This window comes from Rhinolophus sinicus, chromosome 1 (assembly GCF_057876585.1).
Source record: "Rhinolophus sinicus isolate RSI-liver-muscle chromosome 1, RSI-T2T, whole genome shotgun sequence".
Lineage (NCBI taxonomy): Eukaryota > Metazoa > Chordata > Mammalia > Chiroptera > Rhinolophidae > Rhinolophus > Rhinolophus sinicus.
The window spans coordinates 186,321,752-186,564,244 of NC_142501.1; the positions used below are offsets into that span (position 1 = coordinate 186,321,752).

Here is a 242,493-nt window from a genome sequence, read left to right on the forward strand (position 1 = left end):
AGTTTGGTGTTTGTGTTTGTTACAAGCTTCATGAGTTTATAATAAATGTGCAGTGCAGAGTTCTTGAGAATTATATACCTCTTAAGAATTATATCTCAATTATATTGAGAGCTTACTCTGTGCCATGCACTTCACATTCACGATCTCTTACGTACAGAATGCAGCCTACAGGGATGCAGCCTTTGGGCCAGTTAGAAAAAGGCACCCCTCCCAGCAGATGGATATAACTTAACTCGGGGCCCCAGCTGTAGTCCCTACTCAGACCTTCCGTTGGGTGCCTTTGGACTGTGATCAACTGGCACCATAGTGGAGGAAGAGGAAAAATGTGCCCTGGCGGTACTATCCTCTTTTTTCCGTGGAGTGGAGGTGCAGAGAAGTCACATGACAGTATCGAGTGAAACCAAGACCTCTCTCTGCCTTCACAAGATGCCAAGGATTTTCTTCTTAATTTTGGACAGCACCTTTCAACACATTCGGAAAAGGGAACATAGAATTCTCCTTTTTAGCTTTCTGGAGCATTGGTTTTTCTTGTCTCTGACAATGTGGATTTTGGAGATTACTTCTGAGGTCCTACCTAGCTGCACTACCTGAACCCATGAACCAGACTTGGTTCTTTCCAGTCCTCAGAGAAACTGTCTGATAGGGAATGAGAGACAGAATGTAGTAAGGTTACCTGGTTCCAGCCTTCAGTTACAAAAGGCCTCTCCTTTTTTTTTCTCTCTATACATTTGCTCCTTGGTGATCTCATCTAATTTCTTATACCTTAATGACAGCCTCTGCTCTGAGCACTCAGACTTAGTCTTCTCTGTTTCATCTCTGCTTAGGGATTAAATTCTCAAACTCCAGTTCCTCGGGTTGATAGACCTGTTCTCTTTTTCTCTCAAGCAAATCTTTTTATCCACTGTGTTCCCCAGGGGAAACCATCATCTCTCTAGAAAACAAGATTCAAAGTTTTATTTTCACATTTTCTTCATGTTCAACCATTGGATATTTGTTGTTCTGCTGCAGAAATCCCAAGATTTGCTTTTTGCTCTTAATTCCTGCTGTCAGATACCAGAGTTTGGCATTGACCACAGAACCAGCTACATGATTTTCAGGGCTCAGTACAAAATAAAAATGCAGGGCCCTTTGTTCAAAAACTATGAAGAATGTCACGATGATGACAGAAGATCAAGTGTGGAAGCTTTCTGGGTTCAGTTAGGGAGCAATGGAAGTGTGAAAAGTGATCACATCCTAAATATAACTTAACAGTAGAGCCAACAGGATTTACTGATGGACTAAATATGGCGTGGGAGGGAAAGAGAGGAATTAAAGACGACAATTGAGTTTTTGGCTGAAGCAATGAGAAGGATAGAGAATTCTCAGTAACTAAAATGAGGATTCCAGAAGGATCAGATTACAAGGAAAATTTAGGAAATTAATTTCAGACATGTTTGAGAAGATTATTCCGAATTTTTAGTTCAGAGGTGGGATAAGGGCTAGAAATAAATTTGGAAGTTGTCAGCATAGAAATGGCTTTTAAACACACAGGCCTAGATGCTGTCCCTAAAAAGAGTATAAAGAGATCTAAATCATAGGAGGCGGGGGGACAAAGAATCGGTCCCCCCGAAGGAGACTAAGAAGGAGCAGCCAGAACAGCAGGAGAGTGTATGGAAGACAGACAGAGCTATCTGTTCGGCTCACGTGGAGGACTGGCTATTGATCACTGGATTTAGTAACGTGGAGGTTATTGGTGAACTTCACAAGGAAAGTTTCAGTGGCGTACTGGGGACAAAACACAGTTGTAGTCAAAGGAAGAAACAAAGGAAGAGGAATTGGGAAAAGCAATTACAGTCAATATTATCAAAACGAAATTACAAAGATCTAAAATAGCCTGTATTTGTGCTGATTTTTGTCTGAATGATAAGAGTGACTTAGAATGGGATCTTCTGGGTGGCTGAAAGTAGGCTCTGTTTTCTTTATAGCGCTTCCCAGTACAACTGTAAGCACAATCAGTCAAATATTCCTTCTAGAAACCCCTAATGATCACTGTATGTGGACATCGTGGAACATGATTGTATGAATGAGGTAAGAATGCAAATTTTATTGGCTTTAATGTAACATATTAATTCAGAATGCTTGGAAGCTAGAATATTATGCAATCCTTTGTGTTATTTGAAATGACACAAAATCAACAAAATACAAATTATCAAGGGCAGTTTCTATGTTTTAGTCTTTTCCAACATCTCATTAAATGGTCTCAGCAGTGTTATTGTGATGAAAATAAATGCCATGTGCTGAAGCAGTTCCAACCATAACAATCCATCTTTGGCCGGTGCTAAGGCTGGAAGGTTAGTTTCTAAAAGGGGCTCAAATTAAGGGGATATAAGTGCTAAGTTCCAGCTGTCAGTAGCGTGAATAGCTTTCAAGCTGAGGTTGAAGTGAAGAACAAGAGATGGCTGCACTAGGTCCCTGAACACAGTGTGTTTTCATGATATGTTGAAGGTAATGGCTCCCGGCTTGGGGAGGTTGGTACCATCAGGCACATTTGATCAGCGTCTCAGTCCCTTTGCTCTTCTATAATAAAATGCCATAGACCGGGTGGCTTATAAACAACAGAAGTTTATTTCTCACAGTTCTGGAGGCTGGAAGTTCAAGGTCAGAGTGCCAGCATGGTTGGCTTCTGGGGAGGGCCCTCTTCCAGGTTGCAGACTACTAACTTCTTGCTTTGTCCTCACATGGTGTAAAAGGTGTGGGAGCTCTGGGATCTCTTTTATAAAGACACTAATCACGTTCATGAGGGATTCACCCTCATGACCTAACCACTTTCCAGAGACCCCACTTCTAATACCATCACATCGGGCATTAGGATTTCAACACGAGTTTGGGAGCGACACATTCAGACCATAGCAATCGGAGAGAGATTTTCAGGTGATCTTTGTGGGTAGAATGTAAGATTACTTCTCACATAGAGAGGAAGCACTAGAGAACATGGAAGGAACCACTTAGATGAGATTGCAGGGTTTTAGACCATCAGGATAAATTCAGCTGTGTGTTTTTCCTAGATAGGGTTTCTGACTACCAAACCGCTGGTTGATTTTCAGCTTCATATTTCCTACTTCATTCTTCATCTTCCCTGGGTTCCCATAGAGAGCACAGCTTCAAAATACCCCTGACTAAATGTACTTCTATTCCTCAATTCCCTTTATTTCTGCAGTGGCAACACCAATCACATCATTATCCAAGAGAAAAGCTGGGAATTATCCTAGACTCATCTCTCTCCCTAGTGCCCTGTCATCTCTTCTGTCCCCAGTGCCATCTATTTCCCTCCTTAGTATATCTAGAATCAATGCCATCCTCTTTAAAAAGTACCCTGCTTTAGTTTCTACCTTTATCATTTTTCATTTGGATTTCTCCAATAGTCTCTTGACTGTCTTCCCTACCTCATCTTACCCTCCTCCCATCCATCTTCCTCAATGCCTCCAGCATGAACTTTCCAGAGTCCTTCAGTGGTGCCAACTCTTTGGCATGCAGCCTTCCCTGACCTGGGTTTTCTCCCTGTCCAGCTACACCCTGAGCTCCAGTCTCCTTGAGCTGCTCTCGGTCCCCTTGTGTGGTTGGCTCCTCAAGTCACAGGGCCTTTGCATTGGCATCTGCCGAGGAAGTTCTTCCATAATTCAGATTAAGCTCACCTGAAGTTCTTTAACACTCCAGGCTGATTTATGAGTCTCCTGTGAGTTCTCCTCACCATAGTACCTGGCAAAACGCAGCTGTGTAATTTCTTTTCCTGTCTCCCTCATAAGATGGTGAGCTCTGAGGCCAGGGTTAAGTAAGACATAGCAGAGTGCCACATCTAGTGAGCTCTGTTCGTTGACCACGTTCAGGGAAGACCGTGCTAACTCACAGAAGCAGCAATGGTAGAGGGCCAAGCAGTAGTGTCCAGTGTCCGGCCTCTGCAGCACAAGCTGAACATGACGCCTGAGACAAGAGCTAGTGGCAGTGAGAGTCACTGCGGTCTTATTCCCACATGCATAGCCTCCAACTCTCTGGCTTTCCTGGAGATACTGTGAACTGCATAATATCTTTGCATAAATCTACTTTTTAAAAAGTTAAACCAATGAGATTGGCTTCTGTTGTCTGCAACTAGGAGCCCTCACAGAGCCCTCTAAACTGGAAGAGCCCTGGAGCCAGGCCATCCCACTCCTGCTGTTCCCACACTCTGCCACGCAGAATCACGACGGAGCAGCTGGCTCTTCACCTCAGGTCTTCATCCTGGTCCACTCTGCGGCCACGCCTCCAGTCCCAGGCCACTGTGCAGACTGGCTTTGTCCTTTGAGAGACCACGATACCACTCCTTTCTAGATCAGCCAAGGAAGGGTACCCCATATGCTGGGTTTCCCAGCTTGTACCCCTTAGTACTTTTCTCTTTTTGTCTCATGCACAGATATCTTCTAAAGTGCCACATGCTCCAGGTTTGCTGGGTCAGGACAAGGTTTGAAAACATGCCACAGATTCTTTGATACCCCTCCCATCAAGAGATGAATTACATTTCCTCCCCTTGAACCTGGTCAGGTCTTTGTCACGGAGGGCTAAGTGACTTTCCAGGCTAGGTTTAGAAAGGCTGTGCAGGTTCTGCACCTTCTTCGGGGACATTTGTCAGGTACTATGTAAGAAGTCTCGCAACTCCAGTCAGCATGTGGAGAGCCCGTGTGGAGAGACCACGTGGGGAGAGATGTGTGAGAAGCCCCAGCTCCCAGCCCAGGCAGCAGACACGTGGGTGGAGAAGCCTTTACCATGACTCTTGCTTCAGCCCTGACTGACAGCAAGTGCGTGAGGAGAGGAAAGAACTGCCCAGCTGAGTCCAGTCAGTCCCCAGATGCATGAGCAAAATCCTAAACCATTGTTATTTAAATGGCCATTTTAGGGCTCTTATACAGCCGTAGATAACTGAACTCTCTCCTGTATTTGATGACAAAAGGAATTAAACATCTGGGTAGCCTGGGAGGCGAGGAGGAGTTAATGTTTAATGCGCACAGAGTTTCATTTTGGGAAGATGAAAAATTTCTGGAGATGGAGAAGGTTGCACAACACTGTGAATGTACTTAACGTCACTGAACTGTATGTGTCAAAATGGTTAAAATGGTAAAATTTTTATGTATATTTTATCAAAAATTTTAAGAAGAAAAATATTGGGTCAGTAACTGATTTTGGAATATATGTAGAAATAGGCATTTCTATTATCAAAATAATTGTGCTCAAAAAAAATAATAATAATTGTGCTCTATTCAGGGCTGAACCCCAGGAACTGAAGGTTGTGTTTATGTGAAAAGCATACCTCTGCCTTCAGGATGATAGCTGTGCTGTAGAAAATAATAATAAAAGCAGCTAATGTTGATTCACTGAGCATCTTTTGTGAACCAAGTGCTAGGGATGCAGACAGAAGGAACACAGTCTCTCTTCTCACGTGTCTTACAGTATAGTGGGAAGAGGCAGACAAACTGATAAAAACGGAGTATCTTGGGTAACAACAGTGCTATGCTGAGATTAAAGCAGGGTCACGTGATGGAGGCTGGATGCCTGCTGTACACTGAGTTCACAGGGGAGCCCTGAGTGAGTGTTGGTGCCATTTACTGAGGAGGGAGGAACAGATCGAAGGAGCAAAGTTTTGGTGTGGCTGTGTTTCTTTTGAAATGCTATGAGATATCCAAGTGGAGATGTTAAGTGCTCGATGAGATGTATAACTCGGGAGTTCTAGGAAAGGTTATGGCTGGAGATACGGATTTGTGAGTCATTGGACTGTGAGTGGGATTTGAAGAGGAAATCACCAGGGAAGTGCAAAGTAAAAGTGACTGGAAGAAAGAGGCTGGGAGGGAGGCAGCAGGCCAGGAGGAAGAGTGGGATGCCCTGAGGGGTTGGCTGTGTCTGCTACCCTGGGGGCAAGGAAGGTGAGAATGGTTAGGTGACTGTGAGCTTGGATACCTAGAAGTCAATGGTTGTGGTGAAGTGTTTGTGGAGAGATCTAAAGAAAGCGTCAAGGAGAACTTGTGAAACGAGGAGCTAAAGACAAGTTTTTCGAGAACTTTTAATTCTTAAGGAAGCAGAGAAATGGGGCAAGAGCTGTGAGGTCAGTTATTTTCCTATGACAGGTACTATGCCAAATATTTCATTTCAGTATGTAGTTTCATTTTCTCAAAATTCCCAGTTTCCATTTTAAAGGTTGAAAATGAGACCAAAGGAGATAATAAATTGCCCAGGGTCAAGCAATTAGTAAGGTGGTAGATCTGGGGTTTGAATGTAGGCATATGTGACTCCAGTGTCACTCAACGAGACAAGCCTTTAGTGTAGTCAATATATCACTCCTGTATGAAGGAGATAATTCCATCACATTTCTAATAAATAAAATATGTATACTTGACTAAAATATTTGAGAATTATACAGCAAAATTCCAATATGGCATAAACTTTGTAGAGACCTTTAAAAATATCCAATAAAATTTGCTTTATTTTTTTCCTAGAGCAGTGCTAATTATGCAGTATCATTTCAAATAAAATGGAACTCTTGAGAGAAAAAGAGTAGTAAGAAGAGAGAGATCACAATTTTATACATTGTACTGAGAAATAAGAGACCTTCCCACATGATGGCTAATCCAGTCAAAATAATTGGCCACTTTGGCGTAAACGCCTGGGAACTCTGCTTGTCCACAGTTTTCACCCCAACTTACTACACCCCAAACATAAGTCACATTGTTACCATCCTTGCAGACTAAGGGGCCTCCAGAGTCCCCTTTACAGGCATCGATGGAACCGTCATCTGTACCTGAGAAACACACAGTAAAAAGAAAATCACCCATTTACTTACATTTGTCAAGGCCACCCTGCCGCCTTCCTGCCTCTTCCACTAATACGGTGAAGGACTTCCGCTCTGTAACAGGAAATAACACCTGCTCTCCCTTGCAGGCCTCTGCTGGACCCGCAGAGTTATAGCGATGCAGGTTGGGAAATATTTTGTCTTCTAATCATTCTCCAAATTTAGTAAGTGCTCTCCCTGCTTTCTCTACTTTATGCAAGTATGTATATACCATGATGCGATTACATTCTGAAAGTAGCATCAAATGCTGAGTGGGAAAATATGAATACCCAGTCCTTACTGAGCACGTAATATGTATTGGTCACTCATTGCTTTAATCCTCACCACAACACTATCGGGTAAGTATCATCATTATCCCTATTTTAAAGTGAGACAAATAAGCACAGAGAGAGAGGTTATAAGTATTAACCTCTCGTCCAAGGCCATACAGCTCATAAGTGGCCGAGCCTGGATTTCGGCAACCACACCTCAGAGCTTGTCCTGTTAACTGGGATATTGTCTCCTGGTAGATTTTGTGCTGTTCTCCTTTTTTGTCCTCTATTATCCTGAACTCCATTTTAAGTGGGGAGGACACAGGAAATGGTCTATTTACGTTCATCTCACTCTTATGACTTTCCAAGATTTTTAAGTCACTGTATCCAACAAGTTATAGGATGTCAGTAACTCTGCCTTTTTCTGTAATACGCTACTTAGAAGTGGTTTAAATAAAGCATCCTAAATGTACTGCCCTGGCTGGTCACCCGCCTTTGGGCCCCCACCAGAAGTAGGAACTGCTGTCGTTGTATTAGTAGGGGCACTGGCATCGGTGGTATTAAAGCAGACAGACAGGTATCATAAGAAGTTCAATGGGATTTCCGGGGAAGGAGAATTGAATTACAACTGGATGTATTTGAAATGAGATCATTTGGATTTTTATTTATAAGAACTTTGGGTTTTGATCCTGGGTATACCACTTCTTGTCTGTTAAGACTTTGGGCAAATTATATAACTGCTCTGCGGTGCCCTTCTTTATTAAGATCCCCAGTTTTGCAGGTAAGGAAACTTGCTCACGCTCACATGAGTAGTAATTGGATTAAAACGGGAATATAAACCCAGGCGGTCTGGTTCCAGAGTCTGTGCTTTTAGTCACCTGGGTATACTGCGATATATACCACTATACTGCTTAGTATTTTCCCCCTTAGTATTAGAATGAGGGAACTTGATCTAAGGGGAAGGGACTGAAAGAGTTTGATAATGTAGTAGCCAGGAGGCCAAATGAAAAGGTTCAGGGCCCAGAGCTGATTTGGGCCCTATTTGGTGGGGAGGAGGAAACATGTTTGTTAGGGATAGTGCGCGTGTGTGTGTGTGTGTGTGTGTGTGATAGAAATCAGTGCTTACCTGCACATTCCATTTCTTTTTCAAAGTAACGACCTGGGTAAAACCTGGAGCAGTTGCTTCTCAGTTGAACTTCACCCCACCGAAGTGAATAGACTTTTTGGTTATCTAAACAAAGTGAGAAAATAAATAGATATTTAGAAGTCACAAATGAGAAATCTAAATAAATACTTAGTGTCATAGTTTAGTAAAACATTCGGAATACGTAAGAATATATATATTCGTTAATACATGTATAAACTTTTGAGGACAATTCATTAGCATATTTAATCATACATTGCTCATATCCCCAGTTTCTATATTTGTCTTTCTAAAAATACGCAAGGGTCATTCTGAAGTCCTACTTGTTTAACAAAGAACTGGTTACTCTGAGATGAATGAGATAAACTCCTTCCCTTCTCATTGCTGAGTCCAGTGGAGAAGTTGGCTAGGAATCACAGATCAAGATCTTCTTACATAAATAGCTCCTATTTTCTTACAGTCCCTTATTTCCTTGAAAGTGCTTGTTAGAGTGAAAACAACTTTTTAATGCAAGAAGTTAAAATGAAGAAAGAAACAGACAAAGTTATAAGTATGTATCTGTTTTTGTGTGTCTGTGAGGAACTCTCTCCTAAGTGATTTGAAAGTGACTGAAAGAATTTAGGATCTCCTTTCCATTTAAGTCAGACATTTGGGACTTGAACATTTTGGTCCAAGGAAAGAGAAGGGCCAGGTACTGTTACTGATTGACAGTCCAGGGAAGATGAGAAAAACCTAAGAATACAGGTTGAGATGTCTCAGGTATAAGGAGTAAATCTTTGCCCCAGCACCCAGCCTTCTTTTTCCTAGTTTGCAGCAATGTTTATGCTCTAGGGGCCAGGCCTGATTCATTCACTGCTGCACCAGCACCCAGCCTCATGCGAGCACACAGTAGTTGCTTAATAAATATTTATGTAATGAATTAGTCCATGAACCCAGTAATTCAATTATAAATACCTTAGGCCAAATGATTTACCTCCTCAATTAACTTAAAAACTACCCGGGGACAGAGATCTCTGGCTTATCCTGAGAGGGCAGCCCCACAGACCCTAGCACTGCAGTGAGCATAGTATTAAACTGTAGAACCAGTATTCCTCTCTTCAGGGAAGCAGAGGGAGATAAAGATCCACCAAGGTATATGGCAAATCTGGAAAGAGTTTCTTTTTCTCTCCTTCAAGTCCTACTTCAAGTTTGTCTCAAGATGGCTACCCTCCTCAGAATAAGAGCTTTTTTGAAAAAAATTAGTGATTTATTGTTTCCTCAAACTCAGGACAAGCCTATAGACACTGGGAGCTCCTGTATTGTGTGAGAAGTTTTTAATGACTCCTGAGATTGCTCCCTTCCCTGAACTCTTGTTTTACATACTTCTTGAGGCACTTGTCACATTCTGCTGTCTGGTGGTGGCATTCATGACTGATGGCTCCTACAGAAGAGAGGAGTCCCTTGGGAGCTATAAGTCCCTTGAGAGCTGGTTTTTGTCTTTCAACCCGTAGCCTCTGCAGCCCCTGTTTTTTTACTGGGTCCATATTTTGCATCAGTGAAATCCTAGCACTTTAGCATTACTCTCTTATACTCATAATAAATGCATTAAACCATTTTTGATTAGTCAATAAACCAATGGATAAGAACATATCTACCATTTATAGAAAATACATGGAATAGAGAACATGTTAAATTCCACATCAAGGATACAATCAGCCAAATTTAAGGTGTAGAAGTTCTAAAATAAGAATGACCCAGTTTATTTAATAAATACATTTGAATGAAAGGAAGGGGTAACTGTTCTAGATTAAAAGAGATTTAAGGAAAATAACTCCCAAGTGCAATATGTGGACTTTGTTTGGATCCCAATGGAAATAATCTGATTGTAAAATGTTTCGTAAATAATTAAGGAATATTAAACACAGGCTGGATATTAGATGGTATTACCAAATCACTTTCTTTTTGTTGAGTATGAAAGGTGGTGTGTTTTGCTTTGTTATTTTTAAGTCCTTACTGGGAAAGATATTTACTGGACTATTCACGGGTGAAATTACAGGATATCTGCTATTTGATTTAATATATTCCAGGAGAAAAAACCAAGTGTGTGTGGGGAATATGTTGAATAGCTCCTGATTGTCCTTCAAGGCCATTCTCCACCCCTCAGTGCCCCGCTCCCTGCCCTAAGAGCCTGCCCTGGAGGGATTGCCTCAGTAGGAATCCCTTAGCCTTTGGTTTCCAGCTGGTTTCCAACAGGAGACCCCAGCAGAAGGGAGGGAAGGAAGGAGAAAGGATAGCAAAATTGGGCTCAAGGTCATTGCTTCTCTCAAGGCAGCCTGCACTACCTAAGGCTCTTTCTCCTTCTGGTAATTTCTCCTTCCCTTTATACCTTTAGCTCTAGGAGAGATCTCAGTGCTGTTCGTCCTGGGTTTCTGCATGGCTCTTGTGGCCCCCCAAACCCTTACCTACACCTTTGTAATTAACCCCTTTATAAATAAACCTTCCTAATTATGCTATTGAGATAGTGATTGATTCAGGGAGATAAAACAAAAGTGGTAGAATGTTGATAGCAGTGGAAACTGGTTAGTGAATAAGTAGGTTTATTATACTTTATCTCTACTTTTGTGTATACTTGCAAATGTACATAAAAAGGTTTTTTGGGGTTTTTTGAGAAAACACAAATATAAGGACATAATGCCTTCTGGATGAATTAATTACTAGTAAAATTTAGTATTTTGTAAGTCTTGGGTATTCCAACATACCATAAATTCAGGTTAACTTATACATATATTTTATATTTTTCAATATGGCAATTATAAAGAATGTGTTGGAATATGACTCTATAAGACCAATGCAATGAAGTTATTTACAAAGAGAGCTTAAGAGGTCAAAAGGAAGCTAAATTTTAAGGCTAACTCTTTAAGACAAGGAAAAGCATTGGCTAATTTAATTCTAATCCAGCTTCTAATTTAGCAGGTATTTCTAATAATTTGTTCCTAAGTGTTCTACATCTCTTATTCATATGAATGTGCACCTCAAATCTTCTTAGAAGCTCAAAGAACAAATTCTTTATGTTATCTTTGCCTTTATGGGATGTGGGGGTTTGGGGCATGGAGAATGGGGGAGGGGAGAAGAGAGAGCAGAAGGGTTGTGGGATCACCGACTCAGCATATACTGTGACTATCCCTTCGAAAACCTGTTTATCTTCCACCCATATCTCTTCAACAAATTCCCCAATCCCATGCTATATGTCCCCCTGTCACTCTGTTTTTTTCTTGGTAAATGGTTACTGCTCAATGGATGCTTCAGAATTACAGAGTGTAGGTATCTTTTGAAACTCTGGATCATGATCAGCTATATAATTTGCAAAACTCAGTGAAAAATGAAAATGTCAGGTGGGTCCCCTGCAAAAATTATTAAGAATTTCATAGTAGTGACAGTAGAGCAATTAACCAAGCATGGGCCCCTCGGGTGCTAGGCAGCTGCACAGGTCCCACACTCGGAAGCCAGGCTCGCTGATGTTCACGTTCCTGGATCGAATGCTGTGTTCTCTCTGAGCATTAGATTAGCTTCTATGCATCCCTAGTCCCATTCATTTTCAACTCTTGGATTCTGATAAACAAAGTGTAGAACATGTACCTTTTTCTCGACCCCAGCCAGAAATGATGCATTTATCATTAGGTTGGAATAAATGTGGAGACCAGGGGACACAGGCAGGGACGGATTTAGGCAGCACACATTCTTTGAGGTTTGGGCGCTTTTTCATTTCAATCAAAGCTATGTCATTTTGGTAGGTGGCTCCATTGTAGTTTTCGTGGATAATAATTCTATTGACCCTCTGAACTTCTATTTCAGAGTTAAGTTTTACCCAGTCTAGTAATGATGTCCATATTTGGTAACGGTGAACTTTACTGACTCTATAAGAGAAAAAGGAAAAGGGAAATATGTTGAGGAAAAAAACAACTATAAACATGGATTTCTGACACTTCATCTTTAAATTCTTCCTTCTAAAGGACATTTTTCATTTTCCCAGATTTTTTTTTTAACCCTTGCTGTCACGAAGCAGTGCAATTAAGTTTAATTAGGGCAGAGTTAAAGTCAATGGGTAGGACGTCATCAAAATGGCGGCGTGAGGTAAGCCTCTGTAAAGCTCCCCTGGAATTTACAACTAATCGAACAACAATAACTCCACAAAGGACTCCCTGCACAGCAGACAGGCAAGAGGAAGAGGCCCACTACTGAATTCACCTAAAGGTGGGCGAATCGCGCGAGCCGGGGAGGAGGGAAGGGAGAGGTGCGAAGACGGAGCCTCGGGCGCAGGACGACGCAGACCTAGCTCAGTGCTCCGAGCTCGCTGCTTCCTGGAACCACCGCAGCTGCAGGAGAGGGAAGAACTCGGACTGCTAGGGCTCCGCTTATGGCCCACAGGGCTGAGGGGGCAGCATATAACACGGCTGAACCCAACGCTCATGGCAGAGACCTCGGAGAAAAGACTGAGGGAAAAAGGCTGAAAACGGTGGTTTAAGCCCGCACTGCCGAGCAGAGAACGGAGCCTTAGGCACTGAGACTAGCCGCCCCCTCCCTCCCCTCCTAGAGCTCACCCCGCCCCCACCTGCCCGGTGCTAGAAGCGAAACAGTAGCAGTGTCAGATCAAAACAACAGAATATTTGCTGTTCTGAGAACTGTGGACCGCAGACACAGATTCGCAGCCCAATTAATTCCGGCAAAGGGGAGGGAGCTGTGGAAGCAGGACCGGCTGTGGTGGTGGTCGCAGACATTGCTCTGGGCCACCTCTCACAACTCACCCCACCCCTGACCCCACCTATCTGGGCGAATCCCTGCAGGAGTAAACAGAACTGCTGAAACATATGGACTCTGAATCTGGTGCAGGAAGAGCTTTGGAACTTCAAAAGCTCTCCGCATACCCACCGGGACACTGCGCCCTATGACCCAGGCGAACTATTAACAGAGAAGAAGCCCGTCTCCCAGGGAATCCCCCCACTATGTGAGAAGCTGGAATAGTGCAGAGAAAACATAGCACTACCGTGTGAGAGACGAAAAAAAAGGCTGCAGTCGGAGAGAAAATAAAACATTCTACCAACAAATACTGGAAAACAAAAGAAAGACCTCTTCCTATCAACCTGTTGCAGAAGCCACTCCTGTAGATGTCTAGGAAGAGAAATAATAAATCAGTAATTGCCATGAATAACCAAGGCAACAAGACAGCTCAGAAAGAAAGTGAAAAGTCTCCAGAAAAGGAACTTAAAGATGTGGAAATATGTGACTTAAAGTCAATGGGTAAATGAAGAGAGGACTAGGCCATCTATATGCACCATAGCAGGGACATAAAGAATTCGCTACCAACTAGAAATGCCTAGAAGTGGAATGAGTTGGCTGCCTCTGGAGTGAGAGCATGACCATGGAAAGTGCTTAAACAGAGACCAGATGGTATCCAGCCAGCAATAAGGTTGAGGAAATGGGGAGTCACAGCACACGCTCTCATTACTCTGCTGACCCCAGAGGTTCTCAGAGCCAAGACCACAGCAGTCATCCTGACATTTAACACCGACTTCATCCTAACGTCGCACTGTATTTATTTGCTCACAAGCCTTTCTTCCTGTTAGCCGGTGCTGCTTGAAGTCAAAGATGGGGTCTTATTAATCTATGGATAGATGCCTGTGCCTAGGGTTGTACCTGGAACATACTAGCTTTTTAAAATCTGGTTGAAATTGTGAATGAGCTAAATAGTGCCGGTTCTTATGCCTCACTCCATTTCATACCAATTTTCACCTCATGGTTTCCAGCAAGTTGGGCATCTACCATCATTTTCTCAGGTCATCACCTAACAGTTAAACAGTGATGTCCTAGGAGATAATGAGGTATTCAGAATACTTTTATTTAATGCTTAGCGTTCCAAGAATGCTGTGTTTCATATTAATTTTGGTTATTTTTCAGGATCAGAGATCCTGGATATTGTTTAAAGTCAATGCTGTTTATGCATTCAATTTACTAAACAAATACTTAGTGTGCACCTACTATATACCAGGTACTGTGGTAGCCATTGGGATACAGAAATGAACAAAAAAAATCAGAAATAGTTCCTGCCTTTATGGATCGTGGGGTCTAGGGAAAGATGTAGCATTAAATAGATAATCACACTAATGAAGAAATGTATTCTACTGTGATAAGTGAGAGGAATGAATAGCACATGGGCTTTGTCTTAAGGGAGTCAGGGAGATTTCTCTGAGGAACGGAAGACTGAGCTGAGATACGAATAGCGAGTAACATTAACTAGGAAAACGGAGTATGAAGAATCATTTCAAGCAAACAATATATGAAGGTCTGTGCGGCAGGGAGAGAGGTGCACGTGAGTAGGTGGGAGAAGTCCAGAGTGGGTGGAGCAGAGAGCAGAAGGTGAAGCTTCGGGGCAAGATGAGATGGACCAATGTAAGTAGGGCTCAGGTCATATGGGGCCTAATGGGCCATATTATATTTTTGTTTAGTTTTTTATCCAAAGAGGAATACACAGCCATTGAATGTTATGTAATAAGTGACCAAAACCAAGTATGGAAATATTACTCTTGCTGCACAGTAGAGAATGGATAGATGGGGGTGGAGGTGGGCAGAGTAAATGTGGGTAAGGCAATTAGGAGGCAGTTGGTATAATCCAGATAAAAGGCAAAAAAGGGTAACTGTGGAGATGGAAAGTTTGAGAATTAAATAATTAGACATTAAAAATGCCACTAGAGTTGGTGCTATATTGCCTGGACTATGGTAGGGCTGAGGGAGTGAAATGTGATGATGCTTAGATTTCTGCTTTGTGTAACTAGATGAATGGTGTTGTCATTTGCTGAGACAGGAAACCCTGGGACAGGACCATATCTGGGGCAATGGGCATACAATGAGCTCAGTCTTCGAGGTTTTGAATTTGTGACCCAAGATGCCAGGCAGTTGACTGTAGGGCCACTGGCTGGAGGTATCATTGACTGTGTCAACACATAGCATTTTAAAGCACAGATAACTTTAAGAAGAAGGAGGAAGAAGAAAAGGGGAAACCAGGCTAAATCCTGAGGAATATCAGTATTTCGCTTGAACGATAATGCTCAGTCACAAGAGGGTGAAACTTCAAAGAAGGCAGAGAAGGTGTGGCCACAGGACAGTAAAAAACCAGAGAGTGTGTATCACAGAAACCACGAGAAAAGGGTCATTCAGGAGAAAAAAAATAATTTTGGCTCATTGCTCTAGCCTATGAGGGTTTTTATGGGTGTCATCCAACATACTTAATCATTCAACATGTTTCCCTCCCCTCTCTACTTGGGGTCTCCTGCAGATTTCTTAAGTAGGCCTTCTTCTAAGTTACTGTCAGATATGTTGAACTTGATTTTATCCTGGCTCTGCTAGCAACTAGTAGTGCAGCTTTAGCCAAGTCATATAACTTCTCAGTTTCAGTCTGCTTATCTAAATAATGGGAAGAGTAACATTTACCTCTTAGAACTATTGAGAATATTAAAACAAAATAACGTGTGAAAGTGCTGAGCACACTATTTTGTGTGTAAGAGGTGCTCGATAAATGACATTTCATTCATTCTAATGATCAGAACTGAGGCCAGAATTCTGAACTCCGTCCTCCACCAAGCTGACCTTTATTCCTTATGAATACCTTTTAGGCATTGCCCTGCAGCCACTTTTATGGACTGGATGGTGTCCCCCTGGAGTTCACATGTTGAAGCCCTAAACCACAGTGTGACTGGGTGTATTTGGAGATAGGGCCATTAAAGAGGCCTAACTAAGGTTAAACGAGGTCATAGAAGTGAAGCCCTAATCCGATATGACTGGTCTCCTCATAAGAAGAGAAAAAGACATCAGGGATGCAGGCATGCTGAGTAAAGGCCATGTGAGAACGCAGCAAGAAGGCAGCTGTCTACAAACCAAGGAGAAACTAGCCCTACTGATATCTGGATCTTGAACTTCCAGCGTCCAGACTGTGAGAAAATAAAGCCCCCCACTCTGTGGTATTTAGTCATGGCAGACCTTGCAAACCAATACAGACACTTACAACTTGCCTTACTGGCACTGCATCAAATTTGTATTTCCCATCTGCAGGTAATTATGAGACATCGTATCAAATGCTAATGTGAATCCAGACACACTCTGCCTACCCCAGTTCTCTGACTTGAGCATCTCAACCCTTTCAAAGGGGAAGATAAATGTAGATAATACCTATTTTTTCCCACCCTGTAAACAAATGAGCCACATCCAGTAAGTTAGTACCGATGGGTTTGATCTGGTCTTGCCAGCTGGGACCAACAATTTGGCCTATGGGGAACACATTAGGTTCTGGGGATTGGCCTCTGGAGTCCCCATCGTGAATATCAGAGGGAATTTAACAGTTAATAGAGTGGAACTTGTCAATGACTTTTTCTCAGATATGGTTTTATTATCTGCCACAATCTCTATTACCCACTTTCATTGTTTCAGGAAATCCAAAATCTATTGGAGACATTTTTTACCTGACACAATGTGCAGCAGTCAGGATCCAACAGCCACCAATATAAATTCCTCCACAGGTAATTTTCCCGTCCTCCCTAAGTGCCACTTGCCATGGGAAGTCTCCCTGTAAAGACATTTGTATGGTCACTGCCATTCTACAAACAGGTGGCTCTAAGATATTCCCATCGCAAGACTCCTAGTCTCTTACAATCACATATCCCACCCCCTTTTTTCCTCAAACTCAGGCTGTTCCTGGGAAGTAACAGTAGGACTTTTGTGCAGGTTTACCACTTCTGCCGGCCTTCCTCCTACGACTCGTTTCCTTCTAACGGAAGCACTGTTTTTGACTCCACAGGACAGTGTAGGGAAAAATGACTTTATCCGTTTTCTTTCTTCAAGAAAAGAAGAGATTGTATCATCATTTTGAACTATTACCTTTAAGGCAAACACTTCTTGATCATCTCAGCAGAGGCACAGCGAGTATGAAAGAGGCCACATTCATTAGCAAATTATTTTGGATACTAAACTGTACTATTCACCTTGTTTAAAAATTCTGGCTTAATATTAAAGTTGACCTGATTCTCTCAAAACTTTTCTAAAGGTGGACTAGTGACAGAAAGAGGCTGGCTGAGGGATTAAACATTTACCATCCTCCGGCTGATAAATGATGCCACATGCCCAGGCATTACCACTGGGACAGCTCGGGGGGTGGGGGGGTTCTCATGGAGAACTCTGGTCTTCTCACTTTCATAGGTTTTAATTTTTAGAGGCTGTTTGTACGGAAATCTTTTCAATAATATTAATATTAACATTAATGATGTTAATATTAAGTACTTTCTATGTGTAAGACCCCATGCTGAATACTTTGTCTGTAGTTATTTCATTAAATCATCATATTAACCCAGAGACATAATGTGCTGGGAACCCCTGGACAATCCATGGTCAGTTGGCCAGGGGAGGGGCTGTGTTTTTAACCACTTGATATGTGATGACGTTTCCTTCCTCTGTGAGCATTCAGATATGGCACATTTGTTACTAGGAAAAAAACATGGCAGAGTTAGGCTTAAGACGTGAGTTTGCAAGAGAATGCCTGACAAAGGATGACAGTGAAATGTGTCAGATGCTCCCCTTATTCTCTCTCTATATTTTACCAGGTCATGAACCTTTTTTGCAGGCTTTCTTCTTTGCCCCAAATGGAAAGGAAAATTAATATCACTGTCAGTTACTTTGAGCATATTAGAAGGAGGTAGGTCCTCAAGGGAGAGAAGTTGTGAACAAATGTGGACAGATTGTTTGGAGGGTTCCCACCCCTCCTAAGGTTGGGGGAAAAGTGTGATGCTAAGCTTTAAATTTCTGCATGGACCTTTGAAAGAAGAGAGACTTCATTTATGGACAGCTGTGAAACCGGGTTGGGTAATATCTGAAAATTATTGTTGTCTTGAGTAAAGAATAAAGGACCTTTGTTGAAAATCCCTTCTGAGTAGCTATAGCTTTGACATCAAAATCTTTCACTCATTGCCTGATTTTTAAAAAATGTTAATTAACTTTGGGGTCTGGCAATTAAAAGGGAGTCTTACATGAACTTTAAAATGCCCCTCAAATAGGGAGTTATTTTATTCCCCATTTGTATTTGAGGTTAAGTTACTCAGCTAAGATAAGTAACAGTCAGGATTTAACACAATTCAGTCTGACCTGAAAGCTCTTATCAATTACTATCTTCCCAGGAATTTAATACTTTAATTTAATTTGGCTTTTAATACATAACTGGCCAGGGTACAGATCTTCACAAACCTTCTGTCATCATGGTTAAAACATTGCAAAAACACCAGGTTAATTCAATCAAAATCTATTTTTTTTCTATTTCAATGTATGTCGTGAGTCATGATTGATATCTGGTTGTTTTCGGCAAAACTTACCTGACAAAACTTATAACAAATAGAAAATCTTTGTGTAGGACTAGAGTATTGTTTTCACTTCAAAATTAGTCATATGCATTAATCCATTTTTAAAGCAGGGCTTAAGAAGCACTTATGCTTGTTTTTCTTAAAAGTGATAAGGAAAGGAAAAAAGTACGTAATGTTATTTTTTTCTATTTAAATTGATAGTAAAGGTCATTATTACTCAAATTAATTACGTATATATTACATACACACATACATACACGCACAACATTGAAATGCAAATTTAAACCAGTGAACCATTAGTAAAAAAGAATAATGTTAACTTACCTGCATCCATATTAGCAGTCAAAATTTCTGTTTCTTCTATAATAAAACAAAAGTTCCAATGTTTAAAGTTGTGTTTATAGTAAAAATTAAATCATTAAAATAATTTAACCATTGATAATTTTCTATTTAAAACTTGTCCTCCCTTTAAAAAGGACAACACAAAATCCCCAAAGCACATCATCTGATTTCTTTTTTTTTTGGCTAGGTAATTGTGAAGGCTCAAGATGAATTATGTAGAAATTTTGCAGGCACAAACTAGAAGTGTCTGTTGGTACAAGTGAATGGTGGGGCTCATGGTGTTGCTGTTTGCTGCATTTAGATCAGTCAACATGCCCAGATCAGAGAACAAGCTTCTCTTTCTACTCTACATTCACAAGGTCCTTACAGAAGGGAGGGACTAGTCACCGACACTGACCAAAAGAGTCCTGAGCTGATATTAAAAAGGCTCTTCTCCTTCTGTATGCAATAAGGCACTTCTTTCAAGGGTCATGCAAATAAAGACATTTCATGGTTTCAGTATCAGGGGTGGTTAGTATTAGACATCTGGGATGCAGAAGTCAAAAGCAAAAAAGAAAAAAGATTCTCTCTTCTCCTTTTTCCCTTTGATTTTGCTTGAAGTGATCAGGGATGATTCCACCGTCACGCTACTGTCCTACAGCAGTTCAGTCCTGCACAGGATACTGATTTCTTTGACCAGAGTTCCCAAGGTGGGTTTCCACCAACATGTGGCTCTGTCTTGGATGAGATTGCTGCCCAGAGGGCAGTGTTACTTTGCCACAGTGATCCTGTGTCTTAGCCCTGGATTTCCTGAGTTCTTTTTGGAGACACACACATGTATCTGTCATGCTACACGTGTAGGTTATTTTCTGAGGCAGAGAGAGGCTCTGCTCAGAGCTTTCACAAAAGCACCTTCATGAATCAAAGAGAAGACTCAGACATTCATACTGAATGCTCAAAAAAGGAAGATGGGGGAAAGCCCAGTGTAGCTGAGGTATACTAGATATTAGAAGAGCAGCACAAAGCTCTGAAAGCAAAACCCATCAGAAAAACAATCAACGACTTTGATTATATAAAAACTAAAGATTTATATTCAACCCACTATGGATAAAGGTAATAGATGGGTGACAGAATGGAAGAAGATATATTCAATGTCTAAAACGGAAAATGGATTACTATTTAGAATGCAAACCAATAAAAAAGAAGACTGCAATCCCAACGTGAAATGTGGACAAAGATGTGAACTGGTGAAAGCAAAGAGGAAAGAAAAGGAAAAGGCAACTCAGAAGCTTAGTATGCGTAAAAGAGAGACTCAAAATGATTGGTTATTATAAAAATTCAAATTAATAAATGATACCATAGCCCTTGACAGTATGAGGCAAGCGAAATTAGGAAGCGGGGTAATACTAAATGCTGGTGCGGTTGAGGAGAACCCTCAGGTGTGTTTGGTGGAGGTGAGGACAGTACCGCTCTGCCAAAGAACACACAGGCACTAGTTAGTTGAAGTAAGTAGATGTGCACCCTGAGACCCAACAATTCCTTGCCCGGCCGGATGTCTCAAGGAAATCCTGCCACACATCCCTAAGGAGAGGACATTCATCACATGTGATTATCAGCTGAGAGTCCATTATTGAGAAAGCAGACAGTATATTGTGAAAGAGGAACACCACAGAGTATTTTATGCAGCAGTTGAAAACAACAGATTCAATGGGCACATAGCAACATGGACAGATCTTTAAAATGTAATGCTTTGTGAAAAGAAAAAAAAGGGAAATATGAGTGCTACAACAAACTATGATGTGCATCAAAAAGGTATGCTCACAAGATGGCAATACACACTGGATAAGAATGCATACAAACAAAAAGACATATATGTTAAATCACATTCAAATGGTTGCTATGGGGAATGGGAGTAAGGTATAGGGAGGAAAGAGAATCAGTAAAACAAGAGTGGGCCTTGCCTGGACCAGTGATGATCGTGTGCAATGCGCTGAGGAGTATCACAAACTCATCTCTTTGACCCTGAGGTTCAAAACTAGGAAGGAAGGGAAAGAAGGAGGGAAGGTGCAAAGGAATAATGAGGGATGGTGGTGGTGAGAACAACAGCAGCCTTGGAGGACAAGATGACAGGAGAGGGGCACACAGAGAAACAGTCGAGATGAGGCACTTAGACAGGGTGACCTTGAACCTCTAAAAGTCCCCCAGGAATCCTAAGAAATCTTGAGGGGATCCTGAACTTCTGGTAGTCATTTTTTTTTTTTTTTTTTAAAGAAGATTTTTTATTGGGGAAGAGGAACAGGACTTCATTGGGGAACAGTGTGTACTTCCAGGACTTTTTTCCAAGTCAAGTTGTTGTCCTTTCAGTCTTAGTTGTGGAGGGCACAGCTCAGCTCCACGTCCAGTTGCCGTTGCTAGTTGCAGGGGGCACAGCCCACCAGTTCTTGCGGGAGTCGAACTGGCAACCTTGTGGTTGAGAGCCCACTGGCCCATGTGGGAATCGAACCGGCAGCCTTCAGAGTTAGGAGCACGGAGCTCCAACCGCCTGAGCCACCGGTTCGGCCCCTTCTGGTAGTCATTTTATATGAATAATAAAAGAGTGATCCTAAAAAGCCAGATTTGGAAACATCTGGCTTACAAAAGTAAATGAGTAAATACCTATCATGCAAAGAGGTGTCTTTCCTCTGGCAGCAGTTTGGTCAGGAGCTGCCTCGATTTTGAGGGAAAAGTGAAGGAAGAGAAGAAGTGTATTTGGCAAAGGTGGAATGAGTAGGGGTGCTCCACGTTGTGTAGTTTTGGTTAGCAGACTGTGTGGGAGGGTGAGAATGAGAATCAAAGTTTATCACAATGGAAAAAGGCCTCTGTGCCTAAACTAACGGTAAAGCTGGGTTATTGGGAACACGTGGTCATATGCTCCTCAGTAAATAGTTACATTAAAATATAAGAAGACAGCAGTACCTTTGTTTTGTTTCAAGTCTGTAATATCCCAAGAATTTAATAAAATTTTTACCTTGAGCCGTACGTAAAAGGCCTGAAAAAATAGAAAACAAAAATTTACCACAGCAAAGGATAATTTTTATTTGAGAAAAATGCACGCTATATCAATATACTGTACATATATCATAAAAGTTATAATACCTTATTATTGTTTTCAATTCTGCAATATAAATTTTCTATTATAGAAATACACTTACCTTTAATTTTATGTTGTCCAGCTCCTAAAAACAAAACAAAAACCTCACTGTAGCAGAGATAATTTTCACTTGCATAAAATATACACAAATCATTAATATCACAGACCTAGTATAACAGCTTAAATTAATATTTACAAAAAGATAAAAGGGATCCACACTATGCCATCTTCCTTTGATTTTTAATACTGCATAACAAATGTTTCATCTTTCGTTTGAACACATACCAGTTTCACCACAGCAAAGAAATCATTTTAACTTCTGTTTTAAAAGGAGACTTGTATTTTAGATGTATTTGAACATATGCTCAACAGCGAACTTACTGTACAGTTATACAAAATGTATAACCCTTTAACGTATATTAATAAAAGGTGGGCTTATGAAGGATAAATGACATCAAGATATACTTCAAGCCTCCCTTGGTTTAGTGATTTTGATCTGTCCATGGAAAGGAAAGATCAATGAATATATATACCATGTTTCCCCGAAAATAAGACATAGCTGGACAATCAGCTCTAATGCGTCTTTTGGAGCAAAAATTAATATGAGACCCAGTCTTACTTTACTATAATATATGACCGGGTCTTATATTAATTTTTGCTCCAAAAGACGCATTAGAGCTGATTGTCCAGCTAGGTCTTATTTGGGGGAAACACGGTATATATTTATTTTTACATCTCTGCTCTCACTTGCTCTTTGTTAGAGGGGGAAAATTAGACCCATTACGGAAATAGAACGGTAAAGTAACAAGGACAGTTGGCTAAATGAATTTTTGATAGAGATTCAAAAACTTGATAAGAAAAGTAAGCTTTATGTTGTAGTTACTCCTTTGCAGTAGGATTTTTTTTTAATGAACTAATAAATTGTGTTCTTTGATCTTAGTCTTTAGCATTTTGAATCTGGAGGAGAAGGGGGAGAGGGAGGGAGTAGGGAAGGAAGAGGAAGAGGAGGAGGAGAAGAAACCCAAAATATTATTTTACTGAAGAAGTGAAATCAAACTATAGCGCTTCAGAAAAAAGATGAATACCGTATGATCTCATATGTGGAATCCAAAAAATCCAAACTCATAGACATAGAGATCCAGTTTGTGGTTACCAGAGGCAGGGGATGGGTAGAGAGAATTAGGTGAAGGTGGTCAGAGTGTACAAGATAGTTATGTACTGGGATGCACTGTACGGCATGGTGACTAAAGTTAACACTGCTGTGTAGCATATTTGAAAGTTGCTAAGAGAGGAAATCCTCAAAGTTCTCATCACAAGGAAAAAGAAACTTTTTGTAACTATATGAAGTGATAGATGTTAATTGAACTTCATGTAATCATTTCACAATATATGTGTTAAGTCACTATGCTGTACACCTTAAATTTATACAGTGCCATAGGTCAATTATATCACAGTAAAACTGCAGGGGAGTGCGGGACTATCAAGCTTCACTGGCAAAGCCATGGTTTACTGTCCTCCTCCCTGAAAACTTTTTTGAAATTTCTCCCCTCTCTTTACAAAGGGTTTAACTACATTTAATGAACATAACAGCATTTTGCTCACTTGCTTATATACCCTTCAAAAGAAATGATATGATTTAAAATCCTAAAAAGTGCATTTTTTTAATTTAAGAAGTGATATCAATGGAAAATTAAACAAAATTTAGTGAAGTCAAGTACTTGTCCTACCAAAATAGAATTAATATGAATTCATTTATCCATACGTATCTTCAACATTTATTTTATGCTTATGTGTAAGGTGCTTTGCCTAGGACGTTTGGAATACAAAAATAATGAGATAGATTCTGTTTTCAAGGTGTTTACTGTTGAGAACGGAAGATAAGACAAGTACAAAAAATTACAATAAACAGTTTACAGTAATTCAGTGGTGTCCTGACATGGACTCCAGCACTACAGGAGAGGCTGTTGTGTCCCTTCCCAGCTTGTGTTCTGTGACATCATGTCGATGGTATGAAATCCCCCATGGTGGGAGTATTTACACCGCAGAAATTAGCAAAGGCTGCACATCAGGGCTTCCCTCTCCTCTCAAAGCCAGTTGTTAAACATTTACCAGCACACCGCTGGATAAGTCCTATGCGTGAGGTGGATCTATGCACTCCTCGTGCAGCCTTCCCCATCTTTGTTGAAAGCAGCTCCATCCTTTCAATTCTCAGGCCAACACCCGTGGACTCATCCCTGACTGCGCATTTGTTCTCACACCCCCATACAATCTATCAGCACATCTTTTTGGCTCTAGCTTCAAAATCGACCCAGAATCTCACTGCTTCTCATCTCTTCCATTCCCGCCCACTTTTCCTAGTCACTATTGTCTCTTCCCTGGATTATTGCAGTGGCTTCCTCACCTGTCTCCTTGCATCTCCCTGGACTCTTGTACAGACTCTTTCCCACCCAGCTGCCAGGGTATCTTGATTTAAATGTAAGTCAGATCGTGTCGCTCCTCGAAGTCCCCACTTCACTCACTAACAGGCCTGATCTCCCCCACCCACCCACTCTCTGGCCTCTCCTACTGTTTGTCTAATCTCTCACTGCCACCACCTGCAACATCTGCCACACTAGCCTCCTGACTGCTTGTTCCTTCAACATACTAGAATGTTCCTGTGTTAGGAATATGGCACTGGTTATTGCCTCTGCCCAGAACGCTCTTCACAGATATCTGCACGGCTGGCTCCATCATTTGCTTCAGCTCTTTATCTAAAAGTAACCTCAGTGAGTGAGTCTTCCCAGGCCACCTTATCTAAAATTTTAGAACTCACCCTTGACATTTTAGATCTGTCTTCCTTGCTTTATTTTTCTTCTTCGTGCTTTTTTTTACTAGATATTTTTTTTTACTAGAATGTAAGATCTATGAAGGGACAGGGACTTTTTAAATGTTATTAACTATTGTAACCCCAGAGCCCAGAACAGGGCCTGGCACACATCATTTAGGAAGAACTTAATCAATATTCGTTGAGTAAATGAATGAATATAACAATTTAGAGAATTATTTTTCCTCTAGAAACATCGATGGGAGCACGAAGTCAATTTGTGTGGCACAGAGTAGGTACCTAGTAAATATTTTTCACATTGGAGGTTTTTCAATGAGCACCAGAAAGCAAAGACCATCAACTCATTGCTTTGAAACTAGGTATGTAAATGGAAAGAATTAAACATGATTCTGCCTTTCTGTTATGAACTGTATTTCATGGAAACAAAATAGTTGATGAAGGAAAAACTCTATAAAATTTAATAACTGTAGAAAGAATGTTGAATAGAAATGGCCACTTTATAGTCCCTATTGATAAATTGGATCTAAGCAACACAACCACTAAGTCTGCTAAAAACCATTAAGGTGAAAGGTTGTGGGGTAACTGTTTTAAAGGAATTATCAAGCTGATCTGTGATCCATCTTAGCATCACTAGAAGTGGGATAATCAGACAAGACATTATATGTAATAGGAATTACACAGCACCACCCATCAAGAATTCTTGCCTGAAACATTGAACTTTACACCTAATCCAGAATAAGTAACGTCCTGTAGGCAAATGACCCAGTTTCTCTAGAAAAATCAATGGCATGTAAATAAAATAAAATAAAATAAAAAAATTGGGGGTGAATGGGTAGGTAACTCTTAAAGAATAAAAGACTTCAAAAACTTAATAACCGAACACAATGTTAGATTCTTTTGGATCCTAATTCAGAAACATTAATTCTAAAAAGACATTTTTGAGACCATTGGGAAAATGTGACCATGGGCTGTTATTATGGAATTATTATTTTTAGGTGTACTAATGAGATGATAGTTGTATATATAAAGTGTTATCTTTAGAGATATATATATATAGGTAAAGTTATGTGATATCTGAAATTTGCTTTAAAATACTCAAACAATAAACATGTCGAACAAGACTGGCAAAATATTAATGATTGTTGAAGCTGGGAGATGAGTACATATCTATTTCTGTTATGTGGGAACTTTTCTAATAAAGAGTTCTGAAAAACAAAAGAAATATTTAATAAATAAAGATACAAGAGAAGAACATTTTATAGTTCTTCAAAAGCCCACTCAATAGTACTCTTACTGCTTGACCCTCCTATGGTCACTGACAATCACAATTTGCCTAAACAAAGTTTCAGAGCCCCTGGATCGAATGAGAAAAAGTAATCACAAAATGAAATTACCTTCACAGCCAATTTCGTCGTCTCCTGTAATGCAGTCCACCTCACCATTGCACTTATACTGGTTTGGAATACAAACGCCAGATTTACAAAGGAAACTCTCGGCTTGGCACCCTATGCAAACATAAATAGAAGAGGGTTTTTGTTTTTGTTTCTTTCTTAAAACTGAATGAGATGGAATCTTAAAGTCAATGGTAAAGTTGTTTCCACTGTTATAGTCAGCAAATGCATGGGGATTTCAAGGCTGGGTTTCTGTCTACCTTTACAGCACAGCTCATCACTCTGGTCTCCACAATCATTGACACCATCGCAGGCCCTCCTCTGAGGAATGTATTTTCCATTCACACACTGAAAGGAGTCCTTTGTTGGAGAAACTGTAAAGTAGGAATTATCTTTGTGAAATTTATGGAGTTGTGGGTGACATTTTAATCACATTTTTGGCATAATGGGGACATTAAGATAAAGTCGGGCATAAAATAAAAATGGATAGAAAATGCATGGGTAGCATCAACGTAGTATCTAAGGTTCATAAGGGGAAAAAAATGTCCAAACTGGCTTATGGAGGCCCTTTCTTTATTTCTGAAAATGTATGTATTTGTGGAGGTCTGTACTTGCTGGGATTGGGGGAGGGGGCTCAGGAATCAGGCGCCCCTGCTGACACTGGCAAACACTGTCAGCTCATCCATTCCTCCCCTGCTGACAGGTTAATCCCCACCCCCACACCAAGATTTACTTGGGCAGTGTCGTTTACATTTTGATGGCACATTTGTTAGCACCATAAACGGCTTTGACGTTTAACACCATATATATGGCTAAAATGTTCCAATGGAAACTGAGGCATCCATGTGGTCGCTTAAATATTTTAAAGCAATGTATATATAGGCTGGACGTCTCAAAGGAGATACTGAGGTTTCTTCTGATGTTTGATTGACTTGTGTTTGCCATAGTAACATTAATCCAGATGTTCAAGAAAGCAAAGAGTAGTGAAGCAACTTTGCTTCCCATATAGGAAGCTAGATAGAGTTAATTTTTGAATGGCAAAGAGGTATAATTGGGGAAGAACACTAATTTAGGCTCTAAACCTCAATACATGATTTTGCCTCTGTGACTGGCAAGTGGGTATCCATTATTTGTTTGTTTACTACAGACTTAGTGTGAAGTAAACAAACTTGAAGGAAGGGAAAACATCAGGCAAGTACTCTACAAACCTGCATTCTGTGTGTAACACACTACACTCGCTAAACCCTGGTAATTTTCATTTATTCTCTTAGAAAAAGTACATTCAGCCAAAGTGGTCTCTGAGCCTCGACACTGCACATGCAGACATTCAGTGGTATTTATATGGAAATCAGTAGAATTTGTATGGAAATCTTCAGGTAAATGAAACCTTCCTTGAGTATCTTGAGCACCTCTGCAAACAGAATAAATGAAGCATTAGAGTAGAATAATTAGTACTTTGCATTTGTAACCTCACTGTAGAGGTAAGGGAATAGAGTTAATTTCCTCTTATTAGATAGGGCAAGATGCTTGATTCTCTGAGTCTTAATATCCTTACCTGTAAAAAGGGAATATAACTATCTCACCAAGGTTTGTAAAAATTCACAGTCAATTTAAACTGACTAGCCAAAGTTCTAAACAAGGGAAGCACTTATCAAATATTGGTTTCCTCTCCTCTGTTTCTTGTTAGGGAGGATTGCTTTTTCTTCCTCTCCTGATGTTTCCTTCCAACTTGACATGTGTCATTCTTGGCCTCTCTCCATTTTTTAATTCCTCTTCTTTCCAGGAAAGAGAGTGGATTATTTTTGGAGAGGAGGAGAGGTGTGTGTGTGTATGTGGGGGGGGGGATCTTTCCGCCTGCCCCATGCTGTAAGCCTTACCAGGTTGGCCCCATTGTTGCTTAGGATTTGGGAGATTAAGTTGGTTAAATTCCAGGAGGTCCATTTTGCTTTTACATTTAGCGACATCCCTAATTAATCCTTGACAGTAGTAAGGTGATAATTTGGCATCTGTACACCATTGCTTGGACTTCTTAATTTGTGTGGGCAAGAGGCTACATCAATGACCCAATATCCTAGATGTGATGAGTTACCATGAGCTATTCTGCCAGGACATTTACTTGCTCCCTGCTTCTCTTTAGAACCAAATGAGAAAAGTGGATTAAAAATATAAAGTTGAGCAAAGATATGGGTACATCAGGTAAATGTAAACAAAAATAAAGCAGTAATGGAAATATAAATCTCAGCTAAATTAGGATAAAAGGCAAAAAGAGAACAATTAACGAGAACAAGGAGGGTATTTTTAATTATTTCAGATCCATATTGAGGACATAGTAGTCATGAAACTGTGCCAAACAGCATCAAAATATAAGAACAAATGAGAACCATTTCAGGAAATCTGACAGGTGAATCATCTGAAAAACCTCTCAACCTAAAACTATCCAAAAATATGAGATAAGATATAATAAAAGCCCACAATGAGCTCTTAAGGAGGTAAGGGAAATACCTACTGGCTCAAATCAGAAAAGTCTGTCCATGAGCTTATGCAAAATATGATAAGGGCAAAATACTGAAAGATCAAAGACTGAGAGAGTTTATCATTAGGCTGTACGTCACAAACTATTGAAAATCATAATTACCCTGTAGCTCAATTTAATGATAACAGACTCTCATTAATGAACACTAGCAGATGTGGTTTAGGAAGAAGAAAATTAAATCCAGAATTGTGGAGTGAGATGCAAGAAGTAACAAAACCCATGAAGTTGGTAAACAAGTAAATCTGAGTAAGCATTCACTGAACAACAGTAATCATAATTGCATATTATATGATGATAATAATTAATTTCAAGCATATATTAAAATAAGATGGAACTAAGTACTGGAAACTTGATAGGGTAATGACATTCTTTGTATTATTCTTGCAGAAGGTGAGGACTTGCTAAATCAAGGATTTATGGTATAAATGTAAAGATAGCCACAAAAGGAATAAAAATAGAATGTATAATTTCAAACCACATAGAAGAGGAAAGGAGCAGGGGAGATTAAAAGAACAACAACTTTATTAACCTAATAGAAGTTAGAAAAGGAAGAAACAAGAGCATAGAAAAACCAGGGTATATAATAAGCACAAAGTAAGATAGGAAAAATAAACTCAACAATGTAAATAATCACAGTAGTGTAAATGGACTACACTTTTCAGACAGTGATTGTTATATTGTTTTTTTTTTAAATCTAGATATATGCTGTTTGTAAGGGAACTACTTAAAAAATAAAAACACAGAAAGCTTGCAAGTAAATAAATGGGAAAAGATTTGAACAAGGCAGTTTGCAAGCTTGCTTATTCTAATAAATAACATACCTATTATATAGAACCCTACACATGAAGCATTTAAAATATACGCAGCACAAAGCAAGACTCAACAAATATTTAAACAATTGTCATCATATAGAGACATTCTTCGACTATAATACAATTAAATAGAAAATCAATAACAAAAAATTAACCAAAAGAAAACTAACATATTAATTAAAATAGCAAAAACCAAAACTAACTAACAAAGACAACTTCTAAATTATGTATGGATCAAAGAGGAAATTATATTGAAAATTAGGAAATATTTTGAACGGAACAATAATAAAATATCACTTATGGAGGCTTATGGCATGCAGATGAAGCATTAGCTGGGGGAAATTTGTATCCTAAATGCTTATATTAGAAAAAGAAAGAAAAATTGAAAATTGATGAGTTAAACATTTACCTCAAAGAATTAGAAAAAATACAATAGAGAAAAGAAGGGAGAGAGCCAAAGATAACATCAAAGGTTAATGAAATTGAAAATAAGGAAGCAAGAGATAATTTACAAATATAAAAATCAAAAACACTAATCAAATAGACAAATCTATGCAAAGTTGATCAAGAAAAAATGAAAAGGCATACATAAATAATATTAGTTATGAAAAAGTGGACATAATTATAGATGAATAGAAAGAGACAGTATTTGCAGTTCTAATCAGCAAAGAATTTGTATCCAGGTACTTGAACAAACTTGGCTGCTCTGTGCTCAGCAGTGTTCTAAGCACTAGTCAATGAGTACATTTAATCCTCGTAACAATGCTATGAGGCAGGCAGTTAATATTCTCAGGTTACCTATAAGGAAATGGAGGCACAGAAAGATTAGGTAATCAAAAAACAAATAGTTGACACAATAAATTCAATCCTGGGAAAACCCCCCTACACAGGCACTCACTGTTGAAATCCGAGGTCACGGCAGGCCACATTGGCCTGTGTGATGCTCCAGCTGCTTTTACATATGAACATTTTCTTATCTTGGTCTACAAGTTTTACTTGAACAATTCCCTCTGATTCTCTATTTCCATACTTCAAGGAAACATTAAAATGTCCTAAAATAAAACCAAAAGAATGAGCAATATTTAGGCATTCACTTTCCTTGTCTTGATTAAAAGCCTTTAAAATAATAAAATACATAATTTCAGATTAGCTTGAAACACCATGCAGAGTAACGGTAAGCAATTATTTTGTGAGGGCTTATTATGTGTCAGTGGCTGTGCCACCTAGTTATACAGAATATCATAAAATCTTTGCACCAACCTTATGAAGACGAGGCCGATATTTATCCCCATTTTTACACACATGGAACCTAACTTCCTCCATTTTTATAAAGGAGGTCAAGTTACTCGCTCAAGTGGTGAAGTCGGGAATCGGAGCCTGCTCTATAAATCTCACTCTAAAGCCAAGCCAAACAAATAATGAAAATGTAAGAAGTGTTTGTGTATTATCATATATTAAGGCATTTAAGTTTCAAGAGAACAAAAGTCTGACACTGACAAAAATCATCTTCACTATTGCTTTTCCTCCTCTGCAGCAGGTAATAGAGATGAGCTCAAATAGGGAGCTTTCTTTCTCCTTTTCCACAGTACCTCAGCATCTTAACTCAGCATCACACACATATTCAGGCTACTGTGAGCTGGTGTATATCATGGTGTCTTTAAAAAGAATATTTTAAGCTATCCTCTGTAAATTCATTGAGAGCCTGTGATAATGGATATCGGAAGACAACAAACTGGAGGCTTGCTGTCCTAGCTAAAATTTCACAAGCACAAAACTGTGTGAAGGGCTTTACGTATATCATTTTATTTCATTTCCACAAGAGACTTAATGAGTTAAGAGTTACTGTTACTCATATCTTATAGATGTGGAAACTGGGGCCCAGAGAGGTCCATAACCAAGGTGGTGCTTGGAGGGGCTTGCAACGAAATCTGACTGACAGTGAGAACCACTCTGCTGATCCACATGTTAGCTTCCCAGCCTCCTCACTACATTACGCATATGGATGGAGTGTAGACAAGGTCTCAGATCTGATGTGCCAAGTTTGCTAGGTTGGAGTACGTCCTAGGTCAGCAGTGGCCTGAGCTCCCCTTAGATCAGGGCCAGTGGGGTCGAGGCTAGGGAGAGGGGTCGAGGCTGGTTGCATGAATGCTGGAAGAAATTATTGAGGTTAGAGGTCCAGAGAGAGGCTCCATATCAGTATCAATTTCATGTAAAGACTTTTTCACTGGGTTCTGAACAAACTCAATGACCCTTTAGCTAAATAGAAGTTAGGGTGGGGACAATTTTGAAAAGCTGAGTGACAAAGCATGGCGTGAGCATGGAGGGGAGGACTGGCCTCAGGTCCTTGGGCCCTGGACCCATGGTCTGACTACATTCTGGTGACTCCTGATGTTTTTAGTTATCATCCCAATTACTACTGAGAATCTAGAGAAGGATTTTGAGTTGTCATCATGACATTTTATGGGAAAAGTATTTTCTAATAGGAAGTATGGCAGACAATTTCCTTCTTATGTCATAAACTAGGCTTTTCGTACCTCCAGGTATACATGTTCCATTATGTAAAAACTTTGCCTCTGGACGAAGACATTCTAAACTCTTTTGCTGACAGTAAGTCAAGTAGCTTTTCCCGTTAGTTGAACACACGGCAGTGCCATTCTTTGGGCACTGATAAGGGAGTTTACAAATGCAAGTCCCATCGATGCATTTCTGCCATGGTTGGCAGAAGACCTTATGGCAGGAGAGATGTGTGTATTTTTCAGTTAAGCACTTTTCGTCCACCAGATCCTCGTGAGGCACGTCTGATGACAAAGGGACCTATAAAACACAAAATAAATATTAACTTAGCAAAAAGCTAAGATCTTTTTGAAGATGAATAAGTGATGGAAAGGAACAAGACAGGCTCACCTAGCCCATGGTACAGATGAGCGGGATGTGGTCTGGTTGTTTTTAGAATTGGATTAACCTGGCACCGAGTCTCAGTGTATACACTGACAGTTATATGCGTATGGTCTTGGGCAGGTTACTTATCCTCATGAACATTTGTTTCCGCATTTGTAAAATGGGGATACCATATTCTCTTTTGCAAGGTTATTGCAAAGATGAGTCTTAATATGCTTGGCAGGTACTAGGCATGAAATCAGTGGGAGCTATTATTATTCAAAGCCAGCATAAAATTCTGCCTTTGAAGAAGTCAGTGAGTCTCATGAGTCACGTTGAAGAGTAACAGATTTGGTGCTAAATAGAGTCTCATGGAGTGACTTAATGATTAAAAATGATTAATTCTATGAATAATTGCAAAACTATTTGTTAAAATCCTCCTGTGTGTACAATCCTGCTAAGATGGCCGTGACACGGGCTGTGTTGTCTAAGGGCTTGGTATCTAGGCGATACGATAGAAATGCACACGATAACTGGGGTACAAGGCAGACTGTGGTAAGTGACGTAACAGTAGTACAAATATGACACGGTGCTCTTTGAGGTCCTGAGTGGGAGAGAATAAATCTTTCGAGGGGGATATAAAAAGGCCTCATGGAGGTGGAAGCATCTGAGCAAGGGGAGGCAGGACAGGTGCTAGCACAGGGCTGCTGCTAACAAAATGCAGGAGGGATGGTGCAGATGTGCTTAGGGACTATGAGCCATCCCAACTGATGGGCATGCAGGGGGTATGTGTGCTTCAAATGGGGTAGCCATTGGTCAGGCACCTGGGGAGGAAGAGCGGCAGGGGTGGAGCATGAGAATGGTTTGGAAAGACATTTGAGCAAGTAAAAGCAATAGGATTGGACAATTCATTCCATGTAGGAGTTGAGGGTGGGACCTAGGCTTTGAGGTTGAATGATAGTAAGGATGTATAAAGTATAATGCCATTAATCAAAATAGATACTAAGGTAGAGCAGGGCATTATGAATTTGATTTGGGACCTGCTGAGTCTGAGGTTCCTGAAGGCCGTGCATTTGGAGATGTTATGTGGGAAAGGGAAATGTGAAGCTTGGAAGACAGATCATTAGCTTATTTATCAATTAATTCAATCCATGAGTTGGGAAGCATCACTGTGTGCCAGGCAGTGGCCTTGGCCAGGACCAGAGGAGTCAAAGCCCCAGTCCTGATGCGCACACTGAGCTGAAAGGAGACAGGCAAGCCTGACTGACGCTTCTCTGACACTTAGGGCCAGCGTGCCGGTAGGACAGTGTTCTGGGCCCTCACTGACTAGGACACGTGGGAACATTGCCAGGAACAGCTGATGTCTGGCTGAGTTCTGAGGGCCCTGAGGGTGGTGGGTAGGCACTCCAGACAGGACTGTGGTGAGAAAGAGAACGGCAGGCTTGAGCCTGGAGAATAGAGTGAGACCTGGTGGGGATAAGGGAGCAGGACCAGAGGGAGCCGCTGAGGGACTGTGAGCAGGGAAGCAATTTTGCATTTGAGGAAGATCTTTCTGGAGACTGGATCAGACAGGAAGGAGGCCAAGTAGATCTGTAGGGATCCAGAGAAATACGATGTGGGCTGGGAACAGGCCAATTGGGTCAAAAGTCTGTTGTGGAAAGGCAGCGCTCTCTGTGTATTCTACGGGGTTTCCTCGAAAACAAGACCTAGCCGGACCATCAGCTCTAATGCATCTTTGGAGCAAAAATTAATGTAAGACCTGGTCTTACTATAAGACTGGGCATATAATATAATATAATATAATATAATATAATATAATATAATATAATATAATATAATATAATATAATATAATACTGGGTCTTATATTAATTTTTGCTTCAAAAGATGCATTAGAGCTGATGGTCTGGCTGGGTCTTATTTTCGGGGAAACACAGTAGTGACCCCCTCTGGAGGATAGGCATTCTGTCCTCTAGTCTCCCCAACACCCAGCAATGAGAACCCACCTGTCTTCTTAGTGCCCTCCAGCTGCAGTAACAGCTGGGGCAGAAACAAACTGAACAATCTTTAAGTGCTATTATGAAGACAAATAAAAACCAGTCAGTTAAAGCCATGCAAAAATTTGCAAAAGTGGTGAAAGTCATTCTATCCAATGTACTTTTCAATAAATTTTATTAAATAGGCATAGAAGCAAGAAAATTGGACAAATTGGTCATTCACTACAATGGCTTTTGACACACTGATCTAGAATGAAATCTACCAGTTACATACCTTTCATGGTTTCATGTACCACTTACTAAATTTGAAATTTTGTAATTACTTATCTTCTGTATTTTCTACTGACAAGACTGTAAGTACCCTGACAGCAGAGACTATCACCCTTTTATCTATCACCCTTATATTGAAAGAGCGATATTTCAGTTGGGTGCAAGGATAAAACAACTTGATTCTTCCCTTCCTTTATCCCCTTAAATCCTTTCTGAGATCTCATTTTCCCATGATCTTTGGATAGAAACTTGGGCAAGTGTCATAGCTTTTCAATCCCTCTTAGATTGGGGCAAAAACAAAAAAAAATTAAAGGACTTTTAGTCCCAGAAACAGTCATATAACAATTACAATGTCCTGCCCTGTATAATCATTGAAACTCAAATCTTCATTTTAGTTGAAAGCTTCTCCTTCCCTCCCAGCTCAGACTTGCTTCAGGGACATGGTGGCCCTGGTATTCATGAATGAATGGTGAAAAAAACAAAAAACAAAAAAAACAACAAAAAGAACCCCAGCAAAGACAGAACATGTAGGAAAATTTACATTTAAGGAGCTGAAGATACAGAACAAGCAAAAGAGACTTCGCTTCCCTTGCTTAGTGTGTATTATGCTGCAGAAAGCTTCAGAATATGAAGACTGAAAAAAGGCCACTGAATTTGATGAGCAAAGTTCATCAGGATCCTTTGAAGAAGTAGTTTTAGCTGAGTGTTAGAGGCAGAAAGCAGACATTGGTGAGTTGAGGCCAGAATGGAAGGGAAGAAATGGAAACAGAGTATAGGTTAACCCTTTTCATTGGTCTTGCGCTTAGACATGGAAGACTCAACACAGGCTTGGAGAAAAAAGCAATCTCTGGTTTCGCTGCAAGCACCAATAAAATGAGAGTAAAATAATTTTTTAAAAAAGACATAACCCATGAGGCCAAAGAGAGTGGGGAGAGGACTCGAGACTCCAGATGTTATCAAAATGTTGGAAGCTGGAAAGCAGAATGGCTGGTGGTAGGAATTTATCAGACCAGAAGGAACTGAAACCCAAGCATAATGCGGGAAGGCCATAAGAGTAAGGCAAATTCACCCCACAGAACTCCCAGAAAAGCTTAGGAATTGGGACACCTATCACCTCTGAAGAAGATGGAGTGGCTAAGCAACAAGGGATTGGTTAAAAGAAATGGTTGTATGAACATGTTATTAAGGAATCTGATGTAAATAGTAAAAGAAACAGCAAAGATTTGAAAATGGTTGTCACTGGACAGAGAGAACCAGGGGTGAGGAGGGATGTGATCGGGGTGTTTTATGTTATAAGCAAGGATAATTGGTTGATGATCTTATCTGACTGGTCAGTATTCATGCCCAACCAATTGTTAATCATTTTCAATATCATTATGGTTTTAAGCCTTATGGTATTATTTGCCTTTGTAACCTATATACATGACTTAATTTGATAAAAAAATAATTAAATGAAAAACAATGTTATGTTTTCATTGAGAAAATGAAAGAGAAAGGATTAAGTGTTAGGCTTTGAAGGAGAAAAAAGGGTTGGGATTGTGGCATAAAGGATCACAGAGTAAAGAGAGATTTTTGTTGTTAGGATAGAAGAGATGTCATCATGATTATAGGCAAAAGTCAGGAATCTAGAAGAATGGGAAAGATTGAAACTTTAAGAGACAGGGAGCGAAACTGTTGAAACAAGGTTGAGGAGGTGATAGGAAAAGATGTAATCAAAGCATTGTGGAGAAGATTGCTTTAGAAATTAATCAGTTTCCTATTCCTACAATTTCTTATTGTAAATTGGAATAATTTTATGATAATATTATCATTTTAAACTTCAAGTCGATGGTAATAACTAACACCAACACGGTGGCTGCTGATAATAATCAAAAGAGAGATAGAAATTATTGGGGGACACTTGCTGTGGCCAGTAAAATGAAGGTTTATTTTTACACTGTGTGAAATATGATGACAATAGGCTTTAACGCGAGAGGGACTGGGCACGTCACACGTGTCTATGGGTCCTCAGTGTCTAGATCAGTGAGCTGATGAGCTTTGAGGCTGTTATTAAAAGGGTTTGCAAATGCGTTTGTATACCAGTCTTTGCCTGAAGACAGAAATAAACTATGCTTCATGCACTTATGTACATGCATCTTTCCACTGTATGGAGAAGCTATTAAGATTAATGAGAAGCAAAATTATTTAAGTCGTCACTGATTTAACTTTGTCAATTTCTTCCCTTCCACAATAACATAAACTAAAATAATAACCACTATTATGTGTGTAGTTGATGGTATAAGGTGGGGTGGTAGATCTAAGTATTTTTTAATGCTTATCTTTGCTGTAAATAGGAGTACTATTTATGAAAATCTTATTTTACTCTGCTTCCAGGCAAATGAGAACATTTCCTTCTTGAGGTTGGACATAGTAGTAACTTGCCATGGTGTAGGGTAGATGTTGAGGAAAATTTGCCTTCATTGGTTGATGTGAACTTTTGTCTATTACCTTTTGTCTGTTCCTGTATGTGAGGTAATTTCTGTGCTATGATCAGGGATTGAGTAAATTCCCCCTTTGGTCTCATTCTCCCGAGCAAGGGAGATATGAGATGATGTTTGTTGTCCTGTCTGTGCTGTAAGGTGACGGTGAGCTTAGGGTTAAAGAAATTCTTGATCAGGGGTTGAGAGAATTCCCTCTTTGTTCTGTCTGTTTCACCCACATCAGCAGACGAAGTGAAGAAGTAGCTAAGTTATATCAGGATGATGTGACAGGCACGTTGCCAGGCTTTGGAAGACCTTGGGCTGATGGTCCCAAGCGAGAACAGTAGATGTTGCTTATCTGGATGAATTGGCCCTTCAGCCAGATGGGCAGCATTCATATCAGTAACTGCCGGACCCTCCCCGAACTGGCCATTCCCAGAGGGGGAGGCAGGAATACAAAAACTTGGCTCTGGGGTGCATCTAAAAAGATATATAAAACAGACCTCAGGGGGATTGATTGATTGATTGCTGTATCAGGAGATTGCTATTCAGAAGATTTGCTGTTTCAGGACTGTTTTTCAGGATGGATTGTTTCAGAGTAAGAGATCAGAACTTGCCTCGATGGACAGTAGAGACTTCTTTTGTTGGTGAATTGTCATCATTTTAATATCTTTGGGAACTTGTATGCAGCTTGCAGTTTGCAGTATCAGAAGGCTTCCTAACTTCCAACAACAACAACAACAACAACCACCGCAGCAGCAGTCTTGGGAACTAGCAAACAGTGGTGTGAGAGACACCTGAGTTTCTCTCAGTTACTGACCTGGCAAGGTTTTGATTTATGACTTTTCCAATGCTGTTCCCCACCCTGGTTGGGTGAGCTTCTGGCATCCACTGAAACATATGTTGCAGAGATACCATAGAATCAAAGCAGCCTAGGATGCTGGGCCAACACATGGAGGACAGTTTCCCTCGAGAGTCGCCCAGTCTCATAGTGGACTTTGCATGAGCAAAAATTAACTTTTGTTGTATCTTTGAGAGTTTGGGATTGGTTTTATTGCTGCATCACCTAGCCAATACTGACTGATATAGACTAGATATCTAGATGTAGTTTTCGTAATCCAAAGCCTTGAGAACAACTTGGCTAGGGAGCATGAGACCAAAATCATTCTGTGTGTGAGCTGATTGAGGCATACTATAGACATTTTTTTCCATTTTTCTTGAGCCTGGAATTAGACGCTGAAAAAGGAGACTACCAATACGTGAATCGGATAGTCCCAATTATGGCTCTAGACCATCTGCATCAAAATCACCTGAGGTGCATCATCTTATAAATGCAGATTCTTGGACCCAAATAACAAACCTCTGCATTAGAATCTCTGAGAGAAGAACTTGGATTCTACTTTAAACAAGCTCCGTAAGGATTCTTATTCTCCTCATAGACTAAAAACCATTCTTGTTGGCCAATAATTTTCAAAGTGGGTTACATATACTCTGGGAGTGTAAAGGTAACTCAGTGGGTAAAATAATATAAATTATATTAATTTATATGTTTTATTGAAAATGTAAAAAGAAAGTAATCTTTACTAATATTTAAACATGGGTTGGCACTTGTGCCTGCGCTCACAGCATATTCATTCAATATTTATTGACAGCCTACTATGTGTAAGGCACTGTTCTATCTCCTGGGGATACAACTGTGAATAGCAGAAAGTCATAGAGCTTACATTTCTAATAGGAGAAGATAGAAAAAAATGAATAAAAAAATAAATACATACTATGACATAAGGTGACAAACACTATGCAGGGTGAGAGAGACAGAGATTGTGGAGAGAGGGGGAAGGATTGCTATTTTGTATAGGGCTGTCAGGGAAGAAAGACTTTGGGAAGAAGTTTACTTTGGAGCAGTAACCTGAAGGGGAGTGAGCAGGCCGTGCAGATATCTAGAGGTGAAGTGTCATGGTCAGAGGAAACAGCCCGGGAAAAAGCTGGCTGCAGACGCTTATGTGTGGTAAGCTTTTGGTCTGAGGGACTGGTGTGGCTGGAGGGGAGTGAGTGGCTGGAGGGAATAGGAGATGAGGTTTGAGTATTGGAGGGGCAGGCGATCGATCATGGCGGACTTCTTAGACGATTGTAAAACCTTTGGCTTCTCTGAATGAAATATAAAGCGCTTGGAGGGTGTGAACCCTCCAACATTTAGAATTTGGGCAGATGTTGAAGAATTAGTAAAGCAGATGAGAAGATGTGGCCAGTGAAGTACAAGACAAAAAACCAGAAACAGTGGCATGGGCAAAGAAAAGGAAGGAGCGATCAGCAGCTGTGTCTAATGCTTCTCCAGTAAGATGATGACCTTGACAAATGTAATTTTGGTGGAATGGTGGGAACTCAAGCCTGGCTGGGTTCAAGAGAGAATGGAAAAAGAGAAATTGAGCATAGGAAATTTTTGAGAGTTTAGATGTAAAGGGGCACAGAGAAATGGGGTGATAATTAGAGGGGGTTATGGGGTCAAGAGAGGGTTTTGTTTTAGAATAAAGGATCATATGCATGTGCCTGGTCAAGGAACATTATGGATTATATGATCTAGTTTTAGCTAATGTAACCTTCACAAGTGGACAAGTGGTTTAGGGATTTGTATAGTGAAATTAATGCTGGATGGGAAATAATGCCAAAATGCAATGCCAATGAATAAGAAAATGACAGTCTACACTTCTAACCCCAATAGAAGCTGTTCATCAGCCACATCATGGGCTTAAAAACAATGAAATACTGATCAGATATGAGAGGAAGCCAGCCCTGTGCCCCAATCAGTAGTATTAAAAAGACTATTTGACTATCCATTTTTCCCCCCCTGGTTTAATAAGGACGTGTTTATTTTGAGAAAAAAGGTCCCAAACATCAGGCTGTTCACAAAAGTAACCCACAGTATCAACTTTAGAAAACAAATCTTAAGACTACTACACTAATTATTTTCCTAGAGGATGCATTTGACATGCCAACTCTCCTTCACAAAAATACATTGTTACATTTGTGTTGAACAGCCCCACACAGCACAGCTCATGTGGGGTATAACACACATGCCTCTAACACAAAGCTGCTCTCAGGTGCTACTCAACTAATGAGAATGCCTTTGCAGGTAGGGAAGCAACTAACTACTGAACTCATGTATGAATGGAAAGAACTGTACTCCCTGCGTAGCAACAGATTATTTTGGAGACAGTTGATAAAAACCATACATCCTTTTTATTGTTAAGTCATAAAGAGGTATCAAAATTAAAAGCAAAAATTACACGGTAAGACTTAACATAACTACTGGGAGCGCCAAAGGAAGTGAGAATGGGACTAGGCGCAGGGCAGTATGAATGAATGAACGTGGGAAGGGCAAGGATGGGGTAACAGTGAGCATGTGCTGAAGATACTAGGGGAGAGGATCTGGTGAAAATTTTGATCTTAGACAAGCACCTAGGTAAAGAAATAATGGAACAAGATTTCTAAACCCCACTGTGTGCTTAAGAGTCACCCTCGCCATTGGCACTGTCTGTCATCCTCGCCGTCCTCAGCCTCTTTTTCATCATCCTTGATCAACTCCAGCGGGTCATCCCCCCGATCTTCATTATCATCATCATCCAGTAGGTCCCCCTCCTCAGCAGAGTCACTTGCACCCCCCTCAGACTCCATCTTCACATCAGTCTCATCTTTCTTCAGGGAGCTGCTGCTCTGCTCCTCTTCTGACTTGTCATTCTTCATCTCTACTCCTTGTTTGCTCTGTTCCTTTTCAATTTTTTCCGGGCTTTCCAGTAGAGAATCCACTTTTTGTTTTACGTGGGTCAATTCCTTCTTAATGGTCTGAAGGTCATCTCCTTTCAACTTTCCAGACTTGGAAGAAGATCCTCGCTGTCCACTCTTAGCATTGAAGCCACTTTTGCCCCTCCGTGAGGTGTTTCCTGAGACACGCTGGCGTTTGGGGGGCACTGCAGCCCGAGCAATAGGAGGAGGAGGAGGACACGTGCTGGGTAACTGTACATCCTGTCCTAATAATCCCGTTGAAAGTCAGAGTCCAAGTCAAAAGAGGAGACATATATCTCCGCTGCAGGTCGTTTCACACCTACTTTTCCTCGGTTCACTTTTGGCTCTGCAGCCAGATTAATATCTAAAACCTGACCAGCAATCATTCTGCCATCCTCTCCTGCCACAGCAGCCCGGGCATTTCTCTCATTAACATACTGAACAAAGGCAAAGCCCTTATGAACAGAGCAACCCACCATTTTGCCATATTTTGAGAAGATTGCCTCCACCTCAGGTTTCTTGACCACAAGAGTATTGAGATTTCCAATGACTACATGGGAGTTCATGGAGCGAGGATCTGTCTTGTTGGTAACGTTGCTGGCCATCGTCTTTGATGATAAGGTTCCTCAGAAAGCCAAAAAAATGTAGCTGAAGATCAAAAAACTCTCACTCAACCAAAGTTCCACTAACTTATATATTTCAAGTGATTTGTAACCCGAAGGGGGAAGGGAGAAGAGATTCGATTCTGAATCTTCTACTCCCGGGTTGTACGTGAAGAAGCTGCCTGCTCTGCGAGGTCAGCAACGCGGTCGCAACCACTCAACCTTCGTCTCTTCACAAGAAATCAACTCTCCATTTTTGTTTGCTTGTCTTCTTCCTCTGTTGCTTTCAGTTTTGTATCCCACATATCAGTGAATTCACACGGTTCTCGACTTTTTCTGTCTGACTTATTTCACTTAGCATAATAATCTCAAGATCTATCCATGTTGTCGCAAATGGTACTATTTCATCTTTTCTTATGGCAGAATAGTATTCCATTGTGTGTATATACTACATCTTCTTTATCCATTCATCTATCATAGACAATAGTTTACTGGTTACCAGAGGGTAAGGGGGAGGGGAGAGGTAGATGAGGGTAAAGGGGATCAAATATATGGTGATGGAAGGAGAACCGACTCTGGGTGGTGAACACACAATGTGTATATAAATGATGTATTACAGAACTGAACATTTGAAACCTATGTAACTTTACTAACCATTGTCACCCCAATAAACTTTAATTTGAAAAAAAGACTTTGAAATACAGATTTACGCCTAATATCATTAATGATGAACCTCTCCATATGTGTTTAACTGTGTATGTTGCACTTTGCGAGGTATCTTCTAGCTAATATGCCATTAGAACCAAATGAAAATTTTCAAAAATAATGAAGTGTGTTTAGTGACATTATTCCATTAAAGATTAATGGTGAAAATTATTTAAATATTATTTGTGTTTAAAATTACTTATTTATTTTTAAATGCATATATTCACGTACACTGGGAGTACATGTTCAAAAATTTTTTGTAATTACTACTACGGCCTATTCATCTATAAAACGTGATTTAACTTCTTTAGCTGAGTCTGCTTTTTTGTGTATATGGCGTTTTTTCCTCCCTTCCTCGGTATTTGTAATGATGTAGCAATTATTTTGAGGTGAACTTTATCTTTCTATTCTAGGCAAGACTAGATACCATTTTAGACAGATAGTTGGTCATTAGTAAACAAAAAAGAAACAATCTCCTATTCAACCCAGTATGTTTTACCTCTGGTTTCTTCAACTGCCTGTGTTTTTTTTGTCCTCCACCTTTGTTCACCTGTAAACAAAGAAAAAAGAATGATCAACTATGACCAAAGCTAGGAAAAGTCTACCACTTTCCCCTTCCACTGCTTTTTGTAAAAAGGTAGAAATTCTCCTTATACTGCAAACTAACTGTGTGATCTTAGGTGAGCGACTTTGCCTTTCTGATTCTGTTTCCTCTTCTATAAAATGTGGAAAGCAAAAATAATATCCCCACAGAGCTCTTGTGAGGATCAAATGAAATGAAAAATACACTGGAAACCACAAATAAACATTTAAGATCCTACACAAATATCAATATGATGATGATTGTAGTAGATTGCATATGGCCACAATTCTTCTACCCTCCCTTCATCCCAGTCCTAAACTGTGCCTCAGGGTAGGGTGTATTTTTCTACCTCTAGAGTCTAGGCCTGGCTATGTGACTTACTTTGGTCAATAGGAAGTCAGAAGATGAGACACAAGAGATGCTTGGAAAGTACTTGTGCAACTGGGTGTGTCTTTGTGCCTCTGCCATACCTCTGAGAAGAGCATGGCCTGCCTAGCAAAGAAGAACCATTCCAGCTGAGCCCAGCTTTGATCAGGTGATCCCGAGCTAACCTGAAGACTACTATGGTACTAATTAAGTTCTATGTCACTGAGATTTTTGTGGTGATTATATTATTATAGCATTAACCAACTGGTATAATCATGATTTCCCTGGAAAACTTTGAGAAAAGAAAAAGGAAAAGTTTCAAAAATAATAAACAATATAAAATTCTGTCTTTCTTTCAGAAGTTAATAAAAACTCATATCCTGAAAGTTAACAACCACATGAGAAGCCTTTCCACCGAAAGAGTTTTAGACCCTCTATGTCCTTAGTTCCTTCTCATCATGGTCTTTCCTAGCAATCTTTTTTGGTCCAATTTTCCCCTCTCCTTTGATCTGCCCATCTTGTATCATACCTGCTTCTGATATAAGGCCATGCCCCCAACACTGCGAAAACCAGCTCCTTAACCAGAAGCCATTCTATTCAGATAAAAATAATAGAGAATCTTTCTCTACTAATACCTAGTAATGAATTGTACCAATTCATATAAAAACTGATAAAGCTTAGTGTTATTTTTGTTGTTGTTTATTTTTATTTTAAAAATAAATATCTCATTTTTCCTAGGACCACTGTGTTATTGTTGGAAATGGTGGAGAAATGTTTGTATGGTGTGTGCAGGTAGGATGGGCTCTTGTACCCTTTTTAAAAACTGGAAATATTGTTTTAGGGTCGATTCCATTATTTTTGCCTCAGAGATGAAAAAAAAATCATTGGCCCAGTTTCTTGGTCTTGTTTTTGTTTTAATGAATGTAAGATGGCTGAAATTTTGTTGTTGTTCTCAGTTTTTATTGATTTAAAAAAAATAAAAAACAGAACTGTTATAAACAGGTTCAAAAGGATGCCTGTAAAAATTACATATCCTCATTCCCTTATCCATTCAACCCATCCAGGCTCTACCTCAGAGCCAACTAGTTAATAGTTCTTTGTAAGTCTTTCCATCATTGTATATGTGAACCCTTATTTTACCCTCTGCCCCCCAACACCAGTGCAATTTGCAGCCAGTAGCCCTGTAACTAGCCCCTGTAAGGCCATTTATATTGTTTCCAATGTTTTGTTATTATAAACAGTGTTCAAATTAACCTCTTTATATAACACGAATCATTTCCCACATATGCTAAATATATGTCAGTCCTTACATAGGAGTGAAATTGCTGAATCAAAGGAATGAATAGTTTTAATTTTGAAAGACATTGCCTAATTTCTCTCTATCAAGGTTGTTTTAATTTGCATTCTGATCATCAATGTATGACAGTGCCTGTTTTCCATACTCTTGACCATTGAACATATACCTTATTAAACTTTTTTATCTTTGCAAATTCAATATATAATAGTGTTATCAGAGTATAGTTTTATTTGCATTTTTTTCCCCCAGTGAGTGAGGTTGAACATTTTTCAATATGCTTAAACTTAAGAGAGATTTTTATTTCTTTCTATTCATAGTAACCTTATTTTTTGCTGATGTATACTGGATATATATATATATATATATATATATATATATATATACATATTAGAAACTAAAAAAGCACTTTGCATGGAATATGAGTTGCAAAAATGCTGTCTATTGACTAATGGCAAGCCTACTATATTTGTCACATAGAGCAGATACTTTTTAAACACTCCCTTATACAACAAAATTATTTTCAGTAAAAATCTAGAAAGAAGTGAATAATAAGTTACGCAGAAAAAATGTACACAGTAAACATTTTCTTTTATTGGAACTCCTAAACAGCACTCCCCCCTCATCTACAGTTTCGCCTTCCATGGTTTCAGTTACCCACAGTCAACTGAGGTCCCAAAATATTAAATGGAAAATTCCAGAAATGAACAATTCATAAGTTTTAAATTGCATGCTGTTCTGAGTAGTGCGATAAAATCTTGTGCTGTCCCACTCAGTCTTGCTTAAGATGTGGATCAACCTTTGTCCAGCATATCCACACTGTATATGCTACCTGCCCATTAGTCACTCAACTGTCAATGGTATTGGGCTTCAAGTAATGCTTTTTTACTTAATAATGGGCCAAAGCCATTCACATAATTTTTATTATAGTATAATGTTGTAATTGTTCTATTTTATTATTAGCTATTGTTGGTAATCACTTACTGTGCCTAATTTATAAATTAAACTCTATCATAGGTATGTATGCATAGAAAAAAAAACATAGTATATATAGGGTTCAGTACAATCTGCCATTTCATACATCCACTGGGGTTCTTTTTTTTTTTTTTTTTTTTTAAAGATTTTATTGGGGAAGGAGAACAGGACTTTATTGGGGAACAATGGTCAAATTGTTATCCTTTCAATCTTAGTTGTGGAGGGTTCTGTTCAGCTTCAAGTTGTTGTTCTTTCAGTCTTAGTTGTGGAGGGCGCAGCTCAGCTCCAGGTCCAGTTGCCATTGCTAGTTGCAGGGGGCACAGCCCACCATCCCTTGCGGGAGTCGAACCGGCAACCTTGTGGTTGAGAGGACAGGCTCCAACCAACTGAGCCATCTGGGAGCTCAGCGGCAGCTCAGCTCAAGGTGCCGTGTTCAATTTTAGTTGCAGGGGGCGCTGCCCACCATCCCTGCGGGAGTCGAGGAATTGAACTGGCAACCTTGTGGTTGAGAGCCCGTGCTCCAACCAACAACTGAGCCATCCGGGAGGCAGCTCAGCTCAAGGTGCCGTGTTCAATTTTAGTTGCAGGGGGCAGAGCCCACCATCCCTTGCGGGACTCGAGGAATTGAACTGGCAACCTTGTGGTTGAGAGCCCACTGGCCCATGTGGGAATTGAACCGGCAGCCTTCGGAGTTAGGAGCACGGAGCTCTAATCACCTGAGCCACCGGGCCGACCCCTCCACTGGGGTTCTTGGAGCATGTCTTCCACAGATAAGGGGAGACTACTGTATATATATATATATATATATGTGTATATATATATACACATATATATATATTTATATGTATAAATATATATATATGTATATATATACATACATATATATACATACATATATATACATAAATATATATATGTATATATATATACATATATATATATTTACATACATATATACACATATATATATATATATAATCATGCCTGCTAACAAATAAAACTGTAAAAAGTAAAATACATAGTGCAGTACAAATAAGGATAAAATAAATAAATAAATATTTTTAAATTACATTAATGTACTTAATAAAAAAGGAAAAAATTATACCCATGTGTAGCTCTGTTGCAGTAATGAATAATAATATTACAGTTTAACAACAATCAAATACATTAATAAAAAAGAAACTTCATTTTAAAGATATTATTCAAATTTGGTATAATACTTCCTGTGTGAACTACTGTTTGCATTTAACAAACAAAAATAGTACACCTTTCAGTCTGCCATTTTACTATTTTATATTTTCAAAACAAAAATTCCAAATGACAGAACTGAAAAACTTGATTTTTGTTTTTTCATCCTTACAATTCATTGTGACAACATTGTTTATTTTGAGTCTATTTAAATTCAGGAAAATGTAATAACACAGAGTTTGAAGACAGGAACTACCTGATGTGAGTTTAAATAATTCCAATACATAATGTATATGAGGCTGCCTACATCAGGGCTGACCTGGAAGTTGACTAAATTAACTTATGTTTATGATACAATGTCTGTTAAAGAATACATTTTTAAAAAGTGCCTGTTGCAAGTTTACATTTGTATTTTTAAAAATCAACTACAGCAACCTCAGCAATTGTTAACTGTATATCTCAGGGGATGGCCACTAATCAAATGTGTGTATTTAAATTAAAATCAAATTAAATGGGAATTCCGTTTTCAGTCCAGATAGAGTAAGAGGGTCCAGATTTATCCTTCAGCCTAATGTAATCAAGAATGGGTGAAATATAGAAAAGAATGATTATCAAGACACTGGATGTTAGGCGACAAAGGATAGTGATCCCTGGGAACTGAGAAACAAATGAAGTGAGCCCTACAATTGTTCCATTTGATTGCCTTGGGGGAGTTTCCAAACAAAGAGGGAGAACTTGGCATTCTAGAGTTAAGGAGACAGGACTGAGAGTCTGGGTTGACCAAAGCAACTATAGGTCACAGACTAAAGTACTGGGAAAAAGTGAGTGGCATAGAGAGAGAACTTTAGAGCTCTGTAAAAGATCCCCTTTGAGAATTCAGCTGGGTATTTACCAGCACCTGGGTATGAAGAAACTACCAGGGACTGGGGAAAGAACCACCCAAAAGAATTCTACCAAATAGGGCCCATGCTCAAACAGGGCCATGAATAGTGCTTGTTCTCACCACTCAGACTGGAATTTCATGATTCATGGGGCATAGGCTGGAGTACACAGAAGGATCTTGCCTCAGTAGTGTGGAATAATTAATTAGCCCTAGACTGAGCTCTCTGGTCTTACCTAAGAATACTTAAATGCAAGACCTGAAAGGATCAAACTGTTTTGAAGTAACTTAATTGCATCTCACAATAAAGCTCAAGAATATTTATAGGAATACAAAAATACCCAGCATCTAACAGGTTAAATTCAAAATATCTGTCATCTAATAAAAAGTACTAAGCATGCAAAGGTACAGGAAAATATGACCCATAATGAGAAGAAAAAGCAATTGAAATTTACTGAGAATTCTAATACAGATGTTAGAATTAACAGGCTAGGATATTAAAGTATTTATTATAACTGTATTCCACATATTCAAAAGATTAAGTAGAGAGATATAAAATATATAAGAGCCACTTGAACTTCTAGGGATAAAAATTACAGTATTTGGAAGTAAATAAATAAAAAATATACTGTATGGAGCTAATAGGACAGTGCAGAAGAAAAAATGAGCAAACCTAAAGATTTGTCAATAGAAACTATCCAGAATGAAATATGGAAGTAACAGAATAAAAACAAAACAAAGAGTATGAGTGAACTGTGGGTCAAGTTCAAGTGGCATAGTATGTGTGTAATGAAGTCCCAAAGGAGAGGAGAGTGAGAAGGAAACAAAAATCATATTTGAAGAAATAATGGGTGAAAAATTTCCGAATTTGATGAAAGCTATAAATCCACAGATCCAAGAAAATGAATGAGTCCCAAGCAGAAAAAAACATGAAGGAAATTCCACCAAGGTATGTCATATTCAAATTACTCAAATACCAGTGATAAAGAGAAAATCTTTAAAACAGTCAAAGAAAAAAGACATTACGTGCAAAGGAACAAAGGTAAGGGTGACAGCAGAGGTCTCATCAATAATGCAAGTGAGATGACAGTGGAACAACATTTTAAAAATACTGGCAGTGGGGGATCACTGTCAACCTATAGTTCTATACCCAGAAACATATTCAAAAAAATTGAGGCAAAATAATTTTTTTAGACATACAAAAGCTGAGAGAATTAATTGCGAGCATATTTGCACTAAAATTAATGTTACAAAAAAGTCCTAAAACAAAAGAAAAATTATCCTAGATGGAAATCTGGATGTACACAAAGGAATAAAGAATACTGTAGATCTCTAGGTATTTTTGGTGGGGGTGGGAGGTAGCCCTTATCTCTGCTTTGTACCCTTTCTTGTGGTACCTCTCTCTGACTTTGATACCAGAGTAATATTATTGGCTTCATATAATGAGTTAGGAAGTATTCCTCCCTTTTGTTTTTTGGACGAGTTTGAGAAGGATTGGTGTTAATTCTTTAAATGTTTGGTGGAATTCACCAGTGAAGACATGTGGTTCTGTACATTTCTTTGATGATGTATTTCTTATTACTGATTTAATCTCTTATTAAATATCTGTTTAGGTTTCCTATTTCTTCTTCAGTTAGTTTTGGTAATTTGTATGTTTCTAGGAATTTGTCCATTCATCTAGGTTATGTAATTCGTTGGCATGTAATTGTTCATATTATTCTCTTATCATTCTTTTGATTTCTGTAAGGTCAGTAGTAATGTCTCCACTTTCTGATTTTTATTTATATGCACCTTCTCCTTTTTTGCCTTTGTCTAGTTAAGTTTGCCAGTATTGTTGGTCTTATCAAAGAACCAGTTTTTGGGTTAACTGATTCTATTATCTTGCCATTCTTTATTTTTCCGATTTCCAATCTAATCTTTATTATTTTTTACCTTCTCCTAGCTTTGGATTTAGTTTGATCTTTCTTCTTTTTCTAGTTCTTTGAAGTATAAAGGTAGGTTATTGATTTGAGATCTTTGTTATTTTTTTAATCGTAAGCATGTACTGGATTTATGGATTTCCCTCTGATGACTGATTTTGCCAAATCCCATATGCTTTGGTATGTTGTATTTTTGTTTTCATTCATTTCTAAGTATTTTCTAATTTCCCTTGTGATTTCCATGACTATTGGTTGTTTCAGAGTATGTTGTATAATTTCCACATATTTGTGAACTTTCCAGTTTTCTTTCTGTTACTAATTTCTAGCTTTATTCCATTGTCTTTAGAAAAACTACTTCATATAATTTCAATATTTAAAAAATTTATTGAGACATGTTTTGTGACCTATCTTATGGTATATCCTGGAGAATGTTCCATGTGAACTTGTGAAAAGTATGCATTCTGGTGTTGTTGGGTGGAGTGCTCTGTATATGTCTAGTTGTTAGATCAGGTTGGCTGATAGTGCTGCCACAGTCTTCTATTTTCTTACTGATCTTCTGTCTAGATTTTCTATTATGGAGAGTGGGGGATTAAAGTCTCCAACCATTATTGTAGTTGCTGTCTAAATTCCTGAGTATACACAGGGGCTTTGGAATGCCCCAATTTCTCATAGATACTCTCTCCCTAACTTTTCCTCCTAAACTTTGGCACTCTATTGTGTGCCTCAACTGTAATCTTTTGTCTCAGGGGCTATCGTTTGTTTGTTTGCTTTACAATGCTTTTGAGGAATGCCTGCTGCATTTCCACTCTGACTTTGGTAAAACAAAGACAAAGTCTGCTCTGCCCTCTCTAGAACTAGAGACTAGAATTCCACACTGGGAATACGGACTGCCAGTTTCAAGACTGCCCCTGAGCTGAGGACAAGTAAATATGCCACAAAGATTTCCTACCATTTTAAAGTTGCCTTTTCTTTCATTCAGAGTTCACTCGGGTGCTGTAGGCCTTTGAGTGATAATCGGAGTTCAGACTAAGTTAGTTCTGACAGTTTGCTTGATTTTTCTGTCTCTTTGTGGAGGGACAAATTGTTCGCATTTGCCCTCTGTGCCATTTTTCCTCACCTCACTCTGCATTGCAGGTTGCCTCCTGTACATATTCTCTTCCCAGCATCTTGTCACTCTACTGAAATTCACCCTAGTTCTTTCTCTCCAAAATACTATGCATATAAACCTAAGTTTGTAATAAACTTCAAGGGTAAAATAAAAACTTAACTTTCGGTGAGAGATTATGTCACAGCACCATACCATCACAGTAGACAACTATACTGACTGAAACATTTGGCTTCCCTGTTCTTTAATATCCCTTGGTTATTAATACAGCAGCCACTCCCTCAGTGCTCTGGAGTTTTCTTTCCTGAGTCCCCTTACCTATTTTTCCTGGGCAGGTTCAGTAAAACCAGAATTCTCACTTCATCATCAGAACAACTTAAATCTGTCCCACTGCCAGCCATCCCTGTCATTAACATAATCCATGTCCAAATCAGCACATTAAAATATTTTGATATAAAAAACGAGTGGGGCTGTTTATTCCCTAGAAAGAAATCTGCTCCCAACTTTCAAATTAAAAAAATTTCTCCCAGCTGTATCTATTTTATTTCATTTTGAAAATGTAGATACATTTTAAACTTCTCTGAACACATTTATGTTGTTTCTATGGTAACCTCCATTTAAAAATGGTTATTTCTCAGGTTCCATTTTCTTTTATAAACTAATATTTTAAGAAGTTCTGAAATTTTCACAAATGTGACATTAACTCCTCTCAAAATGCTGTTTGTTAAAGGAATGAAGACAACTTTATTGTTGGATGATTGTTCAGTAAAAGAAAGAGGCTCTTTTTCTTTCCATAAGTGAAAACTACTATTTCCAATTTTGTTTTTTATTCTGTTTTTGTTTCAGCAATTGAAAATGTGGCTGGAATGTCTTTTTTCCCCCAAAAAACAGTTTGTTCTTGTTGTAAAGTAACACACATTTATTTGGTATTTAAAAAAGAAAAATGAAGAATGAATAAAACAATTTCTGAATTCTGAAAATTCATAAATCTATAAAATAGAAAACAGAAATCATCAGTAATCACATCACCTAGAGATACCAACTGTTAACTATTTGATATATACCCTCCAAGAACTTTTACGTTGCCATTTATATAAGCAGTTTTATGTGTGAATTTGTGTGTGTGTGTACATACATACACACAAACACATACATGTGTGTATGTATTTTTTCTTTAGCAAAAATAAGATTTCAGTAAGGTCTTTTTTCACTAACTATAGAATGCATCATTTTAATGGGTGCATGATAGTTCATTTATGGATGCACAATAATTTAATCAATTTCTTATCAATGAGAATTTAGTTTATTTCCATTTGTTCTCTATTATAAACATTGCATATATTTTAGAAGTTACAAGAAACTTAAAGTACATAATTCTGAATTCTTAAGTAGTTTTCTTTAAATATTTGGTTCTACAAACTGGCATTAAGACAAAACAGTGTTTGGAATCCTGTTCGAAAATGCTTTGATCACAAAAGTAGGCAATCATCAACAAATATCTGAAATGTCTTAAACATTTGTAACCTTAATAGATGACATTCCAACCTGGCTACAATCTGTCATTTCAGATTTAACTCCCTGAGTTGCCCACAGGTCTCCATTCTGAGTAAATGGATTTATTCATCTGGAGAAGCCTAACTTGCTATCTTGCTGCCATAGCACTTGCTGCTTCTCCAGGCTGGAAAGGCAGGTCCTCACATCCTCTTTTTCTCCACTGACCAAATCTAATCCAGAATTATGGGTCTAGCTCAAATCCCATTTGGTCTGTAAACTCTACATGACTACCTAGCAGGAAGGGATTTTTTTCCTCTCATTAAAGTCCCGTGGCACATGATATTTGCACCACTTTTTGGCAATTAAGTATCTACTGTCTTCTGTCTTTTAATAGTTCCTTCTCTTGTGTTTTCAACTGTTATTTAAATCTTGCTTATTGTTTCCTCATTGGCATATTTATATCATCTTGCTACAACTGTATGAAAAGCTTACTGAAGGAAGAGATCAGTCTTGCCATTTGCTCAGCACTATACTTTGCACACAGAAGGAGCTTGGTAAATGTTTATTGATTTAATATGATTACTGCAAATTACAGATCTATATTACTGAAATCCTCCTTCAGTTTAATTTCTAGGCATAGACAAGGGCATACGAAAAAGCAATTTCTTAAAGCTCTTTTATCAAGATATTAACAAACACTGTGGTACTGACTGTCTACTGCCACTGTTGGTAACTGAACTATGTAATCTTTAAATCAAAATAGTATCTCAAGATTTAAAATATATTTTTATAATATTTGAAATATTTACTTAAAATAGTTTGCATAAATATTGAATTACTTACCCTGCAAAAACTTAAGTAGAAGCATGAAAGGAGCAGAATAACATGAGCGAGCTTCATGTTGGAGGCACTCAGCATCTGCGTCTCTACTGTGGACACTTCAGCCACGATTTTCTTTTGAAATTTAATGTTTAACCTCTGAAAAAATATTTAAAAAGAGCGAACCTAAGTACAAAAGAGCTTTGTACTTTTGCACTTGTAGAGAATTTGGCTTCAATCCAAAGAGTTTACCGTAACTGAAACCAAAGAAAGCCTTCCCAGTAAATGGCTGAGGGAGGCAACCAATAGGGACCGTGCTTCCCCCAGCGGAAACTGATTTTCCCCACCGTGGTACTGATAATGCCTCCATTCTGTTTTCCAGGGAAGACAGAAACTATACTGGAAGATAATTTTTTATGTTTTTGGTTAAATAAAATGATAACATTTTCCCTTATGGTTGAAGACGAGGCGGTGGCAAGAGGTACATCAGATTGAAGGCTATGCTGAATACATTAACGATCCTCAAGAAAACAGTTCCGTTGCCAAGCATTGGCTGTGCTGGGATCAAATTATATTCTCTGAGTGCAAGGAAACTTCCCAAAATAAATATTCTTGACCTAGCACCAACCATAGTGCAGGATTCATTTTTATTTATAAAATAAATTTGTGACAGCAAAAATGCTGTCACAGTTTGGGTTCTCCTGACGCAGATGTGAGACAGTTTTGGGTGCAAGATACTAATTAGGAGTCAAATCCTGTGAAAGGAAGGGAGAAGTTGGACTGCAGTGCAGTTGGCCAAAGCGCTGGCCAGCTCATGGGCAGCGCTGGAGTGAGTGTGGCCGGTCATAGTACCCCTGGGTCAGGCAGAAATGAGTGGACCACTAAACCCTGCCTTGCTCAGTCACCTGGTGGCGGTTGCCCAGGAATGACACATCCTTCGGTCAGGCAGTTTCCTGTAGCTAAGGCAGACCAGGAAGGAACGGATGATTCCTTTCTGTCAGAAGGAAGTGTCTACTGACCCCACTCTTCACAGCTGGGCAACAAAACCTCCCTTGAAGGGATGAATCTGGGAAATTCACCTCCCTGTTTTCCAGAGCCCACCATCTGCACCTTTTAGATCTACATATGCTGCAAGAGTGGCTAACTCAAAATTGCAGTGGGCCTGTTTTCCAGAGGGAAAATTTAGACGAGGGAGGTGATAGGAAAACTACAGCCCCTGCCCTCATCATCGATCTTGGGGCCGCAGTTGATATTCATCCTCTGCCTTCTTCCTATCCATACTAGATTCCTTTTACCCTGAGCTTCCACGTCTGCTAGCCTCAGGGGCTTGCTTACCTGATAGCATGACCTGTAACCTCTTCCAGGAGTAGTCCGAGCCCCTGGTTACCATTCTTTTCTAGTTGCTGTCACAAGAGGCACCCAACCAGATCATATGGTTCCATACCTAGTGTATGAGAGCAGCCCTGCCTCTTCTGAATGATCAGGGTCAGTTAGCCCTGTCAAGATGGCGACTCCTCATGTTCCCTGCTGGTCTCTAGACACCAGGAGCCCAAGGTGCAATAGGCAGAAGGCTTAGCTTACAATTCAGTGTGAGTCTTGCTGTGCCCCTTGGCAAAAGTATGCTTCCTGTGGGAAATAAGACCTCTGACCCTGCAGAATCCACAGTTGTGGGGACAGAAAGCAAAAAGCCCCCAATTAGTCATTGGGAGTGATGGTAAATGTGGTCATTCCTGATTCTATTCCTTGACTCCCAGACCTGTGTCTCCCCTCTCTTGGGGATACAATGCTACATGAAAGTCTTTGATTTGAGGCATATACTACTTCCTAGAGTGTAACACCCAGTCTTCACAGAGTATTGCCTTTACGTAGCACCTCAGCTCTGCCTGCAATGGGCGCTCCAATGCTCCACAAGGCTGCAGGTTCTGCGTGGTACAGTATGTGATGACCAGTGAATTGCAGGGTCATAGGCACACTCTCACATCTCCTTTGCTGTAAAGTGGCTCCCTTTGTCTGACAGGATGTTATATGGAATCCCTTGTTGGAAGATGAAATACTCTGTGATCCTTTGGAGCATGATCTTAGCTGAGGCCTTGCAGCCAGAAAAGGCACCTCCTAACCTAGGGTATATGTCTATGCCTGTAAGAACATACCACTGTCTCTTTTAAGATTGAAAGGACAGACTGTGTCCATTTATCACCAAATGGCTAGTTGGTATCTTTGGTGAATTATGCCATCTTGGAGCTCTGCACTGGTCTCTGTTGCTGGCAGATTGAACATTTATTGATGATAGTAGCTAAATAAACCTTAGGGGTCCATGCTGTTGGCCTCATGGGTAGCCTCCATCTCTGCTCCCTTGGCCACTTTGTTCTTGTGCCAAGTGGGCTCGCACTGGGGTGGTTGGTGACTGAGACTGGCTGATATCACCTGGCTGAGTCATTTTGTTGGTTATTTAGTGCCTTTTCTTTGGTGGATATTCTCTGGTAGGTGTGAACATGTGAAACAAAGACTTTTACACTTCATTCCCATTCCTATATGTACATCCACATGTTTCTACTCCAGACCTTCTTGATCTTAATCTTTGAATATTTTTCATTCTAGGACAAAAGATGGTCAATCACTATTGTCTGTGATTTCATGTATAGTCTAACGTTGAGCCATTCATTTTTGCACACAGATGGATGGCCAGGTGTACTGCTGAAGCTCTTCCCGTTGGGAGAACGTTCCCTTACCACGTCTTTCAAAACCACTCCTAAGTGTGGTTGTAATGAGCTGCTGTCTGTTTTTAGCTTGCATCAACATACTGAGCCAACCCATCTGTAAACCAAACACAAGCTTTTCTCTCCTCTTTCAGCTGGTCGTACCAGATTCCCCACAGAGCCGTAGGTGTGAGCTGAGAGACGGGCACGGGTGCAGCAGTTTGGATTCAGGGCAAGGAGGGGGAAATCTAGGCTCCCTGCTCATGCACTTTGCTTGTGCCCTTTGGTCCCGTTTGTGTTTGTTTCTGGATATAACACTTCCATCTTACAATACATTTTTACTGGGTGTGCTCAACCTTATGCTTCATGGGTCTGACAGGACCCAGCTTATAATGGGTATTTCTGGCCACCTGGTGACATAATGTCCATGTTCCGTTATTCCACAGTTACCAGGGTCCAGAGGTGAAAAAGTTATTTCTCTGCTGTGGATGGCATGGCCTTGCTCCAGAACCCTAGGGTCTGTACTGTAATTCTCCCATTGGATTTTCCTCAAATATTATGTAATGTTTTTTCCACCACTGACACCTCCAACACCACTAGGTCAACATCCAGCAGATCACTGAAGAACCCTTTCCTGCTCTGGCAGCCAGAGCAGTGTTCCTCTGTGTGAAATATTTCACCCCAAAGCAAATATTCCCCAGAGGAAATATTCTCAAAAAGGCTCACTAGGTTTTGTGCTTCCTTCTTTACGTAAGGAAATGCAAGATGAAATAATTCGTCTTTTACTTTAGAAAGTATGTCCTGTCAGGTTCCTGAGCACTGGTTTCCTAAAAATTTTACCAATGTACCAGGCCTTATCTCCTGCCCTCTGGAGCATATGTGTCTTAAGGCATTCAGGGTACTAGGCATTGGAGAAAGGGCTGGGGCAGCAAATGTATAAGTCAAATAGAGACATCTTGTGTAAGATAGCAAGAAAGCTATCAGAGGCCAGTGAGTGGAACTAAAAGACATAGGACCCAACTTGAAGGTATTCTCACAAACCATAGACGAAACAATTAAGCACTAAAAAGAACAATAAAAATAAAGGATTGAAATAACAATAAATATTTTTTAAATGATGGAAAGCTATTTCAGCTAATAATTGCTGAATAAATTATAAAATTAGCATATCAGCATTTTGTAGCCCCCTGTGAACCAGTGGATCTAAATGATGATCATCGATAGCTGCTAAAACCATCAGGTGAAAAGTTGGCAGGGAGCTTCCTAATAGATGGATCAGGCTGATACACTGATCTCACTGATCAATCTTAAGATCGACAAAAGCGAAACAACCGGACATCATGTGCCTCCTTATGTGATGTTATAGGAAGTATTTTTGCAAAAAAAAACAAAAATTGAACTTGAGCATAATCAGTTATCTAGCTATCACTACCAGTTAGCTACCAGTATACAGGAAATACAGAGGATAGAGAAACATGGTTTATGCCACCAAGAGGCAAGAGGATGGGGAATTCTACAAAAGACTCAGTTTCTTTAAGAAGTAAATGCTATGAAAACACACACACACACACACACACACACACACACACAAATAGGGAAACTGATAAAGAATAAAAGACAGTTAAGAGACATATCAAGCAAATGTAGTACATGGGCATAGTTTGGATCTTCACTTGATAAAACCAATTATTAAGACATTTTGAAATAACTTGGGAAAATTCTACATGGATTGTTATAAGCTCATACTAAGGAATTATTACATTTGTTAGGTGTGATAATGGTATTATGCTTATGTTTAAAAAGTCCTCTGCTGGTATTTATGGATGAAATGCTATCTGGAGCTTACTTCAAAAATACTGTAGCAAAAAATATGTAAAATAATAATAATAATAATAGAATAAATGAGTCAAAAGCTGCGAACAGCTGGTAATTGAAGCTGGATTATATAGAGGTATATAGAGGTTAATTATACTGCTCTCTCAACTTTTGGTTTGAAATTTTAATAAAAAATTTTTAAAAAGAAAGTCATGATTTCATATTACTGTTTCCAATCTAATGGCAACTTGGCTACATGCTTTTAAAATTTTGTTTCAATGTAAAGGCTTTCATCCTTTTCTCGTCATTTACAGTATCTCCTTACCAAGTATTTTAATTAGATTTCCTAGCTTCTCAGTAACGCAATTGGATGTATACTTTCATAGCTCTTGGATCCCCTCATTTGAATCATTTACACCCTTTCTCGGCCCCCGCCCCATCTCTTTTATAATCTCTTCGTTGATTATTTGTTGGCAAGCAAAACCTTAATGGATGGGCAGAAATTCAAAATACAGAGAAGAGTTAAGTGCAATGATTACTTACTGGGAATCAGTTTTGTTTGTGTTTTTACAGGCACTGTGTTAAGTACTCAGGATACCAAAACAAGTTAAGATGTAGTTTCCACTCTGCAGGAGCTTGTAGTGCAGTGCACATTTCTCAGTTGGGGTCTGCAGGTGTCATTAGGGGTTCTGTGAGAGGTTAATAGGGGTTCCAGAAGAGATTGGAAAACAGTTTTTTTGAGTTTCCTTCTCCATGCAATGTCAGTACTTGCAGTGACGAACAGTGACCAAGCAGCCCTGTCAGTTTTGCTAGAGGTCATTCAGCTAGATGCAGTGTTCTTCCACATGAATATGCTTATTGGTTGAGTCTGTTCTCAGTTTTTGATGTGAGACAGGAGAGGCTGTTGATAATCAGTGTGTGCTGAATTGTACCAAGGGACGGAGGATAGGTTGAGGGCATCAGCCTCTCCCCGTTGAACTCTATCTCCTATCTATCCTTCCCAGCCTCCCTCAGCAAACAAGCTTTCCTGATATGATACCAAATCACGGGGTAAATTTTAATCCTAAGGAAAGACTTTGTAAGCACTGTGCTGAGATGCCTCCCTGTTATTTTGTCATGTTGTAAATATTGCAAAACCTGGAACTTGTAGATTAAAAGTGAATTGTATTTTTAAATATTTCATTTTTCTTTTGTGATTTCCTTGTTTAGTTTGCTTGTTTTACTTTTAGCACCTGTTTTACAAACATGACTTATAGTCCAACGTAATTTTCGAAGACGAAGTGGGAAATGGAAGAGAATTCTAGGCCTAAGTAATCCTGATCAAGTTAGTAATGAAGAATCACAACTTAATAGCTCCAGCAAAATTGAAGAAACTTAACTACAAATGAGATTGAAAGAGCACATAATTTTAAATGGCCTTTGAAATCCCAGAATAAAAAAAATTGTTAAAAAAAAGGTCAGTTCTGTAAAAAGTTTCAAAAAGCAAGTTATTAAGTAGCAGAAGTTTTTGACTAAAAAAGTAAAACGCTCTACAGTTGGTAAGACCCTCAATTCTAGTATGTAAATTTATAGAGTAAAATGCTAGCATACTGTATAATGTAAGGAACTAAAAAGGTTTCACTCTCAAAGCTTGATAAATTGATGTAATTGATAACATGTCACATGATGCTGAAGATTTTATATAATAAACCAAAAAACGTTTTATCCACACTAATGGATCAACAGATTTCGATAATAAATGTCATATGGTAGCATTTGTGAGATATGTAAATTCTAATGAAATTCAAGAACATTTTTCTGCGATAATAAAATGCTGCCCCAAAGGCCAAGACACATCTACTGTTGTCTTCATATTGGAAACAAAAAGTATGTCTTGGAGGAAGTGTGTTGGCATCTGCGCTGATGGTACCTCATCCATGATTTGAGCATTGCTCGCTGAAAAGGTTCACTCTCACAAAAAAGAAAATCCTGATGTATTCACAACATACTGCTCTCCTCCCAGAAAAAGTGCTGGCGTCAGAAATTTTTGGAGCTGAAATGAAAAAAATTCTGAATGCTACAAAAATGGCTAAACTTATCAAAGGCCAGTTCACTCAAGAATATTTAAAAAACTATGTGGAAATCTGGACAAAGACCATATAAATGCAGAAAACCTTATGGCTTAGGAGATCATTTGTTCTAAGGCAAGCCAGCTGCCACGTCATGAAAATGCTTAAGCGCTCTGTGAATAGGCCCATTTGGCAAGGAACTGGGTCCTCATAGCAAGAGACAGCATTAGCTTGCGAGGTACATGAGTGAGCCACCTCATCTGCAGTTGGGCATTCAGTTGACTGCAACCACAGGCGACCCTAAATCAGAACCACCAAGATTCTGACCTACAGAGATTATGCAAGATAATGTTTATTGTTTTAAACCACTAAGTGTTGGGGTAATTTGTTACATAGTAAGATAAACTAATACAGATTTTCGTTCTTAACAGGATGTTTGACCTAAAAATTGAACTGTGGGAGTACTTTCAAGAAAATAGTAGGCTACATTTTGCCAAATGCTTTGAAGATCAAGAATGGTTACAGACTTGCCTACTTAGTAGACATTTTTCATCACATGAACTAGTTGAATAAGTATCTTGAAGGGGTTGGGGAAAATATTTTAATTTCAAGTGACAAGATTCTTGGTTTTAAATAGAAAGTGAATCTTTGGAAAAAGCACACGGTAGAAAGAAACCTTGATATATTTCCACTGCTGCTTATATTTCAAAGTGAGGAAGTCTCAAGTGTGAAGTTTAAACCAAACCACCTGGGGAAATTGCAGAACAACAGAGAACAGTATTTTCCCTCTCTTTCAACACAAGTGTATGACTGAACGAGGGCTCCTTTTTCTGAATCTTCTTTTCAGCCTGAGCACCTGACTTTTGAGAGAAGAGGAAGAACTTTGTTAGTTGGTTATAAACATAAGATGAAATTTACCGATCTGCCTTTGTACAAGTTCTGCATTTCTATGAAAGAGCATTCTGCCTCTCATAGGAAATAAACATTTTACTGTACTTTTCAACTTCTTGTGTCAGTAAGCCTTTTCTTGTCTAATGGGCACTAAGAAGAACAAAGAAATCATTGCATTTTGGTTTAAAATGAAATCTGTGTATGCCAATTTCAAGATCAACACAGAATTGAGAATATACACAGCAAAAAATAAGCAAAGATTTCATACTAAATAGGTAAATTTCATTATTTTAATTTCAAAAAATAACACTTTTATTTATATATAGGCCTATAAATAGATTAACACTCACTAAAATCAATTTGTAACCTTTACTAAATTAAAGGAAAAACTGAAGTTTCCTGTCTCAATTTGCATCAGAACTGACATCCTTTGTGAGGAGGAGTAAACTACAGAATTAAGCTAATAAGTTGAACAAAACTAAACATATTCACAGAGAAACATCATTCTCTACTTAAAAGAGCACTGAGATGCACAATAATGTGAACCAATAAACTATACACTTAAAAATGATTAATATGGTGACATTTATGTTACATGTATTTTACCAGTTAAAAGAGAGCACTGACAAGTATTGGGTCATTATGTCTACAACTTGCTGATCGTGTTAACATATATATGTTAATTTATATATATGTTAATATATGTGCGTTATGTATAGTATAACATTTGTATATAAAATGTAATTATATATATGTATGTTTATATATAAATTAGTTTATATATATATAATATATAAATTTTTATGCAGGGGTTTCTGAGACATGAACATTATTTTAAGGGCTCCTCCAGTGTAAAAAGATAGAAAAAGGCTGGTCTAGTTGATGGGAAATGGAGCTTTTCCAAGTAGGAAGTGTTCAGCTACGGAAGAGAAAGAGAAACAAGGCAATGGTGCTGGCCTGATGGGGCAGAGGGAAGGCATACAGCACAGGAAGGAAAGACAATTAATTATATAGAAGGCCCATTCAGTGCAGAGTTTACTTTAGATTTGTTTTTAAAGGAAATGGGGAGTTATTTGGGGTCTTGTGATGGCTATGGTACAAGAAAATGGTTTTAGTAAGGTATATCATCACAGGCAGTACAGATGGAAGAAAAGTTAAGCCTGGAATTATTTATTTTGAGGCAATAAAGATGCTCAGAATGTGAGAAGTTGTAGTTCACTGCTATTATTTCTCTACTTTTAATTCTTGTAGATTATATATTGGGTGACTTAGGGTAGGAATAACAGAAGAAAGTATAGTAGTGACAACAGGAGGCCTCTAATGACAGTAGAAAGCTACCTTAGAAGGAATTAATAGACATTGATAGCGCTGGATAAAAGAGATTGCAAGCAAGGCTGAGGAGGGGATGGCGATAATGGATAGAGGAGAGTGAGCAAAAGTCTGAGTCCAAAGATTCAGAAACCAAAAGTATTATGCTACCATGAGGACAAACAGAACTGGAATGATGAACAATTTGGGAAGAGGGGGGGGGAGCAGAAAAGGACTACAGACTGTGAGAATACGAAGTTCTAGGTTGTCCCTCTGATTAGCTGGGGAAGTTACTTCATTTCTTTGAATGTCAGTTCCTTTCATGTAAAATAAAGGAGCACCAGGTAATCTTGCAAGTCCCATAAAAGTTCAATGGTTTCATCAGTGAGTTGAAGATAACAGTGGAACACTAAATGGAGAAAAACACTGAATGTAAATGTTACTGTTAAATGACACAAGCAAAATAGAGCGGGACAGTTACGAATAATTCTACCTGTACGATGTATGGAATTTAAAGTAAATTGATCAAATCTGAGTGAAAGTACATATATCAAATTCCTTTTAATATGGAGGACTGCTAGGTACTTTCTCAAGCAGCTTATACTTAAGTGTAGAAGGCGTATTGTGATCCCTACCATCCCCATAATTAAATTTGAAAAGTTCTTTCAAGATCAAAATAACCCTCTGAAATACCAACCCTCACACTTTCAGAGGAGGTCGACTGTGTCCGATACAAAGGTAAGGTCTCAGAAAATTCGGGTGTAAAACAGACCAACCAAATTTAATAAATAGGAGGGCATTAACTTTCTTCGGAAGAAGTTTCAGCAGAAGCTGAAGTCAGCTATCAAGGGCTTGAAGCAAGAAGGGGTGAGAGGCTTGTAGTATAGACCGTGTACAGCCCGGCGGTGCGTAAAACCTACTTGACAAATGAATAAACTATCCCGCTACAAAAGATAAAAATACGGTTTGGCTTTCTATCAGATAACACAGTTTCTTTAAAAGTACGCGCGCGCGCACTTATTCCTTCCTTGAACTAGTGAAACCATAGGACGTTCAGCGCATCATCACGCGTAGTTCCAAAAACACGGAAAAAGCGACTCGCAAGAATGCAGACGAGCCCTCCCACTGAGTTTCGCCGCGACCACATCCACCTCTGGCCAGAGCACGGTTCAAAGCTCCTTGGATGTGGGCTGGAGCTGGCAACGAGCTGATGAGCGGGCAGGGTCATCGCGCAGCCTGAAAAGCAAGGATGCAGGCCAGTCGGCGCGCACTAGGCCCCCGCGGGGCCGCCGCCAGAGGGGCCGGGTCTCTCACCCGGGACGTCTCCCAGGGCAACACCGCGGCGGCACTTCCTGCAACACCGTGACGCAACGGACGCCGCAATTATACGTCACTTCCTCGGCTCCTTGGTAAGCAAATCGCCCTAACTGTCATAAGGCAGTGGTTGACGTTAGCTATTATTGCAACTCTTCCAGCGTTGAAGGCTGTTTTGGAAAGGTGACAGGTCGCTGGTTCCGCCGGTAACTGTTTTTGTTTTGTTTTTATAAAAAAGTTATTCGAGTGTTTGGTCTTTCCCCCGCCTCCGCTGTGTGCCGGTACGGTGGCCGAGGAGTGTCGCGTGCGGCGGAAGTACCGGGCGGGTGGGTGTGCGCGCCGGGGCCTGAGGTGCACGTGGCGCCGGTAAGTGGCAGTAAGGAGAATGCGGACCCGGGCATGCGGGACGCGGAACCCAGCTGCGGGAGGGAGAGGAGGGAAGGAAGGGACGGCGCCGTGAAGACCTTGCTGCCTGCTAGGGGACGAGGCTGGTGAGGGGCGCTCAGAGGACTATGGGGCGGGAGGTGACACTCACTCGCCCTTAGGGTTCGTCGCCGGCGGCTTGGCCGCGGGTTAGGTGTCAGGGTTGCTTTTATTATTACTGTTCTTTGTTAGGGTGTTCTGACCGCGGCCCAGAGGGGTTAGGTGATGTACCCAGAGGCTACAGTGACCAAAAGGCACACTCTGTTTTTCTCTCCAGGTAGGAGCGAGCATGTCTTTTCGAGGCGGAGGTCGTGGAGGCTTTCACAGAGGTGGTGGAGGTGGCGGCTTTAATCGCGGCGGCAGCAGCAACAACAATCACTTCCGAGGTGGAGGCGGCGGTAATTTCAGAGGCGGCGGCGGCAATTTCAGAGGCGGCGGCGGCGGCAGAGGAGGATTTGGACGAGGGGGTGGCCGCGGAGGCTTTAACAAAGGCCAAGACCTAGGACCTCCAGAACATGTAGTTTGTATGTCGGCTTCAAAGCTTAGCCTGCTTGGGGTCGGGGAGTAGAATGGGGTAGGGGTGGGGTGCGGAGGTGGTGGGTTTGTGTTACCAGTAAGTTTGACTGGGAGTCAGGTGCTGTAAGATCCAGCAACTCCCATAGGCGGTTGCTGCTTGGTTGGGAGTCAAATCTGTGGAGATGCTGTAAACTGACTTGCAATCCTGCTGTGGCAAGTAAGGGAGAGAATAAGGAAGCTGAAGGACACTGCATCGTCGGGGTGGAACTCGAGTTTGGGCTGAAAGGAAGATATTAAATAGGTAATAATGTATGCTTACCCTTACTGCCCCCATTTTACAGGTAAGAAAACTGATTCAGAGTTAAGTTTCTTTGCTATGGTCATAGTTAGGAATAAGTGTTCAATCAGTGAATGATATATTTGAGATACAAAGCAAGTTTTCTGAGTCCAAAGCCCAGGTTTTCGATTACTAGCAAGTAAGAGAAGTGAGAAAAAATTGCTTAGAAGGGAAACTACAGAGGGGAAGTCAAGAAAAAGACCTAATTTGAGTAGTTTTGGAGTAATTATCAATGAGTGAGATGGAAGCCATGGAAAGTGAGACAGATTTGACAGTAGAAGCCTATATCAAAAGGAGAAAGGATTAACATAGTCAAATAATATGAAGACTAGGTTGGCTCAGTATGCAACAAGGTTTGAGGAGGGTAATGATGACAGTCAAAGGTCCTAACTCCCAAGCCATTGCAACAGTCCATGCATGAGGGAAGCATTGAGAGCATGGTGAAAGTGAGAAGAAAAAGGAAGGGTTAGATGAGAGAGATTTCCGTGGAAACAAACTCAGAAGAATTTGGCTAATAGTTGAAATTATTAAAAGGTTCCAGGTTTTGATCCTGGGTGATAGGGATGGAAAGTGGTTTTGCAGGAATGTGATGAGTATTGTAGTTTGGGGTGAGTGTCAGTCAGAAATAAATGTAGTTATTTTGAGATTCCAGACTTTCCTGAAAAATATTGAAGAGTCATTGGTGAAGAGGTGGTAATGGGAAGGTATAAAAGGGGAGAAAAAAGACAGGAAAACAACAAAGACTCATTTTATAGTTAGGGATTGGGGAGAAGGAGGAATAGAGAGTAAAGTGTAACATAGTGTTTATTCAAATAATGTTGTTACTATAATAAAATAACTTATAGGTTCAGTGGTCTCAATGTGCCAGGCACTTTTCTAAGCACTTGGCATTTATTGCACTTACTCCTCACCGTACTATATAGTAGGTGTTGGAACAGTTATTAGCCCTATGTTAAGGATGAGGACAGTGAAGCAGAGAGAAGGTGAGACCCTTAATCCCAGGTCACGTAGCCAGTATGTTGTGGAGTTGGTGTAGGAACGCAGGAAGGCTTTTCTGTCTCTAAGAACAGAATAGGTGAAATCCCAGGTAACCAAGAAGGAAGCTTCCAGAAGAGGTTGCTCAGTATCATTTGAAATTGTTTTAATTTTGATGTTTTCTTGTCCTATTTCAGTATTAGGAGAGTTCCTGCATCCCTGTGAAGATGACATAGTTTGTAAATGTACCACAGATGAAAATAAGGTGCCTTATTTCAATGCTCCAGTTTATTTAGAAAACAAAGAACAAATTGGAAAAGTGGATGAAATATTTGGACAACTTAGAGATTTTGTATCCTTTATGATTGGAAGGCTTAGTGATCTCATTGAAAAGTTACTATTTGCTTTTTCTGGAGCTAAGTATTGATTAAATTAACTTGTTTCATTAAATTAGACAGAGTATTGCTAAGATTGGACCATAAGGGAGAATCAGGAGAGGAGAATGTATTTCCATATATAATATATTGAAAGGATAGGCCCTTTGGGGAAGGTTTTAGAAATGACTGCCATTTGGATAAATGCTGCAGGATTGAGGTACTTTGCTTTTTGGGTATGGTGGTGCCACTGATGGAATTAGAAGGGTTTTTTTGTTTTTGTTTTTTAAATGGATTTAATTTTTTTTCCCCCCACATTGCTACCTAGACAGCGGCGCACGCCAACTTCTGGCTTTTCACCGCAGTCTAGCTCCAGGGAGAGCTGTTCACAATCTTAGCTGTAGAGGGCACAGCTCACTGGCTCATGTGGGGATCAAACCGGCGACCTCAGCATTAGGGGCACGGCGCTCCAACCACCCGAGGCCCAGGAATTGGAAGTTTTAAAACAATCTTAACTTCCTCTTAGAAACTCATTTCTTACTTTTCCTAAACATTTCCATTTATTCTAACCTTGTTATTTTTAAAATTACACATGAATTCAGAAGGTTACTTTCTTTGATCTTAACTGCTTTTTCCTTAATAAAATGAATAGTATTTTTCAGTTAAATTGTCAGAAAACATGAAGGCATCTTCCTTTAAAAAACTGCAGAAGGTGAGTTAAGCTTATGATAACTAGGATCCTTGGTTTTATAAGTGAACGACCTACCTCAGGGCAGTCCTGGTTGGGGCACTTGAAACTCCCACAGTATATCACCAGGGAACCTCTTAAATTGAGATATTCTATACTTCAACCACTGAACTTGTCTTCTAGAGTATTTATTTAATACAGGCTTTCAGAAAGTATTCTTTGTCATATTAGCAAATTCTGTAACTGCTAGAGTATGTTTTATAGTTTATGTAAAACTCTCATATTGAAAAGCCTTGCATGATCAAACATTCTAAGTAAAACATTAAATTATAGAACTTACATTATTTGGGAGAAGTCAGATATTAAATGATTTCACAAATATTTGAGTAATATAATACATGCTATGGGAGAAATACAGGTTCCTATGGAAATGTTAGTATTGGGACCGAATTTAGTGTATTGGCTTTCTGAGGAAGTGAGCTTGGAGCTCAGACCTGAAAGTTGCCTAGTAGTTATTCCCAAACCTGGCTGCCCATCAGAATTATCTGGAGGAGGTTTTAAGATATATTTCTGGGTCCCACATCTGGAAATTTGACTCACTAGGTCTTAGGTAGGGACCAGGATTCAGTTTTGAAAAGGAAAGCTGGATAACTTTAATACAGTTAGGCTAGCACTTGGGACCCCTGCAATAGTCAGAGAGGAGCAGGAAGGGCATTACAAGTGGAGAAAACTGTGTGCAAGTCTCTGAGACGGTAGCCACTTGAAGGATCTGAAAAAGGTGGAGGTATAGTTTGGACATTGAACATTTCTGAGGAGTGGGAAAGTTGTGAATTAAGACTAGAGAGGCAGGTAGGGGCTAGATTACTTAAGGTCGTGGGAAAGAGTTTAGACTTTAGTTTTAGTTTTGTATTTAAATATTAGAATACATGTGATTAAATTTATACTTAAAAAGATCATTGGAAAAATAAAAGCACCTTGGGAAAGAGTCAATACTGTATGTAAAGGGGCCAGGTTGGAGGCTGCTGCATTAGTCCTGGAAGAGATACTTTGGACTAGGACTGTGACAGTGGAAATGGGTAAAAATGGTTGATTTATGACAGAGAGAGAAAGTAGTATAGGTGTTGGTAATTGATGAGCTGTTGCAGTTGAAGTAATATCACCATCTTTCGGATTGTCTGATTTCAGCATGTTTGTGGATGGCATCACCACCATTCATGGAAATGGGCAACACTGGAGAAGAAGGGAATTGGGGGAAGAGAATGAGTTCAGCTTTGGACATAATGAGTTTGAAGAATTTGTGAGATATTCACGTAGGAGCTCAAAAGAAGAGTGGACTAGAGATAGAATTGGGAAGTTGTCATTGTACAGACAGTATATGATACAGTCTAGGAAGAAAGAATGAGAGGAAAAGAGCTTTGGGGCAACTCCTAAATTTACACATCTGTTAGTGGAGACAGAGAAGTAACTGCCAATAAAGGACAAGGCATCTAGGAGAGTGTCATAAAAATGGTTTTCACAAGTGCTCAACTTTGGCAAAATGCTGTTGCAAGCTGTTTCATTGGATTTAGCAACATGGAGGGCAACAGGTCCTGGAGCCAATGGACTGGTGGGCCCAGAAGCCAGCTGGAATAGGAGATGAGATGGGAACACTGCCTTGTTGCTAGCAGATGGTGCCTGGCTATAAAAACCCTGACAAGTACCCAGTGGGAGCTTGCACTGCTTCTGGTGGGCCGAAGAGCCAGGCTTCTCATTTGGTGACCTGAAAAAAAGAATTTGCCTGTAGTAGCCACTTACATTTGATCTGATGCCTGCCTTTGCTCACAGTATTATTTATTTGAGGATTTATTGTGTGTGTGTGAGTGTGTGTGTGTTTAAATCACAGATGCTAAATTGGTACATTGTACCGCTCCTTGTTTCTATATCCACTGTTCAAATTCTGACCGTCGCTATGCAGATTAGATTATTATAATAGTTTCTAGACCAATGCTGTCCAATCGAATTTTCTTCCTCCCCACCCCCACTCCAGTTCAAGCCGTTGTTTCTCAGTCTAGTTGTGTAGGCCACAGCTCTCTGGCCCATGCTGGTATTATGAGCCTTGTGCTCCTGCCAGCTGAGGCAGTCGGTCACCAGTTGTCGGTCGGGGCTGCTCACAGCAGCTCTCGCCGGCTGCCGGCCACTCACGCTGGCTGCTACCCACTCATGGCAGCACACAGCAGCACACAGCAGCTCACGATGGCTGCTGGCCACACGCTGGCATGTGGTAGCCCACGGCAGCACTCAGCAGCCCACGGCAGCTCACGCTGGCTGCCGGCCACTCATGCTGGCACAAGGTAGCCCATGGCAGCTCACACCAACCTCCGGCTGCTCACAGCAGCCCAGTTCTGGGGAGAGCTGATGTTCACAATCTTAGCTGTAAGGAGTGCAGCTCATTGGCCCATGTGGGATTTAAACCAGCGATCTCGGAGTTAGGAGCACAGATCTCCAATCACCTGAGCCACCGGGCCAGCCCCAATTGAATTTTCTGTGGTGATGGAAATTTCCGCTGAATACAGTAGTCACTAGCCATTTGTAGCTTTTGTGCACCTGAAATGTGGCTTGTGTGACTCAGGAACTGAATTTTTAATTGTTAATTTAAATCTAAATAGCCACATGTGGCTAGTGGTTGCTACATTGGACAGTGCAGAGCTAGTCGATATTTTTGAGAGAATGTGCTCTGAAGGGCACAGGAGTGATAAGGTGATAGCTAAAGAGACAGTCAGACATCTTGTTATAAGTAATACATTATAGGTTTGAAACCCTCGTGTGTTTTGTGTAAAATTATGAAATATACCCCATTATATATCACTATTGTGAAAAATGTCGTCTTTAACCTTAAATATAAAGTGGGTTTAGTTTCTACAAATCCTTCATTACTTTCTATGTTGAGTAAGAAGTTACTGATTTGATTCTTTAGTAAAGTCTTGAAATAGTGAGTCAATGCTTTATTTTGGATTTTAACGCTAAATTTTAATAGTTTCTTTTTTCTTTTGGTAGTTCTGTTGAGTGAAAATGTGGTTAATTTTTGGAAGGCATTATTTATTTCTAAGGAGAAATGAGATTGAATTGGCCTCGGTTTTTATTTATTTGCATATAATGCTTATCTTGTGCCCAAGTTTAAGTGCTTTGTATACATTACTTTTTTGAGCCTCACAAGGACTATGTGAGGTACGTACTTTATAACCTTGATTTTACAGATCAGAAAACTAAGGCATAAAGAAGCTAAGTCCTTGCCCAGGGCTACACAGGAGTATGTCGTAGGGTTGGGATTTGAACCCAGGCAGTTTTGAGTTTAGTGTGTAGGTTCTCATGATTACACTATACTACCCCCCAAGTCATTACACTAATTGTTTCTGTTATACTTCCAGTTCTATATAGACCCATACAAGCTGCTGCCACTGCAGAGGTTTTTACCTCGACCTCCAGGTGAGAAGGGACCTCCAAGAGGCGGTGGCAGGGGCGGTCGAGGAGGAGGCAGAGGAGGAGTTGGCAGAGGTGGTCGAGGCGGTAAGTTACTTGTGGGGAAAATTTTCTAATGAGATTTTAAAGTTGCAGCTCATTCTGTAGTACAATTAAACTGTGTAAAGGCAAACCTCCTTTATGTTTGTTTATTTTGTAAAGCTATTTTCAAATCTTGGCAGATTGCCATAGTAATACTTAGTTTCATAACTTATTTAAAAAGAAAAATCTAATGAAGTATAAAATTGAGGGATTTCATCTCTTTGGGTTATTCATATTTTGTTGGGCATTTTATGAAGTATAAGATTGTAACTGAATTTAGTGTCATTGAGTGTTGATTATGTACTGAGAGCTGGTCGTGTATTCTCTTAATATCCAAGTATTCTCTTAAGAGTCAGCAAAACCTTTCAGGGCAGGTGCTATCCTTATTTTATGGATGAGGAAATGGAGGCTTACAAAAGTTGCCCTAATCAAACAATTGGCAGCCCAGAAATAAAATCTACATCTTCTAATGTCATGTCAAAGACCATTACCAATAAATTATTGCTTTGAGTTCAGTATTTTGACATATTTCCCCAGAGCTTTGGTGCATTCTTCATTGTGGGCAGTAGGTGATGAGCAGGGCTGGGCGTGCTTACATCTGTGAATGGTGTGGTGGGTGGGTGACCAGATGACGGGCAGAGCCAAAGTGTAAGGAAGAGGAGTTGAGAATTGGGATTGGAAAGCTTCTGTTACTGGGTCAGAAAAGAGAGAACTCTGTTTTTACCTTTGCCTCTCTCAATTATCATTTCACTCCACAAATGTACTTTTTTGGGGTCTAGGTACCTAGGAGATACTGTCTTAACAGATCTGAACATATTTCTTTCTTAACTATTTTTGGGAGTACCCCTTTGAGAATTTAATGAAGGGAGAGTCCCCTCTTTCTTATGGTATATTTAGTCTCATACGTAACATTAAAAAATTCGCAGCTCTATTTTTTTTAGACCTTTATATTTTTATACCAGTATTTTGGAAATGTATGTTTGTTTCCTTTTACAATTTCTCCTTTTATAATTCATCTTTCCTTACAAAGTTAGCCCCCAAAATATGTAAAAGTGAAGACTGAAATAGGAAGTCGATATGTGTTGGATAATAGAAAAACACTTTAAAAGTTTAGAATTTCAGGGCTCGTCAATGTGTGTGTCAGTCACGGTCCATATACAGCCCCATTCACCCCGAATGTTGTGTTTATTGTAGCAGTCCCCAAGTGAAACCACCATATCAGCTACCCTTGTTCTTAGCATAAAAGCCTTTGTTCAGTCAAAAGAGAATTGACCATAACCAAAAGCTAAGGCACTCATACATTAACAGTAGGGCTAAATCCAACTTTCAAGTAACATTGGTTACTTTAAAGTAATATAGGGTTTTAGCCTGCTGCTCAACTGGGAAGTTACTACAGTTTCTCCATTTTTATCTTTTAAATAATTCTGTGAGATGAAATAATGTGTGTATTTATTCTTTATAATTGTAAGAATGGTGTTGATATTTGTAGGCTTATCAGAATCTGATAGACTGCTGTTATTTAATCAATGTCTCCTTGATCTTCAGGTGGTTTTAGAGGTGCAAGAGGAGGAGGAGGTAGAGGTGGGGGCTTCAGAGGAGGAAGAGGAGGCGGCGGTGGTTTCAGAGGTGAGTGTGGAAAAGATCTTTAAATACTGAATTTCCAGACCTGGTATTGTCTTATCATTTAAAAGTTTATTTCTATTTGCCTGCAAGTAAGTAGAACACCATGGTGTTGTTTGTTCTAACCTACTGTATAGTTTCGTTTTATGTCACTTTTCCTTGCTTTTCCCTTTGAATTTTTGTCACCTACTTCTAATTTATTTTGCTGTATTTTTAATTTGAAAAATAAAATGTTGTAATATGAATGACAGGTAAATTGGGTAAAGTAGGTTTGCTAAACATTACAAGAACTAGTGCTGATGATAAACTTGAGATTTGGGTGATGGTACTATTTAAGATTCATTTTTCTATACCCTTAATACTTTCATTTTCTCTTAATCAGGGAGAGGACATTAAATGTAACAGTTGACAGAAACTTCTCCAGCTGATATCTGCGTTAACCTGCATGATCTACTTCTGTGGATCAGAAACTTGTTTCTTGAGCAAGTCTTGAAAAACTACGGCAGTGGCACTTACATGTCATCATCATACAGACAGTGCAACTGAATAGGCAGTTTTGCTCTAAAAGTGTATGAACAAGTGTTCTCATGTTTTATATAATTCTTGAAACTGTGATTGCTTAATAAATGGACAGTTTTCATTTGCAGCATATATGAATTTTTAAAATAAAGCGTTTTATTCCTTTAAGTTATTTGGAGCTGTGTTTATTAAACCAGAGCTACCATGTTTCCCCGAAAATAAGACCAAGTCTTATATTAATTTTTGCTCCAAAAGTTGCATTAGGGCTTATGTTCAGGGGATGTCATCCTGAAAAATCATGCCAGGACTTATTTTCCGGTTAGGTCTTATTTTGGGGAAACACGGCATTTTTTAAGTTAAAATGAACAACTAAAGCTTAAACCCAGTGGCTTTCACATGGAAAAAATGATTTGTTTCCATGTATAACTTTAAAAAAATTGGCTAGTGGAGCAGTGTTTTATATTACGTATTTATAAACTAACAGCCCTTTCAAAATGTTTGCCTTTTGTATACAAGAACATCAGCATCCTTTATTGTATTTTCCTTCTGTGTGTTAGCAAAGCAGTTTCTCTAATTGCAATTAATAATTGATTAGAAAACTTCAGTATGATTATGAATCTATTAAAGTTGGGACAGCTGTTCAAAGTGAGAACTGAAGTCAAGAAATTTCTGAAGAAATGTTTAATTTTTCTTATTCAATGTAGATTGAATGTTGAAAGTTTTACTGAATGTTATTTTACTTTTTAAAGGGACTCTAAATGTTTAAGATGTTATTCACTGTAAGTAAATATTTGATTGCCTGCTCGCGTTCAGGTTTCTGGGAAGAGACATCAGAAATGAAATTGGTTTTGGTCTCTATTGCTAGTGTAGTATCAAGAAGTAACCATGATAGCAAGTTAGAATACTATGAAATGAGACCATCCCATGCCATTGGTAAAATGAGACCATTTCCCATGCCATTGAAAAAATCAATTGATTTTTTTCAATGGCATGGGAAATGGTCTCATTTCATAGTATTCTAACTTGCTATCATGATTACTTCTTGATACTACACTAGCAATAGAGACCAAAATGTGTTTTCTCAGAAGGAATGATATTGCCATATTTTTTCCTAAATTTTCTAACCTAATACTTAGTTAACTCTTGAATGCTCATTTGAGTAGCATATAATACTGCCTGTGTCAATATTGCGGTTTTTTGCTACCGTTTTTGATTAACGGAATTGCAGCAGGATTAGGAAATATGTGGGCCGTAAATATATAATGAACAAATATGTTGAAAATTACTGTTTCACAGGAAGAAGGGATTTATTTTACAACATGGGAAAGGAGGCTATTTGATTTAGAATCCTTGCGTTGAAATTTTCAGTGCAAGTTAGGGCCAGGGTTTCTACTCTTGGTTTGTAAAATACATGGCAAGCACTAGAAAAGCCATTGTCCCAAGGACAGATGATAGTGTAACATTCCTATACTTTTTATCATTAACAAAAGTCTAAAATAGCTATGATGGAAATAGTGTATAGGTTGGTAGACAAACCACTTGGATATTTCACCTTTTATTTAGGTATATTTTTTGGTCATTGGCCACCTTTAAACTTTTATTTCCACATCTTATTTTTCCCTTTTCTTCCTATAGTATAATAATTCTTTCTGGGTTTCCTTTGGTATATTCAGTTTTGAATCAAGTTCACATGTTTAGGGAGCCTAATATTAATAAGTTTGGTACTGTGGTATCACTGGGTTCCATTGTAAAAGATATTTGGATGATTATTCACATATTAAATCTTTTGAGTTTTAACTGAATAACATTCTGATTGCATCGTGTTAAAATGCACTTACTGCTATAGCAGTTAAACAGTTTATTGGAATATAAGCAATATTTCCTGGTATTCCTGAAAATTTGGGAAGAGTTATGAAGGGAGGATTGACTTGAGGCAATTGAAGTTTATGAAATTAAAGAACTGTGAGCTGTGTAAACATTTTGATTTGAAAGTTATATTTCTTAGTATTCTAAGCCTCATCCCAATATAGCTCTTCTGTATCATTCATGAAGGAAGCACAAATACGTACTTTGAATGCACCTACCACCCTCATATCTGTAAAATTTATCTACAGCAGATAGTTGGCCATTTTTGGAATTATTCTTCATTTTTTTAATAAATAAAAATATTTATTTCTGGAAAGTTTAAATGAATGCTACAGCTAGGTATAATTCATTATAGAAGCAGAAGAGACTTATGATCCAAAGCATAGTCAAAAATTTTTTGTTTTATTCTGAATACTGAATGCAAAAAAAAAAAAAGATTTAAAAACCAACAACCCACAGATTTTTAAAAGGGAGAGTTCAACTTAGGTTTTATGTTCATTGCTTTGGGGTTATTTGAAAATATTTTGGTATTGGAATACTGATGAGATTCACTTTACTAGTATAGCTACTCTGTGGTATTAAAAATTTGAACTCTGGTAGCTGTAAGATCTGGGACAGGGCAACCAACTTGGTTCAACTTTGTCAGTTTATATAATAGCAGAGAATTGAGGCAAAAGGATTCTCTTGAGTCCCTTCCTGCTATGCCATTCTAAGATTTGTAAAATTAGTTGGGCAAATATAGCCCTCTAGTGGTTCTGTTATATGCTTACACTGTTAACTTTGGTGCATCTAGCATTTCTCTAACGTTACTGATTTTAAGAAATTCACTATTGAGAAGAACCTAATATTACTTGGCATTAAAAATTTGGGTAAAAAAAGGTGCTGGGGGTATCTTATTCTAACAATAAATGTTCATGTTAGATTGCAACTCACTTATGTAACCCATTTTTTGTTATAACTAGGTAGTCCAGAGTATTAGAATTGCCCTGTACTTTACAAATGAATGATTGAATCCAGGTACTTGACTGATACATGCTATGATTATTATCAGATAATTACTTGCGCATATCAGTGTAGGGTAAATTAACTGAGGTGGATTGTGAAGTAGATCATGTTATATCCATGCTATGAAATGTATAGCTATTGATAAATTAGACTTAATGTTTATAGACCTGGAATTTATGGTAAGGCTTTAGGGGAAAACAAGTTACAGAATGATTTTATATATGCATATCTCCTTACTTTTATTTAAAGTGAGAGAAATCTCGAACCCATATGAATATATATGTTTGTATAAGCAAAGAAAAACAGAAAGGATGTGTACCAAACAATATTATTACCTTTAGGGGTGTGAGATTTGGAAGGATGGGGGAAGATTACTTCTGTATTATCAATAGATATATTGTTATGGAAAAAAACAGAAGGAACCAAAATGGAAAAACTTGAAAGGGTCAACTGAAAACGGACTCTAATCTGAATAGTTTTAGAGAACCAAGTCTGGTTCTTAATTTCAGAACTGATTTCTAGCAGAGAACAGTTAACTCAGCTCCTGCACTTGATTTTCTGAGTTGGTTTATTGTTTAAATGGAATGTTTGCAATTGATAATCTCCTTAGATATAAGGCTGATGCCCAAATTGGTTAAAATGTGTGGCTTGGTATTTATTTTGCTAATAAGCTTTCCCCTTGTTTTGGGAATTAAAATCCTTTCCTCTTTTGCCCAGTCACAATCGTTATAGAAGGGCCTCTATGAAAAGGCCATTCTTTGAGGTCTCTAAGTGGAAATGATTGGTTCTGAAAATTCTTCCCTCAGTGGCCCTTATAACATTTCATAATTATTGAAGGCTTTTATAATGAAGGCTGTCTCAATATCTTCCCTCCAAAATGCTAAGGAATAATTTAGGCAACAGTTCAGACTTTAAAAGTGAAGGTGTCTCCGTCTTGTCACAGACTGAACACAATATTGTTGCAGCTTACTTAATTATGGCAGGTATGTACAATTATTTTTACTCCATTAAACAGTAATTTTGCTTTCGAATGGGTGAAGAAAAACAGGTTTTCAGCATGAGGTAGTAGGGAGAGCATGGGCTTAGAGATAGTGCTTCAAGTTCCATATTGTTGGCCAGCCTCAAGAAGTCCCTTATCCTTTTTGAGTGGGAGTGCTCCTGTAAATAAGGGTGATGATACTAGCTCTATTTCCTGGCTGTAAAGATCAGGTAAGAGAAGGTAGGTGAGAGGATAAATGAAAGTATTGGTACTGGTGGTTAATGTCACAAATTACTTTGAATGTGAGAGCAATTAAGTGGGGCTGAGAAAAGTTTTCTATAAAATGAGTAATTCTTTTATGATCATATATTTGGTTATTACATAGTTAAGTTTTAACGGGAAGACTGCACCATGGCAAAAGTGTAATTTTATGTCATTTACTATTCTCATAGATCTTTTTTGTAGTTTTGTCCTTGGTGGTGGAATCAAGTTAAGATTGAAATGTCCTGGAAAGAAAAAGTCATAAAAAGAGAGCAGAGCGTATTGTCATTGAGGACAGAGGGTGAAAATTCAGCTGTTCCAGAATGCTGTATTGAAAAACCTTTGAGCTTCGGATTTCATCATTTAGTATTTTTGCAACTGAACAAGTTCCTTTATCTTTTTGTTCTTCTGTTATCTGTAAAACAGGGATAAGAATAAGCTGCTTGTCACAATTGTGAAGAGTAAAAATAAATGACACATAAATGCATCTAAATAACACAGTAGGTGTTGGACTAATATTTGTATCTTCCTCCCCACATATACACACTCATTGATGCATATATTGGATTAAGGTAAAAACTTGTTCGCTGAGAAAAAAAAGGGGAAAAAGACAATAGAAGTTCTCTGATTATCTTCTTTATGTATAGGGTTTTTGTATAAATTTTATACTGAGCAGTCACTTCCTTTTCAACTATGTTCAAAAATGCATTTTATTAGGTTGGTGCAAAAGTAATTGCAGTTTCTGCAATTTTTAATCTTTTAAACTGATTACTTTTGCACCAACTTAATAGGAAAGCTGTTATATTGAGTTATTTTATTTTTTTGATGTAGGAAAATTTTCAAATATATTCACAAGCAGAGTGAAAAGCATTACAGATTTTACTGTACCCAGTTTATTTATAATTTATTAGTTTCCCCGTAATTCACAATTAAGAGTATTCCTTGTGTGCCAGAACCTGGTTCCTCAGTTAATTTGTAAATTTTAGTGATATGCTAACTCGTTCATTTGACTACCTCTGTGATAAGTATTTGACAAGTTCTATTTTTAACTTTTTGTTGTTGTTGCAACTCTATGTTACTTAAAGAGAAAATCTCCTTACTACAATTACATAGAAATATTTTGTATACAAATTTTTTATTTAGGTTTTTTGTAGATGACCAAGAAAAGCTATCGTTTTTTATCTGGTTATAAAAATAGCCTACGAAGAAAATTTTCTGTTAGGAAAAGGTTCTCTCTGGTTCTTACCTTTGTAGCATTAATAATGATGATCTTATTACTATTACTCAGATGACTGCTACCACCACCCCCACACACTGCTACTGCTGTGACTACTAATGTCATTTGAATAGTTGGTATATACCAACCATTGTTCTAAGTACACACATGTACAGAATAGTTCTTATACTAATTCAGTTAGCAAATTCACGTTATTTTCCCCAATTATACAGATGAAGAGTTTAGGTAACTTGCCCAATACACATATCTACTAAGTATTTATACCAGGATTTGAACTTGGGCATTTTGGTTCTAGAGCCCTCACATTATAACCACAAGGGTCTGTTTTATCAAGGAATACTGTGAGTATGTGTTTGTGTTTTTGGTAGTTGAACTGAAGGGAGCATATCTAACCTCTTTATGCTTTTGTTCAAACATTTATTCTTTAGTTCCCGTAATTTTTTCCCTTTGATAAAACCCACTTAAACTTCCAAATCAAACCCAAAGCTATGAGGAAAAGAATTCAGTCAAAGCATTTATTTGTAACTTTTACCAAAAGCCTAGAGTTTTCATTTTTAATTTCATTTCTAATTTACTGTTTCTCTTAGATTTTAGCTCTTATGAACTTTTACCAACTTGAGCAGCCTCCTTTTCTATAATTAAAGCTGTGAGGCAAGAGGGCATAGTGGATTAAGGACCTGAAATAAACTCATGAATTAATTGTAAAACGAAGGGTGAGAGCTATTAGGCTGGAGAAAATGGCTGTGTACCGTGTAATGAAGAACCACCTAAGTAGTAAACACAGTAGGAGTCACTGAATGACATGATACGTTTTGCACTCAAGCAATGTGCTGCGTACAGTGGTAGCTAAGGGACCATGCGGGAGTCCCTGTGATGAAGATTAGGAAAGCCTGAGGAGGGAGTAGCAGCAGTGGGGACAGGAAGTAGTAGACACATTCAAGAGCTAGAAGTTCGACTCATCGGTTGGATGTGGAGATTGGGGGAGGAGAGGGAGCATCAAAGATGACAACTAGGTTTCCTTTTTGGGGTACGGGATAGATGACAAAGCTCTTCTCCAAGATAGGAGCATACCTGGGCAAGAGCAGTTTGGAAGCAGGAGAATTTTCTGGGTTCAGTTTGAGCGATGCCCAGTAAAAAGCTGGGCACGTGGGTTTGAGTTTTGTGAGGTCGACCTGCAAAGTATCAGCATAAAGCCTTGGATAAGTAGGAAAGCACTCAGAGTATGTGTTGAATATGAAAAGAAAGGGGGTGTAGGACAGAAACTTGGACAATGCACATATTTAACGAGGTAGGGATGAGAGAAAGGCCAGGAAGAAGGATCTGCCAAAGATTGGAGAAAAGCCACAGAAGCCAAGGGGAAATTAACTTAGACCTAACTATTAAATGATCATTGTCTATTTGTTAGAAAACATCTACAGTAAGGGGAATGAAGCTGTGTGTTTGAGACAGCAGCAGAGAAAACAGAAAAGGGCTACATTTTTTACCTCATAGCCAGTATACGGTTACTTTGTTCTGGTTGCACACTTGGTAGGCAGCAACTTACTGCACTGTGTTTTATCTGATTTTTTTAAATCATCAAGTTTGTAGCTAGCCCAAAACATTCTTCATTACGCTTTTTAGAATATGTGCTGTATACATGCTACAATACTAGATGCTAAAAATAGAGCCAAAGAATCATCAAATTTGTTGTCATTGTGCCTTAATTATGCTTTGCAGGAATAATAGAAATTAAGCAATATGAGTTTTAGTTTAGGTCTGTTTATTAAATAAATCTATATGTCACATAGAACACAGAAATCATTAGGCGTCTGAAATCCTGGGGGTGCCAAAAAATGTATACACATGATTTGTATTCATCTTTTGTTATTGGTGTTAAAATGTGTATACATTTTTTTGGCACCATCTGTATACACTGAAACTAGAAATACATAAAAGTTAAATAATATATCATCACGTAAGATTAAGTATAATATAAACAAATTCTTTGGGAATTTAGAGAGAGTATTCTGTGGGTAAGAGAAGGCTTTGGGGCAGAACTGGGCTTGGCCAGAATTTTGAAGGATGGGTAGCATTTGGATAGATAGAGGAAAGAAGTAGGATGTTTCAAGTGGGAGAAATATGAGTCAAAATTTACAACAAGCCTGGTGTATTTGATTACTAGAATGGAGGGCTTATTTGACAAGTGTGGAAATTTGCTCGGAAAGGGTGAAAACAGATTGAGGCAAAGAGCCTGGAATATCAGGCTGGGACACGTGGACTTTTAGCTCACAGAGTGGAGAGTACTGAAGTTTGGGGAAGAGAAGAACTGTGGTTAATTCTATGTTGTAGCAAGTTCATTCTGCCAGCATCTTGGAGGGGGAAAGAACAGGAATCTGGAAGATTAGGGTAACAGGAAAATAAATGGAAGTTTTAACTGAGGTGCCAATCTCAGAAGTTTTTCCTTAGCTGATAACTTTTGTGTGCTGGTGCTTGGAAACCTTCCCTCTCTCAGACAATAGCTGGGGTGGTGGGGCGGTGGTGGATGCTCACTAATTTCTCTTCACCATGGTGAACACAACTCTATTTCTTTTGTTGTTCACAGTCCTTTAGCCTCTAGGGGGTGATGGCTCTAGCATTTGTCAATTCATCCACCTCCCCTATTGTTAGGACCTAGTATGGCTCACATGAGGATTATGGGAAATTTACGCATACTTTACAGCATGTAGGGGGTGTTAAGTAACATGCACATCTGGTCCACTCAACAATATTTCTCATTGTAAATTAATACATTGGCATTCTGATTAAGAAGTTTAGTCATCTGTCTACCCGAGTTCAGCCAATTCTCGGACACCAACATCGAGTTTCTGCACACACAAGGGTAAGAGTCAGATCCCAGATTAGGAATTTGAGGGTGATCACCTGTGAGGCATCTCAATGTACCTGAAAGCCAGCCTGACTTCCTCTCTGGATAGCCAAACCTTGCAGCGTGTGTGTGTGTGTGTGTGTGTGTGTGTGTGTGTATGTGTTGGATGAAGAACTCAGATTTGGGCATGTTAAGCTTCAAGTAATATTGGAACAGGCATTTGATCTTATACACATAGATGCTTAAATGTTTAATGGCAATTAGTTGAATGAAAAGGGATATGGAACTGGAGCATGGGTCAGGGCTGGAAAGTGATAGAAGAGCTTGTAGGATAGTATGATAGTTGAGGCTCCAGAAAGGAAACTTATAGAGAAAGAAGAGTCTCGGGTTTCAGGAAGGAGGAGGAGGAAGTTCAACTGCCAAAACAGATGGTAGGGTCCTCCATAGATCCCCCAAATAAGCAGGACTGGTGTCATGAAAGGCAAGGGAGGAAGTTCAAAGACAAGGTAATTAATAGTCATGACATTAGATCCAGCCTTCAGTGCTGGTTTATGCAATTGGCAGATTGTTTTAATTTTCTTATTTCTATTTCACAGGAGGGCTGTAAAGATATTAAACTAGTTTTAAGAATAACTGGAACTCTTCAAATGAACTGAAATAGATGGGCTACGTTTTTGAAGGGGCTTAACTATTTAAATTTGATACTGCTTTTAAATATTTAAATTAAAAGTGTATGATGTTTTGTGTATGTTCTCAGGGGTGATAAGTATTCTCAGCAACGTAACAGTTCTGGGCATCTTCATTAAGTACAAGGAACTTCGGACACCCACAAATGCAATTTTCATTAACCTGGCTGTTACTGACATCGGGGTCAGTAGTATCGGCTATCCCATGTCTGCTGCCTCAGATCTGTATGGAAGTTGGAAATTTGGATATGCAGGATGTCAGGTATTGGAGATCTTTGCAATGAAAGCTAAATAAAGTAGATTAAAGAGATGTAAATTTAAATGTCTAAAAAAATCCCAAGGGTTTCAATCAAATAAGATCATGTAAGGTGATAGATATGGTGCTCTTACTGAAAGCAGCTTCAGGAGTGATTGGGAAATGTATTCTTTAATAAGAGAAATGAAATTGCTAGCCATTATTAAGTTTTCAAAATTTCCCCAACCCAAAGAAAAAAAACAAATTAGCATTCGAGAAGAAAAGTGAAAACGTGCACATTCAAATAAAAACTTGCATATTCACATGAAAACTTGCATATTGCAAATTCAAAGAGAAATACCCTGCTTTCATTTGAAACAATGAATAATGACATATCATAATATCTGCTATTATTTTTACTGACAAGGAAATAGATTAATTTGCATTAGGTAGTAGAGAAGTAAGATTTTTTGGCTTTATTTTTTAAATAGTTTATTTTAAACTATATAGACAGTAAAATGAGAGTACGTAACAGAAAATAATGAATACCCACGTATTCATCAACCAATTTTGTCAAATCTTAATGTTTTTCAATGTGTGCTTCAGGTTGTATTTCTTTTTAAAAATAGAAAACTTGGCAGATACTGTTGAAGTTCATTGCATACCATCCCCAATTTTATTCCCTTATTTCCCATTAATGTTTTTCTATCTTACTACATATTATTGTATGAGTATACATAAACTAGATACTGTCTGCATGTTTTAAATTTTGTATAAATAATATATTGTTTGCATCATGCAATTTCCTTTCATTATTCGATATTATGATGTTATATTTTTGAGGTTTCACCATATTGATGGATGTAGCTGTAAGTCACTCATTTTATGAACATATCTCAACATACTTATTCATTTTTTGGTATGGAGCATTTGTTCCCAATAGTTTTCTAAAGAAGGCTTCAATGAATGTTCTTATACCTGTCTCCCACAATATGTGAGAGTTTCTTTAGACACATTGTTTAGGAGAGGGTAGCTGGATTGTAGAAAATGTTCATCTTCAACTTTATCAGATGTGGCCAAATTGCTCTCCAAAACAGTTATGCCACTTCCTCCACATTCTCCCGAATGCTTGGGACTGTCAGACTTTTACATTTTTATCATTTTGATGGGTGTAAAATGGTGTCTTATAATTTACATTTCTTTGAATACATAATATGTTTACATCTTTTCTTATTTTTTCTGTTTGTCTTTTCCTCTTATTGAATTTTCTACCTTCTGAATACATGTTTTTAATTCTTTTTTTTTTTAACTTTTATTTATTCCAGTGTGTTTTCCCAGGACCCATCAGCTCCAAGTCAAGTGGTTGTTTCAATCTAGTTGTGGAGGGCGCAGCTCACAGTGGCCCATGTGGGGATTGAACCAGCCAACTTGTTGTTAAGAGCACTGTGCTCTAACTAATTGAGCTAACCGGCCGCCCTACCTTCTGAATATTACTGTTTTGTTGGTTATATGCGTTATACCTAACATGGTCTGTTTTTGCACTCTGTTTATAGAGTATGTTGTGTAGAAGTTTTACTTTATGTCTTCAATTTTTAAAAAACTTTATTTTACTTAATGAAGTCCCAAAACACTTTCTATAAATGCCTTTATTAAACTCATTACAATTTGACATTGGAAGATGTATTTTTAAATCAGTAAAACAAACAAAAAAAACATTTAATGTATTTAAAATATATTCTAGCAATGGGATAAAAATGTAAATGTCAGGCCGGCCCAGTTGCTCAGGTGGTTGGAGCGCTGTGCTCCTAACGTCGAGGTTGTGGTTTCGATTCCCACATGGGCCATTAAGCTGTACCCTCTACAGCTAAGATTGTGAACAACAGCTCTCCCTGGAGCTGGGCTGTGAACAGCTGGAGGTTGGTGTTGGCTGCTGTGGGGAGGTTGGTGTGGGCTGCCATGAATAGCCGGCAGCCAGCATGAGTGGCCAGCAGCCAGAGAGAGCTGCTCTGCGCTTCTGTGAGCGGCCAATACCAGCATGGGCCAGGGAACTGTGTCCTACACAACTAGACTGAGACACAATGGCTTGAACCGGAGTGGTGGGGGGCGACGGAAGAAGGGAAAATAAATGTAAATGTCTCTTGGAGAGTGGGTAGAATGGTGGATTCTTTCCAATTTTGATTTTTAGATTTATGCGGGATTGAATATCTTTTTTGGAATGGCAAGTATCGGATTACTCACAGTCGTGGCCTTGGATCGATACCTGACCCTCTGCCGTCCTCATGCAGGTACAGCACTTTTTTCTGCTTTCTCAATGAATCCATTTCTTGTAAGTATCACTTGACACACATTCACTTTAAAATATAACTGTAATGGATTACAATCATGGTCAGCCTTATTTCTCTGGCAATCCTTGCTCAAAACTTTCAATGATTTCCTATTATACTTAGAATAAAACCCAAATTTCGTAACAGCCTCCAAAGCCCTGATACCTTTCTAGCCTTGGCTAGGGCCCTCTCACTTTGGTGTCCTGGCCACGCCCTTTCCCACTTTGGGGTCTTTGTAGATGCTTCTTCCTTAGATCTGGAAAGTGCTTTTCTCTGCTTACCCTGTGGCTGAGCCTTTGTATCATTTAGGTTTCAGGTTAAATGTCTTTTTTTTTTCAGAATGTGAATCCATGTAGATAGGCTTTGAATGAGCTAAAGTGCTCTGTAAACAATCTACTTGATAACAACTTTGAATCATCAGTGAAAACAAAGTAAAGATGTGAATTCCATTATTGGCAAATGATGCTCATACTTCATATGTCTGTTCACAGGAAGAAGCGTGACGACCAGCACTTACGTCAGCATGGTTGCGGGGGCCTGGGTCAATGGCCTCTTTTGGGCTGCGATGCCTATCATAGGGTGGGCTAGTTATGCCCCAGATCCTACTGGGGCCACCTGTACCATAAACTGGCGGAAAAATGATGCGTAAGAGACACTGTTACACTTTATAATCAAATACTTCTAATGTAGACATCTGACCATTTCAAATTTAAACTCAGATCAAATGTTTTCCATACATTGTGTGGCAAAGGGCTTCCTTGGTGGTGATAATGTGACTCCAGCATTGAATTACGCTTGTTTGCAAGTAAAGGCCATCCAGCTTCCTTGCCCCACTTACCCTGTTGCTTCTTCTCTCTCCTCTGGCAGCAATGGGGGTACAGAGTACCCTTCTGATATTTGCACCTCAGAGGGAGAATGTGAGAGGGAGAAGGGAGTGTTAGTATTGTTAGACAGTGTGCAGCTTCTGCGAAAGCCCAGGCAGACTCCTTTTTCTAACTTTTCAAGACGATCTGGTGATAAAACATCTTCTGAGAATTACGTAGCAAAAGCACCATCACTGCAAAGATTTGCTTGCTGATTAGTAATGCTCCTCTATATTTACTAGGGGAAAGAGGATAATTTAGTTTGTTAAAGAAAATGAAAGATTACTCAGAAAAACAAATAGAAAATTTCTAACTCTCACACTAAATCTAAATCTAAAACATTTTCTGTAAAGGGCTGACAAGTAAATATTTTAAGGCGTTACTGGTAAGACTGTCTGCTGCAACTATTCAATTCTGCCTGTGAAAGCAGCCATAGACAGTATGTAAGTGAATGTGGTTCCAATAAAACTTTATTTACACAAATAGATGACAGGCTAGATTTGGCCCATTGGCCATAGTTTGCCAACCCCTAGTCTAAATATCAAATATACTTCCTAAGCTATTTAATAATGTAATGACTGCTGGATAGTGCCAGTATTATTTCTAATAATTATTCTGTTTGCCTTCCCTTTTTAATACATTAAACAAGTAGTAATTTAATGATTCCATTTTCTTATTTTCAGATCTTTTGTTTCTTTCACGATGACAGCTGTTGCGATAAATTTTATTGTGCCCTTGACAGTGATGTTTTACTGCTATTACCATGTCGCTCGATCCATTAAATTTCATACTACTAGTAACTGCACTGAGTATCTCAACAGAGATTGGTCAGATCAGGTAGATGTAACAAAGGTAAGCCATTAAAATCCTTAAAATATTTTTGTAATCAAACTCTTATGCATACATCGTCCCCTGGCCTCAGCAATCATCTCCCTCCGCCCCCCCCCACCCACACACACACACTTCTTACTCTGGCTGTTTTTTCTGGTGTTTGTTTCTAAATGATGTGCTTATCTGCTGTTTTGGATATTTTTGTTTGCTATTACTTCTTGATTTCCTACTATGGACAATGAGAATTTATTTCTCTTATACCACTAACCTTTCCCATTTCTCCCCCATCAACATTTCTCTCTCCTCATCTTGTCAGTATAATGTTACTATTTGGTTTGTTGGAGTCGATTTTACATTATTGTGATTATCTAAATACTGTTTATTCCAGATCTCTGTAGGGGTCTGTAATTTGTTATTGATTTTTTTTTTTTATAAAACTTCCCCCCCCATGGAGTTAATAATTTTTTTTCTTTCTTCCTATTCCTCCTTTCTTCTCTCCCCCACCTCTTCTTCCCTTCCCCTTTGTAGTTTTGTTTGCTTACTACTGTTCTGTGTACCTGTCACTAATTTCATCTCTAATCTCTCCACCAGCAGCGTCAATTTTCTCTCAGTATTTTCAAATGCATCAGAGACTGGATCGACTTTCTCCTTTTCTTGGAACTTTTCTTCCTTGCATTCCCTGGCTCCTTGCTCTGCTCTACACTGGCCATTCTCTAAAATCACTGCCCGGAAGGCTGGCATCCTTGGATCGCCTTCGTCACGATCTGGGAGTGCCTTTGGCCTGTCCTGGGCCGGATCGCCTTTTTTCTGGGTTGCATGTCTTCCTTTTTCTTGGTTACTCCCTCTCCATGTGGTGGAGTACTTTCTCAAGAAGATTCCTGAGAAGGTTACAGGGAGGTAAATGTTTAAAGATTTTTCCATGCCTGAAAATGTCTTAAAATTCTACTATCATATTTGATTGATTGTTTGTCTGGTATAGAATTCTAAGTAGAAAAATGATTTTCAGAGAATTTTGAAGATGTGCTCTATCGTCTCCTGGCTTCTGGTGTTGCGAGTGAGAAGGCTGACTGCATTCTGGTGACTGACCCTTTGTAGCAATCTGTGTGTTCTCTCTGCAAGATGTAGGATCATCTCTGTGTCTCCAGTTTTCTGGAATTTTACAGTGATGTGCCTTGATGTGGCTTTTTTTTCACCCATGTGCTGGTACTTGGAAAGTACTTGCAGTGCAAAGACCCAGGTCTCCCCTTTGCAAGAGTTCTGGTTATTTTCTCTGATGATCCCCCTCTCTGTTTTGTTGTCTCTGTTCTCTTTTCCTGGAAATCCTTTTATTTTATTTCATTTCCTGGATTTATCTTCTAATTGAAAAAAAAAGAATCTTTCCTATGTTGCTCCTGTTTGGGTTGTTTGTGTTTGTTTGTTTGTCTTTGTTTCTACTTTCTGAGAGATTTTCACAACCTTGTCCAGGTCTTGGATTGGCTGAGGAGAGTGAGACTCAAACCTTGGGTGCAAAATTTAAGCAGGCACCAAAACACTCAGTAAAAAAAAAAAAAAGTAGTAGTTAATGAAGTATTTTAGAAAATCCAAATTAATGCCAAAACCCATACTGAACACAATATAAAATTTTAAATAAAGATAGGGTCTGACCCTGCAGCTGCACAACTCATCCCTGTCATTTACCTTACTAGTCATGGTCCAGCTAATCATCTCGTTCAGCCTTTCTATTGCATTTTTAAAATTCTGCTCTCTTTTTTATATATAGGATAAAAATAATTATTATAGATGAAAGAATCATATTATATTATATACTACTTTTTAATAGCCTTCTCTTCTTGTTTTATATCTTCTCTCAGTTCTGTGATGTTATTATGTATATATTTACATTTTCTTTCTGTTCGTCATGTATTTTTTGTTTCCCCTGAGTTTCTGCACCATTTTGGCCTCTGCCTGTCAGTTTGCGTGTTTCCTCGATGTCTGGTGGTCAGTGACTGTGCCTATATACTGAAGAGTGATGCACTAAAAAACTGATTGTAAGCTCCTGATGGGCTCTTTTGCTGGGATGTTTCTTTGGTGGGGTTTCTGACAATCTGTATCTCTAGGTATTATCTGCTGGGCTGGTCAGTTTCCAAAAAGATTTCTTTCATGTTCCTGGGTAGGAGGTATAAGTCTGTCTACCTGTATGTTTAGGGCTCGGCGTGGGTGGTTGGGGACAGCATGCAACACCCCTCTTCAGTGCAGCACTCTAGCTCTCAGCTGAGCCCAGTGTCCCCATTTTGAGTTTTCCTGCTTTCCTTTCTCTTACACTGACCTTCTGGGATGCTTCTGGGAGAGGAAGGGGCCGTTGCCTGACAGAGTACAGATGGGATTCAGAAGTCTGCTCCTTTTTGCAGATTTCAATGAGTTCTCCTGTTTTAAGTTCCACGGGCAGCCCCACATTCAGAGCTAGCTGTCACCTTGAATTCTTGAAACTTTCTGTAGTTCTGTGCAATGATTAGTCTGTATTTGGTTTTCTCTCACTGCTAGCTCTTTAAATTTTTTAAAATTTCCTTTTTAATCATTCTTGTGTCTGATAAGTAATTTGCTACTTGTCCAAGAGTTATTTATTCATTTTTAATTTTTACAGAGTTATTGTCTATCTGCGATTCTTAGTTCTTAGTCCTTATGGTTTGATATATTTTTAAACCTCTTTTCCATCATTTTAGTGGACAATCAGGAGGGAACAATGTAAAATTATAAATTTTCATTTAAATGAGATGCCAGGGGAGCTCCTTTACAAAACTGTCTGCGCTGGACATATTATATGTTGAGCTCAAATTATCTGTATTTGAATTCAGGGAGTTCAGTATAGGACTTTTGTTTTCAGATTGAGTTTAATAAGTTAAAAGTTATTTTTAGATTACAAGATAATGACAGTGAAGAAAAAAAGCACAATGCCTGCAGTCCATAGCACAATTACTAGAAATGGGTTAGGAATGGGTTTATATGTCCCTTTCATCAGCTTTCGTGTTCTTCACCAGCACACCAAAGGAAAGCAGGGATTGTCTACATATGTGTCACATTCTATCCATTTCACAAGCTCTTGCTATTATAGATAACTTCTGTTTTTGCACATGAGCAAAGTACAACGAGGGTGAAAGATCAATTTTTCCTTTACGTCATAACCAACATAGAGTTATTCAAATTACAGTCTGGATAATTTTTCATGCTATTTTAGATATATTAGCTATTCAGGTATTTTAGATTTGGGGTTTGGCAAGTAATGATTTCTTTTACAGATGTCTGTGATAATGATACTCATGTTTCTGGTGGCGTGGTCTCCTTATTCCATCGTGTGCTTGTGGGCTTCTTTTGGCGACCCAAAGATGGTTCCTCCCTCAATGGCCATCATCGCTCCACTGTTTGCCAAATCTTCTACCTTCTACAATCCCTGTATTTTTGTGATTGCTAATAAAAAGTAAGTAATGTCTAAAATGCTTCTGAATAAAACAACAGATACAGAAAGAATGTTAAAAAGGCAACAGATAATGTTCTAAGACATTTGGGGAGGTAAGTGACAGAAACTCACTTTGAACTCATATAAAAGTTATTTGACTCATGCCATTGGAGAACCTTAAATGCCTAGAGCTCCAGTTCTGTGCCAGGTTCTTCTCACATGGAGGCAAGATGATCACAGGCAACCCAAGAGCCAAGCCCTACCATCTAAGCATCCCTGCTTTTGAATGTCATCTCAGTTGGCTCTTTGGCAGAAAAGCTGCTGGAAGGTCATCAGTATTCCAAAGAAAAGAGTGGTTCTATTACCGTAAAATGGACAAGGCAAGGCAATGTGGGGTTCCCTAAGTGGGTAGCATAGTTGTATATTTACTAGAAAGAAGACATGTCATTCAAATGCAAGAGAAAAATCCAGTGCTAGCATGGAGGGCTTCAGGAGTGGGTAGTTGTTCAGGATAATAAAGAGCCCCTTCCCCCCTTTATTGGGACTCTCGGTAAGGATTTCTCTCTTGCCTCCTCAGTGGAGCTTAGATTATTTCCTGTTGTGTCTGAAAGATGTAATGAACCAATCTACTGTGCTTAAATATTTGCCAAATATATCTCAGTAGAGGGCAAGTCATTGGATCCTTGAATGCTAATGATGCCTCCATTAAACTTATGTATTTATGTGCACATTTGGGAGAGCAGCTTTAGTTACAGGTATGTGAAGTTTGAGACAGAAGAAAGACCAAACAGACCACATAAGAAGAACAAAGAACAGATTTCAAATTCAGAACTTATTGGCTGTTCTTTTGGAAAGGTCAGTCATTCTCAGACTCGCCTTAATTTCAACTGGCCTTTGCTCCGAAGAACAGATGCATGAAATACACATCCTTAGTTCAAATAAATAAATCTTTGCAATTGACATAAGACGTGTCATTTTAAACACATATGATTATTGATTTTTATTAAATGTCTTCAATGTTTATAATCAATGGCATAAAATTGGTCTTTATCCTATGTACATTTGTAAAGATTCTCAATAGGAGATGTTAAAGTCGGAGGAAAGGATTTATCTAAAGATGTCAATTAGCAGCAGTGGCATCTTAGCCATATTTGAAAGTGCTTTAAAGTTCCAGGTCATTATAGGATAATGCCAGATTTTCCCGTTTTCATTGTAGGTTTCGAAAGGCGATGTTTGCCATGTTCAAATGTCAGACTCACCAAGCAATACCTGTGATGAGTAGTTTACCAATGGATGTACCTCAAAACCCATTGACTTCTGGGACAATCTGAAATAAGAGGAAAGCAGAAGTTATCAAAACATTTCACTTACTTGTTTTTTTTTTTGCAATGTTTTAATTTTATTTAAAATATGAGCCCATTTAGATCAAATGTAGACATAGATTATTGTCCTATTAGTCTTAATTCCTCAAGTGTAGTTTATATTAGGATGGTGCAAAAGTAATTACAGTTTAAAAGGTTAAAAATAATTGCAAAAACCGCAATTACTTTTGCACCAACCTAATAGTTCTTCTGTTTCTGCGTTGGTTACTGTAGGGAACATTTCTTTATTTCATTATGTGTAAACTTATTGCTCGTGTCCTTTGATGAATCCAGGCACCTGAGATTAAGGCCTCTTCTCTTTCTCCCTATCATGGCAGGCATTACACTGGGTCAATGACCTGGAATCTTGCCTGGGTCCTCCGTTAGACCAGAAGTAGCTGCTATGTTAATGTTAGAATAAATCTATAATAACAGTTAATAGTCTTTAATAAATAATTATATTATTAAAATTTCATTTTTAATTACCATTGTTCCATATATGTGTTTCCATTATTTGCCACTAGAATTAAGTTTAATCAGAGTGCGGGGTTTTGTACGTTTGTTCTTTTTTTCCTATCTTTTTTGTTTGTTTGAAATTTATTTTATTGTGATAAGACATAAGATCCCCCTTAAGAAATTTTTAAGTGTACAATACAGTATTGGTAACTATAAGTACAATATTGTAGAGCAGATATCTAGAACTTATTCATTTTGCTTAACTGAAACTTTATGCCCATTGATTAGCAGTATATTTGTTCTTTGATGTATCCTTAGCACATAAACCCATTTTGCTTGGCATATAGTAGGGATGCAATAAATATTTGTTGAATGTTGAATAAATTTGTAAACTCATATATTTGTCATTTTAAATAACCATTAAGCATAGCATGACAATACACTGTTGTTTAAATAGTGGACATTTAAAATCTAGTATTTTATTTTAATTAAGCCAATTCTTCTGATTCTATTGTTTCCATATGCATCCTATTAGTTTTAAATAGTGTCCATAATAGTCTTATTTTTATAAAATTGATTCTTTTAAGAAAGTTTTTGGTTTAAAGATGATGGTAGAAGCACCCAATAAGAAGACTAAATGTCATATATATACATATATATATATATATATTACCTAAACCCTTGATTGTACCTATGGATTCTCCATTTTATATTTGTGGAGGTAGTTTTTTAACCATTTAATTTAATTTTTATTTTCTGGTACAGCCTAACTTTGCTAAAAGACATGACAGTTGATCTTTAGCTATGGTTTAACACCCATATCTTGGGAAACTAGGTTGGAATAAAATATATTCTTAAACAGAGATAATAGCCTTTGTTAGAAATAAGCGTGCAGGGAGGAGCTTACACTGTGCTGAGATGACCTGGGAGAGCCACAGGACACACTCACCGGATCCTTAGTCCTGTACTTCACGGGTGGATTGAAGCATTTGACCTAGAAAATCTAGGCACTGGACTTTGTCTGCTTTGTTTTTGGAACTCGCCAATGTGTGACAACATTGATAACTCTATTCTAAATCAACTTTATGTCATAGGCTTGTATTTTTAAAGCTAAATTTTATAAAACACTGATACACATGCTGGTAAAAAGCAAATGCACAAAATAAAATTTATAGTGTAAACAATTTGCAGTATTTTCTAGTATCTGCTAAGGCATTGAATTATTTTTAACATTAAGTGTATCTTCAAGGTGTAGTAGCAATTACATCCATAGGAAAAGAATTTAATAGGCATTTCCTTGCAAATTTTGCTATGGGCAACTATTGAAATTTTCTTGACATGTGTTTGATTTTCATTTTCCTTAGAATGTGTTACTTTGCTGAAAGCATATTCAAAGGCTAGGAAGATTGATCCCCTTGCGAGATACACTTGAAGGTTAAGTAACTACAGATCTCAGCTAATCCTGTGTAATCTGCTCTTACTAAATGGCTGTTTGCATTCCAAGCTCACCAGTTTCTGAATGCTAGGGTTTGGTTTTTACCTTTTGTTAAATAACCTCTAAAAGGAACAATGCATCTCTTAGCATGTCTGGGCATTGTGCTTAGTTTCTTGGAAGGAGTGAGCTCTTCGTGTCCTTCACAGTGCACCTGCGATGATCACAGCACAAACGATGGCACGGGATCAAGGTATGCTCCTCTCCTTGCTGCTAAGTTTCCCATGATTCTGAGAAAAAGAACTCCAACCAGACAGCCTTCTTTTGAAGCAAATTGTTGATCAGTAATCAGGGAAGAAGGTTTAACTTCCTTAAGCTTTAACTTAATTGTGTTAGTACTGGTTGCCCACTTTGTTGTTTTCATTTTGAGCAGTTTAGCTCTTAAAAGCCCCTCAAATTATTGGAGACTCTCAAACACATTCTGTGTTACAAAAAGATTCTTTGCACTCGTATTCATAAAATGTCCGTTTCAGGAGGTCAAGCTGACAAGTGTGGCGGCTCAGTCTGATTATAGAAAGCACAAGAGGTTAGGGCCCATCAGGCAATGCGAGACAAGCCCAGGTATTTATTTGCTTCTTAGGTGTTCTGTTTCATTTTGGATGTTATTCATGCCAAGTGGTTAGACCTTAGAAAGTAGGAAGGAAGATCACAAGAGTGAAGTTAGAAAGGTTCATAATTAGAATTTTTCATTTTAAGATAGTGGAATTTACAGAGAAAAGGGGTTTGAAAGATACAAATCAACCCTGTTTGTTGCAAACACTGTCGGGCCATACAGAAGTTATGTAACCTCTAGGTTGCTTTAACAGCTACCTGAGAAGAGAGAATAATTACATACAGTTAATATGCATGAGTCCTTTGAGATAGAAGTTAAATGCAAAAAAGAAACTCTTGTTAGCTAAACATGGTAGACCCTAATTTTTTTGGAGAGGAGATTTAATAACAAAATCAGATTTTTTTATGACTTGGTTGATGTGGACACTGAGCTTCTTAAACTTATTTTTTGACAGAATCACCCGATTTATGTCTTACGATTTAAAACATAATAATTAAAAAATATTACTGAGTAGTTTGTCTTGTTATTATATAACATTTCCTTAACCAACTCTTGGTATCATTTTGAGAGATTCACTAGGTGGTTTAAGACAATGAGAAGAGTGTAACAAATTAAAGACCTACGTGGCAAAAGATGCATAGTAGTTAATGACTCAGGCCAAGGTACTTTTGAGAAACAATCACAGAAATGTTTCCTTCTCTGTGGTGGCCCCATTATTGATGGATTTTAGAAAAATCACAGTGTATTATTCTTGGCAAGAATGCTAGAAATGATCTAGTTTGACTGCTGTCATTTTATAAATGAGGAAACTAAACCATACAGAGACTAACTGACTTGTCCAAGGTCACAGCACTGAGCTGATGCAATGACTGGTTGATAAAGACACTGGGTCTTTCAGTTTCCAATCCAGGCTTTTTTCCATTACAGCACACTGGAATGCTGACTTAATAAGTAGAAACTGGATCATTCTGGTCTAAAGTAGCACTGCAATTTGTGGTAGAGAATAGAGATGAGGAGTAAGTGTCCGTAGAGAATTCTGATGCTTCCGTATGGTTTTATCCTAAAGTTACAGACAGGAGATGACAATGACGCTAGCTGTACATCACGTCTTTATGCTTCTTACCTCTCTTTACATTATAGGCTGGCTTTTAAAGTTCACTGATTTAATGTGATCTATTTTACTGAATGGCCATTCTATTCTTATTATTTACTACACGTATAATGTATTATAATTTAGTCACGCTTTGCAAAACATTTCATTGTTCATTTTCAGCAATCCAATGGGAATGAGTATACAATGGGCAGCAAATAGATCTTTTTTCAGGTTAAAATGAATCTAAATTGTCTGATTCTTCATACTTTGTACTCACATTGAACAGGCTTGTTTTTCTATGCCTATTTTACACGTGCCACTAAGCAAGTTCACAACGTGACTGACTCAAGGTCACTTAAGCTTGTGAGTGGTAAAAGGAATAAACTTGCAATTTCTGGTTTATTCCTTGGGGTAGAAGCAATACACGACTCACCTGTTAAAACAGAGCTCAACTTTAAGCATCTAGTGTGAAGATTTGCTCTTTCCTTCTTCCCTTCCTCCCTTATATCTTGCCTTCCTTTCTTCTTCCTTCTTTCCTTCCATTCCTTTTTAAATTGTTATCCCCTTAAAAAAGATCAATTTATAACTTCAACGGGACTCTTTTAAAATGGGTCACTTCCTAAAGAGGTTAAGTGTGTACTTTGGAGTTGGACAAATGTAGGTTTGAAGGATGGCTGTGTAACCCACAAGCTATGTGACCTTGGGAAGTTACCTAATGTTGGTTGGCCACAGTTATTTTATCTGTAAAAATGAGATTGATGATAGAAATAGCAAGCACCCACTGAATGCCTGGTATGTCTCAGGAAGGTATAAAACTTTACATCCATTTCAGTTAACCATCCTAACAGTGCCACCATGGGAAAATGAAGTCGAAGGCTTGGTGAAGTGGCTTTCCATGGTCACAGAGGAGGTGGCAGAGCTTAGATTTGAGCCAAGTTCAGCCTGACTCCAGAGCTGGTGCCTTTACCTATTACCCAATATCTATGTCATAGGGCATTTGTGACCATAAATAAGATAATGGGTGTGATGTGTTGCCCAGGCCTGACACAAAGAGCTCCATTAACAGTAGGTTGAACCACATGAACCTGCTTCTATTTGATCATTTTTAACCCACAAGAATGGCCATTTCATATGGTTCACCCTGGAAGGTGATGATGAATTATTAAAGAATAGGTCAGACAGGCTGAGGAGATACTTTGTGAAAACCAGTAAGGATTGAAACATTGATGCATGATTAATTTAAGTATTGTTTTTTCAAATGGGTGTTGGGAAGAAGGTTTCCTTCCACTGCTCTTGTTGTGACACTAGGTCTGTGCTATGTAATGACCTGGACATGAACGAGGTCCCTGTGAACTTGCCCGCGGACACGGTGAAGCTGCGCATAGAGAAGACCGTCATCCGCAGAATCCCCGCCGAGGCCTTCTATTACCTGGTGCAGCTCCAGTACCTCTGGGTGACTTACAATTCCGTGGCCAGCCTTGAGGCCAGAAGCTTTTACAACCTACGGCAACTGCATGAGTTACGCTTGGATGGGAATTCTCTGGCTGCTTTCCCTTGGGCATCTCTGCTGGACATGCCCCATCTAAGGACCCTGGATTTGCACAATAACAAAATAACCAGTGTGCCAAATGCAGCAGTCAGGTACCTGAAGAACCTCGCCTACTTGGATTTATCAAGCAACAAACTGACCACACTGCCTCCAGAATTCCTGGAGAGCTGGTCCCACGTGCTTACAACATCATCCAGAAGCCTGGAACTTTCACCACGAAGAATTATTCTTGGTAAGGTCATAAGCCTCTGCGCTTCTCTCTGTGGTCCAAGTGATTTGCTCAGCGCACCTTCAACTGTGAAGTCTTTTCGTATTTATTGAATTTGGTTTCTTGCACTCGACTCACACGTTTAATAGAATAGTACTTTATCAGTTGACCTAGGTCAGTTTACCCTGTGTAAGGTGTAATAGCTGTGTGTGTGTGTGTTAGGAGGGAAGGGAGTTGGCCTCGTAAACTGAGAGACGAATGTTGCTATCAGTGAGGCTGGAGCTAGGTGAGAAAATCTACCAACCTGCCCTGATTCTTCTGAGCACACCAATGCTCCATTCTCTGCCACCGTCAACCTTCTGCTCTGGTTTCTTTTCAATCCTCATCAGTTTCTTCAGGAGTGGGACAGGGACATCGCCGTCTTTATGAGGTGGCAGTGGTTTGATTAGTTCTGGAGAGGAGCCGCCAAATTTTCTTAAACTAAAAAGAGATGATGAAGACACTTTATTTTACTGGCCCCAGATAGGTCTCCTACGGATTTGGTCTCTTAGTTAGCTGTGATTACTTGTGTATATTTCGATCTTGACTTTGTTTGCATTTTATGGATATTTGTTTTGAGTTCTTAAAATGTAAACTCCTTCCAGTAAGTCTCTCTATTCTTTTTTCGTATCTTCCCACAGTGCTTTGCACGGTGCTCTGCATGTGGTGAATACCCAGGAAATGCATTGGCCTGATTGAAATCAGTGAAATCATTTTAGCCACTAATTTTTACTCCTTATGAGAACCTTCTCAGGGGGCATCTGGAGGCAGGGAAGCACTTCATACTTATGTATGAGACACAAGCCTGGGCCTTTGGTCAATCAGCTTGATTTCCTAAAATTTTGTTGACCCGGTTAAGACCCTGTTGCCAGTTCATAAGTTATGTCCATCAGGGCTGCAGAAGAGGCTATCCTTCTAAGAAGGATGAAAGAACGGAGTGTTTGGCCAGTGAGATGACTTCTAAGCCTTTTGGAGTGAGAAGCAACTAGATGCTAAATTTGTGCCAGGAATCCCTACTGACCATTATCACACACTCAACTACTTGCTGACGTAAAGTATAAAGAAAAGATAAATTTGAGATTTTTTTGGTAAAAAAGGAAATGCTGTGACAGCACTTACCTGGTTTAGCATTGCTTTTGTTTAAATGTGAATACATTTTAGTGCCTATGAGACTAAAACTATGAGTAATAAGAATAAGATAGAAAGGAAAAATCACATAAGCTTTTCTTATATCGCTACTGTGTTTCCCCCAAAATAAGACCTAACCGGAAAATGAGCCCTAGCATGATTTTTCAGGATGACAGCCCCTGAACATAAGCCCTAATGCGTCTTTTGGAGCAAAAATTAGTATAAGACTCAGTCTTATTTTTGAGGAAACAAGGTATTTCACGTTTTGCCCACTGTTTATCTATTCCTTCAAACATTTTTATTAGCGAATAAAAGAAGTATTATACAATGGGTTAGAGAAAAAGACAACAGTTTAACAATATTTGTGGAATCCGTGTTATTGTACATTGTAATAGGCACCATGTCAACCTATATGTACTATTCATTTATTTATTTTAAATTAAAGTTTATTGGGGTGACAATTGTTAGTAAAGTTACATAGATTTCAGGTGTACAGTTCTGTATTATACTATCTGTGTCACATTGTATGTTCACCACCCAGAGTCAGTTCTCTTTCTGTCACCATATATTAGACCCCCTATTTATTTATTTTAGCCACTAATTTTTACTCCTTATGAGTAAGTCTAATAGCTAAAAATTGTCTTAATTTAAACATTGAGATTCTATTTCTCTACATATTTTTCCAAGTTTCTTTGAAAGCAATTTTTGTTTCTAATAGCCTTTGCCAGTGAAATAAAATCAAATTAATAAATTGTTATTAATAGGTCTCTAATAATTAGTCACTGACATTACTATGAAGGAGTAATACATAGGATATATATATATATATATATATATATATATATATATATATACATATAGTTTGTTTGTTTGTTTGTTTGTGTTTTCGTTTTTTTGTTTTTAATTGGGGAATGTTGGGGACAAGTGTTTCTCCAGGGCCCGTCAGCTCCAAGTCGTTGTCCTTCAATATAGTTGTTTGTGGAGGGTACAGCTCAGCTCCAAGTCCAGTCGCCATTTTCAATCTTAATTGCAGGGGGCGCAGTCCACCATCCCATGCGGGAATTGAACTGGCAACCTTGTTGTTGCAAGCTCACGCTGTAACCAATTGAGCCATCTGGCCACCCCTCTGGAAGCTCAACAGCAGCTTGTTGTCTTTAATCTAGTTGTGGAGGGTGCAGCTCACTGGCCCATGTGGGAATCAAACCAGCAGCCCTGTTGTTCAGAGCTTGCGCCCTAACCAACTGAGCCATCCGGCTGCCCAGGACATCAATATTTTTCACTTGTGTGAGTTAAATCTAAATGAGAACTTAGGGATCAAATGGGAAAGGGTTATAAAATTTTATTGTCCATGGAGGTAAACAGCTTTATCTATGTTTTGGGGTTTAGATTATTTAAAAATAGACTATTTAAAGGCAGTAACATGAAAATACTTTTGGTATAACATTAAATTTAAAAAGCAGGATTTGATTGTACATCAAGCATAATTGTAACTATTTTAGAATGTGTAAAGAAAAAGATAAAAAATACACTAGTTGGTTAACTGTTGTTCTCTTTGAGCGGTGAACATCTTTTCACTTTTTTATACTTTTAAAATGTTTTGCAATGATCATGCATTACTTTTAAAGTAATGATAATGTCATCATAACGAGTAACAAAAAGATATTTTGAAACATGCCCAGCATGGGTGGCATCTGGCCTTAACAAAACCATGCCTGCTGTGTAACAACAGGAGGAAGAAGGCCTAAATCTTCTTTGTGTGAGTTAGTTCCACACAGAAAACTCAGTTTCTTCATCCAGAAAATGGAGATGGGAGGACTGACTCCATCTTGCTGGTAGGACTGTAATGAGAATACGTATAATGAGACATTTTATGGGACAGTCTTTAGAAGATGAGATGGAAAGCCTCTGAGCTTATGATTCTAGATCAACCATAACCCACAGCTGCTGTGACCGAGATGGGAGTGTCTTATGAAGGAAGACTTCTCTGCTTTGGTGTTTTTATTATTTTAATTATATTTCAGTCTTCAGATTTCATCATTAAAATATAGTGATGAGGACCAGTTCTAGATTTTCTATAACTCCATGTTTAACTGTAGTAATTATCTTTCTAGGTGCTTTGTGAAATTTACTCTTGTACTATAATAAGTGGGACACATTCTGCTTTTATTTAATTTTTATTGTCTTGTGTTTATGATTGTTAAAAGGTGGAACTTCTGTTTATAATAATAGTAATGGTAATATTGATGGAGGGCTTACTCAGGGCAAAGCCCAGCTCTTATACTTTACAGATATATCTTCTTCCAGTCTCACATTCACCCTGTGGTAAGTACCATTTCATCCCCTTTTATAGCTGAGGAAACGAGGCACAAGTTAAGCCGCTTGCCCATATTCACTCACCATGTAGTGATGGAGCTGGGATATGATTACAGGCTCTTTGGCCCAGAACCCATGCTCTTCCTTACTCCTTTGTAATTCCAGGTTTGGTGAGTAATAATACCCAGCTTGGGCTGCTACCCACCCTCAGGTCAGCCCGCTCCACGCTTGGAGTGCGCTTTCTTACAAATAAAACTTGCTTTCTGCAACTTGCTTTTTTAAAAATGAATAAATACATATAAAAAAATAATACTAGACTTATTTTCCTCACATGTGCATTACTTTACCTAGCTCTCTAAATCCTGTATTTATTTAATAAAAATCTAGGGACAGGCTTTTCATTACTCTCTCTTCTACATGAGTGAAAATTTCAACTTCACAAAATTGTCCTGTAATGTAGCCATAAAAACATAATCTGGTGTCCTGCAAGTAAACATTTAAATTAACTATGAAACTAGATTAGACTTCTGATTTGCAATACAGGTAAATTTCCATGGCTTCTTTCTCCGGAAAAAGCAAATATTTACACAGGAAGACTCCATAGGCCTGACACTATTTATCTTGGAAGAAAATGTCCGCAGTGGGAGAGGTCATAAAATGCTTTTGTGGGTGCTTTTTCCTGTTACCCAAGTTACTCAATTGTAAACATGGGCTTTTCTCCTATTCAGACTGGAGTTTGCCTGAAGGGCTGTAGCTGCCCGTGTACTCCCCCTGAATTTTCACAAATGGCATTAATTTAATTCAACAAACACTTCTCAGTCCCGGTGAGTGTGCTTGTCCTTTGCTAGGCCATGGAGGAGACAAGTTGCACATAGCTAAGGCTTACTTCTGGCCAGATGCCCTTCTGAAGTCTCCCGGTGGTATCTCGGCCTTCTGGAAAGCCCCATGAGGTGGGTCTCTAATCATCACGACCCTTTTTTTGCAGCTGGTAAAGAGGCAGAGTCAAGCTTCAGATTTACTCTATCTCCAGAGATATCATTCTTTTATTCTTTAAACTTTTCTTTTTAATTGAGATGTTGAGGTATAATTTGCATAGAGTGGATCTTAAGTGTATAATTTGGTAAATGATGATAAATGTGTCCCTCCACAAAACTCACACCCTCATCAAGATACAGAATAATTTCACCACCTGGAAAGATCCCCTGTGACCCTTCTCAGTCAATCTCCTCCCATCCCAGGCAACCGTTATTTTTATTTCTATCCCATTAGGTTAACTTTGTCTGTCCTAGAATTTCATATCGATGGACTCATATCAGAGGCACTGTTGTGCCGGGGTTCTTTTAGTCAGCACTGTATTTTTGAGATTCATCCAGGTTGTGGCATGTATTGGTGGGTCCTCATTGCTGAGTCGTCGTATTCAGTTTTAGGAATGTACCAACTGTTCATCCTTTCTCCTGTTGTTGGACACATAAGCTGTTTCCAGTGTTTCGCTCTTATGAATTAAGTTGCTATTCACATTCTTGTGCAAAGCTTTTTGTAGCATATATTTTCATTTGTCTTGGATAAACTGTTAGTGCTGAAAGTGCTAGGGAATAGGAAAACTACATATATACTGTGTTTCCCCGAAAATAAGACCTAGCCACACAATCAGCTCTAATGCGTCTTTTGGAGCAAAAATTAATATAATATTATACATACTATATTATAGACCTGGTCTTATAGTAAAATAAGACCGGGTCTTATATTAATTTTTGCTCCAAAAGACGCATTAGAGCTGATTGTGTGACTAGGTCTTATTTTGGGGGAAACACGGTACTTTTTAAGAAACTGCTAGTTTTTGAAGAGTTTATACCATTTTACACGCCCACTGGCACTGCATAGCAGTCTACTTGCTCCAATCCTCAGTAATAGAAGTGTCTTTTTGGTTTCAACCATTCTTGGCGGGGGTGGAGGAGGTGGTTTGGGAAGCAGTAATTCATTGTGATTTTAATTGGTGTTTCCCTGATGACTACAGATTGTCCCAATTTATGGTGGTCCAATTTATGATGGTTCAACTTACGATTTTTTCACTTTACCATGGTGCAAAAGCAATACAAATTCAGTAGATACTTCGAAGTTTGATCTTTTCCTAGCAATATGCTAGGAATGTGGTAATAAGATGCTCTCTCATGATTCTGGGCAATGGCAGCGAGCCACAGCTGTCAGCCATGCAATCACGAGGGTAAACAACCAATACGCTACAGTGTACTGTGTTGTTAGCGTTTTTAGGTACTATTGTGCTTTGTGTTTTCTCATCCCATCATGTCTACAAGATGTCCATCTGTGTCTCCTTCTTCTGGTGGGAAGAAGAGGAAGGCAATTAATTTTGAGATGGAACTCTAGATAATTGCCCAACTATAGATTAATGTAAGTGTTCTGGACATGTTTATGGTAGGCTAGGCTACACTGTGACGTTTGGTAGGTTAGGGGTAGTACATGCATTTTTGACTTACAGTATTTTCAGCTGACTATGGGTTTATTGGGATGTAACTCCATTGTAAGTTGGTGAACATCTGTAATGGTGTTGACCAAGTTTTCAGTGCTATTTGCCACTGGTATATTTCTTTATAATTTTTTGAGGTTAGTTTTCTTTTTTATTATTGAATACAGTTCTTTTGTCAGCGCTATGAATATTTTCTCTGAATCTGTGGCTTGTCTATTCATTTTCTTTATGGTGTCCTTGGTAAGAAAGTTTTAAATTTTGATGACATCTGATTTATCTGTTGTTGTTGTTTTTTTCTTAGTGCCTCTGTGTCCCATCTAAGAAATATTTGCCTACCTACAGATCACAGAGATATTCTACTTTCTTTATTGTTTTAACTTTTAAGCTTTACATTCATAGCTTTTATACTTATGACTGTGATCCATCTCAAAATAGTTTTTAGTATAGTGTAAAGTAGAGGTTGGGGTTTATATTTTTCCAAGCAGATGTCTGGTGTTCTAGCATCGTTTGTTGAAAGACTTTCCTTTGCCCCTTGAATTGTTGAACACCACTGCCTCCACAAAGCTGATTAGTGCATGGTCTTTGCTTTCAATATCTTACAGTTTGCAGAATAAATTTTGTACAGGAATTTATTGCTGACTTTTCACAAAAAAATTAGTCCGTTTAATCCAACTACTGTGATGCCTGGAAAACATGACCCTTTTAGAAATAGGATAAAGCGAAGTTCACCTGCTCCTCACCAAAAATATCATATAAAATTAATTAATACAAACTACCGTGATTGTGATTGGTATATTGCCTTGAAGGAATGCAGTACAAGTAACACTTTAACTTCAGATAGTTCTTGTACCTTTGTCCCCAGAAGAAAAAACACTTGATAAATATGTTCAGCACTTAGATCACTGTTATTCGGGTTTTAAAAGTTGTGCCTTTCACCTTAGATATTTTAAAGCTGGAATAAATACATTATTTTATTTTTGAGGGATTTAAAAATATTTTTCTGGTTTACATAACTTTTAGATATAACCAGTTGGATTGATTTTAAAAAGAATTTAGTTTCATTGTTAACACATTTTTATAAGAGTTTCAATGTATGAAGTTATTAATGTCCTAGTACTTGGATCTTTCCCTACATAGACACTTGTGCTCCAGACATCGCTGCTTTGACATTTGTTATTTGTAGATGACAGCACTTATAACTGTCAGCCAGAGCTCTAATGTTGTTAGGTGATGAAAAAATGAGTCGTGGTGGAAGGAGTATTAGATAAGGAGGCTAAAACATCTGGGACTTAGTCAGGTCTCCTTACAAAGTCAAGACAGTAATCTCTTGGTGCTTTAGTGTCCTCTGGCGTGAAATTGGAAGAATCATACTAGCTTCCTGACGTGAGTATAAGACATACACATGGTGGTGGAGAATGAGAGCTTTAAGATCAGCATACTGAGATTCAACTCCTGAGTGCATCCAGTTGTGTGACCTTGAGTAGATCCCTTAACCTCCCTCAGCCTTGGTTATTCTCTCTTTAGAGTGAAGATGATACTAATATTACCTACCTCATGCTATTATAGGCTTGAGGTAGACAAATCCTTTAAGATGTTTAGCATGGTTGAGGACAATTTTCCACGGTTTCTCACATCCATGCATGTCTTGTGAGCAGAGGCAGGCACTGACTACCTTTTGTTCTGAATTATCTTTTCAAGGATATTTGTGTAGAGAGCTGCTTTGGGAGGTAGAGGTATGTCTCCCTCTGGAGCCAAGGGTAGGCATGCTTACTGCCCTGTATAATAAATATAACGTCTCCCTCCAGAGCTGTGAGTAATAAGCTATCTTTCATCTCTGGCCAGAAATGTTGTGTCTTCTGTCACCATCTATAAAACTGGCAAACTGGAATGAGTAGCTCACCCTAACGTAGGGTAAAACTCAGACCTTTATGAGTCTTGACAAGTGCAGTATTTACAACATAGGAAGCAATCAGTAACCATCAACTTGTATTATTTTATAAAGAAAAAATCTGGCATAGCAAGTATTTTGAAAGTATAAAGTATTCTACACATATTAATTATTACATGATAGAATGAATTTGATGTTCGTTGGCAGGTTGAGTAGAATTCAAATCAATATTAGAGAACTGGTCGTAGATTCACAGGAGTACATGTAAGAGGAAGAAGTTCAAAGTAATTCATTCATGAAATAAAAGAAAATTTTAAAATAGAAGATTTAAAAAAAACAATAAACTTTTACCAATACTGGCAGAAAAATATGAACCAGTCATGAACTGCTATTAGAACGAAAATAGGCATAAATAGAAATCTAGAATTTAGGATGAACAGTTAAATCTTCCATCATGTTTAGAATTTTTTAAAATTACAGCTCTGTCTTTTCTCCTCACTGTATAATCCACTCCATCAGTAAAGAGCCACAACCACAAATCTTTCTGAGATAAATCCTTTCAACTTTGGGCTTTATGGGAAGCTGCTATGGGACCTCACCCTTAAGATCGTTAGTGAGACTTCTGTCTGCCTGAAGGCTCTGAAGCCCCATCTTAGTGCCTCCAGAGATCTCAGCAAATGCTGTTATAGTCCTGTGCACCCTGGATTTGATTTTCACTCTGAAACCCTTTCTTAATTTGAGAATTTTGGAGAGACTGGGAGGAAGAAACAGTTTTATTATTGACCCTAGCAAGTTTGGGCTCTTTTATATTTAACAGTTCTTCCTTTAGCTGTTGTCTCTCTTTTCCATTTTACTATGAGCAGCAAGAAGACACCAGGCAGCAGCTCAACACTCTTGTGTGGAAATATCCTTAGCTAGACTATTTATTGCATTGAGTATGTTTTCTACTTTCCACGTTAAGCGCAGGTGACAGTGTTGCTAAACTTCCTGCCACTCCATCACAAGGGTCCCCTTTCCTCTAGTTTCCAGTAACGTTTTCCTCACCTTTAAGGTCTGCCTGACAGCCTCCTTGAAGGACTAACACTGCGGCTTGCAACTCTGAAAGCTGAGGCAGATCCTGAAGGCACTTGGAACTGGAGGCTGTCAGCCAATGGTACTCCTGCTGTCGATTCTCTGTTGAAGGGAGATTTAGACAGTGCACCTGCATGGCTAGCACTTATGACATTCACACCAAGCCATGTCCTAAGCTCTACCAATCTTTCCAATCTTATCTCCTGACATTGCTTGCATCCCCTTGGATGCTTTGCGACACAGAATGTGTACTACCTCCATATGTCTTCAGATCACAAACCATAATGCAGGCCGAGTTAGGTGTCTCTCAGTATCCTATACTATTTATAATAATATATCCTGTACTATTTATAATAATATAAGTACTTTCAAAGCACCCTAGAAATGTCCCTATCACTATATTTATGGCATTCTGTAGCACTTGGTTTCAAATCTTGGCTCTGACACTAGCTATGTGTTCAGATCATTTGGGTTCTCTGTATCTCAGCTTTTTCATTTTTAAAACGGGGATAATAATACTCTCCTCCTTATAGGAATGTTGGGATTAAATGAGATCATATCCATACAAGTGCTTAGAACAAGGCCTAGGGCAGAGTAAATGCTCAGTGACTTAGCTGTGATCATTAATGTGCTGACTTGACAGGATATGTTCATTCCAGTGGCAGGATTAGAGGGCAAAACTGACAGAGAGCCGACTCCGTTTCATCCCTCAGAGCACCTCTGTTTTAGGGGGACAGTGTAGACACCTGCTTCCCCAAGAGGCTGTGATGTGAATGGAAGCCATCAGCATAACTTTTATCAGCCTCTTCCTCCCTCTGGTTTAGGTCTGCAAGACAACCCTTGGTTCTGTGACTGTCACATTTCCAAAGTGATCGAGGTGTCAAAAGTTGCCGACCCTGCCATAGTGCTTCTGGATCCGCTGATGGTGTGCAGTGGGCCCGAGCGCCTGACAGGGATTTTGTTTCAGCGCGCTGAGTTGGATCAGTGTCTGAAACCATCGGTGATGACCTCGGCCACACAGATCACGTCTACTCTGGGCAGTAATGTCCTGCTGCGGTGCGATGCCACTGGCTACCCCACCCCTCAGCTCACGTGGACCAGACCCGGCAGCTCGCCAGTGAATTACACAGGTATTTTCTTAATTCAGGCCTGTATTGAAACAAGGAATTTTCAGAGGTCTGAATTCCATCTCATGTTTTTTGGGAGATTTGCAGTTTGTTGGTTGATTCTAAGAAATTATGCCAAGATTGTTGGGTGAAAGGAATTTGAAAGGTTCATTTTATTGGTTAATATTTTCCTCATTTTATCTCACTACACAGATGAAAATAAAGAATCTGTTTTTTTCCTTAGACAAAAATATGCTCCAGTGCATGGGTGGTTGCACGTAAGGCCTTGATCTTGCTGTATTATCTTGGCTACGGCTCACTCTAAAATATATAACCATCACAATATTCTCAAAAAGGATTTTCATACAAGATTCTGTTTTTTGAATGATTATTTAAATAACAAATTACATGCAAACTTTATTATGAAGCAGAAAGTATAATTTTTGGAAATATTGGTTACATAGACTTTTCAAATTCTACTCATACCAAGTCAATGCTTTGGCCTTAGTTTCAATAGTGATATTCTGATGATTAAAGCAACATGTTTTTAAAACTTTTAAAAATTAAATTAAATCTAGATTGAAATAATGAAACCTGATAGAATACAAGAAAAACGTCAAGGCCTAATATTCCTACAAACTGATCATACATGGTCCATACCTTGAGGTAGTGAGTTAAACTGGGGGTTATTGGGAATACTTCTCTGTGCATTATTATTCTTTAAAAAGCTTCAGAAATCAAGGTAGAATATAAATATTTTAGATTTTAGTGTTTAGGAAAGTAAAATTCCAATTCTGCAAAAACTATATATTATTCTGCAAATAAAAGAATCCATGGCTTAACAGTTTATCTAAATTAAATATAAAATGAAAGATTGAGAATACAAATTATGACACCTTCATGCCAGAAAATGATCTGCTGTGCCCTCTGCAGATCGATGGTGTTTTATTACAATGAAAAAATATTTGGGGAAATATTTAAGTAAGGTCTTGTGATAAGTGTTTCATAGAACCACAGTAAGTTACATTTGGACGGAATCTTTGAGATCACTTTGTCTTATTCCCTTATTGGAAAAGTACAGAAACAGAGGCCTAAAAATACTAATCGACTTATCTGAAATCACATACTACTTAGTGGACATAACTGTAATAAGACAAAGTCTTCTAATTCTCAGCCCCATGGCTTTTAAAAATAACGTTCCCCACCTGCCATATACTAGACCTTCACATAGGTAATTTATAGAACCATCACCCATTATCAGGGATTTGCATGCATTGCGCCATTTCACTATTGGCTTATGGGAAAAAGGTGCATGTAAAACCAAATTGTTGTCATGTTGCTTTTTTCCTTTCTTTTTTCCATATGTGTGTGTGTGTGTGTGTGTGTGTGTGTGTGTGTATGTCTGTATGTCTGTATGTATATGTATGTATATATGTATATATTTCTTTCCTTCCAGTAATTCAGGAATCTCCAGGAGAAGGAGTCAGATGGTCCGTAATAAGCTTGACAGGCATTTCTCACAAGGATGCTGGGGATTACAAGTGTAAGGCCACAAATTTGGCTGGGACGTCAGAAGCTGTGGTTACTGTGACAGTGGTTGGTGTTGTCACAACCACCATATCATCAGACACTTCTGAAAGAAGAACTGGAGATCACCCTGAACACAAGGTTCCACCAGAATCTAGATCTACATCTGTAACTGGTTCATTGCCATTTTCCTGGCTTTCTTCCTCCTTTTCTATCTCCCCCACTTCTTCCACTTTTCTTTCCACTCCTACTTTGTCTCCTCCCTCCGCTGCTTCCTTGTCCTTATCTCCTTCTTTCTCCTCCATCGTTTCTTCAACTACAACACTAAGCACTAGAATTTCAACAAGCACCACTGTGGCCAGCCAGCAGTCACTCCAGTTCCACCCAGATGGGAAAAGAAATTTAAAGGAGGAGATGGGTGGAAGTAAGCTTCCCTCAGCTAGTGCAAGTAAAAAAGAAGAGCTGGCATTATTGGATCGAGCAATGCCCATGGAGACAAATGCCACGATAGAAAATCTCAGAGCAGTCAGTGAGACCAAAGAGCGTGTGACTTTGATGTGGAACATGGTCAACACCACGCATAGCTCTGAGGTGACCGTGTTATACTCCAAGTATGGTGAGAAGAACCTGCTGCTGCTGAATGCAGACTCCAGCAAGAGCCAAGTAAGCATAAGTGGCTTGGAGCCTGGTGGGCAATACGTAGCATGTGTCTGTCCCAAAGGAGCACCTCCCAAGAAAGACGAATGTATCATCTTTTCTACTGACAGAGTTGAAGAAGAAAGTGATTCTCAAGGGTCAGTCCTTATTGTGCTGAGCGGTACTGCCTGCGTTGTTGTCTTGCCATTGATTTTTTTCCTGTTGTACAAAGTTTACAAACTTCAGTGTAAGTCACAATCCTTCTGGGAAGATGATTTGGCAAAAGAGACTTATATCCAATTTGAGACCCTGTCCCCCAGATCTCAAAGTGTAGGGGAACTTTGGGCACAGAGGCACAGAGGTGATTCAGAAAAATTGCTGCTTTGTTCTAGGTCGAGTGTGGAATCTCAGATGACTTTTAAAAGTGAGGGTTCTAGACCAGAGTATTATTGTTAAGTAAGGTTTTATAGCCCAGGCACACATGAACCCACAAAATTTCTTCCACAAAATTAAGATTCTGAGGGTTTAGTTGACTCTCTGTTTAGATGACTTTGAGACAGACTTTCACATCCTCCATGAAAATCACAAATGGAGTCCTTTTAACTGGGTTTTGAAAACTACCATCAGACTTCTGAACTGAAAAAACAAATAACCTTGATTTTTGTTGTGTGGAAGATATACATAGAAATAATTTTTAAAGTAGTGCTTGATAAGTTAGAAATATGTTTTTGGAAATTGTTTCAGTTCATAAAAATAAGTTCATATGAAAATGGTCATAAAACAAGCAAAGTCTAAATTTTTAAAAGGTAGGTTTTTGGGCAGTGAAAAAAGATTAGTACAACCAATTGCCTTGGTGTTCATTCATGTTTGAAGTGCTTTACGGCATTTACTGTGGACATTTGCTGCCATTGCCTCGTGGGTGAGAATGGAATAATACAGAGAGTTGTGTTCACTCAGGTTAAATCCAACCCAATGGGGAAGAAGGGCTCCAGCTCGGGGTACTTTTATGCATTATAGTACTGTACAGTTGTATTCATATTAGAAGTAAAAAAAATTCCCCCTGTCCTTAGAAATATAGCAAAAATTAGTTTAAAAAGAGGACCATGATAAATAGTAGGGCCATTTTGAAAAATAATAACTGTTGCATTCTAACACATTTGTTAGCAGACTGTATGGGTCTTTTTTCAAGTGTTCATTTTAAAGCAATTTCTTTAATATTTTGATATTTACTCTTCCTCCTTCCGTCCCTCTCTTTTTCTCTCCCTCCTCCTTCTCCTTTTCCCCCCTTCTGCTTTGTCAGAAGATATTCAGGTGGTCAAAGGGCCACATCTAAGCTGTTCGTCTTTTGCTGTGTTATATTTTGACTTCCTAGATAAAGTGAAGAACTTTGAAAGTCTTTTTAAGATCTGATAAAAAATGTGTTAGCCTTTTGAAAGTGTAGCTTCAGTGGGTTCATTTGATCAAAACTTTGTAGGTTAAAATCATCAGGGAAATTGAATTGGAGTGGGTCACATGAATAGATAGGAAAGAGGCTTCATAAATAATAATACAAAAATTTAAAGAAGTTTTCACCACCTTTACTAAAGATTATATTGAAGATTTTGGAGTATAGAACAGATTTTTAAAGGTGTGTCAGGAATCCTTAATAAATATTCTGAGAAGCAAGTTCTAAGCAAATACTGTATTTTATATGTAAGAAATAGATTGGCTTTAATGTAACACATCATGGAAATTATAATACAAGCAACTGGAGAATGAAAAAATTGTTCATTACAAATGGCTCTTAATGAAAAAAAGAGAATTCTAATTTAGCCATAATTTGTATATTAGAAGAAAACCAGCATGGATGGATGGCCTGTTTGGAACTCCCAAATTTCCCCTTTTTTGTATAAGTTCCTTCCCTTCCCTTCCCTTCCCTTCCCTTCCCTTCCCTTCCCTTCCCTTCCCTTCCCTTCCCTTCCCTTCCCTTCCCTTCCCTTCCTTTCCCTTCCTTTCTTTTTCTTTCTTTTCCAGCCTGTTTGTCCTTGGCGCTTTCATCACTGAGTGCATTGTCTAATGATCTAACAGTTTTAAATTTAGTATTCATTGTTAGTGTTTGTTAGAAAAATACCTTTTGCAGACGATTTTATGTTTAGCTTTGAGTTATATTTGATCAACTTATTTTAAATTAAAGATTGCAAAACTTAACATTTCTTTACTCTCAAAGCATCATGCAATTTCATTGCCATATTTAAAAGGTTCATATAAAGAGACCGCCAAAATACTACCACATTAGAAATAATATATAGGACTGAGGGAAAATGTTACAGACTACTGAGCCAAATGGCACCCAGATTGTACAAAGACAGGTTGTTATGAAAGGAGACTTGGTTCATCCTGATGAGATAATTACTGAATACCCTCAAATTTAAAATCAAGGCCTGGACTTAGTTTTGACAAACAAGGAAAAGCTAGTTGTGGTATGGAGGGGAGAAAGCACCTTTGCCATCTTCAACTTGGTCATGGCACACGATGTGAATTGCGAATAATTTGTTACTAATAGTGAAAGAAGTAAAATTGTAACTCATCTACTCTCTTAAAAATACATACAGTTGAGTGTGGTCAAGGTTATCCTGATGACATTATTGCTCTTATGTTCTTACAAGAAGTGGCATGGAGGGGTGGCCGGTTAGAGTGTGGTGCTAATAACACCAAGGTTGCTGGTTCAATCCCCATATGGACCACTATGGGCTGCACCCTCCTAAAAAAAAAAAAAAAAAAGTAGCATGGAATTCTACACAATCAGCAGCCTGTTTATCAATGTTACCATAGCACTGATATATAGCCAATATAGGTGGCAATTAATATGATTAATGTTCCACTTCCAGACAAAATATACTTGAGGTTTGTAAAACTTGGGGTACACATGAGGTTGTGTCACATGGGAGACTATCATCAGTCATGTGCTTTGACACAAATAATGTTGACAACTCCAAGCTAATAGTTAATGATGCCCAGAAAAGCAAACCTTAGGGTTGAGAGTCAGACAAGTATCCTGGACTTTGGAGGAAATTTTTACAAAAAGTTCAAAGAAAAGTTTTTGACTCATTGACTTGAGTCTCAAAAGGGATTATGGTTTATAAAGGGAGATTAATAAACAAACAAACAAACTTCTAGTTGAATAATTGTGAAATAATTCAAATAAAATAGGAGACAGCTCAGGAAAGTTGAATGGCTGTCTAGCAATCTGAAATTTCAAATGTAGGTATAAAAGATATAAAGAAGGGAGTAAGCACGGGTGAATGTAGAAATGTAGCAACTCTATTTTAAAAGTGTCATGAATTAAGACTCCCCATAAACTGAGGATAAAAAAAAATGGTAAAGACTAGAAGGAACTGTAAGTCTTTTTCTGTATGTTTTTTTTTGTTGTTGTTTTTTCAGTCAAAAAGAACAAGGAAATAGTAAGTCTGCTGCTTAGAGATTACAGAAAGCATATTAGAGAAGTAGCAGAATCATTCAACTCCTGTTTTTTCTAGATGGGTTTCTAAACTGAATATAGAGAGTAAACTATGAAAAGTAGGAATTTTCAGCCCCAAATAGATGAGGGATTAGTAAACTAACATCAAGATGTTTAAAGTGAGGCCAGATGAATAGGTACCAGGGTGAACAGAATTTTCAGCCATGATCTCAGAGCTACTGTTTAGTCGTCTTTGAAAAGTCATGGCAAATAGGAGAGATACCACAAGACCATAGATAGGTAACTTTTAGCTTTATTTTTATTATTTTTTTAAATTAAAGTTTATTGGGGTGACAATTGTTAGTAAAGTTATATAGATTTCAGGTGTACGATTCTGTATTACATCATCTATAAATCCCATTGTGTGTTCACCACCCAGAGTCAGTTCTCCTTCCATCACCATGTATTTGATTCCCTTTACCCTCGTCTACCACCCCCTCCCCCTTACCCTCTGGTTAGCTTTATTTTTGAAGAAAGGAATAAGATAGATTCTGGAAATGATAGACAACTTGATTTATGTTTGCAGATTTGACAACAGATTGTTAAAAGGCTTATTTATGAGCGTGAAGAAATGAGTGTTATGGTCATTAGCAAGCCAACAAATGTCAACTAAGGAGATGCTTTGGTAAACTAATACGGTTTATTTTTTTATGATGTTACTAGGCAGATTCAAGGACTGCTTGAAAGTCAAATAGCAGCTAGCTATTGTTATTTGCTTGACTTGATGGAGTAGTATCAGGTGCCTCCTCTCAAGAATGCCTTGTAATGGTTTTAAATAACAAGAGAAAGTGTCTAGTAGGTGCCTTTACCCTATTCTATTTTGCATTTTTATAAATTACTGGATGAACACAGATGTCCCAACTCAGCAGATGACATGAAAACAGACAGGGTATCTTAATATAAGTGCTTGTCAGGCTTTTCCCTGGAATATTCCTAATGGAAGGAAAAAGTAAACATGTACATCTGGAGAAAATAAGGCAATTGTCCTAAGTTGCTCCCAGAAGAGAGACATTTCTCTGAATTATTTTGTCTTAATTAAAAACCATGCGAATTTCCATTTTATGCCATAATTTTTTGAAAATGAAATAATTATCCCTGTAATTAATCTCATGAGGTAAAATTGGCATTTCTGTGTCTTTGACTATCTGGGCACATACGAGGTCTGACAGTTAAGTTCGTGAACTTGTTGTAATGATGTTGCTAAACTTTTTTGATATCAGAGGGATTATTCATTATGAATTTGTACCCACTAGACAAATAGTTAACCATGTTTACTATGTGGAAGTGCTGAAAAGGCTACGTGAAAAAGACGGCCTGAACTTTTTGCCAACAATTCACGGCTCTTGCATCACGACAATGCACCAGCTCACATGGCACTGTCTGTTAGGGAGTTTTTAGCCAGTAAACAAATAACTATTGGAACACGCTCCCTACTCACCTGATCTGGCCCCTGATGACTTCTTTCTTTGCCTGCATAAAGGAAATATTGAAAGGAAGACATTTTAATGACATTCATGACATCAAGGGTAATATGACGTCAGCTCTGATGGCCATTCCAAAAAAGTGTTCCAAAATTGCTTTGAAGGGTGGGCTAGGCACTGGCATTGGTACATAGCTTCCCAAGGGGAGTACTTCAAAGGTGACCGTAGTGATATTCAGCAATGAAGTATGTAGCACTTTTTCTAGGATGAGTTTGCGAACTTAATTGTCACACCTCATATTATTTTGATACATTTGTAAGCACAGTTAAGTCCTTACAGAAAAAGAGCAATTTTCCTATCATTGCATTGTTTGAATACATAATTTATTAAGGGTGCTAGTTTCTTTTGTTTTATGGAATTTCCCAAGTGTTTAATATTATGACAGTAGTAAGGAGTTAAATTCTTGGAGTTGAAGCAATTGCATGGATCTCCATTGATGCTTTGTTCATTATCATACTTTCTATGATAAAAATCCAGAGAAAAGAAAGAAGGATAGGCGTACAGAAGTATTTACAGAGAAAACATCTCTAAAAGCAAGATAGCAGGTCTGAAGGATAAGGACGGCCACCTGAATCTGAATATCTCCATGCATTCTTCCCCCCGCCAGCAAAAAAACTATTAGTTTAACAAAAACTGCAGCTAAAACCACACATGACCCATAGTTTTAACATCAATAGGAGATAGAGACTATCATGAACTACAAATTGCTTGTAAGAAAAAGAAACATCAAGTTTCAACAAATGTCCTGACACTGTTGCAAGCCTATGGGTATAGAAAGCAAGAGAGGAAGGCTTAAGAGACTGCAACAAAGAGGGGAGCTGAGAGCATATGAGTATGTGAAGGAAAGACAAAATCACACCCAGAAAAAGGAAAGGCAAACAAGTACAAATATACTGACCTCATGTCTGAGACTTGCTAGTTCATACCGTGTTTCCCTGAAAATAAGACCGGGTCTTATATTAATTTTTGCTCCAAAAGATGCGTTAGGGCTTATGTTCAGGGGCTGTCATCCTGAAAAATCATGTTAGGGCTTGTTTTCTGGTTAGGTCTTATTTTCGGGGAAACTCAGTAGCATGTGTTTCCCCTACAGGGAAGGGGAGTAAAAGTGAGTAGAACCAGAGTTGCAAACCTCGGAAAAGCGTTGCTTCTAGGGGACAAAGAGCTAGAGAAAGGTGGTACCCTTCAAAGACATGGTCATAAGAGAAAAGAAAGAAGCAAGAAGCAGGGAAATTAATGCCGTGCACTGACTTTGATCTTTTAATACATTTAATTTTAGAACAAAGACTAAAACAAAAGTAGGTATGAGTAGAAGAATAGAATATGAACATAATACATACAGAGTACAAAGAATTCAATTTAAAAAAATGGGAGGAGTGGGAAAAGAGAATTAGGAGAGGAGAAAAGAGAATTGCCTGCTATGTAAGTAGTATGTGGGAGTCAAAGGGTACTATTTAAAAACTATAAACCAGACAGTAAAATGTAAAGTAGGGAAAAAGAATTAAAGGCATTATAAAAGACCCTTTAAAACAACAAGAACAAAATCCATATGTTTCTAAAAATCAAGTGAAATTTAACAAAACAAAAAACAAACAAAAACAAGCAAGACACCAAATAGAGAAAGGTTAAGACTATTGACCTTTAAAGACAAAGAAAACCATCCTCAGGGCTCCAGGCAAAAAAATAAAATTAATTCGAAGGTTAAAAAAATTAGGCTGCCATCAGGCTTCTTAAAAACATCACATAAAACAAGGTACAGCAGAGTTGCATTTTCAGGAAACTCGGGGGGAAAAATGCAAGCCGATAATTTTCTGTACAGTTATGCTGCTCTTTAAAGCTATAGAAGATAAAACACTATTTTCCCTAAGAGATTTAAACTTAATGGCTTGAAACTTAATGTTTTAAAACATTATGTTTTGTGCTTCATGTTGTGGAGGAGGAATTTGGAAAGAGCTCAAGTGGGTTTGTTCAATTCTGATCCTATGGTGTCAGCTGGGGTGGCTTGAGCTGGAGGATACACTTTCAAGATGGCTTCTCTGCTCATGTATCTGGTACCCTGGTGGAGACAGTGGAAGTCTGGGTATAGTTGGGTCCCTCCCCCTCTCTGTGTCATTTCAGGCCCTCTGCTCATGGTCTGTAGCTGAACTGTCAGACTCCTGCGTGGTGGTTCACAGATTCAAGAACCTGAAGCAGAAACTAACAGTCCTCTTAAAAGATACACCCAGAACAACGTACTCTATTGATCTAAGTAATTACAGGCCAGTCCAAAATCAAGGGGGAAGGTAAATAGACCCCCACCTGTCAATGGAGGTGTGTGAAAACTGTATGGCCACCTTCAATCCACTAAGTAGAGCCAGGGTTGCTGGCTCATTCCCCCAGGGGCCAGTGAGCTGCGCCCTCCACAACTAGATTGAAGGACAACTATTTGGAGCTGATGGGCCCTGGAGAAACACACTGTTCCCCAATATTCCCCAATAAAATTTATTTAAAAAAACAAAATCATAAGAAAGAGAAAATACATACTGTGTTGTATTTATCTATACCATAAGTCATCTGTTTTAGGCTACATTGTAATCTGTGAGTTTTTTCAAATTCTCAATTGACAAAAAAGTCCACATATAAGTGAACCTACGTACTTCAAATCCATGTTGTTCAAGGGTCAATTCTATATTGATACATTAATAGTTCTGAAAAAGCCTTTGAAAAAAATTCAACACTCATTCCTAATAAAAACTCAAAAAATAAAAATGGGTGAATACTTCCTTTATGTATGATATTCATATATCATAAATCATTGATTAATAAATGTCACATATCATTTATGATTATGGTTGACATATACACATATATTGATGTGTGCCAAAAAAATGTATACACATTTTAAGAAAGGAAAAAACTGTATTAAAATTGTAATAATATATACCAATAACAAAAGATGAATACAAGTCATGTGTATACAGTTTTTTGGGCACCCCCGGTATACATACGTATATATACGCACACACATGCATATATAAAACGAACATTTTACCTAATGTGAAAACACAGACGTCCCCATCAAAGTCAGGAACAAGGCAAGAATGCCTATATCTCCACTATTATTTAACATAGTACTGGAGATATCACTAACCAACTCTAATTAGCCAACTCAACTAGACAAGAGAAAACAATTAAAGGTATAAAAATTAGGGAGAAAAAAGTAACACTACCTCTATTTGCAGATGACATGATAGTAATGCCAGAAAACCTAAAGAATTTTTTATTAAAAACAACTCAAACAATAAAAGAAATCAGCAAGGTGGCAGTATATAAAATCAACACACCAAAATTAATAACTTTAATATACACAAATAACCAGTCGAAGATATTATGAAAAAGAAAGCCCTGTTTACAATAGCAAAAGATCTAAACTAGTTAGGAATAAATGAAATGTGAAATATTTAAAATCTGAGGAAAAATCACTCCTGAAAGATATAAAACTAATTTTGAACAAAGAGAAAGACATTCCTTACTCACGAGAAGGATCTTGAAGCATCATCAAGATATACGTTCTCTCCGAATTAATTTATAAATTTAACATTATCCCCATAAAAATACCAACATACTCTTTTTTTCTTTTTCTGGAGCTAGACACCTATTTAGAAAGAAAGAGACATAATAAAACTTAAACACGTATATCCTCTTATTCTTGCAAAGGAAACACAGGAAGGTTAAACCAGAAAGTAATGAAATATAAGGGATGTGTGTGTGTGTGAAGGGCTGAGGTAGGAGATGGGAGGGGAAGAGGTGGTTTGTTCAGTAGGAAGAGGGGAGGATGCACACTTCTTGAGTATACCTCTTGGTATGGTTTTTTTTCCTTTCGGAAGCATACTATTCTACATACTCAAAAATTAAAATTGAAACTTCAAGTTTGGAGAAAAAATACGTAAACTAAATGCAAACAAAAACAAATGAATTCCAACTGTATTTCCAATTCATAATCTTTCCATATTGAAAGGAAGAAGGAAGAAAAAATTCAAAAGATTTTTTTTGTTTTTGTTGTTCATTACAATTTTTATTTCGAGATCACTGTAGACCTTCATGCAGTTGTAGTTGGGGAGGGGCAGGACGCCTCATGACAGCCTGGCAGGAGTGAAAGTCCAGGCTCCGCACTGGCCTTTGCTGGCATGGCATGGGGTTTCCAGTTTTCTCTGTGATAGCCGACTGGAGTACAGTGGTTATTGTCCAAAAGTTTTCTGTCTTGCCAGGCTGCCCTTTCCTAATCCTGTGGCTAGAGAGAGCAGAATTTAGTGTTGTTCTGTCTATGCCCGTTGGCATTTCTGGATTGCCAGCTTCTTCAGCTCCAAGTGTGGAATGCAGGAGAGAAAAAGAAAAGCCGGGAGCTCACCATCAGGTCATCCCTTGGATCTCGAGGTCTCTGACTGGTCTGTCTTCTCTCCACACTTCAATGTCTTCCTAGGTTTGTTCTATATTTAAAGTCTAGGGTTTTTAATTGTATTGAACAGAAGGAATGAACAAACATATGTCTATTCCATCTTACTAGAAATGGAAGTTTCTCACAAATAACTTAAATATAGTCCTTTTACTATATATCTCAGTCTAGGGAGAGAAAGGAACTACAAACAAATCTTGAACTCTTTTTTTTTGTAGATCTTTGTTTTGGAGTATGATAGGTGTCACAATTCTAAAACTATTTCCGGTGCATTGTAGGAATAAGTAAATGAACGAATGGATTGATAATCTTGGAAACCAGGATTTTTACTTTGCAGAAAGATACAAATATGAGATAGGACAAGTCAAGGAAAAACACTGTGGGGTCGATTGGAATTTGGAACTGAAGGTATGAACTGGTTATTTCATATCCATATCCATATCCATATCCATATCCATATCCATATCCATATCCATATCCATATCCATATCCATATCTATATCTATATCTATATCTATCTCTCCATCTATCTATCATCTGTCATCTATTTCAATATGTTTTCCTCCCTTAGGTCTACCTTTTGAACACGCTGTAAGAAATTACACTGCAATAGTACTGCACACACCTAGCACCCAAATCTTGCTTTCTAAATACCATTCCCTAATGGGGAAGGAACCAGGATTCCTTGGAGAAATAGCTGATTTCAAGACTGTGGTAGGGCTGGTAAGAGTTGAACCCGAAATATCTTGTTGTGACAGAATATAAGGAGGAGCTCAAAAAAGTGATGGGGTAATGTCAGCAGCCCCCTTGAAATCAGTTTGGAGGTTCTTCTTCTGGCTATATCTGGGGCAATTTGAGCATACAATCAAGTAAAGACAGTGATGAATTATAACCCACTGAATAAAATAGAAATCCATGAGTCATAGCTGGTAATATATAGTAGAAAGATAAGGTAGGTAGGTAGGTAGGTAGAGATAGATAGATAAATAGATAGATAAATAGATAAACATGATAGATACATAGATGATAGATAGGTAGGTAAGTAGATAGATAGATAGATAGATAGATAGATAGATAGATAGATAGATAGATAGATAGATAGATGAGAGCTCTTCCTTATAACAAAAAAGCTGATGATAAATCAGGAGGGAGAAGAAAGGTGGGAATTCACCATTTTGTAATCATCATAATAAAGATTGGTTTGGGCAACTTTCACCAATGGATGACAAATCTAGGGGGAGAGTTTGAGTAGGGTCAAGATACTTGCGTGGGTCTCCAAATGTCTCCCCACAGACTGCTCAGTATTGCAATAGGAAAAAATTAGTAAATGTGCAATGGATAAGCAGAACAACCCTTTGACTGGGAAAACAAAATTAACATCACAAAATTCACATAAGAGGACAACAGACATAACCTGCCTCTATATGTTATTTCCTGAGAAGGGCACAATATCACTTACGTCATATTCTGGCTGGGGGTGCATGAAACTGGATCTAGTCATGAGAAAACAAACAAACTCAAATTGAGGTACACTCTTGAAAGTAACTGACCTGTATTTTTAAAAAGTATTTATGTCATTAAAGATAAAAAAAAGACTGAGGAATTGTTCCAGATTAAAGGAGACTGAAAACTAAATAATAACTTAAATGCACTATTATTCATGACTGGATCCTGGACTCTTTGAAGAGAGTAAAAACATAAAGGACATTATTGAGATAATTGATAAAATTAGGATAAGGATGATTGATTAGGTAAAAGTATTCTATGCATTGTTAAATTCCTTGAATTTTATAACTGTACTGAGATTATATGTAAGAGAATACAGTCACTATTCATGTTCATAGGAGCACATGTAATACTGAGGAGGAGTAAAGGGACGTGATATATTGTGACATATGAAACCTAAACTTCAATATATATTTGGAGAGAGCAAGAAACTGATAATGCAAATATGGCAAAATATTAACAACTGATAGATCTGGGTAAAGGATATTTTGGAGTTCACAGAGTTTATGATTACAATCATTTTTCAACATGCATTGGAGGAAACACCAGAACCTCAATGAATGTGTGCAATTAGATCAAGTTCCTTGGCTTGTTCGGGAAAGACTAACATTTAAGGAGAAGCAGTGATAAAAAATTAAAAATTGACTTTGAATAAATGCAACTAAGGTGAGTCTTCAGAAAAAATTCAATGATGCGTCTGCATTATTAGAATATGAGTGCTGTAAGCAGGTATTTTTGGTATTTGTTTAAACATGATCTATGCCATATGTCCAAACACACCATATCTATAGCCAATGCCCAAACACAGCAGCAGATTCTTTCTTCTGGACAAATGGAGTAGTTTCCTTAGCCCAGGGAAATACTTACAAACTCAAAATTCATTGAATTCTCTTTCCTAAGACTCCCTCCCTACCCCTCACCCCACCCTTGCTAATCCTGAAGCATTTTATCCTTAGCAGAGTCTTATTTCACTTTAGCAATTTGCACATTTGTAAAATTGGACACCTAGGGTTTTAATTTTCAAAGCATTGCTTTCGGGGTGTGTCCCAGCTTCTTGGCTTCTTCAAATAAATAAGCGTGTCATCTGTGTGCGCGTGCGTTTGTGCATGGACAGCAGTCGGCCCCTTGGCAAACTGGCCCTCTAGTACTCTCTTGGACGGCAAATGTTATTCTTGATATATGGCTGCAATTTTATTGGCTTGGTCATGTTAGAGGCCAAACTCTCAGAAGGAAGGGATTATGTCTGCCAATTTGCCAGGTGTCACATACGGTTATTTAATATGTGTTATCATGGAGACAATGCCCCTAGAAGGAAGGAGGTGAAGATTATATCCAACCCACTGCCAAGGTCCTAGTGGTTTGTCTGGGTTATAATCTTAACTGATTTTAGCCCAGAGATCTGAGGGCTTTAGAACTAAAATTTAGAGATAGAATATAATATTGACACGATGTATTACGTATGCAACCTAGTCAATATATATTTGGAGAGAGCAAGAGATTGATGAGGCAAATGTGGCAAAATATTAGCAACTGATAAATTTGGACCAAGGATATTTTGGTGTTATTTCCCCACCAAGAGAATCAAGGCCTCCTTATGGTCTACATGGCCAACCATTTCTTTACTATTTCAGTTGGAATTTTTTTCTTGCTGATATATTTTTCTTGCCTATATATTTTGGTGGTTTATGCTTCTTTTGTGAAGAGTTTATTTTTGGACTTTCCATGTTTTTCTATTCCATTGGTAGTCTTTGCTGTTTTAATTTATAAGAATATTTAAGACTATTTAAATATTAAGTATATTAACTGAACATCTGCTATATATATCGCAAATATTCTTTCCTTGCTTTTCATATGTCTGTTAGCTTTATTTATGCTGCATAGAGAAGTTTTACAGCTTGTGCTTAGTCTCTTTGTTGACCCCTTCTTTGTCCAGTGGCTCCCAAGGCTGAAGCCTCGTTTTAGCCGTATTCCAAAGCATCTTTGCTAATCCACCTTCACCAGGCTGTCCTGTGAGATTTACTCCACCTCCAGGAATAAAGCTGTCCCGGTGATATCTGTGTAGGTATCAGTGGTTTGTGTTTATGGGCTATTGGAGCAAAATCTGGAAGGGGAATAGAACATGGAGCAGAGGAAGAGTCAATTGTTGGTTTAGTCCCACCTCTCATACATTCTTCTAGAAGCCCTGCCTGCGGCGGTGTCATGCGGGGTCAACAAAGAGACTAAACACAAGCTGTAAAACTTCTGCAAACAATTATGAGGCATCTACCATGTGTCAAACACTTTGGAGTAGGGAAAGTACCCACAGAGTTCACAGTCTAAAGTGTGCATACGTGCCTATGGGGGTGAGCACGTGTGTGTGTGTCTGAGCATGTGTGTTGCTTAAAGCTGCACCCAACTAATCATAATGCAATGTGGTAGGTGCTACAGAAGATATCAGCAAAGAGCAAGGAGAGAAGAGAGAAGGGAACACTTGAGGCCACTCCTCCTTGGCTGATGTCAGACTTCCGTTTTCAGTAGATTGACAGCTGTGTTGGCAGCACGTTGTTGAAGAAGCCTGACACATCAAGAGATATGGGTCTCAGCCTCTTCTGCCACTAACTGCGTAGCTGGGTGTGGGGACAGAGCCAGGAGTGCAGTTTCCAGGCTCTCGCCCTCACATGGAAAGGTGCTCACTCGGGTAGTAAATGGCCATCAACTGTGATGGGATGGCCATCAGCTGTGGTTAGTTGGCCGTCAGCTGTAACCAGTGAGCCAATGGCCACTAATATAACTGCTGTGGTTACGCTAGCAGAAAATGGGGGCTAGCAAGAAGATGGTAGCTGAGCTAACAAGCGCGGATTGCAGTTAGCAAGTGGGGTTGGTTGGCAGAGAAGTGGATGGCAGATTGCTGATCGTGTGGCTCCTGCTTCCTGTGTCTCCAAGCCAGCTGACAGCGAGAATATAGTGGTATGACTCCCATATCTATGGCTCCATGGGTGTTCCTTTTTGGCTTCACCATATCCTGTGTTCTTATGTGGTGAGCGGGAGCTAAGACCCCGCATGACACCCTGCATGACACTGGGACACCTTTTTTCTATGGCCCTCATTTTCCTTGTTTTGGTAACAGGATGGTGGCATTGCCTCACCACAGTTCCATATAAAATGCTGTGACTTCTTCTCTTCAGTAGATGGACAATGAACAGTAACTGGCAGTGTCTTGCATTACCAATCACAGCACATACTAGTTTTGAGTCAAAGGACACCTTAGAAGTCATCTGGTACAAACAACCCTCTTGACGTACAGAGAAGGAAACCAGCACCCAGAAGGACAAATGTTTTATCCAAGGTCAGAGCCATTATTGGCACCCAGGCTTTCTCATTTCTGTGCAGGTGAATTACTTAAGCCAGGTGTTAGACTAGGAAGACAGAATTTGGTTGAGTTCCTGGATTAAATGTCCAATAGAATTTGACTCCACATAATCAGCATAAAACAAATAAATGCAGGCAGTCCAAGGGGATCTCAGGTGAGATACATTCCCGCGAGCAATCAACTGGACATTCTTGGCGCCAGGTCGTAAGTGTGACTGGGAAAATAGCTGTGAATACCAGTCTTTCTGGGCCTCGAGATGTCACCTTTCTCAGGAATGTGATTAACTGGGTGTTGAGAAACATAAAAAAGCATGTGAAACAGACTGCTAGGTGTGGAAAATTTTCCCTCATTTATTTCAGAATAAGTAGCATGTTTACAGCATGCTACAATTATTATTTGAACTTGGTGTTCTCTAACACTTGTTTCTTGATTTTTATCAGTAACTTCCAGGTGAAAGTTAAGCACAGGGTCAGTTAGTGTGAATGCTCCAAGCAGCGTGGCATGCTGGAAAAAAAGAAAGAAAGGAACAGAGACATCAAATAAAGTGCTTGTTTTAGATGGATTAATTCTAGCAAAGACTGATTTGTTCAATATTAAGTGAGTCCAGCCACCAAATTCACTTCTGTGCCTCCGACTTTGCTCTCAGTGGGCCCCCTCCTCGTCCCCATCTGAGAACAGCATGGACAGCTGTGCTACTGTAGCAAACAGGGTGTGACTCTGGCTGTGGGGCGCAGATGCCACACACTAGATTCTCTCTCTCTTTGTGGCATTTGAAGTTGAGATGCACACGTTGGCTGTGCTCCTGGGCAGCTGGGAGGTTGTGTAGGGTCACAGGGCTTCTCGCACGGGTGCTCTTCCCAGTGGCCTCATTTCCTTCTAGGGTAGAAATGGTGCATCTCCTTTTCCCCTGGGGATTCCTCAGAATTTTCCAAATGACCAGGTGGGGTTTTTTCCTTGGATTGATGCTGTGTTTTGGGGATGACTTCTATGGAGGAAAGTCCACCATCAGCTTCATGGAGGGTTTTTCTCTTATTGGGTATTGGAAAGTATTTGCCTGTGGGTAGATTTTTGAGTGTCTATATTTGTATGTATGTGTCTAAACACACACACACACACACACACACACACACACACACACACCACACACACACATACATACATACATATACACATACCGCAAGATGTTTTTCTCTGCTTCTTTTTACTCTTAACCTGCTAGTCACACGTTTCTTCACTCGACAAATATATACTGAGTGTCTGCTCTGTGCCAGGCACTATCTTTGTACCGACAAGATGTGTGGTTGGTGATGTGACTTAGGAGTCTGGTAGCACTTTGGAGTAGCTCCCTCTAAGACAATTAACTTTAAATAAAAATAAGCCAGTCTCGTCAAGCAGTAATAATTTTAGAGTCATAAAAGGAAATGAGAAATTTATAATATCCAGGTACTAGTCCCAGCACGAGCTTTCTTAGCTATGCGATCATGACTTAATTAACGTAGTTGACTGTTTCCTCAGAGGACAGGCGTTCTTCCACTTAGGAAGTAGAAACCGATTACCGTGGTGCTACAAGGACGATTCAAACTGCACCGATCCCTTCAGATAAATACCAAGCCCTGATGTAAGCATTTTTCAAATCCAGAAGTTCCTATAACTTTTATATATGAATTATCATTGATAAATAAAAAATAACAATTCGATTCTATGCTTTTGGTACTCCCCTCAGTACATGTGGGAGATGAAAAATTATGTTTTTCCCTATAAATGCAAACATTTTCCATTTACAGCCCAAAGCCCTACCTTAGTCTTTTAATCCCTAGGCCATGCAATCCAGATGTGACTACCCTCTTGGGGGCTATGTTTTCTGTTCTAGGTATTTACTTTTTCCTCAAAGAGTGGTGAATCATGAGACTGCCCAAGACTCAGATGTGGATAAAGATTATTACATATTTAAGACTTGCTACACATGAAACATTCCACGTGGAAATTCATAATCATGTTACATTATTGCTTTAATGCTTATTTGAAGACAGGAGAAACATTTAACACTATTAAAACAGATGAGCTTGGTAGGAAGTGATGGAAAGTCTCATCTTGAAGAGACACAGTGGTGGGCCAACTCCAAATATTCTCAAAAGGAATTTTGAAGGAAATGCTTCAGTAAATCTGTACATATACATCAAAAAATAGACGGAAGGGAAACTAGTTAAGTAAGGTATAAATATAAAATTATCATATAAAACGGGACTGATTAAACACACGCTTCCACCCACACATGCCTCGTTTCAACCACTACGTCAAGTAAATATCTACTTTCTTAGTAATTGTCAGGAAAAAGCTATCCTGTTGAGGCTTAGTGTATCTCTTCCTATGCTGGAAATATGTAATATGTTGGCTGGAATTTAAATTGCTAACAACGGACAAGATAGAGATTTGAAATTTTAAACCGAGTATCCTTTGGAGAATCATTTTATCTCAATTTTTAAACAGAGTGTATGTTTTGGACTTCCCAGTGTTCTTGACGTGAACTACTGAGACTCGATATAAAGCCTTACCCATGAGGTCTTGAATTCCAGATGGAGTTTCGAGTAGTTGAAGTGTGGCTCTGCTGGGGGTAGGGAAATATTGTAAAGGACTTACATCCTAAAAGAAATTTTCCTTTTAATAAATGCGGCAATCAGAAGGGGAGTGCTGTCAGTGGCAGCAGACCAGAGGGCAGAGTTTGTAGGTTATTAGAGAATTGAACATAATGTTCTCCATCTGAAGGTCAGTGGATACCTTAGTAAGTCTTTACAATTACAATGTTGAACAACAAAATCTTAAAAAGGAAGAAAAACTCATAATCTATTCAATAAATTCAAATAAACTACTTTCAATTTTGAATTTATTTGTTATACAAAATAATAAACATAATCGTAGAACAGATAGGAGTTTGTAATTTTTTCTATTAATATTGTGAGAAATACTTCCCTTTTAACAATTATATCAGATTCTCATAATTTCTTAACTATTTCTGTTATTGTAAATAAACACTGTTTCTAATTTCTGCTACCATGAGTAACATTACAATGCCTATTTCTATGATTACAACTTCTTTTTTTAGTGGAGAGATTATTCCTTTAGGGAGAAATTGCCAGGAGTGAGGTTACATGATCAACGCCTATGAATATTTTTATGGCTCTGAAATGTGTTGCCAAATTGCTTGCTAAAAAGGTTGTGCCAGATGCAAGTTGGCTCTTAATTAAAGGTCAGATTTATTTTGATGCAAGATCAACATATGTGTTACATTAAACTAACCACTTATCAACTGGCGAGAAACAAAACCTATCATTTCTTAACATATAAAATATGAGTATAATCCAGGAATCATGCCCAAGTCTGCCATGCTGTGAATGGGCCAGGCCATTATACATTTCACTTCTGTTCATTTTGGTCAGAATTATAAAGTAGATCCCTTCTTCTGGAAGTTACATTTTGGACAAGCTGTGGCTAAGACCCAGGTATGAAAATCTCAATTCTTTTTCTCCCAGCACTCATGGTAGGACTGAGGCCATGATTTTTTGTATATGCACATGATGAGCTTGATTTTATTTTGTAGTCTCTTTTGACAGGATTAAGAATGAAGATTACAGCAGTTCCCAAATTCCCCGGAAGCAATGTAGTTTTCCTTTTAATAAATAAGACAGTCAGATTCTGATGTATAGTTAAAAAATACAGCACACAAGCGATTTCTTTTCCAAAATGCCAGTTGCGTGATTTTGTTTTCTTGGTTTAGCAGATACATTTCATGAAAGGGCTAAAAATGAATACATGAATGCACCCAAGGAAATTGAAGCCACAGGTGACCTATGAGAGAATGGATCCTTTCCTTGCCATAGATTTAGTTTAGCTAAGCGATCACAGGATCTGAGATTCAGTGTTTTAAAAATTGCTCCAGCATATCTTGGTCTTAGCAGAAGTGACTAAATCCCTGGCTCTCATCTTTCTCCAATATACTTAAAGTCTTTGTGTAGAGTTTGGAATAAGACCATTTATTAGTTATTCCACAAACAAAACACTCACTTGCATGTATTCTTGGGTTTGTTTTCTTACATTGACATTTGGCTGCCCTGTCTTGAGTACTGATTTAAACTTCCGTGAAGGTCAGGACATCTACTTATCTAATGTATTGGCTGCCTCTTTTGCTTAATATCTCCAAGCACATCTTTATGGATCACTGTAAAAGATAATATCAATTCTCAAATGACACACATTATGGCAGCCAGAGAGATCTCATCAGGTGGAATTTTAATGTTGGGGACACCAAAGAAGTTGGCAAAAGAAAACAGGAGAATGGATGTGACAACCCATATTTTCTTGTTGGTATCCTGGTCTCAGGACCCGGCATGGGGGATGGGCACTCATCTCAGCATTATTCTTGAAATAAAAGAAGCCCTAAGAGCAGTGGTTTAGGCACATCCGCTGGAGTCAGAAAGACCTGCTGGAGTGTGTGTCCATTTCCATCACTTAATAGCTCTGAGACTTTGGACGAGATCTTTAACTTCTCTAACCTCAGATTTACCTCCAATACAATGGAGTTAATGTCTGCTTTTTGTAAGGATTAGATGAAATCTTTCCTTTCCAGTCTTCCTCTTGATGGTGGCTCCTGAAGGATGGCAAACAATGGTAGCTGATGTTTGAGAAAAAAACATGACTTTGTATCACCTTTTAATTTTACCTTTGGTATTGTGGACTTTGTGAAAAAACTCCTTCTATTATGAAATATTTAGTAAGTTTGCAGCATACAAAGTCCACATATAAAACTCAATTTTGTTTCTACAAAAGAGCAACAGACAATTAGAAAATAAAACTGAACTATTCGTTTATAAGAGCATTCAAAAACATAAAATACAAATAAATTTAATAAAAGATGTGTAAAGCTGTACACTGAAAAGTTAAAAACATTGATGAGAGAAATGAAAGAAAGTCTAAATAAATGTAGAAATATATAATGTTCATAGATCGGGAGACTTATTATTGTTAAGATGTCAGTTCTTCCCAAATTGAATTACACATTCAGTGAATATATATGTGGAGAAAAATAAACTTCCATTCCAATCTCACATAATATACAAACATTAATAAAGATGAATCACAAACCCCAACATAAAAGCTAAAACTCTAAAAGTGCCCAGGAAAAAAATAGGAAAATACATTGAGAACTTCCAGTAGGCAACAATTTTTATTAGAATACACACACACACAGTGTAACCATAAGAAAAAAATTGATAAGTTGGACTTCATCAGAATTAAAATCTGTTCAGCAAAAGACACTCTTAAGAAAATAAATAGAAAAGCCATGGACTGGGAGTAAATATTTTAGATCTGACATACATATTTACATACCATGTTTCCCCGAAAATAAGATCTAGTTGGACCATCAGCTCTAATGCGTCTTTTGGAGCAAAAATTAATATAAGACCCGGTCTTATTTTAATATAACATAAGACCCAGTCTTATATAATATAAGACCGGGTTTTATATTAATTTTTGCTCCAAAAGATGCATTAGAGCTGATGGTCCAGCTAGATCTTATTTTCGGGGAAACAGGGTATTTCTAATACATAGATCTAGATTTGTATTCAGAATGTATATAAAGAACTTCTACATTAATTAATTACATCAATAAAATATTAAAAGACCCAATAAAGAAATGGGCAAAAGATTTGAATAGACATCTCACAAAAGAAGATACATGAATGATCTTATTAATTAACACATGAAATGATGGTCAAATGCCATTATTTATCAGGGAAAGGCAAATTAAAATTGCAATGTGGTATTAAGTCACACCTATGTAGTAAAATGGTTAAAATGAAAAATGACAATATCAAATGTGGGTGAGGATGTGGAACAATTAGAACTCATATGTATTGCTTGTGAGTATAAAATGAAGCAGCCACTTTGGATAAAATATTTTGCAGCTTTTTATGAAGTAAAACATACACCTACACTATGAACCAGCAATTAGGCCTTAATTGAAGAGAAATGAAAACATTGAACCAAACCTGGAAACAATCCAAATGTGCATCGACAGGAGAATGGATAAACAAATTGTGATATATTCATATAAAAGCATATTCCCAACAATAAAAAAAGTAGTATGATATGGATGACTATCAAAAACATCATGTCAAACAAAAGTCAGACACAAATGTGAACCTACAGTATGATTGTAGACAAAACTAACCTATGATGATACAAATCACAACAATGATTTCCTGTGGATGTGGGTAGGGTTTGACTGGTGGGAGCACAATGGAAATTTTGATGGTAATGGAAACATTTTATATCTTGGTTAAGGTATTGGTTTAATGTGTAACATTTACCAAAACTCATCAGATTTTACATGTAAGACTTGTTTACTTTATATAAATTTTACTTTAATAAAAATAAATGAATACATCTCAGTTTGAGGTCAGGCTGGGAAACCAAATGAAAGCAACTTAATTTGTTTCTCTGGTATTTGAAATTAAAAAAAAAATATCATTGACTGACATATTTTCTCTCCACCATCTATGTTGTACATCTTTGCAATTTTAAGTGGTAAACCATGATTATTTTTACCCAAATATTTTCTGTCCTTGAAGGTAGAAAAGGGAAAGAAGATATTAAGAGCAATGGAAGAGCGGCAAACTATGGTTGAATAGTTTCAACCATATGAATCTCATTTTCGTTAATTTCCAGGAAGTAGTTTTAATCACAACATCTCTGGTACTCTTGTCATGCCTTCAAATGCTGTATACTTAATGGTACTACGCTTCCTATAGACTCAGCAGAATCGAAGGTCAGGGGAGAGATTGTATTGTGGATGATAGAAAAGCCAGTTCTTTCCCCAAACCTTGACATTTTCCAAGTTACAATATCTGAAAGGACAAGGAAGGAGGCATTGTTGGAGGATCACCAGTTGAACTGTGAGCTGGCCCCCTGCAATCAGAGGCTCTTCACTCCCTCTTCTGTCCTTGAAATGTACATTCCCCCATCACTTCCACAGTAAGAGCTGTCGCGAGGACACAGCCTTGTGAGAATAATGTGTTGCTGAGCCCATCTGACAGTCAAAGTGACTACATCCCATCAAGGCCTCTATACAAACTTTAAAAAAAAAAAGGATTTTTATTAAAATATAGCTAGCATACATATTATATTAGTTTCAGGTGTACACAGTAGTATTCAGTATTTATATACCTAAAGAAGTGATTGCCATAAGTCCAGCAACCATCTGACACTGTACTATGTTATCACAGTATGATTGACTATATTCCCCATGCTGTACATTACATCCCCATGACTTATTTGTTTTGTACCTGGACATTTGAACCTCTTATTCTTTTTAACCTTCCACTTCCTTTTAAAATTATTTAATTACGGTTGACATTCAATATTATTTTATATTAATTTCAGGTGTAGAGCACAGTGGTTAGACATTTATATAATTTAAGAAGTGATCTCCTGACTAGTCTAGTACCCACCTGGCACTATATATAGTTATTACCATATCATTGACTATATTCCCTATATTTTAAATCCCTGTGACTATTTTTTAACTACCAATTTGTACTTCTAATTCCTTCACCTTTTTCACCTTGTCCCCCAAACCCTCTCCCATCTATCACCCCAATAAATCTAGTACTCACATGGCACCGTACATAGTTATTACAATATTATTGACTATATTCCTTATGCTGTACCCTATGTCCCATTGAGCAATTTGTAACAAGCTATCTGTATTTCTTAATTCCTTCCCCCTTTGCACCCATTCCTAACCCCCTCCATCTACCAACCATCAAAATGTTCTCTGTATCTATGAGTTTGTTTCTGTTTTGTTTGTTTGTTTATTTTATTCTTTAGATTCCACATATAAATAAAATCACATTGCATCAGTCTTTTGCTGTCTGGCATAATTCACTCAGCACAATACCCTTCAGGTCCATCCATGCTGCCATAGATGGCGAGAACCCATTCCCTTCTCTGGCAAAGCAATATTCCATGTACCACCTACTCTTTATCCATCCATTGACAGACTCCTAGGCTGCCTCCACATCTTGACCATTGTAAACAATGCTCCAATGAACATATGGATACCCATGTCCCCTCGAAGTAGCGATTTGGGTTTCTTCAGATTATTACCCAGAAGTGGGATTACGGGGTCCTTCTTTGCCACTTGTGATAGCCTTTGTTTTAAAGTCTATTTTGTCTGTTATAAGTATTGCTACCACAGCCTTTTTGTTTGTCAGTTTTCCTTTTCATGAAATACCTTTACTTTCAGTGTGTGTGTGTCTTTTATTCTGAAGTGAGTCTCTTGTAGGCAACATATGCAAGCGTCTTGTTTTCTTATCTATTCAGCCACCTAGCAAATAGATATTCAGTGGAACATTTAATCCATTTACATTTAAATTAATTGTTGATAGATATCTAGTTATTACCATTTTTTAAATTTATTTATTTATTTATTGTTTGTTTGTTTGTTTGTTTGTTTGTCTTAAAGAAGTTCCTCTAACATTTCTTGTAATACTAGTTTGGTGGCGATGAACTCCTTTAGCTTTTTCTTGTCTGGGAATCTCTTTATCTGTCCTTCAATTTTAAATGATAGCCTTGCGGGATAGAGTAATCTTGGTTTTAGGTCCTTATTTTCATCACTTTGAATCTTTCCTGTCAATCCCTTCTTGCCTGAAAAGTTTCTGTTGAGAAATCAGCCGATAGTCTTATAGGAGCACCCTTATGGGTGCCTAACTGCTTTTCTCTTGCCGCTTTTAAGATTCTCTGTTTGTCTTTAACCTTTGGCATTTTAATTATGATGTGTCTTGGTGTGAGCCTCTTTGAGTTCGTCATGTTTGGGACTCTCAATGCTCCTTGGGCTTGTATATCTATTTCCTTCACCAGGTTAGGGAAGTTTTCCTTCATTATTTCTTCAAATGGGTTTTCAATTCCTTGCTCTCTCTCTTCTCCTTCTGATACCCCTGTGATATGAATGTTGGTATTCTTGATATTTTCCCATAGATCCCTTAAACTTTCCTCATTTTTTTAATTCCTTTTTCTTTTTGCTGTTCTGATTGGGTGTTTTCCGCTACCTTATCTTCTAAATCACTGATTTGATCCTCTGCTTCATCTAATCTATTGTTGATTCCCTGTAATGTATTCCTAATTTCCATTATTGTATTCTTTATTTCTGATTGGTTCTCTTTTATATTTTTTATTTCCATTTTTGTGTTTCCTGTCTCTTTGTTAAAGTTCTCCCTGAGATCATTAAGCATCCTTACAACCAGTGTTTGGAACTCTGCTGCTGGTAGATTGCTTGTCTCCATTTTGTTTAGTTCTTTTTCTAGAGCTTTGTTCTTTTATTTGGGAAATATTTCTTTGTCTCCCCATTTTGGCTGCCTTCCTGTGTTTGTTTCTATGTAGGGCTGTATACTTCCCAATCTTAGTAGAGTGGCCTTATGTAATAGGTGTCCTGTGGAAGCCAGTGGTATAATATCCCTGGTCACCAGATCCAGGTGCTCCAGGTATGTGCCTTGCATGGGTTGTGTATGCCCTCCTGTTGTAGTTAAGACTTGATTGCTGTTTGCATGTCAATAGGAGGGATTGACCCTCAGGCTGATTGGTTGTGAGGATTGGCTGTGATTACAAGTGGAGGAGCTGTTGTGCAGGGGCTGACCCTACAGAGTAGGGTTCACTTTAATGGGTCTGGTGCCTGCCCAGTCTGCCCTTTGGGTGTGTCATCCTTGTGATGCTCTGGCCCAGTCTGAAGCTGGCTACTGGGCCTGCCAGCCCTGGGGCCTCCTGGGAGGGGACCCAATGCAAGCCAAGTTCAGTCGCAATCTGTGCTCTGCCTGGAGCCACCTGGCATAATCTACAAAGTAATCCAGAGATGGCTGCCACCTGCATTGTGCTTGGAGGTGCTTTGAGAGGCCAAGTTGCAAACCAAGGCCAGCTGTTGCTAGTGCTGGGCTTAGGGCTGCTCAACCAGAGGAACAGGACATGCTGAAGCCAGATATTGCTTGTTTGGGTTTTGTGAACCTCTGAGAGGTTTTAGGAAAGTCTGCAGCATGAGCCAAGGTGGGCCATTTAGATGGAGAAGCCACTGGACACAGCTTGGGTGTGCCCGAAAGTTGGGTGGGGCATGGTCAGGGAATCACTAGCAGGAGGCAGGCAAAAGGTGATAGCCAATTTGATGAAGACTCAGATATGGTGGCTGCCTGTATCTGCACTCAGTGGGGGGAGGGGGGAAGGGCTCAGCAAAGAAACAATGGCTTCCACCAGCTCCTCCGATCGGGAGAAAGGTGCCCCTCCAGCCCTCATCCTGATGCCAGATAACTCACTTCCTCACCGTAAGTCCTTGTCGCCTTTCAAGCTGATGCCCCAGCACTGGAGTTCACAGTGAGTGAGTCCATCAGCAAGTAAGCCCCTGTGCGGTCCCTTTATGAGGAGCGCCTGGACTCCAGGTGCCCTCTGTCTCACTCAGCCACAGCTCTGCTGGTTTTCACAACCAGAGGTTATGGGGATTTCTCTCCCCAGCACTGAAACCCTGGGCAGGGGAGGTGCTGGGACCGCTTGCTCCTCAGGAAGGGAGCTGCACAGCTGCAGCTGATATATCCCTCCCAATTTTTAATTGTCATGCATGGGTGTGGGATGAGCCCATTCCACATCTCTGCCCCTCTTATCAGCCTCAAGGTGGTTTCTTCTGTATGTAGTTGTTGCGGTTCAGTTCAACTGGACTTTAGGTGATTCTCAATAATAGTTGTTCTGTGGTTTAGTTGTAATTGCTGAGAGAAGGTGAGCACAGCATTTACCTACTCTGCCATCTTGACTGGAAAGCTGTCAAGGCCTCTATATAAACTTTTAAGATTCTGGCGGATGAGTGCAGAGATCAACTCTTTTTGCAGCCGCCCAAGGCAAGCCTTGTATGTAACTTCCCTTGATTATTAAACCTGCCATTTACTTAGTTTGTCTTAAAATGTGTTATAAAGCAGGTATTTTATGATAAAATTGTTGTGTAGTAGATGCTTTGTGTGGAATTCAGAGGAACACTCAGATTTAGTGATTAACAGACAAAAATGCAAATAACTTGCCATTGTTCAAATAAGAGTGGTACTATTTTATTTCTCTTTTGTGGCCTCTTCTGTTGCCCTAAAATTCCATTTTATTGGGAATCCATTTTTTACCTGGTCTTTTTTGGCAGAGGTTTCCTTCCTTCCTTCCTTCCTTCCTTCCTTCCTTCCTTCCTTCCTTCCTCCCTCCCTCCCTCCCTCCCTCCCTCCCTTCCTTTCTTTCTTTCTACTTGAAACAGTTTCTAAATAAAATTCTGTATTTCAAGAGTGAAAAAAAACCCCAAAAAACTGCCGCCTACCAATCTGGGCTGGTCTGCCTCTTTTGTCTCTCCCTGGCCATTGGTGTTGGGGGGAAAGACAAGGGTAGGGGATGAGGGAAAGTTTCAGGTTTCACCTGGGGAACTCCCAAGGTTACAAACCAACAGACCTGCTGAGATTATGTAAATAAATGCAACCGTAGTCTAAAATGAGCTTTTTTTTTTCTAAATATGTAGCTTTTGTTGCTGCTTCACAGAATTATAAATTATATATTATAAATTATGTATTCTTTTTTATATATCCAGTTTCTGAAGCCTTGTTTCTTCCTCGTGGTCAGAGAAAATTTTCTATTTACTGGGGTAGACTTAGCTGAAAAATGGAGCAATGGCAAGATCCCTCTTTTATGACTTATTTAGCAAATACTTTTAAAAATCTGATTTCATTTGGTAGAAGCATGGCATTACTTACTCTGTGAATTATTTAATTGGGTAAATACCAAGGGGAACAACTGTCCTTTTCCAATAAAACGTTTACATCTGGTATTGATATCTTGCTAAATTATAATTTGCCCTTTGTAGCTAACTCCTGTGTCTGTGCACCTCCCAGTTTCTTTCCCGTAGCACCACTGCAGTTTCTTCCACATATGAATCATAGGATGTCAGACACATGTCAACAACTTTCTCTCTAAAACAACAAGAAAATGTTTTAAAATCTTGTAGGAACTGCCATGATACACTTGATATTCATTGATGGAAGTGGCCTATGTAACAGCCTGTGTACTGTTTCTGCAGGTGGATGTTAAGTGCTAATAGTTATTCCTACAAAAATGCACTGTCTTGTTACTTCTGGTTGCTTCAGTCTTATCGTATGTGCAGGATAAGTTTTGTTTTGTTTTATTTTTTGATGATGCCCAACCTGTTTATTCTGATCAAAAACACTGTTGAATGAGGAGAGAATAATGATTTCAGAGTTTATATTCTCCATAATTGTGTGAGATAGTGGGAACATTTCTCAGCCTTTCTGATCCTCAGTGTCCTGTGCGATGGACAATAACACCCACCTTGCAAGGTGGGTGTTGAGGGTGGGAGGTGATGTGAATAAAGCCTAACACATTGGGGGCAATCTGTTAATGGTACGGTGGTGGTGATGATTAATAACAGCTGTGTGGACAGCAAACCTGTAACCCAGGAGAATTAGGTGCTTTGTATTTCAATAGGGAAATTTTATCTGAAAAGTAAGAATGACGACCAGCACCCATAGACATGTCTCCCAATAGCCTCCCTTCTATTGCTGTCCACTCACACTTAAACGCATTTGCAGCTGTCTTCTAGCCATTAATGTCTAGCTCTCTTACTGACCTGCCAGCAGGGTCTCCTCTCATCCAGCTGTGTCCTCTCAGGACCTACGGATCTAATAAATAAGCACTTCTTTCCTTTGTTCGTTTCTGTTCCACATCCTATTGTCAGCATGGCCTTCCTCCGTCTCCATGCCTATGTGAGGCCTCCTAATTATTACAGGAAGTTTTGCTGCATGCTCCAGTCCACAGAGTTTGTTGCAGTTCTTTCTTTTCTGACACCCCCCCCCCCCCCCAGAATATGTAGTGAATGGCCATTCATTAGGTCATAAAGCTTGTTGTTAGTCAACTTAAGCAAGCTCTTGAACTTAGGGGACCATGACTTCTATTTCTTGTACTACATACAGGGTCCTATCACATATAGATGTTTAATAAATCATTGAATTTGTTCATTTGAATCAATCCCAGAAACTAAAATATATCTGGCAGCTCAAACCCGTAAAGCTATAATAGATTTCTGAGCAACTTTAAAATAAGGAGGATGCTCATTTACCCAGGACAGGTTCATTTTTATCTGGAAGTAAGACTATGGGCTTACTAGGTATCTCTGGAAGTCCTTTCTAGGTGGGTGGCTCTGACCTATGATTTTGCTCTCCACGCAATCTGGATTGTTTGTGGATTAGCTGGGACTGATCTTTTATATGAGTCACCAGTCTTGGCATCTACCACAGCCATGTTGAGTCCATCATCCCTAATGCTCAACGTTAATGACATTAGCCCAGGTGACATGTTATTAGGAACGTGTGCCTTTTTACAACTGAAAATAGTCTGAGAGATTCCAGACCCAAATAGAATATAGTAGTGGGTTATTTCATATTTGTATTCCTCTCCACTAATATAGCCTCCTCATTCCTCTCCACTAATACAGCTTCATGCTTGCCTGTCTTCTAAGCCCCTTCTATTGCTGTCACCTGTGACACTGGCAGTGCGTTTTGCTGAAGGGGAAGCTTACTAACAAGGTTAGTAACGTAGTATAGGTTATTTGTAGGACACTCATTCTGAGCCTTGAGTCCAGAATGCAATGGAATATTCCACGTGTCCCCCCACACGATTTCTGCTGCCCCCAGGGTCTGTTTCTCTCATAAGGGATTGGAAGCTGCCTGGCAGCGACCGGCTGAAATCAGAGAAATCCTGACTTTAGCTGTTTCAGAAAAGTGACCCAGTATTTGAGGAATGATGAGGACAGAATTAAATATGAGTAAAAGGCTTGGAGTTGTTCCCATTCTCCTCCATAATGGGTGTTTACTGGTGTGACTGTTATTTTTGTGACTATCGCTTTATCTACATTTTGACTAGCACTTGGAACACTACCTCTGGGCAACTTAAATGAAAGCTTGTTTTCCAGGATGAAGTAAATTGGCAGAAATTTCCATTGTTCATCAAATCTGGTGTAAATAATTTGCCTGAGCTAGATAGATATTTCTGGGCCCTAGAGAAATAACTGCTGCTTCTCCAGGTAGAAAGTGGTCAAGGAAAGGGCTAACTGATAATTCAAGTTTTTATTTTTCGATCACTGTGTGAAAAGATGGCCTAAATTGTTTGGGAAGGAACAGCAGTCAGCTCTGCTGGATTTTTAATACTTCCCAGATTTTGCACTATTACCGTATTTTTTCCAACACGGCTCTATAATAACAATCCACTCCTTCCCCTGCACTCCTGGCCCCTCACGATGTTTTATTATGCTCATGCTGAAAGAAAAGGTGTCTGTGCATACTGTATCTCCTCATTTGGCTCTGGGGATTTCCCTTTGATTTGGAAAGAATAATCTTTCAAATTCCGCTATAAAATATACAGGAGAGAGAAAAAAATAGATTAAGTTCCAGGAATGTGCACTGGTGTTGACATTTCCCTCTAATAATGATCTGAAGGTAAATTTTCTTTAGTATTGCTCAAGTGAATGATCCATTACAATAAGTGTGAATTATCAGTAGGGTGGTTCACCATTGATTTATACAGCATGGTTTAACTTTTGTCCCCATCCTTCCAGATATTAAAACGTAGCTAATATTTAGCAGGTACCTCCAGGACACCAGGAGCAACTCCACAGCCCCCCTAATCGCTCTCTCCGTGGTTCTGCCTGGAATATTTATGGCGAGTGGCCAGTTATCTCCTCTTTGGCAGACAGCCCCGCTTTCCTGTAGCGTGGAATTGCCTTCATTCGCATTTGCAGAGGCTCACTCAAGTGTCACTAAAGGAAGAGGAGGTGGAGCCTAAAGGGCTTTAAAAAGGGGAGTCATTCTACTTTTCAAAAAGAGAAACTGTGTTTGGGGAGGAATTGTATCTCTGTATTTCTTCTTTCAGCTTCATCAACAGTCGTGGTTGGAACTTTCCATCAATTCTTCTCTCTCTCTCTCTCTCTCTCTCTCTCTCTCTCTCTCTCTCTCTCTCTCTCTCTCTCTCTCTCTCTCCCCCCTCCCTTTCTCTCCCTCTCTCTCCCTACCCTTTGCCCGTTGCTCTGCCTGTCACAGTGAAGTCAGCTGCAAGTCTCCAAAGTGGCTGTTAAACAGTGGCGAAATTTGTCAGAAGGGTGTCAGGTATTTCTTACTGGCTTCCAAAAACTGAGATAAAGAAATCTTTCCCAGTGTGTCCCTTTCAGAAGGCTGCATTTGGACACCGTCTGGAATTGAAGCAGGAGGAGTTGGAGGGCAACAGCAAAAGAGCAGAGGAAAAGATGCCCCAAGGCTGCAGGCCAAGCCGGGTGAGCACGCCAGGGGTCAGACGTACCCACCTTGCCCAGGCTATGCTCAAGCAAAGCCAGCTTATTTCCTATTGAAAGTCCAAGCCCATCAAGATCATGCTGCTCTTCCTTGTCATCCTGTTGCCAGGAGTCTTTAAATTTGGTTTTGTTAGTAGTCTGTCCGCACTGCCTCGCTGGAACTGTCCTGCAGGTTCTCCTTCTGGAAATGGGAATTCCACTTGTGTGGGTAAGTAATCCCGTTAAAAGGAATTCACATCTTTCAGGAAACTGCCCTCAGATACCTGTTCAGTCCGGCTTGTAAAGCTGGGCATTTTTTTCTGATTTGTCTTTGGGTGTGTATATTTGCTTAATTTTTGCTTTCTAACGTTTATATAGTTCCTTACTGGCCCTTAGAGCTAATCTGCTACCGACTATAAAAATTCTCAGTTCTCAGACTTCTTCCATGTGTGAGTGAATGTGTTCCATTTTAAACTAGCTGAAAATTTCATGTAAATCTCTGTCTTTATTCTGACATGAGGAGTAAGTAAACACCTAGTTTACCAGCCTTTTATTGGAAACTGGGGAAACAGATGGTGCTTTTTTATTTTGGAACTGTCTCTATTTAAGGCTTAAAGAAAAAAAAAAAATCCTTCCTCTGATAACTTTGCGAAAGAACTCAGAAGTTGCTACAAAATCAGTGAAAAATTGGACAGGAATTGGGAACAAATGTGATTCTGTAGTGAAAGCCAAGCTAAATTTCACGTTAAACTTCTTCCCCTTCCTCACCACTCCTGCCATTTCTGAAGCTCTAACACAGCTCCAGTTTTTTAGTAACAGGTGCATTGTAACTTTGAGAACTGCTAAGAGATGACAATGTGTCACATGCCCCTCCCACATTAAATGGTTTTTAATCAAGAAGTGAGAATTTTACCAAATGCAAAATAACAATCCTGCTTAAGGATTTTGCCTGAAAAACATCTCTCTCTCTCTCTCTCTCTCTCTCTCTCTCTCTCTCTCTCTCTCTCTCTCTTCATATTATTTAGTCCTTGGGTGGGTCTCCAACCTGCAGCTCAAACAAGGCCATTTCACATCATTACAGAGCATGAACTGCCCTGACATTCTGTTCTTGTCATTTTTGGCCTTTTGAGAAGAGATCTGGCTCCCCAAAGAGGTAAACTGAGGGAAACACCATTAAGTTTCCAGAAGAGAAACCTCTGGAAGACGACACAAAGTAGTGGGAGTAAAGAGAACTGTTCTGAGCCAAACTGCTGAGTTGGGCTCCCGCCCTGGCTCTCTCATGAAGGAAGTAATGAGTGAGGAAATCAGGTGCTCTTGTTCAGAATCTCAGGGCTGTCTCCAGGCTGTACTCCTTGTAACACGTGAGCAGAACCCTCGGGTGTTGGAAGAAAGGACTAAATTCTAATGATCTCTATGACGCCAGCACCTGGAACATTTCCGCTTTCACATTATGTACTCAGTCAAATCTTGCTGAATGAACCAGGAGTCTTTCCTTGACTTGCTGATTCCATAGTCCTAGAGAATAGCAACAAAAAAAGGGTGACAGAAGTCTATAAGACAACCTCACGAACCTGTTGCTCAGCTGTTGAAGGCAGAAGTAAAAGCCTTTGGACAGAGTTATATGAAATGGACTGGAGTCTCTCTGGGGTGGGAGAATTATCCCGAGAGTAGTTGGCAAGGGACAAGAGTCAGGCACTGACATTTACACGGGACATGAGGGGGAGATTGTGGGAGGCAGTCCAGAAGCAGGACCCAAGAGAGGGAAAAGAGACCCCGCAGAAATGAACTTTTAAATAGCTTTAGAATTTCAGAGAACAACCAGATTCCTGCTGGCAGCAAACCTGTGCCTCCTGCTCCTCGTCGCCCTGCCAGTGGCTCAGAAGTGCCTGCACGAAACTGACTGCACCAAATAAGCTTGAAGCCCAGGACAGAGGCAATGAGTTAAGGAACAGAGTGGAAGGAACACAGGTTTTAGAAGCAAAGCCACCTCATTTCAAATCCATGCTACCTACTTAATACTTGAGTTATATTGGAATATTGCAGGAAAATAATAATAGCCCCCTTTCAGGACTGTTGGGATCCCATGAGATAGCACGTGAAACGCACCTAGCACAGAGGCTAGCAGACTGTTCAATGACTGTCCTCTTGGCTCCATGCTTTGGTCAAGTCTCTGATCACATCACACCCTGAGATTCCTTTTTTGAACAGTGCAGTGTCATGGCATAGACCCCACGTGGTGTGGAATGTCTGGATGCCACTTTGTGACTCTGCCTCTTTGCTCCCTCGATCCTTGCAAGTCACTGGTTTAAATCCTCTACTTTACACTCCTCTGTCTCACATTAGCTGATAATTGCCTGGGTCACACCCTGTGCTCTCTGCATTTCAGAGGATAGTATTTCTCCTCTGTAAATAGCTATGGTGCCATCATCTATTACCCCTCCCCCCCCAATCAAATTCTACTTGCCTTATTTCTTCCCCTTGGCATCGAGACAGACCACCTCTGGCCAACCTGACCCAGCAGAAAGAATGCTTTGTGGTCTGACAAGATTTCAGGTAACTTTATGCACGGTTGTCACTCAGGTGACTGCTACCCAGATAAACCAAGTGATAAAAACACAGAACTGGGGTTTCTTTTTATTTCCCCCTCCTCCACCCCTTCTGCTTTTTGTGTGTGTGTGTGTTAAAAATCACCTGAGTATTCTATTAGCTTCTATTTGACCTACAGTAGATGAGGGGAGTAATAGAGAAAACTGCTGGTAAGTGGCTTCTGAACTTTCAAGCCTGTTTGCCCTGGAGGAGAAATATCAGTTGAAAAAAGAAGCAGTTCCTGTTTGCTGTCTATACCTGCATTATTTATATGAACGTTCTTGGTAAATAAAGGGTGAGGAAGAAGTACAGGCCCAATCTTAGAGAGCTGGCTGCAGGAGGGATCTTGGGGCACTAAGTTAACCAATGGGGAGATCACTTTTAGCAGTAAACAGTGAAATTACTGATTTCAGCACCGGCTAAGGCTTGGTCAGCTTCCCAGAGTAATTTCATGATCAAAATCTTGTTTGTTTTTTCAGCCAGGGTTATGCAAAAGTTTTTTTTTTTAATCTAATTTCAAAGAAATTACAGAAATAATCTTTTATGCATACCATGTAAATAAAACCATCCCACAAGTACCCAGCAGTTTGTGGTCTTTGAGGGGTAGTAGTGTTGAGTGGTAAAGAGCTTACATTTTGGAGACAGACCTGGGTTCAAATCCCAGGTTTGCTGCTTGTGAATGTGTGTCTCATTTTCCTCACTGTTATACAAATAATTACCCTCCTCTCCTAGGATTGTTGTCAGGACTGTGTGAATGTGTGTTTTCAATGTTGGCTGCACATTAGAATCATCAATGTCCAGGTTACCACCCAGTCCATCTGAGTTAGAGTCTCTTCTAGGGGTGGAATTCAGGCAGCACTTTCTTTGTTACTTTCCCTTGGTGATTGTCATGGGAATAACGGGAAGTGTGGGTTTAAGATCACTAAATTAATGCATGTCAAGTGCATAAAATAGAGCCTGGCATGTAATAAGCACTCAGTAAATCTTAGCTGCTATTAGTATTTTTATCGTTGTTAAAATTAATTTTATTGGTGGTAATAGTATGAGTATTTTCTAAATGAGGCTTGGTTTCTTCTACAATAATTACATTTTTTTTTTTACACATTGAAAAACCTGATGAGTTTTACAACATTAAAAACTGTAGTCAAGATAATTTCAACATTCATAGCTTGTATTTTTGTAATCAGAAGAAATGTTTGTTAAAAATACAAAAAGATATCAAACTGATTTGAGTGCCTTTGTGAAACTGCAGTTTAGTATTTGTCTTTCTGTGACATCAACTGATAAAAAATTCCACTGACTACAAATTAAATCTGCTCGTTAGATTCCTTACCAGTGATAATTTTATTTTAACAACAGCAAAATACAAGGCACCTGAAAGTGATAGTGATTATTTAAATTTCATGTGTAGTTTTCCTTATGTTTGGAACCAATTTCTCTAAGATTTTTAAAACTGTGGACGACATATAAAGGAATTATAAAATAATTTAAATAAATTTACATTTTTGGGCTAGTTGGTGGTTGTTCAAATATATGACATTCAATTTAGTAGTTGGAAGGTGAGAATTCTTTGCTTGTGTTCTGAGTACAGCAAATAATTGATTGTTTACTAGCAAAAGTAAATGAACTAGTAATTTGGCTCAAAATTTGCTTTCATGAAAACCCATTTGAAAGAATTTCTTATTTAGCATGAATGTTTTTTTTTTCTTTTTTACATTAGTACTTGCCAAACCCCATTCCATGTATAAAACAAAATTAAAATGAGGCCATATGCTCTCAATATGTGTGTTTATTTATCAGTTACTTACATGTTACATATACTATTGTGAACATTATACGACACATAATATTTATTTCCACACAATAGTGAACCTTCTTACAGTCTATAAGTGGTACACATTGTACTTGGGAGAGACTGTTCTAGAGAAATAATGTAATGAGGGAATAAATTCTTTATCTTTTTTGGCTATTCACTTAGCTCCTTTCACTTAGGCATGAAGAGATAACAAAAAGTATTTTTTTTTTTCAAGTAAAGGGAGGTTATTCGTAATGAATGACTTTTCTCAGAGTGTATAATGGAAGAAATAAAAATGCAGTAGGACTGTGCTGAGATTCTTCCATAAGATCCAGAAAGGATGGGCTGCAGTTTCAGAAATTCCAAAGCTTTATGGCCTGCTGGGTCACTATATCTTAGGATTTTAAATAAAAATGTCCTGTACTTCCATTCTATGTTCTGAGGAAACCTAGTGTGTCTCTCCTAAGATAGAGGGTTCCTGGGCATGAGTACGGTGATGTGGAGGGAAGGTTCTGTGTCTCTGATTGTCCTTCCACTGAATTAGTGATCTGCCGTGTGCTTCACTTTCCTCACGTGCTGTCCATTTCCCACACTCCATCACCTCACGCCAGACACCACCCTCCCTCTTCTCCAAAGAGCCAGTGCTATGAACCATGAGGGGACAGACTTTAACTGAAAGTCTGGGGGGAAAAAAGTCCTGGCCATATCCTGATACAGCACATCAAACAACTAAAAATATTTTTCATTCTTGTTTTTAAAAGTTAAGTGATTATTCTCTGTGGGAAGGCTTATCAGCCATCTCTCTCTCAGGTGCTAGCCTTCTGCCACCTTGGCTGGCCTTGGTTAGGTTGACCTACACCTAGCCCACTTTTCTGGACCTCCTTGATCCGTTTCAGACAACCTACATACTCGTGCAGAACATTTTAGGTTTCTTCCTCCTCCAATTCTGCTTTCCTGATCATATCCTGGGTCTTATTTATTTATTTATTTTCCCTTTTTTAAATGAAAAAAAAAAGCAAACTAAGAAAACTACTAAATAGCATACTGAAATGTGTTAATAAACAAAACAGTTGTTTCTCAGAAGAGAAATTCTGGGCACAGGTTTTAAACAAATTTTTTCTCTTTTCTCTCCAAAACAGGAGATATTTAATTTTTGAGACAGAAGTTAAGCTTCTTGGAGGCAGGACCCAGGTGGTGGGAGTACTACCTGGAGAGAAGACATTTTTCTGCACTGTCAGGCTAGGAAGGAATTCCAGGGTTGGGAAGGGGCTTTCATTGGCCTCATGGACATAAGTCAGAAATGAGGCAGGACATGGGCATCAAAAGAGACTGTCATAGGTCTGGCCTTGTTCAGTGATTGTAAGGTATTCTGTGGGTTATTCTTTCTTGTTATCCCTCATCCTTAAAGAGGGTCTTAAAAAAATTAGAGATTGATCTTACTTGTGCTGAGGAAAATGAGAAGAAGGCCAATCCCATGTTTCAGGTGAAATGGTACAATCAGTGGCAGGTAGGAGGGACCATCTTCTAGAAGAACCGTGGTCTCACAGTGGTGTGGCCAGAGGTGGAGGAGGTCAGATGAGGGGCACCAATGGATGAGCATGAGGGAGGCAGAATATTCTCCAATCAGTGGTCAGCTATTAGGAATATCAAATAGTTTGGATTATGAATCAATTACTGCATCTCCTCTCTTATTTTTGTCATTGACTTATAGATTTCATTGTAGTAATTTATTTAGATTAATTTACATCGTCTCTTAATCCAGATAGTAAAAAAAATCAAACATTAGACCTCAGATGAAAGGTAAAAATTCTTTAAATGGAAAACAAGCCTTCTAAAATCTGTTCAATATTCTTAAACCTTTAGTCACTTTGGTTATAGTGGAGAAAGCTAGAAGAATCCAGTAATTTTCCAATATGTGTAAATTGCCTGATCTAAAATATTTCAGCAACTACTTTAATAAGTTTTAATAAGGTAGGTTTTGTAAACTTATTATGAACATAAAAATTAAAGACTCAGTTACTAACCTTAACAGCTGCAAGCTACTGCATTGGAGAGCTTTTTTTAAGAATGTCCAGGTCAGTTTTAAAGAATGTACTTTCTTTCAAAGAATTCCTAAATATTTAAATATTTTTCAAGAAATTTTCAAATTCTGTGAAGTGGTTTAATGTTTAGTTTCGCTTTAGTTATTACTCCACATTTGAGCAATCCTATAGCTAGGGGACAATCCTACAGTTAGTTTTATTATTTAATAGTTTCTAATGTTAGAATTAGAATTAACTTTCAGAAGAATCCAGGGACAAGAGCAACGAAAACCTTGATCATTGGAATGTAATTGTCCCCAGTGTCTATTTCCTTCTTGCCCTCAGGTCAATAATTTCATCCAGAATGATAATACTACTCACCATGAAGGAAGTCTTACCTGGATATCAGGTGAACTAAGAATATAGATTCATTTTGTAGAGATTCTTTATTAACTATAATGCTAATAAATAATGGATTTGCACACAACCTTTCCAATCCCATTCCCAACTGTCCCATTTGCTGGGGCCCACAACAAGAAGATGCCTGAGATCCAGGCCTCGAAGGATAAGTATTGTTTTTGTCAGGTATAAGAGAAGAACAAAATTAAACAGAAGGGACCTTTATACTTCTTGAAAAATCTCAGTATAGCTGAAACAGATTTTTATTGTATTTTCTGTGGTCAATGTTACTAACCTTTGAGGGCAATTGTGGAATAATGCGTGTAAAAAATGTCTTTCTTTAGCACTTCTTTTCCTTAACATCATCATTCAAAGCTTGCCTTTGAGGCTGGAAATTAGTTAATGTATAGAAACTTCAGTCATTTTAGCCAAATACAAGGCAGGAACTTCTGCTCTCATCACCTCTTGACCTTCTTTCTAAGCCTGGAGTTTGAATTGGGGTGTGTGTCTGTTTTCACTTATGACCTTGATTTTCTGATTCTCCCAAGCTTGGCCAACCATGCTAATGTCTCCCAGGGTCTGGGTTTCCCAAGAATTTCCCAGGATACTTAGTACACTGGAATTTGTGTGAGTGTGAAGGAGTTTGAGAGCCAGCAGACTTCGGTGACAGTGATTCATGGTATATACTGATTCATTTGCAAAGCTCCCTCTCAGAGACAGGAGAGAAAAGGCCTTTCAGAGAAAAGCACTACCTTCTTCTTTCATTCAGAACAGGCTGTCAGGGTGTAGTAAGTAGATTTCATCTTGAGGTGGTTCTTTTGTGGGTAGATGGTTGCTAGGATACAGATAGTCCTAATATCATGGCAGCTACCTTGTTCTTCAGCACATGGCATGTCAGTTAAGAAACTGTGTTTTATTTCATTCCCTTAAACTCTTCTGGTTAAAATGTCAAAAGCTTGAAGAAGGATCTTTCTTCTTCCATAGACTCTATCCTTGTATAAACAGATCAAAGATGGAAGATCAATCAAACTCAACACTATCATAATATATGGCTGTTGATACCAATCCCATATGTTCTGGCCCTTCCCCTATAAGATTTAAAAACATACCCATAAGCAGAAGCTATCAGGGATCTTCTGGTGTTTTTCTGCCTTTCTCTGAAGTATACAATTATCATTTACTATAGAATTTTCAATACAAAGGAATTTTTAATCTCTCCTTGGTGTGCAGGGAAATTGGAAAAGTTACTGTCATTAGAGTTAATTTACCTAGTATGTGGAAATGTATATCATTTAGAGTTCAAGCAACCTTGTTGAGAATATTTAAAACTCTAAGTGGATCAAAAGGCTTATGTTTTGAAAACAAATCTGAGAAATCGACTGCCACTTTTATATTTCTTGGTTATTCTAATGAACAATGGAAAAAGATTTCACGTAAGGGGGGGACAGGTATATGGGAAAAATGTCCATCTAGAATCTCAATGCATTTAAAAAGCAACTCACAGTGTTCAAGAGAGGATGATGGGTGATTGTTTTTCAATATTGAGATATTCCGGAACAGAAAGCTAAACAGAAGCACTCTGTATCTGGATTTCACTCCTTAACATAAGCTATGTTGATGCATGTGAAATGACCTGGTTTTATTACTTCCAGCAGACAGGATGAAATGCCATTTTTGAAACAAAGGATACATTTTAAACTGTGAATTGTGGTTGGTGCTTGATATAAAGGGATTGATCTTGTCACAGGAAAAAGTGGAGTGGTTTTGGACAAGTGATTCTGGTGTCACACTTGCTTGTTGTCTTACCTTTGCAGGAAAGAGTTCTCTTACCCTTAGTTGATGCACTATTGCCTACAGGTTGTGTTAGGCCTCAGCTTTGGAAATTAATAAGGTCCAATTAGATAGCTGATATGAGCTGTTCGCACTTACCTCATAGGATTGTTATGAAGACTAAATGAATTTATTCACATAAGGTGCTTAGAGTCTTGCCTGACATAGTGAGTTCCTAGTAAATATTAGCTATGACTCTCTACCAAATACCATAAGCCTAGACATTAGTGGTACTTTTGCTTTGAATAATTTTTCTAACCCTGTTTTTCAGATTTTCAGTGATGCTTAGAGAAATCTAAAGTTGGTTTCTTGGGATGAGCCAAGTCCTAACAATCATCTTACGTAGGGGTTCTCCGTGATTTGTTATCCTTGACAATAAACTATAGCACAGAATCTCCAATTAATTATTTTTTCTAAATAGTTATTCTTACTATTTGTCACATTTGCCCTCAACATCCCAAGCAAATTATATAAAGTATTTTTTCTCTATATTTATATAGTTCTACTTACAGCTGGGATGCTGACCTTTGTGCTGATCAAGGTAGGATTAATGAGAACAATGGAATTGGACTCAGGAAACATCTAGACTTCAACAATTCTTATTAGGTTGGTGCAAAAGTAATTGCGGTTTTAAAGGTTAATTGCAAAAACCGCAATTACTTTTGCACCAACCTAATAATTTCTTTTGTTTTTGTCTATTTGTCTAGGAACACTTAGAATGTAATATCTACTGGCAAATATTTATTTGTTTAGCCTTTCTATTTGAGGAACATTATTGTAAAGGTAGGAAAAGGAGAAAGTAATTGTGTTAGTTACAAATAAGACCTGTATCAAATTTTGTACCTCTAATATATTTTTTGCAGATTTAATCACTTGACTAATTTTTTAGACTTCCTTCAGAGAGTTGAGCTTTTAGTGTCACTTGGGGGGGTTGTTTGTTTTAGGTTATTGTTTAGATTATTGTTTTATTTCCTTTAGCAGAGCTCAGAATGACACATTATTTATTTGGTATTTGAAATTTAGAGAAGCAGAGAGAAGGAAACACTTCACAGAAAATAGGAGTTAGGATGAATAACATCGATTTATGGATTTACGATAATCTTAGGCTTCTTTACAAAATGCCACAAACAAGGAAACTATTGAATTCTGTAAGACAGGCAGGATAGGAATTAAACTGCTAAATGTTAGATTAGAAAGGACTTTCAAGATAATCTAACCCATCTCCAGGGAGATGAAGAAGTCAACACGTTCCTTTCCAACCTAGAACTCAAAATTTACCACACGTGCCACCTGCCATGAATGATTGTTAAAAGCTCACCAATGTACTGACTAGTCCTTCCTACCAAAAAGTATTCATAATGTTAAGTTGGTTTAGGGAAAGTCTCTTAATATATCTACTTCTTTATGTTGAAAGTAAGACTGAGATTTCCTTTTATATAAATTATACCAATAAATCAATTCAAATCAATTCAAATATTTATGCAACATCAATTAAGTGTTTGGCTTGTCAGTGGTGACATCACTGATCCAGATGCCCATGGCATCCTGAGAGGGCGGGGAGATTGCCAGCTCAGAGGGCCAGGAGTGGGGTGTGCTATAGTTTACCTGATGACTTATGAACTGTATTAGTTGGGTTTATAAAAGCTAACTCTTAAAAAATTCAACAAGTGGCTTGAAAACCTTCCTTCAAAGGAACTAAAGATTGCAGACAATGCTAATAATGCAAGCTCCAGGGGACAGACAACACTGACCATTCTCATAATCCTAGAAGAAGCACTTTGTTACAGCGTAAGAGCTAAAAACAATGTAAATCTCTTTAGATTTGACAGAAAATAGGAAAAAAAGAGAAAGTAACAGGAAGACAGCCTGAAAAATGGACTTATGCTCATTATGATTAGTAATGAATCTTATAACAAGTGTAAAATTTGCCTCAAAATGTTAGCTAATGGTAATATGAAGCCATCAGGACAGGTAAGCTATTTAAAAATGAGTACCCAGAATGTGAAAACAATTTTTATGATTTTTACAGTTGTGTTCAAAGTTATGATATTAAAGACTACGTTTGCTAAGCTTAATGATAAAAACTTAGAAGGCTCCCTTCAGTTTTCTGACATTATAGCAAAATGGAAAAGCCTTTTACTATTAGCAAAATACGTGTTCCTCCTGCTTCCTGCTGTGGTAAAACATAGCTAAAAGAATACATGGAAAACCACATGATAACAGATTACAATGTGTGCCTGTGTCAGCTAATGCTATTGAAAACGTCACAGAAAGCATTGTTGAAGTTTTGAAGAAATAAGTATTAGAAAAATTGCACAGCTGAGTGAAAGTAAAGGTGTTTCCAAAATATCTCAGCTTATGGTATTTTCTAGAAACTAATAGTCAACTTTTACTGAGAGGTCAGTGTATGTGAGGAAAAATTCTAAGCACTTGGCATGAATTAATTTATTTATTCTTCATAATAATCCTATTAGGCAAGTACTATTACTATTTCCATTTTAAAGATGAAGAAATGGATACACAGAGAGGTTCAGTCATGAGCTGAAGGTCCATAGAAAAAGGGAAGAATTCCCCTTCCATCCTCTGGTTCTTTTGGCTGGTCGAATAATTAAGTTGACATGAGATAAGAGAAAATCTAATTGTGTGCTCACAGAAATCCTACTCAAATGAGTCAGAGACCCTGCATACATGAGCAATTCTGACGCAGAAAGTTAAAATGAGGTGGATATGACATTCTGAGTAAGGGTGAGGTAAGGCTTCTTGGGGCTTCAGAGGGTCATTGCGGGATGATAAGAAGAGCAGATGCTCAGTAATTAGTAGTTTCCCCTGCCATATAGATGGGTCAAAAAGGTTATCTCTGATAATCTCTTATTGTGGGGAAGGCCCCTAATTCAAATTCTTCTAGGTAGTTAAGGGGAGGCAGAGTTTCTCTTGAGCCTGCAGGGTTTCAGTTGCCTTTAGCTCAAAAACAGTCTGCATGCCACGGAGGCACATTTTGTGTTGACTTGTTCTGAACCCCTCGAGTCACACAGCTAATAAGTAGTGAAACCAGTAAAGAGTCAACATGGGCGTTCTGTGTCCAGGGCCAGAGATCTGTTTTACTCTTGTACTTGCCTCTCTATTTTAACAATGAAATGGGCAAAGAACTGTGATACTTCTTCATTAGCCAATAGAAGAAAAATGCATCAGAGAAGAAATTTTCTTGGCAGCCCCTGACTTCTATACACATTAACAAAGGTATTATGAAGAAAAAATAGTATAAGTGTACCCAGTGGTGATGGAGCCATTGCATTTACTGGAACATCAACAAAAAGGGGTCTTGAGTGAGATTACAGGGGCCCTCCGTGCAGTTCACCGGTCTCACAGGGAAGCTGTGCAGCAAGGAAGTTGAAACTGGAATCGCACAAAGTGCAATGGGACGTCATGGATGTCATCACTCATAAAAACAAGAATAGACTAGATTCTTTATAATACTTTATATTGAGTGGGGAGTAACCATGGAAATACGTGTCCCACATGCTTCCAATAGAGTATCTTGAATCAAAGCACTTAAGAGAGCAGGGAAATGTTACATCTTTTTCTTTTTTAAAAAGGAGAAATGTTTCAAGTTTTTTACCTTTTCTGTGATAACAAACAGGTATCACTAGTATGCTACTGAAAAAAATTATTAAAGCAACAAAACTTTCTCCAAGTGAAAGGTGACATTCTAACAATGAGTGAGAAAGTGACCACTGATTGTAAGAAATTTGAGTGTGAAGAGAGAAGTTTGAAAACAGATGTTGGCAATTGTTAGGTGATTAGGTTGTTGAACAATGTCAATATGTTGCCTATTAAAAACTCTCATGTCTACAGTTAAAAGGCAACAACCCAGTAAATGAAATTTTCCAAACTATTTTTTAAAAACTTCTAAATAAAGAATTTTTGCCCGTTTTAATCTATTTGTTAAAAATAGAAAATATAATACCTTCTGGTTAGTTTGCATTTACTAACTAAAATCTAGGAAGATAGAAATTTGCTAGTCTAATTCAACAAAATTTGTGAATAATTGATGGATGTAATTAAAAGTATATTTTGTGATTTTGTACATATAGTCAGTGAAGCCTTTCTGTCATTTGATGCAGATATAATTGTGAAATATCTTTTTGTTTATCACAGTGATCAAAGACTAAATATCAAAACATATTAAACTTTCAACCAGATATTTCAATTCCTATGTCAAAAGCAATCTTTTCAATAAATGCAAACTCATCAGAAGTTATTGCATAATCTCAATTTTTAACATGCAGAGGGACTTTTGGGGTTATGGGACATGCTCAGCTGGACACAATCAGCAGAGAGTAGAAAATACAGTGGCAAAACTCAGAAGACAGATTTCTGAGTCTCTGTGTGTGTGTGTGTGTGTGTGTTTGTATGTAACATCTGGAAAAACTTTTCTAATGCTTTAATGCTGGCAAATGTATTTTAGTCTGGTAGTAGTAATCTTTAACTAAAATTGAGCATAATTTATGTTGACAAGCTGAAGGACATTTAAACATGTTTACATAAAATGAAAAATTACCTACAGCATAGGAACCTTAAAAAAATGGTTCACTGTTCTGCAAAACTGCATTATTATGAGTTGTTTTAAAAGTTATACTGAATTGTGGTATTAGCCAAGAGATAGAAACAGAAATTAATGGAATAGACTAAAAAGTGCAGAAATGGACTTACACAAATATGGTCATTTGATCTTTGACGAAGGTGCAAAAGCAATTCAATGGAGAAAGGATAGTCTTTTCAACAAATGATGTTGGATCAATTAGATATCCATGAGCAAAATAGTGAACCTTAACCTAAACCGCACACCTTATACAATGATTAATTCAAAATCATAGATCCAAGTTTAATCTATAAAAGTATAAAACTTTTAGAAGAAACATAGGAGAAATCTTTGTGTCCTGGGGTTTAGTAAAAAGTTCTTAGGAATGACCCCAAAAGCATTATATACCAAAAAAATGGATAAATTGTGCTTCATCAAAACTAAAACTTCTGCTCTGCCAAAGGCGAAGCCAAGAGGATGAAAAGATATACTGCATGCTGGAAGAAAACATTTGCAAATTATATATCTGACAAACTACTTGTATCCAAAATACCCATATATTTTAAAAGCCTTTCAAATGCAACAATAAGAAAACAACCCACCAACTTCACGAACGAGGATATAAGGATGGTACACAAATCCATGAAAAGATGTTCAGCATCATTAACTGCTGTAAGCTGAATATGGCCCCTAAATATGTTTACATCTTAATTTCTGGGTCCTGTCAGTGTTACCTTATATGGCAAAAGCGACTTCTCAGATGTGATCTGAGATGGGATGATTATGCTGGATTATCTAGATGGATCCTAAATATCCTTATAAGAGAGAGGCAAGAATATCAAAGGAGGAAGAAGGTGATGGAGGCAGAGAGAGATCTGAAGATGACCCACTGCTGGTTTTGGAGATAAAGAAAGGGGCCACAAGTGAAGGAATGCAAGGAATACATTATATATGGGATGCAATATCTCATAGAATTAGATATGAAATTATCCAGGTGATGTAATTATAGGAATCCACTTAAAGGGACCCACTTCTAATCAGTTCCTGGAACATGGGTGCAAAGAATCTGGCCTTATGGTGAACTTCCCTAGAACAGGACTTCCTGAAGTCGGTTCCTTGACACAGTTAAACTACAAGACACTAAACAGTAAGAGCTCCTAGTGAATTCAGTTTGGGACAAGCAGAATGGTGTTTAAAGGTTAGAACCTGTGATCAGAGAGACATGGCTTTCAATCCCCACTTTGTTATTTATTGGCCTTGTGACTGTGGCAAGTTAACTGACCTAAACTTCAAGTTCTTTTTCTGTAACATGAAGGTGCTGAGAGCCCCTACTTCCTATACTGTTTCCCAATTAAATGAAATAATACCTTCAATGTGTGAACTCAGAGGTAGGTAACACAAAAGATATTGGTTATTACTCTTCTGATGATACTCACCACCCACCTTCTTGGCGAATCAAAATGTGTAATAGCACATTAAAACATCTGAGAAGTCCTGTTAAAAAACAACTATTGTGTAGAACCTGCTGATCTCATTAACTCTCTTGAGGACCTCAGGACAAAGACAGTGAAAAGCGAGCTCTGGACCTTCAGATGTCAATGACCCCATGAAAAAAGAATGTAGATTTAAACTGATGCACCTGAGAGCCTTCAGTATGTCTCCAGATTTAGAGCAGAAAACTTGTGCTGGTGAGGACAGGCAGCAATGTTGGCCTGAGAGACACTAAGATTTCTTGTTAATTGGGTTGCTAGTATCGTTTATGTATTAACTAGGTCCCATGAGCCTTTGCCTCAAGGCCCGCAGAAGCTAGTCCATTTCTTTTCTCACTTACTTGTGTGGGGCCACTCCTATAGACTCAGAGCAGATGAAGAGGTGACTGTTGTGAAATATTCTGTGTCTGCCACTCACTCCAATCGCAACCTGCTTTTTGTAACTGAACTCTGAATCATGGCGGCCCTGGTTCTTGGTAGTCACTAATAAAAATCTTCACTGTGCTCCAAATATGCTGGACTCCTTTCTAATTCCTGAAGATCCCTTCCTGATCCCCAGGTTGAGAAGTCAGAGGTTCCATTTTGTATTTTGTGACCCATTTGCTGTCTTTGGGGTTGTATTCCTTAGAAATGTTTGATTTTCTATGTACTTCCCTCTTACTGAACTGTACCCAAAATAAACGCTGTAGGTTTTGACGTGGGAGAGTTTAGCTGTTCAAACATGCACACCCTGCTGACATTTAGATCCCCACGCTGTACCATTCACCAATGTTTATAGTCTTTGACAGATCACTTGACAGATGAAAAAACACTAACTTATTTATCATCTCCAGTAGTAGTCCACGATAGTGACTATTCCACCATGCCTATTTCTCATTCTTTCATTTTCTTTTAGATCATATTACATTTCATGTCTACAAATACTCAGCCCAGGCCCTTGTTTACAGAAAATGATACAGTATAGGAAAAATGAACAGTATTTTTGAGGGAAGTGGAATTAAAATCTGTTATATAAATAAAATGAAGATTGTAACATCTTGACATATGACAACCCAGACCAAGGCAGGAAAGAGTATTGGATTGAGAGGGTGGTATCTGGGTTCTAATTCCAACTCTATCACCAACTAATGGTGGGACTTTGGGAAACATCATTGAATTTCATCTGAGCTAGATCTATGATTTCCAAATTCACCAAGATGTAGGGATCACCTGGAGTGTTTCTATTCAGCCACACTGAATTGGAATCTCAAAGGAAGGGATCTACAAAAGACACACACACACACACACACACACACACACACACACACACAGTACCCTGTGGGACTCTTTCGAACAAATAATTTTGGGAAACACTGGATTAGGTCATGTCTGGTGTCTTCTAGTTCTAAGTGGTTATGATAAAGCCTGGCTGCTTTATGATTCACCAGTGAATAGTGAAAATCTGAGGATAAAATTTGTTAATTCATACTTAGTAGTTTATAAATAGCTATATTTGTTTTTTGCAAAGTTACTGAAGTTAATGCTATGGTTTTTGTTTTATAGATCTCAGTATTCTTCAGATTTCTCTTTTCTCTTTGATTTATTGACTGTCAAATCTGGCCTATTAAGCTCGCAGTGTTTTGTGAAGGATAAATGAGATCAGGATGTGAAAGTCTGTTGTTGTTGTTATTATTATTGTTGCTGTTAGTAAAATAATGACCAAAGGATAGACTCTGCTTTTATGAATTTGACTTTTTGCCTGTTGGTAAAAGTCCAAATAAACAATACACAATTAATTCTTCATTGATTAATTAATTTATTTAAAAAATTTGAGTGCCTGTCATTTACAAAGCATTATGCTATGTTCTGTCTAAAATGTTTAGAGTCCCTTTCCTTGCTCCTCTTTTCAAATCTGGAAACCTCCCATTTTAGCTATACTTTTAAATGAAGAAAATGATTTTTTGATCTCAGCAATGTATCAATGCATTAAGAAATTAATAATATGTGTTGGGAACATTTATTTAATTTATAGAAAATGCACAATTCACATTTCAAAGAGAGGACTCCACAGCCATCTGTGACCCACAAATTAGTAGCTATTGGTTCAGGGTGCCTTTTCTTGTGCCCTCCTTTCCTCCATGATAAACTGCCATAGGAGAGATGAGCTATGCCAATAGTCTAGTCCCTGGGTTCAAATCTGAACCGTGACACAAACCTACGGTAGTGAGACCTTGTCTGTGGGAATAAGCAATGATGAATTACATTTGTATAGTGCTCTACAATAACGAAATTCTTTGACATATATTACTTCATTTATTTCCCCAATAATTCTCACAGGCACGGAGGTCCTGTAAGATGTCCAGGGAAGCTGGTGGAGTCAGGACTGGAAACCAGACCTGCTGGCTTTCAGTCTAGCACCCTTTTCATTTCTTCTATGATTCCTCCTATTCTACAAGTGGAGTGACAGTGGGCTCTACTGCACATCTGTGCAGGGGGGTCTTACGTTGCGGAAAAGATACAGAAAGAGTGATTTGAGCTAATTCTCTTAGACATTTTTGCTGGGACCTATTTCAAATGATCATGATCTTACACTTCTTCCTTCCTCTTCTGTCTCTATTTTGAAATAGCCTCTGAAGTGGAGTTCATGTTTTCTAACTGTGGAACATAATTCCTGAGTAAAGAGTTGTTAATCTATCATCTTGTTTAATCCTTACAGCAATAAACACATACGTTACAAAAGGTACGCAAGTCTAATGTGAAAACAGAACAGAGTAAACCCAGCAAGGAAGCGAGAATATGTTAGAATTGTCTCCAATCCCCCACTCATCCCAGCGGCTCCACAGTTATCGAAAGGCAGGGTGGCTGGAGCCTCCTCACCCTCAGACAGAAGAGAGCATAGAAACTAACTGGCTGCAGGGGATGGAGCGATCCCTTGGCGGCATCTTGGAGCATCAAAGGCAAGCACTGTGTGGAGTCAGCCAGTAATTTATGCTGAGGTTTCCGAAGAGAGGTATCAGGTTCTCAAACAGGTGTTAAGTGCTTGGGAGTAAAAATGGGTAGGTGCCCATCACCTGGAACCCCAGGTATAGGGTTAGGGTACATGGCAAGGCCCTGCAGGAATGAAGATACCCCGGTGAGGTCCACCACTCAGATTTAGCAAAGAAAAAGGTAGAGCACCTAGGTAAATTTGAATTTCAGGTAAATAGTGAATACATTTTTAGTGGTAAATATGTCCCACACAATATATATACAATTAAAATTCAACTGAGCCTCCTGTATTTTATGTGGCAGTGCTAACAGGGATGAGATATTTCAGAGCTTTCACAGGATGACATTTCAATTTTTCCTGCTTCCCCTTAAGACCTCTAATTTTCACCATCTTCTTCCATGTCATTACCCTGATGTCTCTGTTAATAAGTAAGACTAGAAGAGAAGGGGTCCATTTTGAAAATGACAATATCTGTAATATTATTTCCAACTTATATAATTAAAATTTACATTCATACAGACCCTTTCCACAATAGAATACAGTAGGTGTTTTGTTTTCTTTTTTGAACATAAAATGACATTGTATAGAAAAGAGAAGAAAGTGCTTTTCTCTTCAAATAGTTCTTTTTTTTATAATTTGGCAATGTACGTTTCTTACAATCAATTTGTGCAGAAGATAATTTACAAAATTAATTGTGAACATCTGCAGGAACTCTTTATGCTCTACATAAAAGTCTTCATTTAAAATATAAAACCAGGAATTAAAAAATGAATTCTACTTGCATTGGTTGTATTTTGTCTAAATTAGCTAAATATCATTGAAAATACACAAGTTTGGTTTCTTTCTTCCCTTTCAGGTCCTGCACCCTTCTTAATTTTCTCTCACAGAAATAGCATCTTTAGGATTGACCTGGAAGGAACTAATCATGAGAAATTGGTGACAGATGCTGGCGTATCAGTGATCGTGGATTTTCATTACAATACGGGAAGAATCTATTGGGTAGATCTAGAAAGACAACTTTTGCAAAGCGTTTTTCTGAATGGGACAAGGCAAGAGGTATAGTACCATTTTCCAAGGTATTTGAGGGACTTCTGTATAGGCTGACAAGCATGATGTAGTTAATTTGTAACATATAGATAAATGAAAATTACATTACAATTCAAATATGCGTCTGGCATTTGTAGATATTTATTTAATCTGCGTTTTTGGCATGTTATTGAGCAAGCCTATGAAAGTGGCACTGATATTCAGAAGTTCCCAAAAGTAGGAAGTGAAGATGTCAATGTAATTTTGAAAATATGTAAGTTTATTAAGTCAGATCACCATTTTATGGTCAAGACAAAATACTCCAGTGGTTCTCAGCTGGGGACAGTTTTGCCCGTTGGGGGATCTTTGGCTATGTCTGGAAACATTTCTGTATGCCACAACTGTATTGGGGAGGAGGGAGGATGTGCTACTGGCACCTAGTGGTAGAGGCCAGGGATGCTGCTAAACTCCTAGGGTGCCCAGGACACTCCCCACAACAAAGTTATCCGGCCCCAAACGTCAGTGGTGCTGAGGTTGAGAAACCCTGCTTCATCTGTCTATAATCTCTCTCATAGGTGTTTTTAGGGAGACAAACTTTTTTCTTTTTATTCTCAAGGTGTTTGCACTCTAAAAGAAAATAAGTACATGACAGATATAAAATATTTTGCTTCAAGTACATACAAAAGATCTTTAGTCTTTCTTTTGAACTGGTGGAACCCTTAAATGAGTCCCAGGAGGAATGTTCTCTATTCCTAGGAGACAGATTACAGAGAGCACGTAACTAGAGAAACCTTAAGCATTACTCCCAGCACAAAGTACCCACTGTTTTTTTTCTGTGCGTGTGTTTTTTTTAACCAAACCTTCTCCTCCAATTATTCTTAAAAGCTTCAGTTTAGAGGTGTTAATCTCTTTTATCACATCTTTAATACTTGCTAATCTCCCTTTTAACAAGGATGGCTACTCATTATTCTCCAGCCTTCTGTAGAATAGTTTCAAAATCTTAAGTCTGAAAATTTGGAGGGTTTCCTGTCACAAAATAGGAAAGAAATTAAACAGTTGTGAATATATGTTAAGTCATTAGGAAAGGATTGCCCTGATGCCTAAAATCCACCATTTTATTCCTTGCTTTGGGTTGAAACATTGTTTATAAAGGACAACCATTCAAATGTGAACAATTTACCTGGTGAGCTAGTGAGCTATATACTAATATATTAGCAATTGGTTAATTAGATTGGCAAGAATACTCTGTTTGAGATATAGGAACAGTATAGGCTTATGAGAATATTCCATCTCTGTCCAATCACGTTCAATGACATCAGGTCAGTAGCTGGAAATCAGTGATGGTGGGAATATTTACATCATGGGAATCTGCAACAGTACAAGTCAAAGCTTCTCCCCACCTCCCACCCTTCACCCCGCATGAGGACCAGTTAACCGGCATGTGCCGGAATTAGGAGATAACCAAGGTTTTTGTCAGGTTATTTTGAAAGAGAGGTCAGGAAACAGTACCCGAGAGGCATAAAGAGAAGCCCTGCTCTTCAGGTCATAGAGTCATAGTGCCAGGGCATTGAAGATTGTAGAAAGGATGGGGCCTCATGGAGGAAGGGCCAGAAGAAAAGTGGGGGCCCTCAGGAGAAATTCATCAGCTTCAGAACTCTGTGCATAGACTCCAAGGGAATCTTGCCAGAATTTGGCAAAGCTTGGAACTGGGTTCATATGAAAATCTGCAAAATTCCATTACCAAGTGGAATTGAATAAATTGTCTTTAAGCTAGCATCGAAATTGTACTATTTCTATAGTTGAAATTATTAAAACTTTATGGTTGATTGCCTAATAAATGTAGGATAACTTTTCATTTTGAAGTTATGTTATAAATACTATGCCCAGAAACATTCACATGGGAGGGCTGACATTATTGCATGAAAACACTAACACTGTAGCTGTGATTATTTTATCATTAAAATAATATTGGGAATGCACAAAAATGACAAGGACTTAAAAAATAGACTTTTATACAGAAAAATAAAAACAATTTTATTGTGAATGAGGAACTATTAATAACAATTTTGAAATTTGATTTTACAGAGAGTATGCAATATAGAGAAAAATGTCTCAGGAATGGCAATAAATTGGATAAATGAAGAACTTATTTGGTCAAATCAACAGGAAGGAATCATTACAGTAACAGATATGAAAGGAAACAATTCCCGTGTTCTCTTAAGCACCTTAAAATATCCTGCAAATGTAGCAGTTGATCCAGTAGAAAGGTAAATTCTGCTGTTTTCAGACACTGAGATGTATTTCAAAATATGGTGAAAATTCATAGAATCACAACATTTTGACTCAAATGGACCTTTTCACTGAGAGTCAGGCCCTCTTGTACAAAAACACCATTTCCAATAGGACACTTACCTGAATTTGAACCACGGCAGGCTCCCTCCACAAATAGTACTCCTAACTACATGGTTTCCTGCTATAGAAGCATAATTCTCCTCTAACTTGAAATCATATGGAAAATTTCATAATAGGGCAAAAATGTTTGTTGAATCAAATTTTCATTCAAAATAGTCAAACTTGTCCTGCGCAGACATCTGGGGACTACTGAAACCCTGAGAGAGTTGGCCATCTAAGTGACCTGACATTCATTACATGTCTATGTAATGTGTTTGCCCTCAGGTTTATATTTTGGTCTTCAGACGTGACTGGCAGCCTTCACAGAGCACATCTCAGTGGTATGGAAGAGAAGATTCTGTTAGAGACATCAGAGAAAATAACAGCTGTGTCATTGGATGTTCTTGATAAACGGCTCTTTTGGGTTCAGTACAACAGAGAAAGAAGCAATTCTCGTATTTGTTCCTGTGATTATGATGGAGGTTCTGTCCATTTCAGCAAACATCTTACACAGTAAGTTTTGCTTTTGGTGTAAAATAAAACAATTGTCATTTGAAGTTTGTGTAATAAATTAATTTCACATTTGCCAGTTAAACTGATAAAATGGTTTAGCACAGATTTGGGAGTCCAAAAGACTTGAGTTCAAAGTTCCAGATTTATCATTTATTAGACAAGTGACTTTGGGCATGTACAAATACTTCTCTTCATTTTTCTTTAATATGGGGATAATGATAATAGTACATATTTCTTGGGGTTATTGTCAAAGTTAAGTAAAGAAACACAAATAAAAATAATTAACAGAGTACTTGGCATAAATAAGTTTTCGCATGTTGGTTACAGTTATTCTTTTTGGAATTATTATTTCATATACTTCTGAAACACCTAGCTTTCATTTGATTTGCTATTTTGCCAGTAACCTACTCTCCAGCTTATGTGGCAAGAGGCAGAAATTAGTCAAATGTGAAACAGACAAAACCAGAAGTCCACTCTTATCCTGTTCCTATTTTCTTCCCTATTTTATTTTCATCACACTTATGTACTGACCAGCAAAAGAATGAGACAATGAATCTGAAACTAGGAATTGCACCCTATTAATTCAGATTATTACTACATAAATTAAATTTTAAACTTAATACCTGTTTCTACACCTAAATGAAAAACGAATGTAAAGGTAGGTGATTAAAATTCAGACAGTAAATTGAAATGAAGTGAAACTTTGATAAGCCTGGGAAGAAATGTTCTACCATTCTTTGTGTCTTTTTCCTGTTATTTTTTTAGGCCCAATTTGTTTGCAATTTCCCTTTTTGGTGACCGAATCTTCTATTCAACATGGAGAAAGAAGACAATTTGGATAGCTAACAAATATACTGGGAAGGACATGGTTAAAATTAACCTCAACCCATCAATTGTACCACCTGGTGGAATTAAAGTAGTGCACCCACTCGTACAGCCCAAAGCAGAGGGAGATGCTTGGGCATCTGGTGAGTTATCTTTGACCTTGAACAGGGTCTGGAAATTAGTCCCCACCCATCCACTAGCTGAAGCCATTTAGGGGTTTATCCTTGATTTCTCCCACCGCCTCACCCCCAGTTTCCCATCTACTGCCAAGTCTTTTCCATTTTAACCTCCTAAATACATCTCCAGTGTCCACTTCTCTCTGCTGCCACCACCATAGTCCAGACAACCAGCATTTCTTGCCTGGCCTATTGTAGTAGCCACTCAACTAGTCTTTCTATTTTCCTCTTCTGCCTTTAAATAATTAATCTGATCCATCAGCTCTCCTGCTTAAAATCCTTCAAAAGCTTCCCTTTGCATGCAGATGAATGCAACATTTTACCAGGCCTATCAATATTTGACCCCCCTGATCTAGAATGCTCTCTCCTCCTCCTAGCTGGAATCTAACGCAGGTCTTTCTATAGTTCCTCAGGCATGCCCAGGCTTTTGCAGTCACTCTTCTCTCTGCCTAGACTTCTCTTCAGCTCTGAGCTTAAATGTCTTGTCCGCAGATAGGCCTTCTCTGGGCATCCAGTCAAAGCAGGCCTCCTCTTCTATTTTTCTCTTGGTACACCCTTCATTGAAGTCATCGAAGGGTGTAACTACATATTACTTTGCTTTCTTTTTTATTTTCCTCCCACTTGATGATAAATGCCCTGTGGGCAGGGACCATGTTTTTTATTTATTTATCTGCTTAAACCACTGTGTATTCAGTGATTATTTATTTATTTATAAAGAAAGACTTTTAGATATTATTAGTACAATGAATGGATTGACTGAATCTAGTCACAGTCTAAAATTTCTATTTTTAAATGTGGACGTCTCTGTTTTAATTCTTTAGCATATACTGTTTTAAAAATGTAGGCTCCTCAATATGGCTTATACCACATAAATGATATTATACTAACATTTGCTTTATTTTAAGAAGGCTTTACAATATCTTTATTTTTATCCCCAAGTAGCCTCCTGAGGTTTGGAAGCAAAGACGGAATGGTTTCTTTTCTCTTCTTCCTCTCTGTTGGATGCCACTGGGGTTTGGTAATAGTATGGGAAATGAGAGGGACTATGAGTCTGTGCCACAATTAGTGTGTAAATGTGTCTGTACCTGCCCCAGACATAGCTCCTGAAGAGAGCCGTGAAAACTGCACAGGAAGACAGGCATGAGATTTCTGAAGGAAGGCTAGAATCTAGGGGAACTGACATTATTACTTCTTATTTCCTCAAGGAGGTAACAGTGTGAGTGCTTTTTTAGTCACATTGGCTGCTGCATAGAAAATAAAATAGAAAAGCACCACAGGTTGTATTGCCCCTAGACGTAATACAAATAGCCATAATTGTAGAGTGTGTACAGAATTATCCACTCTGGTCTTTACCTATATTATCTCATTTAATCTTCGCAAAACTGTATGGATTAGGTGTGATGATTAGTACCATTTTATAGGTTAAAAAGCTTAGGTTCAGAGATGTCACAGTTGCATGTTCAAGGTCACGCTGTGGTGGGATTGGGATTTGAACCCAGGCAGAGGGACAGCATGCTGCCTTCCCAACTCACTCTCACTATTACTTCTCATTTCATATCTTAGATTTTGCCTTATTTTTTTGGGGGGGGGACTTGTAATTCAGCATATTATTGTCTATCAGCGGCCTTCCTCTGGTGGTTACATATTTCAGTTTGCACAGATCAGGGGGTTAAATCGCATTTCTCTCTCTTTAACTTTTTGTTTTCCATTTCAGGAACTAAGAAAATCTCTCTCTCTCTCTCTCTCTCTCTCTCTCTCTCTCTCTCTCTCTCTCTCTCTCACACACACACACACACACACACACAACTTCTCCCCTGGCTGTCTTAAAACAGACAGAATTGATCTCACAGTTTTGCTGGCATGATTAAGTTGATGAGGCAATAGTGCTCTCCTGGCTGCCTGCCTTGACAACCATATTATTATCTGAATATCAGAACCAGTGTGGGAACATTTCTGTACACAATCCGAATGACATTATTTCAACCTCAACTTCTGGGGATTTTATAGCTCACAGACATTATCTTTTTAAAGGCACAAATATTTTTGTTTCTCTGGATTCCTTTAAAGGTAGATTTCAGTTTTAAGCTCATAAAAGAGTTTCAAAAGCATATCCTTTGGAAAACGAAGGGTATCCATCATCAACATAGTGCAAAATACTTTGCATTCATTTCATGCACAAACGTATTGCTGAATTTCCTTAATTTTGAGAGTCCACAGAAGAGAATTGCCTTCACCTGGAAATGTACCTGTTTATGGAAGTGATTAGTGTAGCTAAAACTGCCCAGGTGGGACACTGATTCATTTTTATTATGTTATTGCTGAGTGTCTACTGTAAACCCTTGGTTATTTGGAACCTCTAGAAAAGGATCATCCTAGATACATGAGCATTTCTTCTCCACATGATTTCTTTTCTAAATTTGTTTATTGGGTAAAATACATATAACGTAAAATTTACCATCTTAGCCATTTTTTAAGGGCACAGTTCAGTGGCATTAAGTACATTCACATTGTTATGCAACCATCACCACCATCTATCTCCATAACTGTCTTCATCTTGTAAAACTGATATGCCCATTAAACTATAACTCCTCCCAGCCCCTGGCAACCACCATTCTACTTTCTGTCTCTATGATTTTGACTACTCTAGGTATCCCATATAATACAATCATATTTGTCTTTTGTAACTGGCTTATTTCATTTAGCCCGATGTCATCAAGGTTCATCCATGTTGTTATATATGTCAGAATTTCTTTCCTCTTCAAGGCTGAAATAATACCCCCATTTTATGCATATACCACATTTGGCTAATTCATTTATCCGTTAATGAATACATGGGTTGCTGCCATGTTCAGCTACTGTGAATAATGTTGTTCTGAATAGGGCACGTCGTGGCTGTTTCTTGTTCTTTTTGTGATGTTCAAGGTTTATCTGCAGTTCAGGTTTTGCCGGCCTGGTCCATCCATTTGAGACCCTTCTTTCAATTCTTTTGAGTATATACCTTAAAGTGAATTGCTGGATCATATGGTAACTCTGCTTTTCATTTTTTGAGGAATCCCCATACTGTTTCCCACAGTGGCTGTGCCGGTTTATAGTCCCACCAGCAGTGCACAAGAATTCCAGTTTCTTCTGTTTTATATAATTTAAAATTATCAATTCAAACAATGAAAATCTGTTACTTTTAATAGAAATCTTAGCAAAGCATGGATTACTATATCTTCTTAACTTATCTATAGATAGTTATTGATATTTTCTTAATGACTAGGGTCACATTTACAAAGATACATGCCACTGGGGCAAGCATGGGACTGTGTGGGGACAGAGTCCCAGAGAGCAGTTTCCAGGCTCTCGGCCTCATATGGAAAGGTGCTGACTCAGTCATTAGATGGCCATCAGCTGTAACCAGTGAGCTATTGGCCACTAATATAACTGCTGTGGCTACGCTAGCAAGAAAATGGGGGCTAGCAAGAAAATGGGGGGCTAGCAAGAAATGGGGGGGGTAGGAGTGAGTGGCTGAGCTAGCAAGTGGCAGAGTGTGGATTGCGGTTCGTGTGGCTCCTGCTTCCTGTGTCTCCAACCCAGCCGCCAGTGAGACTATAGTGGTATGACTCCCCTATCTATGGCTCCTTTGGTGTTGCTTTTTGGCCTCACCATAGCCTGCATTCTTTTTCTTTTTAAATTTATTTTTATTAGTTTCAGGTGTACAAAATAATGTACTAGTTAAACATTTATCATTTATACCCCTCACTCAGTGATAACCCTCTGCCCCCAATTTACTACCCCTCTGACATTGCATACAGCCATTACATTTCCACTGTCTCTATTCCTAATGCTGTACTTCACTTCTTGTAACCATATATATAGAGATATAGATGTAGATATAGATATAGGTAATATATAAATATGTATATATGGATTTATATACATATACAATTATAGCTGACATTCACTATTGTTCAGCTTCAGCTTCAGGTGAACAGTGCAGTGATCAGGCATCTACATCATCCCTGAGGTGGTCTCCCTAATGAGACAAGTGTCCACCAGATACCCTACAAAATCTTTACAACATTATTGATTACATTCCCCAAATTGACTTTTGTATCCCTGTGGCAATACTGTGGTTACTGATTGTGCTTTCTAATCCCCTCACCTTCCCCCTTATCCGCACCCCTGCCCCCATCTAGTAACCCTCAGTGTTTCCTCTATGTCTCTGAGACTGTTTCTGATTAGTTCATTCATTTATTCTAAATGAAATAAGTCAGATAGAGAAAGTAAAATACCGCATGATCTCACTTATATGAGGAATCTAAAGAAAAGAATAAATATCCTGCGTTCTTGTGTGGGGAGTGGGAGCTGAGTCCCCGCATGACAGACTGGTTTGAGGTAAAGCTGGATTTTTAATACAGGTTTGTCCTGATACCAAATGGCTCCCACTTGAAATGCCCTTTCAACAGTTGGAATGGCTCTTTATCATTTTTCTGTCATCTTTCTTACTGTTGTCTCTCACTGCTGGTTTCTGCATGCCTGGCTGTGACCTCTGTTTATCTCCTAATCTGGGGCTTTTTCTTGACATTTGTTTATTGAGGAAACCAAATCACCTGTCTTGTAGAATTGCCCACATTCTGGATTTTGCAGATTATATCCCCACGGTGTCATTTAACATGATTCTGTATTTCCTTAAATAGGTAGTTTAGGCCTAGAAGCCTGATCAGATTCAAATTTTTTGCAAGAATGCTTAATAGGTGGTACTGCAGGTAGTATTGTATGCTTCCCACTGACCACACCAGGAGGCATATAGTGGCTGGTTCTTGTTCTTTCGTGATGTTCAAGATTTGTCAGCAGTATGGTGTTGCCAGCCTGGTCCATCCATTACGAAGTTTCTCATCAGCCTTTCGCATAATGGCTTTAGAAGTTATTGTTTATCATTGCCTAGAACCATTTTTTGGTTAGAGGTTCAAAGTGATGACATTCCAAATCTATCATCGTTTATGCATTTATTAACTAAAGAACTTTATCACATCAGCTATGTGATTTCCCTGAGAAGGATCTTTTATAGGAAACGTAAATTAAATGCTTGATTCTTTCCCCAATTTATGTTTTCAGAATAAGGTTTGGTGCAGCCTCCAAAGGTAATTTTTTTTTTAAAGCATCTTTATAAACTCATGGATTTAAAAAAATATTTGCCATGTTTTTATTTATTGCAGTTATCATTTTGACACTCAAATTATACCATCTTTTTTCTAGGAGGAGTCCTGATTTGAGGCTTTTAGTCTTCATGGAGAGATGACCAATAGGGTCACCTCTCCTGCTGTCTCCCAGTAACTGCCCTGGGAGGTATGGAAGCTGGGCTGAGGCTATGTCTGGGCTCAGCAAGAAAGACCACTGGAACCATGTAGCCACTTGTGCCATCAGGGAATGCAGCGGGGGTGGAGATGGGAACAATGGGAGAGAAGAATATACACCTTGTATTCTCATGTTCAAGCAGTGGGCTGCCCAGATTTGTCAGAAATGGGTATAAAATAGGAAAGACTGAGTGGGCACGACCAGCTCTATTGAGAGTAAAGAGCATTTATTTTTTAACTGCTAGGAGGCTGTTGATTTGTTTTACTTTATTATTCTTAGAGGGGTTTAGATGATTAATAATACCAAGTAGATGAATTCTGGCTAAGTGATTTTTTAAAACTGTGATTACAAATTCTAGTAGTACAAAATGATCATTCTTGTATTTTCTTCCTCGTTGTTTTCTATTAACAAAGAAGAATAAACTTCTATATTATACAGTTTGGGAAGTGTTTTGAGGAAGTTGAGGGAGTAATTTATTAGGGAACTCACTAATGAGAAAGACAATAAATAAACAAAAATATGACTATGGATTATAGAAAAAATATTTATATGTAACTTTATATATTTTATATTCATATATTATATATAATATAATATAATTCATCTGTTATATATAATATTGTATATATTACATATAATATGTACATTATATGTATCATAGAAATATAGGCACACCTCAGAGATCCTGCGGGTTCAGTTCCAGATCACCACAATAAAGCAAGTATCACGATAAAGCGAGTCACACACATTTTTTAGTTTCCCAGTGTATATAAAAGTTGTGTTTACACTATACTGTGGTCTATTAAGTGTGCAATAGCATTAAGTCTGAAAAAACAATGTATATTCCTTTAATTTTTAATTAAAACACTTTATTGCTAAATAATGCTAACTATCATCTGATTCTTCAGAGAGTTGTAATCTTTTCCCATAGAGAGTCTTGCCTCAATGATGATGGCTGTTGAGTGATGAGGATGAGGTTGGCTGTGGCAATTTCTTAAAATAAGAATGAAGTTTGCCACATCGATTGATTCTCTCTTTCGCAAACAATTTCTCTGTAACATGTGGTGCTGTTTGATGGTGTTTTACCCACAGTAGAACTTCTTTCAAAATTGAAGTTAGTCCTCTCAAACATTGCCTTTGCATCATTAACTAAGTTTATGTAATATTCTAAATCTTTCATTGTCATTTCAACAATCTTCACAGCATCTTCACCAGGAGTAGATTCCACGTCAAGAAACCACTTTCTTTGCTCATCCATAAGAAGCAACTCCTCTTCTGTTCACATTTTATCATGAGATTGGAGCAATTCAGTCACACCTTCAAGCTCCAATAATTCTGGTTCTCTTGCTATTTCCACCATATCTACAGTTACTTACTCCACTGAAGGCTTGAACCCCTCAAAGTCATCCATGCGGGTCCAAATCAACTTCTTCCAAACTCCTGTTAGTATTGATGTTTTAGCCTCTGCCCATGAATCATGAATGTTCTTAATGACATATAGACTAGTGAACTCTTTCCAAAATGTTTTCAATTCATTTTTCCCAGCTCCATCAGAGGAATCACTATAAGGCAGCTATAGACTTACAAAATGTATTTCTTAAATAGTAAGACTAGAAAGTCAAAATTACCCCTTGACTCATGGCCTGCAGAATGGATGTTGTATTAGTAGGCATGAAAATAACATTAATCTCATTGTATATCTCATCAGAGATCTTGGGTGACCAGGTGCATTGTCAGTGAGCAGTTACTTTTTGAAAAGAATTCTTTTTTCTGAATTGTATGTCCAATAGTGGGCTTAAAATATTTAGTAAACCATGTTGTAACAGATGTACTGTCCTCCAGGCTTTGCATTTTCATTTATAGATCACAGGCAGAGTAGATTTAACATAATTCTTAAGGCTCTAGGATTTAGGGAATAGTAATTGAAAATTGGTTTCATCTTAAAGTCACCAGCTGTATTAGCCCCTAATAAAAGAGTTAGCCTGTCCTTTGAAGCTCTGAAGCCAGGCATTGACTTCTCTCTAGCTGCGAAAGTTCTAGATGGCATCTTCTTTTAATATAAGTCTGTTTGGTCTACATTGAAAGTCTGTTGTGTAGTATAGCCACCTTTGTCAGTTATCTTAGCTAGGTCTTCTGGATAACTTGCTGCAGCTTCTATGTCAGTACTTGCTGTTTCATCTTGCACTTTTATGTTATTGAGATGGATTCTTTCCATAAACCTCATGAACCAACCCTCTGCTAGCTTCATACTTCCCTTCTGCAACTTTCTCACCTCTCTCAGCCTTTCTAGAATTGAAGAGAGTTGGGGCTTTGCTCTGAATTAAAGCTTAAGGAAATGTTGTGGCTGGTTTGATATTCTACCCAGACCACTAAAGCTTTCTCCATATCAACAACAAAGACTGTTTCACCTTCTTCTCATTCATGTGTTCACTGGAGTAGCACTTTTAGTTTCCTAGAAGAACTTTTCCTTTGTATTCACAACTTGGCTAACTGTTTGGTGCAAGAGGCCTAGTTTTGACCTATCTCGGCTTTTGAAATGCCTTTCTCACAAACTTAATCATTTGTAACGTTTGATTTAAAGTGAGAGACGTGGGACTCCTCCTTTCACTTGAACACTTAGAAGCTATTGTAGGGTTATTAATTTGCCTAAATTCAGTATCGTTTTGTCTCATAGAATAGGGAGGCCCAAGCAGAGGGATTGTTTACTTCTGTTTACTATTGTAAACAATTACAATGATATTATCAAAAAGCCCTAATCACAAATTACCATAACAAATATAATAATAATTTAAAAGTTTGAAAAAATTGTGAGAATTATCAGAATGTGACACAGAGACATGAAGGAAGCAAATGCTGTTGGAAAAATGGCACTGATAGACTTGCTTGATGCAGGGTTGCCACAAACCTTCAATTCATACAAAATGTAATGTTTCCGAAGCACAATAAAGTGTAATAAAATGAATGCCTGCAATATATATTTTTCTGTAAAAACTCATATTTTATATATATATATATATGCACACATAAGAATACATATATACATATACACAGATAATATATATGTAGTAAGGAGATGGGTTCTACAAGTGGAAGACTTGAGCTTGAGTCCAAGTCTTACCCCTTATGACCTATACATGATCCTTAAGGCACTATTTCCTAATCTGTAAAACAGAAGTTAATACTCACTCTGCATAGATCAAAGGCTTGTTATGAAAATTAAATGTGATCATGTAAATGCTTTATAAATGTTCAAATTTTTTATTGAATATGCTAAATATTGAGGGTGCGAAATATTTAGTTACAAAAATGATTAAAACGAATGGGTTCAAATGCAAGAGAATAGTAAGGCTTTTTCGATGATGTAAGTCTTACAGTAAATTTGTTGTAGAAAAAAAGGTGTGATCAGCAGGAAGAAAGCAGGATAGGAAATCCCATGTGCATTGTTTCAGAACTGGGCCAGGGTAAAATCCATAGATTTATTTGGCTGTAGTAAAGCTCCTGAGAGCCTGTGTGTTAGCCAGGCAGTTACTGAAGGCACAGTTGGTGGTGGACATTAAACTCTGTGATTAGGAGCTTTAATATGATCTCAAAGGTAATTAAGCCCCACTGCTGGGATCTGGGAGGGGGTATTATCTGAGGTCAGCAACAGCATTTTGAGTGCTAGCTTTGGCCTAATTTGAAGCTCAAGAACAGCAGAAGATTAAGGAGAATAAACAAACAAACAAAAATAGCCCTTAATCCTCTATGTTTTGTCACTTTCTAAAATGACCTTTTAAAGTGTTCAGTGTCTGAATTCAGGTCACATCATCAGTACGACCATTCAGAGGAGAATAGTGATTGCTTTCCTGCCTATGCTCATCTTTGAAAAGGGTTGTATATTATTAATAAGTGTCATTAAAGCCATTAGCAGCATGGTACAATGGAAAGGGTACTCGGCTAGCATAGTCTGACCATCTGTTTGAGTTCTAACTCTAAGGTTGACTGGAAATTGAAGTAGAAACCAAATAAAGGAGTTAAGTTGCAGGTGACACAACTTTTTGTGTATGTGTTCCAGATGTCTGTAGTACACCTATGTTGTAAAAGGCACCATGCTAAATGGGACTCTAAATGTGAATGGAATGTGTATATATATAGATATAAACACACACATACATACATAAAATCTGTATATATATTATATATATGTATATTATCTGTATATATATGCCTTATCTTCAGAAGCTTATGGATTAATGAAAAGAAGACACATACTAGTATACATAATTGTGATGATGGTGATGATGATGATAAGAACACACATAAAAGCAAGTGAGAGGTAGTGGAAAAGTAACCCCCCCAAAAAAGATAATATTGGATCTAGATGAACAGAACATTTACTGTACCTTATAACTAATTATTTGCTTCATTAATCAGTCTGAATCTCCATTAACATATTATAAGCAGTAATTAAGATTAGTGAATCTTTAGAAGTATAAACTTAGAGGAATGTACCACAAACATCTGATTGTGTATAGAACCATAATTTTTTTTTTTCAAGTGAGGGGTCTCAGAGAATATCTACTTCAATCCTTTAATTTCATGGATTAGGAAACTGAGATCAAAAAGAAAAGTGATTGGATGTAAAAGGCAGAACCAGGACAGAACTCAGTTTCCCTAATTATTAATCCAGTGGCCATCTATCACACGGGGTTTGGAAAGGTTTTTATGAGATATTTACAGGAAGTGTAACCATTCGATTTTTTGTCACCTCAGGAAAGTGGAAGCACTTTGATGCTATTAAAAGGCTGAGTCAAACACTTCTGGATTTTTGTTGTTGTTCACTTAAAAACTTTATAAAAATTAAAGTTAAAAAATAATATGCTCTTTTTTTTTTTTTTTAGAAATTTGCAGTGGATGTATTTTTGTCTCCAATAAATTTACAAGTTTCTAGTTTTAGTCATTTACTTTAAAATTTTCAGTCATTTTATTTTTAATTGTGCTTAATTAAAATTTTGATATGTGAAGCATGTAGGAACATGAAAAAACATGTAACTATACATGTGTAATTGCCATAAAAAACATGGACAAGAAACAAAATATTTGGAATCAATATCCAAAGAACTTTTCAGTGTAAATCTTAACTGATTTAGTAGGTAATGTTGCAACAGTACTGAGTAATTGGCAAGATTACTTGTGCAATTAATTCTGTCAAGAGATCTGAATAATCACATTTAAAATAAGTAAAGAAATAACACAGGTCAGGTTAAAGGAGGTATCCATAACTGAGATGAAGGAGGGATGTCTCATAAGGACATGAGGCTGTTATTTCTCAGAGTGTGATGTGAAGATTCCCAACTTCAGAATCACTCTGATCCTGTGAGAAGTGCAGATTCCTGAGCCAGTCTCTTGATTTACCAAATCAGAATCTCTAGAGTGTGACATGCCCTCCAGGTTGTCTTGATGCACATTAGGGACATTTTAAAGAGGCAAGAATATGTTTCTAATGCGTTTTGCTATTATTGGTTACGAAAAGTGTTTAGTGACTTAAAATAGTAGGTAACAGGTAGAGTCAGAGTGAGGAAAATTTATAAGTAGATCAACAGAGACCTACCTGGAGAGCGGTCTCAGCCCCTCACACTGCTGTGCTCAGCCCCTCGCTGGTTTGTTTCTTGTGCCCTTCATAGCAAGACTGTTTTTGGTAGTCCTGCCCTTGGCCCCTCAGCTCCTCTCATTATTCACAGGCTCTTGCTGACCTCAGCCATGTCGTGATTCAGAGTCCATTACCCCCATCTTTTCCCTCAGAGGTCACCTCTTGCCGGAGCTCTGGCCTCCATATCTACCTGCATCCTAGGATCTGCCCTCAGACTCAAGCTTAATTCTGTATTTTCCAGGGTATTTTACAAAGGTTCTATCATTGTTAACACTGGCAAAAAAAAAAAAAAAAGCAAAATTTGAACAGAGATATATATGTTACTAGTTTAGCTCTTGACTCTGGCTCTGTATGGAAATCCAAGTTACCATGTTGGCCATTTGTTGTTCAATACATTTGGCTAATTCAACCCAAGCACCTACCTCACTGAGCAGATTTTGCTATACACCCTGGGCTATTTTGTAAAATATGGAACACTGGCAGCAATAAACTCAGAATTTGGGGATAAAATATATGGTAATGGTATATATTAAATCTGAAAGATGCTCTTTAAATAAAGATCCTAAAAACAGCTAAATATATAGATCTGACCTACAAATATTATACTTAAGAAAAGATGTTCTTCCTCACACACTGTTGGTGGGAATGCAGACTGGTGCAGCCACTATGGAAGACAGTGTGGAGGTTCCTCAAAAAATTAAGAATAGAATTACCATATGACCCAGCAATCCCTCTCCTGGGTATCTACCCAAAAAATCTAAAAACATTTATCCATAAACACGTATGTGCTCCAATGTTCATCGCAGCTCTATTTATGGTGGCCAAGACATGGAAACAACCAAAGTGTCCTTCGATAGATGAATGGATAAAGAAGTTGTGGTATATATACACAATGGAATACTATTCGGCCGTAAGAAAATATGAAATAGTACTATTTGCGACAACATGGATGGATTTGAGATTATAATGCTGAGCTAAATAAGTCAGACAGAAAATATAGAGAACCATTATGATTTCACTGATATGTGGTATCTAAAACTGAAAACAGCAAAAGAACAAGACAAACAAATGAAGAAAAAAACCTCATAGACATAGACAATAGTTTAGTGGTTACCAGAGGTAACAGGGTAGGGGACGTTCAGAAGAGGATAAATGGAGTCAAATATATGGTGATAGAAGGGGAACTGACTCTGGGTGGTGAACACATAATGTGAGATATAGATGATGTGTTACAGAATTGTGCACCTGAAATCAATGTAACTTTACTAACAATTGTCACCCCAATAAACATTAATTTAAAAAAAGAGAGAGACGTTCTTAGGTTTCAAACGTTTTTATTTCTTAAAGAGATATTTCATTTTCAGAATTATTTTTATGTACTTTATTTTTATATATATATAAAAGTAAATCAGAATGAAAAGCTAAGTTGTGCTTAGTGTTTGGAATGACATCTCCAGCTGATTAGTATGCCCTATCCTGAGAGTTTTCGTAGGAGAAATACAATTAGAGAAATAAATGGGCTTCTGACAGAATCCAGCTAAAGCTATCTGATCCTAAAGCAGTGCCACCACCATGAAAGACAACACCCCTGTTGATGTCACAGGGAGATTAGACTTCTTAAGAACTATGAAGGGATCAAACATTGTCCCCTGCCAAAACACACCTCTACTTCAAATAAACCATCTTGTCTTTTAGATCAGAAACTCTGCAAACTGAGGAAAGGCAACTGCGGAGGCAGCGTGTGTGGACAAGAACCTAAGTCCCACCTGTGCACATGTATGGAAGGATATGCTTTAAGCCAAGATGGAAAGTACTGTGAAGGTAATGTGCAGTCGCTTCCTGAAGCAAAGATAGCCACCCGAGCCAGCGGCTGGTCTTTAGTGGGCCATCTGAGCCTCAATGTGAAACGACTCCACTCCCCTCCACTTCTTTCCCCAGAAAAACAATTTTATTTTCCCCATTTTTAAAGCTTTTGTAATACTTTCAGGCCTTCTTTATATCTTGTGTTCCTAGATCAAATGCTTTCAGAGGCTACTCAGGGTTGACATAAGGCAGAGCTTTGCTGAGTACACTCCATGGACCTCTGTGGTTTTGACTGTGTGTAAAATGTCAGCATCTGCAAATGTTTTAGGGAAATAGTTCCATAACTATCATAAGATTCTCAAAGAGTTTGTGACTCCACATCATATGCCATTAAAGTCTAGTGGGAATCTGTAGGAAATGTGTGGCAAGCTGGTCATCTACGGATCCTCTTATTTGAGACTCCAGGCCCAATTTAATGAGCCCAGGAGAAATTTGGGTCCTTTCTCCTGGGAGCCCCAGTGAATAACTGAAGAAAAGAACCCAATGGCTACAGTCATACTCAATGGAAGTAATTGGGGTGAGACTTCAGGTAAACTTGACACCTACCTGTTAGGTACAGTCCCCTGCTTACCTGGGGCTAGTTGGAGGGAGCCATCTCATAGAACTGACCTGGAAGGCTGGGTGTCAGCCAGTCAGACGCTGCTGGGGGCTGTGCCCACATTCACGTGTGGGCTCCTGTCAGCCAGGTGAGGCTGAAGAGCAGAGAAGTGATGTCCCATCCTTGTCAAGAACTGTCAACAGTCCTGCCTTAAGTGGCTCTATCTTTTCAGGGGAAACTACTACTTTTTCCCAAGGGTAATTCTAGTATGAAAATCTATATTTGAAAGTATACACTATTACAGAATAAAAATGGCTTTTATGATAATTGAACTGACTTCTTTCATCCTTTACTAGAGTAGCAAAAACAGTCTTTTCATGGTCAGGTACAGCAGATACAAGTGTGAGATACCCAACTTTGGGCAGATTTATTAGTGACACTACAATTTATTTTCAAACATAACCACCTGACTGTGTTTTGCTGTTGTGATTGTGCAGATGTCAATGAATGTGCCTTTTGGAATCATGGCTGTACTCTGGGGTGTGAAAACATCCCTGGATCCTATTATTGCACATGCCCTAGAGGATTTGTTCTGCTTCCTGATGGGAAACGGTGTCACCGTAAGTACAACAAGTATTTACTGTGTTATTTCCTTCATTTTCACTGATGTTTCTAAGGTACCTATGGTCTGGGTTGGTGGTCCTCAATTAGCAGTATGCATCAGGATTACTTTGCAGTTTTATTTTGTTTTGCTTTTTAAAACATGAATGACTAGATTCTACCCCACACCTGTTAAATCAAAACCTCTAACGTTGGGAGCCATGTATATGTATATATATATATGTATTTCTTTATCCATATTTTATATTTCATTATATATCACTGAAAGATAAGCATGTTAAAAACATAATCATGATATATTATTATGTCTAAAAGACTACCTGTAGCTTCCTAATATCATCTAATATCCAGTCAGTTTTCAGATATAATCACAGTACCATTACCACATCTAAAAAATAATAATTCCTTAATAACATCAAATATTTGGTCAATTTTCAAATTATTTCTAACAGTTTTTTAAAGTTTCTTTGTTTGAATGAGTATCCAGACAAGCTGTATGTGTTGTGTTAGGTTGATACACCTGTTTTTTGTTCTTCAGATTCTCTATCCTCTTTTTTTTCCCCTTGCAAGTATTTATTGAAGAAACCATTTTTTTCCTATAGTTTCTCACATTTTAGATTTTACTGATGGTACTTCTGTGACGTCCCTGTTCTTCTTCTTCTTTTTTTTAAATTGAAGTTTATTGGGGTGACAATTGTTAGTAAAGTTACATAGATTTCAGGTGTACAATTCTGTATTACATCATCTATATCTTACATTGTGTGTTCACCATCCAGAGTCACTTCTCTTTCCATCACCACATATTAGACCCCATTTACCCTCTTCTAGAGCTCCCCTCCCCCCTTACCCTCTGGTAACCCCTAAACTATTGTCTGTGTCTATGAGTTTTTTTCCCTTCATTTGTTTGTCTTGTTCTTTTGTTGTTTTCAGTTTTATATACCACATATCAGTGAAATCATATGGTTCTCTATATTTTCTGTCTGACTTATTTTGCTTAGCATTATAGTCTCAAGATCCATCCATGTTGTTGCAAATGGTACTGTTTCATCTTTATTTACTGCCAAATAGTATTGCATTGTGAATACATACCACAACTTCTTTATCCATTCATCTATCGAAGGACATTTTGGTTGTTTCCATATCGTGGCCACTGTAAATAAAACTGCAATGAACACTGGAGCACACGTGTCTTTATGGATAAATGTTTTCAGATTTTTTTTGGTAGATACCCAGGAGAGGGATTGCTGGGTCATATGGTGATTCTATTCTTAATTTTTTGAGGAACCTCCACACTGCCTTCCATAGCGGCTGCATCAATCTGCATTCCCACCAACAGTGTGAGGGTTCCTTTTTCTCCACAGCCTCTCCAACACTTGATACTATTTGTCTTGTTGATGATAGCCATTCTAACTGGGGTGAGGTGGTATCTCATTGTAGTTTTTATTTGCATTTCTCTGATGATTAGTGATGTTGAGCATTTTTTCATTTGTCTTTTTGCCATTTGTATGTCTTCTTTGGAGAAATGTCTCTTCAGATCCTCTGCCCATTTTTCAATTGGGTTGTTTGTTTTATTGTTGTTGAGTTGTATGAGTTCCTTGTATATTTTGGATATTAGCCCCTTATCAGGGGCATTGCTTGCAAAAATCTTCTCCCTTTCAGTTGGTTGCCTCTTTATTTTGTCAATGGTTTCTTTTGCGGTGCAGAGCTTTTAAATCTGATACAGTCCTATTCACTTATTTTAGTTTTTACTTCCTTTGCCTTTGGAGTCAAATTCATAAAATGCTCTTTGAACCCAAGGTCCATCAGTTTAGTACCTATGTTTTCTTCTATGCAGTTTATTGTGTCAGGTCTTATGCTTAAGTCTTTGATCCATTTTGAATTAACTTTGGTACAAGGCGACAGATAGCAGTCCACTTTCATTCTTTTGCACGTGGCTATCCAATTCTCCAAGCACTATTTATTGAAGAGGCTGTCTTTCCTCCATTGTATGTTTTTTTCTTCTTTGTCAAAAATTGTCTGTCCATAGTTATGTGGGTTTATTTCCTGGTTCTCAATTCTATTCCATTGGTCTGTGTGTCTGTTTTTCTGCCAATACCATGCTGTTTTGATTATTGTTGACCTGTAGTACAAGCTAAAGTCAGGGAGTGTGATACCTCCAGCATTGTTCTTTTTTCTTTGTATTGCTTTGGCTGTTCGGAGTCTTTCGTGGTTCCATACAACTCTGAAGATTTTTTGTTCTATTTCTTTAAAAAATGCCATTGGGATTTTGATGGGGATTGCATTAAATCTGTATATTGCTTTGGGTAATATGGCCATTTTAACTATGTTGATTCTTCCAATCCATGAGCACGGATGTCTTTCCATTTCTTTGTGTCTTCTTCAATTTCTTTTAAAATTGTGTGTTAGTTTTCAGCATATAGATCTCTCACACCCTTGGTTAGCTTTATTCCTACGTATTTTATTCTTTTTGTTGCAATTGCAAAAGGAATTTTTTTTTCCTGAGATTTCATTGTTAGTATATAGGAATGCAACGCACTTTTGTATGTTGATTTTGTAGCTGGCAACTTTACTGTATTCATTTATTGTTTCTAATAGCTTTTTGGTGGAGTCTTTAGGTTTTCTATAAATATTATCATGTCATCTGCAAAGAGTGACAATTTAACTTCTTCATTCCCAATTTGGATGCCTTTTGTTTCTTTCTCTTGCCTGATTGCTCTAACGAGGAATTCCAATACTATATTGAAAAGCAGAGGTGATGGTGATGGGGGACAGCCCTATCACGTTTCTGAACATACAGCAAAGGGCTTCAGTTTTTCACAATTAATTATGATATTAGTTGAGGGTTTGTTATATATGGCCTTTACTATGTTGAGGTATTTTCCTTCTATACCTATTTTATTAAGTGTTTGAATCATAAATGGATGTTGTACCTGTCAAACGCTTTTTCTGCATCAATTGATATAATCATATGATTTTTGTCCTTTATTTTGTTTATGTGGTGTATCACATTGATAGATTTGTGTGTGTTGAACCATCCTTGTGCTCCTGGATGAACCTTACTTTGTCGTTATGAATAATCTTTTTAATGCATTGTTGCATTCAATTTGCTAGAATTTTATTTAGGATTTTTGCATCTGTATTCATCAGAGATATTGGTCTGTAATTTTCTTTTTTTGTGTTATCCTTATCCAGTTTTGATATCAGGGTAATGTTGGCCTCATAAAATGAGTCAGGGAGTACTGTCTCTTCTTCAATTTTTTGGAAGAGTTTGATTAGGAAAGGTATTAGATCCTCTTTGAAAGTTTGGTAGAATACACTAGTGAAGTCATCTGGTCCCGGACATTTGCTTTTGGGAAGGTTTCGGATGACTGATTCAATTTCCTTACTGGTGATCGGTCTATTTAGATTTTCTACTTCATGATTCAGCCTAGGAAGGCTATATGTTTGTAAGAATATGTCCATTTCTTCTAGTTTATTCAATTTGGTGGCACATAGTCCTTCATAGTATTCTTGAATGATGCTTTGTATTTCTGTGGCATCCATGATAACATCCCCTCTCTCATTTCTGATTTTATTTATTAGTGTCTTTTCTCTTTTTATCTTAGTGAGTCTAGCCAAGAGTTTGTCAATTTTGTAAATCTTTTCAAAGAACCAGCTCTTTGTCACATTAATTTTTTCTATTGTCTTTTTGTTCTCTATTTCATTTAGTTCTGCTCTGATTTTTATTATTTCCTTGCTTCTGCTGACCTTGGGTTTCATTTGTTCTTCTTTTTCTAGTTCTTTAAGGTATAACATGAGGTTATTTATTTGGGATTTTTCTTGTATCTTGAGATAGGCCTGTAATGATATAAATTTTCCTCTAAAAACTGCGTTTGCTGCATCCCCAAAATTTTGGTAGTATGTATTTTCATTCTCATTTGTTTCTATGTATCTTTGAATCTCTCCTCTTATTTCTTCTGTGACCTGGTCATTATTTAAAAGTAGATTATTTAATCTCCACATAGTTGTGGTTTTTCCTGCTTTCTTTTTGCGGTTAATATCCAATTTCAAAGCCTTGTGATCAGAGAATATGCTTGGTGTGATTTCAGTTTTCTTAAATTTGCTGAGTCTAGTTTTATGTCCCAATATATGGTCTATCCTTGAGAATGTTCCATGTATGCTACAAAAAATGTATAGTCTGATGTTTTAGGATGAAGTGCTCTATAAATGTCAATTATGTCCATTTCATCTAATGTGTCATTTAGGGCTGCTATTTCATTATTTATTTTCTGTTTCAATGATCTATCCATAGCTGTCAATTATGTATTTATGTCCCCTAGTATAATTGTGTTTTGGTCAATTTCTCCCTTTAGGTCTGTTATTAGTTGCTTGGTATATTTCGGTGCTCCCTGATTGGGGGCATAAATATTGATGACTATTATGTCTTCTTGTTCTATAGTCTCCTTTATCATTATGAAATGTCCATCTTTGTCTCTCGTTACCTTTTTTATCCTGAAGTCTGTTTCATCTGATATCAGTATGGCTACACCTGATTTTCTCTGGATACCATTTGCTTGGAGTGTCAATTTCCATCCTTTCACTTTGAGTCTCTGTTTGTTCTTGTAGCTGAGATGTGTCTCTTGGAGGCAGCTTATGGTTGGATTTAGTTTTTTGATCCAGTCTGCTACTCTGTGCCTTTTTATTGGTGAGTTCAGTCCATTTACATTTAAGGTGATTATTGGTATGTGAGGATTTTCTATCATTCTATCTTTGGTTTTCTGGTAAGACTGTGTCTCCATTGTTTCTTTGCCTTTTTGTTTTGTCTATTATTTCTGCGTGGTGGTATTCTATGATTTTTACCTCTGTTTCTTCTTTTACTATGTTATATATTTCAGTTCTGAATTTTTTTTTTTTTTTTTTTGAGTGGTTACCATTAAGTTTATGTAAAAGAAAGTTTGATATTTAGAGTATTCCATTTTCTTCAGCATGCTTACTTTCTCCATTCCAATATTCCAGTTCAGGCCTTTACTCTCCCCCCTTTTATGTTTTGGTTGTCACAAATTATCACTATTTTTGCTGGTCGAATATCCTCCTTCAGTATTTCTTGTAGTGCAGGTCATGTGTTAGAAAATTCCCTCAGCTTCTGAATATCTCAAGTATATCTAAAGTATATCTTTGCTGGATATATTATTCTTGGCTCATGATATCTTTCTTTTCAATAGTTTGAATATTTGGTTCCACTCCCTCCTGGCTTGTAGAGTTTCTGCTGAAAAATCTGATGATAATCAAATAGGCTTTCCTTTGTAGGTTACCGTCTTCTTTTCCCTGGCTGCCTTGAGGATTCTTTCTTTGTTGTTGATTTTTGACAGCTTCAATACAATGTGCCTTGGAGAAGGCCTGTTGGTGTTGAGGTAATTAGGTGTTCTATTTGCTTCTTGGATTGGAGGATCCAGTTCTTTCCACAAGTTTGGGAAGTTCTCATCGACTATTTGTTTGAATATACTCTCTGTTCCTTCTCTCTTTCTTCTCCTTCTGGTATGGCCGTTATTCTAGTATTGCTCTTTCTGATGGAGTCCGAAAGTTCTTATAGAGTTTTTTCATTTCTTTTAAGTCTCAAGTCTCTTTCTCCTTCCATCCATGTCATTTCCGGGTTTTAATCTTTGATGTCACTGATTCTTTCCTCCATCTGGTCAACTCTACTACCTAAGCTGGCTATTTCATTCTTCATTTCTTCTATTAAGTTCTTAATCTCCAGAAATTCTATTTGGTTCTTTTTTAAAATTTCAATCTCTTTGGTAAAATGTTCATGTTTTTCTTTGATTGTGTTTCTGAGTTCATTAAACTGCCTTTCTGTGTTTTCTTGCATCTCGTTGAGTTTTTTCAGAACTGCAATCTTGAATTCTCTGTCATTTAAGTCACATATTTCCATATCTTTAAGTTCATTTTCTGGAGACTTTTCACTTTCTTTCTGAGCTGTCTTGTTGCCTTGGTGATTCATGGCAATTAACGACTTATTATTTCTCTTCCTAGACATCTACAGCAGTGGGTTTTTCAACAGGTTGATAGGAAGAGGTCTTTCTTTTGTTTTCCAGGATGTGTTGGTAGAATGTTTTATTTTCTCTCCGACTGCAGCCTTTTTTTCTTTCTCACACTGTAGTGTTATGTTTTCTCTGCACTATTCCAGCTTCTCATTCAATGGGGGGATTCCCTGGAAAGTGGGCTTCTCCTCTGTGAAAAGTTCACCTGAGTCATAGGGCGCCGCGTCCATGTGGGTATGCGGAGAGCTTCTGAAGTTCCAGAGTTCTTCCTGCACCAGATTCAGAGCCCGTGTGTTTCAGCAGTTCTGTTTACTCCTGCAGGGATACGCCCAGATAGGTGGTGACAGGGGCGGGGTGGGTTGTGAGAGGTGGGTGGCCCAGAGCAATGGCGGCAACCACCACCACAGCCACAGCCCTGCTTCCACGTCTCTCTCCCCTTTGCCGGAACTAGTTGGGCTGTGAGACTGGGCCACAGTTCTCAGAACAGCAAATATTCTGTTCTTCTGATCTGACACTGCTACTGTTCCACTTCTAGTATTGGGCAGGTGGGGGTAGGGTGAGCTCTGGGAGGGTAGGGAGGGGGCGGCTAGTCTCAGTGCCTACGGCTCCATTCTCTGCTCAGCAGTGAGGGCTTAAACCACCATTTTCAGCCTTCTTTCCTCAGTTTTTGCTCCGAGGTCTCTGCCATGAGCATTGTGTTCAGCCATGTTATATGTTGTCCCCTCAGCCCTGTGGGCCATAAGCGGAACCCTAGCAGTCCGAGTTCTTCCCTGTCCCGCAGCTGTGGTAGTTTCGGGAAGCAGGGAGCTCAGAGCACCAATCTAGGTCTTCGTTCTGCACCCGCTTGGCCCTGTCTCTGCACTTCTCCCTTCCCTCCTCCCCTGCTCATGCAATTTGCCCACTTTTAGATGATTTCTGTAGTGCGCCTCTTAGTCTTGCCTGTCTGCTGTGCAGGGAGTCCTTTGTAGAGTTATAGTTGTTCAATTTGTTGTAAATTCCAGGGGAGATTTCAAGAGGCTCGCCTCATGCCTCCATTTTTATGATGTCATCCCCTGTTCTTCTAAAAACTTGTAGTTAGATCTAAAGGCTTGATCAGACTTGGCTTTGACATTTTTGGCAAGAATACTTCATAGGTGTGGTTATATTTCCACTTGGAGACACATCATAAACTTCCCCAATAATCTTTCTTTTTCTTTCTCTTTTAGAAACAAGCTCTGGCCTATTTTACGCCAAAAAAAAAGAAAGAAAGGAAAAAAAAATTGAGTGATTGGCTTTTTACCAGCCTGTTCTGTCATGCTTATAATGATACCGGTTTTCCCCGAAAATAAGACCTAGCTGAACAATCAGCTCTAATGCATCTTTTGGAGCAAAAATTAATGTAAGACCTAGTTTTATTTTCCTATAATATAAGGCCTAGTCTTATATAACATAATATAATATAGTATAGTATAGTATAGTATAGTATAGTATAGTATAGTATAGTATAGTATAATATGATATAATACTGAGTCTTATGTTAATTTTTGCTCCAAAAGACGCATTAGAGTTGATTGTCTGGCTAGGTCTTATTTTCGGGGAAATGGTATAGAATCACCTCGATCAATGATAGCCAGTGTGCATGTTCTGTGGTATTTTGCAAACACTGTGCCCAATTCACTATTATTAACATTGTCATGCTGGACACCAATTGGGCCAACATGGTGTAGTACTCTATTTCTGATTGCCATAAGGCTGGGCAGTTGTTAGCAAGGATGACCAGCTTCCCTTTGCTATGTCAATCATTTTCAGAGTCTGCTTGCACCCTTAGCACCTACTTTCCACCTTTTGTAATGAGTTGGAGTCTAGAGTTGACTCCAACAACTTTTTTGTCTTCTCTTTGGCTACCGTCTTCCTTCCTTAGGTACAAGACTGCACCAACTGAACATAGCTTGAAGCTGCCAAAATGGCTGGGGGCAAGAAATAGCCCAGTAATCTCTCAGGGAATGTTTGTAGCAGTCATTAACAATCATTCCCTAGATTTATTATTTCATCAAGAGTTTCAAATGGTGATATCTAGTTCTAGTATTTCCTTTCAATTATTAATTGGAATACCTTTATAAAGAAAAATTTCTCTCATAACTCTTTGGTTACTTCAAGATACAATTCTTATAGTGAAGGCAGCATAAGTGGTGGATTTTTAACATTTTTTTATATGTTTCCACCCACTGCAGTTGCTATCCTTACCGATGAGCACACTATCTTCTGTTTGGCCAGTGGGAGCCTCTGCAAATGGGCTCTTGACCCTAGTCGTCTTTGGTAGTTTCCTTGTTACCTGTAGCCCATATTTGCCAGGCTTGTCTTGTACATTCTGTGTCCTAGAACTGGAATTAGCAATCTGTCGAGGAGCGCTTCTTCCTTTTGATGAGAAACTGTATTACAGAACATAATCTGAGACTAAGTAGTCATTGTTTCTAGGCCTTTTGGGGGATCAGGTCTAGGAATATACTATTTAAAAAGAAGTACATTATGAGTTTATATGGATATTCTCAACTCAAATTTAGGGTTACATATTCAGATACCTTCTTGTAGAATTCTTATTGAATCTACTAGTATAGCTAAGTAGAAAAGAAAAAGCTAAGTAAACATTTATATTCTATAGTCTTGTGTCAGAGATGATGGAGAATAAGTCAGTCTGGATGGCATATGTGTCTATGAAATCAGGCACATAAAAATGGATGGATGGTAATGAAGTTCTTGGAAATTACCTATTACCTTTGTGCCTGCCTATGAGACTTGACCTTCTTCTAAAACCATGTGGTGTACCTGTTGGCAAATATACTCAAGTGCATAGTGTTAATGTGCTATGGAGTCCACTATGTGCCAAACATAACACACATAATCTCACTTGATTGCCAAAACTTCTAGAACTTCTATGATATATATTTTGTATTTTAATCTTTGATTTACTTGGAATTTATTTTGGCGTATGATGTAGGTTAGGAATTTAACTTTTGCCCTAATCCTTACTCAGTTATTTCTTGACCATTTATTATATCATCTTTCATATACTCAATGATTAAAATACCTTAATCACACACTACATTCTTATGTGTACTTGAGTCTTTTCTAAAATAAGCTTTCCAATTGGTTCTATTCTCCTCTCTTCTCTCACTCGTTACCCACTGTTTTAATTATTGTACCTTCATGATACATTTTGGTATTTGTTAAGAGTCTCTCATTCTCTTCTTACATCTAACAACAGTAATACAGTATTTTTAGGTTTCCCTACACATAAAATCAATTTTGCAGATGAACTTGAGAATCATTTGCCCAAGTTCCATTTAAAATGTTTTGATGACTAATGACTTTAAAAATATTAGTTGATATAAAAGAAACTTAATGGAAACTAGTCATTTTCCAAAATCAGAGTTTTGCTTTAATTTTTTTAGATTTGAATTTTTTTCTTTCTGCTAATATTTCCATTACCACAGCAATTCATAAATGTTTGATCTTTATTTAAGTTACTCTTTTCAAAATAACATGTTTTTATTTGCAATTGATTTTACTAAATTTCCACAAATCTGATTTAACACTAATCTTAACTTTATTCTTCATTAATTAGAATTAATTTCCTGTCCAAGCAATGCATCTGAATGCAGCCATGACTGTGTTCTAACTTCAGATGGTCCCATATGTTTCTGTCCTGAAGGCTCAGTGCTTGAGGCAGATGGAAAAACATGTAGTGGTAAGTTTATTTTCCTTTTGTTTGTTTGAAAATACTCATTTTCTAAGTGACATCTAAAACTTGCATCTTATTGACAAAGAAGAACAGATTTTCCAACACTACACAATGAAAGATATTTGTGCAGTAGATTAACATAAATTAAATAAGATTTTGGGGTTTTGTTTGTTTGTTTGTTTGTTTTTAAATAGCAAAGTGTAGTGGTTATGAGCAAGGGCTTTGAAATTAGTCAGCCTGACAACCATTTACTAGCAGTGTTATTTTGGACTAGTTACTTGCCTTGTCTTGGTCTCAATTTCCTCATCTGTAGAGGTTAAAAATACCTGCCTCCTGGATTATGCAGGTGATGGATGCAAAGAGCTTAGCCTGTTGCTTGCACCTGTAAATACCGCTCTACTTATATCTTCATAGACTTAAGCATACAGAGTGCTGGATATAATAGCAGAAGAGTTATATGTGGCCTTTTTTTTAACAAAGAAAGCAAAAGAAGTTAAGAGACCAAAAATATGTGAGAGGAAAAATAATATATGTATTACTCACTAGAAAGTGTTAGACCAGCTGCCAAACTCATCAAAATGTATTTCAGATTCCAGCCAGCTGCCAGTGCACTTGTTCTTGGACTCAGTGGTAGAACAAGAGAACAAGGGCCATTGGGATGTGAAGGGTTCAAGATAACAGGTTATAAGGAAGTATAGTAGAGTGACATTTTGCTTCTATTCTCTGAAAAATTAAGTTGATTGAGGCAAAGTGAATGACTGAAGAAATGATTTTAAAAATCAACATATATTTGGCTCACCTCAATATTTTGATGAAAAATTGTTATACTTATGAATGATATAGCATCACTACCAAGCAATTTTTTTTTGTAGGCTGTTCATCACCTGATAATGGTGGATGTAGCCAGCTCTGCCTTCCTCTCAGCCCAGTGTCCTGGCAATGTGGTTGCCTTCCTGGGTATGACCTACAACTGGACAAAAAAAGCTGTGTAGCTTCAGGTTAGTGCTATGGGTGTTTAAAAGTGTGTCTCTGAAAAAAGGTTATATGAAAACAAAATTTCATTTAAAAGATAGAGCATTAAATTGCTTTTGGTTTCTGGGTAGAAAGTCTAATTTTTTACATATCTGGAAGTAGACAACAAATCACATTATGAATATAAATAATATTAATAATAATATAAATAATAATCATATTTTTGAGGAATATTTAGAAGTTAATTAGTATTCAGCAAAGATTTGCTATAACATCCAGTAGGTATTCCAGTATATGTGAAGACCATGGTAGACTTAAACAAGAGGAATTTAATAAATATCTCTTGATTGACTTGATTTTCAACTCTCCAGTGAATGTGATAATAATAATACTTTGACAAATTCTGTCCTTTTCATGTCAAAATTTGATATAAGGTTGTATGCTTTAACTATATTTTATCTTCTGATATCCTGTTTCTTGTGTCCTTCAACAGCCTTGGAAATCCAAGATTTATACCAAATTGATTTCCTCTTTCCTAAGGTTCCTCATGCTTGTAATCTGGAATAACATAATGATGAGCCTGCAGAGCTTGCCTTAGTCAGAGCCCAGTACGCTTACCTTCTCAGGGCCTTAGTGAATATAGCATAATCTGAGCTCTGAAAATTAACAAGGGTCTTGTTAGTAACTCATATGGTCATGCTTCCCTTTCAGAAGTGCCTAGGCCAGAGAAGGATATTTATTTGGACATGAATTAATAAAATCTGTTAATATTAATATGTTTCAATATGTGTGAATCAAGGAGGTTACAGCATTAAAACTTGCCTCATTTAGTGATGGTGTTGGTTATTTAATACTGGCTCTTTTTATAAGTAATTTGCTTTTTAAAAGCAGGCACCTAGACAGAGAGGAATCCAGTGATAAAATTGTGGCAATATGGCACCTCCTGGAAGAGGAACACTTCTTGCCTGTCTTAACCTATACTGGTGAGAAATTAAGAAAACAAATACTGCAGAAATTAAGGAAGAGGGTGCAATGAAAGGGAAGAGTCAGAAGTACCTCTTGGGTTCCAAAGCATATTTTAAATGAAGTCATATTTGAATTTGGTTATCAGGACCACAACCGTTTTTGCTGTTTGCCAATTCTCAAGATATTCGACACATGCATTTTGATGGAACAAATTATGAAACCCTGCTCAGCCAGCAAATGGGAACAGTTTTTGCCCTAGATCATGACCCTGTGGAAAATAAGGTATGGTTTTTGTCACTTAAATAAATGCGGCTGTGCTTGCTTTAAGGAGAGAGTAGAGGATTTTATCCTAACAGATGAACTGGGCTGCTTGAAAATTCTCTTCTAGATCCATTCACAGCAGAAAAATTAAAATATAGACTTTGAAACATCATTTGATAAATTTTAAGGATTTTCTCTTATCATAACCCTGGTCCTTGATATAATTCAGCCATTTTATTGGAGATGATTGAGCAAAATGTTAAGTTTAGTTTCCTTTCTGGAGATGGGGATGGTTGCCTGACACAGTGCTATACACATAGGAGAGGCCCATAATTAGGTTTTTGGTTATTTGCTGGTAGTGGGAGAATTGGGAGGCTGAGGTGGGGCATAGGAAGTATGGATGAGTAATTTACATTTAATATACATGTATACCACTGAGAGGGATCCAATGATCTCTTGACCATGAAAATCAGGAAACGTAAGTTTATGGCTCATGTGGGAATGGCAATCTAATGCATGACATTATTTACATAATAATCAATTTTTACATGAACTTTTTGTATATAACTTAGAATTTCTATACTATCAAACTAATCAGCTCACCATTTGGTCTTTAATTTCTTAGTTGTATTTGTTCTAAGTTAGAATGTGCTTGAAATAATTTTACAGTATCTTCTGGAGATCAACCACCCAATATTTATAAATTTACATAGTTATTAATCTCCTTCCATAATTATTTAGTTACTACTAGATTAATTCCTAGAATTTTAAACTTTGTGCTTTTGTTTCTTCCTGATTTGCAGCTGTCTGGCCAGTTTGTGAATACTCTCATCACTGATTATAAGTTTATGTACATATATGTACTCACAGTTAAAATTCCACAAATGCTGTCATTAAATTACCAACTGACCCATAGCAGTTTTCAACACTCTCATGAAATACTTGTAGCTGTTTGATAGTCTGGATACTAGACTGAAAAAGAACTTGCAAGGTGTATTCTGTTGGACAATATCCAAATATGGATTATTAAAATGAATTCACATAAGATAGAGATGGGAAAAAAAACTTTAGCAAACATCTAGTTTCACTTCATCATTTTTGTAGTTGAGAAAACTGATGTTCAGTGACTTGGCCAAGGCAATCAAACAAATGTGTGGCAAAACCACAAGGAACCGGTGTCTCCTGACGTGTAGCGAAGTGGAATGCAGTGGACAGGACAGTAGAATGTACAGCCCAGCATATAGTTTCCATTAAACTGCAAATCATTGCTCCCTTTTAGGCTGTAGAAGGCTAGGGTTCAAGTACAGTGGCTTAGTTATTGACCAATGATCAAAGATTAATAAATTACCAGTAGCAACAGAACTGTGTGCCAGGTACAAGGCTAAGGAGTTTTATATATAAAACTAATGTGCTTGGTATTATTATACCCATTTTACCAATAAGGAAACTGAGACTACAACATTGACTAACTTGCCTAAGTTTACACATATCTGGGAAGCAGCATGGTTGGTGTTCAGTTGCAGGTGTGTCTGTGTCCAAAGCCAAGCTCTTCATGATTCCACTGTATGATACTCAACCCATTTGGATATATTCCATATTTATTTTTTTAAAACAAACCAGACAGAAATGCCTATGTTCTCTTTTGTAGGTATACTTTGCCCATACAGCCCTAAAGTGGATAGAGAGAGCCAATATGGATGGTTCTCAGCGAGAAAGGCTTATCGAGGAAGCAGTAGATGTGCCAGAAGGTCTTGCTGTAGATTGGATTGACCGTAAGCTCTATTGGACAGACAGAGGGTATGTTTCCTCCTTCAGTTTTTAGCCACATGGGATGGGAGTGATGGGATAAACAATACAGCTGGCTTTATCCTCCACTTTGAACACAGAAAAATACGGCTGGGGACCTGGCTGGGATTGGAGGAAAGATGCCCCCAACGCTGTCCACACTCCCCAGCACCCCTCCCTATCACCAAGCAGTATGTTTCTCTTTTCTTCAAGATTGCATCTTTATCCATAAGAGAATTTTGAGGACCAAAGAGTAGCACGTGTTTTTGTACTTCATGTTGTTGTAATTAGAGAAATGCAAAACCTGCCTGAATGCAGTCCAACAGCATTCTTGGAGCATCTGCTGTGGAAAGGGCACTCTCCCAGGGAACACCAGAGATACAAAGGAGCCTGAGTGTTCTACCTTTTCAGGTGGTTCACAGTTCAGCCATGAGATAGGTGCATATACACAAGAAAAACTAATACAAATGCTTGGTACAAGAAATGTCTTAAATAATTGCCAAATGAAGAATGTACACTCCCAGAAGGAATGCTGGAAGAAGCTTCAGGAATCAACGGGCCCATCCCACTCATTTTACAGATGGAGAAACTATGGCTCAGAAAGGCTAAGTCATTTATTCAAAGTCACACAACATGCAGCGACAAATCTTAGACTAGAATCCGTATGCTGGCTCTCTGTTAAGTGACATGAAGGAAGGAGAGAGAGCTTCATGCTGGAGTTGTGAGGAGAATCCTTGTGAGATCAGAGAAATGGCCTGTTTTCCCTTCGGTGAGAAATAGCAGAGCTAGAGAGAAGCTATGGTGTTTCTGTCCTCTGGCACACTGCTCTTAGGGCTGCAGGAAGGGCTGATGCACTAGGGGTGTGTGTGTGTGTGTGTGTGTGTGTGTGTGTGTGTGTGTGTCCTTCCTGTGTGACCCCTAGGAATGGTGGGATGGGAGGAGGGTGGAGGAAGGAAGTGCCTGCAGCCCTCATGCATGCTGTGAGAGCTTCCTTCCCTGCTTCTGAGAGAGGAAGCTAACCACAGAGCACCTCACAGGATAGCATCAGAGATGCTCTGTGCTAGAATGATCTTTTCCCAGTCACTTAAAGCCATAAAGTGAAATGGTCGCCAATTGGAACATCTGGTACCTATGCAACCCTGTTAAATTAAAAGAAAGAAGAATTAATTAGGGTTTCACCTCCATGAAATTAGCAGTCCCATCAGGGAGTGGGCTTATACTCGTATGCTTGGGGGTAAGCTTTCTGTGTCCCAGAAAATCTCATTTGGTCTGGATAACCCATGGGAAACAAACGCATTTTTAAAAATTAGTCACATGTATGATGTGATGTACAGTTATAAAAAATATGGCACATTTATATCCAGAGTGAGTTTATTTTCATTCATTCATTTGTTCATTTAAGCAAACCTTCATTCTTTTATTCTTTGGATATCTGTTTATTGAATAACTGAAATGCTCCAGATACTACACTAAGAGCTTTATATCCATACCATTGAATCCACAAAAAGTAAGTTTTCTTATCCCCAACCTAAAGATTAAACAATTGAGACTCAAAGAGGTAAAATAACTTTACCAAAGTCAAACAGCCAGCAAGTAGTGGCCCTGGAATTTAAACTCAACAATGACCATTTTCAAAGATAATGCTTTTAATAATCACAGATACATATCGTCTCCCCTAAGCAGAGTTGGTTAAAATGTGCTCGACCCAGAGTCATATAACATATGAAAATCAACTTCAGTTGTAATAATGACAAAAATCGTAATAACGGCCTCCTCTGTGTTAAACCTACTTAAAAGGACATTTCAAATGTCAGCTGTGCATAATAACAGAGCTTATATGTGGCTGTTCTCAGAAGAGTAAACCTTGATCAGGACAGCAGATGTCAGCCGCTGTCGACCCCTTTAAAGATGCTGGGTCTCCTCATATTTCCCACGTTTGCCTGGCACCTCTAATTGTAACAGTGTTTGATTAATAGCACCATGGGACCTAGTGCCAAAGCGATGCCTTCAGGAGATAGCCAGGCACCGTATCCTGGAGAAGCAGACCTCAGATTTCCTAGTTCACTGTCTTCAATAATAATAAGCCCTTCTTAAGTCCTCTTTCCTCTAAAGGCAGCTGCTAAAAGAAAACCTTTAATTTGTCTGGAAATGAAAGGTTTCTGGTTTAGAAACCTTGATATTAGCTAGAAATTGGATTTAAATAACTGAGATTCCAAGCTTGTGATATTAGATTATATGGTAACTCTTAACCAATGAAAGGACCAGAGTGGGTGCTTTTAGTTTACATTGGCTAAGGAAAAGACAGATTTAAATTAACATCTAGCAGTAGGAAAGAAGCTAATTGATAATTCGACTGGCAATGCTATTATTTAGTACTGAGGAATCCTGATTCCTGAAGCCAATTGTTCAGTAAAAAAGAATCGAGAGGGTGAAAATATATAAAATATCTGTTGGCTCATTCTTTTGAGGTAACAAAAATGACAATGAGGTAAAAATCACTCTTCCAGGGTTCTGGATGGACAACTCTCGTGCTGGAAGGAAGGGCGCTGGCTCTTAAAGGACCCCAGTGACAGTGGCACCAATTAGGTAGTGGATACAAAGAGAAAGATGTTCCACCAGATTAAGGGTTATGCTTGAACTCATGTCACCTTTGCTTTCTTGTTACCAATGCTGGAGTTTGAGATTTGCTCTCTGGCTAAATCAAATAGAAATGTATTAGTGGGTGAACCCCTGGGGGAGCTTTGAAAGTAAATTCCAGCAATCCTGCCTGAGACAGCTCCAGAGCTGGGAGTTTATGCTGGTCTCAATTCTTAACACCTCACTCCTGCTCACAACAGTAAGAATTTAGAGATGCTGTAACAATAAGAGCAGAACCGAAAGCCACAAGCCTCAGCCATCCTTCCCTCTTACCAAGGGAGCAGGCATAGGGACAGTGGTCTCTGAGTGAATTTGACACGTTGAGTTCAAAATTACCTTCCACCCAGGAGGACCCTTCTGACAACCACTTCATCTGGGAATAAAATTACCTTTTGAAAATGGCACAGGAGTATAAATGGTTTCCGATTATTCTCTGCCCTGAGCTGGTAGTTTGTAAAGCATATTTGACCCAGCACAGGCCCGGACCCAATTTTGCCTTTACCTGCCTCCTGCATTTAGCCTGTGAGGAGGGATTTGTAAAGCCCCTTCCCAACCCACCCACCCAATGGCTGGAAAGTGCACTCTAGGAAGCCACCTGCAAAAGGTTTCCTTCTGGGAGGAGAGAATGGTCCTGCCCGTGTTTCTGGGTAGGCTTGTCTCATGCAGACATTGCCTCCAAGAATAAGGAGGTAAATCTTTACCGGATGTCTGCTGAATGAATTAAAGATAGGGAAACAGGGCCAGCAGGCAGCATGAGAACAATGTGGTAAGCCCTCACCAGATGTTTGTTGAACGCATTAAAGATAGTTACACTCTCTAGTTTGTGTAGGAAAACAGGGAGAACAGACAGCCCATGGTGGAGAGAGGTTCTCCTCTTACCGCTTCTGCCTGTGGTTCTGGCGGCTTCAAAAGCTGCTCAGAAGCCAAGGTTACCTCAGGCCAGTGATGGGGTGGGAGTGTGACAGAGTAGATTTCAGCGTTTGACTCCATCCACTTTTCTCCTTCCTGCGGCCACCGCCCTAGCTCAGTCACCATCATCTCTTGCCCGCCTTGTCTTTTCCACACCAAAGCTACAGCAAACTTTCTAAACTGAGATTATGATTGTTCCGTGCTCTTTAGGTCTCCTGGGCTTTGCATTTGCTGATTCCTCTGCTTAGGGTGTTCTTTTACTCTCCACCTACCCTCTCTCTTCCTCCCCTCTCCCTGGCTGTCCTGCTGAGCTGTAAGTTCTGTAAGGCCAGACACAACCTGTTGTGTCTCCAATGCTTGCTCAGGAAATATTTGTTAGATAATAAAGATTCATTTGACAAATACATGGACACAGTAGGCAACAAGAATTTTCTCCTCTGCTGGATTCCAAAGGGTTATTTTGCTTTAATGTAAAGTTTAGCAAATAATAGTTCAGTACTCTCACTTGTCTTACAATCAAGTGGAAGAAAATTAAAGTCAACATTAATCTCCCCTACTGTCCTTGTACTGGTTGTCTCTGTGGCCCTTTGGGGTCTACTCTCCCTCCTCCCGGATCTGTGACCATGAGGCTGACACCTCCACTGGCTTCCAGCAGGAGACAGGAGGTATAAAGAGAAAGGGATGGTAGTATTTACCATACTGGCTTAGTCCCTGCCAGGCCACTGACACAATTCCCTCTTACCGTATCCTTCCCCTGTGTATTTTAATTGCCTGGGATAAATATTGGAATGCTAATGAAAAGACTATGTTTAAAAAAATAGAATTCATGGCCATCTGGTCTTGATTTGTGTGTGTGTGTGTGTGTGTGTGTGTGTGTGTACACACGCACGTGCATACTCACACACAATGGAAGTAGAGTGCCTATATCTGCATTCAGTTAGAAACAGGGAAAAGGAGTATCTTCGTTTAAACAGTAAAGTTGATAACAAGCCCCTTTATATTATATACATTTTAGGAAATCTCTCATTGAAGGCAGTGATTTAAGTGGAAAACATCGTGAAATAATCATTAAGGAGGACATCTCTCAGCCACGAGGAATTGCTGTTCACCCAATGGCCAAGTAGGTACTTGTGAAATTTAGGTGCCTTTCTGCAGAGGCCATGTGACCATTCATGTTTGAAATGCTAATGTCCAAGATTTGCCTTAAGGCTTCAGGTGGTCAGTGGAATCAGAAACCAAGAAAATCCACTGGATTTGTTCACATCTTCAGAGATGGTGCAGCTAACATGATTTCCCCACTTTTAAATGTCTTTTGATTTTCTTTCTTGTATAAAACATTTATTGTTTAGATACCCTTTCATTTTAAGCAAATTCAATTTCTGAAAATAAATGGGTTGTAATTCATTAATCAATTAGATGTAAGTCCGTTAAACTACTTTCTTTCTTTAAAAATCTATATTATTGCTTTCCTGAGCAGAGGATGATATTTGGATTGTATGACTTATGAATTCTATTTAGAAAAATCACAAGATAAGTTCAAATCATAGGTCATTCCTAGATTTAAACAAGAGGAAATAGTATTCATGAAAGATTAGAAGATTCTATGTTGTTAATTATGAATTAGTGACAAATGTTTGTTTAGGTTCAGAGAATTAAGTAGAATCCCAGATTCCTTCCTAGTTTTAAAAAAAACAGGGTAAAAACCAACCTTATTTTATTTATGATGGCCTATGGGAAATAATATATTGGTAATAATTGATAATTGATTCAAAGCCAGCCACACGATTAAAACAGTGAGACTATAACTGTCTCTAAGCAGGCCAGAGAAAATATATTGAGCCATATTGACCTCAAAAAATGTTCCTCAGCTCATTTATGAAATGCGATTTAAAGAACTTAAAATTAACCAATTTACCCAAGTACATTGTATAAAACTGGATAATAAATATGCTCTTCCCTTTATGTTGCATTTTTACACATACGGTGAGTTTTACATATGCATAGCAGAGGGACAAACTAGCAAGATTTCATTGCCTTATGCAGAATATGCATTTGAAAACACTTTTCATTAGTAATATACTGCAATTCTTTAATTAATAATTTTTTTTTATATTAAATGTATTGGGGTGACAATGGTTAGTAAAATTACATAGATTTCAAGTATACAATTCTATACTAGTTATCATCTATACTAGTTATCAACTATACTTGTTATCATCTATATATCACGTTGTATGCTCACCATAATAATTCCTTTTTTATCTAGTGATCTGAGCCTTAATTTAGCATTTCCTGTCCAAGATGCTCTACATAGAAGTTTTTGTTTTTTGAAAAATTATTCATGCAACAATACAGTGCTATCCTTTCTCCTTCTATATTCCTTAGTGTACCATTATAGTTTATCCTGAAGTGATTTACATTGATGTTTCCAATGATGAGAAAATAGAAGAATTTTTTTGTGCAAATTTTATTTGTTGTATGCTTTCTTGATTAAAGGAGATTATTCTGGACTGATATGGGGATTAATCCACGAATTGAAAGTTCTTCCCTTCAAGGCATTGACCGACTGGTTATCGCTAGCTCTGAGCTGGTCTGGCCTAGTGGAATAACGATTGATTTCTTAACTGATAAGTTGTATTGGTGCGATGCCAAGCAGTCTGTGATTGAAATGGCCAATCTGGATGGTTCGAAACGCCAAAGACTTGCCCAGAACGATGTAGGTGAGGCTATGGGATGGGTGATTTTTTCATCTTGACTGAGAATTGATGAGTGTTAAATACAAAATGTGTTTGCATTCACGCATGCATGCGCGCACACACACACACACACACACACACACACACACTTAACAATGTGGTGAGAAAGGAATAGACATAAACAGACTACACACTTCTCCAAGGATTAATGAGCTATGAGGATTACCTTAACATTGGAATTTTGGGTAAAAACTAGTGATGCATAATCATTTCTCTTTGCCAAGAATTCCCAAGATTAGAATGAAAATATTAAAATTTTTAAAACTTCTTTAAGGCCAAGAACTTGGCTCAGCTGTTATCATTTCTTATATTTTAGAAAATGTCATTTTCATAACAGTGATATTATCTCCTTTAGGCATTAATGAATATCTATTGATAACATGTGCAAAGATTAATATAGTTTTTTCCCCTATTATGTTTTCAGATTTTACATTGATGTATCATGTATTTTCTTAAATATCTTTAAAACACTGTAGTCTAGGCTAACTGTTAAAGTAGAAGTACAAATGGCTATGAGATTCAGGGGGGATTCATTTTGATTCAGGGGATCTGCAAAGACAGCATTTGAACTGGGCCATGTGGTAAATAGATCGTAATAAAACTTTGTCATTGAAAATAAGGCTGCAAAAATTGGTCTTTGTATGTTAGTATTGCCAAGATATGTTGATGAACTTGATCTTGAACATGCTGGGTAACCATTGCATGTTCTTGAGCAGGAAATGTATATAAGGTTGGTATTTCAGAATAACCACTTAGGTAACAGTATAAGCGTTGGATTGGAATTTGGAGAGAAGGAAATCAGTTAGGAAACTGCAAAGATTGTCCAGCTAATGAAAGCCTGAGCTAGAACATTGCCATTTAACAGTGCAATGGAGGATTAGAGTCTTAAAAAAATAATAATTGTGAATAAAAACAAAAAGATAGTATATGGTAACTGATTAGATATAGAAATGGAGATGTTGAAGATGCTTCAGAGATTTACAAACTGACTGGTTGGGAAGATGAAACATACATGGTTTCTTTCTTTTAAAAGAAGCTGACAAACTGATAATCTGTATAAAATATTTATTTTGCCCATTCTCTTTGGTTTTAGAGGTAATGAATTTCTAGGTTTGTAATATACATTAACTAGATCGAGATAGCTATAACAGAATAATTTACATACTGCCTAGTTTCTTTAAAAATTAAAGAGATGTTTCATTTAAAAAATGATAAGCTTGTGTACCATTATAAACTTTATTCATCCACACACTTAACAGATATTTATTGAATCATTATAGGAAGTGGAGAAACAGTAGACAGTTCAACAAATATGGTTCCTGTGAAGTCACGGGGTCTAGTGGGGGAGACATACATTAGTAAAAAATATGTCTCCCAAATAAATGTAAAATTGTAGCTTTGATATATGAGGGTATAAAGGGATTTGAAAATTTCTAACTAGAATATAGACAGACAATATTCTGAACCCCAAATCGTAGCGCATATATATATATATTTTTTTATTTATTTTTATTTTTTTTTAACAATTTGTACTGCTATTGTAATCTGTGACAATGGAACTTCCCATTAAAGGCCATTATCAAATAATTGAAAATTAAAATGTCTAAATAACCATTCCCATCACTACAGTGCCATCTACAGGCATGTAAGTGGTGGCTTCTCAACTGCCAGTATAGGATTTTTAATGTAAAAGTTGAAGGAATTTATTCTTAATTTTAAACGCAAGTGTGACTCTTCCAGGACAAAAAAAATAATGATTATGTCTGGTGTGGAGTATTTGTTGAAAAACTATAGCTAATTCGGACATATGCTAACTACCACATGGATAGATCCAGAGGACATTATGCTAAGTGAAATAAGACAGTCACCAAAGATAAATATTGTATGATTCCACTTATTTGAGGTATCTAGAATAGTCAAATTCACAGAAACATTAGGTAGAATGGGGTTTGTCAGGGACTTGGGGGAGGGGAAAATGAGAAGTTGTTTAATAGATAACGAGTTTTAGTTTACTTGGTAAAAAGTTCTGGAATTTGGTTGCACAACAGTGTGAATGTACTTAACACTACTGAACTGTACACAAGTTAAGATGGTCAATATTGTGTTACATGTTTTTTAGCAAAATGAAAAAGAAACTGATAACTTTATAAAAAATTCCCTTGCTGCATTTATGGCTTTAATTTTGGACAAAGGGCTAGAAGTCAAAATAAGTCTTAATGGCCTTGGTCAGTAACGACGGGTGGAGACTCAGTCACTAGGACAAGTCGTTTGAGTTTGCTGCCAGGAGAGGGAGACAGTCGTTCTAATACACCAAATCTATTGCTCATTCGCAAAAAGACGGCCTGGGAAATGTGACTGGACATCATTAAAGCTTCTAAACTTGGGCCTCCTTAGCTTTAGCCTCTAATCACTTGAGATGGTCTGATACAACATTTCCCCACTAACTCAATGCTGGAGTATCTTATCAGAGCAGTTTCAGTGGCCTGGAGAGGTAGGTTTAGTTGAGGTGGGGTCTGAAGGACCCACCTAGAGGTCTATAGCAATAAAAACAGAGGCAGCAGATAATAAAGGACTTTCAAAAAAATTGACTAAAAATGGAAGGGAGACAAAAAGAAGTTAGAGAGAGTCAAGGGGATGAGGAAATTAAGATGGGAGAGACCTGAGGATTGTCATCGGTTAAGGGAAAGAAGTCAGTAGAATGAAGAAAGTTAAGATGTAAACGAAAGGGGCAGTTGATTGAACAAGGGCCTAGAGAAGGCAGGAAAGACAACACCAGGAGCACAGGCCAATGGATTAATATTAGATAAGAGGCGAGATAGGAAAGGAGATGGGTGTCCAATGCAGGGAAATGTGTGGATGGACATGGGAATTTGAGGAGACTGTTACTTGGTTACCTTAAATTTTTAAAGATCCTTACAACAACCTGTGAATTTAGTGTACTACTTATTACTGCCTTTCAAAAGATAAAGAACCAAAGGCAGAGAGAGATAAGATAACTTACTCAAGTTTAGTCTATAAATAGTGGCAGAATCACTGAACACTGAAACTTTTCCACCAGGCCTCCTTCCCCTTGGTGCCATTATCCATCAACTTGCATTCTCGTTTTCCAAATCCTGAGCTTCCCTAGGGATTCATATCACCAGGCTCCCTTTCTAAGACGAGGTTACCCCATCATGTGGTTTCTCCTTGATGCATCTGTAGGTCATGGCTCATACCTGGCTTAGCAGCTATAGTCAAGAATTGCTTTAGTGTAGGGATTGTGCATATGTTTCAAGCCGTGTCCTTTAAAAAATATTCATGACAAAGACAAGATGTATGTAATGTATTGGAACTGCTTCCAGGTCGACCATTTGCTGTGGCTGTGTTTGGGGATAACGTGTGGTTCTCTGACTGGACTGTGCCATCGGTAATAAGGGTGAACAAGAGGACTGGCAAAAATAGGGTACGTCTCCGAGGCAGCATGCTGAAGCCCTCATCACTGGTTGTAGTTCATCCATTGGCAAAACCAGGTACACTGGACATGTTACACAGTCTTTCTTTGGCTGGAATCTGCAACTCTTTTAATTGTTTGATGGTAGTGGAGGAGGGAAGAGGGGGGGATATTGCAGTTCTCACTAATCTGGGTAGATGTTATGATTTCCTGAGATTTGGATTTCATTTAAACTAAGACAATCTGGTAGTGAATCTGGGCTTTATTCCTCCGATCTCATTCCTCCACCCCCCGCCCCCAACACTTTCTACTTACCTATGTGCTCTGTTTAAAAGACTTTGGGGTTAAAAGCACTAAGGGTGTGGGTGAGGGAAGGGTAATTTAGACACCTGCAATGGAAGCTTCTAGCTACACTGGGGCCTTTCTCCACCCCCTCAGAGTGCCAGGGAGTAAGCAAAGAGAAAAGGCATCGAGTGTCCTACAGTAACTCTTTTTTCTGAATTGCCCTGTGTCAGTTTGACTGGATCATGAGTTTGGAAGTAGGAATCTCATCTGCCTAAAGTACTGGTTATACTCAATAGGTACTCAGGAAGTATAACATTCTGAGCTTGCCTTAGTGGCTCCTTATAGGGACCATCTGCAATAGCTCGTGATATAGTCTCCATTTAGACACACTGCGTTTCTCTCCCCCAAAGCTGTGCACTGATTTGCATCAGTGGCACCTTTTTGATCTCCAAGCCCATCTGTGAATGCGCCTCTTTTCCCTCCTAGGAGCAGATCCCTGCTTATATCAAAATGGAGGCTGTGAACATATTTGCAAAGAGAAGTTTGGAACTGTTCAGTGTTTGTGTCGTGAAGGTTTTGTGAAAGCCCCAGATGGGAAAATGTGTCTGGCTCTAAATGGCCATCAGATATCGGCAGGTAATATAATAAATTATGTGGCTAAATTATCTTACTTTGGCTCAGGAATGTAGTTCTATCCTGCATTGAACCCTATGCTTTTGCTGATTTTTAATATTTTGTATAAATAAAAGCTCCCCTGATTTTAGGGATGCCAAGTGTTTTTTTATTTTTATTTTTTAATTCCTCTGATGAGTTTGGTTTCCTTATTCAAGACTAAATTCAGTTGACCTCCCCTAAATTCAGTTGACAATTTCAGTTGTAAAATTAGTGCACGAAAGATAGTTTTCAAAGTCTAGTCCTCCAGCCCCCTATTTATGGTAGAGTAGCCCAAACTTAGAAATAAATGCCAGATTTTACCTCCTCAGATAATGTTCAGAGACATTTTATTTACAAGTTTTATAGCCTTATTGTTAGCGGTAGTCAAATACAAACCCTACTACATGATTAGTTTTAATGTGGAAGGCAAGGTCCTTTCTAAAAAAATAACGCTAAAATATCAAACAAGTGTGGGGAATTCAGCCTGAGAAGCCTGTGATCACGTTTTTAAAAACTAACGATGACTTTGAGGATGAGTGGATCAAGTTTAATGTAAAGTCAGTCGCCCTGACTTGCTTCCCTTGAATGTGTATCTAAACAATTACGGTATATTTGGACTCATCTCTGGATATCTTTGTACCAAAGACAATTTAAATTTTATTAAGAATGTTTTTTAAAAATTCATATGCATCTGATAAGTGTGGTGTAAGATAGATGACAGATTGACAGCAAATAAATGGATTACTCTATCCATGGACTGGAACTGGGTATTTTGGATTTTCAAAACTTTCTATGAATTGTTTCCTTAGGACAACAGCTCTCAATCTTCCTGGTTTCAGGTCCCCTTTACACTCTTAAAAATGATTGAGAACCCCAAAGAGTTTTTGTTCATGTAGGCTATAGCTTTCAATATTTATACTAGAAATTAAAACTAAAAACCTCTAAAATTATTTCGATTAAAATTAGTAATACTCCATTATATATAAACATAACATATTTTTATGGAAGTAAATGAAATAATTATATGTTCCAAAACAAAAAATATGTAGTAAGAAGAATTGCATTGGTTTACCTTTATATCTTTAATGTCTGACTTAATAGAGGGTAGCTAGATTCTCATATCTGCTTGTATGTTAAATCTGTTGCTGTGTTGTTTTGGTTGAAACATATGAAGGGCACCTGGCCTCACAGACATTAAGTTGGAAAAAAGATGAATATTTAATAGATTTTTCAGATTCCCGTTTTTGTATTTCTTCTTTAGGTACTGTGTCAGAATTAGACAATTGGTAGTTTCTTAGAGCTTAGTTACAATGTGGAATCTGAAGCCATATCAATGCACTGTTTGTCTTCTGAGACATTAAAATCCAGGGGTCTATTTTGTACTTTGAGTGGATCTTTCACCTTGCATGATTTTGTAGCATTATGTTTTGGTCATTTGAAAATATTGATTGACTGAGTCATACAGGTCTTTCAAATGTCACATAAATATACAAAAAAATCGCATTAATTAATTATTTTAATCAGACTCACCAGAAAAGTCTGAGTATTGGGATTTTGTTAGGCTCATAGTAGTGGAAAAAATTTTCCAGAATTCTAGTTTTCACTCAAAAGCTCGAATTTTATCATTGGCAACAAGTACTGTGAGTTGTTTTCCTTGAAGTGACAGGCTCACTTTATTCATTTTTCAAAAAATGCTTGCCAAATCCTGAAGTGTTAATAACATAGTTTCACAGTCATTCTTTCAAGTAAAAATCATGTGAAAAAAGAGACTAGCTGCAGTTCAGAACTCAAAGAGTGTACAAGTGCTTTTCCTCCAGACAACCATCATAATTAATATCAGCGTTTTATGTGTACTTCCCATTTTGTTATACTATTATTAAGAGCCAAATATTCCATGGTTGTGATCTAAAAAAAATTAATTCTTACTCTTCATTATGGATCTCATTAAGTGAAATGGAGTGTGTGCGTGTGTGCGTGCGTGCGTGCGTGCGTGTGTGTGTGTGTGAAGAGCATGACCACTAGTAGAGTTTGGTGCCGTGGCCTTGATTCCTGCTAAGGCACTGCCCCCATCATTGCTTTTGCCCACCAGTATCAATGTACACAGTGGAAAAAGGCAAATAACTTTGATGTTATTTGCCTTTTATGAAAACAGTTGTTATTTTATGGACTCCATACAATAGGACCCCAGGGATCCATGGACCACACTTAGAGAACACACATTTCTCCCACGTCTGGGGAGTTGCAGAGGTCTCAGGCCTATGTTAAATTGTGGCTTGTTTATGCCCCTCCACATTTCTAAATACAAGTAAAATCAGGATAAAGTAAGTGTTTAAAGTATCCTAATGGAAAAGGAGTGTGTATGAAAGGCAGGAGATCTTCTCAGTATTTTTCCCTTGTAATGGCGGGCTGTGATTGTGAGCTGATTATATTCATAAGGATTTTAGAATTCTACTCTTACTGCTTTTTGCAGGTACCTAAAAAAATCCTGTCTTCCTTTCCGGCTGACTCCCCCCACCCTCAACCATCAAGTTACACAGAGTGAAGCTGGGAGGGTACGGTAGAGCAGGCGAGGTTACCGTGAACCAGGGTGATTCTCAGTCACCCCAATAGTTTCCCTGAATCTTACTGTAATGTAAGCATGAGTCTGAACTCACAACCAACAAAGAGCCACAAATATAAATTAAGTCAAACTTTTCTTGAATCATAAAAGATAAATTAACTATGTCTGTTGACCTTCAATAGGTAGTGAAACAGATCTAAGTCAAGTAACGCCATCGGACATCTTATCCAGCAGTGAAGTGTTTGAGGATAACATTACAGAATCTCAACACATGCTAGTGGCCGAAATCATGGTGTCAGGTATGAATAATGAGTTCTCCAGTACAGCTTTGTTTCCAACAATTTCCATCCTACCAATTAGAAACTCTGAATTATCTCTCTAACTTAATGTTGGCTAAAGCTACACAAAGCTATTGAAGCCAAACTTTGGACTCCAACTTTGGTCCTTCTCTTCTGAAATGTGTGCTGAGGAAGATGGCTCCATATTAGACTGGACATGAACTTTACTCACTGAGACTCTTTGGACTGAACCTTCCTGGAAGAAATCTAACTTGGAAACAAAGGTGAAAAATAGGACAGAACAGATTGGAGTATATTCCCTCCACACCTATTACTTTTGGTGTTTGACCCATCTAACAATACTTCCAGTAGTGTAAAAGTAGACAGTAATTGACAAGCAAATATAGGTTGTTTGCTTCAACTGTTCCAGAAAGCCCCAAAACAGCAAATGTTAGTTTTTTTTCCTTCTTTATGGCACATTTACCCTGTTTCCCCAAAAATCAGACCTAGCCGGACCATCAGCTCTAATGCATCTTCTGGAGCAAAATTAATATAAGACCCAGTATTGTATTGTATTGTATTGTATTGTATTGTATTGTATTGTATTGTATTGTATTGTATTGTATTGTATTGTATTGTATTGTATTGTATTGTATTACATTACATTACATTACATTATATTATATTATATTATATTATATATCTGGTCTTATATTATAGTAAAATAAGACAGGGTCTTATATTAATTTTTGCTCCAAAAGACGCATTAGAGCTGATGGTCTGGCGAAGTCTTATTTTTGGGGAAACACGGTATCACCAAAATGCTAAGTTATTTGTTCAGTATGTAACAACTTTAGGGAACCTAATTCTTTTATGTTTTATATTCACTCATGAGGCCAGTGGTTTTCAAACTGGGTTTAGTTCAGCCCTAGGTCTTCTGCAAACTCTACCCCTTCTTCACTCCAGGTCTCTGCCCTTCAATTAATGCAACTATACTCTGAAACATTTTATTTATTTATGTTTCTGAGTAAGATTTTCACCAAAGTGTAACTAAAAATAAGTTTGAAAACTCCACAGTAGTACATTACATACACTTAACAAAGTGCTCGTCCAACTTTTGTGATCTACAGACTACTTTGACAATGTACGCTTCCTTGGACCTCTTACCCCTCCTTATAAGAACTTATCAGTGTGATTTTTGATAAAATAAAAGAGGTGGATATTTTTATTAATGATAATTTGTATGGAGCGTTAGAATTTACCGTGTTGGTCCTATCACAACACATCATTTTACAGATTTGAAAACTGAAACTAAGATATATTGTTAGTGACTTGACCAAAGATTTTTGAAAATTATGACCAAATAATTAATTCATGTGAAGAAAATAAGTACTGGAAAACATTGTCACATTAGGAATATTATTCATTTAATGACTATTTATTTGCCAAACACCGTGCTAAGTGCTGGGGATACCGTGATGAGCGAAATAAAACCCCAGTCTCCAAGGTCACCCTTTGATGTGGAGACAAACAGTATTATGGAATAAAGCAATATAAGTAAATATTAGCAGTACAGAGAAACTTTCAAAGTCATTAGGGATCCCTAGACATTCATAAAGACTACTGTTTGGGAGACTTAAAGACCAACATGAATGACAGATAGTAAATTAGGCACATGGGTCGGATGGGGGAGGGTTGAAATGGCCAAAATTTGGAATACACATATAGTAGGCTGTGTTTGGCGTCATACCTGGAGACTATACTCTGTTGTGTGCAGAATAGACGGAATTTATTGCCTTGGTGAAAATTACTTCATCTTTTCATATCTGGATTTTGTTCTATTTTGTCTTTGCCTGTAAAGTACCAGTTCTACCTGTGTTAGGCTAAAGGGTCTTACTTCTATTTTGTAGTGAGATTTCATTTCAACAAAATATCTATACTAAAAAGAGTTTGAAAACTCTTTTGTATTTTAGGTTAATATATTCGTATTCCCTAAAGGTACACAGACATATAGCAAGTAGGTCTGTGTACAATATGGCAAAGAGATTCAATCATAAAAAGTTTCATTGTCAAATTCATTAATAAAATAAAAAATTCTTACTGTGGCCTATTGGGCCCTAGATGAACTAGCCCTTACACATCTCACCAACCTAAATTTGTGCCCTTCTGTCCTCCACTTTCTATGTCCTGGTTCAGTTACCCTGGCCTTACCTATAACAAGCAGTATTATGTTCTTGGCCCAATGCTCTTTCTAATCCCTCCAAGTCCTGCAAATTCTTCAGATCTCAACTTCATATGCTCTTGCTCAGAAACCCTTTCTTACTCTCATGACTAGGTGAGGTGAAAGCTACTTCAGCAGTTCTCTTAGAACTAGGTATTGTTTCATGATAGTGCTTATCACACCTGTATTTCAATAATTAATTTTGCAAGAAAGCAGAGCCCTTGTCTATATTTTCTACCACCGTATTTTTGGCCCTCATTAGGATCTGGTATGTAGTAGGTACTTTTGATTATAATTAATTTTACTAACAGGCCCCAGAATTTTTTCTGGTGTGATAAGGTTAATTATGATTCAGGTTGTCGCAGCATTCTTCTCCATCATCCTTATTTTGATACGCATAATATTTTATAATACTCAAAGTATTTTTATTTAAATCCCTTTCTTCTTCAACATTCATGTGACGTAGACTGGACAGAAATCGTCAACCTGTATTTTAGAGAAGAGGAGTGTGAAGCCCCGCATTCCTTCTTTCCAGAGCTAGTTTGTGGCAGAAAGAGCTTTGGCTATCACCCATCCCTCCAACAACTGCACATGCATGCTTTTCATTATGCAAAGCTGCCTTGGATTTTGCAAGTTACCAAATAAATCCTAAGTCATATTCCAATTTAAGATTTAAGTGATTTAAAATGTCTTGAGTGATTGGATATTGTCCACCACACACTCTGAGCATCATTGTGATTTGGGAGCTTGCCCTCCAAATAGTTGCCGAAAAAACGGGTCATCGATTAGTCTGAAGTTATCCATCGCCAAGAGTCATGAGTGACAGATGACTAAGCAAACCTGAAAGGCATGTTTTCCCATAAGAGAAATCTCACTCAAAGTACTAAGCAAATCAAACGCAGTTCCCCAATGTCTGCATTCACATGGCACTGAACCCGAATTAGATCATTTAACTTCCTTTAATTTATGGGAAAGTTTGAAGGGCTTCTTGACCTCTTCTATACTCATATGAGCAAACTTACTAGTGAATAGACAGATGACAGTTTATATCCTACTGTGGTATGTCAGATCTCCCCAACTCTAAAAGAGAGGAGACATTTGGAGAATGGTTATATACATAAGGAGTTAAAGGGGGAAAAAAAATAAAAACTTGCTCATGTTTATGATTCAGCATACAACTCTGTCCCCTGGGGCATTTGCATTTCAGTGGAGTATGAAATGAAATGATCCATTTACAGCATTTAGTTTGTATGGTTCATGACTTTGTAAAAGTGCCTTGAGGTTTGCAAGTCACTGCATAAATCTTGATAATAAACATGCATTGTGACATACATATTCTATTATATGAAACATAATTTTAGTTAATTGATAATAAATCTTTATGATTGAATCTCTTTGCCATGTTGGTACATAGAGCTGCTTGCTATATATTATCCTGTGTGTCTGTGTGGGATAAAAATATATTGACCTCTTTTATATGTCATAATGCTTGGAAATTCTCAAATAAGCAACAAACCTTTTGAAATTTGAGTCCATTTACTCTTAGCAATTTTATAATTCAAATTTTATTTTATTTTTTATGTTTTTATTTTTTTTTAATTTATTGGGGTGACAATTGTTAGTAAAATTACATAGATTTCAGGTGTACAATTCTGTAATACATCATCTATAAATCCCATTGTGTGTTCACCACCCAGAGTCAATTCTCCTTCCATCACCATATATTTGATCCCCTTTACCCTCATCTCCCACTCTCCACCCCCCTTACCCTCTGGTAACCACTAAACTATTGTCTGTGTCTATGAGTTTTTGTTTCTCAGATGCTTTTAACAATTGTAGATAAGGTCACACCGGGCTGTTTGAACTCCAAACAGTTCTTTAAAACTAACGATTTGTTGAGTACATGTAAATGGAAACATATGGCTTGTGGATCCTTTAATATCGACATAGCTTACAGGTCAATAGTGTTTCAATTTGGAGGTTAACCTGTCCCAAAACTTGGGAAGAGAAGTGCTGGAATGCTCTGTAGAACCAAGAACATTAACGCCCATTTTCTCCTCTGAGGTCTGGAAATAATCTGATGGGGTTCTCACTGTTTGCAGATGACGACGACTGTGGTCCTGAGGGATGTGGAATACACTCTCAATGTGTGTCAGAAGGAGAAGTTGCTATGTGTCGGTGTTTGAGAGGATTTGCTGGGGATGGAAAAGTATGTTCTGGTAAGAGCAAAGGCCAATACACATAATTGTGGAAAATAGTGAACCAGAAGCATTCTCTCAGATCAAGTGGGTTCAAAATCGCCAGGATTTATTTAACCAGCAGGATTGAATAAATTATTTGGTATTAGTTAAAAAGCTTATGGATGACATATATAGTAAATATGAAACATATAATGTGTTGTTACATTACTTTGAATTTATATTAAAATTATGTGATATAAGCAGTTGTCATTAAGGAGAAGAATGTATCATCAATTGTGAATTTGAGTTTAAGTCAAATTTATAAATTCAACAATTCCAATAAGAAAAAACAACGATTTCCCCCCCAAAAGCTTAGGTCATAGTTTTAGTTTGATAAATATGTTGTGATGAATAACTTTCTATTTTATATTGATAGCCTCAAAATTTTAAGTAGTGATTACTGTAAAAAATCTCAATTCTTATGGTCTGACAAACTTGTGGTCTTATGGTCTGAAACTCTGGCAAAAAGCGATTTATTTACACATACTTAGCTAATCAGACATGTGAAAAGCCTGTAAACACTGATTCAGATATGAACTTTATGTCCACTACACAGGGTTTGCATTGCATTTGCAAACAGTCTCTGTAAGTGGCTGAATGATCATATATAAGATTATACTTATCTTTGCCTCGTTTAAACCACGATTGCTTATATATTTCATTAATTCATCATTTGCCCGCAGATATAGATGAATGTGAGATGAGTATCACAGTTTGCCCACACCCCTCCTCCAAGTGCATCAATACTGAAGGCAGCCATGTCTGCCAGTGCTCTGAAGGCTACCAAGGAGATGGGACTCACTGTCTTGGTAAGAGGACGTGTGCCAAGGTGGGTGGGTGGAGGCAGGCCTCGGAGAATCACGAAATGCTCTGGGTGTGGTGGGCCAAGAAAAGACATGTACATTAACATGGGGTGATGTACATGTTACGACTAAAAGAGGAGTTGTGTGACTTGTTTAAACTGATATATTTCAGTTCTTGGTGCATAGTCAAGTTTGTGCCCTTGTGCTATTCTTGCAGTAGTCAGCATCAAGACCCTGCAGAAGTTGTTTACCGCTCTGTCTTTCTAATCTTTCTCTGTGGCTGAATGACACCAATGCCTCATCAATATTTCATACCTTGAGCCATCATGGGGGGAGTTGAACAACATTTTCTTTGTCACTGAATTTGGCACTTGAGCTGTGGTGATCTGTAGAGCTGATGTAGGTTTTACTGTGTGTGTGGAAAGGAAAGGAGGTGTGGTTCTGTGAAAGGTCTCCTCATGTGGCTCTTGATAAGTTCAATAGATGAAAGATTCAAGCCACGGACAAGTTAGATACAAAGAAAGAATGATTAAGACCTGTTTCATAATCACCATCCTCTGCCAAGGTCTGGGTGTGGCTTGCTGGCTGGGAGTTCACTTAGTAGATGTCTTGTCCCATTCCAGGTGTGAGTAGCATAGTATCACCTCACAAGTGAAGACCTGCCTGAAGCTATTGTAGCCCAGGGAAGTGGTTATCTGAAGTTTTACAGGGCTTTAAAATGTCTCTGTCAGTATTTTCTTTTCCTTCTGAAAACATAAAATTCTTTTCACAGTGAGAGGCAGATGCCCTGATAAGAAACTAAAATTGTACTGCTTTCTCCTACATGTTGAGGTTAAAGATGAAATATCAGTCATAACTACCAATTTTCTGGATCTGGTCGGTTTAAATCAGACCTTTATCAGATTAGTTTTGTGGAGTCCACGGACATCTGTAAATGCTCTTTTTAAGCACATATTTGGCTGTCAGTCAGGAAAATGTCATTGCTCTAATTAAGCAGGCTCGTAGATAATTTAGACAAACAGGCTCTATATTTAATTTACTTTGAAGAGAAAGAAAGGCATACTTTCTTGGATGTTTAAACTCATTAGACCCTGGATTTTCACTCTGTTACTAAACCACCTCCTCCCAGTAGCAAACATGCCATGGGGTATCATGACCCAGCCTGCCCCATGGTAGCAGGGAGCTTGTTCCTGTTCTCTCCCCCGCCCCCTCCATCTCCATTTCCCTCTTCCTCACTCTCCTTCCCTCCCTCTCCATATATATAAAAGTGCTGCTGTTATTTTTATTGTTAAGAGCCATTGTGTTTCTTGGCCAAGAGTATGTTGTTGTTTTTGTTTCTTGCAAAAGCTCTCTCTCATCCTCAAGGTGATAGTTCATAGAGATTAAAATGGGAAGTCAGTAAAACAAACAAACAAACAAACAAAAACTCAGTTTGAACCATTCAGGATAGCAATTCAATGTGACAAATATTTAATTGGTCCTTATTAGTGCAAAGGCACAGTACTAGGAACTATGAGGAATAGCAAGATGGTGAAGGCAGTCCTTGCTTGTGAGGAGAATATGATCTAAAAGAAACACAGCTATGGTAAGTGGTGAAGAAAGGTATGTATGCATCATAAGAGAAGTAAAAGCTACAGTGGAAGTTCAGAACTGGAAGAAATATCTGTTTGAGGTAGTGGGGAAGACTTCATGGAGGAAGTACCATTTTGGATGGACCTTGGGGCATGAGTAAATTTTTGTATGGTGGAAATATGAAAGGGTAGAGAATAGTCTAATTGAGCACTACGAGTAAGTGTTAGGTTGTGTGTGAGGGAAAAGAGAAACTGAGGCTGGTAAGATGGTATCTTAGTCTGTTGTATAGACTGGGTAGCCTAAACAACAGACATTATTTTTCTCTCAGTTCTGGAGGCTATATGTCCCAGATCAAGGTGCTGGCTTATTTGGTTCCTGGTGAGGACTCTCTTCCTGGCTTACAGACGGCTGCCTTCTTGCTACATATACACATAGACTTTCCTCTGTGGCTCGGGGGGTGGGGGGGGGGAGAGAGAGAGAGAGAGAGAGAGAGAGAGAGAGAGAGAGAGAGAGAGAGAGAGAGAGAGAGAACAAGAGAGATATCTGGTGTCTCTTCCTCTTATAATGACACCAATCCTATTGGATCAGGGCCCCTTTCTTCTGACTTCATTTAACTTTAATTACTTTCTTATAGGCCCTTTCTCCAAATATAGTCATATTGGGGGTTAGGGAGTCAACATATGAGTTTTGTGGGGTACAATTCAGTCCACAACAGGTGGGTTGGATTACATTTGTGGAAGACTGGAATCTGAGGATCAGTCATTGGGGTTTTCCTTCTCTAGACCACCCCTGTCAAATAGAAATATATGTCAGTCCCATATGTAATTTTAAATTTTCTAGTAGCCACATTGGAAAAAGTAAAAAGAAACAGGTGAAATTAATTTTCATAATATTTTATTTATTCCAATATATCCAAAATATTAACATTTTAACATATCAAAATCTGGTGTGGATTTTACGCTTAGAACACATCTCAATGTGGACTAGCTGTGGTTCAGGTGCTCAATACTCATAAAGCAGTGGCTGTCACACTGGGCAGCACAGCTGGAGGCAACAGAGAGCCGCTGGCAGCGTTTGGAGTCAGGTGGGGCAATGATGGGTGACACGGTTCAGGAAGATTAATCTGACACTGGTGCTTAGGAGTGCCGTGGAGGCAAGTGGGATGCAGGGGATGTAACAAGGCTAATCTTATCATAATGTAAAATTGAAGAGAGGAGGGGGCTAACTCTGGGTGGTGCTAACAGGAAAAAAAATGTGGGTAGTTCGGAAAAAAGTGATGAGCTAGTTTATGTTTATATTCAAACGGCAAAAATGTTTTCTTTGTTGTGATCTGAGCTTCTAAATGTTTGTCTAGAGATAGTTCATCAATCTCCAATTTTCTCACTTTGCTGCTTGTGTTGGGAAGTTTTCTTTCCTACCAAGCTGTCAGGAGTTTACCTGACCGGCATGCAGCCATGGGACCCAGTTCATCTATGTCACCAACACTCATGATAAAACTTTTGGATCTAAAAATGTGTAGAGCTCTGAGAACATACAGCATGACTGAAGTTGAAGGGGCTCCCCTTCTAGGATGTTGGGTTTTCCAATTGTATGACCCTATTTCCTCCTCTACACCCCCATTTTTCTCTTCCTTACTCCCCTTTTTTTCTGGTAGATATTGATGAGTGCCAATTGGGCATGCACACCTGTGGGGAAAATGCCACGTGTACAAATGCAGAGGGAAACTACACCTGCATGTGTGCCGGCAGCCTGTCTGAACCGGGACGGATGTGCCCTGGTATGTTGCTGGGTAATCTAGAACCATGTGGAAAAGCTTGATTCCAGAAAATTCTGTACCCCAGTGTATTTGCAGTAGTGAGTCTAGAAATCATTGGGTTCAATCAGGCTGAAGAATTTGCATTCCTGATTAAGTTGATGCTGGGTTTGAGATGTGAAATGGTCCAAGTTTTTAAAAATTTAATAACATCTGCTATAAATCCCATTTTATTACTCACAATTCAGTAAAGGTGGGAACACAGGTGGTTCTCCTTAACTATGCAGCTAATGTCTTGATTTGTAATGTTGATTTCTTGGGCTGCTGGAAAAACTCTGCAGAGCTAGACAGGTTGGGGAGGGTGTCTGGACTTTTAGCATTTTGAAACACTTTAAAACATTACTTTAAAAAGTTGGTATTTCTTGATCTGATTTAGAACTCCAGCTCTTTTTTCTTTCTATTTAAATGTTCCTAATGGTTGACTCCTGCTTCCTGAACCCTCTCTCCATAACGCAGTATCTTCTCACCATCAGCAACCCAGAAGGGGACTGGCTTCACTGACTCCGGACACCAGAATCTGGGGCTTTTCTCTGCTACTGAAGGCTATTTATCTCTGAAAGCAGAAAACATCCTAATAAAGGAAAATTCTGTGCTTGCTTGTGTCTCTGTTTTTTTAACACATTATTTTCTCAAATAATTTGCTCTTCTTAAAGATATTGAAAACCTGCTAGTATTTATATAGTCAGCTACACACCCTAATGTTCTCCTTTTAAAGGGCAGTGAACCGTTTAATGAAAGGGACTTTACCACTATGGCATTTCCTGTGTATGGTAACATTTCTTTTCTGTCAACGTGACTCGTCTTGTCTTTGAGGGTTCTCCTGAAAGTTAAATAGTTTTTGGAAGAAATCACTGTGCAGGAGAAATTTTTGAGACTCCCACGACACTGGGGGTAATAGACTGTGTGTTGCTGGGTGGTTTATAAGCCATAAAGATATACTGTGGTTCAGTGAGACCCTCTTAAAGCTAGCTGTCATTTCACAGTTAGTGTGTGTTTGTGGATGACAGATGTGCTTTTATAATGAGATCAGTGACTCGGCATTCATTCGGTGTCTTAGGATTGACCATTCTCTTATTTGCCTCCAATATGCTTTATGTCAAATAATACTGAACCTAAAGAAAGAATGGCTTGCTTCATGGTGAATAACATAAAATCTGGTTAGGAAAGTGAAACTACTGTTGCTTTGACAGTTCTACTGTCATTAAAAGATACCAAATCACAAATTGTTCACAGAAACTAGTTCCTGATATTGATACAGGTTTCCCCTGATATCCAAAAGTAGAGGGTTCCTACGAAATCTTTTATAAGCTGAAATGGCGTAAAAGTGAAGGAGCAGTTACTGCTATTAATGGAAAAAATTTTTGAGTGTCCCCAGGCCCAAAAATATAACCTACCAAAGATGCTTAATTATGTCCAGTTTTACACTAAGTGCAACACCCTTACAAGCTCTCTTCAGCTTTTCTGATACCTTAGCACATATCTTGCTAACAGAAGCACAAAATAAGTGGAGATGAAGCACAGGTGCTCACAGACAGTTCAAAGCTCTGTCAGCTTGATACTGAGGTGCTAAGTGTGGTTCCTGGGGAAGGAGCTTGGGGGGGGCCACTCTCACTGCTGGGGTGCTGCTGCAAATGCTGAACACTGTTTCCACCTTTCTCTTTTTTTTTTGTAAAAGCGAAAATCCTCTTTGGTTTTGTTTGAGTTAGCGAAAATGAGCATTAATGTAGGTCTTTCGTAAAGCGAGCTTTTGAAAAGCAGGGAATACCTATACCCTAAAGACCCTGATTGCTTCAGAAAGTAAAAGTAACATCTTTGATTGTTCTAGACTCGACTGCCCCCTCTCATCTCAGGGAGGATGGCCGCCATTCTGTGAGAAACAGTTACCCAGAATGTCCCCCGTCCCATGCCGGGTACTGCCTCCATGACGGAGTGTGTATGTACATTGAAGCTGTGGACAATTATGCATGCAAGTAAGTCTAGCTGGCCTGACGGTATAGTGGTGCGACATTGCATCCCATTGCTTTCAACAAATTTGCAAAATTTATATTAAGGAAATGTTTCTATAATTAGGTCTCCCCTTAGGGAAAAATGTGATTATACATATATAAATTGTGTGTGTGTATTGCACCCTCTCTGCATATCATCTCCCACCCCCACCCCTTGCAGCTGCTGCCAGTGGTGAATATAAATTTAAGGAATTGGTGATTTTTCCCTTTTACTTAAGTAACTTGATGTTGCTACTGGTACAGTCTAGGGATTAAACTTCTCACTCTGGTTGAAAAGCTTAGGTTTGTGAAAGAATTTCTTGAAACGTTGGTGTATTTTCTGCCAAATAGATGGAGACCATCCACGATATGTTCCTGAATTTATGAAAGTGTTGTGTATATTCACACTGGACTTCTTGTCTTCAATTCTCAAAACTAATATACATACATTTTTTTCTTAATTTTCTGATAGTTGACATTTGTATTTTGTTGTTTAGTGACTGCTGGATGCAGCCACTGCTGTTTTTTGCTCTTTTTTGTTTTTGTCATTGTTTGTTTGTTTCCATGATGATTTCACGTGGGCAGTGTCCACTTGAAAAGTAGGTGCAAGGAAGCCCTGAAACCATGAGGCCCTCCTGCTGTCCTCACTCAGAAAGCCTTCCCCTTGGAGTCTTTCATAAAACGACACTCCCATGTCTAGTTCTGCATCAAAGTTTACTTTTTCTTACTTTTATATTTTGAAGGCAATATGAGGGCATTCAATAGGCCCCCTATGGCTAGACTCCTGACTCACCTGACAGTTTTCTCTGTGCCTGAGGAAGGAGTGATAAAATATTCTGACCCTCATGAATAGATGCTATAAGCTTAAATGCTTTTATTATTTTTATCAATGGTAATCAGCATAGTCTAAATTATTAGAAAAAATGTTATAATCTGTGACAAACTGTATGGCTTTGCATTACAAATTATGTCAGCCTGACAAAAATAATGAAAATGTTTATGAATATTAGCAAAAATGACTCAGTTCTAATAGACATCTACTTTCATATTCATATTTATCTGCATGCTATAATTTTCTAACCTAAGATAAATCTAGTACTAGTTATCCTTGATTTTGATAATAAGAATCAAATTGTTTAACCTGTTCATGGGTTCTTATTATCCCAAATAATGAAATTATGAAAACAAATGTCCTAGTTTATTAGGTCACTGCTTGTTGTTCTCTAATACTTTAACTTTGGATTATAAAAGACTTTATGATAATATGAAGAGTACTGCAGGGTTACATACCGGGTTTCCCCCAAAATAAGACCTAGCCAGCCAATCAACTCTAATGTGTCTTTTGGAGCAAAAATTAATATAAGACCCGGTCTTATTTTACTATGATATAAGACCCAGTCTTATATTATGTAATATAATTATATATTATATATAATTATATAAGTAATATAATATAATATAATATAATATAATACCGGGTCTTATATTAATTTTTGCTCCAAAAGACGCATTACAGCTGATTGTCCAGCTAGGTCTTATGTTGGGGGAAACTACAATTAGTATGTTATTTTTATTTGAACCTGATAGTGTCAATTATTTAAATGATTTATGAACTCGGTAGCAGACTACTTTTCTTTCTGTCATTAAATCCTGATGAAAATATCATAGTCTTCTGACAATGTTTTAAACATGCGATGCTACAAAATGACAAACTGGAGGTAACACTCAAATTTAAGGACCTTTAATCAAAAGCAATTGAAAATATCGCCAGAGTTCCCATTAGTCTGGGTCATAACTTTATTTTTGAATTTAATAAACTTGGTTTAATCAAACATTTAACACTTGCCTCCTCTGACCTGATGACCTCACCTTGTATTTTTTAAATTCCATAGTAACACATCTCCAGGGAGCTTACCAGTCCAACTTTAATTAGAAACACTTCACAGGCATCATTCCACGCAGAGTGTTCCTAATGCTGCAAGCAGGTTTATAAAGGGCGCTCTTCCTTCCTTGCTTGGAGGCAATGGACGCTGCCCTCTGAAACAGGGACCCCTGCTGCCCAGGGATGCAGGGATGTTAGGACTGGAGTCTCCATGCTGAGGACCTTCCCTCGAGGTTCCCTGGATTGGCAATTCTCAGAAGATTCCAAACCTTCTGAACTCAAAAGAGGCCCTCACTCACCCTGGTTTAGCTTTGAACCAACGCACAGCTTCCTGGGCACGTCTTCTCCAGACCACAATCCCACAGCACTGGTGCTGTGAAATGTTTCATGAAAAAAGGGTCGTGTGGTCAAATCATTTTGAAAAAGGCTGCACACTCTAGTGTTCAATTCTTGATTCATGGTACACCACATCATGTGATAAAGGCTTGTTGACCTTTATTTAGTCCGGAATTTATTGAAATTATTGAACCATAGAAACTGAACCATATTTGGCCAGGGAATCTTTTGTTTGGTTTAACAGAAGAACTCATTAATAACCCAAAGAACTAGTAGTATGTGCCCACCCTTATCAATTTGTGAACTCACATAGGCTCTGATTTGCCCACCTGCCTTGGCCTCCAGGACTCTTGCCATGTAGTTGTTATATTCCTCAAGATCCTAAAATCTCTGAGAGGCGTGGCTCATTAATATCCAACAATTTAAAAATGTTCACTAGGCATTGATAGTAAATGTCTATAACCAAAGATAGCTAGCATTAAAACAGTATCCAGAAAATCCTGGAATCACTTGATAGTCTTTTATGCTGCCTGCCTTCAGATCTTTCCATCTCTTGCATGGTCAGTTCTAGAAGAATAACTTTTCAGAGATGCATGTTGCTTAAAACCCTTTTTGGAAGCAGCCCATTGTTGTAGTAAGAACACAGGCTTTGAAATCAGGGAACCATTTGAGCAGAACCTGTCATTCATGAGCTGCATGACCTGGTACAAATTGTGTAACCCCTTTGAGCCTCACTTTTCTCATCTGTAAAATGGGAATATGTCATCGAAAATAAAATGAGTAAAAGTACCCCACACAGTGTCGGACAAATAAATTGCTTAACAAATGCTAGATCCTTCCCCACCTATCTCTGACTCTCCAAAGCTCCTATAAGCAAGTCAAGGTAGAACTATGGCAGAATCTACATCTTCTGGAGTTTCATCTAAAGCTTTTCCCATGCTATCTCTTTCCACCATAGGGACTGGTATCAGTTCTCTGTGTATTCAGTCCTTCAGGTCCATTTGGAGTAAGGTGGGGCCATGAATAAATGGATAGTTAGTTGATCCAGGGCCAAATGGGAGAGATTCCTAACAAGTGAGCATTACAAAATATTTAATAGGATTTTTTAAAAAGATTTATGCTCTTGTGAAGAATTATAAACTACAGTTTTTCTACCCAAGATCCCGATAGTTTCTAGAAGCATGCTTCCCAGTAGATGGCAGCATTGTTTCATTTACTTTCATCTAAAGATTCACACTGTTGGCTGTAGTAATTCTAGTAACAATTTCACTAATGAGGCAGCCGGATGTTTGCCGGTGAATGCCTCTTTTTTCCTTCATTTAGTTTTTCTCCCTTGAAGAAAGTAGGCAGATGCTGAGAGCTTTTCTCTTGGGCCTGTGATGATTTTAAAAAAAGGAAAAGAACAGAAGAAATGTTTCCTCCATAGACTAGGCTTTCTTTTTCACATTATTTTATAGCTTGGTCTCAAGTGAAGGACTCTGCTTTCAAATTCTTCCTTCCTTTGAATTTAGATTTCATTGCAATCTGACCAAACATTTGTTCAAAAACTCTCTTGGCTCTTAGGGCAGAGTTGCTTTGTGTTGGTCTTAAAGGTAGCTCCTCAGGATTTTAGCCTAAGAGTGATTGATCTTTAATCAATGTTCTGCAATGCCTTACAGAGGCAGCATGCAAATAATCCCCCATCAATCCCAGGGCAAACAGACAAAAGGGGAAGTCCATGCAGCATTAACTTGTAAAGCAGATTGCTTTCAGCTGACCTCTAATGGATTTTCCATGTGCTTCCAAAAAGCTGAGTCTGGAAATGCAGAGGTTGAGAAGCGGCTGGATATTGAGTCTGAAACATATAGGCGTTTTTCGCCAGGGCTTACAGCCGACCTCTGTTTGTGTGTTGTCACAGCTGTGTCTTCGGCTACGTTGGAGAGCGATGTCAGCACCGAGACTTGAAATGGTGGGAACTGCGCCATGCTGGCCACGGCCGGCAGTGGAACATCACCGTGGTGGCCGTCTGCATGGTGGGGCTTGTCCTGCTGCTGCTCCTCGGGCTCTGGGGCGCTCACTACTACAGGTGATGCTTTCTTCCCAGTGGCGCTTTCAGCCTCTTTCTAGCCCCTCCCAGGAGAACCCGGCCTCCTTCAGAGGAATTTCTTCTACACCCTTGCTACACGTAAGAAGCGGAGTAACCGTTAAAGAAAACAACAAATGGTGCAGGATTCCTGTGTTCTAAAACATCAATAGTTTTCCTCTTCTTGTTCCATTCCAGTCTTTGTGCACACACCCCTGTAGTGTATGGGGTTGTTATTTAATAATGCATTTTTGTACTCTGCCTTTTTTCTTCACCCACTTACCATCACCTGCTCTTTCCCCATAGCCTGCATAACTGTCATTTTTTTTTCATGATTGCCCTCCATTGGGTTGATTTCCCACAAAGTATTAACGTTTGATCAAGAAAAATCAGTATCTTCCCCAACTTTGAAGGACGTTTCTGGTCCTTGGATTTTGTTGTTTTCAGTAATTTCAAGTTAAAAGTTAGAAACTGTAGAACAATATTTATACATTTATTTTTTTAAAAAATTAACACTACATTAGGGTGAAGGTATAAGCATCACACTGCTCATTTTCCATTTTCTTAAAAAGTAGGACAGCATCCTCCACCCTCCTTAATATTGAAAAACATTTTATGTACTGCGACAGTTTGTGCCGTACAAAATCAGTGAGTCATAACTCTTTGGGGCTGAAAGTAACTTTATTGAATTATCTAATTTGATCTCATCATTTTATGGCCAAAGAACCTAAGACCCACTTAACTAATAGGTTCAATTCTCTGGGAATATATGGAATACCTACCACCATCCGCTGTTAAAAATCCAACCACACTTACTAGTTCTACACAACCACTCGGTGGCAACTGTCTTGTATTATGGAGAACTCAACGTATCATCCAGCATCTAAAACCCTGCTATACCCTAGTGTAGTTATTAAGAGCACAGGCTCTATAATCGTACTGCATAGGTTCAAATCCCAGTTCATGTTTAAATAACATCAGGCATGTCATCTATTATATTCATTAATTTCCTTTGCTATAAAACAGAGACAAGAGTAGTACTAAAAAGTTGTTGGGAGATTAATTGAGTTAATCTAAATAAAGAGTTTAGTGTATGTCTGGCATATAGGACTTTATAGATGCTATCTGTTGTTATTATTATGATTTTCCATGAACTATAGTCTTCCCCCAAAGAGTCACTTGTTCCAAACCTTTTTCCATCTGTAGACACAAGATTCTCAAGCACAACTTGACATTTTAATTCAGAGGTCCATCAGTAACCATTGTATTAATACTTTGTAGCCTGATATTCAATCAATATCTTGGATGTCTGTAGAAAAAATGTTGAATAATCAATGCTTTATCTCATTAGACAGAATGCCAAAAGAAAAGTAAATGCTTGGTAAATAGTGTAGAAAAAAAATGGAACAAGAAACTCAAGTTTATGTGTGCCATAATTATTAAGCATTTTTTTCTTACTCTATGCACTGTGGAATAGTAAGTATGTTTTATGCTCTGTTGATGTTCTTCAGAGCTCTGGATTGAATGCCAAAAGCCAATTGCTGGCTTTTTTGACTTAGAATTCAAAGACCAGCTCAGCTGAAAGATGACTGTAGATTTTATACACAAATAAGTATGTCTTTAGCCTCTGACACTCATATGCATAAAATCAAAATTGATAAGGACTACTTCTTCAAAAAGAAAACTCATCACAATCCTTGTTTTTCTTTTTGCTGAAATGCACCAGAGTTGTGAGGTTCTTTCTGAACAAATCTATGGTTATTTACCGAGCAGTTCTGGTCAGTGGAGCTGCTTACCCCACCACAAATTTTCAGCTGTGACTTTTGACTGCATTTGTACTGTAACTGTATCAATTCTGATAAAATTAAAACTGCCAGTCCAAATATTGCCATGCCACTAAAATATGCCAATAAATACAGCTCTAGCATTGAGTTTTTAAGTTAGGCACGTGAAGTGACTTTTTTTTTAAAGAGATAGAATCATTTAATCCTTTCTTTGTATCAACTCTTCCCTGTTTTGTCTAGATTGTTTGACACTATTTGTCTTGTATATCTCTCAAAAGATTACTGTTTGTGGAATTAAATAATTGTTAAGGTATTGTAATATTATTACTTCATAAATCTAGATTTCTTGGAATGACCCACTAGTTAGAAAATCAAGATGAAATAGTCTGTTACAAACTGCAACTTTGCAACTTTGGAACTGATTATATTAGCCTCTTGCTTCAGTTTTTCCTTGATGCCTTTCATTAAAAATAATAATAACCCACACCATTTCCTGCTATTAGTTATTACATTGAATTCACACCTCCTGGGACAGGGCTTTCACAGCAGCCCCTGCTTCCTATTGCAGCCTACTGGACAGAGGTTTGCTCTCCTAGAGAGAATTGGGCTGCTGTGGGCCCAAGACAGCAGTGCTGTTTTGGAATCTGGCTGGTGATTTTCACCACCATGCTTCCTTCGTTGCCTTCCCTATATGGCTGCTCCGTACATTATGTACCTGTCTCTCTTCCTCTAGAGGCCAACGCTTTGAGCACGGGGATCCCACCTTAATGCTAGATCTCCCTGCCTTTCACTTTTCCCCTCTAGTGCATGACACCATGCGTTATATTGACTTAGTGCTTAATGTTTGTTAAACAAATAAGTATTTGTAAAACTGGATTTGGAGTCAGGAGACCTAGTCTATTTCTTGGTGTGGCAACTGTGTGACAGTATGCTCTTGGGTCTTCCACTCCTTGCGTTCTTGCCTGTAATGCCCGTGAACAGGATTGCAGAGGGCCAGTGGCATTGCGTCATTATAACCCAGCTCCTGGGCTACCCCTGCTAGGTATGCATCTTGGGTGAGTCACTGCCATCTTGCAGCCCCGGGGCTTCACTTGTAAATGTAGCTAATATAGTGTGTGTCACACAATTGCTGTGGTACTGTTTCCATAGACCCTCATCTCCACCAAAGTCTAAATCCATTAGGGTGAGATTTTGTTGTTGTTTTTCCATGGCTCTATCTCCAGTACTAGGACAGTGCCTGGGATATAGTTAGTACTCGATAGATACACCCATGAATGAATGCATGGCTCCCCACTCCCTCACTTGTGTCCCTACCCCACCCGCCTCGCATTTCACCGAACCTTGGGAAAAGTGAAACATTATCTGGAAATTTCTATAGAAAATATGCCTTAAAAAAACCAAACTTATGTTCCTGGTTTTTAAAAATATTTCTTCTCTCCCATGCATTTTAAGTACCTAAATTTCAATAGCAAACATAATTGTCCCTGACCATCACTGAGTGGGTTACTGTTTTCTTTTGTTTTGTTTTGTTTTGAGATTATCTCCCATTTTGTTTTTACTGCAGGACTCATAAGCTACGATCAAAAAATCCAAAGAACCCTTATGAAGAGTCGAGCAGAGATGTGAGCGTTAGCAGGCCTGCAGACAGAGAGGCTGCGATGTCCTCCTGCCCCCAACCTTGGGTAATGTGACCAAAGTACATGAAGCAAGAAATTGGCCTTATATTAATCCCAGTTCGTTTTTTTCTCGTGCTTCACTGACTTCAGAGACACTGAAATCTGTTATAGCTTTCAGCTGGTGTTAATGTTAGTCAACACCACAATAACTGGGGCGGTCCTGGGTGGATGGTGGGGTTAGGGGAACTCTGCCCTAAATTAATGAGGCAGGCTAAAATAGTGCCAAAATATAATGGCACACAACATTTATGGAATCTTTTTTTCTATTATGTAGTTTTTTCTTGTAACTTAGATTTTAATATGTATGTGAAAAGTCTCCCGATTTTCAGGTGATTCCCCTTCAGATGGGTGTCTTAAAAAGCCAAGATTATGCTCCCAATCTTCATATTTCTTTTCTTAGAAACATGTTAAGTCCCTAAACTTCAGCAGCAAAATAGTTGCCAGATTAGCAAATAAAAATACAGGACACCTAGTTAAATTCATACTAATACTGAAAGTTCTAATTTAAATTCAAATTTAACCATGTGTCCTGTATTTTACCAGGCAACCCTGTGTACTCGAGTTCAAAACGCTTCATAGCTCACCCCTTCAGGAATTGGTGCTAGAACACTAGAGGGCAGACTTGGGACAGGCTAAACTCTCTTGAAACTTGGAAGTTTTGTTTCCAGAAACCTGTCGGAGATAACATGACTGGTTCTCTGTGTGCTGTTGGTGTTATTTGTGGGATATATTGTGGGAGAGGCTGGAATATATGGTAGGTCCATGGGGAATTTAAACCTGTGGGCAAACAGGGAGAAGGTTATTAGGGTGAGGTCCTGGATGGGGAAAGGCAACATCATTTCATCCATTCCCCAGCCTCCACTTCACGTGCATTCCCAGAGAATAGCTTTCCTGTAGCTACACTTTTGACTAAGAAGGAATCATCTGTCGCTGCCTGTTATAGGTATTCAGCATATACTTATTTTGGGGTTGAACCTGAATATGGAAATACAATAAACAATGTGAATTCTGGCCTTACCTCCCACCAATCGGCTGTCTAATTTTCAGCAAGTCACTTAATCCTTGTTTCCTCTCAGGACACCAAGGGATTTGGATTAGATGAACTCTAAGATTCCTTCTGTCTCTAGAGATTCCATAAGTGTGTGATTCTGGGTGGGCGTAGCTATAGGATGTCCTCAGTTCTTGGAGGCCTCATGACTTCGTGGACTTCTAAATGATCCACATTGCACTTGCCAGTCTATATGGCATTTCATTCAGGTTTTGGTAGCAGGTTTAATTCCTCTTACTTAAATCTTGGGAGAGAAGAAGACACACAGTCTGCGTGTATCTAGGTTTTTAAAAAAATCAAAAACACTTGCCGCTGTCATGAGCAACTTGTTGGCTCAGAGCTGTGTTCAGCAGACTGGGGCTGCCGAGCTCAGCCCTTCTCATTGTCATAACTGATGCCGACACCAACTGCTACGGCAGACATTAGCGAGAGCAGGAGAGAGCTGAGTACCCAAACTAGGAGGAGAAGCAGCAGAAACAAATCTGGTTCCATCAGCTGCCATCAACATCTCAGCCCAGAATTCAAGGACCTATGTTTTCTTCTGACAGAGAGACACGTGGTTGGAAAATTTGCAGTGCAGAGGACCGCATTTGGACTTAAGCCAAAAATAATGGGCACCTGCCCTTAAACAGTGGGTCATGAATTGATTTTGCAAAATGTTGCTGTAGGGACACCATTAATGAGAAGGAAGGTGATTTGTGCTGTGAAGAAAAAGAAAATGAGAACACGTGTTCAGGGAATCCACCCTTCCATGATCAACGCTCCTCTCCCCAATCGACCCCACTCATCCTTTTCTACACTTCCCTCAAAGAGAAATACGAGCACATTTTTTTCCATTCCCTTTTTCTCATTATATTTCTGAGTTACGGGCTCCTTCCTACCTGGGGTTGCGGAGGGGCGGGAGGGGCGGTAATTTCTGAACCAATGCAGTATGATTAGCCAAAACCTTGGGCAGTCCCTCCTCTGAGTCACTGATGAGCAGGGAAGGACTTCCTCAAACTCCATCCTTTATCCTGGAGCCTGGAGTAAATGCTTTTCTTTCCTTTTATCATTGATTGATTTTAATATCTAATTCATCTGGTGTGAATGTGAGCCAGTGAACTCTGGTCAGCCTGCATTGCCAAGTGCCTGATCAATTGTGGATAATACAAATAACGACAAAAATAACCATTTTGTTGACCAAAAAGAAATGCTGTTTTCTGGGCATGCTTTTAGAATTCCAGTTCCCAAGCTGTTCAACCATGAAAAAGCACTTGGGGGAATCCCTGCAAATAGTAGTTGCATTATTAGTTACTATTACCCACGAATAACTCCAAATTACTCAGAACTCGGCAGCATGTTTAAATGAATCTTATTAACCGAACACACACAAACACATTTGAAAAGCTGGGGCATGTACATAGATGAGATATTGTTTTTCTGGCCTATTGGCAATGCTTACAACACTTAGGGAATTCTTGGATTGCTTAAAGTAACACAGAAGACCCCTGAGATCCATGATCCAGAAGTTGGGATTCTAGAATCAATAGATGGGGCCTGCTTGCTTTAATAGAGAGTAACATAAGGTTGCTAATCGAAAGCTGAATTTTTTATTAGCTAGAGAGACACATTTGACTGGGCCTTTCTCTCAGCTTTTGCCTTCCATAGGGAGAACGTGAAGTTGTAGACTTCATAGATTTCATGTATGTTGAGATAACTTATGAATCGCAACAACGTCCTTTCTCTCCCTTTTATTCTCTGTAGTTTGTGGTTATAAAGGAACATCACAACCTCCAGAATGGGAATCACCCTGTGGCCCTCCAGGACGGTCAGGCAGCAGATGTGGGCCAGTTTTTCTCTCCGCAGCCCGGTAAATGGTTCTTGTTACTGGATCCTGAATGTTTTCCTGAATGTGAAAAGTCTCACCTAGGCACAGAAAAAAATAGTTTAATTGTATAAACTACGTGAGCAGCTGAGCTGTGCTGGAATGCCATTGAGCTTTAGAGAAAGGTATTTGGACCAGATTCCTGTCTTCGTGAGGTTACCATGTTCACTCAAAACTCTGGTCACATAGCAGTCTGCTACATCACTGTGAGCAAGCACACAATGAGTGACTCCTTATTTTGAACTAAGCTGGGTTTTGAGGTCATTTTTGGGGTTTGGATTTATATCGGTAGCTATAGGTATAGTTCCAGGGAAATTGTCAGTGACTCCAAGAAAATGTGTTCCATGTTTTAGTAGGAAAGTTTCCTGTGAATTTAAGTTTATCTGGCAGTTCTCCTAAGGATTGGAGAATATTCAAGTCTTATCAGGGGCTGGCACTCAGCTTGATGCCTGGCCATCTATGCAGTCCAGCCAAGCCACTGCAAGAAGGGCCATAAAATCAATCCAGGTCCTCAGGCTGTTCTGGAACTCAATCTGCCTCAGGTAGAAATGGAGTTAGATATACTTTGACATAATACTTTCGACATAAGTTGCATTATGATGAACCTCTTGGGCTTCGGTCTCAGATGTCACAAGTCATAACTTGGTGAAAAAGGTTGAATATGATTTATATCGTAAGCCTTGAGAAAGGTTCAGAGGAACTTTCAGCCAACAAAAACAGTTCCTCTGCGGGTGAGAGGGGTATTAGTGCACTTGCATTTTCCGATGTTTGCCCTTCAGAGATATGCGTATTACTATACTGTCCCTCTCAGGTTGCCTTGTAGAGAGAATAGAGGCTTCTTATCTTGAAAAACTCACTCTAAATTCACCTCTCATACATATGCTGCCATGTAACCCAAATTCAGTAGAACTCTATTTCCCATTTTGAGGAAGGCCCTGGATATTAAGGTACATTTAAGAATTGAATATTAAAAGTACAATAAATATTATAGTGTTATATATACTGTTACCAGTTTTATTACCTCGATAATGAAACCATTTAGCATTTTCAAAAGTTGCCTGGTTTGTTGTGATTAGTAGCATTATTAGGAAGTACGAGGTCAGACAATTAAGTTCACGAATTTGTTGCAACAATGTTGCTATCCTTTTTTGATATCACAGGGATTATTCATTATGCAATTGTACCAACTGGACACCAACCAAGTTTACTATGTGGAAGTACTGAAAAGGCTATGTGAAAAAGTTAGATGACCTGAACTTTTTGCCAACAATTCATGGGTCTTGCATCACGACAATGCACCAGCTCACATGGCACTGTCTCTGAGGGAGTTTTTAGCCAGTATTGGAACTGCCTCCCTGCTCACCTGATCAGGCCCCCAATGACTTGTTTCTTTACCCAAAGATAAAGGAAATACTGAAAGGAAGACAGTTTGATGACATTTAGGACATCGAGGGTAATACAATGACAGTTCTGATGGCTATTCCAGAAAAAGAGTTCCAAAATTGCTTTGAAAAGTGGAGTAGGCACTGGCTTTAGTGCACAGCTTCCCAAGGGGAGTACTTCGAAGGTGACTGTAGTAAAATTCAGCAATGAGGTGTGTAGCACTTTTTCTAGGATGAGTTCGTGAGCTTAATTGTCAGATCTTATAATGGAATGTCTTATAGTTACATACTGCTTTTTCTTGAAGACCTAAAAATACATAATTCTTTATTATAAAGGTAATCCACTTCAGAGGCACATATAATATAATTTTGCAAGTTAATCAATAGCACAATTATTGGACCAGAGTGTGGTTAAACTCAGAAAAGCTAAGGACTCAGCTGAATACTCAGGAGTAGATTAGAATATCTCTCATTTTGCTCACTCTGCTGCAACCAGTTTGACCCATTCTCTGTGGACCACTCATATAACTGTCTCCCAATATGAGTGATCACATCTCGATCACATCCAGCTGTCTCATAAATGCCTGTGGTGAACGTATACACAGAGATTGGAAGTGGGGAGATACAGTGGAGAATGAGATAAAAAATCAAGATTGGCTCTTAGCCAATTCCTTCTCTGCTCCTGGAAAAACCATTAAAATTCAGGCTGTACTAGTGGTAGGCCTATAGAACCATATTCATTGACCTCAGCCAACATCAATCGGTGCAGGTTAAGTGCAGAGCACCACATGAGGAGTGGAGGACCATGCTAGGGGATAGGAATGTAAGTTTGTTCAAAGCCTAAGCTCTGTTCTCAAGTCATTTTATGGTCCAGATGGGGAGAGAGGACATACACAGAGAAAGCTAAAGAGCAAAGTTGGGTAGTAGAGTCCTTTGAATCATCTTAACCAACCAAGACTGTTTTAATTTTTAAAAAATTGGGACAAGAATGGTTTGGGAATGGGTTCATTTTGTGTCTCGTATTTCAGGCCTGTTCTCCAACCACTATAAGTAGGGTCTCTCTTGTTAGACATTGTGAATGATGTGAATACTGAAATTTCTTTTTTCTTTTGTGTAGGGTCAGTGCAACCAGCATCATGGAGGAAGGAGCCCCAGATGTGTCTGGGCACAGAGCAAAGCTGCTGCAATTCACCACCCAGTGATAATGGCTCTGGTCCCCAGAGAAAGGAGTGTAGCTTTTCTCTCCCCTCCTATGGGGTGAGGCCCATTGTTGTGGGGGTTGAGAAGCCCCATTCTCTTCTGTCAGCTAACCCATTATGGCAACAAATTGCCCTGGATTCACCATACCAAAAGGAAGTGACTCAGTGAAAACTAGAATTAAAAAGGAAGTTAAAGAAGAACAAACTGTATGAAACAAAGAACAAACTTTGTTTCAAAAAGTAGAGGGAAAATACAAATTTTGCCTCCATAATTTCTACAACTAATCACCTGATCAGCATCCTGAAAACAAATATGTATTGTGCTTTTGCTTCTTCCTTCAAGAAGTCCCACTGCAGATTTTCAAGTTAGAGTAACGGAGAGAACCACTGTGTATCTCATTAGAAATCAAATGGGGGAATTGTGCTTTATAAACTGTGTTGTCTTGAATCAGCAATAGCTCCCCCCTTGCTACCCACCCCTCATTCCCAGAAGAAATCTAAGGTTAAAGCAGGCAGTCATACTGGTTTGATCAGTTATAAAATAATTTCTTTTATTTGGACAGAACATTTAGCTCAGTATCATGAAATGGTTAGAATATTAAAATTACTGTATGATACATTGTAGGTATTTAACTTATCATTGGTGTGGTCCATGCTGGTAATTATACAGAATGAATTATGATAAATTAATGAACCTGATTTCTTCAGAATTAGATGGTTTATTTTTTCTATTTTAAAATCTTTAAATGAAAATATTTTAAAAATATTATTCCAAGAGACTTCAGGGTTTCTTAGTCCTTATATCCTTCCCCCCCACAGAAGTTTTTTGCTAATGAAAATGGTAAAATCCCCTTTTATGTGTTTGCACAGAATTTTTACTTATTTTCAAATATGAGATTGTAAACAAGTTGCAGATTTATTTTCATTATGACTAGCAATCAAATCTTCTAATTGAAATAAAATCACCATAAAACATGATCATTTTATTGTATACCTGGTTAAGTCATAAATTACAGTTTATGGGGATGTTAGAGTTGAACCAAAGTGAATCACCAAGCTCGCTATTGTTACTTCTTAAAAAAAAAAAAAAAGAAGAAAGAAAGAAAAAAGAAATCTCTTTAACTTTATAAATTTCACAAGGTGTTCTAAATAAATTTCATTGTTGCAGCCCAGACATTGTTACTACAATTTGCACAACCTAACACAGGCACTGGGGATGGTTCAAGGTTTTGGATTGTTCAGTTCCCTTTGTTCATCTTTTTTTTCATTTCTCTTCAACTCCTTGGACTTTGGTTATACCAGAAGTCAGCGTGAAAAGGAATTGAAGTACATCTCTTCAAGTGGATACTCCTTAGAAATTTTGGTAAAGGTTTGGTGGTGGGGAATATAACCTATATTAGTTAAATATTCAGTATGCCTCTTTTCATCCGTTAATTTAGATATTCCTGTATTCAGTTTTACTTTAATGGACTGTTGATACCCTGGATGATCAGAAGACCCATCTTTTATTTCTGATGAGAGAACTGACCTCAGAAAAACAATAGTCATAGTTTTCCCAATTATGGAAAAATTATATTCCTTAGTGTGAATGTTTTTTCCTTCTTTTAAAAGGGAGGATTTTTGAAGCTTTAAGGGTTCAGATTGTATTTTTTACTTTAGTGCTTCATTCTTTTAGGATTTCAATGATAACCAAAGAGATGATATGAGGCCACAAAAGCCCAAAACATAGCATTACCCTTGAACCAGGAAATCCCCATTTACTTTGAGCTTGTCAATGAATCTGATGCCTCATAAACTGTCCATGTCCAGTCTTTGACCAGGCTCTAGACCAGTTCCCTCCTTGGTCAAAGTACTAAAGAAAAATAAACTGCTGTTATTCTTTAGTCAACAAGTCACCCTGAAGAGGTAGCTTCCTTTCTTGTGGCTCCAAAACTCCACCAGAAATAGCCTCCTTTAAAAACTTAGTTTTAGAAAAAACATTTGCATCTCAGATATTTGATTTGCATGTTTTCCAGACTGAATATTCTTATTCTCTAATTCTCATGATCTCATTGTGCACAATGCCTGATTGTGATTCTATTTGACTAAATGTCACCTAGTACATGTAAAATGAGTGTTTTGCCCTGTTTTCTGGCACCTAATGAAGGCTTGATACACTGCATTCTTTTGAAACCGTATGGATCTAATTTCACCTCGTAGCCTTGATTTCCAACTGATATCCTTTTTGTGTGTATAAATAATTACTTTGTGATTCGTGAAAATGTGTTAGAAACACTAAATAATAAATCCTTAAAACAAACAAACAAACAAGAGAAACAAATGAGAAACAGAAACTCATAGACACAGACAATAGTTTAGTGGTTACCAGAGGGTAAGGGGGGTGGGGGGTGGGAGATGAGGGTAAGGGGGATCAAATATATGGTGAAAGCAGAACTGACTCTGGGTGGTGAACACACAATGGGATTTATAGATGATGTAATACAGAATCGTACACCTGAAATCTATGTAATTTCACTAACAATTGTCACCCCAATAAATTTAAAAAATAAATTTAAAAAACAAAAAACAAAAAAAAAAAGAAAGCCCAAACCAAACAAAGAGACTGGGAGAAAGGGAAAATATCTCGGTCAATTTAAGTACCTGTGACAAGCAAGATTGTATTGTTTTATTTTACATTTTCTTCTTTTTTGAAGTCCTTAAATGAGAAATGCTTCACTGCATTGTTTCATCCTGAGCTCTTTAGCCTGGGGCCTGCCTGAAGCAGAACACTTTGCTATTTGAAACTTGGCAGGGTTTCTGTAGCTAGTAGCCATATGGCTAGAAACAACACAGCTCAATAGGAAAATATGGGAGTGATTAATGTAAGATTAGATATCCATCATGTATCTGAAACAGAGACTTTAAGAGCCTATACATTCCTAAACAGGAAAATTTCCTAGTTGGTGGTCATTTCCCCCCCAGTGAATGTTTGGCCCTTCTGACGTGGTTCAGTTTCCATTTCTGGCAGACCAGAAACGTTAAGATGTGTTCCCACTCAATAATCAAGTCTTCAGGAGGCATTCTAAACTAAGAGCTGTAAATCCCAGATTAATGCCTAAATTATTTGGGCTCTTATTTTCTCATTTATACCACTCGTCTGCCAAAATAATGAAAGTATAGTAAAACTGTTACTCAGAATTTTAAGGAATCATTTTGGACATTGAGCCAAGTGGTTGCATCTTGGTCTCTTTAGCTCTAACATGACGTTTCCTTTGTGTGAAGCAACTTAAAGTCACAGCAAGCACCAATAGAAACTAAGGTTTTATTTCTGCCACTGAGATTTGAGATGCTCAAGGCCTTACTGCTTTCAACACCATATATTCTTTTATCAAATTGGATCTCCCACTTTCTCTGCCATTGTATAAAACATGTTGAGCATAATTATACATTTTATTGATGACATAAGAGCTTCATTACACATCATGATATTGTGATGATCAGAGCTCCTTCACTGCGTCTTAAAGGTCTTTAGACTTTGAGTCCAAATATGTTAACCTATTATTTTTATTACTTTTCTTTTGGAAGCGCAAACTGTCAGCTCTCCTGCTTCTCATTATCTTCCATAGAAGCTCCTCATCGTTTTCCTTGTTGCTTCTGTTTTGTAAACTTGGTGTTTAGATAACCAAGCAAGTTAGCACTGCAAATAAAATGAGAATAAACATCTATTGAAGGAAAGCTTAAGAACATTTCCTGAGTAAACTATGGAAGTTTTAGCTCCTAAACTTTTAGCATTGCATCCTTTTATTTTTTTCTTACAGTTCTCAGCTGCATCCTGCAGGGATTCCAGCACAACGCAGTGGTTAAGGAGATGGTCTCTGAAGTCAACAGAGACTATAGTGGTATGACCCCCCATCTATGGCTCTGTTGGTGTTCCTTTTTGGCCTCACCATGTCCTGCATTCTGGTGTGGGGAGCGGGACCAGAGACCCCACATGACACTTAAACATATGTGTTTGGGACATGTCGTTTATTCGGACATGTCGTTTATTGGGACCTGTCGTTATTAACTTTTATGCATTGGATAATGAAAATTAACAAGAACATTAATTAATGACTATATTAATTAATGACTATGAGACAACACTGTGCAGCTTATCCATGCTTACGTAGAGCCAGAAAAAGTAGTTTTTGTTTTTTACCTTTTTTTTTTGTAAGGCCTGGTACTTATAAGCAGAAGAGGTCCTTGAGAAACCATCACAAAGTTTCTTCTGAAAATCTCAGTTCACTTTCATATTCAAATAGAAGCTAAATATCCCATGTGTAACCAGAATAACCACTACGTTCTAGAGAAACTCCTTTGTCTATATATTCTAGTGAGATAGTTGTCTAACATTTGTTGGCAGCTATTAAGCCGAAATAAAAATAACCTGTAGCAATTCTAGTCCGAGGCATATGTCCTAGAGAAACTCTTAATACCTGTATATCTCAAGGCACACAGAAGAGAGTTCATACTGTGTTTCCCCGAAAATAAGATCTAGCAGAACAATCAGCTCTAATGCGTCTTTTGGAGCAAAAATTAATATAAGACCCGGTCTTATTTTCCTATAATATAAGAGTGGGTTTTATATAATATAATATAATATAATATAATATAATATAATATAATATAATATAATATAATATAATAATACCACATCTTATATTAATTTTTGCTCCAAAAGATGCATTAGAGCTGATTGTCTGGCTAGATCTTATTTTCGGGGAAACAGGGTAATAACAAAAACCTGGAGACCACATAAATATCCATCAACAGTGAGTAAGAAATTATTGTATAGTTTTATTATGGAATACTGTATAACCATTAAAATAAGTGAATTATACATGAAAGTAGATTAATCTGAAAAACTTTAATCTGGATTAAGCTGTAAAACAAGAAAGAAAGCTTTACATCCTAAAACAATTTCATTATATAAAGTTTATAAATAGGTAAAACTAAGCAATATATTATTCATGGGTGCAGGCTTAAGTGATATAACTATGAAGGGAATCATTGACAAAAATTCTGGAGGGCAGTTGTCTTTGACACGAGATGTCTTCAGTGATGGTATCCAGGGCTTCTGAGAGCCTGGTAACATTCTATCTCTAAGTCTTAGTGGTGGGCACAGAGGTTTGGTTTTTTGCTTTTAAACGTTTTTGGGTTTTTTTCTGTAAATTGCCCACATCATACAACAAAGTAAAAAAAAAAAAAAGTACTTCACTGTTAAAAAAGCGACAGAACACAAATAAATTTTGTCCCTAAATTCTACTGAGCACTCCATGGATTCCAAAGCAGAATTACTCACATTCCTTGCATTAGTCTGGGCTGCGTTTGCTGAACACTGTATCCTTGAAACTACGGAGCATGCATGCTGGATTAACATGTTTCTGAGCTGGGGATTTTCCTCCACGGTTGGAACAGCCTGAAGAGAGGCAGAAAATGCTGTTGGCGGCACACTTTGAACAATTTCAGCAAAAAAGAGAAAGGAGATAGTGGAGGTTATGAGGAAAGAAAGGCTGTGTACAACCTAGGAGGCAATATATTTAAAAAAAATTAAAATCGGGATCTCATAAGAAATTATCTCATTTGGGAATGGTAAAAAATGATGTTCGTAATTATGGTGAGAAGGGGGCTTCAAATTCTGGTGCCTGGATTTGCTTCGATCTTCTGTTCTATTAACAAATCTGACTTTTAGCAATCCATTGTTCAGGTTTTCCTCCTTAACTTTACACATTAAGTGCTGCTTTTCAAATCCTTGTGCAATCTTCTGTGTTTGCTAAATTATTCAACAGATTCATACAGTAACACGTTTGTCCTGAGTGGACATTATAACAAAACTGCATGTACTTCCTGTGTTCATTAGCTAATGGATGGGGATAACTTTTTAAGCAATTAAAATAGAGAGGAGATTAAGATCACGAACGAAAGATAGCAGAAGCTTCAAGGTGCTCTGCCTCTAATGACTTTTTAACCCTCTGCCATGTTAGAACTCATGGAACCAGCTTTGTTCTTTATCATTCCAAACTCATAGATTCAACTTTATCTAGGACTTCAAACAACTTTTTATTCCCTCTCAGTTGTTACCATCTTCTTACCAACTGTCATAAACTCAGCAGAGTTCTCAGAGAATCAGGCAAATGGAAAAATCTGGATGTCAGTGACCACTCAGATCCCTAAAGCAATCACAGCTCATGATCAGAAGCGAGAAAAGAGCCTTTATAATTCCAGCCCTGAAACTGGACAATCTTAGAGATACACATGTTCTAAAGGTCATCCAGTTCCATGCTCAAAGTAGCATTTCCTCTTCCAAGTCTCTGAAGAGGTCCCTTTGCCTTCAGCTTTTGACCTAACACTTGTAGTCCCAGGGAACTTGGTACCTCCCAAAACAGCTGTTATGCCATTGGAGTTGTAAGAAAATTCTTCCTTACAACTAGCCATCTACTGTAATAGCCATCTACTGGACTGGCTCTGACATCAGAGGACCAATGCTTCATTTAATCCTCAAATTATGAGAAAATAGTATCTCTTTGTTTCAATACATACTTTCTGAGAATCCTCCCTCTCATAAGCCATATACCCCTGCTTTTGTTGCCCATTCCTCTACAGATTACATTTTCGGGCTTTTCAGACAGTTTCCAATTATACAGGAGCCTCTCTGTGGAGCTCTGACTCTGACGTGTCAGGGTCCTTTTCAAAGTGAGATGTCCAAACTGAGCGCCATGCTCTGGATGTGGCCCAGACCCTGTGGAGTCCTCTGTGATTTATCTCCCCTTTTACACAAAACTTCCCCAATTTTTTTTAGTTTTGATAAAAGCTCCATCACCCAGGAAGCTCATATAAAAACAATCAGGGGTCATCAGCAGACTCCTACTGAAGCTACTAGCTCTAAAGAAGTGTTAAATCTAATGTTGTCACAGGTCACAAGGCATCCATCCCAGATGTGAAGTGAGAGTTCTCTGGGTCCTAAGACTGGTCAAGATCATAAGGAGTTGGGATCACTCCCTCAGTCCCTGGCCCCAGGGCCTCTTGTCTCTACTTCTTTCTGCTGGTCTGCTCTGCTCTCCCTCTTCTCTTGACAACATGGCCTTTACATGTCCTTGTAACTGGCTTGCCTGCGCTCCAGTGGGCCACGAAACCAACCTAGCCCAAATTTTATACAACTTTTTATTTCAAGTGCTCCCCATTCCATCATCTAGCTCAGTGTCTCACAAACTTTAATGTCCACAAAATCAGTTGGAGAGCTTGTCAAAATGCAAATAATGGTTCCATAAGTCTAGGGTAGGGAGTATACATTTTTAATAAATTCCCAGCTGACATAGATGCTACTGGTCCACAGATCACCCTGAGTAGCAAATGAATCAGAATGCAGCTGATCCAGTTTCCTAATTCCAAATTCCTGGGAAAGGAAATCTGATTATCTGGGTCCTGCTTACCCTGTGTCACACTGCTCCAATCAGCCATTGGCAGGAGAATAGATGGACATGATACAAACATGGCCACTTTGGCTGGCCCTATCAGCAGGAGCTATGGGTGGACTGGGTAGTTCAAAACTCTAAAATACATCTACAGCAGGGGTCAACTAAAACCCCCAGATCGTTATTATAGAAATGGCTCACTAAACCAAATTTTGCATATCTTAAACTTGTGCAATTTTTCTAATGGAAAAGATTCATTTTTCAACATAATTGGTATGGTTCTGATTTCCTTTAAACCCTGTCCATATAGTTAAGATAAACTTGTTTTTGATGTTTGTCTGAGGCTTGTCAAATTAAAATATTCCAGAAAAATATTATGAATTATCTTCTTAAAATAGGTTTTCGTATTTGAGATTGATCAAGAAGTGATCACCGTGATAAGTCCAGCAACCATCTGACATGATACCACACCATCACAATATTATTGACTATATTCCCCATGCTGTACATTACATCCCCATGACTTATTTGTTTTATACCTGGAAATTTGAGCATCTTATTTCCGTTCACCTTTTTCCTTCCTTTTTAAAACTTTTCAATTACAATTGACATTTAATATTATTTTTATTAGTTTAAGGTGTACAGCATAGTGGTTAGACATTTATATAATTTACGAAATGATCCCCCTGACTAGGCTAGTACCCACCTGGCAATGTACATAGTCATTACTATATTATTTGCTATATCCCCTATGCTGTACTTTACATCCCCATGACTATTTTTGTAACTACCAATCTGTACCTTATAATCCCTTCATCTTTTTCACCCTGCCCCCAAACCTCCTCCCATCTGGCAACCATCAGCTGTTTCCTGCATCTATGAGTCTGTTTCTGTTTTGTTTGTTCTTTTATTTTGTGTTTTTTTTTATTTCACGTATAAGTAAAATCATATGGTATTTGCTTTCTCTGTCTGACTTATTTCACTTAGCATAATACCTTCCAGGTTCATCCATGTTGTCTCAAGTGGTAAGATTTCATTCTCCTTTTTAGTGGAAAGAAAAGCATGTTTATTCAAAATGAGATTTCATTCTTTTTTATGACCAAGGAATATTTCATTGTATATATGTACCACGACTTGTTTATCCAATTGTCTACTGATGAGAACTTAGGTTGCTTCCATATTTTGGCTATTGTAAATAATGCCTCAATGAACATAGGCTGTGAATGTATCTTTTCAAATTAGTGTTTTGGATTTCTTTGGATAAATACCCAGAAATAGAATTGCTGGGTCATAAGGTAGTTCTATTTTTAATTTTTTGAGGAACCTCCATAACGTTTTCCATAGTGGCTGCACCAATTTGCAATCCTACCAACAGGGCACGAGGAGTCCCTTTTCTCCACATCCTCACCAACACTTGTTTGTTGATTTATTGATGCTAGCCATTCTGACAGGTGTGAGGTGATATCTCACTGTGGTTTTGTCATTTCTTTGATGATTAGTGACATTGAGCATCTTTTCATATGCTCGCATAGTGCTTTCCCATTCCAATTGGCTCCAATGTTTTCCTATGTTTCTGTTCATAGGTAATTTCTAGAGAGTGGAGGACTTGAAGGAGTGTGCAAAGGAGAGAGGAGGACAGGAATGGATGAGACAGGATCATGAGAAAGTTCTCTGGCATGATACAGGGGAGGGTAAAAATATTATTCCAGCTTGGGGAGCTTAAGAAGAAATCCTATAGCAATTCATTTTAGCCCTGGATTGTCAGAGTTGATTCTATTGTTCATTCACTTCTTAAAAACTAGTCCTAGAAAAATTATATGATCCATTTGGGATTTGTAAGAGGTCTTCCATAATTCAGAGAGCTGGCACATTAATTTGATCAGAAACTTGCCTTACTTCCCATCTCTTCATTTTGTCAATTAAGAGGCATAACCACAATGGGTAGATTCATTTTGTATGCAAAGAAAATCAAAGTACTTTCAGAGATTTGTTGGGCCAAGGAGACATTCACCTGGGACCACTTTAAAGATCAGTTTTCCAAACCCATGAAAAATAAATGGAAGTATCCTTGTGTGAGTCTGGTTAGCATCTGTACCACTGCATTATTCATGATCCTGGCCATGTTTGTGGTGTGTCGATTCATCACACCATTTCAACACGAGTTTTCCATTTTTGCCAAATGGTAAATATCAAGACCAAATTCATAGATTCCTTACTCTGGTTTTTTTGGCAGGAGCCTCGCTTGACATTTTTAAGCTATCTGAAATTTATGTTTGGTATAGCCATAGAGGTTTGGCCTCTTCCCTTAGGGGACAATTTGAAGATATTTTCCTAGTCTTAATATTTGATTGATAATTTTTCTTTTTGCATCACTGCCATTTTTTAAATTCAAATAAACTTATCATTAGTCTGTCTAAAAATAGATCTCATTTAGGTAATTAATAAATATGACTTTCATGTAGATATTATATGAAAAAAACGTAGATTTAATTCCTACTCTGTTAGCTTACACACATTTACACAGATATAAAGCAAACAGCATTGCAGGGTTTCTTTCCTAACAGCAATTAATTTATTCATTTTAATGCTAAAGTATGTAAAATGGAAGCTTGCATTTGAATTACAATTCTAATAAACTGAGTCATTATGAATGCCTAATTATTGATAGAATGATTTCTGCATTTTATAGACATCGAACTTTTGGATACCATAGCAAGTAGAAAGCCCATGTGCCATTTTCTTTTCTTCCACAGATTTAACCCATGCTAATAGCTACTCAAACTCTTTCAGACTGCTGAATATTTGTCTTCAGGGTTTTCTTCCCCTTGATCAAGATAATAATTGCCACTACTAAAAAAAAAATAATTCGTTTTGTTTACTCTGACTGTACTCCAAATCTCCTATGCTAATTTGTTTTATATTGATTGCTCTGCTGTTCTAAGCGTTCTCAGTTTCTTCTGATTAAGAACTATTCTTTAAACCTTGTGAATGACTGTCATTAATTTGTCAAAAAAATATTTTAGTCCAAATCACTATTGATGTAGGTTGTCACTGGATTCAAATATTGGATAACTGCATACAACTGAACCTTTCCTGCTGAACTTTAGCAGTATCTCAGGCAATGGATTAAGTGGTGGCACTTATGAAACATATGAAATTCCATAATTGTCAGCTTTAATTTTTTCCATCATGCCCTTAAATTGGAGACATATTTGTGCAGTGACCAAGACTTCCAGAAGTCAAATCCCTCTCTTTTCCTAAAGAATGACTTTCCTGAATGAGAATAGGGCTCATTTACAAATTTTAGTCAGTTGTTCCTTTGTTTCAGAAAAGCTTGGAATTGAGACAAATTGGAGGAAATGTGTAATTTTTGACGTGAAAAGTGGAAAGATTGATATGAACCTAAATCATAAATTTTTCGCTCAGCTTTATAAGCTTAAACAAAGCTGGAATAACGTTCTTTTGCAACTCTAGACGGCAGGAAAAGCAAGTTTCTGCTATAGCAGTGTTTGCAGGCCGTGAACCTGCACTAGTGGTGGGAGGTGAAATGCTTTCAAGCATTTTATGACAACAGTTTATTTTAATGGTTAGATGTTTGCTTTTCATCCAACATTTTATTATGGAAAATTTCAAAATACAGCCAATTCTACACTGAACACCCGAAAACCTACCACCTAGGTTCTCCCACTAGCATTGTACTAACTACCCTTGCTTTATCGAATATCTAACCTTCTGTCAGTCCCTTGATACAGCCGTCAATTCTTTTATTTTTAATGTGTTGCAGATATCGGTGCATTTTTCCTAAGTCCCTTCAGCATGCACGTCACTAATGAGAGTTCTATTTGTTTATAGTTTATTTTTCTACATGAGTAAAATTTACTGAGTATGACAAAATACTTTCATACACCTGTGTAACCCAAACCCTTATAAAAATAGAAAATATTCCTATCACCCCAGAAAGCTCCCTTATGCCTGTTCCTCCTTAATCTCTGTCCTTACCCCCATTCTCAGGCATCCACTGTTCTGATTTTTTCACCATAGAAAAGTTTCCCTACTCTAGAACCTAGAATCAAATAAATGGATTCACATGGTATGTACTCTTTTGTGTAAGTCTTCTTTTACTCAGTCTATTTTTTAATTCATCCCCATTGTTCTACACATCAATAGTTCATTCCTTTATATTGCTGAATAATATTCTGTTATGTGAATACATCACAGTTTGTTTCATTCTCTTGATTCCCATTTTGTAGGCATTATGAATAAAACTGCTATAAACGTTCTTATACAAGTCATTTTGTATATAGATATTTTCATTTCTCTTGGATAGGATTGTATGTGTCAAGTCATAAGGTAGGTATATTTTTTAGGTTTATAAGAAGCAGACAATTTTTTCTAAAGTGGTGGTACTATTTTATATTCCCACCAATGAGTGATTTGGTTGTGCTGGAGTCAATTTTTTAAATTTTATCAGCAATATGAGTATTATTTCACTGTGATTTTTATTTGCTCTCCCAGGTGTTTACTTTTAATACGTTTTAGGAAAAAGATAATTAGAATGTCAAGTCCATGATTTCAGGAATATCAGACTTGAGTAAGAGCTAAATAAAAAATGAGTAAATTTAAGATCAAGTTAAATAAAAATACCAGGTAAATGATAGCGTGGTATATGGATATAGTAAAATTTGTGAAGTTGTTTGTGAATAAGTGAAGTTTGAGAAACACTGTTATAGAGGAGGTCATTTTTAAGACTTTTGCTATTTCCATGGCTTTTTTGGTCAAGTCAAAAAATTCAACATGTGGGCGGCCTGGTGGCTCAGGCGGTTAGAGCTCCATGCTCCTAACTCCAAAGGCTGCCGGTTCGATTCCCACATGGGCCAGTGGGCTCTCAACCACAAGGTTGCCAGTTCAATTCCTTGAGTCCCGCAAGGGATGGTGGGTTCCACCCCCTGCAAATAAGATTGAACACAGCACCTTGAACTGAGCTGCCTCCCGGATGGCTCAGTTGGTTGGAGCACGGGCTCTCAACCACAAGGTTGCCAGTTCAATTCCTCCAGTCCCATAAGGGATGGTGGGCTGCACCCCCTGCAACTAGCAATGGCAACAGGACCTGGAGCTGAGCTGTGCCCTCCACAACTAAAATTGAAAGGACAACAACTTGACTTGGAAAAAAAAAATGTCCTGGAAGCACACACTTTTCCCCAATAAAATCCTGTTCCCCTTCCCCAATAATATCTTTAAAAAAAAAAAAAATTCAACATGTAAAAATCTTAAGAACTTTCAATTACCATTATCCACTACAGAGTCACTGAGCTCTGAGATTAGAATTCAATGTAAACCTGGTGTGAAAAAGATTTTCAGGTATCACCCTTGCTTTTGAGTCCATGCTTTAAACAATCTACAGTGGTACCTCGGTTTTTTAACGTAATCCACGAGCTCTGAAACATTGGAAAACAGCTGACAGCTAGGCCTCAGGATCTTGCACTCAGGGGAAGCTGTGTGACATATTCGACTTCTGAGTCGTGTTCGAAAACCGAAGCATTTACTTCCGGTTTACGGCATTCATAAACCAAAATTTTCGTCAACAGAGATGTTCGAAAACCGAGGTAATACTGTAATTGTATAAAACGGAAACAAAAGAAAACTGTATTACAAAGCAAAATAACAAGATGGATGGTACCTATTAGAGCCAGTCTGCTGAATTTGTCCCCCACCCACCCACCCGGTTCTGCCACTTACTATAGCAAATTACCTTACTTCTCTGTGCATCAGGCTTCTCATCTATAAAATGTGGGTAATGATAGTATGGAGTTGTGATGAACATATGAGTAAAAACATGTGACGAGCAGATACTAAGTACCATAGAAGGGGCGAGCTATCCTTGTTATTGTTGCAGGAGAACCAATGAGGGAAAAACTGTGGGCTGTCAATATAAAAAACACCCAAACCTGTAGAGAATTTTGAGTTTATTTGAGCCAAACTGACGACAATTGTCAGAAAGCAAAATCTCAAAAAATTGAGAAAGTGATCCAGAGAGTTGCAGTTTTGCAGCTTATTTTACACATTAGGATCAAAGGAGAAGATGTAAGGAGAGTTACATAGAATCCATTAAGGGGGCAGAAGAAAACAAAATGGGAAAATCTCTGGGATTGGATAAAAAGTGAAGTGGAGAGACAAATACTTCTTTCATGTTGGTGGATACAGGGTAAATAATAACTAACATTTACAGCACATAGAGATAGTATTTGGGGAACAAGATGACAATGAGGGGTTCTCCAGTCCCTGCTCTGGTGTGGTTGGTGTGCCCTTGGGGGTCTAGAAAAGGAGATTACTCGGACATTTCAAAGGTATGTTATCTTAGATGCAAAAAGACAATAGGCAGGCTCACTTAAGGTAAAGATTGACCTTTATCAAGGAAGCTACAGGCCTAGGATGTGACTACCTGCCATAACCCATTTTCAGTTAGAAATTTTTATGTTCAGCCTATCCTACGTGGTTACTTTTGGTCTCTGAGTTTGTAAGGCCTGCCATGTAGGCCTCCCCTGAGCTTGTCATGTTTAGTATATGGCCCCATTTTTGTCCACAGGGCCAAAATATCCAACTGAGGGATGAGGCAGAGAAATAAATATCTCCAGAGTAGAAAGACCTGTGCTTCCTGGAAAGGACACATCTTATCATCCTGGTACTCATTTTCCCTTCTCTGGTACAGCAAATTGCTTTTCCTTAGGGCAACAGCCTTTCCCAGTTCTAAGTGTGGGTGACGCTGACCCCATTCTCAGTCATGTGATCCAGGCCTGGCCAATCTCATCCCTTGGTTTACATTAATTGATTCAGAGATGGACACTTGATCTCAATCAAAATAATACTCCATCATGAGATTTCTGCTAGTACTATTGAGAAAGAGTAACTCCCTTTCTCTGTCAGAGTTATTAAGCTGATAAGACATAATAATGATGCAGCTGTGAGTCATTTTGCCACTCCCTGGGAAGTGCCTGCCTGAGACTGAATCCCACAGAGAGAAATGTAGAACTGGAGACAGAGAGAGGGAAAGAGAGAGGAAGAGGGAGACAAGCAGAGAGGAAGGGGTGAAGGAGGGAGGGGAGAGAGAGAGAGAGAGAGTGCTTAGGTCATTTGAGCAACTGGCTCCAGCTATAATGATCTGACCTTACCAGCATCTGTGGACTAACACAGTACCTTTTTTGCCTAAGACAGTGTGAGTTTGGTTTCTGTCATTTGTGACAATCCTGATGAATACATCTTTTATAATCAAGGGCACATTTTTGCAAGATAATTTCCTTGAGTTAGGGAGACTTTGCTGTGCTAAAGTAAATGTCTTCCTCCCTGAAACTTCAGTATGCGGTTTGTACAGATGATATGGAGACACTGGCAGAGCCAGGTTTAGGAACTCCCCCAACAGATCAGCAGCAGGTTTGGAGAGAAACGATGTCAACCAGTTTATTGTGTAGTAGCTGTGGGAAGTGGAAAGAGACTGGTTCTCAGAGCCATCTGATTCCATGGTCTGTGAGATAGAATTGAGTAGGGTGGGGGAGTGGGGCAGGGTAGGAATCTTGGACAAATCTATGCTCTGTAGTTATTTCCCTGGTGCTGCAAATGGGATGGGGAGAGAAGAGATCTGCTGCTTTTCTTTCCTTTTTGTTTTCTAAGTCTGCCTCTCTCAACTGTTGCTACTGCAATTACCAGACCTCTGCCTCCAGTTCTCAATACTTTTTGATAACATCTCTTAATAATAATCCTCCTTTATATCCCAGACTAAGACTCATAAAAACATGACGTAATTATCTGATTTCAATTGGCTCAGTCTTCTGGAAAAGGGGTCTTTTAATCATCTGGTTGTGCTGGAACTAAGCCTAAGATTATCACGTCTATATTTAGTGACTCCCCAGTCACAGTATCAATAAATATGGCTTCTCATTGCAAAGCTGGATAATTGTATTTATTCTTGTTAACATCTCATGTGCCTCAAAGAGTAATTACAGATAACGAGAAAGTTTAGGTTAAAGGATTGTGCATATTATTGAATAATGAATGGAGGGTGCTTGAAAGGTGTCACAGGGTTAATCACTGAGGGCTAAAACTGCGTGCTCAGGCACAGTTGAAGGAGAAGCAGCATGAGCTCTTCCATGGTACGCAGCCATTTGCAACTCTACCCAGGCCCAAATCATGGAACCCTAACCACTCAGGAAAACGAAGAGAAGTGGTGTTAAGGAATAAGTGGGTTCAAGGTGGGGGCAGAGAGAAGCCAGTAAAATTAACCTGTGATAATTAGCCAGAATTTTCTGGCTATGGCCCATTCTCTCTTCATTTATTCATTTACAGTGGTACCTCGGTTTTCTACCGTAATCTGTTCCAGAAGACTGTTCGAATTCTGAAACGTTTGAAAACTGAGGCACAGTTTCCCCATAGAACGTAATGCAAAATGAATTAATCCTTTCCAGACCTTTAAAATCCACCCCTAAAACTTCAAATTTAGCATGAGTTTTACTATCTAATGATACCATAGATCCATAAAATTTAGGATCGTAAACCAAAATATTCGTCAACAGAGAACGTCAACCTCGGTTCAAAAACTGAGGTACCACTGTATTTTTATGTTCATTCATTAGGAAAAAATATTGAGACTCATGATGCAGAGACTGTACATGATACAGTGCTGGGTATAAGATGGGGCTGTTCTCACAAAGCATATAGTCCATCTGGGGAGACTAATGATTACTACGGAGCAAAATTATAGTGTGAGATGTTGGAATCTAACCTAGTCTGCAAGGTACAAGATAGACTTCCCCGAGGACCTGAATTGAAGCTGAGATAAGAAAGAAAAGAACAAAGTTATATCAGAAGGAAGCAAACAGTTGAGAGATGACTTCTGACCATAAGAACAAGTGAATGTGAAAGTCCTGGGATGGGGAGCAACGGGCTCCTTGGGAGAACTGAAAAAACAAACAAAAAAACAAACATTAAAATGGTTCGAAGAAGGTGAACAAGGCAGGTGTTGTTACCAGAGAACAGGCCCTTCTTTGGCTCGATGTCCAGGTTCCTGGCGTCTTGAGCAAAGAATTGAACGAGACACAGAAATACAGTGGTGAAAGAACAGTTTATTAGAAGCGAAAGTACACTCCAAAGAGATAGGTGCAGGACTGAGCACAAAGAAGTGGCTCAAGGGCCTCGACTAACGGGGCCTTGGTGGTCTTCTTTTCATTTCTCTAGGATGGGCTACTCCTCTCCACTTGGTGGGGCCACTTGATTGGCACCTGTGATTGACAAGAAGCTATTACCTTGTCTTTTTAGACTGTGCATGTTCCTTCCCAGAATTCAGTCTGTTATAATGATATTTGTGGGGACAGAGCCAGGAGTGCAGTTTCCAAGCTCTCGGCCTCACATGGAAAGGTGCTGGCTCAGGTAGTAAATGGCCATCAACTGTGATTGGATGGCCATCAGCTGTGGCTAGTTGGCCGTCAGCTCTAACCAGTGAGCCATTGGCCACTAATATAACTGCCGTGGCTATGCTAGCAGCAAGTGGGGGCTAGCAAGAAGATGGTGGCTGAGCTAGCAAGAGTGGATTGCAGTTAGCAGGGTGGATTGCTGCTAGCAAGTCGGTCGGTTGACAGGCAGAAAAGCGGACAGCAGGTCGCACGTCGTGTGAATCCAGCCTCCAGTGAGACTATAGTGGTATGACTCCCCTACCTATGGCTCCGTGGGTGTTCCTTTTTGGCCTAGCCACATCCTGTGTTCTTATGTGGGGAGTGGGAGCTGAGACCCCGCAGGCAGCCCCGCACAACAATATTAATGAACTTCTGGGCATATGCATGATTTTATAATGATGGTATAATGAGGCTAAGGTGAGATCAAGGTCGTTGTAGCCTTTACTGTACAGGTGTTAGTGATTGGTCTAATCTAGTTAGGTAGCTTGTGTGTTCTAGTGTCTTCATAATGGTTAATGGTTACGGTAGATAAGGGGAAAATTGGGGCATAGAGGGGCGGTTTCAGGGAGGTCTCTGAGTGGTTGTTCTCTATGGGCCATGTTGAACATGCAGGAATGTTTGGAAACCCCACTCCTATCTCTAACTGCCTGTAGGGATGGAGTCCCAGAGAACAGTTTCCAGGCTCTCGACCTCATGTGGAAAGGTGCTGGCTTGGGTAGTAGATGGCCATCAGCTTTGACCAGCTGGCCATCAACTGTAACTAGTTGGCCATCAGCTATAAGCAGTTAGCCATTAGCCACTAATATAATTGCCGTGGCTACGCTAGCAAGAGTGG

The 242,493-nt window shown here is 38.4% G+C and overlaps 5 protein-coding genes and 1 pseudogene across 11 annotated transcripts; 4 read left to right on the plus strand and 2 right to left on the minus strand.

The window, feature by feature from the left end:
* Window positions 1-6,463: 6,463 nt before the first annotated feature.
* Window positions 6,464-53,438, minus strand: CFI (complement factor I). Its single transcript, XM_019741902.3, has 16 exons — window positions 53,283-53,438; window positions 52,960-53,094; window positions 42,812-42,862; window positions 32,158-32,437; window positions 30,522-30,675; window positions 27,487-27,689; window positions 26,539-26,652; window positions 26,282-26,392; window positions 22,125-22,148; window positions 21,941-21,961; window positions 18,937-18,972; window positions 16,997-17,100; window positions 16,729-16,832; window positions 11,858-12,135; window positions 8,225-8,329; window positions 6,464-6,796 (listed from the first exon to the last, which is right to left on the minus strand). Exons 2-16 carry the CDS (start codon window positions 53,032-53,034, stop codon window positions 6,579-6,581), a joined length of 1,878 nt encoding a protein of 625 aa, XP_019597461.2. The 5' UTR covers window positions 53,035-53,094; window positions 53,283-53,438; the 3' UTR covers window positions 6,464-6,578.
* LOC109452737 (heterogeneous nuclear ribonucleoproteins C1/C2 pseudogene) lies at window positions 40,107-41,623 on the minus strand (annotated as a pseudogene).
* A 9,321-nt stretch (window positions 53,439-62,759) lies between the features above and the next one.
* On the plus strand, window positions 62,760-72,164 carry GAR1 (GAR1 ribonucleoprotein). 6 transcript variants are annotated; one of them, XM_019741904.3, is made up of 8 exons: window positions 62,760-63,102; window positions 63,246-63,373; window positions 63,708-63,954; window positions 65,456-65,610; window positions 66,285-66,344; window positions 69,725-69,863; window positions 71,403-71,483; window positions 71,860-72,164. In XM_019741904.3, exons 3-8 carry the CDS (start codon window positions 63,720-63,722, stop codon window positions 71,871-71,873), a joined length of 684 nt encoding a protein of 227 aa, XP_019597463.1. In that variant the 5' UTR covers window positions 62,760-63,102; window positions 63,246-63,373; window positions 63,708-63,719; the 3' UTR covers window positions 71,874-72,164. The 6 variants fall into 6 exon arrangements, with proteins under 6 accessions (XP_019597463.1, XP_019597469.1, XP_019597466.1 ...); XM_019741910.3 differs by lacking the exon at window positions 63,246-63,373; XM_019741907.3 differs by lacking the exon at window positions 63,246-63,373 and having other exon boundaries at window positions 63,091-63,213.
* A 148-nt stretch (window positions 72,165-72,312) lies between these two features.
* On the plus strand, window positions 72,313-89,886 carry RRH (retinal pigment epithelium-derived rhodopsin homolog). The gene is made up of 7 exons (XM_019741894.3): window positions 72,313-75,850; window positions 80,944-81,134; window positions 83,293-83,392; window positions 83,923-84,076; window positions 84,978-85,146; window positions 88,398-88,576; window positions 89,772-89,886. Exons 1-7 carry the CDS (start codon window positions 75,745-75,747, stop codon window positions 89,884-89,886), a joined length of 1,014 nt encoding a protein of 337 aa, XP_019597453.3. The 5' UTR covers window positions 72,313-75,744.
* A 2,045-nt stretch (window positions 89,887-91,931) lies between these two features.
* On the plus strand, window positions 91,932-111,266 carry LRIT3 (leucine rich repeat, Ig-like and transmembrane domains 3). The gene is made up of 4 exons (XM_019741899.3): window positions 91,932-92,057; window positions 94,819-95,291; window positions 105,013-105,318; window positions 106,751-111,266. The coding sequence occupies exons 1-4, from the start codon at window positions 91,942-91,944 to the stop codon at window positions 107,911-107,913; spliced, it is 2,058 nt and encodes a 685-aa protein (XP_019597458.3). The 5' UTR covers window positions 91,932-91,941; the 3' UTR covers window positions 107,914-111,266.
* A 25,392-nt stretch (window positions 111,267-136,658) lies between these two features.
* Window positions 136,659-225,769, plus strand: EGF (epidermal growth factor). Of its 2 annotated transcripts, XM_019741967.3 has the most exons (24): window positions 136,659-137,335; window positions 155,631-155,830; window positions 157,886-158,067; window positions 158,477-158,704; window positions 159,470-159,672; window positions 172,370-172,495; window positions 173,573-173,695; window positions 183,315-183,437; window positions 184,304-184,429; window positions 185,515-185,651; window positions 187,279-187,427; window positions 191,977-192,081; window positions 193,458-193,681; window positions 197,059-197,226; window positions 197,919-198,068; window positions 200,829-200,945; window positions 205,248-205,364; window positions 206,069-206,194; window positions 209,415-209,537; window positions 211,399-211,543; window positions 215,674-215,841; window positions 219,187-219,304; window positions 222,090-222,195; window positions 224,710-225,769. In XM_019741967.3, the coding sequence occupies exons 1-24, from the start codon at window positions 137,206-137,208 to the stop codon at window positions 224,958-224,960; spliced, it is 3,645 nt and encodes a 1,214-aa protein (XP_019597526.3). In that variant the 5' UTR covers window positions 136,659-137,205; the 3' UTR covers window positions 224,961-225,769. The 2 variants fall into 2 exon arrangements, with proteins under 2 accessions (XP_019597526.3, XP_019597527.3); XM_019741968.3 differs by lacking the exon at window positions 209,415-209,537 and having other exon boundaries at window positions 137,066-137,335; window positions 224,710-225,102.
* The last annotated feature ends 16,724 nt before the right edge of the window (window positions 225,770-242,493 follow it).

Bases quoted from the DNA above. Each gene is read 5' to 3' on its own strand.
- CFI (XM_019741902.3), bottom strand. From the start codon at position 53,034: ATGCTGAGTGCCTCCAACATGAAGCTCGCTCATGTTATTCTGCTCCTT. The intron at 21,962-22,124 runs GTAAGTGTATTT...CTATTTTTTCAG, and splicing joins TGGACAACATAAAATTAAAG to GCCTTTTACGTACGGCTCAA. The intron at 16,833-16,996 runs GTAAACCTGCAC...ATGTCTTTACAG, and splicing joins GAGGAAGGCCGGCAGAAGTG to GGAGACTTCCCATGGCAAGT.
- EGF (XM_019741967.3), top strand. From the start codon at position 137,206: ATGCTGCTCTTCCTTGTCATCCTGTTGCCAGGAGTCTTTAAATTTGGT. The intron at 173,696-183,314 runs GTAAGTACAACA...TTCATTAATTAG, and splicing joins TGATGGGAAACGGTGTCACC to AATTAATTTCCTGTCCAAGC. The intron at 205,365-206,068 runs GTAAGAGCAAAG...ATTTGCCCGCAG, and splicing joins GGATGGAAAAGTATGTTCTG to ATATAGATGAATGTGAGATG.
- GAR1 (XM_019741904.3), top strand. From the start codon at position 63,720: ATGTCTTTTCGAGGCGGAGGTCGTGGAGGCTTTCACAGAGGTGGTGGA. The intron at 63,955-65,455 runs GTATGTCGGCTT...GTCCTATTTCAG, and splicing joins ACCTCCAGAACATGTAGTTT to TATTAGGAGAGTTCCTGCAT. The intron at 69,864-71,402 runs GTAAGTTACTTG...CTTGATCTTCAG, and splicing joins TGGCAGAGGTGGTCGAGGCG to GTGGTTTTAGAGGTGCAAGA.
- LRIT3 (XM_019741899.3), top strand. From the start codon at position 91,942: ATGCATCTCTTAGCATGTCTGGGCATTGTGCTTAGTTTCTTGGAAGGA. The intron at 92,058-94,818 runs GTATGCTCCTCT...TTGTGACACTAG, and splicing joins AACGATGGCACGGGATCAAG to GTCTGTGCTATGTAATGACC. The intron at 105,319-106,750 runs GTATTTTCTTAA...CTTTCCTTCCAG, and splicing joins CTCGCCAGTGAATTACACAG to TAATTCAGGAATCTCCAGGA.
- RRH (XM_019741894.3), top strand. From the start codon at position 75,745: ATGCTAAGGAATAATTTAGGCAACAGTTCAGACTTTAAAAGTGAAGGT. The intron at 75,851-80,943 runs GTATGTACAATT...GTATGTTCTCAG, and splicing joins AGCTTACTTAATTATGGCAG to GGGTGATAAGTATTCTCAGC. The intron at 88,577-89,771 runs GTAAGTAATGTC...TTTTCATTGTAG, and splicing joins TTTGTGATTGCTAATAAAAA to GTTTCGAAAGGCGATGTTTG.